Source organism: Engystomops pustulosus, chromosome 1 (genome assembly GCF_040894005.1).
Source record: "Engystomops pustulosus chromosome 1, aEngPut4.maternal, whole genome shotgun sequence".
Lineage (NCBI taxonomy): Eukaryota > Metazoa > Chordata > Amphibia > Anura > Leptodactylidae > Engystomops > Engystomops pustulosus.
The window spans coordinates 151,450,373-151,738,730 of record NC_092411.1 but is presented as its reverse complement, the minus strand read 5'-3'; the positions used below and the strand labels follow the sequence as shown (position 1 = coordinate 151,738,730).

At 43.1% G+C, this 288,358-nt stretch overlaps 4 protein-coding genes and 1 long non-coding RNA gene across 7 annotated transcripts; 2 read left to right on the top strand and 3 right to left on the bottom strand.

The window, feature by feature from the left end:
* The first annotated feature begins 83,176 nt into the window (after positions 1-83,176).
* On the top strand, positions 83,177-98,340 carry RNF126 (ring finger protein 126). Of its 2 annotated transcripts, XM_072111089.1 has the most exons (9): positions 83,187-83,401; positions 87,757-87,812; positions 88,810-88,867; positions 88,964-89,202; positions 91,131-91,199; positions 91,408-91,477; positions 91,559-91,652; positions 92,270-92,385; positions 97,777-98,340. In XM_072111089.1, exons 1-9 carry the CDS (start codon positions 83,327-83,329, stop codon positions 97,930-97,932), a joined length of 933 nt encoding a protein of 310 aa, XP_071967190.1. In that variant the 5' UTR covers positions 83,187-83,326; the 3' UTR covers positions 97,933-98,340. The 2 variants fall into 2 exon arrangements, with proteins under 2 accessions (XP_071967199.1, XP_071967190.1); XM_072111098.1 differs by lacking the exon at positions 91,131-91,199 and having other exon boundaries at positions 83,177-83,401.
* A 199-nt stretch (positions 98,341-98,539) lies between these two features.
* Positions 98,540-137,069, bottom strand: FGF22 (fibroblast growth factor 22). The gene is made up of 4 exons (XM_072111076.1): positions 136,632-137,069; positions 113,545-113,789; positions 106,999-107,102; positions 98,540-99,015 (listed from the first exon to the last, which is right to left on the bottom strand). The coding sequence occupies exons 2-4, from the start codon at positions 113,774-113,776 to the stop codon at positions 98,824-98,826; spliced, it is 528 nt and encodes a 175-aa protein (XP_071967177.1). The 5' UTR covers positions 113,777-113,789; positions 136,632-137,069; the 3' UTR covers positions 98,540-98,823.
* Positions 137,070-143,179: 6,110 nt separating this feature from the next.
* POLRMT (RNA polymerase mitochondrial) lies at positions 143,180-171,150 on the top strand. Of its 2 annotated transcripts, none has more exons than XM_072111057.1 (21): positions 143,180-143,450; positions 144,953-145,048; positions 146,592-147,166; positions 147,380-147,513; positions 147,899-148,082; positions 150,333-150,482; positions 155,604-155,771; positions 159,834-160,004; positions 160,153-160,392; positions 161,322-162,107; positions 162,228-162,350; positions 162,871-162,993; positions 163,085-163,264; positions 164,390-164,476; positions 165,092-165,205; positions 166,706-166,758; positions 169,921-170,019; positions 170,109-170,181; positions 170,435-170,520; positions 170,663-170,727; positions 170,922-171,150. In XM_072111057.1, the coding sequence occupies exons 1-21, from the start codon at positions 143,351-143,353 to the stop codon at positions 170,969-170,971; spliced, it is 3,657 nt and encodes a 1,218-aa protein (XP_071967158.1). In that variant the 5' UTR covers positions 143,180-143,350; the 3' UTR covers positions 170,972-171,150. The 2 variants fall into 2 exon arrangements, with proteins under 2 accessions (XP_071967158.1, XP_071967167.1); XM_072111066.1 differs by having other exon boundaries at positions 143,181-143,450; positions 147,383-147,513.
* Positions 171,151-171,474: 324 nt separating this feature from the next.
* Positions 171,475-219,182, bottom strand: HCN2 (hyperpolarization activated cyclic nucleotide gated potassium and sodium channel 2). The gene is made up of 8 exons (XM_072111044.1): positions 218,697-219,182; positions 206,718-207,141; positions 198,366-198,527; positions 195,580-195,798; positions 193,915-194,061; positions 191,869-192,109; positions 179,521-179,685; positions 171,475-174,632 (listed from the first exon to the last, which is right to left on the bottom strand). Exons 1-8 carry the CDS (start codon positions 219,152-219,154, stop codon positions 173,740-173,742), a joined length of 2,709 nt encoding a protein of 902 aa, XP_071967145.1. The 5' UTR covers positions 219,155-219,182; the 3' UTR covers positions 171,475-173,739.
* Positions 219,183-223,538: 4,356 nt separating this feature from the next.
* Positions 223,539-267,578, bottom strand: LOC140093734 (uncharacterized). Its single transcript, XR_011850071.1, has 4 exons — positions 267,531-267,578; positions 266,279-266,376; positions 262,945-263,040; positions 223,539-223,622 (listed from the first exon to the last, which is right to left on the bottom strand). It is a non-coding gene; the product is annotated as an uncharacterized lncRNA (long non-coding RNA).
* Between the last annotated feature and the right edge of the window lie 20,780 nt (positions 267,579-288,358).

The following is a 288,358-nucleotide window of genomic DNA, read 5'->3' as shown; positions in this document are numbered from 1 at the left end:
TTGTGTTGTTGGTGAGGGACTTGGTCAGGCTTCTGTAATTTTGGACGAACTTACAGTAGTACCCAGAAATTCATAAAAAGGACCTGTTTCTAGGGGTGGACCAACTGGTGATGGTATCTGCCTTTCCTGGCTCTGGCTTAAGTGTTCCTATCTGTCACTTTGGAGGCTTAATGGTCAGACCGGCTTCCTGTATGTGATTAAGCACCCATGACGACAGGTGTATCAAGTGCTCCTCCAAGCCTGGCTGAACTCTGCAATATCCAGGTAAGCAACATAAAACCCTTCAAACTTACTAAGAATTTTGTTCACCAAGCAATAGAATGTGGCAGGGACAGTCTTCATGCATATTTACTAACAAGAGTGCAAACTGCACTAAATGCAGTTTGCCTGTTTATGTAGTGCCATTTTCGACTTTGGGTGCGATTTTCCATTACGTGGTTAAACGCTGTGAAAAACCGTTGGTATATTTTGATATATCGGGCATTTTCGGATACCTAATGTGTTTATGATTTTTACTGTTTATTTATATTTATATCAGTTCTAGGGAAAGTGGGGTAACTTTTTTTTTAAACTTTTTTTTAATTTTTATTTCTGATATATTTTAGACTCCCTAGGGTACTTTGGCTGTCTGTACGATCCTATCATATACTGCCATACTACAGTATGGCAGTATAGCAGTATACAGTATGGCAGTATATGGGGATTTTACTCCTCATACATTACAATGTGCTGATAGCCTAGGGGTCTTCGTGAAACCCTAGGCGACCATGGCGACAGATCGCCGCTCCCCGATGACGTCCCCCTGAAGCCGCCGGCAGCTTTGGCACCGATCGCGGGTGTTACCGATAAGCCTTAGCTGCAGCCCGTGAGCGCTCTCCAATCACCCGCGGCCGGCCCCTGACGTGTTGTGAAAGACTTAATCTGTGGTATCCTGCAGAAGTGTTTTGAAATCCACTTGGATCCATGCTTCTTCAAAAATGTTAGCCGTATCACACTTTGTACAGAAAGGCAAGGTGTATCCTAACCTAACTACTTTAGTTCCACAAAAATTTAGGAGGTGTCAGAGTATGCACTGTATTTTGCTATTACAGGGTAAAGTAACCTCCAATATACTGTAGTTCATGAACTAATAGGAAGCACTACAATATGTGCTGTAGTTTTCAATTAATGAAGGTAAAGTGAACCCCAATATATCGTATTCTAGTTCCAGAAACAATTAAAATCTGTCAAAATATGCACTGTATTTTGCAATAACCGAGGAGGTAATGAACCCCAATATACTGTAATTCCATGAACAATTATGAACCGGCACAGTATGCACTGTATTTTGCACAAAGTAAGGCTACATTCACACTACAGTATGGGGGACGTATATACGGCCGACGTGCGCCATTACTTCCTATGGAGAGGGGCGGGGGTGAGCTGCGCGCACCTCCTCCTCCTCTCCCCGCGCTGCCGTGTGCCCGCCGTACTACGGTGCGGCGGGCTCACGGCAGTGGGTATGTAGCCTAAGGGTAAGGGAAAGCCCACTGAACTGTAGTTCACAAACTATTAGGAACCACTAGGGTATGCACTGTATTTTGCAATAACTGATGGTAAAGTGAACCACAATATCCTGTAGTTCCAGAAACAAATAGGATTATGCGCTGTATTTTGCAACAACTGAGAGGATGATGATACCTACTTTACTGTAGTTCCACAAACAATTAGGAACTACCAGAATATGCACAGTATTTTGCAATAAATTTGGGAATGGTGAACCCGAGTATACTGTAGTTCTAGAAACATTTAGGAGGTGTAAAACTATGCACCAATATACTCTTGTTCCAAAAACATTTAGGAGTTACAGTTTATGCACTGTATTTTGCAATTACTAAGGGGATGACGAACCCCAATATACCTTAGTTCAACAAACATTTGAGTGTTGGCAGATTATGCACTATATTTTGCACTAAGGGTAAGGTTAACCCAAATCTAGTGTAGCTCCACAAACAATTAGGAACTGTCACAATATTCTGCCATAACTGAGGGGAAAGTGAACCTCAATATACTGTTATTCTAAGAACAATATGAATGCAGAGTATAGTGTAGTTCCTTAACATTTAAGAACTGGCAAAATATGCACTGTAATTTACACTGAAGGTAGGGTAAACCCCAACATTCTGTAGTTCCATGAACAATTAAGAACTGACAAACAATGCAGAGTCCCTTTAGGACCAAAGCCATTTTCCGTATTTAATCTCTTTAGCCTCATACTGTGTTTCCCCCCTAAAAAAACAGTGGGGCAGATTTATCAAAAGTCAGAATATTTCCAGTTAGCCATGGCAACCAATCACCGCTCCCCTTTAAAATATTCATGAGCACTGGTAAAATGAAAGTTGAGCTGTGATTGGTTGCCATGGGCAACTGGAAATTTTTTGACTTTCAGAATGCCCCAGTGCCTTACATTCATTTTTGCTTCTGTAGAGGCACTAGGTATTATTTTCCGAGGTTTTATTTTTTTCCATGAACAAAAATTTACTGTCACATTTAAAGTCCAACCTTTAAGAATTAAGTAAATGTTATATCCCCATAACCCGTGATATTTTTTCTCTCCAGAAAGGCATTCAGGCCTCTTGCACACGTACATAAAATAACAACCTCTTGCAGCAGAGCGTTCCATAGTCTCGCTGCTCTTACCGTAAAGAACCTTTGTCTATGTTGATGGTAGAATCACATCTCCTCTTGGCGTAGAGGATGCCCCTTGTCCTGGTCACAGGTCTAGGTATAAAAAGATCTTTGGAGAGATCCTTGTACTGTCCGTTCAGGTATTTGTACATTGTAATGAGGTCTCCCCTCAGCCGTCTTTTTTCTAAACTGAATAAAGCCAAATGAGGTAATCTGTCGTCGTATTCTAGTCCCCCCATTCCCATAATAATCTTGGTTGCTCTCCTCTGCACCTATTCCAGTTCTACTATGTCCTTTTTATACACTGGTGCCCAAAACTGTACACAATATTCCATGTGTGGTCTGACCAGGGATTTATATGAGGGCAAAACTATGTCTTTATCATGAGAATCAATTCCTCTCTTGATACATCCCATGATTTTATTTGCTTTAGCAGCAGCCGCCTGGCTCTGGTCACTACAATTAAGTTTACCATCCACCAATACCCCCAAGTCCTTTTCAGCTCCAGTTTTATAAAGTAATTGACTGTTTATAACATAATTATACTTTTTGTTTCCATGGCCCAAGTGCATAACTTTACATTTATCTATATTAAACCTCATCAACCATTCCACTGCCCACTCCTCAAGCTTCCATAAATCCCTCTGTAACTATCGACCTCAGTATTTATTACTTTACACAGCAAATTTTGAAACTTGACTGTGAAAACCAACTACAAGGTCATTAATTATTAAATATATTAAAAAGAAGTGGCCCCAATACTGACCCCTGTTCTATTCCACTGGTAACGTCAACCCAATCTGAGAATGTCAGATTAGTCTGACAGGACTGATCTCTCAAAAACCCATGTTGACGCTGGGTTATAAGGTTATGTACAATGAGATACTCCAGGATAGCATCTATAACAAACCCCTCAAATATTTTCCCCACCACAGAAGTTAGACTTACAGGTCTGTAGTTTCCAGGATCGCTTTTTGATCCTTTTTTGTATATTGGTACCACATTTTCTATGCGCCAGTCCTGTGGAACATAACCAGTCCTCAGTGAATCTTCAAATATTAAAAATAACGGTGTATCACGGTACATAGTTCATCTAGAACCCAGGTGTGTATGCCATCTGGCCCCAGTTATTTATCTATCTTTGTGGTTGCGCCGTACCCCTTCCTGGCTAAACTGTTGACATTCCAAAGTGAATTAACATCATTCCTCATCGTGTCTTCCACCAGGGGATTTTCCTGGGTAAAGACAGTCAAGAAGGCAACATTCAGTAGATTGGCCCTTTTCTCATCTCCTTCCACCATGACCCATATGTTATTCCTAAGAGGGCCCACATGCTCCATTTTTTGTTTCTTATCATTTATATACTTGAAAAATAATTCGGGATTTTTTTTGCTCTCCCTGACAATATTTCTCTGAGTCTTTATTTTTGCGGCCTTTATCTGCTTTTTACAGCATTTATTTTTTTCTCTACAATCCTGTAATGCCTCATAGCTACCTTCACATTTTAGAACCTTAAACGCCTTATCTTTCTCGCTTATTGCTTCCCTTACAAGACTAGTTAGCCACTTTGGCTTTTTCTTGTTCCGGCTTTTTCCCATATGGTATGTGTTTCTCACAGGACTTTTTTAGAATATATGAGAAACATTCCCATTTTGGGGGGGGGGGTTGTTTTTGAAAATATTGTCCCAGTTAATGCCTATAAGGTCTTCCCTTAGTTGCTGAAAATTTGCCCTCCTGAAGTTTAGAGTGTTGGTTGCCCCTCCAATAACGCTCTTAGTAAAGTATAATACAAAATCAATGATTTTATCATTACCCAGGTTGCGACAGGTAATTGTCTTTTGTTGTCAACAAAAACCTGCTACCTTTAAAGGACTTGCAGGTTTCTGCCCCCCAGTCAATAGCTGGGTAACTGAAGTCCCCCATGATAAGTACTTCACTATGCTTTGAAGCCACATCCATTTGACTTATCAGCATTTCCTCTGCTGCCTCCATTATATTTGGAGCCTTATCACAAACCTCTAGTGATATTTTATTATTCCTTTTCCCTCCCTTATCTTCACCCATAGGGACTCCACATTTTCATTTGCGTCACCGATGTCGGCTTGAGGCAAGAATTCATATATAAACAAACTGTTCCCCCTTTTTATTTATACGATCATTTTTAAAAAGACTATAACTATCTATAGTAACAGCCCAGTCATACCATATTATACTATACTATACATACTATATCATATTTGCCTTCCAACATTAAGAGTTCCAGTTCCTCCATTTTGTTTGTGAGGCTTCTGGCATTTGTGTGCATATACTTTATATGGATTTCCCTATCCCTATTCCTTTTGTTCTTATTCCCCAATCTTATTCCAGCCTCCCTTCCTCCCTCTTGGACTATGACTCTTCCCAGCTCTCTATCTACACTGTCTTTTTGCCCTGCACAAATGTAGTTACCCTCCCCCCAAGTCTCTAGTTTAAACACTCCAACCTTCTAGGCTTTTTTCCCCCAAAACAGCTGCACCCTTCCCATTGAGGTGCAGCCCATCCCTACTGTAGAGCCTGTAGCCGACAGAAAAGTCAGCCCAGTTCTCCATGAACCCAACGCCCTTCTTCCTACACTAACCTTTGAGCCACTTATCTACCTCCCTGATCTCCTGTTGCCTTTCTGGTGTGGCACATGGTACAGGTAGTATTTTGGAGGAACCTACCTTTGAGGTCCTTACACTGAGCTCATGGCCTGGATCCCTGAAAGGACCTTCCACCTACCTCTTACTTTGTCATTAGTGCCAATGTGGACCATGACTGCTGGTTCCTCACATGCTGAACCCGAGCACCAAGCAAACAACACATTGTTCTTTATGCATGGTCTTTGTTACAGATTGCCCTGTCTGTTCCCCTAATAATGGAATCTCCTACTACCAGCACCCGTCTGACCTTGCCTGTGCTCACATTACCCTTCTTACTGGAGCAGAGAGGCCCCTGGTTGCTAGAGGCCATGTCTTGTTGCAGCAATGCTACCCCAGAGCTGATATCCACCGCATCCGCCAGCCTGGCAAACTTATTGGGGTGCACCATATCAGGACTAGGCTCCCTGCAACTCTTACCCAACTAGTTGCCCCCTCATTCTGCACCTCCATACTTCCCTGCCCACACCCATCTTCCCCAGAGAGTTTGTGCTCCAGGAGCAGCAAACTTTGCTCCATATTGTCAATTGCCCTCAGCCTTGAAACTTGCTCATTTAGAACCAGAATCTGGGCTTTCAGATAAACAATTTTCAGGATGTACACTGTGTAGCATTGCCACTTATGGAGTCCATCGTGCTAATGGGGAATACAAGAAAAATATGGAAGAATTCACAGTAAAGTAACACAAAAATACAGCAGTTACCTGCTAAAGTCCCTAAAACTTAAGTAATTAAGTACCTTAATCCTAAATCCAATTTTGGACACTGAACACTAGTCCCTTAATTCTAAGTGCCACTTTGGACTCTGCACTACTTAGGATCAATGCACACTGGCCACAAAGCACGCACACTCGCTTTTATGAATGCTCTTAAAAAGGTTATTTGCCACAATAATCTGCTGTGTTCACTGCAAAACCCATCACATACATCAGCATAAACATCTGAAGTCTTGTGAGAGTGTAGAAAAGAGTAACAGCACTCACCCACTTGATCAAAAAACAGAATCATCCTTCTAGGGGTTCAGCTCAAATGTGGGGGGGGGGGGGTCGGCAATGACAAAGCTCTCTTGGACAGCAGGATTAAAGTTGAAACTGTGCATTTATTTCGGAAAAACAGCAGTATCAAAAAAAACATCAAACAAAATCCTTGCTTGTCCGGCTCTAACTATACACTTGGTAGCCCTTACTAGCCACTGGAGGGCTTTTCCCTGCCAGTATCAAAGTTTGGGGTTTCCTCCAGCTGACCTCGATCTGCGGACATATATCCCTTGCAGACAATGAATTTGTTCCAGGAACGGGTAGAAAGGACCCTGAATGAAAATACCAGTAACTCCTGACATAATCTAACACATGAACAAAGGAAAGCATTGGATGAGATATCTCGCTGGAAGGATGTAGTAGTCAGGATGTCGGACAAGGGTGCCTCAGTTGTTAGAGTTAGAGGGAATATACGAAGAGGGGGTAGCATTAGGGGTTTTAAGTGAAGGATTAAAGAAAAGACTAATCCCTGAATCCCAGTAACATCTATTTTACATGCTCTGCCAAAAACCCATAAGCCCCCCCCCCCCCCCATGAGACCCATAGTGTCCGGTATAGGTTCGATTAATAAGAATATATGTGGATGGCTTGACAACCTCTTGCAGTCACTGGTCCAGAGGATTCCTGGTTTTTTGAAAGACAGTGCGGATGTTCTAGGAGCCATGCACAATCGAGTATGGAAACCTGGCAATACATGGGTCAGTTGTGACGTGGTGGCACTGTATCCATTCCACACCATGTGTTATTGGAGGCGTTAAAGTTCCACCTGGAACATCACAGTGCATATGAAAATAATTTACAATGCTTTATGATGGAAGTGTGTTCTTATCTTCTAAGACACAACTACTTCATGTTCCCCATCACTAGCAAACCTGGTAATGGCTTGGTGGGAAGAATCCACCATTTATGGACCTGAAAACCCATTCGCGGGGTGTATTGAGTGGTATGGCAGATACATCGATGACCTCCTGATTATTTGGGGGGGGGGGGGGCGATGTGTCTGCCATACCACTATTCACACTGTATCTGAATGATAATCGGTGTGAACTTAAATTTACCCACTGCAAGGACGATCATCGTATGACATTTTTGGATCTGTCGTTGGAAGGTGTTCCGGGAGAAATAGTTAAGACCAGCACATTTAGAAAGCCCACAGCAGGGAACACCATCTTGTATGCAGATAGCCAACATCCAAAACACACCATCTGATCCAACCCAATAGGGGAAATAATTCGGGAAAAGCGGAATTGCAGCAAAATACATGATTACGAAAAAGCGACAAAAGCCATAACACACAGATTAAAAAATATCGGGGATACCCTGACTGGATGTTGAAAAGAGCTTTAAAAAAAAAAAAAAAAATCACTGATGAGGGGCGTGGCCTGACTGCCGACAGAGATGGCCGCACATTAGAACTTCTCCTGCCCGAACCCTGCTGAGACACCGCAATCAGCGCCAAATCAAGTGCCCGAGCCCTCGGTAAATGGGAGCCAAGAGAAAAGGGGGTACCCGGACCCCAGCAGCACCCCGGCCACCACTTCATCGGCTCCGGGACCGGAACCGCGGGAAGCTCCTGCGACAGAAGAGCCAGCGGTCTCCTTACCTGCCACGGACCCTCCGCCGACGCACTCCACAGACGGGGCGCCAGAGCCCGAAGTACCCGGGAAGGTTGCGCTCCTCCAGCAACACGTGGCCAAGATGGCGGACAACTGCATGGGGGTGAGCGCCGCTGCCCAAGCAGACATCCGGCCTCCACAGGCAGCAGAAGAGGAGCAAGCGGGGAGGCCACGACTGGATTGGCCACCTCCCAGCACCAACCTAACGAGGGGGCAGAGAGTCACGTCGCAGGGGAGGTAATGGCCGGCTCTGACATCCCCCTGCGGCACCATGTGGCCAAGATGGCGGCCGATCGCATCGAGTCAGGTACTGTCGGGCCAAGAGTGGGGGGTGAGCTATCCAGATCCATACAAGTGGTAGCCCAGATGCATAATGCCCCACAAAGCCCACCTGGGAGGAGGGCTCTCGGAGTACCCCAACCTAAGCCAACCAGGCCCTGTGAGTCCTCCACAGCACAGGCCCAAGGGGCGGTGAAGGCCCTACTGGAGACCCATGGCCCCGTTGTGCGGCCCCAGGCAGGTTCACTGAACCCTGTCCATGGAGACAGTCCTTCCTGGGCTGAGCAGGTGGAACTGCAACAAGCGAGAGAGGGGGATCAGGGGGACCCGCAGTGGATAGAGGGGAAAGAAGGGAAGGCGATACCATCTGCTCCCCACTCCCCGGTTCTGTGGCCGGATTCAGGGGAAGAATGGCCAGTCACCCCCATGACCCATACTCCATGCCCCTCACCAATGTGGTCTGTGTCACAACCGTTACAAGACAGGCCGCATCAGGCCAATGATCTTACTGGCCATAATGCATCTAATACAGAGTTCTCCCAGGGAGGAGTCTTTGAGTCCCAGAGAGTCATGTTGTCCCAAGAATTTGGCGCACTGGCTGAATTACGTGCTCTGAGCTCCCACCTCCACACCATCCCCACCAGGGATGATATGGAAAGCTATGTAGCCAGGTTAGAGCAATCTTATACCACTGAACTTCACACAGGGAGGAAGTACAACAGCTTGAGAACCGAGTAACATCTACTGAGGTCACCCAGAATGATCTTAGTGCCTGCTTTGAGACACAAGCCGCTACTATTGCCTCCCACTCCTTTCAACTTCAATTTTTGGCTGACCAAATGGATGACGCCGAGAACAGGGAAAGGCGCAACAATATCAGAGTACGGGGCCTGCCCAAGTCAGTAGAGAACTCTGTGCTCCACGATACCCTACGCCAGTTGTTTAACTCCATCTTGGAGGTGCCAGTAGATACGCCGGTGAAGCTGGACAGGGCCCATCGCTCGCTACAACCCAGACCTGCAGCGCTCGAACAGCCGAGAGATGTTATCTGCCGGGTGCACCGTTATCAGCTAAAAGAGGCAATTATGTCCCAGGCAAGATCAGCTGGGGACATCATGTTCCAGAGGTCCCACATACAGCTCTTACCGGATTTATCAAAGCTGACACTACTAAAACGCAGAGCGTTGAAGCCCTTCCTGGAGGAACTACGACAACGAAACATACCCTACTCATGGGGCTTCCCGTTTCGCCTCCGGATCCGACAGGCGGAGCGTAGATTTGTTATCCGGCACCCGGGGGAAGTTCATACATATTGCAGCTCCTGATTTACAGGAGTGGCCGGGTCTGCCGTTGCCTCCTCTACACTGGGCTGCTCCTCTGCCAGGAAGACCCCCTAGACGCCGGGCTCGGGGCAGGGGAGGAGCGCAGATGGGCCGCGATCCGGGGCCGTTGCCTTCGGAATGATAATCAATAAGCATAATTGTTTGTTTAAAGATATGTTTTCTTCCTCAGGGTTAAGGTACTGGGTGGAGGGACGGCCTTTTTGGACGAGCTTTGGAAAGCCGTTTAGGCTCCTAAGGTTGGAGATCATTATTACTGTCAGTGGCTTACATTGATAGTAGGACCCCGTGGGTCCATTAGTAGCTCGAGGTCCCAAGGCCACCTTCTCTGCCCTCCAAATGTTCATTAATGTCTTATACTTAAATGCTGTCTTCTCTTTTCATTTATATTGTTCTCTTGAAACTGGATTTGGTATATTGATTTGTTATAGATTCACTGTGTAATATGCGGTTGTCGGGTGGGGGGAGGGGGAGCCTTCCGTAATCAGCACACTACCAACCGGGGAATCCGTAGCCAGCGGGTCTGTCTGCGGTATTATAAGTGTTGTCTCCCCACTGCTCAGTGTTTGTCTGTCGAGTGTTAGTCTATTTTGTGTTGGTATTGTCCTTTAACGTCGTGTCTTAGTGTATAATCCTTCCCCTTCTCTACACCCACCCATTCCTCTTGCTATAACACCAGAGGGTCCGACATTGTCCGCTATCCTTTCAGCGAGGCAGCGGGAGGCTAGAAGGGCCTAAGATTCGCTATGGATACTCTACGTCTCGCGTCCCTTAATGTTAGGGGACTTAATGTCCCACAGAAAAGGACACAGATCCTATATGATATGCACAAACAAAGAGTTAACGTCCTTTTCTTACAGGAGACCCATTTCAGATTCATCAGCGTGCCAGACATTTGGGATCGTTATTTTACACAATGGATCCACAGCGCCAATCCGGAGGCCAAATCGAAGGGAGTGTCGATAGCCTTTCACAAGTCACTGCCACTGGAGGTCCTGGCGACAAAGGTGGACGACGAAGGCAGATATGTCTTTGCAAAGGTAAGAGCCTTCGGGCAGGTGCTTACTCTCGCCACTTGGTACCTAACCAACATTGGCTCTGTTGCCACATGTAGGACAATGCTGAGCACACTGTCGGACTTCATGTAAGGACACCTAATAGAGGGGGGCGACTTTAACTTTCCTATGGACCCCTCAGTTGACACATCAGGGGGGTGGGACACTATCCCGCTCAGCCACCACCGTGGCCTGCGGAGAGACTTACACGCCCTGCAGCTGGTCAACATCTGGCGGGTTTTACATCCCCGGGACTATTCCTACTTCTCCCCGGCGCATGGCTCCTGTAGCAGAATTGATTTCTTTCTTTTGATCCACAACGCTCTTAAATGGGATCCCACGGCATCAATCGGGAACATTCTCTTTTCTGACCATGCCCTCATTTTCTTGACGCTGTCCTTGCAGCGCCATAGTCGCAGTCCATGGAGATGGCGACTGAATGACAACCTCTTCAGGGACTCAGTTTGTGCAGAGGAGATCAGAGAGCATTTAGCATCAGTTATAAACGGCCTGGAGTGGAGTGAACCGACACGCTCTCCACAGCAGTGGGAGCAACTCAAGGGGGACTTGCGGGATATCTTTGTTCGCCATGGTGCCCGCCTGAAGTCCTTAAGGTCTCTCTTGGACCAAAAGTACCTGCAATATCGGGCTAGGTTCCAGAGCTATTTATACGACCACGCGGACAAATGCGGTAGACCTCTTTCCCGACTGCTACACCCTCGCTCCCAGGCCTCTTACATCCCCAAGATCAAAGGTCCAAAGGGAACGGAGGTTTTCCACCCTGATGAGATGTGACAGTTTCGCATCCTTCTACACCTCGCTATATGATATTAGGGGAACCAAGGGGCCCGCATCTTTTCCCTCCCAAATTGCTTGCATAGACTCGTACGTAGCGAAGACTGCTACGTACCAGTCTTGCCCCCGGAAGTCACCGATACTTTGGAGCAGGATATCGAGGCGGCATAAGTGTCTGCTGTAATTAAAGATACACCTGCAGGAAAAAGTCCTGGGCCTGATGGGTTCACCCCAGCCTTCTTTAAACAATTTAGAGAATTACTGTCCCCTTTGCTAGCCAAAGTATACAGGGCCGTATCCTCGGTTTCAGGTTTTTCCCCAGCGGTATGGAGGCTCACATTAGTGTGCTGCCCAAACAGGGTAAGGACCCTTCGCTACCGGCTAGCTATAGACCCATCTCCCTTATAAATGTGGATGTGAAGTTGTTTTCGAAGGTTTTGGCGGAAAGGTTGGGCCCCCATATCCCGACAGTAGTACACACTGACCAGGTGGGATTTATTCCTGGGAGGGAGGCACGAGACAACCTAAATAAGACTATCCTAATGTCCCATGCGCAGGCACTCTCCATACACTCTTGTTTACGATCTGTAGACGCGGAAAAGGCCTTCAACAGGGTCCATTGTGGCTTCATGGCTGCAGCACTTCAACAGATCGGGCTGGGGCTAAGTTTTTGGGGAAAATCCTGGCTATATTCCAAAACTACCGCAAGGGTGAGAGTTAACGGGAACCTCTCCAAGCCCTTCCCCATCAAAAATGGTATTAGGCAGCGGTGCCCGCTCTCGCCGCTATTATACGTCATAGTGATGGAGCACCTGGCTACAGCCATTCGGAAAAATCCTAATATTCATGGGATCACAATGGGTTCCAGACATTGTAAGGCTGCGTTGTATGCAGATGACCTATTGTTGTTTTTCTCCCAACCTAGGATCTCCTTCACATCACTCATTCAGGAGTTCAAGAAATATAGTGCGGTTTGCGACTTTAAAATCAATTATACTAAGACTGAGGCTCTTAACATATCCCTTCCAACGTCAGAGGTGGGTCACATTAAGGATAACTTCCCCTTCCAGTGGCGGCAAACGTCCCTCAAATACCTGGGAGACATGGTTCCAACTGATCTGTCTAGGTTATACGCTCTTAACTTTTTGCCCCTTCTGGATCGTACACTGAAGGACCTTCAAACATATGACCGCAAGCGCCTTTCGTGGTTCAGCAGGATTAATGTCTTAAAAATGGATGTGCTCCCACGCTTTTTATACATCTTTCAGGGTGTGCTGATCATTCCCCCCTGGGCTTTTTCCGTACTTTACGGTCCGCCGTGCTGCGATTCATCTGGGGATCTAAGCGCCCGAGAATAGCTTGGAAGACACTGATCAGACCGAAGGCAATGGGGGGGGGCCTTCCGGACCTTAGATTCTACCACCAGGCCTCAATACTTCTCAGACTGCTCGACTGGACTTACAATACGCTATCTAATCAATGGGTCACCCTGGAACAAACATGCTCCTCGGCACTTCTTAAATTGTTGCCTTGGGTTTCAGCGAGAACCTTCCCGGCTCCCTCAGGCAATCCTGCTTAGGGATGCGTTGCGCTTATGGAGGTCACTGATAATGAGGAAGTCCCTGTCCCGCGAGCTTAGCCCTCTTACCCCGATCTTTCGAAACCCGGGATTCCAACCGGGAATGGCTAGATTGTCCTTCCTGGGCTGGGGCGTTTTGGAGGACCCACGGATGTTCGATCTGCTGCAGGGAGCACCACTCCCCCTTCATGGGGATTTCAATCCATGTCAGGGCCACACAGGTAGCTCTTGGTTTGAGTATTCACAATTACGGTCCTTTATAGTAGGGTCGGGCGACCCGGCGGCCTTTGCCGATTTCCTTACTGCCTTTGAGGGGTTATTCCGACTGGACTCAGCCCCACCACACGCCATTTCCCAAATTTACACCATCCTGACGCGCGACTCTAAAACTTCAGAACTCCCATTCGTCAGAAGCTGGGGACGCAAGCTAGGTGCCCCCCTGACACAGGAATAGTGGGACAAGTCTTTCCTCTTCACGCACAAGATGTCCTCCGCTTGTGTAGCACAGGAAAAGTAGTATAAGATAGTGTCACGGTGGTACCGGATGCCAACAGTGTTACATTTGGCTTTCCCTTCGGTTTCAGACGTCTGCTGGCGCTGTGGATCCGATAAAGGGGATATGTTGCATGTCTGGTGGAGCTGTGAAGCCCTCAAACCTTTTTGGAGTCAGGTGTTCGACATTTATCAGCGAATCTCGGGCAAAACAGTGACCGCATGTCCAGACATAGATCTTCTTTCAATTCTTCCGGGCCAAATAGGAGCTCAAAAGAAGGACATATTGCGTTTTTGCCTAATTGCAGCTAGGGCGGTAATACCACGCCACTGGCGGTCCACCACATGTCCGTCCATGGCTGAATGGGCCAAAGAAATGTCTCACCTGTTCCGCATGGAGGAGCTGGCTATATTAACACCAGAGACCCATGAAAAGTTTCTCCATGTATGGTCTCCTTGGATGAGCTTTAGGGACTCCCTGGACTTTAAGACTCTCTTTGATGTTCAGGCCCTGGTTAGAGTTCCATACATTTCCTTGAGGGGCATGAACAGCCTAGCCATGGGAGGTGTGAAAACCCTGAAGCCTTCCTATCACCCTTCAGCACACGCTCCATAGGACCCCCCTCCCTTCCTTATGTACTCCATCCTTTTTGTATCTGTCTAAAATTCTGTTTCCTCTTGTGTTGTGTTTTTACTTTCTCAGCATGCTCATTCCAGGGGCACAACTTACTGCGATCTGTGGAACTAAGCCTTGTCCTATTTTGTAAGGCAGAGGGTAACGTGCCTCAAGGGGGACGGATAAGGAGGTTAAATGATATACACTCTTCAGAGTTTTGTTGTGGAGTCTGCTCTCCTATCCACTCGGAAGGTTTTTCTACTCATTTAGGGCCTCACTGAAGGTTAAGTGTATTCCTGGATATACATTTACCATACATTGTATGTTATGTGTTGACTAATGTAAGATTTTTCTAATGTATTGTGAGTTTTAAAAAAAATTCAATAAAATTGATTCAACATAAAAAAAAATCACTGATAATAAAGAAAGATCAGCACTATTGCCCACAAACAATGGGGAAATATGCCCAGATAGGACAAACAAATGAAATCAAAACGAAAATTTTAACAAACCCACAATAGTGCTTGACTATAGCCCACAATTCCAAAACATTAAGAATATTATTTTAAAACACTTACCTTTACTCAAAGAAAATCCTACCTTAGAAGAAATTTTAGATAGAGGATGCAACATAGTGGCTAGAATAAATAGAACACTAGGGAACATACTTACGCCATCAGTTGTATCATCAGGTATGGAAAAAAGACATGGTTGGACATTGTGGGCTTTTACAAATGTGGGGGGACGCCGTGCAAAACATGCAAGTATGTAAAAAACACAAAGAGTTTCAGTGATACTAGTGGTAACAAAAAATATATGATCCAGAGTTTTATCAACTGCAACATGCACAATGTAATCTACATAATTCTCTGTGATGTATGTTAGGTACAATACATTGGTCAGACGAGCAGGAAATTTAAAACCAGGTTCCTAGAACACCTCAATGACATCAAACAGCCGGAAGGAAAAAATCTATCAGGCGTGTCAAAATATTTTGTGAACATACATCAAGGTAAAACCCATTCGATGCAGGCATATGCGCTTGAAAAGGTCCGACACCACCAAAGAGGTGGAAACATTGCATCCCTACTAAAGAATAGGGAAGCTTTTTGGCAATTTACATTAGGAGCCATATTTCCAGAAGGGATGAATTATAGGAGTGAATTTATGTATTATTATGAATAACTAGATGCTCTATAATGTAATACCCAATTACATAATTCACCCTATTTATGTTTTAATGTGGTCCATTGTTGGTTAAAGTTTTTATCTTATTTTAACTTTTCTACATTTATGTTTTATTCTTCAGTTCCCCCACGGGACTGATCTCTGCCCGGAGACCAACCGGAGCACCGGAAAATGATTCCTACATCCCGGAGAGTCTGAATATAACTTACCCCCACGCTCAATTTTATAGGTTGGTTCGGTAGGAACTCGGTTTCATGGGAGGAAAGATCATCATGATACTTTGGCATCGGTTGTCTCAGTGAAATAACTTTATATCGATCACCAAGCAACAAATGCAGAATGACTGAACAGGGGATGCATAGTGGGCATTAGATCATATGACGTATCACATGACTTGTTGCTAGGAGACGCAATCATGCATCCATATTCACCGGAACACTATCCAGCAACCTTGTATACGTCATAAGACCGACACGCCACGGTAACAAGTGTATATGACTCATTGCGCTATGATATAAGTAGGATTGGATGCATTTTCTGTATTCTATATCAAATTTTTTGAATATTTTTTGTTTCTGTATGTATTTTAACTATTACCATTAGCTATGTGTACGTAGATAGTTAACTAGGGAGGGTCTGGGATAGACCACAGGTGTATACAGGTGTATCATCACCTCTCCCGCACAAACCATAGTCATGAGTAAGAGCACGGTTGTGCTAGAAACGTGTTGACTTGCTCTATATCCTGTATATCTGTCCATATGCTGTGGGATGCCATGCAAGAAGAAATAAAGGCAGTTTTACCCTTTGAAAGAAAAGCTGGATCCGTGAAGTGTTTTTATGTCTTCTCCCTGCCAGCATGGAAAATAAGTTCAGTAACCCTGTGTCACTCACGTGTGGCTCTCACACAGTCCAGCCTCTGTGTCTCCAGCAAGAGAGTCACTTCGAACTGCTCCACAGGGGTTGCACACCTGGTGCATTGTTAGACCCATTAGAAACTGGAAGCTTTGGTCTGGAGCAGTGATCACACTTCTGTCTCCACTCCTGCAATTAGGGTCCTGTACCAGGTCTTCCAAGAGACCAACACATGGAAAACAGCTTCCAGTGTGACCCAATTCACATTGTGGTCGCTGTAATACACATAAATGACGATTTTCTCTCCAATTCAAAAGTGACCTTGTCACATCCTTTATTACAAACGGAAAAACATGCAGGGGGGAGCAAGCCTTGGCAACGGGGCCGTTTCGCATTTAGTAGTGCTTTCTCAAGCCGAAACATCTGAAGTCTTGTGACATTATGTGGCACATTTACTAAGGGTCCGAACACCGCATTTTCGTCGGGTCTCCAGACTTTTTACCATTTTGCCCTGAATTGCCTCGGGTTTTTGGCGCACTCGGATTGTGGCGCATCGACTTGCATGCGACACAAATCAGGGGGCGTGGCCGTCGGACAAACGGCGGAATTTAAGAACCAAATAGTGTCGCAAGATCAGCACTCACATGCACCGGGAAGAAGAAGGTGAACTCCAGCGGACCTCAGCAGGGGAAGCGACACATGCAGGAAGTTTGACGCACAATCTTAGTGAATCGCGGAAGACCCAAATCCTCGTCGGACATTCCGGATCGGTGGCATCAACGGGACAGGTAAGTAAATTTGCCCCAATTTCTGTGTGCAACACTCTATGGTACTGCACAGTAGAAAATAGGAATATCTCAACATTAGGAGTGATAGGGAAGGTCAGCAAGAGGTAGTGGCCTCTATCTCTCAGGTCTAGGAAAACCCCTCTAGCTGTACACATCAAATAAATATGTGGAATAATTCATATTAGATACTTTTCCATAACAATTCAATCCACCTCTCTACTGTAACTGTTTCAAATGCAAACAATTGGCTTCACAACAATAGAAAGTAATTAAATAAGTCCCAAAATCTTAGTATTAAAATTCTCATATATGAGTGCAGAACATCATAAGCTAAAAATAGGAAGTAAAATAATAGATTGCTGCTGGATTAGTTTTACTTTTGGGAGTCCTGCATTCGCCAGTTTTTTATCACAGTGCTGATCCAAATCATTCCTAAGTTTGGAAGTAAGACCACATGGCAAGATAACAGCATATAAAAATTCGGAGGCACACATGTATCTTAAACAAGCTATGTCATAAAAGTCAATTACCATATTCCAAGCCTCTTTTGTGTCATCACAGGCAGGGGGGTTGGGGTTTGGAATCATACTTAGGTAGAACTTTGCAGGTAGGAATTGGTCATTCTTTGGGGAATGCCTAGTCCTGCTTTCCCAGGCATCAGATTTATAATGTCACTGTCAGACTTCTGGGGTAGTGAACCCCCTGTACCACCACAGAAGGTTCACATAGAACATAGAACACAGCCAAGGAACCAGACCTGTAAGTTATTGTATTTTATTTACTTTATACCCTGCATACACCTATGTTCCACGTGTAGATTGAGTAAATGAAGAGGTGAGTGATAAGGGGAGAGCGGGAGCCGCGGAGAGGGACACAGGTGCACCTGCGACCCAGGATGCGGATTGCAGGAGCACCCGTGCCAGTCACGTAATGTATTAAGTTCTGTTTTTATCACTTTTATTTTATCATACTGTTATTTTCTGCATTGTATGTATGTGTCTATTTAAGTTGTTACTCTTTTGTATGAAAATACCTATTTATTTGTTTGTAAGTACTTTTCTTTTTTGATATTAAAACTTCAATTTAAAAAGAGCCTTCTTGTGTTCTAACAATTCCATAACTCAAAAACTAAATTATTTGACTTATTAGCAAAGGAAATATTATACCGTGTATACTCGTATATAAGCCGAGTTTTTCAGCACAAAAAATGTGCTGAAAAACCTCACTTCGGCTTATACACGAGTCAAGAAAAAAATTAAAAACGTAATACTCACCCTCCGGTGTCCCGATCTTCAGCGCAGGTCCCGATCTTCAGCGCGGGTCCCGATCTTCAGCGCGAGGCTCCCGATCCTCGGTGCGGTACTAGGAGGCGGCGGCTCCTCTTCTTTCTTCTGTAGCCGGCAGATCGCGTCATCAGCCGCGACACCACGGTATCATAGTGCGCGCCCGCCGGCAGATCGCATGGACACGATCTGCTGGCTACAGAAGAAAGAAGAGAGAAGAGGAGCCGCCGCCTGGTTCCGCGCCGAGGATCGGGAGCCTCGCGCTGAAGATCGGGACCCGCGCCAACGATCCGGACACCAGAGGGTGAGTATTACGTTTTTTATTTTTTTATACGCTTGGCAGGGGGCAGGCTCTATACTTTATAGGGGCAGGCTGTATACCTTATGGGGGCAGGCTGTATACCTTATGGGGGCAGGCTGTATACCTTATGGAGGCAGGCTGTATACTTTATGGTGGCTGGCTGTATACTTTATGGGGGCTGGCTGTATACCTCTTGGGGGCTGGCTGTATACCTCATGGGGGCTGGCTGTATACAACATGGGGGCTGGCTGTATACAACATGGGGGCTGACGGTATACTACATGGGGACTGGCTGTATACTACATTGGGACTGGCTGTATACTACATGGGGACTGGCTGTATACTACACCCTTGGCTTATACTCAAGTCAATAGGTTTTCCCAGTTTTTGGTGGTAAAATGAGGGGTCTCGGCTTATACTCGAGTATATACGGTATATGGACACAATTTATTCAGTGTGTTTCGTCAGCCTTATATATGATGAGTAGTGAGTACTGAGTATCTAAAATCACTCAGGTTCTTGACGGCAGAGGGCTGTCAGAGAGCGATGCAACATGACCAAATAGTCTCCCTTCCTAATCCTGAAAGATACATTTAATTGATATCTGCCATCCTTTTCTAAGGAACTATGAGCCTAACAAATTCTTGCGGCAATATAGAGTTATAAATATTTTGCTTATCGGTATGGGGTACTCCAGCTACATAACCGGAGCACCTCAGAATGACTCTTCCATAATTCCAAGGGGGTCCTGTGCCAGGGAGGCACAAACGAGTCATAATCTATTTATGCTGTGCCCCCTGGCTTATCCCTCTATATTCCTGCTGCTGCCTGTCCCTGTCTGCTACAGCTGGCTCGTCCATCTCTGACGTTATATGACCTAGAAGCCCATCGCGACACTGAGTGAAGGGCCTGGGCGCCGATCCGGAGAGGATGCATCTTTTGATAAGTATATATGTGTGTTTATGGTGTGTGTAAATGCTGTATATATGATGCCTATATACTGTATGTGTGTATATACTATATGTATGTGCAGTATGTGTGTATATGGTGTGTTTATACTGTATGTATTTGTATATAGGATGTGTATATACTATGGGAGGAATATATGCTTCTACAACTGTTTTCTGGTGTAGAAGCAGTGAAATAATGACAAATTCTTGCTCACTGATTATTATGCAACTACGCCACCTCCATACAATGTGGGCGTGGAGGGGCATGGCTGCCAGTGGAAAGGGCAGGCACTTGGTGTTCCTGATCTGTGCCTACATACTTTTTAAAAACCTGCCAAGGTTCGTTCGAAGGTCTTTGTCCGTGGTGCTGCCCTTTTTGGATACATCTAGAAGCCTCTTCATGTATCTGGTGGGACATCAGAGGCATGGCCTTTATTATACAATGGTGCATGATTAATTCCCCAATATGCGTTTGTATGATGTGTATAAATGTATGGATGTCTACATACTGTGTGTTCCTATATACTTTATGAGTTGTATAAAATGTATGGATGTGTGTATATATAAATATATATATATATATATATATATATATATATATATATGTACATAAATGTGTGCATATGAGTTTATACATATGTGTAACAGGGTATTAATGTGTAGAACCTTATGTGGGTGTATATAAGTGTATAAATGTTTGTATATTTGAGTGCATAAATGTGTGTGATTGTATAAATATGTATATATTTTTTTAAGATGAAGGCTTTCCTAGTTACGTCCCTGCAAGCGGTGTTACCAAAATTACCTTGTTTGTTTTCATTGTTGATCCACTGGAAAGCGAACCGGCCTTCTCTGAGACGTGAGGCTTTTCATATGGCTGGTCCTTCTCACAGTAGTCTTAGTCATGTTGACAGGTGGGTCAGGAGAAACTAGTGTAAGGCAAAAGACATTGGTCAGACAAACAATAATTGTAGACAGGGCATGGCCAGACAGACAGTTCACAGTACAAGTCAGAGGTGAAGGTAGGGAGCTACTTGTGAAGTGAGACTAAAATAGTTTCCAAACCAGGATTAGCTCCCTTAACTCTTACTAGAGACAGAATAATTAGTAGCAATGTAAGGTGATTGCCATCTTTGTCTTGCTAAAAGTTAATATGGCGGATAGTATATGCAAAGATTTATGAACTTCCGATTATTGGTTAACACTCTTATCCCAAATTACAAATTTTTTCTCTTTGGTTTATGTCTGTATATATTGCTCTAAGCTTTACGGGGCTGTTTATGTAGTCTACAAGGACTAAAGATATCCTGGATGGACCCTTTCGCGGACCTCATATTGTCAGAGGAAGAACATCATCTGTTATGGACTATATTTGATCACATGGTTTACACTGAAGCATGGACAATCCACCCACCAAGCAGGGATAGGGAGGGGTGGGGTTTGGGGTGTTTTTGTTGAAATGTATATGTTGTTTAAACGCAAAAAAAATGGAAAACTACTGTTTGGTTTTCAATAAAAAATTTATTTGATCTAAAAAAAAAAAATAGTTTCCAAAAGTGAAAATATAGAATCTCTGGTCAGAGACAGCATAGTACAACAAAGCCTGTATAAGAACACAGAACAGGCACCTTCATATTTTGAGCAGTACCTATTCTGCTTAGGTACCTTCTTGTGAGTGAAGTTAACTTTAATTGTCAAGGGTGTACTTGGAATGGCTAGGGAAATTTTTAGGAATGAGCACACAGGACCTTTACATCTTTGCAAGTGAAACCTGCTTAGGATATCCTGGAATAAGGGCAAGCATGGAGAAGAAATAGAGAAAGGGTTAGCGACCATACCTGGAAGTAAAAGTAACTTGACATGGACCACAATAGGTAAAAAGTTTGAAACTTCAAAGTTTGGAAAACAGTTTCTGCATAAGGGGTCTAAAACTTTACATTGACCCCTTTCAATAGGGACTGCTGTGGGTTAAAGTGGCTATAGAATTTAGTAAAATCCCTGGAGTCAAAGCCGTGATGAAGCATTCAGTATTCAAGGCAGTACTGTCTTCAGCTTTTCAGGATCCATCTATAGACCTGAGTCAGATAGGCATAGATATAAACCTCCTGTCGAGCCACATCTGACAAACCATTTTACAGTACAACATCAGATTTGGCAAGTAAATTATTATCTAGATTTTCCTTAAATGTGACTTGTGGGCAAGGACAAGGGTAAATCTCTCCATGAAAAGGAGAATTGCCCAAAACACAGTATATTGGGTAGTTATTGGTACGTTTAGGAGGCAAAGTCACCACTATTGCTAAAGGTCTCCATAAGACACGTACTGCTGAGGCCAAGAAGACTTAATGGCACAAACTGTGATGGCGACCATCAATCAGAGAGCTGGAGTGAGAACAGGGCCACCACAATACCAAATCAATAACCGGAGAATAAAGTCTGAGCCATGGTAGACCAGGTGGTATTGGATTTACAGAAATGGGAACACCAAAAGATTTTTATTTCATAGTTCAAGGCCCTAATAGAGAGATCCAGAGGATTATTGAGGAGCTTGGTTTGCAGCAACGAGTTGCTGACCATTGAAAGGAAGTACAGACAGTGTTTTTTTTTAAGAAAAGCTGTTGTTGGTTGACCTGAGCTTGATGGATGAAGTTTACAGCAGAATCATCATTTAAAAGCTGACAAAAATAGATTTAAAGATTAACCCATTTTCTTTCTCTTTTTTTCTTGCTCTTCTGTCCTTTTGGCCTAGCCATGATTGCCATCAAACTAAGAGAGACGAAAATCTGAAGCAGAGTAGGTATATTTTATTTTTTCCTAATACTGGTCCTGACCTCAAGGTGTTTTTGCTTTTTCTTGGAAAACCGCTTTATCCCTTTCTTAGACAGAATAGAACAGTAATTCCTGCACTTCATGTTTATGCCATGCATCTTAAGATACACTATAAATGTATAATATATCTGTCACGGGTGGTCCCGTGGTCTCACTCGTGCCGCCCTGCCCCCGCCAGCACGCCGCCAGCGCATTTCACCCGTCCCGGCTCCTGGCTCGCTCCCCTTCGCTGTGCGCACGCGTCCCCGACTGCTAGGGCGCGCGTGGCACCTTCTCCAAATTTAAAGGGCCAGCGCGCCATTAATTGGAGCTGGCCATATTGCCCAATTCTTCATAAGCCTGCCTCTTCCTGTAACCCTTCCCGGATCTTTGTGCCTCATAGCCTTAGAGAAAGCTTCCAAGCGATTATTCCTGCGTTCCTGTGTATTCCTGCGTTCCTGTGTATTCCTGTGTGTTCCCGCTCCTGAGTCCTGTGTTACCCGAGTTCCTCCGTGTTGCTGTGTTCCGTGTGCCTGTGTTCCTGCTCCCACCTGCCTGGACCTCCCGTTGTTGACCTTGGACTTGGACTTGACGTTGCATCTCTGCCGCCTGCCCTGACCCTGCCTGGACCTGACTACGAGACTGTCATCCGCTAAGGTACCTCGACCTCGGCTGCTACCGCGGGCTGGTCGCACCTGTGAAACGGCCTAGTGGTATCCTGCCGCAGCAAGTCCAACCCGCTTTGCAGCGGGCTCTGGTGAAAACCAGGTGCCGCTTGGGCTCCGGTTCCAGGTGTCGGCTAGTTCCATCTCCCGCGGTGGTCCAGAGGATCCACTGATCCTGACAATATCTTTACATGGTTATATGACATTTACACAATAAAAACCTATTTTATAAAATTTTAGAAGACTTTTTAATTGCTTTTTATAAATTTTTTTAGTAGCAGTAAAATAGTGGTATTGTTACTTTAGATTTTTATATTTTAGTATTGACTGCATAAATTGGGTGATTATGAACATATCTAATATATTGTTTTACTTTAATTTGCAAATGTAAGTTGTGCCAATGCCAATGCAATGCAGTAAAAAAGTGTAATGCATTAATTATGCATATTATTAATTATTAATATTATTATTAACAACACAATAAAAAGTATAGTAATTTTGTTTTGAAAGTATTTTTAGTTTTTTGTTTCTGTCTTTGTTAAGGATTTTTTAATTGCAGTGGTTAATTCTACTCCACAGGTCAGAATTGGTTCTTAAAATACTAATCACAACTTTAAAGCTGTCCACAACCTTTCCCCTCCATACATCTCTAATTTAATCATCAAAAGCTGTCCCACATACAATATTTGATCATAACAAGACCTTCTACTTTGCTCTCCTACTATTCACTCATCTAAAAGTCATCACAATAAACCCACTGCTTTGCTCCTTTTTCTAGTATTTCCATCTACCCTTCCTTATAGGTCATGAGCCCTCATGGGCAAGGTTTTCATACCACTTGCCAGTTGATTCTAGTTTAGTGTATTTTGAAATTATATATACCGTATATTCCGGCGTATAAGACGACTTTTGAAGACAGAAAAATCTTCTAGTCTGGGGTCATCTTATACGGCGGTAATCCCGACCGCCTGCCGTGTATTCACGGCGGCGGTCGGGTCGCGCTGCATGGAGAGGGCTCACGGGCTGAGCCCTCTCCATAGCCGGTAAGTCTTTGCTGCATATTGCACCAAAGGCTTACCGGTAACACCCGCGATCGGTGCTAGCACCGATCACGGGTGTTTCTACAGCAATAGCTGCCGGCAGCCTCAAAAAGATAGCGGCGCATGGGCGCCGCCATCTTACCTGGGATCGCTTCTCCCCGTGACGTCATCGGGGGCGGCGATCCATCTCCATGGTAGCCTCGGGTCTTCCGAAGACCTGAGGCTATTTCGTTTTAACCCCTTCGTTACAATGTGCTGATAGCACATTGTAATGAATGAGGAGGAAAATCCCCATATACTGCCATACTGTAGTATGGCAGTATATGATAGGATCGATCAGACAACCTAGGGTTAAAGTACCCTAGGGAGTCTGAAAAATAGTAAAAAGAAAAAGAAAAAAAGTAAAAAGAAAACAATTTATAATAAAAAAACCTAAAATTTCAAATCATCCCCCTTTCCCTAGAACTGACATAAATATAAATAAACAGTAAAAATCATAAACACATCAGGTATCGACGCGTCCGAAAATGCCCGATCTATCGAAATATGATAACGGTTTTTCAATGCGTTTAACCCCGTAACGGAAAATAGCGCCCAAAGTCGAAAATGGCACTTTTTTGCCATTTTGAAAAATATAAAAAAATCTATAAAAAGTGATCAAAAGGTCGTACAGTCCTAAAAATGATATCATTGAAAATATTATCAAATTTCACAAAAAATTACACCACCAACAGCTCCATACACCAAAGTATAAAAAAGTTATTAGCGCCAGAAGTTGGCAAAATCAAAAAAATTTTTTTGATCAGGAGGTTTTCATTTTTGTAAATGTATGAAAACATTATAAAACCTATACAAATTTGGTATCCCCTTAATCGTACCGACCCAAAGAATAAAGTAGACATGTCATTTGGGGCGCTCAGTGAAAGACGTAATATCCAAGCCCACAAGAAAATGGCGCATTTTCATTGCATTTGGAATTTTTAATAAAATAAAAATTTAAGGTACAGTATGGTAACATTTACAGTAAAATGGACGATGGTAATGTTGTTGTTGTATGCCTTATGTTTATGAGCGACAGTTTTCCTGCTATATACCTGCATGTCATAAGAATTTAAATTAAAAAAAGGACCATGTTAAATTCAAATCTGTTTTTTTTTTAATTTTTACCGGTGTTTTGTATGCGTTGGAAAAGGGGTAGTCTTATACGGCGAATATATCTTAAACTCTATATTTTAACAGGAAAGTAGGGGGGTCGTCTTATACACCAGGTCGTCTTATACGCCGGAATATACGGTACTTGTTTTATAGTTCTCTATAAATCAATAATACAAATAATCTGGAATTGGTGTGTTCTGTGTTTTTTATTTTAAGAGGCATATGCAAACAGCTGGTAGATGTGTTACATATCAAACCCCAAACAATATGACATTGGTTGCTTTTCCTATTGATGTGTCACCAAATTAATAGCCAAGAATAGCAATGATACAGTGCCGACTAAGGTTCCTCTCTGTTGCATGGCCTTTTGTTAACTTTAAGGTTGTCCAAGCATGGGCAAATAAACATGTTAGATCTTAGTTGGGATTGGTGTGTGGCACAGCAATAAAAAGACTGAGGATGGTCAATGTCCACAGTCTTGTTAGGAAGCTCAGGAAAGCAGGATAGTGTTATCCTGTATGTGTGGTATCCCCGTCCTCCTCTGCAGCTATTAGTCGTTCTCCTTAGTCCTGACTCCAACCATTGGTCGTTCTGTGGTTAACTGCCATTGGTAGTGGGACAGACCATAAGAAAAAAGATTAGTATTTGTATAGGTGTGTACATCCGCGGAGTGCATATACTGTAAGAATGTGTGTATATGTGCATATAAAAGTGAACAGTTATAACATATGACTGTATATTTGTGTTCTCTGTGTATACACTGCATATTACTGCTATTTTAAATACAGCAAAGTTTACCCTGTCCATCTTGCATTTCTGGCATATAATATATACACTGGTACACACAGGGGCAGATTTACTTACCCGGTCCATTCGCGATCCAGCGGCACATTTTCTGCGGTGGATTTGGGTCCGCCAGGATTCACTAAGGTAGTTCGCTGCTGCGCTGAAGAGCATCGGAACGCATGTTCCGGCCAAGTTCCGGCCTAGTTCGCCCAAGCCCCCCGATTTCCGTTGCGTGCATGCCGGCGCCGATGCGCCATAATCCGATCGCGTGCGCCAAAAATCCGGGGCAATTCAGGGGAAATCGGCGCAAAACGGAAATATTCGGGTAGCACGTTAGGAAAACGCGAATCGGGCCCTTAGTAAATGACCCCCAAAATATTATTTCAATATGCTCATACATACGGCTGTGGTTTTCCCAGCTCCCTGTGAGAGCCAAGAGCTGAATTCCCAAGTCGCAAAACTCAGAGCAGATGCTATTCCTACCCGAGTTTGTGCCTTGTACAGTCTTTATTGTTCTCTGAGGGGACACTTCTACTGACAGCGACCAGCTTCACATCAGACGTCTGGAAATAAGAAGAAATACAAGTGGCGAAATCACAGGTGCAGTGAATGCACATGACTTCTGGAGATGCAGACATGCTTTTTCTCCTGCAGTATTTATGCAGTACTCTTCGTTCTGGCACCTATCTAGAATGTGGCAAATCATTTTTATCATTTAGACTGATGGGGCCCACAACCTTCAGGCGGTACAGGGCGCATGGTAACCTTAATACACTCCTGCAGAATATTAACAATCGAGGTATGAGTTATGGAGAGCTATTTAATGTCAGTATTTATTTGCTTGTTTCGTCATCTCCCCCAGACATGGATTCTTCTGTGTCTCATTATTGGCGCAGAAAACTCACATGGTTCACATAGAACTGAGAGGTTGTAAATTTATAGTAATTGGAATCAGACTTCTTCTGATTATCTTATTCTTCTGAATATTTTCTTATTTATTTGTTTAATAGCAAGGACTGGACTAAAAGAAAAAGAGAGCTAATACTTAGCCCCTTACACTCTACAGTATTGTCTTTCTTGTCCAAGTTCTGTGTGTGTTTTTGATGTGCAGAACTTGCATTGCACTCTATCTCAATGTATTCAATGGGTTTGTTCCTATTTTTGCTTTTTTTATGCATATGCATACATTTTGAGAGTGTAAAAATATCCTATACAAGTCTAAGGAGATGCATCATAAACGCTCTGCACTTTGAGGTACATGCAGATACTATGCATTTTCAGCTGATAAATTTATATAGAAAAGATAGACATCAGTCTCTTTCACGCAAATGAAAATCTGAGACCCTGAACAAACTCTGACAACTGATTGAGCTATGAAGGAAAATGTTAGTTTGAAGCACTCTGATCAGACTTTGAGGCCCCTTTCACACTTGCAGAGTCTGATCAGAGTGTGATGAACCCCTTACCGCATTTGGACATTCCTGAATGTCCTGTAGCGGAAGGGGGAGTATGAAGAGGGGTCGCAGGCTGACCTCTCTTCGTACTCACCAGGCGTTTGTTGCATTGTGCTAACACAATGGTGTTAACATGGGTTAACACTGGTGTTAACTAGAGATGAGTGAGCACTAAAATGCTCGAGTGCTCGTTACTCGATTCAAACTTTTACTGATTCAAGGGAACAAGGCTTTGCAATAAAATGTGAATAAGTAAGTCAGTCCTGTTTCTTCGTTTTTTTTATTCAATGGAATATTCGTGGAACTTCAAAAAGGAGAATGACCCGTGTTTTCATTAATGAAAAAATATTACATATCAACATACATTAAAAACACTTAAAACAACCCAACAGGCTGGACACGAATACAAATCCACTCCCAAGCTATGTACAATACAGTTCTATAGCAGATAATGTAACCAAATGGCTCCAAAACTAAGGGTACATATACACTCACTGGCCACTTTATTAGCTACACCATGCTAGTAACGGGTTGGACCCCCTTTTGCCTTCAGAACTGCCTCAATTCTTCATGGCATAGATTCAACAAGGTGCTGGAAGCATTCCTCAGAGATTTTGGTCCATATTGACATGATGGCATCACACAGTTGCCGCAGATTTGTCGGCTGCACATCCATGATGCGAATCTCCCGTTCCACCACATCCCAAAGATGCTCTATTGGATTGAGATCTGGTGACTGTGGAGGCCATTTGAGTACAGTGAACTCATTGTCATGTTCAAGAAACCAGTCTGAGATGATTCCAGCTTTATGACATGGCGCATTATCCTGCTGAAAGTAGCCATCAGATGTTGGGTACATTGTGGTCATAAAGAGATGGACATGGTCAGCAACATTGTGGCGTTGCAACGATGCTCAATTGGTACCAAGGGGCCCAAAGAGTGCCAAGAAAATATTCCCCACACCATGACACCACCACCACCAGCCTGAACCGTTGATACAAGGCAGGATGGATCCATGCTTTCATGTTGTTGACGCCAAATTCTGACCCTACCATCCGAATGTCGCAGCACAAATCGAGACTCATCAGACCAGGCAACGTTTTTCCAATCTTCTACTGTCCAATTTCGATGAGCTTGTGCAAATTGTAGCCTCAGTTTCCTGTTCTTAGCTGAAAGGAGTGGCACCAGGTGTGGTCTTCTGCTGCTGTAGCCCATCTACCTCAAAGTTCGACGTACTGTGCATTCAGAGATGCTCTACTGCCTACCTTGGTTGTAACGGGTGGCGATTTGAGTCACTGTTGCCTTTCTATCAGCTCGAACCAGTCTGCCCATTCTCCTCTGACCTCTGGCATCAACAAGGCATTTCCGCCCACAGAACTGCCGCTCACTGGATGTTTTTTCTTTTTCGGACCATTCTCTGTAAACCCTAGAGATGGTTGTGCATGAAAATCCCAGTAGAACAGCAGTTTCTGAAATACTCAGACCAGCCCTTCTGGCACCAACAACCATGCCACGTTCAAAGGCACTCAAATCACCTTTCTTCCCGATACTGATGCTCGGTTTGAACTGCAGGAGATTGTCTTGACCATGTCTACATGCCTAAATGTACTGAGTTGCCGCCATGTGATTGGCTGATTAGAAATTAAGTGTTAACGAGCAGTTGGACAGGTGTACCTAATAAAGTGGGCGGTGAGTGTAATACTCAATGTTAAGGGTAGAAGCATGTTTGCTATTTTATAGCTAAAGAATGGTTATCATCAAACACTTGGTTATACCAGAACATAGTGGTATTTAAAACAGCAATAGTAAGGTTACATTACCAATAATGTGGAAAGAAGTCAACCTGGGAGGGAGAGGAGAGACCGACTTCTATCCACATTATTGGTAATGTAACCTTACTATTTTAAATACCACTATGTTCTTGTATTACCAAGTGTTTGATGGTAGCCATTCTTTAGGTATTTCAGAAGTGTCTGTGCCGCTATTGTGTTGCACACAACCCTTTTGTGGGGCAGCTGTGCTAGCCTTCATGCAGCACAAATTAGGGGGCGTTCCGGCGCTCAGTCGGACCGTGTACCGTATTTAAAATGCAAATTATGTTGTACACCCTGTGTCAAAGGTGCACCACAAAAGAGTTGATGAACTCTATTGGGCCAGTGTGGGGAATCGTCAGCTTCATGATTTCTGGGGCGCGTTCTTAATGAATCGGTCACACCCAGCATTATACACGGAAAGAGCACTATAAGTGAAGTTTTTGTCTTTCTTAGTAAATGTGCCCCATTGTAGCCCTACAACAAAAGTAGTTATATTTGTCAATGGGGGTGTTTTTTGTTTTCCTTAATAAAGCTTTGGATATTGTGAATGCATATCAGCAAATAAAGAAGGAAATCTTACTACAAATTCTGTGCAAAATATTATAAAAAGTCCAGGATGCCCTTAACAGTATATTACTCAACAAAAGTTAAAAATAGTAATAATAAATTGTAAGACTAGTTTAGGCTTCCTAAACCTTAATTGGTGCAATTGTAGTTAACAGCGTGACTACAAACATGTATTTTGTAGCGTGAGAGATTTTTATCTAAAATTGCATCATGTGTTTTGAAGTTTACAAGGGATCTTCAGATAAAACCAGGAGGATAGTGTTTAAAGTCACATAAAAGGATCAATTCTAAGATGCCCACTTAAAGCTAGTTACCTTAAAGGAATGTGAAAGATAATTTATCTTACTTCTTTATACAGTCATGGAGAAGACCTAAAGGACTGCACATTTGTAAACTGATCTAAATGAGTGTACTGGTAATTCAGAAAAACAATTTTTTTCCACAGTGGTGGTGTAAATATATTTAGAAAAACCTCTCTTTTTCTGACCTTTTGGGCTCTATAGCGTTACACACTTGTGCTAGCTTTCTGGTGTGCCACTCTGGCCTACTCCAGATTGGCAATGACCTATTTTGTGTTTTATCCTAAACATACAGCTGGCTATGTGTTCTGGCACAGTGTTGGTCTATTCCACATTACTGATCTGATGGATATAATAGCAAGGACCCTATATCCCGGCCTCCTGCCAATTTCAATACCTACAGATTAAACACTATATTTTCCCTCTTTTAGTCTACTCAATCCTTCTTTCCCACCTGCTTTGAATGACTGCAAAACTAGGACCTTGGCTTTATCTTCTCTACTTATGTTTCCTCCTTGAACCTTCACCTGACCGGTTATCCAGAAGACAAGTAGGAGACATTCATAGGAGAAATCCTTCCAAACATCACCTGATATGGTAACAATTAGGCAAATCTGCTCCTTGTGTAATTAACAAAGAAAACCAATAGTATGCACTTCCTCTTTAACCCCCTCCTTCCCAGATGTGTACTGTAGATGTGGGGAATGCAATGCCTCGGTTTACCATATATTCTGGAAATGCGTTTTTATGCAACAAGCTCACAAGCCCATAGACTTTGATGGGAAATACAGACAGTCCCCGGATTATATCAATATAGGTTCTGTAGGTTTGTTCTTAAGTTGAATTTGTATGTAAGTCGTAACTGTATATATAACCCCAGACAAATTTTTTTTTGGTCTCTGTGATAATTGGATTTTAAAAATGTTGAATTGTCAAAAGAACCAGGATTAACAATAAAGCTTCATTACAGACATCTTTAATAACTGTTATGGCTGTTTATTATAGCCTGGGGCTAAAGTATAGTATATAAGCAACATCCAGAGGTCTGTTTGTAACTAGGGGTTGTCTGTAAGTAGGGGACCACCTGTATGGTCATTCTTTTGAATGCCATATTTCCCACTACAGCGTTTACAAACTACATGGCTGAATAACAAATCATAGTACATTTCCTATCTTTGGACCATCTGTGGCATGGCTGCTCGGCTTTTTATGGAGAGGGGAGGAGTGCAGAGAGTTCACTGAAACCATTTTGGTTTATGGACACATACAGATTGGTTTTCACTTCCTGGCTTCAGTGATTTTTCACTCATGCCTTACTGAATCGTTCTTTTCAGTGGTCAATGAGAAAATTTAGAACCTGTCCTTTTTGTGTTCAACACCGACAACATTGGATCAGTTGAAAAGAAAGGGTCAGTAAGGCATCATTGAAAAATCAGTGAAGCCTGGAAGAGAAAACAAATCTGTATGTGTCCATAAGCCAAAATGTGAAAGATCACCAATGTGAAAAAAAACGCTAATGTGAAAGAGACCTTAATGTTTTAAGAAAGTACATTTTTTTTATAAGTTGTCTACATTTGTACATATTTTAGTGGAAATTGCAAATTTTCATGTAATTTTTGCATTTTATCACAGTTTGCTACACATGGAGGTGGTTGAGTGTATTAAAAAGTTATTTTTGAATACATAATAGGCCGTAGGAAAAAATATTTCTACAGGATAGGAGCTCTTAATTGTGTGTTATATATTTTAAAACACATTTGTGGATTGCAACCAAATATTGCATGGCTTTTGTTTTGCATTTTTGGGAGTGTTCATTTTTGTTAATGTTGTGTGCTGTGGTATATATAAATCTGCTCACTTTGACTTCTTATTTTTACATCCCTATTAGTGGGTAAACCTCTGCTTTGATATTAGTTTTATGCAAAAATATATGTTTTCATGTATTTTTTAATAATGTGTGTTTGCCACAAAGTTGCATGATAATGGTAACTGTAAACTGTTAATCAAGAAAAATGCAAGTGCCAGTTAAAAGGGGTGTCTTTACTCTTTAATCTGTTTAATCACTATATTTTTCTAGCTAAAAAGCAGATTTTTTTGTTATTTGTTTTAGTGACTTTATAATTTATTTATGTGAACATATGACTATGAGGTATCTATTAACTCTACTCATTTTCACCTATTGTGAAGCAAATTATTTTCTGTTTGGAAATATTTTTTGCCATCAAAGTCAATTTGCATGCATTTTTAATAAAATGCTACACTTTGAATGAAAATTGCACGAAGGTACCTTTGTGTATAAATTTCTTCAGGCAATTTTGAAAATGGAGAAAGTGCCTGCTTTCAGGAAATATATGGTTTGTTGGAATGTAGTATACTTCTTCATGCTGTAATTTTGATTTGTACATGTCAAAATTGTAAAAATTGCTCAGGCCATTGGTGACAAAATTCCCTGAAATTTCTGGTACGGAAAGGGTTAAAAATACTCTTTCTCTCATCATTCTAGCATTTGGCAAATATAAATAATTTTAATTGACCTAAAACGGGAAAGATTTATTCTGGTTTCATGTCAGATAGTGAGAGTCAGATAGTCAGTCAGTCTCTGATTTATGAACATGAAGACAACTCCTAGTTGCAACTGGTTCAGGGACAAATACAGAAATTTCAGGGGAGGGAGGTGCCTACTTCTATTCATAATTTTGATATTTTCCTTTCTTTCTATCCTATCTTTCCTATCTTTATTACCACAATATCAATAAGAAAGAAAAACATGCCATCAAGCCTCTGTGCTGTCCACATGTAAATGTTTCATCTGTCCAATGACTGAATTTGTTTCTTTTCTTGATCTCTAACTGCTAAATGTCGGATTGCTGTGGATTCACTGATGGGACTTACACCTAACAAGAGAATTGCAATAGAATACAATACATGGCAAAGTTTCCACCTTTGTGCAATTTCCACACCACAAGCAACAGGCCATGTGCTGTTGTTTGTGGCCAGTCTGACATTGGTGGGTGACAACCACTCACCATGCTGATGTTCATAGGAAATTATAGGCCATATCGCAAATCTGAGCCGGAATAGGGCCTATTCTATAATCTGCAATGTTCAGTGAGACAAGTTGCATGCCAACACTGGTTAAGCACTGAAAAACGTATGTGCAACTACTGTCATAGGCTACACCATTTTGGTTCTCCCAATAATTAAGGTCAACTAAATGGTGTCAACCACTGACAATTTTAAAACATTTATGGATGAACAGATATCCATCTTTTTATGTGAAGTAATAAAAGTTATAGTTAATAAAGGTTAGATTTGAGTGACTAATAGGTATAGATGTCCCCAATTGGACAACTCCCTTCCTTTCATATAATTGTGCATTTATCTAACCCAGTCACATATTGGTCTAAGTAAAAAACTCTATTGTTTTTGTCTGTGAAGTTGCATGCAACACACAATGAACATGCGCAATAGAATTCAATGGTGCCATGAATTAGCCACTTTTTTGCTGCTACTTCAAGGCACACAAATATGTTTTTGTCCATGAGACCTTAATCTGTTCATACGTTTTATCTCAGAAGCCTTTACCTCAGCTTTTGGCTTACAAATACTGAATCTATTGACCAGTTGAAAAAAAAAGGAAAATATATGCTGCGTCCCATCATAAATGTGATTTACATATCATTAGAACTTGTTTCTATAAATCTTATAATCCATTTAGTTAGAAAAAGACTTCAGTATCTTACATTATGTTTTCTATGCTTATGCTCAAACTGGTAAGTGTAACAGTCACACTTATTTGTTTTCTCTGCTTTGTATTTGTTTTTTTCAAATCTTTTTAAGTATAGAAGTATATTTTCTACACTTACTATGTAAGGTTCACCACCTGTCTGGCTCAGACACTCGGTATGGAATATCTTTCCAGACATGCCAGGCGCTGTTCCTGCCTGTCACACACTGAGCTCTTTGTTTGCTCAATACCTGTGCTCCAGACATCTCAACACCTGAGAGAATTTGTTCTGTCTGGATAGTGTAACCCTTTAAATACCATCCAGCTTGGTCATGGATTGCACTTAAACGCCATAAGTTTTTAATTTTTATATACAGTATGTTAATTTTGAAATATTGAATAGCTGGTGAAAATATGAATAACTTTTTAAATTTATTTTACAGTTAACCATATTTACACATCAAATCAAATTCTTCCTCTTTGAAAGCGAATTTCGGCAATGATGCATAGGTTATATACTTTATAAATAAAACAGTGGAATCTTTAAAGACAGTGGGGATTATTTACTAAGGGATCCGCAGATCGCACTTTAATCGGATTTTGGAAATTTTCGGGATTTGCGCCGCTGTAACAGCTATTTAGGAGATTGTGCCGCAAGCGATCCGATTTTGGCACCGGCTTTCATGCGGCAGTAATAGGAGGGCAGGCCATCGGAAGATCAGACGGATTTGGACTGAGTGCGAGATTTAACTTTAAAATTGTGTTGCAAGACATGCACTTAAGTACACCGGGAAGAAGAAGGTGAACTCCAGCAGACCTGATCCAGGAAGCGACACATGCAGGAAATCGGGCGCACAATCTAAGTGAATAATGGCACAATGCATTCCAGTCGGACATTTCGGATCGGGGAAGGCGCCAGGGACTGTTAAGTAAATGTGCCCCATTGTGGTTTTTTGTCTGGTACTGAAGCCCTGCCAAATTGAATGAGGTGCTTTTTTATTGTGCATTGTTTTTTAGGGTTCTAAATGCAGCTATTTTTTTGTTTCTCTTAAATATTTATTATCTTAATTAGACAAATAGACAAACCACATGCATAAAACCATCCACTTAAAATATGATTACAAAAGACAAAAAGTGCACCACAGAGCTCACCACTTTCTTTAATCTCTCAGACAGCATTTTTGCTAGTATTTTATAATAATAATAACATCTTGAGCTTTTTCTAGCTCAGTTATACTCTTGCAAATGATTCTCTAATTATCATGGCCTTATACACTACTACCCCATCGCTATTGTTAATAGAAACAAAATATGTAAATCCACTCTGCCTACTGGATTACAAACCATGCTTTCTAAAACTACAATATTGAAATCATCACCATCGGAATGAGTTTATGCCCTGAATTATCCTGGTGAAAGTTCTTAACTTTGATTTTAATATTAATTTGCCCCCTTTATTATATTCAACCAAAGTGTTTTCACTTATAATATAAGATGTCTTTTATCCAAATCAAACCATTGGTGGGTATGAACAGATAATCTTACTGCACCAAATCCTATTTTAGCTATTTTTGTGAATCACAGGAGTCAGGAACGGAATTGAGGTTACAACGGTATCAGGATAATCGCAGAGGGCTTGGAATACAGCTTTCTCTCAGGCATGGAAGCACAAAGATCCGGCAAGGGACATAGGAAGGGGCTGGAATTCATAATGGCAAGCAGCTGGCCGGGATCGTCGCTGCAGCAAGGAGAGGTGAGTGAGAGGATGGGCCACACAGAGGCACATGGGTGCGCCTGCGACCTGGGATATGGTTCGCAGGGGCACCCTTGACAGTACCCCCCCTTCAGTCTCCCCCTCCTATTGGACTGGAGTAACCGTTGCAGAATTGTACGATCCAGGATATTGTCCTTGGCTCCCAAGACCTCTCCTCCGGCCTGAACCCCTTCCAGTCAACAAGAAAGAACCACTTCCACTCTGACAGACTTCATACCCAGGACCTCTTTCACCTCATAGACTTTGGTGGAATGCGCCTCACGAGCTGGAGGTGGTACTTGCCGGGAGAAGTGGTTCAGGACAACTGGTTTCAGAAGGGAGACATGGAAGGAATTCGGGATGCGCATGGTGGGAGGAAGGCGGAGCTTATAGGCCACGTGATTGATGCGCTTCAGCACCTCAAATGGACCCAGATAGCGAGGACCAAGCTTGTAGCTGGGAACCCTCAGCTGGACGTATCTTGAAGATAGCCACACCTTATCTCCTGGAGAGAAGACTGGAGTGGACCTGCGTCTCTTGTCGGCCTGGGTCTTGGTACTGGCGGAGGCCCGAAGTAGTCACTGCTGTGTTTGCTCCCAGATGGACTTGAGATCCTGAACCAAATCCTCCACGGCAGGAACATCAGACACAGGAAGAGGTGGTCATGGATGTCGCCCAAAGACAACAAAAAATGGAGTGGAGCCGGCAGACTCAGAGTCCAGAGAATTGTAAGAAAACTTCACCCGTGGCAGTAGGGTGGGCCAGTCATTCTGTCAGGCAGAGACAAAATGACGGAGATAGGATCCCAGGGTCTGATTAACCCTCTCAACTTTACCATTGGACTGTGGATGGGACGTAGATGAGAAGTCCAGTTTAACCTGTAGTTGACCGCACAGAAATGGGAAACAAACTGGACCCCATGGTCTGAGACAATGTGCAGGGGAAGTCCATGTAGTCGGAAGATGTACAGGAAAAACAGGCTTGCAAAGCATGGAGCCGACGGCAGACCAGGCAGAGGAACAAAGTGGGACATCTTAGAGAAGCGATCTGTTACCACCCAGATGACCGTATTTCCGGAAGAAGATGGGAGATCCGTAATAAAGTCCATGACTATGTGAGTCCACGGGCAACTGGGTATCGGCAATGGGAGCAGCAGACCTGCAGGCTTGAGGTGTGATGACTTGTTACGGGCACAGGAAGCACAGGAACCCACAATCTTGAACATCCTTGACCAGATCTGGCCACCAGTACTAACGAGATATGAGGGCAGCAGATCTCTGCACTTCAGGGTGCCCAGCCACATGAGAGAAATGTCCTCAAGTTAGTATCGGAAGACTACTCTGATGAAACTGGCTTTTCTCGAGCTTGGAATAAAAGTGATTGGCCCTTAGGCGCCTGAGAACTTGCCGGACAGATGAGACTGTAGTTCAGGAGAAAACACCATAATATTGTCCAAGTAGACAACGAAACAAATGTAGAACAAGTCTCTGAAGATATCGTTGACGAATTCTTGGGACACCGCTGGGGCACCCCGTAGGCGATCAAAAAGTTTAGTGATGAGAGGCAAAGGGTAGCAGTTTGTCATCGTGACTTTATTGAGGCCGCGGTAGTCGATGCATGGACAGAGGGAACCATCCTTCTTGGCCACAAAGAAGAATCCAGCACCAGCAGGAGAAGACAACATGCAGATGAATCCCATCTGCAAATTCTCCTTGATGTAGGCTGACATAGTCTCAGGCACAGATAATGGGTATACCTGACCTCGTGGAGAATTCACCAAGCAGCAGGTCTATGGGACAGTCATAGGGGCGGTGCAGTCGCAAAATCTCCGCTTGCTTCTCAGAAAAGACATCAGCAAAATCCTTATAAGCAGCGGGAAGGCCTGCCAGGTGCTTGGGAGAGTCCACAGAAGACATTACGGACACCGGGTGAAGAACCATGAGACAGCAGGAATGGCACTCCGGTCCCCAGTGAAGGATCTCCCCAGTCTGCCAATCAAGCACCGGAGTGTGTTGCTGCAACCATGGGAGGCCCAAGAGCACTGAGAAAGTAGAGTGGGGGAGCACATAAAACAACAGTCTCTCCTTGTGCAACGCCCCAATTTGCAGAGACAGGGCTCAGTACGATACTGGACCGGGTCATGGAGAATCTGACAGAATAGATAACCAGAGATTCTCCTGTCTTTGTCTGGCACATCCCTGGGGAGAAAGACAAGCTCAATCCACTTGCATGGGCTCCTCTGCAATGGACACGGATGACGACTAAGGTGGTCTTTGGAAGACAGGAGCCAAGCGGGCAGACTTGCGGTCGCTCCATACAATAGTATGGCAGTATATGGGAGGATCATTCAGACAACCTAGGGTTAAAGTACAATAACCCTAGGTAATAAAAAACCTACAAATTAAAATCACCCCCCTTCCCCCAGAACTGCTATAAATATAAATAAACAGTAAAAATCAAACACAGTAGGTATCACCGCATCTGGAAATACCCCTTCTATCAAAATATAATAACCGTTTTTCACTGCATTTAACCCCGTAATGGAAAATAGCGAAAATTCAATTTTTTGCCATTTTGAAAAATATAAAAAAATCAATAAAAATTGATCAAAAGGTCGTACAGTCCTAAAAATGGTAGCATTGAAAACTTCATCAAAATTCTCAAAAAAAAGATACCACTCACAGCTCTGTATATCGAAATAAAAAAGTTATTAGCGCCATAAGATGGCAAAATAAAAATAAAAAATTTCTACACAAGTTTTTAATTTTTTGTAAATGTATGAAAACATTATAAAACCTATACAAATTTGGCATCCCCGTGATCAAGCAAAGGGGCTGTGGAGCAGCACTGGGTAGAAAGGAAATAGGTCTTGAGGCTGAAGGACCAGCTCAGAGCACTTGAAAGAGCTGCAGAGCTGGATTATAACTTAATTTTTTGCAGTCCTGTTACTACAAAGGTATGATTACACAGAACTACAGCTTTGGTCAGTTATGATGTGGGTTTTCTTTAAAGGGCTGTACAGTTCTCCATAGTCACTGGTACTCTGATTGTCATTAGGTAAAGGGATGACATCCGTAGACAATTTGTAGGTGTAGTGTGCCCTGGGTCCCTTACATGACAATGCTAGACCTCATGTGGCTGGAGTGTGTCAACAATTCCCGCATGATGAAAGCATTGATGTTGTGGAATGGTCTGAATCTGGTCAAGCACATTTGAGACATCATGGGGCTAATTTACTAAGGGTCCGAACGCTGCACTTTTTCCTGAAAGTTTCCTGAATATTTCCATTTTGCACCGAAATGCCCTGGGATTTTGGTGCACACGATCAGATTGTGGCGCATCGACACACGACAGAAATCGGGAGGCGTGGCCATCAGACCACCTGACGGATTCGGACAAACCGCAGAATTTAAAAAAGGATTTGTGCAAGATCAAGCACTCAAATACACCAGGAAGAAACAGGTGAACTCCAGCGGACCTTGGCGCAGCAGCAACACATGCAGGAACTCGGACGCACGATGTTAGTGAATCGCGCTGGACCCGTATCCTCGTCGGACAATGCACTGCAGGATCGCGACTGGACCGGGTAAGTAAATCTGCCCCCATGTCTTGTTCCATCCACCAAGGCCATGTTGCAACACAGACTGTCCAGGAGTTAACTGATTATTTAATCCAGGACTATGAAGAAATCATTCAGGAGAATGTCCACCACCTTATAAGAAGCATGCACAGGCTTGTGGGGAGCTTATACAGGCACTAGGAGGCCACACACAATACTGAGTCTCATTTCCTTGTCTTGATGCATTGCCACTGAAGTTGGATGAGCCTGCGTTGGATTGTGTATCTTTCCAAATTCAGAACTCCAAGGCTGTCGTGTTTTATAAAATACCTCCATATTGTCATGCAATATTGCCGAACTCTTTTCATACAGCAACATCTGCGAGACCCTTGCACTCACCTGGTCTACTGACGCATCCACCAAATGTGGGACAACGTTCCCATCTGACCACATCCTCTAAAACACAAGGGTGAAGCTAATGGGAAGAACGATAAGATATTTTAAATGTTACATTTTTTGAGCAGTGTAAAACACAGTCTTAGTCCCACAAAGATGTTTCAAAGGTTAGCAGCTTTACTTTATGGTTGGCATTAGTTTATATACAGCACAGACTTAGTCCCTCAAAGATATTCCATACATAGAACATCCAATTGCATAATAAGTCAGATTCAAATAGAGAGGACATCACAAGGTATATATACATATTGGCTACTTGCATATTGGTGTTTGTCTTGTGTATGCTATTGAGAGTAGACAGCAGTAAAACAAAAGTTTTTGTTAGTTCATCAAGGGTAGTAGCTATACCTCTAACTGATTCCTTAAGAAGACAGCAGTCAAGATGATGCCCTACGGTGGCCAATGATATAAAAAAAAAAATTACCTTATTCCTTCTTCACTTCGATGCAGGAGCTGCAGCGCAGGGTATGAGTGGGTCATCAATGGTCGCAGACCTCTGAACCTTTGACCTGTGCCATATTCACCATGGATGGAGAGCAGCGAAGCTGAAGCACATGCGGTGGGAGCAGCCTCTCTGCCCAGGTTATCTCTGACTTAGCTAGCCATGATTTTAACAACACCCTTGGTCTTAATACTCCCAGTACACTTGCAAGAGCACACTACCTCTATTCAGCTTTCATTTCCCATACCCAGACATCCAGTATCATAGAATGCCTCTGGAGTACAGGGCTTGCTCCCACTTGGTATTTCACCATTCCACACAGAAGTCATGAACATGTGTGCATCTTTCTGTTCTAAAGCAACATGTCACAAAGTGAAGTGGACAGAGACCAACCTCTTTCCATCTTTGCCTTGAGATGAGTTAATTACATCTAGCCCACAGTTAAAACGTTGCCTTGTGTTTTCTCATTAAGCAACTTAGCTGTAAATCCAATGATATTCGAAGAAGTAAATCCACTGAGCTCTACATACGCTATACATACAAAACCAAAGTAGTGACTATCTTGCCAGTTTTCATCACATGGAGGAGCATGGAATACGTAGTAAAAACCAGAGGTAAAATTGTTGTGTGAAGTGTATAGTCTGTGCTGTGTGAACACTAAGCTTCCCTGCTGTGAAGATAGTCTTTGGAGTGCAGAAGCTGGAGACAGGAATTAATAGTATATGATCAAGTTTGAGGTGCAGAAAGAGACAAAGAAAGTTAAACAGTAACACAGACTGGGATGGATGGACAGTGGAGTCTTTCTACATCACGATTTTATTCAGTCCTGTACAGACACAAGCTACAGATACAAGGTTCTCCTGGTAGCTACACAGATCAGTGTCACACGACCATCCCTCTCTTTAGAGTGAGCTGATAACAGCAGCCCCTCCCCTCTAGCAGTTAGCTACAGTTTCACACAGATAACGATCCTCTGTATAAAAAGGACAGAACGGTGCAAAGGAGAGCCACCAAGATTATTAGGGGAATAGAATACATACGACTAAGGGTAGACCTCAGTTTAATTATCTGAATGGTCAGTACAAAGATCTCTCCAAAGATCGTTTTATACCTACGCCCTTGGTCAGCACAAAATTCACCACATCTCTCCTTTTCACTCTCTCCCTTGTGGTTATAACATTTAGTCCTGTGTGCTCTCCATCTACATCTTTGAACATGCCAAGCAGGAGCTAAAATTCCAGTGGATGATGTTTCTGGTCTGAGACACAATGGGGCAGATTTACTTACCCGGTCCTGTCGTGATCCAGCGGCGCGTTCTCAATCGAGGATTCGGGTCTTCCGGTGGATTCACTAAGGTAGTGCGCTCGATGTCCACCAGGTGTTGCTTCTGCACCGAGGTCCGTCGGAGTTCGCTATCCTATTCCTGGTGCAGGTAAGCGCGTATCAAGCAACACATTTTTTTTTTTAATTCTGCGGTTTTTCCGAATCCGTCTGGTTTTCCAATGGCCACGCCCCGATTTCCGTCGCATGCATGCAGGCGCCACTGTGCTACAATCTGATCGCGTGCGCCAAAAACCCAGGGCAATTTCGCGCAAAACGGTAATTTTCAGGAAACCCGGCGAAAAATAGCGATTCGGCCCCTTAGTAAATGACCCTCCAATGGGTGTAGACAGTGTACTAAGTGCTATAACCACCATAACTGAGGTAAATGGTGTGTGATTTTTTTAGCTAGACTGTGGAATTAATGTATAGTGTTTTCTCACCGGATCATCAGAACATGTGAGCAGAGAAAAAACAATAGTGACTATTGTACATATACTTACGTGTAGGTTCGGACTCCCTTTTTACTCTTCAGCTCCTTTTTTCCAAACATTATTATTGTGAATACTGTTATATTATGTTGTATTTCACTTAATACTTCTTTAGGAAGAAATTTAACACAATATTCCATTGTATATAAAGATGTTCTAGGCTGAAAAACCCTGAAAACAGCACCCTGAAACTGATCTGCAGAATTGTGGCTAAGGTCATACAGCAGTTCAACAAAACAATTTCTGAACAGGCCTAGAAGTTGAGTGTGTATGCTCAGCATCATATCCAGAGCATGTCAAGATATATGTATGAGTGCTACCAGCTAAAAGGGAGGCGGTAAGCCTGTCAATGCTCAGACCACACACCACACATTTAATTGTCTGCATGGCTGTCGTCCCAGAAGGAAGTCTTTTCTTTTTTTTTAATATAACTGTAGGGTGTGAACCACAAGAATGCAAACACATGGCATACACTTCAAGAAGCAGTTTTGGCAGGTCTGTTAGCCAGGTTGAGAACATGTGGAATACATTGGTTGTGCGTCAACTTGGCTCAGCCGGAATCTGCAACAAGGTCCCACCCATTGTCGCACACCACCTTGCCGGACTTGAGTTTCACAGCATAAACCACACATCTGTTTGCTCCTGGATTTCAGTCCATAGCTTCCAGTTTGTGGTCTTTCAATGAGTTTTAGCGCAGCCTGCTGCAGTTTCCCCATGGCCTTACTAAAAGTGGTGGTGTGTGTGCTGACTGGATAAGGAATCAGGAGAATAGGAAGGGAAGTAGGAGGCGGAGGCAACGGCAGGCGGGGAGTGATGTCTGGCAATCCTGGGTGGGTGCAGAATGTTAGCCAGAGCGCCTCCTGCCAAGGGACCAGCCACCACTTTATTTACCCGCTGGGCAGTTGAGATGCAATGTTCCTTCCATGCTTACTGGTCCATGTGTCAGTTGAGAGGTGCACCTCAGGACTAATAGAATTGCGCAGTGCACATCTAATTTTGTGGAGAACTTGCAGGTGCAGGGCATAGACTGTCTGTAGGGAAAAGTAGTGGCAGCTGGGAACCTCATACTGTTGGAGAGCCAACACCATGGGGCTCATTTACAATCCTGCCAGCTTTCATGCGACACAAACCGCGGGATTTAACTTTAAAATTGTGTCGCAAGCCATGCACTTGCATACACCGGGAAGAAGAAGGTGAACTCCAGCGGACCTGATCGGGCGCGCGATTGCGGCAGAGTTCAACGTCATTGGACAGTCCGGATCGGGGATTGCGCAGGGACCGGGCAAGTAAATGTGCCCCCATATGTTTAAAGCTGTCTGTTGCCACCAGACTGAAGGTCAAAGATTTCAAAGGTTAACAATTTGGATAAGCTCCTATTCAAGACCAGAGCTTAAGCATACAATGGGCCAAACTTACACTTAAACTTACTTCCTTTTCATTATTTGGGGATGGAGAGCTTGGAGGGAACCTGTCACCATGTTTTTCACAAATACAGGTAGTGGCAGGTTCCTATAGAGCTGATACCCTGCTTTTAGCTAAAAGTAGTTTCCCTCAGATCCCCATAAAATCATAGTTATAAACTTGCCTGGTATCTATGCATCTTTGGAGGGAGTCAAGGGGCCGTGGCCTAGTGTCATGTAACCAGTGTGACATCATCATAGGTCCTTAAGCTACTTAATATTAGCAAACTATACCCCATGTACATATCTTAAATGGAATTCTACTCCTCTCCATGCAGGCTACTGTGATTTCATGTGTTAAAATACGCTGTGATTTCATGAGATATATGCTTAGTGTACAGTTTCTAATGCTACAAAACCTTTAGGACCTGTGATGATGTCACATCTGGTCACATGACATTACAGCAGCATTCAGAGTTAGCAAGGGGAGGAGCTGCTGGATTCAGCCCGAGGAGGCCACACCCACCTCGACTCGCTGTAACCATGCTTAGACAGGTAAAACAGATAAAACTATAAAGTTGAATATATGGGAATCATTTTTAGATAAAAGAAAGGTGTCAGATAGTTACTGGGGTGCTATGGGAACCTGTCACTACTTGTATTTGTGAAAAATGTGTTGACAGACTCCCTTTAATAGATGGTGTGGACAGGCTTGGTAATTTTTGTGCTGCTGGTGCTGATAATGGTTGGTGCATCACATCCTCCTCCCCTGAGCAGTGATCCGGATTTCTTTGTGAATACATGAACACAACCTGAAGAGCACTGCATCAACGCCCAGGGAGGTGAGACTCAAGAGCCTACAGGGGAGTGGAGTAGCCTTAGCTTCCAGGGTTTAGCCGAGCTACTCCATTCAACAGTAGCCTCTGAAGTTCATTTACATAAATTAAAGATAACGTTTTTAGTTAGGGGGAAAAGATTAGATAAAGACAGCGTAGGGCTTAGAAAACAGAAAAGAATCTTCAGGAATAATTCAGAGTATTCCTGATGGTAGGTTTGCTTTAACCCCATAGCGCAATAAGACGTACCTGTACGTATTGCTGCGCATGGGGGAGTATGAAGAGGGCTCACGGGCTGAGCCCTCATTATACTCACCGGGTACTTGCTTCACAATGAAGCAAACCCCATGCTAGCACCAATTGCGGGTGTTAATCATCTTGGCTCCCCGTGACGTCATCGGGAGCGGCAATCCGTTGCCATGACAGCCTCGGGTCACACAAAGATCCGAGGCTATCATGTTTTAGGCTATCTATTACAATGTGTGATTCGCACATTATAATTGATGGTGTGCAAAATCCCCATATACTGCCATACTGTAATATGCAAAACCTTGAAAAACTCATGAGTGATATCCGGTCCACAAAAACTAGATTACATCATTTAAATTAAAAACTTCTTTTAATAATCCAAGACATTTAAAAACATCAATGTGACAGTATGACTACAATATATTGTCCTCGGGATTCCACTATTGCATCCACGCAACACAAATCAGCAATTTAGGCATTATAAACCCAGGCATCTTAATATATGCATTGATGAAAAAAATATTATAAAGTGCCTGTGCAAGGGAAGTTATTGGTGATCCAACCTACCATAAAGTTGTAAAGTTATGGTAAAGTGCTAAGTGCTTAATCTGACATAATGATAGCAGGATCAGCTTACCCATGCTTTTTCATCAATGCATATATTAAGATGCCTGGGTTTATAATGCCTAAATTGCTGATTTGTGTTGCGTGGATGCAATAGTGGAATCCCGAGGACAATATATTGTAGTCATACTGTCACATTGATGTTTTTAAATGTCTTGGATTATTAAAAGAAGTTTTTAATTTAAATGATGTAATCTAGTTTTTGTGGACCGGATATCACTCATGAGTTTTTCAAGGTTTTGTTTAGTTAGAGATGGAGTGGGTTCGTGTAAAAGAACACATGAACAAATGTCTTTTCATTATTTGGTGCTAATTTTTTGGTTTAGCATACTGTAATATGGCAGTATATGGTAGAGTCAATCAGACTACCTAGGGTTAAAGTACCCTAGGGAGTCTGGAATAAAAAATTTAAAAAAAAGGGAAAAAAAATTTATATAAAATAAACCTAAAAAAAAAAATCAAATCACCCCCCTTTCCTTAGAAGACATAAATATAAATAAACAGTAAAAATCATAAACACATTAGGTATCACCGCGTCCAAAAATGGCCGATCAAAATATCACTGAGCTTAAAAACCTTAATGGAAAATAGCGCTCAGAGGCGCGAATGGCATTTTTTTGCCATTTTGCAAAATATAAAAAATTCAATAAAAAGCGATCAAAAGGTCGTACAGTCCAAAAAATAGAAGCTTTGAAAACGTCATCATAAGTCGCACAAAATGACACCACCCACAGCTCTGTACATGAAGTATGAAAAAGTTATTAACGCCAGAAGATGGCAAAATGAAGAATTTTTTTTTTTGTACAGGAGGTTTTAATATTTCTAAATGTATAAAAACATTATAAAACCTAGAGAAATGTATTATCTTCGTGACTGCACTAACCCAAAGAATAAAGTAGACCTTCATTTGGGGAGCACAGTGAAATCCAAGCCCACAAGAAATGTCGCAAATGTGGTTTTTTTCATCATTTTCACTGCATTCAGAAATTTTTTCCTGCTTCCCAGTATACGACATAGAATGTTAAATACCTTCACTATGAAGTCCAATTTGTTACGCAGAAAACAAGCCCATACACAGCTCTTTACATGGAAAAATAAAAAAGTTAAAGATTTTTGAAGGTGGGGAGTGAAAATAAAGACCAAAAACGAAAAAGGGCCTGGTCCTTAAGGGGTTAATATATTTGCAGCACTGCAAAGTATTCACTGACAGGGTCTTTAGGATAAAGGTAGTACTGTATATATTCACAGGGAGGGCTTTTAACCCTTTACCACCTTGGATGAAAATGTACGTCTAGGTGGTGTCTAGTTCGTACTCCTGGACGTCAGTTGGCCTCCAGCGGTAACAGTATCGGGTACTCAGCCCCAATATATAGTAGAGAAGAACGTAGCACTCATCCTTTGTTGATTTTCACGATTTTATTTCATTATCATATTATGTACAGCTCCACCATAAAGAACATAAAAAATCATGTCAAGTGACAACAGATCAAAAAAATCCTTTCAGCGATGTTTCGGTCTAAAACGACCTTTGTCAAGCATGATCTGTAATAGGTATGGTGGTAGTTCGGGAGCTCAGGTGGTAATAGATTAGAAATTTTGGGATGCGACGATAACTAACATGTTTTTACTGTTTATTAATATTAATATCAGTTCTACTGAAAGAGGGGTGATTAGAATTTTAATGTTTTTTATTTAATTTTTTAAAATCTTTAATTTAATTTATTTTTTTTTACTATTTTTTAGACCCCCTAGGGCAGTGATGGCAAAACTTTTAGATTCTGAGTGCCCAAACTACAACCAAGACCCACTCATTTATCTTACGTGCCAACACAGAAATTTAATTAGTGATTTATACTCCCTGCTCGGTCACAACTTTCATTCAACTCTGCACTCTTAGGACACCAATAAAGCAGAAAATAGAAGACATTTGGATGATCATTGTAGCTTCCCTCCAGGGTCCCATAAACAGGAAGAATTGTCAGGGTCGGAGCAGGAGCTACAGATAATCCAGATCTGTCCACAACTTCCCACTCCTCCAGTAGTCCCAGGTAGAGCTGTCACTTTAAAATATCTCTGTGCACAGCAAGTCCTGGGCTGTATGGGACTGCAGGAAGATACCTGGAGTCCTCTGGTGATGGCCTGAGTGCCCACAGAAAGGGCTCTGAGTGCCACCTCTGGCACATGTGCAATAGGTTCACCACCATTGCCCTTGGGTACTTTAACCCTAGGTTACTATAGTATGGTAGTATAAGACGATGTGCGAATTGCACATTGTAATAAATGTGTTAAAACGAGCAAGTCTTTGTGTGACCCAAGGCTGTCACAATAACTGATTAGCGCCCCCCAAAAGACCTCACAGGGGGCATCGATGGAATCCAGTATGTGCCTATGCCAGAGGCATTTACATGTTTAACACCCACGATCAGTACCAGTATGGACCTTGGGTGTACCTGTGTGTTAGCTGCAAAATGCAGCAAATACCCACCTCGTACATAGAGGGCTTAGCTTGTGAGCCCTCTCTATCCTCCCGCTCTTGATGCATGCCGTACTATTACAAAGCACGTTGGGTAAGGGTTAAAGGACACCTGTCATCAGGTCTGTGTCACTTGTCCTGTCACCTCTACCTGTTGGAGCAGATCACAAGGATCCCATCCCAGCCTTTATCTAATCAATTCATACATTAATCATTGTAAAATCATCTTTTCTTTATCATGTAAATGAGGCTGGTCACATGGTCAGAGGCAGTTCTTTATTGGAACCGACAGGAACCGCAGCAACGTGCCTTTAACAGAGTAGTGGATTGCTGAGATGCAGTTGGAGGAAGCCACAGGAGGTAGATCGCCAGCCTGGATGCAGAGGGCAGGCTGGGAGGTAGCTGTGTCCTAATAGGAAGCTTCAGCTTGTCCTGGAGTGCTTCAGGTATCACCCTTGAAGGTAGGATGATACCCCTCTTAGCTATTAGCTCCACTCTTCAGAGGCAGGGGCTAGGCCCGTGATGGCTAACCTATGGCACGGGTGCCAGAGGTGGCACTCAGAGCCCTTTCTGTGGGCACTCAGACCATCAGCAGAGATGACTCCAGGTATCTTCCTGCAGTCCCAGACAGCCCAGGACTTGCTGTGCACAGAGCTATTTTAAAGTGACAGCTCTACCTGGGACTATTTTCTGCTTTATCGGTGCCTCAGGTGCTGGTATCAATGAAAACTGTGACAGAGAAGGGAGTATAAATCACAAATTAAATTTCAGTGTTGGCACTTTGTGATAAATAAGCGGGTCTTTGTTGTAGTTTGGGCACTCGGTCTCTAGAAGGTTCGCCATCACTGGGCTAGGTTCTTCCTGCTCTGGTATGGTATGCTGGCTGGATAGTCTGGACTGGGATAACCCAGTCTGCTTCTTCTGATCTGAGCTAGGCTAAAACTAGTCTCTTCTAGTGTCCTGCAGACCCTCAGGTCTGACTGGAACTGAACTCTAGAACATTCCTGGCCAGGGGTTTTGTTACTCCCCTCGTCAGGTGGTGGCTGCTCCTCCAATTACATCTCAGCTTACATTGGACAGAATGTAATAGATCTTAGATCTTACATCATACAAAACACTTAACTCCTGCCTTGCCAGGCAGGATCTACCACTGCAATGTCCCCTGTGTCCTATAAGGACTATGTAGTGTGATGTAGTGACATGCTGTGGGACGTATTCGCAAGCACTCCTTCGCTTGCATCGGCAAGGGTGTTGCATACCCCCAGGGCAATTGAAAGAGCCGCCCTCGGCTCGACTACAGATGGTTGGGGCGCATAGGTAGATAAGGGCACTTCTGGGAAGTGCAGGCTATATGATCTGTAGGGACAAACCGCCCATGGTCCTGGAGACAGGCACCTGGGTTGGTGTCGGACTAAGACAAAGACATGTAAATGTGAAATATGACAGTTGGTCGCTGACGCCATTAAACCAAACTGTACAGTAGGAAAGGTGTAGTGTCATGTCCTGTAATCCCCTCCTTGCACCAGGGCCTGTATATTTGTTATGTAAACACTTCTTCCCTGGCGACAAATATATAGTGTGTGTATATATGCATTACATTGGCATATGTGAAACAATAAGACATTGTACAATGTACAAGTACCTGCCGACTGACATTCTTACCCTTGTATGAGCGGCATCCAGGTGCTATCTCTGTAACACCCCCTGTCCCCTAAAGACCCGCAGTTTACGGACTACCCCCACGTGCAAACCTCAGTTTGAGGGATAAGGTAGCGGTCAGGGTTTTACATAGAGACGGTCCGACACAGTCACGCTACAATCTGAAAAGCCTATCAAAGGTTAGTGCAAACTACTGACATAATTGACAGTGTGCAAACATTTTGTAAACTCACATTGGCTTAGGAGCCCAATGGGTACACATCTTAAACGTTACAAACGTTACATAGGTAGGCTACTCAGGGTAGCAGAATAAAATGTCTCTTTACCTGGAAAGGAAAAGGCATACAAGTGCAGGCATAATGTCCATACCTAAAAGGAAGGCCTTAAGTGCAATATAAGAAGTCAATAGCAACTTTTCCCTGGTAGTATCTGGCAAAAGTCTCACAGAAGGTCTCTAATGGCAAAGTCCATCTTCTGGGTACAGCCCTTGATGTGGGGAAAAAAGCAATAAAGAAGCAAATGGTCTCCTCTATGTGTGGAGGGACAGAGTCCTTTGAAGGAATCTCTGCTGTGGCAGAGGAAGGGGTGCTATCATAGCACATGACAGTGGAAAATCTCTTGACTGAGATAAATAAGGGTGAGAGTCTCAGGACAGTTTCTGGCTCTATAGGGTAGGGACAGAAATAAATATTTACAATGAAAATAGTACCTGGAGATGGCTATAGCCCTTCAGGGATTAGTCAGATGCATCGCTGGGTTTAGCAGGGACAGGATCCAGCTCCAGCAGGGAATCCTGTGTATCCTCAGCGGTGGTAGGAGCCAGCTGGGGACACCCGGTGGCAGTAGCAGGTACTGCAGGTTCAACAGCAGCCTCCGGACCTTCAGGAGGAGGAGCGCTGTCTGTCGCCCGGGGTGTCGGCTGTTCCAGCCGGGGGCTCAACAGAGCCAGGGACCACGGAGGGGTCCAGAAATAGGTAAATAGGGACCTGCGGCAGCGCCGCGGCTCCTTCCAGCTCCGGTTCTTCTGGGGCCGGGTCATCACCCCACTGGTAACCGGCAAGTGGAGATGTGGGCCTAGTCGGAGTCTCCGGACAAGGCTCACCAGCCAGGATGTCTTCTCCCACGGAAGAGCCACGGGATCTGGCAACACTCCCGGCAGGGGAGAGGGTGGGGGTGGCGCCCTGTATCATGCCCGGCCCATGAATAGCAATGGGGCCCGTACTCACGATCACCGTGGATGGAGCGTTCACGTGGGTCACCGCCCGCGGACTCGCCGCCAAGGAAGAAGAGGTGTTCGGGGACTCCGGCCACTCGTCGTCCTCATACAGCTCATCACACGATGGGTAGCGGTCCTCATCGGAGTCTGGGATCCGGATCACGCCAGCCGCCCACGGCCCTCGAGGTCCTTCCTGCAGGGAAAACTCGATGCACTCCCCTTGGTTCAGATTGTGAAGTCTCTCTGGCAAGTCGGGCCTCTTGACGGACCGGCGGGGAATAAATACCTCCCATCCGGTGTAGTCCTGGGTGGCGAAGCCATAGCCACGCTGCCGGTCGAAGTACCCGACCATGCCGGTGGTGCGGTTCTGTTCCACCCAGGCTCCAGCTGTAGACCGGCCGGCCATGTAGCGCTGGGCCTCCTTTTCTGGGACTGCGTCCCGGAGTCGCCGGCGGAGGGCCTCACCTCGACCTCGAGGCTGCGGAGGTGCCGGTGCTGAGGTTCGACGCTTCGGTGTAGGCTCGGCTCTCGCAGGTTGTCGGACAGGTGCCGGAACTGGAGCAGGAGCAGCCGGAGGGTCAGGAACCATCACAGCGGGGCTAGCAGGCTGAACGGCAGGAACAGTAGGCCTCGGAGCAGGTGGCACGGCAGCAGTAGGCCCAGGCGCTGGCTCAACAGGAGTCGGGGCCTCCCCACGTGGCGCCTCCACGTGGGCCCGCGGTACCAGCATTGTAGCCGGGAGAGGCACTAGGAACTGCCTGGGTGGTACTTGGTACTCCGTCACCGTCTGGAAATACCTCCTGGTGATGAAGGCTCGGGTCAGTCCTCGATGCAGCCGGTGCCCAGCGAAAGGCCTCCGGACCGGCTGAGCAGAGACCACAACCATGGTCTCCAGAACCTCCAAGAACTCCGGTTGCTCCACGGAGGGGAATGGCGGAGGACCCCACATGGTGCTGACCTCACTGTCCAAGATCCACACGAGTACTGGCGTTTCGTTGAGGCGGGGCAGGAAGTCCGCTTCGTGCCAGAGGGAGGAGTCCAAGTCCTTCCCGCCAAGAGCTGTGGCGGGCTCTAATTTTTCCTGCGCCACAGGAGGCGGGGTTCGCGCCCTTCGCGCGTGGGTGGAGCTTGGTGTGTCATCTGGATTTCCCTTGAGTGAAGGTTTTGGCGGGCTGGAATTACTTGCTGCGCCACAGTTTCGTGAGGTAAAATGCTTCAGACGCGGCAGCGCTGGATGTAGCAGAGCTGACAAAGTTCTTTGCAGGGGTTAACCTCTTGAGTGCTGGAGCGGTGCTCGACAGCACGTGGCAGCAGTAATACAGTTCAATGCAGAAACACACAATCACTTGGGGCCTAAACCCGAATGGCAGCAGGGTTAGGCAGCACAGTCTTTTCAATAAAGGATAGTCTTTAATGCCGGAATAAGGCACAGAAGTATCAATCCTGTTCGTGACGCCACTTGCAACATCCCCCACCCGGGGCCTAGCCTTTTCTCGGGGCCTGGAGTCAGCCGAGGCCCGCAGTACCTGAGTGGTTGGCGGTTGCGGCCTAGGCACGCTAGTGTCACGGTGCTTGGTATGGGGAACCGGAGGGCTGTCCTACAGTCTGGCAGGTCTCCAGTAGGGTGGTGTTGGCAAGAAATGATGAGGGAGAGGCTGCTATAGCGGATCTCCCTGGGGCAACCCTTTGGTGTCTAGAGTATGAGTCTCTGTGTGGTGGACAGGGTGCCGTGATGGTGACAGCCGTAGTAGCAGGGACCAGACAGAGGCAGAGGTTGAACAAAAACAACTTACAGTTCTTTATTGGAACCGACAGGAACCGCAGCAACGTGCCTTTAACAGAGTAGTGGATTGCTGAGATGCAGTTGGAGGAAGGCACAGGAGGTAGATCGCCAGCCTGGATGCAGAGGGCAGGCTGGGAGGTAGCTGTGTCCTAATAGGAAGCTTCAGCTTGTCCTGGAGTGCTTCAGGTATCACCCTTGAAGGTAGGATGATACCCCTTTCCTCTCTCTCTAACTCTTAGCTATTAGCTCCACTCTTCAGAGGCAGGGGCTAGGCTCTTCCTGCTCTGGTATGGTATGCTGGCTGGATAGTCTGGACTGGGATAACCCAGTCTGCTTCTTCTGATCTGAGCTAGGCTAAAACTAGTCTCTTCTAGTGTCCTGCAGACCCTCAGGTCTGACTGGAACTGAACTCTAGAACATTCCTGGCCAGGGGTTTTGTTACTCCCCTTGTCAGGTGGTGGCTGCTCCTCCAATTACATCTCAGCTTACATTGGACAGAATGTAATACAGGTGATTGGATGATAGATCTTACATCATACAAAACACTTAACTCCTGCCTTGCCAGGCAGGATCTACCACTGCAATGTCCCCTGTGTCCTATAAGGACTATGTAGTGCATCAGCGAGGGTGTTGCACATGTTCTCCTATAACATGGCTGCCTGGAGCTGCTGTATCTCTCCTAAACACACACACATGCACACACAGGCTGCAGGGGGTGTGGCCACCAGCACCAGGAAGCACATCATTATACAGCCTTACTCCATTATACAGGCTGTCAGTCATGCACTGGGGGTGTGGCTGTGCCTCCCACTCATAAATAGAGTGGACAGCTTGAATATGCTAATGCTTCATTGGACATTTCACAGGTCATTTGCATACAGCTTTAGGACCTCATTGCTTAGGTTTACAGGCATGTAGAGGGACAATGAAGGGATAGAGGCAATGCTCTCTAATGGCAGTTTATGAAAATATATTTAGTTTAGGGGGGTTATTTTGCATGACGGGTTCTATTTAATAAACATTTTGTCAAAATTTGAAAGATTCCGTATAGAACCTCCATTTTGTTTTATTTCATGTTCGATGCTTAAACAAATTTTGAGATCTGTGCAACATTTTGGTCACTTTTTATAAAATTTTTTTATTTGATGTAAAATTGTGTAAAAGTCGCTTTTCGGATATTTGGGTGTTATTTTCCATTATGTGGTAGCACGTTGTATTTAAGTGGGGCAAGGCTGTTAGTAATTAATGGGTAGACAGAACTGATCAGTCGGGCGCCATAAAATGCCGACAACGGGGGCGTGGCCGGATGTTAACAGGGGCAGACGTGCCTCACTGAGCGCTCCGCTACCCGGGCCAAATTAGCTTAAAATTAGCGGGCCAGCACTTACCCACCTATGGGAGGACGGCGGGGACAGGCGACCCGCCTCTCAAGGAGCCAGGAAAGACCGGCACCGCCGCATTCTGCGGCGGATTTCTTTAAAAAAAGAGCGGCGGAGATCCCGGCAGCGCGATCCAAGATGGCGCCCGTAACTCAGTGCGGTGAGCAGGCACCATCCCCCTCTCCCCAGCAGCAGCGCCTGCCACGCACTCCCTACAGTGAGGTCCTGTTAACCTCCGGAACGGCAGGTGGGCACCCACCCAGACCTCCCACAACCCCTCTACAGGTAGAGGGGTCAGATATAGCCACCAGAGGCCCTGTAGGGTCAGAGGTACATTCCCCTGAGCTGACCTCAGGAACCAAACATGTGCTCCAGCAGGATATGATCCAGGGGAGAATCCCCCGCCATCAGAGGTCCCCTGCCCCCTCTCTCACACCTCCAACACCAGGCCCTGTTTTCACAGATGGGGACATGGGGGTGAATACACCAATAACAGATTGGGCCTCACCAGCACACCAGCCCTCCATGCCACCCTCACCTTCCCTGCCACAGGGAGAGATTGAGAAAAACTCCTCTGGAGCTGCAATCGCTGTGGAGATGCACAATACTAACTCACTATGGGGTCCCCCTGCGGATTTGCTACCACATTCGCCACGACTACCTCTTGCCACACACCAGAGCAGTAGTCCACCATCTACGCCTCAAGTATTATCGCCTTTACATCTACCTTCCTTATCTCAGTCGTCCCCCCCTCTCCAGGACCCGCTTTGGCTTTATATCCAACAAATGCCCACTAAAAAGGACTTTAGAGAGCTGATTGATGAAGTCAAAGAAACCTGCAGACAAGAGATTGCAGCAGTTCATAAAGATGTACAACAGGTGGCGCAGAGAGTGGATATGCTGGAAGATGACCATAACGCTGCCCGTGCGGTGGTCTCGGCTCTACAACATCAAGTGACTGAGCAAGCTTCCACTATCAGAGACTTGAAAAGACATATAAAAGATCTTGATAATAGGGGGCGTCGACACAATATTAGAGTACGGGGCATTCCAGAACAACAAGGAGAAGAGGATGTGCAAGGCTACCTACAACGTTTGTTCAATATGATCCTGGATAGACCTCCGGAGACACCATTAAAAATGGACAGAGCTCACAGGGCGCTCCGTCCGAAAGCTAGCGGTCCCCCTAGGGACGTTATTTGCCATATTACAGATTTTGAAATTAAGGAGGAAATTATGAAGCGCTCTCGACAACTTAAATCAGTTTCCTTTCTTGGTTCTCGGCTCCAACTATACCAGGACCTCTCCTGGATTACGCTTCAACAACGCCGAGCCATTAAACCTCTACTAGATGTGCTACGAGACAAAGGGATACCGTATCGTTGGGGGTTCCCTTTCAGCTTGACGGCTAGAAAAGACGGATACTCTGCCACCCTCCGCTTCCCTGAAGACCTCCAGGCATTCTGTGAGGTCTTCCAGCTCAACCAGCCTGATCTCCCTGATTGGCCTCAGCAACAAACGGCGGTATCGTTGCCCCCAACCTGGCAGCCGGTTCGTCCGCCTAAGAAGAAGCAAAGAGCCCCGGATCAGAGTCGCAGATCTCCAATGGGGCGATAAGTATTAACAGTGACATTTCTTGTTTGCTGATATATATGCTATGCACTACTCTGTTACTGTTGTTATATGTCTTCCAGCCAATGCTTACCTCCCTATTTTTCTCAGCTTCCTCTCTGCCTAGATGGCCCCTATGAGCCCGTATTACAAGGCCCGGGTGAAACTCGGTGTTTAATGTCATGTTAATCTGTAGTATGTTGACAACTGGTTATGACTATTCCCCCGAAATGAATCCTCCTGACAGTCTTCGCCCCTCTGCTGAGGAGCCGACAATCCCCCTGTGGATTGCAACTGTTTTGAGGAGGATTTACAGCGAGATCGGCAATAGGCCTCCCTCGCTATACACATTTTTGGTTCTTATGTTGTTTTCATTTGAAAGTTGTAGTTTGACTCTAAGGTATATTCATGGATCCCACTATAGGTTGTTCTCCACCGCCACATGGCGTAGAGTGGAAACTGTATTCGGCTTGGTTCCCCCGGGAGACCCTATAGCCGAGTTTCCATCTGCTCTACTTTTCATTTACAAAGCCCACAGACCTTTCCACTTTGACAATAGTTAAGGTTCTCTCTTTGAACGTAAAAGGCCTTAATTCGGATGCAAAGAGGCGTCTTGCACTTAAAGAACTAAAACATGCCAAAGCTGATATAGTCTTTCTCCAGGAGACACACCTCACAGCAGCAGGATCCTTCCAATTTGCTAAACACTGGTTTCCAACTGCCTATATGGCTCATGCACCCACGAAAAAGAAAGCGGGAGTAGCCATACTAATATCTAGCCACTGTCCCTTCCAAATTCTAGATAGTGTGATTGATTCCCAAGGGCGCTTCATTATTCTTAGGGGTACTATATACGATATCAATGTCACCCTATGTAATATTTATGCCCCCAATAACCGCCAGATGCCCTTTCTCACTACAATCCTTTCCAAACTGTGTTCGGTACAGAGTGAAATACTTCTATTAGGAGGGGATTTTAACGCTATTTTCTCAAATAAGACGGTTAACCAGACACCGCATCACATCAAGGACAAGAATGGCACCCTACACTACCACCCCACCAAGATTGCTGAGCTCTTTCACTCTTATTACTCTAACCTTTACTCATTGCCATCCACACTCCCTTCCTCCTCCCCTGAAAGACGGATAAAGTTGGACCAATATCTCTCTCAATGTTCTCTTCCCCGTTTAACTGCAGAAGCCCTAACCCAATTAAATGGGGTGATAACGTCGGAGGAGATAGAAGAGGTGGTAAGGGATTTACCAGGGAATAAGGCCCCAGGCCCAGATGGATTTACATATCTCTACTATAAGACTTTTTTGCCACTTCTTCTACCTCATATGATGGATCTGTTTAACAGATTTCTTAAAGGCGAGGCAATCCCCCAAACAATGTTGGTTTCACATATTACGGTCATCCCTAAACAGGGAAAAGATCCCTCAGACTGTTCCAGCTATAGACCCATTAGTTTGTTGAATGCGGACCTTAAGATTTTTACTAAAATCCTGGCTAACAGATTAAGCGATTGGCTCCCGCACTTGATACATAAGGATCAGGTGGGATTTGTCCGGTGCAGACAAGCAGGCGATAACACTCGCCGCACCATTGATCTGATAGATCTGGTGCAGAAAACCAAATCAGAAGCCCTGGTGTTGAGTTTAGATGCTGAAAAAGCATTCGACCGTTTGAACTGGCACTACATGTTCCGGACATTATCTCACTTTGGTTTTCGCGGACCATTTCTAAACGCCTTGTCTAACCTATATTCCCTTCCCACAGCACAAATTACATTGCCACATGCCCATTCGAAATCCCTAATGATCAACAACGGCACTCGTCAGGGCTGTCCACTGTCCCCCTTACTATACGTCCTAAGTATAGAGCCCCTAGCAGCATCTATTAGAAATAATCCCGATATTAAGGGCATTGTGGTGAGGGATAAACAGTTCAAAATAGCTTTATTCGCTGATGACGTGCTTCTTACCCTCACCGACCCCCTCATATCGCTCCCGAATTTAAACGCGACAATTGAAGAATATAGCAACATTTCTGGATATAAAATTAATCAGACCAAATCGGAAGCGCTGCCAGTGAATTTATCCCCTAAAGTATTGCAATCTCTGAAAGACAATTTTCATTATACCTGGAACTTGACTTCCATAAAATACCTAGGGATTAAACTAACCCCATCTTATTCCTCCTTGTACAAAGAAAACTTTCCCCCCTTAATTCAGGATGTGAGAAGGCAATTACAAAGCTGGCGTACTATAAACCTTTCTATGCTAGGCAAAATAGCAGCAGTGAAGATGTCAATTCTCCCCAGATTCTTATATCTCTTCGAAACACTTTCAGTGAGGGTTCCAGTTAGTACTCTGAGGTGCATTCAGTCGATGTTTTTGGACTTTATATGAAATTCCAAAAGGCATAGGATTTCAAGAACCGTCCTAATGGCACCTATGTCACGGGGGGGCCTGGGGCTACCCGATATATCGGTTTACTATTATGCAACTCATTTAAGACACATAGTTTCCTGGACTTCATTGGCGGCCTTCAATAAATGGACAGAAATCGAGAAGCTCTGGCTAGCTCCTGTTCATCCCACAGTCCTGATTTGGGGGCCACCATCAGAAGTCCCCACATACTCCCTTTTAGGCCCAATGGCGTTTATCAGAGACATATGGCGGAGGTGTCGCATGCGATATTCTTTAGCCACTTTGAAGTCACCTCTTACTCCGTTCCTATATACACCGGGACTACCCCAAAGCCTGACAAGTGACTTTGTGAGTTTTTGGAAACCGATGAAAATTTTCCAGATTAAAGATCTAACACACCCGACTACCAAGAACCTCCTTAAGCTATCAGATCTTAGTAGTGCGTCAGACCAGTTCGCCCCAGCTGTAAACACGTACCCGCAGATTTACCAATACTGTGTATCTATACTAGGCTCTCCCACAATACCAGATCTCACAGAGTTTGAACGTATCTGTCTTAGGGGTTCAGCCTCTAAAGGGCTTATCTCAGATTTATACATCTTGCTAATGGCCCAGATTTACCCGGACTCTGGTAACCACACATACATGACCAAGTGGGAGGATTGGTTAGGTAGAACACTTTCAGCATTAGAATGGAAAAAGATATGGGAGAAGGCCCCAAAAGGCTCTCTATTCACTATATACAAGGAGAATCAATACAAAATTTTAATGCACTGGTACCATACCCCAGCGCTATTGCACAAAATGGACCCTAACATCCCAGATGTCTGCTGGAGATGTAATGCCTCAGGGGCCACCTTATTCCACGTCTTCTGGGAATGTACAGCTATCCAACCATATTGGGAGAGGGTTCGAACAGTAATAGAAAAGGTGCTGGAGATAAGTCTGGCTAGTGACCCGGCTGTGTTTTTACTGGGGCTTCCACCCCCTGAGATGGGGAAACTACAGATTAAATTGCTCCTCCATATATTATGTGCTGCAAAGACCCTGATCTCACTGCACTGGAGATGTCCCACACCACCATCTCTGTTAGATCTCTACTCTCGTATTAGGCACATACGAACACTAGAATATATGACTGCCTCGCTGCATGAAAATACGGACCAGTTCCTTAAAATTTGGTCCCCCTGGGATATTATTGGAGACAACCTACCTGTATCTTAACTATTAGACTTTCCATTTAGGAAAAAGATCCATGAATATAAGTTTTGTTCTGTTTCTGCATTTAATATGTTAATATGTTGGACCTTTGGTCCCTTTTTATTTAGTCTCTCTATATTGTTTTTACATAAGGTATTGCAGCAGGTGAGATTGGGATCGAATAAAGGACTCCATTCCTCTTTCCTTTGGACAGTGGACTCTGCTCCTTACTCTCTGGTTAATAATTTAGCCATTTAATCTGTCCTTCTTGTTCGAATCATATACTATCAGTAAAAGGTCCTGCGTGACCTGACCACTCGTTTATGTATTAATGAGCGGTATATGCCTATACCACCCCGGTAATACTGTAATCTACTGCTTGTACATGACTGTTTGTATTATTATTTTTTCTGGAAAAAAAAAATAATAATAAAAAAGTAAGTTGGAAAAAAAAAAAATGCTGACAACAATGGGATGTGCACCAAAATCTTACATGGGCTGCGCCTTAATTTTGGTATCTGACCATTTTTTTCCTGGTCTATTGTGCGCCAAAAATTGCTCCTAAAAATGCCCACAAAATACACATAAACGTGGAGGATAACGTGGAAACATTAGGCCACACCCACTTGCGACAAAAAGCCGGATAAGTCGGGATAGTCGGAAACATCTGTTCTTTCTGGCGCAAACTCATTATAAATGATCCACAACAGTTCTGCGCCAAAAAAACATTAAAATCCCAGCATTGTTTTGGCGCAGATGCAACAATACATGTGCCCCATTTCGTTTTTTACTGTTTATTACGTCTTATATCAGTTCTAGGGAAAGGGGGTGATTTGAACTTTTAGGTTTTTTACTTTTTATTATTTTTAAAACTTTTTTTTACTACTTTTTAGACCTTCTAGTGTACATTAACCCTAGATGGTCTGATCGTTCCTACCATATACTGCCATACTATTGTATGGCAGTATATGGGGATTTTCCACTTCATTCATTATAATGTGCAAATCGCACATTGTAATGAATGGGTTAAAACAAGCCTCAGGTCTTTGGAAGACTGATCGCCGCTCCCTGATGACGCCCATACGCCGCCATCTTTTTGAAGGTTGTTGTAAGCACCGATCACTGGTGTCACCGGCAAGTCTTTGCTGCAATACGCCCGTGAGTCTTCTCAATGTACCCACACCCGACGAGCGTTGGTAAGGGGTTAAGATACATAATTGTTTTGACCAATTGAATTTGTTATAATACTTTAATAAAAGGTAAAAGCTGGTTGGATAACGAGCTGCCAGTTCACAAGGGGAGTTCATCAAAACCCTTATGTTCGAAAGGTCGGTCTGGTTCTTTGCAGAGGAGCAGTGCAGAAGTCAATCTGGGAGAGGTCCTGAAGCAGAGGTGTCTGTGGCATGCTGCCCTGACAACCCTAGGCCTGTGAGAGAACACCACGAGTCTGTCCAACCTGCTGCTGAAGCAGCCAACAATTTCCTCCTGCCTGAGGCTGAGGTTGAGAAAGCTCCTGTGGACCCAGATCCAACCAGCCATTTCTAGACAGCTGAAATTTGCTGCTGTTGTGGCCATTGCCCCATCTACGATCAAGGACTGTTAGTTGAATACTTTACCAAAGTTAGCCACGCTAACCAGCCACTCCTCCTGCCACGAAAAAGACTAGGCCCTGGAGGGGGATGTTGCACTTGAACCGTTCCATAACTTGTTGGATGCCAAATATTTATTAAAAAGTGGTTGGCTACCATACTGCTAAGGGATCTGTGGGTGGCAAAGCCTTTTGAGGGTGGCAAGGACAGGCACTTAAAGGGTGGAAGGTGAGACCATGCTCTGGAGGTCAAAAGGGAGGCAGTGGCTGTGCAGTGTGTTTGTGTGAATGGGTAGTCGGGGTTCCATTGATGGGGTATATAGAGATTTCAACTTCAACTTTCACTGAAGCTGATGCTGCAGACAGAGGCTTCCAATGCTTGTAGATCCCCCCAGTCACGTATGCAGGATTTGAGAAAAGGTGAAAATGGACATCTCCTCTTCTCCTCTAGCCCAGCAGTTGAGATCACTCTGAGGTGTGGCTATTGGAGGCTGAATCACTAAGCAATTCTGCCACATTCTGGATACAATAATTATCCCTTTTCTGAAGTAGCATCACTTTACAGATGAGAAAAGATACAAACACAGCGTAAGAAAGAATCTTAAAATATCATGGTTAATGTTATGCAACCCGTAACATTATGTAGGATGGCTGGGTTAGCACTGGTTAGTGATATTCAACAGTTTGCAGACAGACAAATTAAATTCATTTAAATCACTGGACCCAGGTCTGTAGGATGCAAAACTCAGAACATGTACAATTCCTGTCCTAGTTTGTGGTTCGGGCAGTCTTTTCTAGTGTCCCTGGTGCACCCGGACCATAAAACAGCGTACTGTTTACTAGGGTATCTGGAGTGGTGGATTCAACCTGTACCACATACTACACACTGAATAAAGCTGTATGTTTAAAGGTAACTGCTAAGCCCATTACTAAACAGCATATTAAAGGGGTCTTCCAGGTATATATATTTTTTTAATATATGGCTGACGGGCTTTAAAAATTATAGAAATGCTCATCACTTTCTACACTGCCGTTCAGCTGTGGTCACTCCCAGGTCACTGTTTGTATACAGAAGCTAGCAGTGCCATCCTGACAACACTTGAACAGCTCCCAAGTCTGATGTAGAACCTAGCGGTGTCAATTTAATTGAGGCCTTAATAGCCTAAAGGAAACAATGTGATTTTATAGTATCCATTCCTAACCTCTGTTAACAGAAAACTCAGGTGTGCCTTTGTCATGTGCTTGAAACATTTTGACCACCTATGTAGAGCCAATGTCTTTACCAAACTAGACCTACGTGGGGCATATAACCTCATCCGCATTTGCAAAGGCAATGAATAGAAGACCGCCTCCAATACTCGTGATGGGCACTTTGTGTGCCTGCTCATGCTGTTTGGACTCTGTAAAACCCCAGCCATATTTCATGAGTTCGTCAATGACATTTTCAGAGACTTGCTTTATGCCTGTGTCGTGGTCTACGTGGATCATATCCTGGTGTTCTCTATGGATCTTGAGTCCCATCAGGCCCATGTACGACAAGTTCTCAGATTCTTAAGGGCCAATTGCCTATATGCCCAACTCGAGTAGTGCCAGTTCCACTAAAAAAGACTTCCTTTGCTTGGGTATATCATCTCTGACAAGGGACTACAGATGCATCCCACAAATTTGTCTGCATTACTGGCCTCTCCTAGTAGGACTTCGTGCTATCCAGAGATTTCTGGGCTTCGCTAACTACTACCTGCAGTTCATAGTGCATTATTCCTCCCTCGTGTTTCCCATTGTGGCACTGACAAAGATAAACGCTGTTCCTAAACTCTCGTCTCCATTGGCTGAACAAGATTTATCCAAGCTGAAGTCTGCCTTTGCCTCTGCTCCCGTTCTCACCTAGCCTGATACTGAGAAACCGATCCTGCTGGAGTTTGACACCTCCTAGGTTGGTGCTGGAGCTGTTCTCACCCAGAAAGGGCTCACAAGTTGAACTTTCACATGTCGCATTCTTCTCTAAAACTTTCTCCATACTCCATAGGTGATCGGGAACTTCTGGCCACAAAGCTTACTTTGGAAAAGTGCCATTATTTTCTGGAAGGAGCAAATCATCTGGTCTGTATCTATAGAGATTACAAAAATCTCCTGTATCTCCAGAACGCTTAGCTCCTCAATCCACGACAGGGTTGTTGGTCCCTCTTCTTCTCTCATTTTAACTTCCTGATCCGTTTCTGTTCAGCAGAGAAGAATGTCAAGGCCGTTTCCCTCTTTCGTGCCTCCGACGTAATTGGGGAAGAAGCAGCTTTTTGACATATCGTTCCCCCTGAACGGCTTGTTCTTGCCACTCCTGTGGATCTACTGCAGATTCCTCCTGGCAAGACCTATGCCTGGTCTGCTCTTCGAAAGAGGATATTAACCTTGGGACATTGATTGTGTGGCTGGGCACCCTGGGGTGCAGCAGTGTGTCGCTCTCATCTCTTGTTTCTACTGGTGACCAGGTCTGGTCGAAGATGAAGGAGACTTTGTGAATTCCTGCTCTTCCTCTGCCCAAAATAAGTCACCACGTCTCAAGGCATAGGAGATCTGCTCCTGCCACTGGCGTTACTAAGCAGTCCGTGGACTCAGGTGGCCATGGACTTTATTGCGGATCTTCCAGTAATACCGTCATCTGGGTGGTCACAGACTGCTTCTTTAAGATGTCCCACTTTGTTCCTTGCTGTCAGCTCCTCGTCTTGCCAGCCAGTTGTTCTTCCACATCTTCAGGATTCATGGACTTCCTCAACACATCGTCTCGGACCGAGGGGTCCAGTTTGTTTCCAGGTTCTGGCGTTCCTTGTGCAGCTAACTGCAAGTTAAGCTGGACTTCTCCTCTGCATATAATCCGCAGACTAACGGGGAAGAGGAGAGGGTCAACCAGACTCTAGTGTGCTATTTACGGCACTTTGTCTCCGTTCGTCAGGACGATTGGTCTACCCTCTTACCTTGGGCAGAATTCCCATATAATTCTCTGGACTCTGAATCTGCGGGCGGCGTTCCTTTCTATTGGCAGTCTATGGACGACATCCACGCCCACCTCTCCCTGCATTCTGATGTTCCTGCAGTGAAAGAATTGGTTCAATACCTCAAGTCCAGATGCATCATTTTCTACTTTGTGTGTCCGCCTGAACCCAGGTCGTCAAGAGACACAGGTCTACTCCAGTCTTCTCTCCGGGTGATAATGTATTTCTGTCTTTTAGATATGTCTGTCTGAAGATTCCCAGCTACAAACTTGGTCCTCTTTTCTTGTGTCCATCTGAGGTTCTGAAGCATATTAACCTTGTGGCTTATAAGCTTTGTCTTCCATCCACCATGTGCTTCCCGAACTCCTTTCACGTCTCTCTTTTAAAGCCTGTCATCCTGAACCGTTTCTCCCAGCAATTACCTCCTCCTGCTTTTGAGGCTGATTCCACCAATTTCCTTGAGGTAAAGGGGATCCTGGACGTGAAGTCAGTAAGAGGGAAGCGTAAGTAAAAATCACAAACATTAGTAAAACATTCAAATATTACAAAACCTTTATGCCAAGTAGTTAATGTAATGGAAAAAAGAAAGCAATGGCATCATTTCAGGTGGTTCACTCATATAATCCACAGTTTAATTCCTAATTCTTAAAATTCTTTATTTCAATTAATTGCATTGTATTGTATTTGATTTCTTTATAGAAATTTATCACACATCATTATCAGATGCAGTTGCCCAGTAAGAACTCATACATGGTATTAGGTAAAATTAAAAAACTGGCAATTATGATTGATTAAATTGTGAGCCCCAAGCTCTGTCAAGCGCTGGGTAATCTGTGTGCGCTATATAAATAAAGGAATTATTATTATGCATCTTTCAAGTGCCATTGTAGGAGGTGATATTTTATTCATTAAACACAAGGACCCCTGGTGGACAAAATATATCACTATACATTTGTAATGGGTATCGAATGAAGTTTCTACTATATCAAAAAGAACATAACAAGAATGAAAACAGTAAATGGGGCACATTTACTTACCCGGTTAGTGGAGTTCACTGAAAGTGCATTGTCCATCTATAATACTGCGTGCGGCTATTCACCAAGATCGTGTGCCTGAAATCATGATTGTATCGCTTCCCCACTCAGGCTTGACAGAGTCCACCATCTTTTTTGTGGTGCATCTTAAAGATAGGGTTTGCGACACAATTTAAAAGTTAAATACCGCGCTCAGTCCGAATCAGTCGGACCATCCCACATCACGCCCCCTAATTAGTGTCACATGGAAGCCAGCACAGCAGAGTCACAAAAAGGGTCGCATGCACCACAATCCCAGTGCACACACTTCTTTCATACCTGTGCAAGCTGTTTTAGCCCGGAAAAAGGTGCACGGGCAGACAAAAGTGGCAGTGTGACCATTAGTAAATGAGCACCAATGTGACAATTATTTTTTACTTTTCCATTTAAGAAATATACAGGAGTATAACGACCTCAAAACTGTAGAAAGTCAAAAAGATGCAGCCTCGGAACACAGCAAAGAACATTTCACAGAGAACTTCAACAACACAGATATAGACAGGGTGGCAAAAACCTGCTTTTTGGCAATGACAAATAACAATTACGTTTCATATATAGTACAGGACCCAACAAGGAGGGGCACTTCTAGACCTTATCTTAACCAACTGACTACCTGGATACCAAAAGGACAGGTTGAGGGGTCACCTAGGGAATCGCCCATTAGATGGGCTTCATCAGGGGATAGATGAAGCCCATCTAATGGGCGATACGCGTGGGGCATTCTCACTCCCTTGTTTTGGACCACTTCCGCGGTAATGTAACCAATCTGTTTTTCTACACAATTTTTTTTATATTAATATTATTAGGGACTGAGTGAATACTATGTGCTATTGAATGAATATAGAGGGCACTGTCCGTGTAACCATTTTTTCAGTCCCCATGTGATTTGCTGTAATACTGTATTGCCACTACTGCTTTATTTCAAGATTTATTTACAGAGTTGGGTCTTTATTATATTCATGATATTTATGATCTTTCAATGGGAGTTTGCGTTTTGCACCCGCATGAATTCCTTCCTTTGGGTTTTTAAATGTTTTTAATAGTCCTTTTTGTTTACTCAATAATGATTGTTATCCCCTAGCATCTGCTTTCTCTGTCTTGAGGGTGCTAATTTGTGTTATAGGGTTCAGCCCTGGGAATAGGTTTATATTTTAATAGAGCAGGCATTTTGGGATGTGGTGGTACCTAACATGTGTAAGTTTGTTTACTTTTTTTTATAGGAATTTATAGGAAACTTGAACACTAAGGGACCACATACACTCACCGGCCACTTTATTAGGTACACCTGTCCAACTGCTCGTTAACACTTAATTTCTAATCAGCCAATCACATGGCGGCAACTCAGTGCATTTAGGCATGTAGACATGGTCAAGACTATCTCCTGCAGTTCAAACTGAGCATCAGTATGGGGAAGAAAGGTGATTTGAGCGCCTTTGAACGTGGCATGGTTGTTGGTGCCAGAAGGGCTGGTCTGAGTATTTCAGAAACTGCTGATCTACTGGGATTTTCACGCACAACCATCTCTAGGGTTTACAGAGAATGGTCCGAAAAAGAAAAAACATCCAGTGAGCGGCAGTTCTGTGGGCAGAAATGCCTTGTTGATGCCAGAGGTCAGAGGAGAATGGGCAGACTGGTTCAAGCTGATAGAAAGGCAACGGTGACTCAAATCGCCACCCGTTACAACCAAGGTAGGCAGAAGAGCATCTCTGAACGCACAGTACGTCGAACTTTGAGGCAGATGGGCTACAGCAGCAGAAGACCACACCGGGTGCCACTCCTTTCAGCTAAGAACAGGAAACTGAGGCTACAATTTGCACAAGCTCATCGAAATTGGACAGTAGAAGATTGGAAAAACGTTGCCTGGTCTGATGAGTCTCGATTTGTGCTGCGACATTCGGATGGTAGGGTCAGAATTTGGCGTCAACAACATGAAAGCATGGATCCATCCTGCCTTGTATCAACGGTTCAGGCTGGTGGTGGTGGTGCCATGGTGTGGGGAATATTTTCTTGGCACTCTTTGGGCCCCTTGGTACCAATTGAGCATCGTTGCAACGCCACAGCCTACCTGAGTATTGTTGCTGACCATGTCCATCCCTTTATGACCACAATGTACCCAACATCTGATGGCTACTTTCAGCAGGATAATGCGCCATGTCATAAAGCTGGAATCATCTCAGACTGGTTTCTTGAACATGACAATGAGTTCACTGTACTCAAATGGCCTCCACAGTCACCAGATCTCAATCCAATAGAGCAGTGATGGCAAACCTTTTAGAGACCGAGTGCCCAAACTTCAACAAAGACCCAATTATTTATCGCAAAGTGCCAACACAGAAATGTAATTTGTGATTTATACTCCCTTCTCTGTCACAGTTTTCATTGATACCAGCCCCTGAGGACACAAATAAAGCAGAAAATAGTCCCAGGTAGAGCTGTCACTTTAAATTACCTCTGTGCACAGCAAGTCCTGGGCTGTCTGGGACTGCAGGAAGATACCTGGAGTCATCTCTGGTGATGGCCTGAGTGCCCGCAGAATGGGCTTCAAGTGCCACCTCTGGCACCCGTGCCATAGGTTAGCCATCACTGCAATAGAGCATCTTTGGGATGTGGTGGAACGGGAGATTCGCATCATGGATGTTCAGCCGACAAATCTGCGGCAACTGTGTGATGCCATCATGTCAATATGGACCAAAATCTCTGAGGAATGCTTTTTAGCACCTTGTTGAATCTATACCACGAAGAATTGAGGCAGTTCTGAAGGCAAAAGGGGGTCCAACCCGTTACTAGCATGGTGTACCTAATAAAGTGGCCGGTGATTGTACATTGCAATACTACTGTATTGCAGTAAATTGTAAAATTACTGGATCAGTAAAAGAACTTGTTAACGACAGGCTCCTTTACAAATCCTGCTATGACAGCCATGGATCCCTCTGTTAGGGTCCTGGCTATTACATAAACTGAACTATGCTCTCTGTTGACATCACAGGGGGCACAAACTGTATGCAAGATGGCAGCGCCCATGCACCATCGTCACTTCAGTGCCATCGACCATGGGTGTCAACTGTGCATAGAGCGGGCTCAGCCACCGATTCTACTCCATACAGTCTTAACTGATATGTGTCGTACAGCTACGTATCATTAAAGTGTTCATAATATAGGGCATAGTAGAGGGCATAATATAGGGCAGTGATGGCGAACCTTTTAGCGGCTGAGTGCCCGAAAAGACACCCAAAACCCCTCTTATTTATCGCGAGGTGCCAACCAAAAATTAAAGCAGTAACTTACTGCTCTCTGTTCTTCAACAATCATATTGGCCTCCTGAGGACAGCAACACAGTAGAAATATGGAAAATTTGCATAATTTTAGATTCTTTCCAGTGCCCCTCTTTAGACCTGTAGGGGCCAGCAGAAGGCCCTTCAAAGATAATTCGGCCCTATCTATTCATTCTCCCTCTTCCTACAGTCCCAAGTAGCGAAGTAAGTATCAAAATATGACTGAAAGCAGCATTTTCTAAGTTGCTTGGAACTGCAGGAAGATTCTTTGAGTCCTGTCTGGTGTTCTGGAGCGATGGCCCGGGTGCCCAAAGAAAGGGCTCTGAGTGCCACCTTTGGCACCCGTGCCATAGGTTCGCCACCGCTGATATAGGGCATAGTAGAGGGCAACTAACCAGTGGGCAAACTTTCAGCAGTTAAGAGTGGACCTTGAGAGCATGGGTTTGTAAATCAGTTCTGTTCTCAGACACTACTGATAAATCTCCCCTAATGCTTGCATGAAAAAAAAAGTGTCTTTGGACCTTGCACATGTATTCATTATGTGTTTGCACCACTATTCTGTTGTGGCTGCATTTTGTCCAACACTTTACTGAGCACCTAAAGGGGTATGTTGGTGTGTGTTCCTAGTTTGCACCACATTAATTACTGCAATTTGACACAATTCTATTGCAACATCATGAAGCAAAGTGCACCAAAAAATGGGCAACTGTGAGCACACCGTGAAAACTGACATGATTAATTTCGAGTGTGCAACACTATTGGATTATCTGCTGAAAACTGCACATTAGTGAGGCCAACTGCACTAAGGTAGTTTGCGCCGGTTTTCATATATTTAGGCTTTTGTGCCCCCTGTCTGCCACTAATTTGGTATTCCATGGAGTGGGGCAGGCAAGGCATGAACACCCTGGCCTGCCGTATTTACTATAGTCCCCACCAGTAATATGGATGAGACTATGGCTGAAAACTCCGGCAGATCAGATCTGGTCTTAAAGAGAACCAGTCAGGCAAAATAACCCCCTAAACTAAATATATTTTCATAAACTGCCATTAGAGAGCATTGCCTCTATCCCTTCATTGTTGCTCTAAATGCCTGTAAACTTAAGCAATGAGGTCCTAAAGCTGTATGCAAATGACCTGTGAAATGTCCAATGAGTCATTAGCATATTCAAGCTGTCCGGCTTATTCATGAGTGGGAGGCACAGCCACACCCCCAGTGCATGACTGACAGCCTGTATAATGCTGTGAGGCTGTATAATGATGTAATGGCTGCTCCATGTGCTTGCTGGCGCCCCCTGCAGTCTGTGTGTGGATAGGAGAGATACAACAGCTCCAGGCAGCCATATTATAGCAGAACATGTCAGATTCATGTGTAGCTGATGTCTGTGTCTTTGTGTATTAGGAGGATGCAGCATGTCAGCAGATACAGCATAGACACTAGCAATGCTTTACTATACATTAGACACAGACATGAGCAGGGGGGGGAGAGGGGAGGGGTAACAGGAGTGACATCACTGCCTCTGAACATGTGACCAGCCTCATTTACATAATTAAGAAAATATGATTTTACAGTGATTAATTGACTAGATTAATACTGTGATGGGATCATTGTGAGCTGCTCCAAAAGCTAGTAGTGACAGGACTAGTGACAGAGACCTGATGACTGGTGTCCTTTAACAGTTCTGATCTGTCTGAGATTATTGCGTTCGTATCTACTTAGAGGTCAGAGCATTATGCAGCAAACACTCACCTCTGACATTGGGTCAGCTGAACTCCCACAATATGGCAGTTATGCCTTGTGAGAAATGCCAAGAGTAGGAAGCACATCTGAAAATGGTGCGTATATCTCCATCTCCTACATAAGTACCTAATGGTACATTTACTTACCCGGTCCAGCGAGTTTCCAGAAAGTGCATTGTCTGTCGAAAATGCACTGTGCCGCGATTCACTAAGATCGTGCGCCCGATATCCTGATTGTGTCACTTCCCCACTCAAGTCCGCAGGAGTTCACCTTCTTCTTTGTGGTGCATGTAAGTGCTTGGTCTTGCGACACAATCTGAAAGTTAAATCCTGTGCTCAGTCCGAATCCGTTGGATCGCCCGACGGCAAGCCCCCCCGATTTGTGTCACATGAAAGCCAGTGAAGTTGCTCCAAAATTCGTTTGCTTGTGACACAATCCCACCGCAAACCCCTGTTAAATACCCGTCAAAGCCGCGCAAAACCGGCCCAAATCTTCATTTAAACCTGGACGAATATATACCTTTCAGGATATAAAATTAACCCAATAAAAACGGAATCGATGTCCCTTAATTTATCCCCACAACTTCTTGCCTCCCTACAACATTCCTTGCCGTACAGCTGGCGCCCTTCCTCCATGAAGTACCTAGGACAGTGATGGCGGACCTTTTAGGGGCCAAGTGCCTAAACTGCAACCCAAAAAACCCTTATTTATCTTGAGGTGCCAACCAAAAATTAAAGCAGTAACTTATTGCTCTCTGTTCAACAACAACAACTTCAACAATCATATTGGCCTCCTGAGGACAGCAACACAGTCGAAAGAAGGAAAATTTTCATCATTTTAGCTTCTTTTTAGTGTCCCTCTGTACACAGAGAAAATCATGGCCAGCAGGAGGTCCTCCAAAAGATAATTCGGCCCTGTGTACTCATTCTCTCTTCCTACAGTGCCAAGTAGCGAAGTATCAAAATATGACTGAAAGCAGCATCTTTTAAGTTGTCTTACAAAACTCTATAGAAAGACAACTCCCCCCCTCTATTACAGGATGAGCATAAACAACTCTTCAGGTAGGATAGCTGCTATAAAAATGTCAGTGCTACCTAGATTTCTATACACTTTTGAGACCTTCCCAGCTGTATTCCGGTTTCAGTCTACCAACCAATGCAATCTATATTTCTTAATTTTATATGAAGCTCAAAATGACACCGGAGGGGGATTTAGGTTTTCTGAATATAACTACTACCCCCTTGCCGTTGACTACTTTCCTATTCACTCCGCACTTACCATGTATCTCCTTGGCCCCGTTTGTTAACATTTTGTGTTTAGTGAATGCTTTTTGAATTAAAGATGCAACTCATCCTACTTTGAAATGGTTGTTCACCCTTGACAACTTTATGTCAGCTTATGATTAATTTGCCCCTGCTTGCACCACACATGCATAAATTTTCAGATTTTGTGAAAAGGTTCTTGGCACTACATCTGTCTCAGACCTCATGGCCTTTGAGCGCATTTCTCTCCATGACTTCTTTCAGATATATAAAGCCTACTCCCACACAAAGAATATTCCCAATCAACAAAACACCTGTGTATAGCTAGATGGGAGGGATGAATAGGTAGGGAAATTACGGACCTCTTTTGGCGGATACTTTGGGACAAGGCCCCTAAGGGATCCATTTGCACTGTGTATAAAGAGAACCAATACAAAATTATGATAACCTGGTACTACTTTTACACAAGCTGAACCCCTCCATCCCCGATGTATGCTGGAGGTGTGGAGTGCAGGGGGCTTCTCTATTCCATATTTTCCGTGAGTGCCCTGATATTCTTCCTTATTGGAAGACAATGGAGCGTTTTCATGCTGAATGTTCAGCTCCTGCTTAACCATGTGTTATATATTTTAGTCTCTCCCCTATTAGCCTGGGCAAGCACACATTAATGCACAAAGGCGCCTATTACCTGTATCAAAGACATGAGGGCTATGGAGTACCTCTCGGCCTCCCTCCAAAACAAAATAGACTTTTTTTCACAATGTTTGGTCCACTTGCAACGTCATTACCTAAGAGCTTATTGTCATGATTTTAAAATGTTAATTTCCAACCTGGGGACTCCAGGGAATCCCTCCATTTGAAAAAACATCCAACATTCCAGCCAGATTCCAAAGCAACTTAAACTTTATTTAATGAGATTCTCACATCCACAGAGCAATTCCATGGAATTATGGAAATGCACTGTGGATGTGAGAATCTCATTAAATAAAGATTGAAGTTGCTTTGGAATCTGGCTGGACTGTTGGACAGTTTTTCTCATGTTGCATTTGCCTTTGCAAACAAGGCTGGTGCCGTGCCGTTTCCAATTTACAACGGGTCTGGAGGTGAGATGGAAACCTCGATTTTTTTCTTCCGAACCCTTCATTTGCCTCATAATCCTATGTTCTTTTGATCTTTACTGTTCACGGAGATTCTTCTTATATCTCAAGAGACTGAAGTTACAGTCTAACAGTGACCACAGTATTGCTCGTTTCTCTTCACAACGCCACTAGTGATATTGCATAGATACAACCAGACTGCACTAAAACTTGTTGAGCAACCCCTATGAAGGAAGTGTGCTATAATCTCACCATGTGTCGAACGGTTAAAAAGAAAAGAAGAAATGTAACAATATAGGGATATATGCACTACCACATTCTGTTGCAGCAATAAAATTTACATTTATTTGTACCTCAATAAAAGACCTATTATACATGACAAAGGCTAGTAGTCACTATATATCTGAGTAAAAACTAATGTAACTCTATGATACCCAATCAATGGACAATCCTATATATAATTGTGTCAATAAAAATATAATATACTGTGTCAGTGCACAAAAGTGACCAATCCAATGGATGCAATCATAAACTAATAGCAAAAGTTTGATACATGACTTTTTACCATTAAGAGTGGCACATCATAGAGATGTTTCATGAGCTGGTGCCCAGGCTCTTCAGTGACTACTCTATCTGCTAATATATTGAGTATTCCGGCCAGGTCATTTTAAGCATGTTATTTTTAGCATGTTATTTTTATTGTTTATCATATTACATATGCTGTTATATACATGATACACTTGTATCCATTGGAGTGGTCACTTGTGCACACACAAGCAGTGTATTAGATTTTTATCCACACAATTATCAGATATATAATGCATACTACTCTTTGTCATGTATAATAGGTCTTTTATTGAGGTACAAATAAATTAAAATGTGTAATAAACAGAAAGTTGTGGAAATATAAGAAGACTATCACAGTCACGGTGCCTGGATCTATGAGTTAGTGTCCCTGGTTTATCATGCTTTATTTTGATGGTAGAGTTAGTTTAATCCTATGCTATTCTTGTTCAAGCTAAAAACCTCACAGTTCTCCGAATTGTGGCTCAACATTTTCCAAGATGTTATATACATTCTGATATAATTATGCACAACTTTTGGAGACAAGATTCACTTCATTGTTTTATTTCAAAGGTATTTTGGCAGCAAGATTTCCTGGCATTGATTCCAGACACTTCACTTGATACCGTGAACAGTAACTGTCAGCAGTGGCATAAAGAAGACAGAAGAACAAGTCATTGAGATGCAAGGCCAATTGCTAGAAAGTCTGAGTTAGCACGCTAGATCATGCATGCTGACAAATTAACAATGCTGTCTGCTATAGCAAAGCAAGGCTTTTGTTGTTCCTACAAGAAAGGGAAACGTCCGAAATGATTGCTGCCTTCACCAACTTTTTCACAGTTCACGAGTCTCCACTACACTTTGATTGATTCTAAGGATCTCAAGTCACTAGGTCAAGCACCTTGGATAAAAAGGTTTTCCTGTGTTTTTCTGCAGTTACACTCTTTCTTACAACGTGTCAATTTTGTTAGAAAAAAACACAACGCCTGCACAGCGATGTGCTATAGCATCCCGCTTCTGGCACCAACTGTCAGCTGTATATCACAGCTTACACTGCATGCTAACATTCACAATCGGACATGCCACTGACCGTGGCGTGCAAGGGTATTCCTCCTCTGGGGATCAGATCCTCTTCCAGGCAGCCATGAGGTCTGCCAAGTGCCCCGGGGCTGCCCGATGTTCTGTGTAGTCAGACTTCCGGGTCTGACTGTAAACTGTCTGCGCATGCGTCTGCATGATCAGACAGGTTACACTGCTCTACAAAGAATTAGTATTGTAGAGCAGTTCAAGTTCAAGTTTGTAGAAGTAAAAAAAGTGAAAAACACAAAAGTTTAACTCTTTAAGGACGTAGCCAGTTTATAGCTTAACCGGTTAAGGACCGGGCCCTTTCCTGTTTTTTCATGTCCATTTTTCACTCCCCACCTTCAAAAATCTATAACTTTTTTATTTTTACACGTAAAGAGCTGTGTGACGGCTTGTTTTCTGCGTAACAAATTGCACTTCATAATGATGGTATTAAATATTCCATGCCATATACTCGGAAGCGGGAAAAAAATTCCAAATGCAATGAAAATGGTGAAAAAACGCATTTGCGCCATTTTCTTGTGGGCTTGGATTTTACGTCTTTCACTGAGCACCCCAAATGACATGTCTACTTTATTCTTTGGGTCGGTACGATTAAGGGGATACCAAATTTGTATAGGTTTTATAATGTTTTCATACATTTACAAAAATTAAAACCTCCTGTACAAAAATAATTTTTTTGATTTTTCCAACTTCTGGCGCTAATAACTTTTTTATACTTTAGTGTACGGAGCTGTGGGTGGTGTCATTTTTTGCGAAATTTGATAATATTTTCAATGATATCATTTTTAGGACTGTACGACCTTTTGATCACTTTTTATAGATTTTTTTAGATTTTTCAAAATGCCAAAAAAGGGCCATTTTCAAATTTGGGCGCTATTTTCCGTTACGGGGTTAAACGCATTGAAAAACCGTTATCATATTTTGATAGATCGGGCATTTTCGGACGCGTCGATACCTGATGTGTTTATGATTTTTACTGTTTATTTATATTTATGTCAGTTCTAGGGAAAGGGGGGTGATTTGAAATTTTAGGTTTTTTTATTATAATTTTTTTTTTTTAAACTTTTTTTTATTTTTATTTATACTATTTTTCAGACTCCCTAGGGTACTTTAACCCTAGGTTGTCTAATCGATCCTATCATATACTGCCATACTACAGTATGGCAGTATATGGGGATTTTCTTCCTCATTCATTACAATGTGCTATCAGCACATTGTAATGAAGGGGTTAAAACGAAATAGCCTCGGGTCTTTGGAAGACCCGAGGCTACCATGGAGACGGATCGCCGCCCCCCGATGACGTCACGGGGAGCGGCGATCCCAGGTAAGATGGCGGCGCCCATGCGCCGCTATCTGATTGAGGCTGCCGGCAGCTTTGCCGGCAGCCCACGCTGTAAAAACACCCGCGATCGGTGCTAGCACCGATCGCGGATGTTACCGGTAAGCCTTTGCTGCAATATGCAGCAAAGACTTACCGGCTATGGAGAGGGCTCAGCCCGTGAGCCCTCTCCATGCAGCGCGATGCGACCGCCGCCGTGAATACACGGCGGGCGGTCGCGAACCGGTTAAAGGAAACCTACCACTTCCGATGGTGCTTCTAAGCTGCAAATGCTGTGCACCAGCTCAGGGAGAGCTGGTGCCGGCGCTTATTTTCGTTATGTTTTTAAATAGATGTAAAGCGTTTAAACGCTTTATCAATCTTTATTTACCAAGTAGACTCACCGCAACGTGGTCCGCGCACCATGCGCGCGACTGTGCGTGCTCCTGAATAGGAAGTGGTTGCACATCTTTAAGGCTCAGCCCCAATTTTTGGATTGTGACTTGCGTCACTTTATACGGTTATAACTTTGGACACTGTTACTTATCAAAGCGATTCTGAGAAAGTTTTTTCTCCACATGTTGTACTTCGTGTTAGTGGTAAATGACGGCTGATGAGTTTTGCGTTTATTTGCAAAAAAAAAATTATGAATTTTTTGAAAAATGCCATTTTAGAAATTCAAAATCTTTCCGTTTTTAGGCAGATCGATTTACCACCTACATAAGTGGCTGAATAACATTTCCCATATTTTCATAATTTTTGAGATGTTTAGACAATTTATTTTGATGTTGGGCGGCTTACAAATCAAATATGATTTTCCGTACTGTTTTGAATGAAATTTTACATATTGAACATCAAAACCCCCTATATAATCAACCCATTTTCAGATCTGCGACCCTCAAACTATCAGAAACAGCTTTTAGGAAGATTGTTAACCCCTTGAGATCTTCATAGTAATTACATCAAATTGGAGGTGAAATTTAGAATGGTCAAATTTTCTCGGTTATACGTTTATTTAGCCATAAAATTTCCACATTTCACAAAGATAAAAAGAGAAAACCCACCATACAATTTGCTCTACGATTAACAAAACCCCCCCACATGTGGCCGTTACTTGTTTTATGGCAGCTGCCAGGATTTTAGTTTCCTCAATGGCCCCTTCTGTAGGCTGTAAAATTTTAACCACTAAAAAGAACAACGCTTCTCGCAAAGAAAATAAGCCGTTAACCAGATTTGTCAGTGAAAAATAAAAAAGTTATGCATATGAAAGATGGTGATGCTATAATTAACAATATTTTCGCCAAACTACTTTTTATTCAGTGAAAATAAAACAATCTATATAAATGAGGTATTTTCATGATCGTGGCGACCCATAGAATAAAAATAATATAATATTTTCATGGTATGGTAAACGGACCAACTAAAAAAAAAAAAAATCTTCCCAAAAATTGATGATTTTCATTTCCTCCAACAACAAAGAGTTAATAAAATCTCACCAATTAGCTATAGATGCCCCAAAATTATGTGGCAGAAAAGTGGGGAAAAAGTGTGGCAAAAAAATAAGCCCCTATAGGTCCACATTAAAAAAAAGAAAAAAAATTATAGCCTGTACAATGTGACATAGCAAATCTGATCTGAATGGCGCCTCCTTCCATTCTATGCTCACCTGTGTGCCCATACAGCAGGTTACCACCACATATAAGGTATCGGTGTACTTGGGAGAAATTGGGTATCAAACTTTGTGATCCTTTTTTAATTTTCCACCCAAAATGAGTGTATTGTCAAAAAATATTACAATTTGTAGACCGCACCTCCATTTAGTTTTTTTTTTTATAATTGTATTTTTATTATCATTTTTCAAAGAAATGTAACAGATAAGCTGACATGTACATATTTCACAATAAAGTTTTTCAACAACAATACAACCGAAAGACAAGTTTTGTTCCAAAAGATATTAACAGCTTAAATTTTCCATTTGTGTATCAGGACAGTGTTTCCTTGTATTTAAACATTTGCCAAGGATGGCATCAGCATTACGCCTAATCGGTTGAGGCGGGTTGGGGGGGGGGGGGGTATCAACGAAAGACAGTCATACAATCTCACCATGACAACAATTAACAGTTGGGTAAAAACCCTCCATTTAGTTTTAACCCCTATAAAACACCTAAAGGGTTAACAAACGTCTTAAAAGTACTTTTTCATACGTTAAGGGGTGTAGTTTTCATATTAGGAAATAAGCTAGCACTGGCGATTATTTCAGGGCTTGTACACCCCACTGACGTGGCACAGAGGCCCTGATAAGTATCCACCAAGTATTCTATTTAAGTGAAAAATATGTCTTACGTTGCACCAAAATAATGCCTAAAATGTCACATTTTTTAGATTTTATACACTTCGACAACTAATATGAGAAAAGTGCTCTAGGTTAGAGAAGCTAAGTAAAGTTTTAGTATTTTCATAGTATCATAGTATATAAGGCTGGAAAAAGACACAAGTCCATCAAGTCCAACCTTTAAGAATTAAAGGAAACCTACCACCACAAATCTACCTATAAAGGTAGATCAGGTGGTAGGTGAATCAATGGGACGTGAGGATAGCCCTTTTAAGGGCTAATCCTCACGTCCCCGCACTTTTTTGTAAACCTTTATTACCCTAATATGTTAATTTTGTTATGCGGCTACTTGGGCGTGGAGCGCGGTCACTGCTCCGAAGCCGGGGCTGCACAGACGCGGGCCTGCTGTTCTGCGCATGCGCAGACGGCAGGATCGTCAGACGAGGGCGCGCAGCTACGAGCAGCTGCGCGCCGAACATGGTGAGTAGGAGGGGTAAAGTGGCTACCGGGGCGTGGAGTAGCCGCCTCGTGTAACCTCAGATGCGGCTACTCCACGCCCCAGTAGCCGCATAACAAAATTAACTTATTAGGGTAATAAAAGTTTACAAAAAAGTGCGGGGACGTGAGGATTAGCCCTTAAAAGGGCTATCCTCACGTCCCATTGATTTATAGGTAGATTTGTGGTGGTAGGTGCCCTTTAAATAAATGTTTTATCCCCATAACCCGTGATATTTTTTCTCTCCAGAAAGTCATCCAGGCCTCTCTTGAACATGTACATAGAGTCCGCCATAACAACCTCCTGCGGCAGAGAGTTCCATAGTCTCACTGCTCTTACAGTAAAGAACCTTTGTCTATGGTGATGGTAAAATCGCCTCTCCTCTAGGCGCAGAGGATGCCCCCTTGTCCTGGTCACAGGCCGAGGTATAAAAAGATCTTTGGAGAGATCCTTGTACTGTCCGTTCAGGTATTTGTACATTGTAATGAGGTCTCCCCTCAGTCGTCTTTTTTCTAAACTGAATAATCCCAAATTTTGTAATCTGTCATTGTATTCTAATCCCTCCATTCCCCTTATAATCCTGGTTGCTCTCCTCTGCACCCGTTCCAGCTCTACTATATCCTTTTTATACACTGGTGCCCAAAACTGTACACAATATTCCATATGTGGTCTGACCAGGGATTTGTATTTAGGCAAAACTATGGGCGTAATTTACTAAGGGCCGGATTCCCATTTTCCCGACGTGTTACCCGAATATTTCCGATTTGTGCCGATTTCCCCGGGATTTTGGCGCACGCGATCGGATTGTGGCGCATCGGCGCTGGCATGCACGTGACAGAAATCGGGGGGCGTGGCCGAGCGAAAACCCGACGGATTCGGAAAAACCGCCGCATTTAAAACAATAAAAGTGTCGCTTGGGATGCGCTTACCTTCACTTGGTCCGGCCCGGTGAATTCCAGTGCGTTCAGATGCTTTTCAGCGCAGCAGCGTCACCTGGTGGACGGCGGAGGAACTACCTTGATGAATCCCGGCCGGACCCGAATCCAGCGCAGAGAACGCGCCGCTGGATCGCGAACGGACCGGGTAAGTAAATCTGCCCCTATGTCTTTATCATGAGAATCTATACCTCCCTTGATACATCCCATAATTTTATTTGCTTTAGCAGCAGCCGCCTGGCTCTGGTCACAAAATTAAGTTTACCATACACCAATACCCCCAAGTCCTTTTCAGCCCCAGTTTTACTAAGTAATTAACTGTTTAGAACATAATTATACTTTTTGTTTCCATGGCCCAAGTGCATAACTTTACATTTATCTACATTAAACCTCATCAACCATTTCTCTGCCCACTCCTCAAGCTTCCACAAATCCCTCTGTAATGCTAAACTATCGACCTCAGTATTTATTACTTTACACAGCTTAGTATCATCTGCAGATATTGAAACTTGACTGTGTAAACCCACTACAAGGTCATTAATAAAAATATTAAAAAGAAGTGGCCCCAATACTGACCCCTGTGGCACTCCACTGGTAACATTAACCCAATCTGAGAATGTGCCATTAATGACCACCCTCTGTTTTCTATCACTAAGCCAATTACTTACCCAAATACACAGATTTTCTCCTATTCCCAGTAGTCTCATTTTATATACCAACCTTTTATGCGGCACGGTGTCAAATGCCTTTGAAAAGTCCAGATATACAACATCCACAGAGTCCCCCAGATCCAGTCTTGAACTTACCTCCTCGTAGAAACCAATCAGATTAGTCTGACAGGACCGATCTCATATAGCTGACGCTGGGTTATAAGGTTGTGCACAGTGAGATACTCCAGGATAGCATTTCTAACAAACCCCTCAAATATTTTCCCCACCACAGCAGTTAGACTCACCAGTCTGTAGTTACTTACAAAAGTAAGCAGCTTCTAGTGCTAAAACAAATGCAGCAGTGTTGCACTACTAGCGATATTGGGAACCTCCAATAACGCTATCTAACACCGCTGCGCTGTATATTACAAACGGCGACGTATTCATGAGGGGGTGGTCCGTGGCGATGCCTCTTCACGGACCGGCCCGCTCAGTCCATAGGTCGGCGGTGACTGCCGTGTGTTATGTGGCAGTCACCTCCTGTAATCCCACTACCCTCATAAATACGCCGGACTGCTTTGAGAGCGGTCCGGCATTTGTAATGTACAGCGCAGCAGTGTTAGTTGGCGTTATCAGAGATTAACTATTCCGATGCCTGCATGAGCGATCGGTTGCCATGATCGGTTTGTCAGACCCAAGGCTGTCTGGTCTCTGAAGATTTGTTACAATGAGCCAGTGGCTTATTGTAATGAATACTGTGCAAAAATGCCATATATTGCAATACAATAGTATTGCAGAATATGGTAGGAGCGATCTGACCATCTAAGTTTAAAGTACCCTAGAGGATCTAAGAAATAGTAAAAAAAAAAAAGTTTAAAAAATAATAATAAAACAGTAAAAAACCTAAAAGTTCTAATCACCCCCTTTCACTGATAAACAGTAAAAATCACAGACACAATAGGTATCGCTGCGTCCCAAAATGTACGATCATCAAAATATAAAAACGGTTATTGCCGGCGGTGACCACATTTGAAAATGTGTTAAAACGCAATAAAACCTATATAATTTTGGTGTCACCGTGATCTTACCGAACCAAAGAATAAAGCAGAAGTGTTATTTGGAGAACACGGTGAAAGTTGTAAAAACTGAGCCCACAAGAACGTGACGCATACGTTTTTTTTTTTCAAATTTTTCCACATTTGGAATTTTTCCCAGCTTCTCTGTTACAGAGAAGTAAAATTTGTGACGGTGAAATTAAGCCCTCCCACAGCTCTGTACATGGAAAAATGAAAAAGCTATGGATTTTTTAACATGGAGTGCAAGAAATGAGCGAAAAAATGCAGTGTCCTTAAGGGGTTAAAGAAAATCTACCATTTGAGTCACTTCCTTGTGGGCTCAGTTCACTGTGCGCTCCAAATAACACCTCTGCATTATTCTTTGGTTCGGTACAATCATCGTCATACCAAATTTATACAGGTTTTGTTGTGTTTTAATAAATTTTCAATTAAACAAATGTTCACATCGCCGTCTTCTGACGCTAAGAACTTTTTCATACTATGATGTATGGCAGGGTTGGCTCCAGGTTTAAGTAGGCTCCTGGGTAACGGAGCCTTAGTGGGCCCCTCAGCAGGCATCCCCACCCGCAGTAAGCACACTGCCCCCCCCCCCTACATAGCCACACTTGTCTCTCCTACGTAGCCACACTGTCCCCCATTAGCCACATTCAATAAGCCACACTGTCCCCCCCAAGGTAGTCATACTTTCTCCCCCTACATAGCCACATCGTCCCCCCCCCCCCCACCTATGAGGCACACTACCCTCTCCCCCATAGCCACACCGCCCCCCAACCCATACGGAACACTGCCCGCTCCCCCTTAGCAACACCCCCCCATAAGGCACAATGCCCCCCCATAGCCACACTGTTTCCCCTACGTACCCACACTATCCCCCCCCATAAGCCACATTCTATAAGCCACAGTCTCCTAGGTAGTCATACTGTCCCCCTTACATAGCCACACTGCCTCCTCCCCTGTAGCCACACCGCCCCCCCCATAAGGCACACTGCCCGCTCTCCCGTAGCATCACCGCCCCCCCCAATAAGGCACAATGCCCCCTCATTGCCACACTGTTTCCCCTACGTAGCCACACTGTCCCCCCATAAGCCACATTCTATAAGCCACAGTCGCCCCCGCTAGGTAGTCATACTGTCCCCCCCTACATAGCCACACTGCCCCCTCCCCTGTAGCCACACCGCCCACCCATAAGGCACACTGCTCCCTTCACCCCGTAGCCACACTCTCCCCCGCCCCCCCCCCCCTTCCGGGAAAGAAAAAATCTCACTTTTCCTCGCTCCCCGGAGAAGCCTGCAGCTGCTTTCTTTGGCATGCACCCGCTGTACCTGTCAGCTCTGAAGCCGGCACACGAGATGTGATGACATCATCATGTGCACGGGCCTCAGAGCTGTCGCGTACAGGGCATAGCGCCGCTGCCAGGGAACAAGTAAAGGTGAGTGTAAACTACACAATTTGAAAGGTGATTATTTGTACCAGTGTCTCAAAGCAACACTGGTAGAATTGATCTGGGGGCCAAAAGTTTTTTTCAGTGCCCGAGTGGACCGCTCCAGCACCTTTGGGCCCTGGGACTTGCCCAGGTAAGCTGGGTGCTGGCACCGGGCCTGATGTACGGAGCTTTGAGTGGTGTCATTTTTTGCAAAATGAGCTGACGTTTTTATTGCTACCATTTTGAGGACTGTGTGCGCTTTTGATGAAGCTTTATTACATTTTTTATGTGATGTAAAATGGTGTAAAAGTAGCGTATCAGACATTTGAGCACTATTTTCCATTATGGGGGGGGGGGTTCTTTTATTTTGATAGATCAAGAATTTTGAGACGCGGCGGTACCTAACGTGTTTGTGATTTTTACTGTTTAATATGTTTTATGTCAGTTCTAAGCAAAATGGGGGTGATTAAATGCAGTATATGCCATTTTTACACAGTATTCATTACAATGAACCACTGGCTCATTGTAACGAAACTGCAGAAACTGACGAACCGATCATGGCAACCGAGGACATCAGAGGAAGCAACGATTGGAACAGTCGTCATGTAAATGCCGGCAGTGGCATGGGCACTTAATACCCGCAACAGGTGGTAGCACCGACCGTGGGTATTAGCGGTGGGTGTTTGCTGCAATATGCGGCAAACTCCACCTCTGTATGAAGAGGTTCTGTGAGCCCTCTTCATACTCACCCTTGCTCCTCTTCACCTTAATCCCTGCACCCATGTAACTAACTTATAATTAGTTACATGGAGCGCGGGGACAAGAAGTCCGGCACTCTGGCCTGCTAATTATGCACACCCTCAGGGTGCTTTCACACAATGCATTGTGGCCTGCATTGTGTTTTTGATTAATTTCAAAAGCTGTAACCTTGTTCACATGATGAAGTAACATTGCGTTTTACCAAATGGAATGGAAACGCAATGTTACCTCAGCATGTGATCCAGGCTTGAGCCTTTGGAAAGCGTCAAGAAACCCGACGCATCGTGTGAAAGCGCCCTCACTCTCCCATGCTGGGAGAGGCATGAATTCACATGGCGGGGGCCTGCATAATTAGCAGCACGGACCAGGTGAAGAGGAGCGGGGGAGAGTATTAATAGTTTTTTTTTATGTTTTTCAGGTATTTGGTTTCCTTTAAATACCCTGCACAATTTTTCAGCAGCAAAAAAGATGCAAATACCTTTAATTTGGGGTATTTTTGCTGTAAAAAAAAGCCACTGGAACACAAATGATAAATTGTTGGTCATGTACAGAGCATATAATGGTCCAATTTCCATCTTCGTCTTCACCTGAGTCTGTAGCTCACATCAGGGAATACCTGAAACCCATTAAAATCACAATTGTGGCGGAAAGAGCTGGTTTCTTTACCTCACTAGGTTTATGTACATGTAATCTCCTCAGCATAAATTCTTAAACCGCGTGCAAGGCTTTAGCATTGACTCGGAGTATTGATACCTATTATACAGAATTAGAATAGCCCCAGTCTCTACATCATGACGGCCACTATTCTAAACTGACCTTCCGCTGACACCTCGCCCCAAGCCTGACCCCCTTATTACCTCGCACTTTCTATACAACGTGGTTTGGTCTTACTCGCTCGCCGTACATCGGTCGCAGCGTGTTTACGTGGCTGTGCGTCATCTCCAGGGCAGCGGAAAATGGCGGAGGCTTTACCGGAGGCCGGGCGGTACTTCTGTCATAACTGTTCTGCCGAGATCAGTCCTCGTCTCCCGGTAAGAGGCAAATGGTGGAGGTTAGACTCTTCAGACTCGGAGTAAGGGTCAGAAATCAAGTGACGTCCCCTATACCGGGCTGTCAGGTGTGCGGAAGGATCTCCTGGGGAGCCATTCCTTCAGTGAGATCCCCCGGGTGTAAAAAACAGTGCTTGGTGGGTTCGGCGCACGACATTCAATGCGGTTAAAGATGGTTCTTTCGATATAAATTGGTATTTTCTGTGTATAATGATGTTACGTGACTACAGTGTCTGTGGGGCTGTGCTGGTAAATACACGGGTCTCCGGGGATACACAAGCCGGGGAGAAATCGTCAGATTATCTTTATATACATTATATAGTCCTATACATTCATGAATAGGAAATGAAAGTTTCCGTCTCTGCTGATTTCCTTCAGTGTTTCTGCTCCCATTCATTTCTGTGGGATTCTGATGACTGATTCCTTCACTCCTTTGGATTTTTGCTGTATCATTTTACATAGTAAAGGTTCAAAGTGAAGGTATCTTCATCAGCACTGTGTTCAGAAACTGACTGTAAAACTAGCAGCTCTTACTAACTATAATTGATTCATAAATAATTGAACTGCAGGGGGTCCTCCCTATGGATATATAGTAGGCCCCCTATTCTGGGCATAAAACCAAAAGAAAGTCCTCCATGTAGAAAGTCCCACCACTCTGCCTGCAACAAGCCACAAAAACAACTGCACTGACCCTTCAGTTTTACCCTTCAGTGTGACCTAGGTGATGTCTCTACTAGGTGGCGAGTTAGGTACATTTCTGTGCAGAAGTCTTCCATGTGTAGACTGCTGCAGTGGGATAGACTCGACTGCTATGGTATACAAAGAAGTTCAAGATCTTCAGGACGGAAGGCATGGTGAGGGCATTGAATGAGTAGGGGTCCAGTGTACCCACAAAAAGAATTGAGCAGCTTGTGGCATATGCACCATGCTGCTCTATTCATCTGTTAATGCTGTAGATCGCTGACCACAGTACTTGGCAACTACCTTCACTGAGCTAGAGTAAATGGAGTGGAACTGTATGCATGCTGGATCTGCTACTCCAATGGACTCCTAACTTGCTGTGACTGTAAATACTTCCTTAGGTTACCTGCACACAACTTGTGCAATTTAACGGACGTAAAATGGCAATGTAAAACAATGTTTACCTTGTGTTTTAAAACACAACAGCTGAAGAGGGATTTGCCTAATAACATTTCTCTTAATATTTGCCTTTCAAAATGCAATGTAAATGCATCTTTAACACATGTTAACATTGCATTTTGAAACGCAAATGTTAAGAGAAATGTTATTGGACAAATCTCCTCTCTTCAGCTGTTGTATTGCGCTTCAAACCGCAATGTAAACGCCACGTGATCATAGCCTAAAGCTTTGTTCACACAGATGTATGCTTTGCCTGAGTCAGGAGAGATGGAGGCTATACATTTGGGAGAAAATAGAACACGCTCTTTCTTTTTCCCGGTGACTGTACAGCGTCACACGCTGTGCTCACCGTAACATGGCCGGCACCATATCTGTATATATGGACGAATATAATCTGCGGCCGGCTATCCGTGTTAACACAGTTTGTAAGCGCAGTACAGACGCCACGTGTGGCTGCAATCTTAAGTAAGGCTATGAACTCTTCACTAGTAAATGGGGAAGATTCAACAAAGTAGCACTGAATAGATGAGTGCAGAGCCAGACTTCAGTCTTGAGCTACATTCACACTGCCGTATGGGGGACGTATATACGGCCGATATACGTCCCCAATAGACGGCAACAGGCGCACGGCGCCCAACGGGAGCTCCCCCTATGTGTCTATAAGGCAGGGTTCACACATAGTGTGGGGGAAATTTAGGCAGTCTCCTTGTGACAGTTCTATGTCTGTCTTTGGAGCTTCGAAGCTCATCTGAATCATTAAAGTGGCTTTGGCCCTTTAATGAATGTTTTTATGTTCTACATGTGTCTGGAATTTTTTTCAAAAAGGAACAAAAGGCACCAAAAGTCACAGCACATACAATTTTTTTCTGGTGTGTTGCAGTGTCCGGAAAAAGGAAGGCAAATACTGGAGGTGTTAATAACTTGGCGCACTCCCAAATTAGCCAGAAAAACACACATAAAAAAGTGCACTAACTCCACAATAAAACGTTAAAATTCAAAATTCCACAGAATGGTCTCACCCAGTTCCTTATAGATCGAAGATTGAAGAAATTCCTCAGTAATTCCTCCTGTCATGACGTTCACTTCGTGCACGCGATCACAGCACCGGTCCTGTATCAGGAAGAATGTGGACAGATGGTGCAGATCTCCAAGGATAAGAGTAAAATGAATTTTATTCCAGCATACTCATAAACAGTATATTAAAAGCGTGCATATCAAAATGGTTAAAACCGCCAGAGGACTTCATGCCCGACCTAGGTTTCGCCCTTTCAGCTTCATCTGGGGCCTGCCTTAACCTGGAGTCACCTTGCGACTTTTTAAAAAAGGCGCAAGTCCTGAATCTGGCTTTGCACAGCGTTGCTGAAGTTCTATGTTTAAACCGCTATAGTGAAGTGGCGGGAATAGTCCTGTGCGACTTTTGCACCATGAAGAGTCGCAAAAACCCTCTGTGAGACTTTTAAATGCCAAAAAAGCCCAGCAAAACCAATGATAAATCTCCCCCACTGTTTATAGTGTGTTTGAAATACAATACAACTGCTGTGGCGAAGGCATTTACCTAATTACTTGGCGTTGGATTTTTGGACTTTAACCCCTTCATGCTCTGCGACGGATATATCTGCCGCAGAGCTATAAAGGGTGTATGAAGAGGGCTCACGGGCTGAGCCCTCTTCATACAGAGATGGGCTTTGCTGCATATTGCAGCAAAGACCCATCGCTATCACCCGCGGTCGGTGCTTGCGGGTGTTAACCTCTTCTTTGCCACTGGCACGTAAAACGTGGCGGCGTGCGGGCGCCTCCATGTTACCTCCGATCGTCACTCCCCCGAACATCATCGGGTGGTTGCGATCGGTTGCCATGACAGCCTCAGGACTTCGTCAGACCCAAGGCTGAATGGTTTCAGAAGATTCGTTACAATGAGCCAGTGGCACATTGTAATGAATCACATGCAAAAACTCCAAATACTGCAATACAGAAGTATTGCAGTATATGGTAGCTATGATCTGACCATCTAAGGTTAAAGTACCCTAGAGGGTCTAAGAAATTGTGAAAAAAAAAGTTTAAAAATGTAAAACGTTAATAAAATATTAAAATTTCAAATCACCCCCCTTTCCCTAGAACTGATTTAAATTTAATAAACAGCAAAAATCACAAACACATTAGGTATTGCGCGTCCCAAAATGCCCAAAATCTAAAAACAGTTATAACCGGTGGTGACCTCCGAGACTGGAAATAGCGCCGAAAAGCAATGTAATGAAAACTGATCAAAATGTCGCACAGACCTCAAAATGGTAGCAATGAAAACGTCGGCTCATTTTGGAAAAAATGACACCTCACACTGCTCCGTGCGGCAAAGTCTGAAAAAGTTATTAGCGTCAGAAGATGGGGAAATTAGTTTTTCTTTTTTGTACTCATTCGTTTAATTTTTGAAAATGTATTAAAACGCAATAAAACCTATATAAATTTGGTATCACTGCGATCGCACCGAACCAAAGGATAATGTAGAGGTGTTATTTGGAGTGCAGAGTGAAAGTCGTAAAAACTGAGCCCACAAGAACGTGAAGCACATGCATATTTTTTTTTGTTTTGTTTTTTTAATTTTTCCACATTTAGAATTTTTTTTCCTGCTTCCCAGTACACGGCATGTTAAAATAAATAACAGCACAGGAAAGTAACATTTGTTACGCACAAAATAAGCCCTCACACAGCTCTGTATAGTGAAAAATAAAAAAAGTTATGGATTTTTGAAGCTGGAGAGCTAGAAATGAGCGAAAAAACGTAAATAGTACAAAGAGGATGTACAGCGAATGTGAGCGAAAAAATCCTGCGTCCTTAAGGGGTTATTGTGGATTTTGTAAACTCAAGAAATGTATGCACAAATGTTGGGATATATATTAATACTGGAGTAAATACCGTACACCACATTGAGTAAGAGTTTGGAACATTTTTAGACCATTTTCAAAACCTGTCTGAAAAGGGGGGATAGTTTGTGCGCCAGAAAATTCAATATTGTGGTGCAGCAAAGTACAACTCTCTTGTCTTTGGGTGCAGTCACCAGTAGCACTTGCATTGCGTTTACAAACACAACTGAATGCATATGCTTTTACATATACTGGTTTTAAAGGTAGTGTGAACTTGGACTTAACCAGTGCTCCATTTTTTTTATTTTTTTTCCCTCTTGTTTTTTTTTTTTTTTCTAGGAGTATACCTGCCCAAGGTGTGAATCGGGTTTCATTGAGGAACTTCCTGAATTAAGGTAACCGATTGAAGAAAGGCTCTTGATTTTTAAGGGTATTTCCAGGTATTGATATCTGTATGTTTTTACATAAGTAAAGCTTATGCTGCTTTCTTATGGACTTTAGTAGAGTTTCTTTTTTTCTTTTTTTAATCATCTTTATGTCGGTAAATAGTAAAATGTTTTGATGTTTAAAGACTTTTTTCTTAGTATGATGTTTTTTTGTTTTTTAATTCCGTGCCCAATTAAAACCCTTGCACAAATGACAACTTTACATCATTGCTTATTTATGCTGTATTTAGATTTACACCAAGCACCCTTTTATTTTATTAGAATATATAAATAAGTGGAGATGTTGAACCAGGTTACAACTCTTCTATGCAGCAGTAACCTGTCTTGAGGGTGGGGAAATCTTCTCCTTTGGTTGTAGAATTCATTGTGTGAGGTCACTCACAAAGAGGGTTATACATTATGTACGTCCCCAACCTGCTTAGTATTCACACCTCCGTTCAGCCCACTATCTTCAGACAGCCAGTGACCTAAGCCAGTTTTTTGGAAATCTTGCGCATGCGCGAGAACTTATCCCTTGCGAAGCGTGCAGGTTACTAGTGCAGCTGCACAAGTAGACGATTGGGTGAGTATTAAGTAGGCATTGGGCATGCATAATTTGTTTCAATGAATTTTGTATCTTTTTGATCTCTATTTATATAATAATATTTAAGGGGACGGTGAAAACCATCAAATAGTCTACATATGGCTGTTTTTGTAATTTTCTTTTTTCAGCTTTGCATTACATTGCATGGAAAAATAAATACACAAGGAAGTACAATTTGTTACGCACAAAACAAACTTTCATAGGTTTCTGTACACAGAAAAATAAAAGGTTATGGATTTTTAAAGGAGGGATCTGAAAAAATGAAATGCAAAAAAGAAAAAGGGCATCAGTGGCAAGGGGTTAAGAAAATGTTCTCCATAATTTTGGGTTGTTTATCTTGCATTTATTTTTTTTTTCCTCTAGGAGCACAGAAAATGGTAGTAACACTTCTGGTACAGATCAAAACAGACATCCATTTGAGGTAAGCAACTTTAATAAGTTTGATATTGTGTTGACCTTTCCCCCATGATTCTATTTACACATTCCCTCCAACATTGTCTTTTTCTGTCCCAAAAAGGGTCTTGAACCAACACAATTCTCTTTGCCACCTGGCTATGGACAAGTCACTTTTGGAATTTTCAATGAAGGCATGGAGTTCCCCATCTTTGGCACAAGTGGACCAGGCGAAGAGAACCGTGAAGGGGAAAGCAGGAGAGAGCAACAGTCACGGCATAGATATAGTGCAAGGCAACCTCGTGCTAGGCTGAGCACAAGACGATCGGCAGGGAGGCATGAGGGTGTGCCTACATTAGAAGGGTGAGGACGAGCTGAGCAGAGTTAGGTATGGGGACGGGCTATAGCTTTGTATAATTTTAAGTAAAAGAAGCTTTTAGGTAGTCAGACGTGCTGATTTCATTCCAGTGATCGGAGGTTTGGGTCAGAAGATCCTTTCAGCTCAGAGTGATTTTCACTGACTTCTCTAAGTCGTGGGCAAGAGACCTTATTGTTTTGATCTCTGTGGGTCCAACCACTAGGACTTGGCAAGTTTATCCCCTATACTGTGACCGAACAACCCCCTATAAAAGGAACCTTTATAGGGGGTTTTGGGACACTAAACCAACCACTGGTCATTAATGATCAGATGATTAAGTGTCCCAAATTGCCCTGAATGATTTGTAAGTGATTGTTGACCAAAAAAAAGCACAAACTCTATACTTGCCTCGCCTCTTGTTCCCTTTGGCGCCTGTGTGATGCAACAAGCATATTCGGTGTTGTGCACTCCAGGTTCGCTGCACAAATGCTGTATGTATGGCACAATGGCAATGAAGCCAGGGTTTTATCCCAGATTCGCTTGCTGCATAACAAGAGGAGGTGCCAGATCTTCCGATTTGAGTCTGATGTGCCCCATCTGACTCATATCTACGTAAGTATAAAAGACTTCAAACAGGTCCATTTGGGACCCTAAACCAACTACAAGTCCTTATGACAGACCTGACAGATCCTCTTTAACAAGTGTGTACATTTTGCTTATACAGGCAGCCCCCTACTTAAGGACACACCGACTTACAGACAACCCATAGTTAGACGGACCCCTCTGACCTCTGGTGAACCTTTCTGAATGCTTTACTATAGTCCCAGATTGTAATGATCAGCTGTAAGGTGTTTGTAATGAATCTTTATTGATAATCCTTGGTCCCATTACAGCAAAAAATGTTTAAACTCCAATTATCACTGGGGCCAAAAATTTTTTTGTCTGGATCTACAATTATACAATATACAGTTTTGACTTGTATACAAATTCAACTTAAGAACAAACCTCCAGACCCTATTTTGTATGTAACCCGGGGACTGCCCGTATATGTTGGGAAAAACTCCTGGTGCATGTATGATCAATCTACCAGTGATTTTGTTCCAAGAAACGTAGAAGTTCATATTGCAGGCTCCGATAAATGACCTCTAACTCCGATGTTTCAGCTGACTGTGGTAATCTTGTATTTATCCATGGCCTCCTTCCTTCTGCAATAAACTTTTACAATTATGCTAATGAGCCAGAAGGGCCCTTGGGTATTACTAGAGCCCCTCCGTGCTGTAGCTACACAGGTTGTTTACCTGGTTTCCCCTCCCCCTTTCTTTCTCAGCATTTCCCCCGTCCCTGTGCCTGATGTAAGCTTACTACAGCTGCGAAAATTCAGCACACTATAACAACCTGTGGAGCTACAACATGGAGGGGTTCTGGTAAGGAGGAAATTTAGAAGGAAGGAGACCATGGATAACAAATAAGATGATTACCATAGTCATGGATCTATGAGTAAATGCCCCTGGATTATTGTGCTTCCTTTCAATGGTAATATTCTTTAAATCATTGGCTCATAACTGGAGATCATCTCTAAGAGGTCCGCTGCTTTCCAGAGAAAACTTTTACCTGGGGAGAGAATTATCAATGATATTTATATATTTTTCCTATTTTTAAACTAGCCCTGCCACCACTGTGGTTACCCTAAAAAGTTGAAAAACCCTTAATCACAAGTCTTTCTATCAGGCAGTCCAGAAAATCAGCTAGATGTTGTATATTTTTGGTAAGAATGCTGTCACAACTAAACAAGAAAATAAATTCTTATGTGAGAATCTTCAAGCATTCTCAAGCTCACTTTTTGATTGCATGCTTCAGAGGATTTACAGGTGGTGTCAGTGGCATTCTATATGATTCAAGGATTAATATGTTTGTTTTATGATTTAATTGGTAGGATCATTCAACAACTGGTAAATGGGATCATCGCCCCTACTGCAATGCCAAATTTAGGACTGGGACCATGGTGAGACTGCCCTCTTAACTTGGTTATATAATTAAGAGACTGTCCATTGTCACATAGTTTTTTTTGTTTTTGTTTAGTTTTTTTGTCGGACCCCAACTTCACTAATATCTCATCAATGTAGTTAACCTGGAAAATCTCTCTTAACATGGTAATGCTTAGGTATATAATAAAATCTCTTCTGTGACATTATCCACTTTTTTTTGTCCAGGGGAGTTCTTCATTCCAATCCAATGGATTATGCTTGGGGAGCCAATGGCCTGGACACAATAATAACACAGGTACTAGTTTCATGGCTGGTGATTTATGTTTTCTGTACTTCTTATTCTTCAAATATTTTGATATTTCATGTCTCTCAATAGTTACTTAACCAGTTTGAAAACACTGGACCACCTCCTGCTGACAATGAGAAGATTCAAGCCCTTCCTACTATCCAAGTAACAGATGAACATGTGGGTGAGTGAGTATAAACATTTAATAATTAAAATAAAGGGTTTTTTTTGGACATCTGTCACAAAATATGGTGACTTAAAGCCAGGACTGTGGAGTCGGTAAACCAAACCTCCGACTTAGATTCCAGGCCAAAATGGTCACCGACTCCATGAATCCTACTCCAGTGTCTTGATTTCCTGCTCACTATAGCGGTGCTGCCTGAGCACCTGGATTCAGCGATCATTACCACAGGAAACTCCCAGACATTTCATATACAAAAACCTTTTTTTGTTTCTTTGTACAATCCCTCCAACAGAGGTGGTCGTATCTAGGGACACAGCCTTATTTATAAGGGACCATATCACTACATTTATAAGAAATTTATCTTCACACAGGAACATTTTTTATGACATCTAATTGAAGAAATGTTTATATATGGCAGATTAATGAAACTGTATGTGAATGGCCAGACAAAAATACCCCTTTAATTCATAGTTCTGATGCTATCAGTGTGAATCTACAATATTTATAGTCCTAAAAATAGAGAACTCTTTCAATGAGTGTCCAAACTTTTGGTCTGTACTGTATGAACACTGTCTCTTTCATTTTAAAGTTGTTAATTTTCTTTCTGTAATTCGCAGGTTCTGGACTGGAATGTCCAGTATGTAAGGAGGATTATACAGTTGGTGAAAGTGTGAGACAACTTCCTTGCAATCACTTATTTCATAACAATTGCATCATCCCCTGGTTAGAGCAGGTCAGTATGAAAATGAAAAGTGTTTCCTTCTCCTTTCCTATAGCAGAGCTGTGTTTGTAAACTGAATGTGTCTTATTTCCTGGATAAAGCTGGCTGTACGTTTTTAAGAAGGACCTAGGCATAGATCTTTGTGCTGAGCTGATGGCTAAACATTTCTGGGCGCAGTTATTAAAGGGCATCTACCACCAGGATGAAGGACTGTATGCAAATGAGCCTGAGGACTCGTAGGTGTTAATGGAGCCTGAAGCCCCTCTGGCTTATTTTCATACAGCTTTTATCCTGGTGATAGATGTCCTTTAAAGTTGTTTAACTCCTTAGTGTTTTACTGTAGTCCCTAGCCTGTGACTATATCCTTGTTGAAGGAAAACACAGAAAGCAAATGCAAAATATTGCTCACCAAGTCTGAGGGGTTAAAAGTTTGAGTAAGTAAGTTTGAGTAGTTGGAGGGTGCAATTCAATGGATGTGGAGATGAGATTTGCCTAATTGCATTAACATTGCATTTTACTAATGCACAAACTTCCTCTCCACAGCTGTTATATTGCATTTCAAAATACAATGTAAACATCATTTGTAATTGCACCCAGTTAGGCCCCTTCCACACTTGCGTTGCAGATCTCGTCAGAGTTTGATCAGGGTTTGGTCAGTGAAAAACGCACATTTTGCATCAGAGTGCAATCAGTTTTCAGTCAGAGTTTGTTCAGTGTCTCAGTTTTTCACGTGCGTTTTTGATGCAATTTCAATGCGTTTTTCACGCGCAGAAAATGCGCGTGAAATGGACCCAGGACTGAGCTCTATCTTTTCTATGGCAATTGATGCGTGAAAAACGCATTGCACTTGCATGTGTCTCAGAGTGCAATGCGTTTTTGATGCATCTCCATAGACTTGTATGGTGCGTTTTTCACGCACGTGACTTGCAAAAGTAGAGCATGCCGAGATTTAAAAGCGCGTTAAAAAAAATGCGCGTGTGTGTGTGAAAAAGAATGCAAGTGTGAAAAGACCCATTGGTTACAAAGGGTCAGAGTGCAATGCAAGTTCTGCGCGTCAAAAGCATGCGCAGAAAACACACGTGAAAAACGCCAGTGTGAAAGGGGCCTTCGAGTGCGGTCACAATCTTTTAGAAACGCAGTGCAAAAAACCGCAGGGCCATGCAGAGGCCGATCGCATATCCTCTCATGGAAACACGTGCAGTCGGTAACCAGCACCCAGTGTCTTGCACTGAAACAACCTTCGGGCTGCATTCACACGTGGCGTTTACATTGAGTTTTGAAAAACAATACACAAGCTAACGAGAGGGAATTGGCCCCATTACATTGCTGTTAGCATATGTGTTTGTTCACACATTGTTGCATTTTATAATGTGTTAATCACATGCGGTAACACAATGTAAAGGCAAATGTTAACTGCTATTTAATTGGACAAAATTCTCTTCTGCTGTTTTAAAACGCATGTGTTAATAACACATGTGAACGCATCCTAATTTTAGGTGGATATTCTTAACCCCTACGGGACACAGCATCTTTTGGCCTAAAGGACGCAGACCCATTTTTCAAATCTGCCCTGTGTCACTATAAGTGGTTATAGCGTGGGAACGCTATGAGAAATCCAGGGGATTTTGAGATTGTTTTCTCGTGACACATTGTACTTCAAATTAGTTTAAAAATTTGGATGAAATCTTTTGCGTTTAGTTATGAAAAAAAACAAAATTTGGCAAAAAATTGGAAAAATTCAATATTTTCAACGTTCTAAATTCTCTACTTTTGATGCAGATAGTCATAGCACCCAAATAAATTCATAACTTACATTTCCCAAATGTCTGCTTTATGTTGGCATGGTTTTTTTAAGATTCCACATATTTTACTAGAATGTTCTGAGGCTCAGAATTTAGGTATCATTTTTCACATTTTTTGTAAAATCACCAAAACCCGTATTTAGATGGACCTGCTCAACTTCTAATTGACACTGAGAGGCCTAAATAATAGCTAGACTCATAAATTACCCCATTGTGGAAACTACACCCCTCAACGTATGAAAAACCACTTTTAAGAAGTTTGTTAACCCTTTAGGTGTTTTATAGGGGTTAAAACAAAACGGAGGTGCAGTCTGAAAATTGTAATATTTTTTCACAATGCACTCATTTTGGGTGGAAAATTAAACATTTACAATGGATTAAATGAAAAAAGGCTCCACAAAGTTTGATACCCAATTTCTCCCGAGTACACGGATACTCTACATGTGGTGGTAACCTGCTGTATGGGCGCACGGCCGGGCATAGAAGGGAAGGAGGCGCCATCCAGATCCGATTTGCTATGTCACATTGTACAGGCTATAATTTTTTTCTTTTTTTATTGAGGACCTATAGGGGCTTATTTCTTTTGCCACATGAGATGCACTTTTCTGGTACATAATTTTGGGGCATCTATAGCTAATTGGTGAGATTTAATTAAAGCTTTGTTGGTGGAGGAAATGAAAATCGTCAATTTTTAGGAACATTTTTATGTGTTTTTTTTTTGGCCGTTAACCATACCATAAAAATAGTATATTATTTTTATTCTATGGGTCGCCACGATTACAAAAATACTTCATGTATATATATTTTTTATTTTTTCCCATTTTTACTGAATAAAAAGTAATTTGGCAAAATTGTTGTTAATTTTAGCATCACCGTCTTTCATATGCATAACTTTTTTATTTTTCACCTCACAAATCTGTTTAAGGGCTTATTTTTTGCGAGAATGATTGTTCTTTTTAGTGGTCTTATTTTAGATTGCGTAACTTTTTTAAATCACTTTTTAGAGCATTTTTAAAGGGCATTAATAAAAAATCATCTTTTTTTCAGAGAGAGTTTTTTGAGGTTGTTTTTTACGGGGTTCACTTTGCGGATCTAATAACGATTCTGTTTTATTATGCAGATTGTTACGGACGCAGGGATACCAAATATGTGGGGGTTTTGTGTATTTTATTCAATTGTACTGAATAAAAACTAATTTGGAGAAAATCTTATTCATTTTAGCATCACCATCTATTCATATGCATAACTTTTTTATTTTTTGGCTGACAAATCTGGTTAGGGGCTTATTTTTTGCGAGAACAGTTGTTCTTTTTAGTGGGCTTATTTTAGAGTGCATAAAATTTTTTAAATCACTTTTTAGAGCATTTTTTATAGGGTATTAATTAAAAATTATCTTTTTTTCGGAACGTTTTTTGCGTTTTTTTCCTCCGGCGTTTACCGTGCGGGTCCAGTAATGATTCTGTTTTATTATGCAGATTGTTACGGACGCGGCAATACCAAACATGCGGGGGTTTTTTGTGTTTTTATGTTTTTTATACTTTATTAAGTGTTTTTATGGGAAAGTGACATTTTAGGGGCTTATATTTTTATGTATTTATTTTTTATTTATTATAATGTGTAGTGTTAAGTGTTTTTGCATAATTTTACTTCTACATACTTGAACTTAAACCAGTGATACTCTGATCACTGGTTTAAGTTCAATACACTGCTCTACAATACTATTTTATTGTAGAGCAGTGTAAACTGTCTAAGCATGCTTGCGCATGCTCAGACAGTTTGCAGTCAGACCCGGAAGGGTTCTGGCTGCCATGGAAACCGGGCAGCTCCGGGGCACATGCCAGTCCTCGGAGCTGCCCAGGAGAGGATCGGATCCCCCGGTAAGCGGCACGGGGGATCCGATCCATAGGGGGAAGACCCTTACACGCCGCGGTCATGCTTGACCGCGGCGTGTAAGGGGTTAACACCCGCGATCGGAGTCGGCTCCGATCGCGGGTGTTAGCGCAGGCTGTCAGCTGTACTAGACAGCTGACAGCCGCTGCTTCTGGTACCGGCTCCGTTCGTGAGCCGGTGCCAGAAGCAGGACGTTATAGTGCGTCCTGGTGCGCTAAGTATCTAGCCACCGGGACGTACTATAACGTCCTGGTGCGCCTAGGGGTTAATGTAACCAGTAAAAGACATTGGGGGACATTTATTATGGTGTTTACGCCAGTTTTTGTGGCGCTCTCTCCGTATGTTCTGCTCTCCGACCTATGTTCGCAGCCATTTTTGGCCACTGTACACTGGGGGAAAGTAGACCAAAAGAAATTTGGACTAGCAGGGACCATATTATTACACTCACATCAGGATGTTTGCTGCCTCAGTACAGATTTTGGTCCCAGGGCAGAAAATGGTCCCGGCGCCAGAAATGTATCTGCACAGCTACACAATATTAAATGTGTATCTCCTTTCCGAGAGCAGGTCGGTAACAAAGCCAATGCAGATACCAACACTTCATGTAAATGTCCCCCATTAACTGAACAGGTGACTTAACATCACTGCCAACTGGCGCCCCCATCTTGGAGGGTCGTTTGACGCACCCCCTTCCCTTTTTTCGTCGTCGAAGGCTGGTGGCAGTTACTGTGGCAGTCTACAGTCTCCTAGAGACTTGTAAGTTTGCCATGTATAGTGATCTCCAATATCCAGCTGATGGCAGGCTATTAGAGACGAATAGTGCCCAAATATCTGAAGCGCAACTTTTTTGCTATTTGTCAATCCCATCATCTTTTTTTTTTTCCAATTCAAATATTTAAACGGTCATATAGATCCCAAATTTATATCTATTAAAACTTACACATTACATAGGTCTGCACACCAAATTGTGAAAAAGTAATTTACCTTTGGCTCTGCTAAAACCTAATAAAACCTATATAAATTTGGTAACCCTGTGATCGTATCAACCCAAAGAATGAAAGCCATGAAAACAGAACCCACAAGAAAACGCTGCATACGTGGCAGATAAGTCATCTTTTACATTGAAGTCAATGGGGATGGATAGTAAGTGTCAGTTTTTAAGTTTTTTTTTAGATAAAGAAATGGAGATATATATAGAAAAATAGATGGATAGATTCTAGATAAATGTGAGGTGTAGGTAGATAGAATTGAGAGCTCTATAGATGAAATCTATTATGTGGGATAGGTAGACTAATATAGAAGCTATAGATTGATGTATTGAAAGTAAAGCGTCTAACTGTAGCAGGCAATGTCATTCATATGTTTACTTATATTGCCGTTTATTTACCAATTTTTATCTTTTTGGTACGGAGGTAAATAAACGGAAATCTTAATCGTAGTGGGAACTTAGCCTAGGCAGAGGCATTCTGGATCTTGTATGCTAAAATTTCATCCTTTTACTCACATGTGGAGCATTATTGCAGATGTGTGCATGAACGCCATATTTTCAGATAATGGGGAAAAAGGAGAAAACTTGAGCTGCCAGGACAGCTAGTTACAATAAAGCTTTTTTTTTTTTTTTTTGACAGTTTTGATAGATATTTGCAAGAAGGGAAGAAACAAATTCTAATGTTAAACTACAGTATAACATCTGTTGTCTTCTTCCCAACAGCATGACACATGTCCTGTGTGTAGGAAAAGTCTGAGTGGTCAGAACACAGCTACCAATCCTCCAGGACTAACAGACATGAATTTCTCTGCTTCCTCTGCTTCCTCCTCATCCTCCACCTCCCCTACTGATGAAAATAATTCTGCCAATAACTCCTGAGCACCAGAGATTGGGAGGGGGAGCAGCTGCTGGGCACCAGCTCCTCTCATCTGCTGCTTTCTTAACACTGCATTCAGAGCCGAAGAGGGAACCCTGCCTAGGAGTTCCTAAACAGGACACTTTATGACTACAGGGGGCTAAGTGTCTCTTCCTCCTTCCCAAGTGGAACAGCCGGAATCCATCAGAATTATTCCCCCCTCCTTAGAATGAGATCTGGCTTGTAAGAGACTGTGTGGGTGTGAAGTGTTTTTATTTTTTTTTATTTTATTTTTATTTTTTCCTCCCAAAAGGGTTTGGGTTTCCTCTTTTAAATCTTAGAGGTGCGGTAACTTCTTTTTATCATCATTTTTATTTTTTAATGCTTTGAGGTTTTTAATCTTTAAATTAAACATGTATGATTCATTCTGCTCTTGGCGTGAGCAGTTACTGCACAATGTTTACAGAACACCTGCAGAATTACCTGCAGAATGTGCCATCCTATCATCTGAGCTGGGCCTGGTCAAACAACGAAAGCTGATCCAAGATCACACTTATATCATGTATTCTCTACACAGGTTCGCCCATAGTACAGTAACGGTTTGTGCATTATTCAGAGCGGCAACTTTATTCCATTGTGAAACGCTTGACAATATTTTCCCTGTTATGAGACTCTGGTTTTTCTCCAGCGTGATACTTGTTCCTCACAGGATCAAGGCAGATGCACAACACTCTCGAAATTTTTTTGTTTTACAGTATTATGGACTCTGTGTACAAAAATAATGTATTTATTTGTTAGATTTCAATAAGGTCACACTTTGATTGCATTGGAAATTAACACATTCTTTTATTTTTTTCCTTTTAAAATGGTGGCTTGGAGCACTTGACTTATGGGATATTCACTGCTTCCAACAGTCATATTGTCAAGGGTAAGAAATGCGTAGAGTAATGTGTATGACGAGTCCTGCTGCCCAGTCGTAGGAATCCATTCCTTCTTATAGCCAAGTACATGAAATGTCCTTTGTGGCGCCATTTTACAGAAGAGTAGGTATTGTAACCATTTTCCTCTATTCTTTCTTGGAACTCACAATTGGGGCTAAATTCTTTCTGCAAATTCAGCAATGGAAAGACCGTCAGACATGGCTTCTCATGGATTTCAAGCTATAATATTTTGGCAACATGGTTTTATAATTTGTTTTGCATTGTATAATTTAAACTAAAGGGCATGGAGGTTTAGCATTGCGTATGTGATGCTTCAGTATGACTTTTTGTCTTATATTTCTGCTGTACAGGCTACACATACAGTGGTTTGAGCTCTCATTTCCCAATGACAATAAATGTTACATAAAAATATATACATACACATAATTATATATATATGTATGGTAACACTGTAAAAGTTATGGTGCTGTTGATAACAGATAGATTTTTAGTTTTCTGTAAATTATACTACAAACGAAGAAATTCTCTAAAAAGGGTTGGACACTTTACATCGGTATTTTGTAATGTGTGCATGGGGTGGGGGGGCGGCAGGATGTTGGGTAATTTACCAATATACATCTATTAAAAGTTCTGCTCTGTTTTCTTGATATGTAAATGAAGCCTCCTGTGCTTCACTTTAAACATCAAGAAGGCAGTGCAAAACAGCTAATAAATATATATTTGCTAATTCACATAACATCCTGCCCCAAGCGCAAAAAACACACATTACATCATGTTTTTTGTAAATTGGTCAACCCCTTTAAGGTGGTTGGGCCGTAATAGATACATAAAGGATGCTAACTGTTTGTAAAATGCCCTTTACACTAGAACAGAATATGAATTGGCTTATAGCTATTAATATAGAGCCCCTGTATGAATCTGAAAGCAACATTATAGTTTTCTCGCCCAAAAAGCCTCCATAAGCAACTGAAAATAAAGAGAACAGGCAGATATTGGTACATGGAGAAATAAGGCCTGATGATGCACACTAGACTTCAGTATCCACATTAGATCCATACCTTGTGGACTCATATACATACAACACCCAAAGCCTGCAGTGGGTCGATACAATACAGAGGCACATGAAAAATTTGAGGGAGAATACAGTCTCACAAAGGCACCATAAAGTAGCTCAAATACCCACCTGACTATTATATAGAAATGAAAGCAATTAAGGGAGAGTGGATGATGTGAAGGTGGAAACTACTGTGAAAGCGTTACAGTTTTACCAGAGCGCTGATGTTTCCCTTAGCTGTCCCCATAGAAATCTAAATGATATAGCTAAGCTTTACATTTAGGTTTCTGTGTAGCAATCTGTGTTTTTCCTGGCATATATGTGTTCTTATCAGGTAAATCTGGCAGTGGCTCTTCTTCCGGAGAACAAACAGATTAGGAGATTGAGATTGGGGGGGAAGACTCAATACACGTTTGGTCAAACATTTGCACTGATGGCGTCTGGTGTTGGCGGAATTCCTGTGTATGGCCACTACAACGAGCAAGTCTGTTCCATTAAATTTGCTGTTTGTGATGAATTAACCAGCCCATGCGCAAAGCAACTGAATTTACATGCAGCAAGTTTGCCGGAATAAACTCCATCACGGGAAACTGGACTAACAGGAAGTGGTCAGAATTGGCAATTGACGTGCAGCCTGGTCAGTCACTATTTTTACCTGCATTCTAGCTCAGAATCCACCTGCTGATCCTAACAATCATAAAGTTTAAAGGTAATGTATGGATATAAAATAAAAAGCTAAACACAAGGTGCTACATCTGATTTAATTTTTATATAAAAACCCACAACAATTGAATAATGCAGCTAGTCATACGTATTAAATACGTGTAATTAGGTGTATGATTCAGCTGTTGCTTTTTTTTTTTTTTTTTAAATGAATAAAGGTTTTAAATGTATTTATACTTAGCAGTGTATGACTACAACCAGCATGTACCCTATAAAGTAAAACTGCTGGTTTGTAACCCTCTATTCCCACCTGTTCTCTTTACATAGTGATGAGATTCTCCCATAGATTTTGGCTATATCTCTTTAAGGAAGAGAATAGCAAAGGACAACCAAATGCTCTGCTCCATACATATAGAGTTTGGCTACTTTTCAATAAATCAAATCCATTGGACATGTATATGTACCTGCGTCTTTGTGCACTTTGAAAACTGCAGCCTTTCCCTGTCCTCACCCTTCTGCCATCTGCATATATACACATCTATCTCTCAGTACATCTCACTGACAGGGAGAGGGTGAGTCGTTATGGAGAGTTTGCAAAGATTACAAATGTAAATAGCAGGAATGCTGAATTACTTGATGAACATTCAAGGGTTATTATTAAAGGGGTTGGTCACTTTTTATTAAATCTGTTACATTAGGCATGTCTCTGCATGTACATGTCCCTGTGTCTTTCTCTCTCTGTCTTTGTCCCTGTGTTTGAGAGCTTCAGCCTTTCCCATCTCTCACCATGCTGCCTTCTGCATAGATGCACAGCTTCTCTCTGGCTGCTTTGGGACGTCCTTATGGCATCTCCTACTGTGTCTCTCTTACAGTCCTTGTCACTGACTTACACAGATGGAGGTGAGAATAATTCTAACTGCTGTTACCGATCCTCCTACTCATCAGTGTTTAGACATGTAAACAAAAAATCACAAAGTTTACAGACAGCACAAAAGTAAGTAGCAGGGATGCTGAATCACTTGATGAACATTCAGTGATTATTATTAAGGCATTGAATGCTTATGTGCAACTTATGTAATAGTGACCAACCCCTTAATAAATTAAGTGTGCAGATCCAGATTAATCACTGGCAGGGTCTGGTGGATGTATTAATGTGTCAGTCTTTCGACCAGTGCAGATTAGCACTAATTTTCTGCTGCACCAGATATATTTTGCACCTTCTCTTAGTTGGTCTAGTTTGTTGTGCCACAATATTGAGTTTTCTGGGGCAAAAACTGACACACACACCCCTGTTCAATTAACAAAACTGCACCTAAAACCACCTCAAAGCTGATTGCGATGCAGTTTTAACTGCAACGTGTGGCTGCACCCTTTAACTGCATCGCAATTCGTTTTGGGGTGGTTTTAGGTGATATTACTTATTTTAACAAGTGAAAGACATGAAATCAGCAGGTGAATGAAATTTGTGGAACAGCTTTCTCCTTAAAAATCTAATTCACCCATTCAGTTAAAGTCTTTCACCTGTGAAGTTGACAAAACTGCACCTAAAACCACCTCAAAACTAATTGCGATGCAGTTTTAACCGGTTAAGAACCGGGCCCTTTCCTGTTTTTTCATGTCCATTTTTCACTCCCCACCTTCAAAAATCTATTACTTTTTTATTTTTACACGTAAAGAACTGTGTGACAGCTTGTTTTCTGTGTAACAAATTGTACTTCATAGTGATGGTATTAAATATTCCATGCCATGTACTCGGAAGCGGGAAAAAAATTCCAAATGCAGTGAAAATTGTGAAGAAATGCATCTGCGCCATTTTCTCGTGGGCTTGGATATTATGTCTTTCACTAAGTGCCCCAAATGCCATGTCTACTTTATGTTTTCATACATTTACAAAAATTAAAACCTCCTGTACAAAAATTATTTTTTTGATTTTGCCATCTTCTGCCGCTAATAACTTTTTTATACTTTGGTGTACGGAGCTGTGGGTGGTGTCATTTTTTGCAACATTTGATAATATTTCCAATGATATCATTTTTAGGACTGTACGACCTTTTGATCACTTTTTATAGATTTTTTTTTTTTTATATTTTTCAAAATGTACCATTTTCGACTTTGGGCGCTATTTTCCGTTACGGGGTTAAACGCATTGAAAAACCATTAACCCCTTCATGCTCCGCGGCGGATATATCCGCCACGGAGCGCAGTGACTTAGCGCTCAGTGGCGGATATATCCGCCACGGCTCCTATGCCGGCTCGGCTCTGGATCAGAGCCGAACCGGCATCGGGAAACACGGGGTGCCGGCTGTAACTAATAGCCGGCACCCCAGTGTAACACCCGCGGTCGGAGTTGTCTCCGATCGCGGGTGCTTAACCCGTTAGATGCCGCGGTCAGCGCGACCGCGGCATCTAACAAGTATCTGGGGGGTCTTTCCCCCACGATCGGCCCCCCTGAACCGTTTTCGGGGGGCGCCGATCGTTGCTATAGTAACTCTGGGGTCCGATCTGGACCCCAGAGTTACTAGCAAGAATTGCCAGTAAGATGGCGTCTGTGACGTCATCTTACTGGCAAAGTGCCAGCCTATGCAAGTGCATAGGCTGACACTGATAATACTCTGCAATACATGAGTATTGCAGAATATTATCATGAAGAAGCAATCAGAAGATTGCTTCTTCATGTCCCATGGTATAAAAGTGAAAAAGTAAAAAAAAAAAGTTATTCAATAAAAAAATAAAGTCATAAATCACTAAAAATGCCCCAAACCCCCAAAACATATAAAGAGACATATAACTCAAAAAAAAAGTCTAAATCATAACACAAACCCCACATATATAGTATCACCGCGTCCGTAACAACCCGTAGAATAAAAGTAAATCATTATTGAACCCCCACGATAAACGCCGTAAAAAAAAACTGTTATTAACCCTCCAAAAATTATGATTTTTACCTTTTCAATCCCACAAAAAATGATATAAAATGCGACCAAAAAACCATATGTACTCAGACATGATACTGGTGCAAAGTACAACATGTCCCGCAAAAAACAAGCCATCAACCAGCTCCGTAGCCAAAAACGTAACAAAGTTATGCCACTTGGAAGATGGCAATACAAAAATTATAGATTTTTCCCCACATTAGGGTTTTGTTTGACAAATTTAGTAAAACGTAAGAAAATATATTCATGTCTGGTATCCCCGTAATCGTATCAACCCATAGAATAAAGATAACATGACTATTAGTCTATACGGTGAACACCAAAAAAAAAAAAAGTCAAAAATACAGTACAAAATTGATGCTTTTCTACTCCTGCCCTCAAAAAAAGTTCCTAAATTTTCAACAATAGGTGATACCAACCCCAAAATGGTAACAATGGAAAAAGCATCTCATCCCGCAAAAAAAATGCCGTCACATGGCCCCAATAACGAAAAAGCGAAAATTTTATAGCCTTCAAAAGGGGCCGATGAGGAAACTAAAATCCTGGCAGCTGCAGCGCCCTCCTTCCCTTCTGCGCCTCGCTGTGCCCCCATAAAACAAGTAACGGCCACATGTGGGGGGTCTTTGTACTCAGGAGAAATTGCAGAACAAATTGTATGGTGGGGTTTTCTCTTTTTATATTTTGGAAATGTGTAAATTTTGGTGCTAAATGAACGTATAAGGGAACAGTATGACCATTCTAAATTTCACCTCCATTTTGATTCAATTACTATGAAGATCTCAAGGGGTTAACAATCTTCGTAAAAGCTGTTTCTGCTTGAGGGGTGCAGATTTGAAAATGGGTAGATTATATAGGGGGTTTTGATGCTAAATATGTAAAATTTCATTCAAAACTGTATTTATCCCCAAAATAGTCAATTCTGAAAATCCGGAAAAGCAATATTCTTTTTGTAAGCCGCGTGACATCAAAATAAATTATCCAGACATTTCAGAAATTATGAAAATGTAAAGTAGACAAATGGGAAATGTTATTCTGCAACTTATTTAGGTGGTAAATCTATCTGCCTGAAAACGCAATGATTTAGAATTTCGAAAATGGCAAATTTTTCAAAAAATTTATCATATTTTCTTTTTTTTGTAAATAAACGCAAAACTTATCTGCCAAAATTTACCACTAAAATGAAGTACAACATGTGGGGAAAAAACAATCTCAGAATCGTTTTGATAAGTAACAGTGTTCAAAAGTTATAACCATATAAAGCGAAGCAAGTCAGAATCCAAAAAATCGGGCTGAGCCTTAAGCTGTAAAATGGCTGCGTCCTTAAGGGGTTAATATATTTTGATTGGGCATTTTCGGACGCGCCGATACCTAATGTGTTTATGATTTTTATTGTTATTTATGTCAGTTCTAGGGAAAGGGGATGATTTGAATTTTTAGGGTTTTTTTATTATAATTTTTTTTAAAACTTTTATTTTTCTTTTTATTATTTTTCAGACTCCCTAGGGTACTTTAACCCTAGGTTGTCTGATCGATCCTATCATATACTGCCATACAACAGTATGGCAGTATATGGGGATTTTCCTCCTCATTCATTACAATGTGCTATCAGCACATTGTAATGAAGGGGTTAAAACAAAATAGCCTCGGGTCTATCAGTTCTTCGGAAGACCCAAGGCTACCATGGATGACGTTGCGGGGAGCGACGATCCTAGGCAACATGGTGGCGCCCATGAAGGGGTTAAAACAAAATAGCCTCGGGTATATCAGTTCTTCGAAAGACCCAAGGCTACCATACCGATGACGTTGCGGGGAGCGACGATCCTAGGCAACATGGTGGCGCCCATGCTCCGCTATCTTTTTGAGGCTGCCGGCAGTTTTGCCGGCAGCCATTGCTGTGATAACACCCGCAATTGGTGCTAGCACCGATCGTGGGTGTTACCGGTAAGTCTTTGCTGCTCAGCCTGTGAGCCCTCTCCATGCAGCGGGACCCAACCGGCCGGTCACGAGCCAGTTGACTACAACGTGTGACTGCACCCTCAGTGTGAATGCAGGCTAGAGGTGTGGTTACAAGTGGCATTTTTATTGTGTTTACAAACACAATTCAACCATCAGTTCTTGATTCCAGTGTTGGCTCTGCCCCTGCTTTTGTATAAATACTGGTCAATAAGAGCAGCTGTCAGGAGTAGGATTCACCAGCTTCCGGCTCTCATATTGGCTCAGTTAATAATAATAATAATTCTTATATAGCGCACACAGATTACGCAGTGCTGCACAAAGCTTGCCACATCAGCTCAGTTCCCTGAAGGCGGAGCTAACACTGATTTTACAATTTACATTTTTAAAAAATGAATTGTGTGAATTAATTTGATTACTCAGTCTTATTACACAGTTTATTACCTGTTGGAAATTCCACACTCAACTCAATACTCATTATAGAGTAACTCATTTCACATACCGTTTATCAGTACTGTATAAGCCGAGGCCACCAATCTTACCACCAAAAACTGGGAAAATCTATTTACTGGAGTATAAGCTTTGGGTGGGAAATGCATTGGTCATAGCCTCCCCAGTATATAGCCAGCCTGCCTCTCCCCCTCAGTATATAGCTAGTCCCATGTAATATAGAGCTAGCCCCCAGTATGCCCGGCACCTTTACCGATGTCCCGGGAAGGTCCTCTTCTTACTTTATGTGTGTTCGCTACAGGTCTGTGCGCACGTCCGGCACACAAATTATGTCAGCCGCTGCTGACATCATAACTTGTGGTCGGACCTGTCACTGACCTGTAGCCAGGGTGCATGGGGTAAAAAGAGGACCTGCCTACTCAGTTTATTTTTATATGTGCTGGGTATACTGGGGGCTGGCTCTATATTACATGGGACTAGCTATATACTGGGGGGGGGGGGGGGCTGTGACCAATGCATTTCCCACTCAAGGCTTATACTCGAGTCAATAGGTTTTCTTAGTTTTTGGTGGTAAGATTGGGTGCCTCGGCTTATACAGTAATCTGGTATAAACGGTATTTGAAATGAGTTACTCTATAATGAGTATTTGTTCTATTCAACATATTTGTACTCTACTTTCTGTACGTTACAACTGGTTGGAAGTCCCAAATAAGTACTTTCCTTTGTGCCTTTTTCCATGGCTCATGGCAAGGATGGAAGCTTGACACCACTGTTCCCAACATCCACTAATCACTAGTTATGGTGCTCTGTAAATTGTTCAACCCATGTGCTAGTGCAGTGGTGTGTGAAACGTACATAATGTATGGAAGCCACCAATGTAGTGTTTATATACCGGATTATTCTATACATTCCTAGGATTCTTAAATCGCCTATTTCCTAACAAGGTGGCAATATACTCCATAATTTTTTAATAAACTTTATTAAATGGTTAAAGTGGTTTAATGAGATTATACCAAACTATGTATCATTTGTTACAAAATCTTCTAAACTATGTTTTGTAGCCATAATTGTGACCTACTTAATGGATATACGTACAGCACCATATACTTTTCCAGTTCTGTCCATGGCAACATACAGTCCAGTTCCAGCTGAATGCATTGCAACCACTCCTATACTGACAGAGTAAACGTGAAATACACCTAGAAGGAAACAAAGAAGACGCAAAGTTAAAGCTTTCTTTGTTGCACTTTTAACACTGTTATCTTAATACCTTTTTTTTTTTTGGTGATCTTGAAGTAGAGAATGATTATAATAAAATATTACTTTAGGAGCTAATCCCTGTCACTGATCACTCACACTCACACTCACACTCACACACACACACCTGCTTACTTTTGTATGAGATCAAGCAGAGATCTAGAATTGCTACAGCAAGTACAATGGGAAATTTTATAACTTTTTATTATACAAACGATAACATTTATGTGCTAAAACTGGACAATCTCGTCATGCTGAACTTATGCAGTTCTGTTGAAACACAAATGTGATTGGGTTAGACGAGTGAAAGCAGGCTAATGTGTAGATTTTAACCCCTTAAGGACGCAGGTTTTTTTTGCTCATTTCTCGCTCTCCACCTTCAAAATTCCCAAACTTTTTCATTTTTCCATGTACAGAGCTGTGTGAGGGCTTACTTCTCAGTGATGTTATTTATTATTCCATGCTGTATACTGGGAAGCTGGAACAAAAATTCCTAATGTGGTGAAATTGGTAAAAAAAAATGCATTTGTGTCACTTTCTTGTGGGCTCAGTTTTTACGACTTTCACTGTGAGCTTCAAGTACGCCTCTGTTTTATTCTTTGGTTTGGTATGTTCACGGTGATACCAAAATAATATAGGTTTAATTATGTTTTAATACATTTTCAAAAATTGAACAAATGTGTACAAAAAAAAAAGTATGGTGTATGGAGCTGTATGAGGTGTCATTTTTTTGCTAAATGAGCTGATGTTTTCATGGCTACCATTTTGTACATTTTGATCACATTTTGTTCTATATTTTAATGTGATTTCAAATGGTGTAAATTTAGCATTTCAAACGGTAGGGCTTTTTTCTGTTATGGAGTTCACTGCAGGCAATAAGTTTTTATATTTTGATGGATCAGGCATTTTGAGACGCGGCGATACCTTTTTAGATGGACTAGATGATCTGATTGTTCCTACCATATACTGCAATTCTACTGTTTCGCAGTATATGGCATTTTTATACAGTATTCATTACAATGAGCCAGTGGCTCATTATATACATCCAGCCCTCCCTCCCCGGTATACAGCCTGCCCTTCCCCTTCAGTATACAGCCTGCCCTCCCCCCTCAGTATACAGCCAGTCCCCTGCACAGGACATAAAAATAATAAACCATGTACTCACCTTTCCGAAGCTCCGCTACTTTATCCAGTCCGGCCGCAGTGACAGCTCCGTGTGCGACGGCTGCGCACAGAATATGACGTCGGCAAGCAGCTGACATCATGGTCTGTGCGGCGATGCATCGGGGACGATACAGTCTGGTGGTGTTCCCCAGATATTCCTCACGACAGGAAGACTCTATGCTTTTAAATAGCAGTGGCTCACACGTCGTAAACTGAATAGCAGTGGCTGTGTGTCAGTGAGGTATGTGGACGCCAAGTGATGATGCCGGGCTGACAAAGTGTGAAAAACGAATGTTTTTGGCTGCATTTTGGTCAGTTTATGCTAGGAGTCATTAGCGTTTTTGCATTTTTACTGCGTTTCTGGTGCATGTTTCACGCTCATGTTATAAATCACATGCTTCTTTAGTTGATAACCACACGCCACATCTTGTCTTTTTTTCACATCACCATTAAAAACACATTGCACTTGCAATGCTCACAGGTACAATGCGTTTTTGATGCATCCCCCCCATTGACTTGAATGGGACCTGAAAAACGTGCATAAAATGCAAAAGCAGAGCATGCTGCGATTTAAGGGAAAAAAGCAAATAAGAAAAAGCCCATTGAAAACAACGGGACAGAGTGCAATGCGAGATTAGAACTTCAAAAGCAAATGCAGAAAAACGCAAGTGTGAAAGAGGCCTTAGACCCAACAGTCTAAATAATGCTGGATGATGTGTCTGAAGTAGTTTAGAACTGTGGAGTCATACTTTGCTTTACACTAGATATTGGTTGGTCTGGTGAAAGAAATAATTATTTGATCATTGGTTGAGGTTGCCCACTGACAAGGACATGAACAGTCCTGTAATTTTAAGGGTAGGTTAATTTTAGCAGTGAGAGATAAAAATACAATCCAGAAAATCACATTGTACAAACAATATAAATTTGTATTTTGCAGTGATTAATAAATATTTGATCCCTCTGTAAACAAGGCTTAAAACTTAGTGGTAAAACCCTTGTTGGCAGCACAGCAGTCAGACTTTTTTTTGTAGCTGGTGATGAGGTTTGCCCACATATTGGGAGAAATTTTGGTCCACTCATATCATCTCTAAAACACTAACATTTTGAGGCTGTCGCTTAGCAACTCTGAGCTTCAGCTCCCTCCATAAGTTTTCTATGGGATTAAGGTCTGGAGACGGGCTAGGCCACTCCATAACCTTAATGTGCTTCTTTTTGAGCCACTCCTTTGTTGCCTTGGCTCTATGTTTTGGGTCAGTGTGTTGCTGCAAGACCCAGCCAAAAAAAATTTTAATTTTAATTTGGGACAAAGGGGTCACGGCCGTTATCATAAGCCGACGCATGATAAATTCTTCCCAATGTTTCCTTGTCCATGCCTGGCAGTGTGAACTGTGTTTTTTGGGTCATAGGCAGCATTTCTTTTCCTCCAAACATAGCAAGCAGAATCATCCAGGTGTTCATTGGCAAACTTCAGATGAAACCTGCACTTGTGCCTTTTTGAGCAGGGGGACCTTGTGTGCACTGAAGGATTTTAAACCATTATGGTGTAATGTGTTGCCAATGGTTTTCTTGGTAACTGTGGTCCTAGTTACCTTGAGATCATTAACAAGTTCCAGCCTTGTAGTTTAAGGCTCCTTTTACATGATAAGTGCTCACCTGGCCGTAGCCTGGGAAAGCACACAGCAACACGCTGGAGAGGAGGAGGGGTGAATGCTTCTCAATAGGAAGAAGCCTGATCTATCTTTCTCTATATGGCACTCTGCCGCGCACTGTGACCTGGCCGGGCGGCCGCTGTACAGAAAGTGTGACATGTCTTATATTCTGCCGTTTTGCAGCTGTTCAGCTTTCTATAGAGAGGGGAGGGGTAAGTAGTGCTCGCCCCTCCTCTCTCCTGCACCAGGCCACATGCTTGACCTGGTTATGGCCCGGCGGGAACACATTCATTTGCATCCAGTCTTAGAAAGCTCTTTGGTCTTCTCCATGTTGTAGAGGTTAGAGTCTGACCGATTAATTTAGTCTGTGGACAGGAGTCCTTAAAGGGCAATTCCCACGAAGACAAGTTTCTTAAATATACTCAAGATGCCAAATAACACATTGGGACACATTTACTTAGCCGGCTGCTGGAGTTCATCCAAAGTGCATTGCCCAAAAATCATGCACTCTGCTGCGATTCACTAAGATTGTGCGCCCGATATCGTGTATGTGTCGCTTCCCAGCTCGGGTCCCCCGGAGTTCACCTTCTTCTTCCTGGTATATGTAAGTGCATTGTCTTGTAACACAAACTGAAAGTTCAATCCTGTGCTCAATCCAAATCCGTTGGATCTTCCTACGGCACCCCCCTCAATTTCTGTGGCATGGAAGCCAGCGCAGCTGCGCCACAATCCAATCGCGTGCGACACAATCCCCTGCTAGATACCTGTCAAAGCTGCACAAATACTGAAAACCATGAACCGTCTGACGAAAGTGCGATCCAGGACCCTTAGTAAATAAGCCCCATTCTCTAATTCCTTGTTATTAACAAAAATACAGCATTTCACAGATATAATTCCAACCTGTCTCTATCATTCCTGGTGTACACAATTTCAGTTGTTCCTGGTTCCGATCGTTAATTTTTTCTTTTGACATCAGAAAAACTGAAGATGGGAACGTATCCTTAAAGTTTGTGTAAAGAAAGACAGGTGAGACCATTGGGACAGTAGGTAAGAGATATTTTATACTATCCACTATTGCATAGATTTATTATTATATCACACTGAAAGATTTATTATCTCCACACAGCTCAGGGTGCGGTCACACGTTGCAGTTAAAACTGCATCACAATTAGTTTTGAGGTGGTTTTAGGTGCAGTTTTGTCAATTTCACAGGTGAAAGACATGAACTGAACGAGTGAATTTGATTTTGGAGGCGAAAGCTGTTCCACAAATGTCATTCACCTGTTGATTTGATGTCTTTCACTTCTTAAAATAAGTAATACCACCTAAAATCAACCCAAAACTAATTGTGATGCAGTTTTAACTGCAATGTGTGACCGCACCCTCAGCCTGTTTGTACTGTGTTCACACAGCTTTTACGTAAATTTTATGTTAACGCAATGCAGCCAGGTAAAGTTCCTTTCCACAGTTCAACATAAAATGAAGATTATCAAAGTGTTATAGATACTGATACATCTCAATGAACTCAACTGCTTGTCTTGGTCTATGGTAAGGAACCTGAACAAGATGGCTATGCTTCAGGGCTCTTTCACATTGGTGTTGGTGCTCAGCTTCAGTTGTGCATCTGTTGTGTTTTGTCTCCGTTGAGTCTCCGTTTTTCTTCTGTTTTGTCTCCGCAAAAAAATATAGGTTTTATATCGCTTTGAAAACATCACACCTGGTTTTTCAGCCTCATCATTAAAAAAAAAAAAAAACACACTACTCTGTATATTGCAGTTGTTACCAATGGCAATATAAACTGAAAAAAGTGTAAAAAAATGGATATGCATACAAGCACTGCCTGTCTACCCATTTTTGTATATATAAAAGGGAAAAAAAAGTATAACAAACCCAATGGCCCCAAGAGGGTTCAACTAAACTTGTGAAACTTAGAGTAAAAAAACTAGTAGCAAAGAAGGAGAGTGCAGCTATAGTACAGAGACAGAAAGGGTAAAGGTGAATGTAAGCGGGGGGAGGGGGCCTTGTATGTCGAGTCAGAGTCACCATAAAGGGAGCTTAAAGTAACCTTCTATAATCAGGAGATTGTTGGAATTGAGTCCAGGGTTGCCAGGTTTTGCAGAACCACTTATAGGTTCTCTGTATTGAGGAGTTAAGGTCTTCTATGTGCATGAGGTCATTTACTTGCGCCCTACACATTGCCAGTGTCAGTGGTAAAGTTTGTTTTCACAAAAGTGGAATACAGGATTGTGCATAGATATTGAAAAAGCACAACAAAGAGCGCTTGTATTGTGAAGTGGGCATTTCACAATGATGGAGAAGCGGAGGGTCAATCTAACCAAGTCTCCAAATATCAAAGAGATGACACACTCAGGCCCCTTCCACACTTGCGTTGCAGATCACGTCAGAGTCTGATCAGGGTGCGATCAGTGTTTGGTCAGTGAAAAACGCACATTTTGCATCAGAGTGCAATCAGTTTTCAGTCAGAGTTTGTTCAGTGTCTCAGTTATTCACGCGCGTTTTTTGATGCAATTTCAATGCGTTTTTCACACGCAGAAAATGCGCGTGAAATGGACTCAGGGCTGAGCTCTATCTTTTCTATGGCAATTGATGCATGAAAAACGCATTGCACTTGCAAGTGTCTCAGAGTGCAATGTGTTTTTGATGCATCTCCATAGACTTGTATGGTGCGTTTTTCACGCGCATGACTTGCAAAAGTAGAGCATGCCGAGATTTAAACGTGCGTTAAAAAAAATGCGCGTGTGTGCGTAAAAAAAAATACAAGTCTGAAAAGACCCATTGGTTACAATGGGTCAGAGTGCAATGCAAGTTCTGCACGTCAAAAGCACGCGCAGAAAACGTGCGTGAAAAACGCAAGTGTGAAAGGGGCCTCAAAGTCTTTCCAGAGGTGGAAAGGACTATTCAAGACCAAAACACATGGAGGAAGGATCCCTCCGTGTTTTCACACCTCCAACATGTGGCCAGACTTACGGACTTGCAGACAGGAGTATGTTGAGGAAAGGGAGGTTGCCATAGCAGTATACAGACTTTCAGAAGTAGTCTTTTCTCTATTAAATTGGGAACATGGAGGCAAGGAAATCAAGTAGTGTCTCAGCTCTCTGGTTCTCTACTCCAAGGAAAGAGGATCTGTCAAAACATTGAGTTCATGAGAGGTGAGCCAGTTTGAGTCTTTTATGAAATTCTCAGCTTAAAACCTGCCAACCTCTCCACTGTTTGAAACTTTGCTGACTTATAATATCTGTAAACATGCCTCATTCCAGGCCCCTTAATAGCGCGTTGATTATCCAAAATGAGTGATAGTCCTGTTTAGGAGCTTAATCACATGTTGCAGTAAAGGTGTGCCAAACTTCCACCTGTACCTGATGCAAAGTGCAATAGATTAAGGCTACATTAATATGTCTTTTTCATCATATAAGACCAATCCTGATGTCTACACTGAGCATATCAAAAGACAAATACTGGCATACAAAGGCATACTTTTTGCAATGTGTAATTTTTTTATTATGCAAAAAAAATGTTCTAAACATTATAAAATGATAATGCATTTACTTACTGTTTGAGGTAAATCTTTGTGTTCCTCTCACTTGACCCGATCGCTCAATGGAAAGAAAGTAGTGCGTTGCAGAGAAGAGGCGTCGCCATCGTACATCTCCCTCTAGATGTTTGTAGCTGTGAATCAGGCGACTCCCCTTCACATAAGGGACTAATGATGAAACAGTAAGAAGCAACACAATGCAGAATTTCAAGAAGAGAGAAGATGTTGTTGGAAATGAGGTCTTGTGCATTCCAAATCAATACCTTTTTAAAGGGAAACCAGATAAAATCATTATTATATTTATTATGTAATATATACCAGACCTTTATATAGCCTCATTCTCCTCAAGATGAGATTAAATATATAATGGTTGCATTGGCCTTCGAACAACCCAATGCAAACTGTTTGGCAGTTCCTCCGAAGTCCACCAGGTGTCGCTGCTGCGCTGAAGTCCGCAGAGGTCCGCCTGGGTGCAGGTAAGCGCGTGTCCAGCGACCCCTTTTTTTTTTTTTTTTTTTTTTTTTTTTTTTTTTAAATGCGTCGGTTTCTCCAAATCTGTTGGGTTTTCGTACGCCCCCGCCCCCGATTTCTGGCGCGTGCACACCGGCGCCGATGCGCCACAATCCGATCGTGTGCGCCAAAAACCCGGGCCAATTCAGGGAAAATGGAAAATCGGAAATATTCGGGTAAACAGCCGTAAAAACGCGATTTGGGTCCTAAGTAAATGACCCCCAATGTTTTGAAACAATCATAATGACAAGTAAATACAAATAGGAAAAGACATTTCTCTACTCAAGCCCCCAGTTTCCACAAATACCTATGTAATATTATGCTATTCTCTGTGTTAATTACTTTAAAGAGCTTTGTATCATCTGCAAATATCATAATTCTACTGTGTAAACCCTCTTTAAGCAGTCTGAACTTTCCAAAAATACAAGCTACACAGAGCTTTGCTAAGGATGAACTTAAGAGCCCATTTTTTTTATTTAGGCAATTGATTTTTTTTAGTCAATTGAATATTTTTTAAAAAATATGCCAAATGATCAAGGTTTAACTATAGTAGATAAAGCATAAAGTAACATTTGAAAAATTTAGAAATGCATAGTACATGTCCTAAAGTAAACTTTGTAATATACACTCACCGGCCACTTTATTAGGTACACCATGCTAGTAACGGGTTGGACCCCCTTTTGCCTTCAGAACTGCCTCAATTCATCGTGGCATAGATTCAACAAGGTGCTGGAAGCATTCCTCAGAGATTTTGGTCCATATTGACATGATGGCATCACACAGTTGCTGCAGATTTGTCGGCTGCACATCCATGATGCGAATCTCCCGTTCCACCACATCCCAAAGATGCTCTATTGGATTGAGATCTGGTGACTGTGGAGGCCATTTGAGTACAGTGAACTCATTGTCATGTTCAAGAAACCAGTCTGAGATGATTCCAGCTTTATGACATGGCGCATTATCCTGCTAAAAGTAGCCATCAGATGTTGGGTACATTGTGGTCATAAAGGGATGGACATGGTCAGCAACAATACTCAGGTAGGCTGTGGCGTTGCAACGATGCTCAATTGGTACCAAGGGGCCCAAAGAGTGCCAAGAAAATATTCCCCACACCATGACACCACCACCACCAGCCTGAACCGTTGATAGAAGGCAGGATGGATCCATGCTTTCATGTTGTTGATGCCAAATTCTGACCCTACCATCCGAATGTCGCAGCAGAAATCGAGACTCATCAGACCAGGCAACGTTTTTCCAATCTTCTACTGTCCAATTTCGATGAGCTTGTGCAAATTGTAGCCTCATTTTCCTGTTCTTAGCTGAAAGGAGTGGCACCCGGTGTGGTCTTCTGCTGTTGTAGCCCATCTGCCTCAAAGTTCGAAGTACAGTGCGTTCAGAGATGCTCTTCTGCCTACCTTGGTTGTAACGGGTGGCGATTTGATTCACTGTTGCCTTTCTATCAGCTTGAACCAGTCTGCCCATTCTCCTCTGACCTCTGGCATCAACAAGGCATTTCCGCCCACAGAACTGTCGCTCACTGTATGTTTTTTCTTTTTTGGACCATTCTCTGTAAACCCTAGAGATGGTTGTGCGTGAAAATCCCAGTAGATCAGCAGTTTCTGAAATACTCAGACCAGCCCTTCTGGCACCAACAACCATGCCACGTTCAAAGGCACTCAAATCACCTTTCTTCCCCATACTGATGCTTGGTTTGAACTGCAGGAGATTGTCTTGACCATGTCTACATGCCTAAATGCACTGAGTTGCCGCCATGTGATTGGCTGTTTAGAAATTAAGTGTTAATGAGCAGTTGGACAGGTGTACCTAATAAAGTGGCCGGTGAGTGTATATACTTCATAGAGTAAAACAACTTCTCTGTGCCTTTTTTTTTTACTCTTTTTTTTTTTTTTTTCTCCTGCAATGAGCAGTCCCATACACGGCATAGAGAATAGGAATGCAAGCTAAAGAGCTATCTAGAGAAAAGTTCCCCTGATGATTAAGCTCTTTAAAGGAAATCTACCTCTGGAGCTCGGCTGAAATGACCTTCTCACACACTTATCCCAGGACATATGTTGTTTAGGAACAAAAACTGATAGTTTAAAAAAGTATTTTATGATCTATGCAAATGAGGCTTCGTCACCCTCTTACGTCACCCTGACGATTCCATGCACCTCCGATACCTAATTATGCACGCCTCCATCTTCGTTGCATTCCTCCTCCTTGAACTGAGAGCCGGAGACGCCACTTGGCTCTTGGTACTTCTCAATGTGTCATGGCCGGCTACGCAAGATTCAGTGACCGTGCATGTGCGGATACCGGTTAGTATTGCTGCAGCTGCGTGAGATTCACTGGCTGCACGTGTGCGAGAAGTGCCGAGAGCCGTGTGACGTCTCAACTGTCTGGAGTATTGCACAGGTAACTGATTTACACAAACTGCTTAACTAAACTAAGTAACTAAACCTTTGAAACATTTTTGTATTGAAGAAATTAACAGAAGAGGCAAAATGAAATGCAAACTTTTCTTAATTAAGTATATTACAAAGCAACTTCTCTGCACCTTGTTTCTGCTATTATTTAGTTATCAGTGTATATAAGCCTTCCACTTCAGAGAGATAAACAGGCTAAGGATCAACTCTTTTCATACATGGAACATGTATATCACTTGATGATTTATCTCTTTGGGGAGATGAGACAAGGATGAGCGGAGTAGAAGCGCAATGTCCAGTCAGGAGTCAGGGTTTAGTTAACCCTTCCCCCACCAGTAACACCTGCGAGTTAAGTCATTAGAGACATGATCAGATTCCATGATCTCTCACCACCTCACACATATGGAGATTAACATTACATAATGTAACAGCTTCTTCGCAGATTTAGAAATACTTTGATTTTTCTCTCTAGCCCCCATGGTTGCAGAGATATAAGCCCCAGTATCTGACCATTTTAATCACATCTACTGTTAGAGAGGAGGTGCTGGAGGAGGTGTGTGTGTGTGTGTGGGGGGGGGTGTTATGATAATCTTCTCTAATACTGTCTAATCAGCAGCAGGTGATTTTGGAAAAGCTACATTGTGTCTCTATGATCATCTAGATGCTTTGTCACACAGTGCGTTTACATTCCGCTAATATTCAAGTAGCATTGTGTTTAGAATTCATTTACATAATTGCTATTACTCAATTGTGATGCAAATTGGATGTACACATCTATACACAATGTTTACCACAAACGCGATGTAAACACAAATGCAAAGTAAATACAATGTCAATGTAAACGCTATGCAATCAGAAATGCGTTGTAAACCCAATGTGAATGCAAACGCTAACATAATGTACATGCTAATGTAATGTAAGCACAAACACCACGATTTGAACACGAAAGCAATGTAAACGGAAGGTTCAAATGCGATGTAAATGATATGTATGTAATTTAGATCACAATGTAAGTGTGAATGTGATGTGATTGCAAACACAATGGGGCACATTTACTTACCCGGTCCAGTCGCGATCCAGCGGCGGGTTCTCCGGCACTGATTCGGGTTCTGCCGGGATTCACTAAGGTCCGTGCGCCGATATTCACCAGGTGTCGCTGCTGCGCCGAGTTCACCTGCTTTTTTCAGGTGTATGTGAGTGCTTGATCTTGCGACACAAATGGCTTTTTAAATTCCGCGGTCTTTCCGAATCCTTCAGGTTGGCCGGTGGCCACGCCCCCCGATTTCTGTCGCGTGAAAGTCGGCGCGATTGCACCAAAAATCGATCGCGTGCGCCATAATCCCGTGAAATACAGCGCAAAGCGGAAATATTCGGGAAAAACCCGACGGATTCGCGGCTGCGGACCCTTAGTAAATGTGCCCCAATGTGAATACAATGTTTATTAAAATGTGATGTAAATGCAAGGTAAACGCAATATAACTGTGATGTAACATAACATAAAAAATGCTATGTAAATGCAAATGCAGCGTTAGCATAGAAGCGATGTAGAGCAAATACTATGTAAACGCAATGTTGGTGCAAACGCAATGTAAATGAAAATGTGATGTAAACGCAATATGAATGTGTTTAGCACAATTAATGCAATGTAACTGTGATATAAACAGAATGTGAGCATAAACATGATGTAAACACAGATACAATGTTACCGGAATATTTAATGTAAGCACATTATGGAAATGCAAATGCAATGTTAGTCATACCTCCCAACTTTTGGACAAGAGAAAGAGGGACAAAAGCCCCTCTCCCTTTTTCTAAACCATGCCCATTGTCCCACCCACAAGCACATAGTACAGTGCCCCTTACTTTGGCCACTCCTATGGACCCGTATAATATCCCCTAAAGCAAATCTGCAACATATAAAACATATAAAACCCCCTCTTTAATTTTATCCTCCCTTTACATTTCGTTTTCCTCCCCAAACTTACACTTATTATCTGTACCCCTACTCACATGGTGTGGTCCCTGTTCTCTATCCTCCTCATTATGTAGCCTCCTGTCCTCCAGCCTTCTCTTTCAGCATCCTCCACCTGTCCTCCAGTCCCACAGTTCCCTCCAGAATCCTCCAGTCCCACAGTTCCCTCCAGAATTCTCCTGTCCTCCGACCTCCCCCTCAAGCATCCTCCTGTCCTCCAGCCTCCTCCTCCTGTCCCCCAGCCTCCTCCTGTAGCCCCCTGTCCTCCAGCCTCCTCCTCCTGTCCCCCTAGCCTCCTTCTGTCCCCCAGCCTCCTCAAGCATCCTCCTGTCCTCCAGCCTCCTCAAGCATCCACCTGTCCTCCAGCCTCCTCCTCCTGTCCTCCAGCCTCCTCCTCCTGTCCCCCAGCCTCCACCTGTCCTTCAGCCTCCTCCTCCTGTCCTCCAGCCTCCTCCTCCTGTCCTCCAGCCTCCTCCTCCTGTCCTCCAGCCTCCTCCTCCTGTCCTCCAGCCTCCTCCTCCTGTCCTCCAGCCTCCTCCACCTGTCCCCCAGCCTCCTCCACCTGTCCCCCAGCCTCCTGTCCTCCTGCAGCCTCTTCCCTCCTCCTCCTGTCATCCAGCCTTCACCTGTCCCCCAGCAGCCTCCACCTGTCCCCCAGCCTCCTTCTGTCCCCCAGCCTACTCAAGCATCCTCCTGTCCTCAGCCTCCACCTGTCCTCCAGCATCCTCTTCCTGTCCCCAGCCTCCACCTGTCATCCAGCATCCTCCTCCTGTCCCCAGCCTCCACCTGTCCTCCAGCATCCTCTTCCTGTCCTCCAGCATCCTCCTCTTGTCCCCAGCCTCCACCTGTCCTACAGCAGCCTCCTCCTGTCCCCCTCCAGCCTCCAGCCCCCCTGTCCTGCTCCTGTGCCCCAGCCCCCCTGTCCTCCTGTATCTTCCAGCACCCCCTGTCCTCCTCCTGTGCCCCAGCCCCCACTGTAGCCTCCAGCACCCCCCTGTCCTCTTCCTGTGCCCCAGCCCCCCCTTTCCTCCTCCAGTAGCCTCCAGCCTCCTCCAGTAGCCTCCAGCACCCCCCCTGTCCTCTTCCTGTGCCCCAAACCCCCTTTCCTCCTCCAGTAGCCTCCAGCCCCCCCTGTAGCCTCCAGCACCCCCCCTGTCCTGCTCCTGTGCCCCAGCCCCCCTGTAGCCACCAGCACCCCCGTCCTCCTGTAGCTTCCAGCACCCCCTGTCCTCCTCCTGTGCCCCAGCCCGCACTGTAGCCTCCAGCACCCCCTGTCCTCTTCCTGTGCCCCAGCCCCCCCTTTCCTCCTCCAGTAGCCTCCAGCCCCCCCTGTCCTCTTCCTGTGCCCCAGACCCTCTTTCCTCCTCCAGTAGCCTCCAGCCCCCACTGTAGCCTCCAGCACTGCCCCTGTCCTGCTCCTGTGCCCCAGCACCCCCGTCCTCCTGTAGCTTCCAGCACCCCCTGTCCTCCTCCTGTGCCCCAGCCCCCACTGTAGCCTCCAGCACCCCCTTTCCTCCTCCAGTAGCCTCCAGCCCCCCCTGTCCCCCCAGTCTCTTACCTGCTGTCATTCCATCTTCTCCCGGGCTGGAGTCTGAATGACTCGCGGAGGGGGCGTGGCCAGCCGGGGTCGGAGCTACCTCCTCACATGATTGGTGCAGACATCATGTGAGGAGGTAGTAGGGGCTGGTCCCGCCTCCTCCAGGCCCCCATGCCTTGGCTGCTCTACAGCTCTAAACTACGGGGGCTGGAGGAGGCGGGACAAAGCGGGGAAAGTGGGCGGGGCCCGGGACATTCTCTCCCCCTTCCGTGGCAGCGTGACAGAGCCCAAAAAACGGGGCTGTCATGCTGAAAGCGGGACGGTTGGGAGGTATGATGTTAGCCCAAACACAATGTAAATGCAAATGAGAAGTAAATGCAATGTTAGCTCAAATTCAATGCAATCGCAACTGTGATGTTAATGCAATATTTGCACAAACGCTATGTGAATAGGAGGTTAGTGCAAAATGCAATGTAACTGTGATATTAAGGAAATGTGGCCCAAATATATGAAAAGTGGTGCAATCGGCCTTCTTGCATTTTGCTCACTCATGTACCTTCATTCCTTAATGCTGTTACAACAATGCATCACAGTAATAAATGTGGCGTAAACTCTATCTAAGCACTACCACGCCCCTCAGGTCCACAGTTTTCTAAAGTGTCAGACAAAGTGCAACCCACACATAATACATACATGAAGGAGCAGACCTGGAAAAAACTGTAAAAGTGACCCCATTCTGTGGGCAGGGTCAAAACAAGTGACCATGTGATGCTGGTGGTTACTAAACTTCACAAAACTCCTTGTACAGGAATAAAGCTTCTTTTTGAGAAGAACAAAACTGAATACTGTGTATAAACTACAATAACTTCTCCGATAAACAAGAATAGAACTACTATAATAGAAAAATGCAAAAAGTGTAAGCACACCCGCTGGCGGTTTGCCATGCTCGCTCAGGAAGAAAACTTTGTCTGGTCCAAAGTGAACAATGTAAAAGCAAGGAAAAAGAAGCCTTTGGAACCAGCTCAGTAAAGAAATCAATCCAATGTTTATTATAAATCCATTAAAAGTATACAAGAGAAAACCTTAAAAAGTGTACACCAAAAAACACATTATTCTCCGTATTCACCGTATTCTCTTGGCCCTTACGCATTCCTAGTGTGAACAGAAAATGAGACCCAACATATGTAGCAAAGCAGGTGTGTTTAAGCAACGCACCACTCATAACATGATGAAAAAAGAGGAGGAGGGGCAAGCAGCAGACAGAAACAAATCGGATGGGATGAACTGGCAATATGTGAACATACACAAAAACAAGACATCAGTAAATGTAAGTAAGATTGCCCCTGGAGTTGAGCCCAAACGTATAACGTGTATCCAAAGTGGGGATCCATCACAAATAATTTTTGTTATGATCCACCGCCCCCCCCCCCCCCATTTGTCTGCATAGACATTATATATGGCAGTAACACACATAAAGGAAACGGACCGGCATGTAAATCATGAAAGTGTTTAGACGCTGCGGTGATACTATGGGTGTTTGCTATTCTCTTGGGGTTAGCCCCCGTAATATGCTCCGAGATCCAGTCCTTCAGTACAGCCCACATACTGCAGTCAGCACTGGGTACTTTCTATAACATAGATGACCCACGAGGATTCACTGTTCCTGTGCCTCTTAATATGGAAGAAGGCTTGGTTGGCCAAAGACTTAAGGTAGTTGTTATCTTGTATTTGCAGATGTTGTACCTGCTGCCTCTATGTGGAAACCAAACAGGTTATGTTCCTGTGAGGTAAAGGAGTTAGAGAATAATAGGTTACCCAGGGTTATGGCCAGTTGTAATACCATCCTTAAGTATCTCTTTGAGTATATCATCGTGTTGTAATAAAGGAAGGTGTTTTTTTACGACAGACACAATCGGATCAAATTGGTTACTATATTTAGTACCAAAAAAAGATCTAATGCTATATTTAGATGATGTAAGAGTTTTGTCAGTAAGAGAGTGCCTATGTGGTTTGGATTCAACAATCCTTTTGGCTCTGTTCCAGAGGGATTTGGTGTATCCCCTATATTTGAAACGAGACACAAGGTCCCTGCATGTGTTATCAAAATTCTCTGTTGTGGAGGAAGCTCGTTTTGCCCAAACAATATCCTAATAGTGTGTTTAGGATGGTTACTGTCCGCTCTTAAAACGGTATTGCCACTGGATGGTTTGTGATATAGCTGGGAAATAATGCATTTATTATTCTTATCACCTGTATATAAGATATCTAAAAAAAGAGAAACCTCCTGGTGTCCAAACGTGAAACTGAAAACAGATTGAACTGATTGAGCAAATTGTCAGTTTTTCACTGACCAAACCATGATCGCTCCTTGATCAAACTCTGCCGTGATCTGCAACGCAAAGTGTGGAAGGTGCCTAAGTGGTTTAACATCCACAAAGTGTACTGTCACAGCTGTTATCTGAATCTCATCTTTAACCCATTGGAGGGTTTTATTCTAAGGGTACAACATCAGAAATGGTACTCTGCTCAGCACACTTTACTTTAGGAGTAGTTTGCCAACATTGGCATAATTTAAGCACATGATCCCAAAACCAATCTCCCAGAAAAAAAACCATTGGCACATATAATAGGGCTTACACTTTTAAAGAAGTATTTGAGGAAGACAAGATTCTTAAAAATACTCTGGATAACAAAATAACACATTCTCTAATTCACTGTTATTAATAAAAATACAGCATTTCAGAGATATAAATCCAACCCGTCTCTATCAGTCCTGGTGTTTACAATTTTGGTTGTCCCCGAATCTGACCGTAAATCTTCTAACTATGGTCGGATTCTTCTCAGAAATAGCTTCTCCTCTGCACACTGCAGTTCTATCTGTTGCCTCCTGCCCATTCCCCCTGCATTACAAGACCAGCTCAGACACAAAGACTACTTGCCGGCAAGCAGCAGTGTGCAGAGACTTTATGGCAGTGCTGTGTGTTTTATTGATTAGGTGAGTTAGGAAAGCTGAAAGTGTCATTGTGTTTTACATCCATTTCATGGATCTCATCATTTCTCATCTCTGATCTGTCTCATCTCTATTTTTCTGTGTGTCAGATACTAGTAGAATGTTCAGAATGTAAAGTGTAAATAAACCTTTACTTCGATAATCTAAGCACCATGTCACGGTTCGCGGGCACACCGATGCCCTTCTCCATTGCGCTACCCCGGACCCCGCTCCGAACTCACCTCTAGTCCGAGTCAAAGGACAAAATAGATACAAATGAGATTCGCCGTGTATGTATCCATGTATGAGTCAGAGTTTGGGGACATAAAGTATCATAGTATCATAGTTTATACGGTTGAAAAAAGACACTTGCCCATCAAGTTCAACCAAGGAAGGGAAATGATTCGATGAGGAAGGGATTTAGGGGAAACAATTCTATATAACATAGCCATCAATGTTATTTAGGTGTAAAAAGACATCTAGACCCTTCTTGAAGCTCTCTGCTCTCCCTGCTGTGACCAGCGCCTGAGCCAGGCTATTCCACAGATTGACCGTTCTCATAGTAAAAAAGCCCTGTCGCCTCTGGTGATTTAACCTTGATTTCTCCAAACTGAGATAGTGCCCTCTCGTCTTTTGATTTGATTTAATCTGAAACAACTTACCACCATATTTTTTGTATGGACCATTCATAGATTTAAATAGATTAATCATGTCCCCTCGTAGTCGTCTCTTTTCCAGACTAAATAAATCTAGTTGTTTTAATCATTCCTCATAACTGAGACCCTCCATACCCCTTATCATTTTTGTGGCCCTATGTTGAACCCTCTCCAGCTCCAGGGCATCCTTTTTATGGACCGGTGCCCAGAACTGGACAGCATATTCCACGTGAGACCGAACCAATGCCTTGTACAGTGGTAATATTACATCCCCATCACGCGAGTCCATACCACTTTTGATACATGACAAGATCCTACTGGCTTTAGAGGCAGCTGATAGACATTGCATGCGGTTATTAAATTTATGATCCACTAGTACCCCAGGTCCTTCTCAACAAGGGTCTCTCCTAGATTTACTCCCCCAAGGACATATTTTGCCTTTGGATTATTAGCCCACAGGTGCATAATCTTACATTTATCCACATTAAACCTCATTTGCCAAGTGGATGACTAAACATTCAGTTTGTCCAAGTCACCCTGCAGCCTATGAATATCCTCCATAGACTATATTACGCTACACAGCTTGGTGTCATCTGCAAAAATAGACACAGTGCTATTAATTCCTACCTCTATATCATTAATTAATATATTAAATAGTAGTGGGCCAAGCACAGAACCCTGAGGTACACCACTCATAACTGGTGACCATTCCGAGTAGGAATCATTGACCACAACTCTCTGGATACGATCCTTCAGCCAGTTCTCAATCCAATTGCAAATTATTTCTGCCAAACTAATAGCCCTAAGTTTACCCATCAGGCGTCTATGAGGTACAGTGTCAAATGCCTTTGCAAAGTCCAAGAACACAATATCCACAACTGCTCCTCCATCCAGGCATCTGCTCACCTCCTCATAAAAGCAGATCAGGTTAGTTTGACAACTTCCATTCTTAGTAAACCCATGCTGGCTGTCACTTATTATACTATTTGATGTCACATACTCCAGTATAGAGTCTTTTACTAACTCTTCCAGTATTTTCCCCACAATGGAAGTTAAGCTTACAGTTAAGATACTAGTGAAAGTTGCCATAACGCAGTACCTCTGTGCTGAAATCTTTACATGAGCCTGAGATAGAGGTCTATTAGACCTGTGTTACACACAGTAGCACAGTAGTAATGCTAACACCTCTCTAAAAAAAAAAAAAAAAGTATAAAACACAATCACACAGACATACCAATTTGCCTCACTATCACCTCAGTCTCTTGTATAATCTGTGTCAATTTCTACACCTACCACTGGTTTTTAATGAGTCTTTTCATATAAGAGCTGACACGTATATCAAAGATCCTATTTGATCTATTTTACATAGTAAAGAAATAAAAGTTAATTTTTATAGGTCAAATTACCCTTTTTTGTTGCTTCATTGCAACATTTGGAAATAAAACTCCCCTCTCCACGCTTCCACCCGGCCTGGCCTGCTGATTGGCGCTGGCACTTCCGTGTTTCCTTAAAGGCCGGCTGTTCATAGGATTCCCTGCCGGATCTTTGAGCTACTTAACCATAATGAAAGCTTCCTGTGCTCCCTACATTGTTCCTTGTTCCTGTTCTGCTGAATTCCTGACTTTGACTTCTGAATCTCTGTGGCCTGCCCTGACTGTAGTCTGCCTGTGCCTGACCATGAGCCTGGACTCAGATTCTGTACCACGACCTTGGCTACCACCGCTGGCTAATTGTACCTGTGGAATGACCTGGTGGCACCCTGCCGCAGCAAGTCCATCCCGCTTTTTGGCGGGCTCTGGTGAAGACCAGGTGCCACTGAGATTCCGATCCCAGGTGTCGGCTAGTACCATCTCCCGGGTTGTTCCAGGAAGTCCACTGATCCCGAACCTTGACAGTAAGATCCGCCCATGGACCCTGCTGAGGTGCCGCTTCCGATACTGGCTGATATATCCAGGGTTGTCATCCAGCAGTCCCTGCAGATTGCTTCACATGGAGAACTGCTTGGTCAGGTCACCACTGCACTGCAACAGCTGTTTCCCTCTGAGCACCAGCATCTGGCTCCAGCGACTACTCCTGCTGCAGTTCCTGCGACCTCTACTGTTACTCCGGCATGTCTACCGGCGGCAGAACCAAGGCTCAGACTCTCTATGCCCGATAAGTATGCTGGCGATCCCAAGCTGTGCAGGGGCTATGTTACACAGTGCTCGCTGCACATAGAATTGATGCCTTCCCAGTTTGTCATTGAACACTCCAAGTTGGCATTCATTGTCAGTTTACTCTCTGGGAAAGCACTGGCCTGGGTTACCCCTCTATGGGACAGAGGCGATCCAGTCATGGCCACCCACATTGCTTTCCTGGCTGAGTTCTGGTCTGTGTTCGAGGAACCCACACGAGCCTCCTCAGCTGCTGAACTTACGAGGGGACTTGTTTGTGGGCAAATACACTATCAAGTTCCGTACCCTGGCTTACAAACTCTCCTGGAATGACGCAAAATTCTAAAAGGGACTGTCCTCTCTGGTCAAAGACACATTGGCCGCTTGTGACCTGCTGGCTACTCTGAGTGGTCTCATCACCCTGGCCACTCGGATAGACATGCGGTTCATGGAGTGCGCTGAAGAGTTGCATCACGAGCAGCCACAGGCCCGGCTTCCACATCTACCTTGTTTGGCTCCATTTTCCCAAAGGCCGCTCCAGCCTCCGGACGCACAGACAGAAGTGGGGCCGATGCAAGTCAACAGAACCCGACTCACCGCCAAGGAACGTTCCAGACGTTGGCAGGAGAACCTCTGCTTGTACTGTGCCAGTTCCAAGCACTTCATTGGGGCTTATCCTGTTCGTCCCACCATGTCCAGGAAACACCAGCACCCTCCTGGGAGAAACATCCCTAGATGTGAATGCTGTTTCTCCACGCCTGTTGGTTAACTGTGCTCCTCTGTGTCGGTACCCACACTTCTGTGCAAGTTTCAGCCCTCATGGACTCTGGGTCTGCGGGGAACTTTGTGGATGCCGATCTGGTGTGCTGGCTTTGCATTCCTCTCGATCCATCTTTTCCTATCCATATCTTCAGTCAATGGAGAAATCTTGTCCGATCCGGTCTGGTACCGCACTGAACCAGTTTCTCTTCAAGTTGGAGCTCTCCACAAAGAAAGACTGTTCTTCTATGTTTTGCCATGCTCCACCTCATCTCTTCTCCTGGGTCTTCCACGGTTGCAACTCCACGCTCCGGTCCTCAACTGGAAGACGGGGGAGATCCTACATTGGGGTCCAGAATGCTACTCACGCTAAATGGAGACACCTCTACCTGTCCTGACTTCTTTGGTATCTCCCAAGTCTCTGGAGGGTCTGCCTGCTTGCTACCGGGACTTTGTGCATGTTTTTCCAAAAAAAAGCTGAGAATTTGACACTGTATCGTCCTTATGATTGCCCTGTGGATCTCCTGCCAGGTGCCTCTCCCTTTTGTGACCTCAGACCTGAACTTTGACTTCTGCAGCTCTGCCACCTGCCCTGAATTTCTGCCTGTGCCTGACCACAAGCCTGGACTCCAATTCTATACCACGACCTTGGCTGCCACCATGGGCTAGTTGTACCTGTGGAATGACCTGGTGGCACCCTGCCGCAGCAAGACCATTCCGCTTTGCGGTGGGCTCCGGTGAAGACCAGGTGCCACTTAGAGTCCAGTCCCAGGTGCTCGTACCATCTCCTGGGGTGGTCCAGGGGGTCCACTGACCCCAAACTTTGACAAGCACATTGTCAGCACACAGCATCTCACACAGCACTAGAGGGATCATAACATGTCTGCTTAGAGAGTCCTGTATAGACAGTGATAGGACAAAAAAAAACAAAACTGAATAAAATTGTAAAGTAATTTGGTCTTTATTGTGTAAACATCACTGGGGGGTTAAAATGTGGGGAAAAACCCTTTAAGAACTTGCTTGCTTCTAGCCTTCTGAGAAAGCATATAAATACAGGTACCAATATGCCATATGCAAAAAATTAAAAAAACACCAGCTATAACTTCAAACCCAAACCCAATTGCTAAGAAGATATTTACCACATGACATATCAACTTGTTACAGCTTCCTTGTTTACATTACATTTGCAAATGCAAAGCGCAATATGGTGGAAGAATGAGGCGCACCGGAATATAAGGCGCATTAGTCCGATGCGCCTTATATATGTAATAATTCCATATATAAGGCGCGGGGTCCGGGGGCGTGTCGGAGGTCCGGGGGCGGAGCGGAGACGCGACGGGATGCGGAGAAGAGACGCGACGCGACCCGAAGACGAGACCCGACGAGACGCGGTGACGCGGGGAAGGTGAGTGGGGAAGGTGAGGGGGAGGTGGAGGAGGGCAGCGGACTATACTTACATAGGTCCCCGCTACCGGAGACAGCAGATCTCCAGCGGGAACTGCAGACCACGCGGCAGAAGTTGTTCGTGCCGTGTGGTCTGCAGTTCCCGCTGGAGATCTGCTGTCTCCGGTCTCCGGTAGCGGGGACCTATGTAAGTATGGTCCGCTGCCCAGCGCCATACATAGGGCGCACCGGACTATAAGGCGCACTTTGGATTTCCAAGGAAATCCAAGGCTTTTAAGTGCGCCTTATAGTCCGAAAAATACGGTAATATCTATCCAACTCTAATACATACGTCCATCTTACAATAAAGTAACCATCCTAATAATAATTTATTGAAATGGTTCTTCAATATAATGCAATGTAAGATTACAATAACGGCTCCATGTTTGAGAAGCTATTTTTTGTTTTGTTGACTCTGAGAAACATATCTAGTGACATCCACTGACCAGTACAAAGCATTGATGGAAACTTTTCACTGTACTTGTGAAATCTAGCAATAGGAACAAGACATTACACTACAACGAAAGTATTGCTCACAGTATCAGGTCATAGCAGTGTCTGTGTGTGTATATATATATTGTGGAGATTTGGCCCAGTAGAGACCGTGGTAGCGGGGTGCTGGGATGCAGTTCAAGACAGGGACACCAGGGTACAGTCCAAACAGGTCTCGCCTGCGTTTATTGCAGCAAAATAAAACCAGCCTTTACATTCAGGTATTTGAATAAACAAAAGAAAACCTACCCGTCAGGGTGCTAACTATACAAATAGTCCACTAGCTCACACTAAACAAAGATCACGTGGCTGCTCCAGACACACAGGTCAGAGCTGTGTCCTCTCAGCCTCCTTCCACAGAGAGACAACCCACTCAACTCTGCTGAGTCATTTTATCCAGGCTAATTAGGCTGTTCCCATCACCTGTGTCCAAGGTGCTGGACACCCAACCTCAGCACTAAGGCCTTGCATAGAAGCAAAACCTAGGGGAAACATACCGCCCATCCACAGTTAACCCCTTCAGTGTCTCACATACCCTCCCCCTCTGTTTGACCCTGTGGGGACGAACATTTTTGGCCATCAGACAGTGGGTACGGGATAGGGCATCGGCATTCCCATGCAGCTTTCCTGCTCGATGTTCCACCGTGAATTTAAAATTCTGGAGCATTAGGAACCACCTTGTGACCCTGGCGTTCCTCTCCTTGGCCTGACTCATCCAGGTTAGGGGAGAGTGATCAGTCACTAGTGTAAACTGTCGCCCTACCAGATAATACCTCGGGGATTCCAGAGCCCATTTGATCGCTAAGCACTCCCTCTCAACTATACTATAGTTCTTTTCAGGAGGTGTGAGCTTGCGGCTCAGGAATATCACAGGATGTTCCTCACCCTCCACTACTTGGGACAGGACAGCCCCCAAGCCCACGTCAGAAGCGTCAGTCTGCACAATAAAGGTCTTGGTGAAGTTAGGGGTGATCAGTATCGGTCCCTCACACAAAACCGTCTTAAGTCGCTGAAACGCCCCCTCAGCCTCTTCACTCCACTTTACCATGACCGCCCTGCTACCCTTAGTCAGGTCAGTCAGGGGTGCCGCTATTGTCGCAAAATCGGGGATAAATCGGCGATAATATCCCACTATGCCCAGAAAAGCCCTCACTTGCTTCTTGCTCAAAGGCCGTGGCCATTGCTGGATCGCCTCTACTTTATTTACTTGGGGTTTGATGACCCCTCGCCCAATACGGTAACCCAGGTAACGGGCCTCTTCCAGACCCAGTGCACACTTTTGGGGGTTCGCTGTCAGCCCTGCTGCCCTCAGGGAGTCTACCACTGCTTGTACTTTGGCTAGATGACTCTCCCAGTCGCTACTATAGACTATGATGTCATCTAAGTAGGCCGAGGCATAACTCCGGTGAGGTTTTAGCACGAGATCCATTAACCTCTGGAATGTGGCGGGAGCCCCATGTAGCCCAAAGGGGAGTACCACGTACTGAAAAAGCCCATCAGGGGTAACAAAAGCGGTCTTCTCTTTAGCCCTGTCAGTCAGGGGTACCTGCCAATACCCTTTCGTCAGGTCAAGGGTGGAGAAGAACCTAGCCTGTCCAAGTCGTTCTATCAACTCGTCAACCCTGGGCATGGGATAGGAATCAAATTTGGACACCTCGTTCAACTTCCTAAAATCATTGCAGAACCGTAGGGAACCATCAGGTTTGGGAATCAACACAATAGGACTCGACCAGTCACTTTTAGACTCCTCGATAACCCCCAGGTCTAACATCTGCCTGACTTCTTCGGATATGGCAAGCCGGCGCGCTTCAGGGACCCGGTAAGGTTTTTGGTGTACCCGGATGTGGGGTTCGGTTATGATGTCATGCTTGATGACTGAAGTACGTCCCGGTAACTTAGAGAACACCTCCATATTTCGGAGCACAAACTCCTTCGCTTCCTGAATCTGGGCCCTGGAGAGGGACTCCGAGATCCGTACTTCAGGCACCTTGGCATTGGGTACACCTACCTCCGGTGTCCCCTTCTTGGGGACAGACGCCTTCTCTACTCCCATGGCCATCAGGGACTCTCTTTCCCTCCATGGCTTTAGGAGGTTCACGTGGTATATCTGTTCGGGTTTCCTCCTCCCCGGCTGATATACCCTGTAGGTTACCTTCCCCACTCTCTCCATGACCTCACATGGCCCTTGCCATTTGGCCAAGAACTTGCTCTCCACGGTGGGCACCAGAACTAGCACTCTGTCGCCTGGGTTAAAGGTCCTGAGTCTAGCTGACCTATTGTAGACCCTAGACTGGGCCTCTTGTGCCCTTGTCATGTGCTCCTTTACAAGGGGCATTACCGCCGCTATGCGGTCCTGCATAAGGGAGACGTGTTCTATCACACTACGGTGGGGGGTTCTCTCCTGCTCCCAGGTCTCCTTGGCTACATCCAAAAGCCCACGTGGGGAACGGCCATATAACAGCTCAAAGGGTGAGAAACCCGTGGAGGACTGGGGAACTTCACGTATGGCAAACATCAAATAGGGCAACAAACAATCCCAGTCCTTCCCATCTTTGCTGACCACCCTCTTAAGCATCCCCTTCAAGGTCTTATTAAACCTCTCGACCAGGCCATCTGTCTGAGGATGATACACAGAGGTGCGGAGCTGTTTTACCTGTAGTAACTTGCACATCTCCTTCATTACCCTAGACATGAATGGGGTACCCTGGTCAGTCAAGATTTCCTTGGGGAGGCCTGTGCGTGAGAACACCTGGAACAGCTCCCTAGCAATATTTTTGGAGGAGGTGTTCCTTAATGGAATCGCCTCGGGATACCGCGTAGCGTAGTCCAGGATAACTAGGATGTATTGGTGCCCCCTGGAGGATTTGACTATGGGGCCAACCAGATCCATTGCAATCCGTTCAAAGGGCACTTCTATGATCGGTAGCGGGACCAAAGGACTCCTGAAGTGGGAGACCGGGGCAGTAAGTTGACACTCAGGGCAGGAGCTACAATACCGGTTTACCTCCTCCCACACCCCGGGCCAGAAAAATCTCTGCAGGATCCTTTCTCTGGTCTTCTCAGCACCTAAGTGCCCTCCCAGCACATGTTTGTGTGCCAACTCTAGCACCAGCCTACGGTGAGATTGGGGTACTGCAAGTTGCTCAACCTCCTCACCCCGTATCTGGTCGACCCTGTACAACAGTTCCCCAATAATCACCATTCGGGGGTATATTTTATCAGCCCCTGGTATTTGGAGTACCCCATTTATCACCTTAACATTCTCCCGTGCTTTAACCAAGGTAGGGTCCTGTAGCTGTGCAGCCCCAAAATTTTCACGGGAAATCTCAAGGTCCAGCATGTCGGCCACCTCCTCGTGGCCCTCGACCTCACCAGCTAGGACCTCTAGGGGAGAGAATTCATCACATGGGGTCACCCCTACTGCTGGTGTGGGTACATCGGCCTCAAAGGGTTCAGGGGCCAAGGCCGGACATACCTGATGTCCATTATCTGCAACAGCACCTGAGGTGGGTCTTCGTCTCCAGAGGTCCCAAAACACCGGTAAGTCTCTGCCGATAATAGCCTCATGAAAAAGGGTCCCCACCACCCCCACTTCATGGGTAACAGTACCACAAGGGGTATGTAGGTTGATGACAGCAGTGGGATAATAGCGAGTGTCCCCATGTATACACAACACTCCCACTCTCCGCCCACTGTATAGTCCAGGATCAACCAAAGTTCCCCGCACCAGGGTGACCAGACTCCCTGAGTCTAGCAAGGCTTCCACTGTGTGACCACCGATTGTGACCATGCATACTTGGGGTTCTGCATCCGTGACTGACTCAGCCGCCAGAACTGGCCGGGCAAACAGTGACACTCGCCGGGTCTGGTTGCAGTCCATTGGCTCCACTGACAGTGGACAGTTGGCAGCAATATGGCCCATTTCATGGCACCGCCAGCACTGGATGCGGCCATGACCTCTGTCACGAGCCTCACTGGGTTTCTGGGTATCCACGCCCCCCAATGAACCCCCTCCCAACCTGACATGTCTCCCCTTTTCCGCAGTAGCAGTCTTACCAGCTGGTTTGGTGACCCTGTCACTGGCACTGCTTCGTGTCGGAGAGGTAAGTAGCAGGTCCTCCGTAGCCCGATACCTCTCTACTAGGGACACCAGCTCCTCAGCTTTTGTGGGACCGGCCTGTCCAACCCACCGCTGGAGCCGAGAGGGCAGAGAACGGGTGAATTTGTCGAGGACCACTCTCTCTACCATCTGTGCGGGGGTGCAGTCCTCTGGTTGTAACCACTTCCGGACAAGATGGATCAGGTCATGCATTTGGGAGCGTGGGGGTAATTTTTCTGAGTAAGCCCACTGGTGGACCCGGCTGGAGTGAACTTGAACGGTGACCCCAAGACGAGCCAGAATCTCCGCCTTTAGCTGGGGTACTCACGGGCCTCCGTTTCACTCAGGTCGTAGTAAGCCTTCTGCGACTCGCCGGTCAGGAACGGTGCCAGGACATCTGCCCACTGCTCAGCCGGTAACTCCTCTCGCTCAGCTACTCGCTCGAACACTGTGAGATACGCCTCCACGTCGTCGGTCGCCGCCATTTTTTGTAAAGCCTTTTGTACTGCAGCCCGTGCGGAACACTGGACAACCGGGTACCCTTGTAGACCAGTATGGGACCCCTCAGTAGTCGACGCTTGCGGTACTGCCATAATGCCAGCAAACTTCTCCATCATCAGCTGGAACATGGCTCGGGACTCCTCCTGCTGTTGCTGGAGCATGGCTTGCTGCTGTCGGGACCTCTCCTCCTGCTGCTGGAACATGGCTTGCTGCTGTCGGGACCTCTCCTCCTGCTGCTGGAGCATGGCTTGCTGCAGCTGTCGATTAGCCTGGGACTCTTCCTGCTGCTGCAGCCGAGTAGCTCTGGCCTCCTCCTGCTGCTGCTGCCGATTAGCTCTGGCCTCCTCTTGCAGGTATTTAATAAAGTCCTCCATCTTGGCTTTATCCTGCACTTTGCCTGCTGCTTTCACCCAGGCCATGCAATGTTGCAGGATGTAGCAAGCCTTTCAGGTGTGCGTCTTTTTGAACTGCCCGCAATCCGAAGCACCATATGTGGAGATTTGGCCCAGTAGAGACCGTGGTAGCGGGGTGCTGGGATGCAGTTCAAGACAGGGACACCAGGGTACAGTCCAAACAGGTCTCGCCTGCGTTTATTGCAGCAAAATAAAACCAGCCTTTACATTCAGGTATTTGAATAAACAAAAGAAAACCTACCCGTCAGGGTGCTAACTATACAAATAGTCCACTAGCTCACACTAAACAAAGATCACGTGGCTGCTCCAGACACACAGGTCAGAGCTGTGTCCTCTCAGCCTCCTTCCACAGAGAGACAACCCACTCAACTCTGCTGAGTCATTTTATCCAGGCTAATTAGGCTGTTCCCATCACCTGTGTCCAAGGTGCTGGACACCCAACCTCAGCACTAAGGCCTTGCATAGAAGCAAAACCTAGGGGAAACATACCGCCCATCCACAGTTAACCCCTTCAGTGTCTCACAATATATATATATATATATATATATATATATATATATATATATATTAAATTTTTCACTCTTTGGGTCAATGCAGCCAATTTGTAAGATCAAAAAAGTTCCTTTTTTTTCTCATTAATGTACACTCTGCACCCCAACTTGACAAAACAGAAATGTAGATATTTTTATTAAACAAGAAAAACTGAAATATCACAATATTAGTATTAGTATAGTATTAAGGACAAAGACAGTTTATAGCTTAAGGCTCAGCCCCATTTTTTGGATTCTGCTTTTACGTTATTGGGGCCATGTGATGGCATTTTTTTTGCAGGATGAGATGCTTTTTCCGGTGTTACCATTCTGGGTTGGTATCCCCTATGGTTGAAAATTTAGGAACTTTTTTTGAGGGAAGGAGTAGAAAAGCATCAATTCTGTACTGGATTTTTTTACTTTTTTGGGGGGTGTTCACCGTATAGCCCAATAATCATTTTATCTTTATTCTATTATTTGATACGATTACGGGGATACCATGCTTGAATATTTTTTCTTACGTTTTACTAAATTTGCCAAATAAAACAAAAAAAAAACTATCATTTTTGCATTGCCTTCTTCCAAGTGGCATAAAATTTCAAATTTTTTGGCTATGGAGTTGTTTGATGGCTTGTTTTTTGTGGGACATGTTGTACTTTGCATCAGTATCATTATGAAGTACATATGTTTGTTTGATCACTTTGTATTGCATTTTTTGTGGGCTTCAATAGGTAAAAATCATAATTTTTGGCAGGTTTTTAACGGCATTCATTGTGCGGGTTCAATAATTAACTTTTATTCTACAGGTTGTTACGGACACTGTGATATTATATATATGGGGTTTGTGTTATGATTTAGACTATATGTTATGGTGCTAATGGGCATTTTTATTGCATAGGCTGACACTGTGCCTTTAAGATGACGTCATCGACTCCATCTTTCAGCCCCTGCCAGCAGGCAGCTCTGGGGTCCTGATCAGACCACATGGCTGTCATAGCAATGATCGGCACCCCCCAAAAACGAGTTAAAACCCCCGACCGCCGGTGTTACACTGGGGTGTCGGCTATTAGTTATAGCCGGCACCCCATGTATCCCGATATTGGTTCGGCTCAGATCTTGAGCTGAATCAGCATCAGCTTAGCGTCCGCTACATCGGATGCTGAGTGCTTAGTCACCACACTCAGTGTCCGATATATTGGAGGCTGAGCCCCAAGAGGTTAAGACCCTTTGTTGTGACAACAATTTAACTCACATGCTGTCCATTTCCTTCTGATCCTCTTTGAAATGGTTCTACTCCTTTATTGGAGCCCAGCTGTGGTTAATTAAACTGATTGGACTTGATTAGAAAAGGCACACACCCATCTATCTACCATTATATAATTTCAGATAACTGCAGCTCTGTCTGTAATTGAAGTATCCATTATCATTCTTAGGATGCATCCACACGTTCAGTTTTTCAGATGTAGTTTTTGATGTGCAAAGTGGAGTGGAGAGAAAAAAAGGAGGAGCAGCTTTTCCTAATGATATGTCAGAGACACCCGGCAACCCTAGGAAGACACCTGGAGACCCTAGCATCGAGCTGAAGGACGCATGGAGGAGCAGAGCCGGCGCTGCCGCCGGCATCAAAGACTCTGTGGTCGCGTGACCAGGTTAACCAGAGCTGCTGGGTCAGACCCAGTACTGCTCTGATTAACATCAGCAGTAACAGGTGGTCATTTCCCCCTGTAACTGAGGCTCTTATAGATGCCCCAGTTACAGGGGAAAACTTGTAAAAGAAAAAAATATGTAAAAGAAACAAAACTGTGAAATTGTCACCCAGGGGGTCTTTCATGACATCATGGGGGATATATATATATAATAATAACTCACATACACAAAAAATAGAAATAAATATTCATAAAAAATACATGCTCATTTCCCCATATATAAAAAAAAACCTGCTATACTACAAAAACATTGCCATATCAACACTAAATAGGGAATTCATTAATAATGTTCATTTTGAGTTAATATGAAAATAAAAAAAAATATTTACTTTGAATTATTTTTAAGCCTTTTTTTTCCCACTTTTAACCCCTCATAAAACTAAAAAAAAAATGTTTCAAAATGTGCATAATCTCCAGTGTTTCAACAACTCCAACAGGTATCGGTATCATAAAAGGTTTGCATTTGACATTTGGAGGCTTTTCAGTTTAAGTATATCTTATAGATAAAGTGTAGTTTCAAATTTATAAACTTTAGAAAAGTATAAAAATATAATGGAAAAAAAAACAAGGGGTTACCTCTACAGTGTAGTGCATCAACATACAGCCATCCAAAACACTATGAGTAAGATACTGTAACCTATTTGATCAAAGAAAACCTTGCCCATAAGCCTTAGATACCACCTGGCTTGCTAGTAAGATATAATAGCACAGTTTTTATTTCTTGTAGTGGCCATGAAATATAAGAAGAGATGCTCTGTTATAAGTTATAATGGCCAACAAAGAAAGTTCTTTTTTCAAATGTGTTATTAAAACTGCTTCCAGTATTCCAAGAAAATGGAATTTGAAATAAAAGAGATTAAAACAACAAAATTGCATAGTGTACAGCTGGTTTATATACAGCATAAGTCTTCACTTGTACCTTATGTCCTCCTAGCTTGATCGTTGATGACAAGTAATCCAAGTTCTTTTTCAAGTCTTTCCATTATACAGCTGGTATCTTCATACATGGAGTAATGTTTTGGCTGAGCCCATTATATGTCAAATAATACTTTGAAACCATATAAAAAGTAAATACTCCCCTTATGTTGTTTGATCTCAGCAGACTGTTGTATTTCATAAACTAAATAGCCAAGTGAAATAACCTTGTACTGCACATATAAAAGACTGAGAGATGTGGTATGATGCATCATTTATCCTGACATGCAACATTCCTGCTTGGAATATCACCTAACCTCAAGTCATAGTTATTCCATGAGCTGTCCAGTTTCCTGAAGATCAGAGCTTTGCCATAGCTGGAACAGCATACATGCAGAAGATGACACTTACATAAACCCATTTACAACAGCTGTTAATGTGTGGGTGTGATCATATAATTGCTTTGATTAAGACTTGCCATGCATATGAATGTGCTATTTACCCATAGTGCCCTGTTTCCACACATTAAAGCATCATTAACATGTTTGTTATTGGTCAATAAACAAAACAGAACAACATTCCAAATCCCTTTGCGGTTCTAGAATGTGACGTCATACTTTTCAGCAGAGAATACAATAATGTTATCGTCTTAAACCTTCAGAAACATTTAATTCTATAACAGTTGTTTTATCTTAGAACAATACGGGAATAACCAGTCTCAGAAAAAATATCCCATGGTTTTCCCAGCTACCATTAGTGATAAATGTACAGTTTCTGTATTTTATGTAACAGTTTGGAAATAGAATATCCCTATACCAGTGATGGCAAACCTTTTAGAGACTGAGTGCCCAAACTACAACAAAGACCCGCTTATTTATCGCAAAGTGCCAACACAGAAATGTAATTTGTGATTTATACTCCCTTCTCTGTCACAGTTTTCATTGATACCAGCACCTGAGGACACCAATAAAGCAGAAAATAGTCCCAGGTAGAGCTGTCACTTTAAAATAGCTCTGTGCACAGCAAGTCCTGGGCTGTCTGGGACTGCAGGAAGATACCTGGAGTCATCTCTGGTGATGGCCTGAGTGCCCACAGAAAGGGCTCTGAGTGCCACCTCTGGCACCAGTGCCATAGGTTAGCCATCACTGCCCTATACCCTAGCAGTACTTATAATATAGAGACTGATACCTGTTTACGTGTGAGTTGTTGAAACACTGAAGATTACGTACATGATAATGAGAATTTTATGTTGTCCTGAACTAAAAATATTAGAATAAAATTCAAAAGAAAGATAGAGAGGGCTAAATTTCGTGAAGGTGTAAGTACTCATAATGCTCCTCTGGCGCTTCAGTTTTATGATAATCAATGTAAATTTTACAATTTTAGGTGACCACAGACATATTTTGTGTACAAATGGTGAAGACTTTGCATTATATAATTAAAGGGTTAGCTCAACTACCAATCTATAACAAACAGTGGGATGTGGTCCCACTATGTCATCGACCTAATTTGACCTAATGTTATCCTCAAGGACGTATTCCAAAGTGACCCTGTCAATATTTACCCTTTTACCAAAATCTGGACTTTCCTGTGACAGAATCACAAGACTATTATCAATTACTTGTGGCACCCAGCACTTTCAGGGACCATTTGCCTTTTATCACCAGGGGTATGCCATTATTAGACTTGGGACACTTTAGATGTGGCACTTTAAAACTCAGAACCTGGCACACATATCAATCTGGAAGGTTAAGGGTGATGTCACACATGGCGTTTTTGATCCGTTTTTAAACATCCGTTTTCAGTCCGTTTTTGGCTGTTTACCATGCGTTTGGCTGCTTACAATCTGTTTATCTATTAAGATAAATGGGAAAAACTGACTAAAAACAGGACCAAAAACGCCATGTGTGGCATCACCCAAAGGGACTGGAGGTGAAAAATCTACAGCTTTAAAATGTCTGTCTCTGAAGAACCTGGTCATATATCCTCAGCCAATGCTTCAATCGAACAATCCTGCAATAAGTCCTTGATAACAATCTCCTGGCAAAGACAAGTGGAGCAACAAAACTCAGGATTAGCTGGACACCATAGTTAGTATTAAAAAAAACAGGTAGTGATTGCCTATTCTTGGCAACTTCAATCAAAAAGATTTGATTACCTATCCTGGGCACATTGGCCCAGATTTATCAAAAGTGAAGCAAAAACGTATGCTTCACAAATGGACAGGTTGCACCAGTCAATACTCTTCAATTATCTGGCACACCCTGCACTGCTTGGAGAGTGTGCACCATCTATTTTTAGGTGCATCTTTAACATACAATGTACAACACAAGTCCCTTTAAGTGCACATGTTTTCTGTCTTTTTGGTGCAACTATAACACAAAACTGGTGCAGACACTTCTTAAAAGGGTTGTCCACCTTGAGCAAATAATTGATATTGTTTGTGTAATGAAAATTTATACATCTTTACAATATACTACTTTCTCTATTAATTCTTGAGTTTCTGCATGTTGTCTTCTTGCTGTCATGCACCAGGAAGCTTCATTGTTTATTTCCTGTAGATAATTACCCGTCCATGGTCATGTGATGTCACACATATGCACGGCTTGTTACACAATGTAATCAAAGCAGTGTTTATCTACAGGAAGTAATCATGGAGGCTTCCTATAGAAAGATAGCAAGTAGAAATCTAGAAAACCATGAGGAATCGATACAGAAAGTTTGTTGGAAAATCTAATCACTTTTCATTACACAAACAGTATAAATTACTTAATTAACACCTTGCCGACCGAGGACAAACTATATCGTCCTCGCGCGGCAAGGGGTGTATGGAGAGAGCTCACGAGCTGAGCTCTCTCCATACACAGCGGGTAATGGCTGTATAAAATAGCTAACACCCGTCTGTCACTGCCGCGGTCGGTGCTGGCACCGATCGCGGCAGTTAACCTGTTAAGTGCTGCGGTCGAACCCGACCGCGGCACCTAACTTACCTTTACATGGGCTCCGCCATCTTGGATGCCTGATTGCCGCCCCCTGGAACGTCCTCGGAGGGCGGCGATCGGTTGCTATGGCAGCCTAGAGTCTCATTGAGACTCGTAGGCTTGCCAGGTGCAATTATTTTTAATAGCCACCAGAGGGCAGGCTATTAAAAATCATTGTAAAATAGCTATATACTGCAATACAGTAGTATTGCAGTATATAGTATTAGCAATCGGACCCTGCAGGGTTAAATTACCCTGGAGGATCTAAAATAATGGTAAAAAAAATTAAATTAGTAATAGTAAAAAAAGTAAAAGTTTAAATCTCCCCCCTTTCCCTAGAACTGATATAAATATAAATAAACAGTAAAAATCATAAAACACATTAGGTATCATCGCGTCCCAAAATGTCCGTTCTATCAAAATATATTACCGATTTTTACCAGCGTTTAACCCCGTAACGGAAATTGGTGCCCAAAGTAAAAAATGCCACTCTTTTTGCCATTTTGAAAAATATAAAAAATTCTATTAAAAGCCCATACAGTCCTAAAAATGAAAGCATTAAAAACGTCATCAAAAGGTGCAAAAAAATTACACCACCCACAGCTCCGTGCACTGAAGTATGAAAAAGTTATTAGTGCCAGAACATGAAAAAATGAAGAATTTTTTTTTGTACAGAAGGTTTTAATTTTTTTAAATGTATGAAAACATTATAAAACCTGTACAAATTTGGTACCCTCGTGATCATACAGAGCTAAAGAATAAAATAGACATGTGATTTGGGGTGCTGTAAAGCTGTAAAATCCAAGCCCACAAGAAAACGTCGCAAATGCGTTTTTCATCATTTTCACTGCATTCTGAATTTTTTTCCCGCTTCCCAGTACACGGCATGGAATAATAAATACCATCACTATGAAGTTCAATTTGTTACGCAGAAAACAAGCCCAAACAGAGCTCTTTACATGGAAGAATAAAAAAGTTAAAAATGAAAATGCAAAACCGAAAAAGGGCCACATCCCTAAGGGGTTAAAAGTTCTGCTCTTGAAATGTAAAATAAAGCCTGGCGTAGAATAAACGTGGCTTCCGACTCTTGATTTATGGCGCTGCGAATATGCAGCGGTGGGGCTATCATACGGTGCCACACGAGCGTATGATAAATATGCCCTATACAGTATATGAACATCAGATAAACACACGCACATATACAGCATATATACATTACATATATATTATATACATATTACTCTGGCAATGGATCGCCACTCCCCGATCCAAGCATGGACGCTGCCATCTTTTTGAAGATGACAGAAACTTTGCCGGTGGTGCTTGACAGTATAACACGCATACACGCATTTATCCTCACATCTGACAGTATCGGTATCATATATATATACACTCACCGGCCACTTTATTAGGTACACCATACTAGTAACGGGTTGGACCCCCTTTTGCCTTCAGAACTGCCTCAATTCTTCGTGGCATAGATTCAACAAGGTGCTGGAAGCATTCCTGTTAAATATTATTGATGAACAATATTCTAATTTGGGTGTGAAAATGTACTCAAGAGTTGATCAAGCACAACATGGTCAATGAGATACAAATGTGAGGATTAAAATACAAATGGAGAGTAACTGTACTAATCATGAGTGAAAGATCAGGACCATGTATGGGCAGCATTGGTATTATATTGTTGTATGTACATTCTTGACATATACCTAAAAAAAACCTATGGAAGGAAGCAACCTTCCCCCAACCACATCCATATGGCTTTACTATATAATGGTCTCTGTGTTAGCTGGTCATAAAGGAATGTTACCATATAAGGTTATGGACAAGGCCAATGGAGGAGTTTGGCTCATAATGTAACTCTATAGGACTGTAGTCTTTATAAGTGACTCTGTCCAAGGGGGATGGAAACATTGAGCATATCACACACACCAAGCTCGCTCTCACACGCTGACATATGGAGGAGATTTAAGGACACAAGATGGAGATGAAGAATGAAGGAAGAAAAGACCAACACAAGTTGAAGAAACCTTCACCTGAACATAATTTCATGGACTGACTGACTGTAACACATGACTAATAATCTGCACAAGTATTCTGCAACCTGGACGACGACAATAAACGTAACTTTTTATAATAATTACTCTTAGTCCTTCTATTTTTGGAAGAACATACTAAAGTACGCGGGAAAGATTTTATATTCAAAACGATAATTTATTACAATTCCTCAGAGATTTTGGTCCATATTGACATGATGGCATCACACAGTTGCTGCAGATTTGTCGGCTGCACATCCATGATGCGAATCTCCCGTTCCACCACATCCCAAAGATGCTCTATTGGATTGAGATCTGGTGACTGTGGAGGCCATTTGAGTACAGTGAACTCATTGTCATGTTCAAGAAACCAGTCTGAGATGATTCCAGCTTTATGACATGGCGCATTATCCTGCTGAAAGTAGCCATCAGATGTTGGGTACATTGTGGTCATAAAGGGATGGACATGGTCAGCAACAATACTCAGGTAGGCTGTGGCGTTGCAACGATGCTCAATTGGTACCGAGGGGCCCAAAGAGTGCCAAGAAAATATTCCCCACACCATGACACCACCACCACCAGCCTGAACCGTTGATACAAGGCAGGATGGATCCATGCTTTCATGTTGTTGACGCCAAATTCTGACCCTACCATCCGAATGTCGCAGCAGAAATCGAGACTCATCAGACCAGGCAACGTTTTTCCAATCTTCTACTGTCCAATTTCGATGAGCTTGTGCAAATTGTAGCCTCAGTTTCCTGTTCTTAGCTGAAAGGAGTGGCACCCGGTGTGGTCTTCTGCTGCTGTACCCCATCTGCCTCAAAGTTCGACGTACTGAGCGTTCAGAGATGCTCTTCTGCCTACCTTGGTTGTAACGGGTGGCGATTTGAGTCACTGTTGCCTTTCTATCAGCTCGAACCAGTCTGCCCGTTCTCCTCTGACCTCTGGCATCAACAAGGCATTTCTGCCCACAGAACTTCCGCTCACTGGATGTTTTTTCTTTTTCGGACCATTCTCTGTAAACCCTAGAGATGGTTGTGAGTGAAAATCCCAGTAGATCAACAGTTTCTGAAATACTCAGACCAGCCCTTCTGGCACCAACAACCATGCCACGTTCAAAGGCACTCAAATAACCTTTCTTCCCCATACTGATGCTCGGTTTGAACTGCAGGAGATTGTCTTGACCATGTCTACATGCCTAAATGCACTGAGTTGCCGCCATGTGATTGGCTGATTAGAAATTAAGTGTTAACGAGCAGTTGGACAGGTGTACCTAATAAAGTGGCCGGTGAGTGTATATATGTGTGTGTATATAAATAATAAACAGGCAGTCCCCTACTTAACAACACCGACTTACAGACTCAGCTCAGCGCTCACTGAGCCTTTTTTGTGGTGTATGGTGACACTTCAGTGGATTCAGGACTGTTATAGGTTTCATACATGAATGTGTCATAGGCTACCGTGACCCTGACATCACAACATGATACCCTCCATCAAATTGTGAGGCTAGCCGCCGGTCCCAGACTACATTTCCCAGCAGCCCCTTCTTCTAGTCGCCATGGTGCCGGTAGTTTGAAGCTCTTGCTCTCTACACATGGAGGGCATTAGCAGGAACTACGTTTCCCATGATGCAGTAGAACTCGTTCTGACCCCGCAGTTCCGGGTTCTAATGGCGGCGGTGTAGACCTGCACTGGGCACCGGGATGTCAGTAGTAAGGCTCAGTTCCCTATCCCGGCTTCTGCGGGAACAAGTGGTACCTGGCAATGGACTGTGCCTTACTTGTCGCCGAGTCCTTGAGAGAGGTGAGTGTCATAGGGGCAGAGACACGTGAGCCCGTGACCTCTAACCTTTACTTCTCCTGGAACCTTGACTGGAACAGTGCCCTGGTGTTACCGAACTTTGTTGTATAACCGTGGCTGAGGTGTTTTCTGTATCATAGTCACCCCCATTTATCACTAGTAAAGAAAACCTTACCACCTGTGGGAATGTGGAAGCATGTGTGTAGTGGTCATTCCCCATAGTACTCTAAATGGAAGACATAAGATAAATACATCCCACATGTTCACAGCTTCATTTTTACCTTGGAAGAGCCCATATACCTGTTCAAAACAGTCTCTAAAAACATTTCATTCTCCAACAGTTGTATTTTTCTGTAGAATAAAATTTAATAAAAAATATCAATTGGTGATTTGTGCAGATCTGTGTGCTTGGCTACTATTATTCATCAAGTGTATTGATAATTTTCAGCAAATCCACAAATTTTTCACAAATCATAAGAGCACATTTACATTTCTCACATTTCTGTTGGATTATATAGATACTGTAAGGTACCCAAAAACAGGCTAGTAAGGCTATCTGCACATTCCATGTTCAGATTTTGATGCAGAATATCTGCAGTGTAAAACGGCAGCATTATGCCTCTTTCACACTTGCGTTTTTCATGCACGTGTTCTGCGTGTGCTTTTGACTTACAGAACTTGCATTGCACTCTGATCGATTGTAATCATGGATTTTTTTCAGACTTGCATTCTTTTTCAATCCTGCATGTTTTTTTTGTTTTTTTTTTATCTCCGCATGCTTTACTTTTGCAAGTCACGCGTGTGAAAAATGCACCATACAAGTCTATGGAGATGCATCAAAAACGCACTGCACTCTGAGACACATACAAGTCCAATGCAAGTGCAATGCATTTTTCACGCATCAACTGCTATTGAAAAGATAGAGCTCAGTCCTGAGTATTTTTCACGCATGTTATCTACACGTGAAAAACTCATCAAAATTGCAAAAAAAACTGGCCAAGCCATGATTGCACCCTGATCAGATTCTGACGTGATCTGCAACTCAAGTGTTAAAGGGACCTTAAAGCGAATGTGAATTGCAAAAAGATATGTAGAAGTTGCTTTTTTTCCCCATGTGCATCCTCTCAGATTTTTGCATGCAGTTCTTTTTTACATTGATGTCTATGGGAGAGTGAAAAATCTGCATAAAATGTGCACCATTATGCAGATTTGATGCAGATTTTTGCTTGAAATGATGTCAGATTAGGTGAAACAAAATGGGGTAAAAAAAAAAATCTGCATAATGGTGCAAAAGAAAATCTGCATGATAAATTCATATAAAATCCATGTGATAATATGCAATGTGTGCAGGTAGCCTTATGGTCATTTTATAGCACACATTGCCATTTTTTTGTTATATTGCGCACATCTTTTGCAAATATTATTACATCTACAGTTTTAATGAAACAACATTTTGATGTGACATAGGAAAACAACAATATGATTTATTTATTTTTCATCACAAGGCTGTCACCTAGGAAGCACATTCAGATTTTCATCTTCTGCCAGACCCAAAGATGAGATCGGAACCAGTGAGCGATGCCGACTGGAACTTGTGGAAGGTAAGTTATAAAGCTGTAACTAGTTTTAGATACTTCACAAAATGTAAGTGATGGTTACATTTGTCTAAGACTACATTCGTACTACTGTTGCTATTTCATTTGTTGTTGATTCATCAAGAAGAGTTACCATTGTCTATATCCCTTTGGAACCATATCAGCAAGTGAATGAGAAAAGATGGGTTTTTTTTTGTTTTCTTTTGCCTACACTTTGGAACATGCTTTAGTGTCTGCCATTCTCACTATGCAACTGTCATCCATCCACAGCCTGCACTGAGCACACACTCTGGATGTTTCTTCATTAGGTAACTGTCTATATAAGTATAAGGACACTTAAATCTCTTGAGAGGCTCCCTGAATACCACTGTCAGAGGGAAGAGGTAGAAAAGGCTGATTGTATGAATATGCAGCGGGATATTTCTTAGCCCTCCATTATTGTACCCTTACAACGGAGGGCTGCAGATGGGTGTTTTTTCTCCACACTTTCCAAAGACTCTTTTTCACTTTATCTAGTCCCCAGTATGTACAGGTTAGTGAGGATTACTAGCGAGTTTACTTCCATTGGATAAAAATCTGTCCATGGCCGTGTGATGTTACACCAGTGCATGGGTCATTTGTGTCACACGGATTTATCAGAGTTGTGGGCTATAATGGCTCGTACACCTGTGTGACAGTGGTCAGATTTCTATCCACTGGAAGTAAACACAGAAACTTCCTGTAGAATGACAGCAAGCAGAGTTCTAGAAAACCAGGAGGAAATGTATATTGGAAAATTGTATAGCTTTTCATTATACAAACAATAACATTTACTTGTTGAAAATGGACAAAACTTTGAAATTTGCGAACGTCAGTCGAATATTCTAAAACCTACTAACTAAACAAACAAAAAAGGGCATTGGATCAAGGGTCATCCTTTGCCTCTGCATCTGCAGTCAGAGTTTACTTTGAAGGAAACTACCATCAAAGTCGAGCATGATAAACCAGGGGCACTTTACTCAAAGGTCAAGGCACAGATAATCTTCTTATATTCATTATCCATGACCTCTTTCCTTCTAAAATCAACTTTTAAAATTACCCTAATAAGCCTGAAGGGTTTTACCAGTATCCCACTGTGCCTTAGCTTCACAGGCTTTTACACTGTGCTGGAGCATGTTTCACATCTTGACGGTAGATTTGAATTAAAACTGTTTCCTGGCGCCCTAGCAATGTTCCCATGGGTAATATAGAACACATATTTGATTGCCAAAACTGTGATTACATCTTATAGAGAGAGGTATTATATATTTGAGAAAGATATTTTAAGTCATAGCTATGTCAAAGCCATGCTAAGTGAAAATGGCTTCCTCCCCTCCCCTCGGAGTTTGTGCTGCAGCAAGAAATACTTGGTGTGCTGTGGGAGAGTCCTTACACCGCTGTGAGATCTCTCCATTGAGCATATTGCATCTCTTGATGCACTACATCATTGTGGAACAAATCCTGGAGTTTACGATGGTCTTTTCTCCTTTGCTTCTGCATATTTCTCATATACACACATTTCTTTATTAAGTATTACAGTCTCGAGTAGAACAACTGAAAGCAGATGAGACTTTATATGTGCATGAACCTGAAAGCAAGAAGGCACATCCAAACAAAGAGTCCGGCAAGGTGGAAGAAAATAGTAAAATAGTACAGACCCCAAAACGTTGGATGGAAAAGCTAAAAAAAGAGCAGATCACAAAACATCAAAAGCAGAAAGTTTTGCATGAAGTTAAGAGTACAGACAAGACTTCTTTCAAGAAGGAGAAAAGCCATGCTCTGGGAAAGCTGACAAAAGGTCCCATGAAGCTTGAGAGTTTGAATGTAGAGATACATCCATTAACATCAAACCACGTACTAGACAAAGATATGGAGATTGGAGACAATGCTTTGAATCAGGGCAATGGACTTTTATTGGAGGATAAGGATGGAAACCGACATGGAGGAGTTCAGCGACACATCCACTGTTACTTAGATACATGTATATTCATGGGGGAATTGAGCAGAGCACAGAACTGTTTACAGTTTTATCACCAGCATATCTCAAGGAGAGGTCTGCTAAATATCTCCATGTACAACCTACTAATGAGAGCCTGGGCCAAAGAGGTAAGAAAACAGAAGGGAAAAGTCATGTACATTGGATCTGAAGGGGGATATGATTAAGGGTAAAACCCCAGGGACTAATGTAGAAGCACTGGGCAAGAGGGTGTGTGATTAGGAGTAAAGTGCGGGGGTCTGAGGAGTCTTCAGCTGTTGAATGGACACAATGAAGCTCCAACTTACCAGGAGCCCATGTTTACTACCTTTCTTTCTATCAAGCAGGCCTCACTTGCTCAAGTTGGTCGTTTGTTTGTAATGTTGAACGAGGCTTCACTAAAGCCAAATTTGGGATCCTATGCTGCTGCTTTGGAAGCAATGGGTCGTACAGAGTCCAACACAAAAGCCATTCAAAGGTAAAACAAGGAAACTTCTGTGGATGCTATGTATTCTAATATTTACAAAGCTTTTAGTACTCCATTTCATATTTAATCCCTGTCATGGCAAGATATGTGTGTGTATATATATATATATTATGTAATTTCAAATACTTAATTTATAGTTGTTGCTTAGAGATACATGTAGTATAAGCACATTGTAGTTTCCCCAGTTTAAACATGGAAGACTGTGCATTGCTGGCATGTAGTGTGCAACTGCACAATGTAAAGCGCTATTCCCATTGTGCACTTGCAGTTTCTAAAAACCACTATGAATATAAATGGAGAAAACAAGTAAATTCTAAGTCCCTTAATGTTGCACAATTTATAAAGAGGTGTGTTCTCTTTTTTTTCTTCATTAAAGATGTTTGAAGCAGTTGGAGGAAGATGGGATGTCTGTTGAGGAGCTCTTTCTTGGCCTTCCGTACGTAGAGGATGAGAGGGACATGGTTCTAAAAGCCATTCAGCGAGTCATTCCAGACTTCAAGCCTCCTCCAAGAGTAGAGATTATATGCACCTCCCCAATGGTCAAGAATTTTTACAGTAAAGTAAGCAAGGCAAAAACTTCCTGATACTATATTATGACGTGACTTGTAGGCTGTTCCTGTTTCTAAAAAAGGTCTTCTTGTGATCTACAATGGATGTGTGTATCAAAAACCAGCTCATGGTGGTGTGAAGTTATAGAGGTATTCTTGTCTTATCTATTTATACATAATACATGTCTGCTAGACGCGGAATCCAACTCTTGAATCTACCCATATATCCAGGATTGGGAAGGGGGCGGAAGCTGTAGCATCCAGGCAGAGAAGAAATGGTGCGATAGCCTTGCATAACATCCGTGTTCTCCATATACTTCTGTGGACGTTACAGCATAACTTTGTTTTAAAGCTGTTTCCATAATTTTCATAGAAGTGAATGGAAGGAGGGGGGGGGGTATTTAGTCAGCCACCAATTGAGAAAGTTCTCCCACTCAAAAAAGATGAGAAGCTTCTAATACAGTGGTGGCGAACCTATGGCACGGGTTCCATAGGCAGCACTCGGAGCCCTTTCTGTGGGCACCCGGGCCATCGTCTCAGCACACCAGACAGAACTCAAAGAATCTTCCTGCAGTTGCAAGTTCCACTTAAAAGATGCTGTTTTCAGACATATTTTGATACTGACTTCTCTACTTCGAACTGTAGGAAGAGGGAGAATGAGTAGACAGGGCCGAATTATCTTTGGAGGATTCTCTGTGTACAGCGGGATACTGGAAAGAAGCTAAAGTGATGCAAATTTTCCATCTTTCTACTGTATTGCTGTCCTCAGGAGACCAATCTGATTGAAAGTTGTTTAAGAACAGGTATCAAAAACCTACTGCTTTAATTTTTGGTTGGCACCTCGCGATAAATAATGGGGGTTTGGGTTGCAGTTTGGGCACTCGGCTGCTAAAAGGTTCGCCATCACTGCTCTAATAGGTAGAACTCAACTATGAGAGACAAAATGTTAAAACAAATCCAGAAAATTACATTTTCTGATTTTTAAAGAATTATTAGCAAATTATGGTGGAAAATAAGTATTTGGTCAGTAATAAAAGTTCATCTCAATACTTTAAATATAATTTGTTGGCAATGATAGAGGTCAAACATTTTCTGTAAGTCTTCACAAGGTTGGCACACACTGATGCTGGAACTGGGATATTGTCTCATTCCTCCATGCAGATCTCCTCTAGAGCAGTGATGTTTTGGGTCTGTTGCTAGGCAACACAGAATTCCAAATCCCTCCAAAATTTTTCTACGTGGTTGATATCTGTAGACTGGCTAGGCCACTGCCAGACCTTGAAATGCTTCTTACAAAGCCACTCCTTCATGGGCCTGGCATTGTGCTTAGGATCCTTGTCATGCTGAAAGACCCAGCCATGAGGTTTACACTCAATATCACACAATACATGACCCCATTCATTCTTTCATGTAGGATCAGTTGTCCTGGTCCCTTTGCAGAGAAACACCCCATGCTTCACAATCGGTATGGTGTTCTTTGTCCATAGTAGAGGAGGGAAAACTCCAGCTATTCAGATAATACTTTAAATTAAAACATCTTATTTGTTCCATCATAGTTAAAAACATCAGGGATCCAAGAAAACAAGGATCTGAGTCTCTGGCGGCCTAGTGTGTTACTGATGATAGTCTTTGTTACCTTGGTTTCAGCTTTCAGGGCATTCAGTAGGTCCCCCTGTTTGCTTGTGGGATTTTTGATCACTGTTCTTGTGATTATTTTAACCCCACAGGGTGAGATCTTGTGTGAAGCTCCTGATCGAGGGACAGGAGTCTTTTATACTGATAACAAGTTCAAACTGGAGCCATTACTACAGGTAATGAGTGGAGGACTCATTAAAGAAAACACCACTTAAAGACAAAGTTACAGCCATGTGAAAGACAGAAATCTTGCCTGTTTGTAGGTGACCAAATACTTTTCCACCATAATTTGCAGATAAATTCTTTAATAAATCAGACAATGTGATTTTTTTTTTTTTTACTAAATATTTCTAGTACTGTATATAGTAGATGTGACAGCACAGGTCTATTGTTCTCTTCTCTGGATGCAGCAGTTCCATCTTCAGGTGGTGATCCAAATCAGAACACTACTTCTAAAGACAGGTGCAGGTCCATGCAGTGGGATCCTCATCAATTAGACAGTCATTGTCATAACGGTGGGAATACTATACAATTTGTTAGGCATACCTAGATGGGATGTCCGACAGCTCATATGAAGTTGTAATATGCCTGTTCTTTTTTAATTTTTTTTTTTAAATTTTTTGCCAGCAACCACCACCTTCCTACCCAAAAACTGGGTTCACAGTGTCTGATCTGCAGGGAAGATTTGAAGAGCAGCTGAAAATTGAGAGCTGTGAGACAGTGACTATAAACTCTGTGGAGGCTGTTAAACCAGTGCAGGAGGAGAGAATTAAAGCGGTAAGCCTAACCAAACCTGAAAGTCTGTCTACTATACTGCTGGGTCAGCAGTGCACAGTTGTTTTTTTTTTCTTTTGCCCCATTCACTGTTTCTGCTTACCCCCATTCAATGCCTTCTGTTTACACTAGTTTACAGACATTGCAGTTTCCTAATGTATTAATCTGTGCACATCCAGCTCTCACTTAGAGGTTTTGTGCACTTTTAGATTCATAAGCACACACACACACTAGCATTGGACAGGTTATTTAATGTCAGGATATAAGGTTTTATGGATGATGTTGTGCTTGCTTTGCAAGCACAGTCCCAATTCAAAGTTCTGTTTTGTATTCAGTTAATAAATGGAGGGGACTTTGGAGTTTACTGTACAGACTGGTGTTCATTTTTGTCCTTTGTAAGTAGGCATCCATGTGTAGTTTCCTTCTTTTCCTTTAATTTTATGAACCATTATTTTGTAGCACACCTGGAAACCCCAGTGGTGAGGGTTATATTATTGAAGTAACATAACTTTTTTCACTTTTAAAATGTCTCAAAATTGCAACTGCGAATTTGCCCAAATAGTAGATAGGTAGCAGATAGGTGCATATCAATTCCAGTTTGGACTAAACCCCTATAAAAAAAAAATAAATCTGACACCAAAAGGACTACAAATATGTCAAAAAGTAGAAACAATATAGCTGTCTTTGGATTCAACAACCCCGCACACCATATGTTTCTTTGTAAAGTCACTTCAGCGGTGGTGGTCGTATCCAAGGACAGCTGTCCTTCATTTCTAAGGGACCATATGACTACATTTATGGGAAATTATCTTCACAACGGTAACAGGTATATTCTATAATTGTAGCTCCAAGCTAAATTTTATTTTGTCTCGGTGAGTTTCCAAATTTTTTGCTGTTATGGGAACAAGAACAGAACCTAATTACAGACACCTTACAGCTGATCATTGCAGCCTGAGACTAAACCAAAGTGCTTCACCTGAGGTCACAGTGGGCAGAGAGGTCCGTTTGTAAATAGGGGTCGTCTGTAAGCCAGGTATATGACAGATGAAATGTCCAGATGGTAAAACCAATTTAGTGTTGCTAATAATCTCATGTTTTTCATGTTTTGGACTTAAAGGGGTTGTCCGAGGGGATAAAAAAACGTTGGGTAGACGGGATGGGGCGGGTTAAAAAAAATTAACATGTACTTATCTCCGTGGTCACCCGTTCCGCATACTATGCTGTGAATACGGGCAGGTGGGTGTGGCCGGCCGGAAACTGAGTGCAGTGCCTACACAATACATTGCTATATATTGCTTGGCCAATATCTTCGTTCTAGAAGAAATTGCTCTATTGAGGGTGATTTTAAAAAGGAGAGTAAACACCTATATGAGTGCTTTCTTGATGAGGGCTACCCAAGAAGGACCCTTAAGAAAACATATAAGAGGACCAAAATGATCAAGAGGGAAACCCTTATTTCCAGTACTATTCCAAATAACAATGATAGTCTGCTGCATATGCGGATGAAGTTCTGAACATTCTTAAAAAATATTGGCCGTTGTTATGGCTTGAGAAGAAGTCATTGGAATAATAAGTGATCCCCCTAGTCTTTCATTTCGTCAAGATAGAAACACCAGAGGCAATCTTGTACGCAGTCATTTTACTGTAGCTCATATATCACAAAAAAACTTGGCGGTCAACACCAGTGATGGGCTCCTTCCCATGTGGGGACTACAGCTTTTGTAAATATATGCCAAAAGCTAAACAATTTACAGACCTTCACCATTCTGAACTTTTGCTCAGTGCACCTACCTAAAAATCTATGTTGGCAAGACAATTCAAGAGCTAAGGAGGAGGATTTCATCACATGTAGTACAGTTCGGACGAACAAAGATTCTTCATTAGCCAAACATGTGAGATTCGCACATGATGGCAGTATGCACCATCTTAAATTTTGGGCAAATCAACCCCTTAAGGACACAGGGTTTTTTTTTTTTTTGCTCATTTCTCGCTTTCCACCTTCAAAAATCCATAACTTTTTCATTTTTCTGTGTACAGAGCTTTGTGAGGGCTTATTTTGTGCTTGACAAATTTTATTTCTCTATGATGTTATTTATTATAACATGCTGTTTACTGGGAAGCTGGAAAAAAATTCCAAATGTGGAAAAATTGGAAAAAACCCCGCATTTCGTCACTTTTTTTGTGGGCTCAGTTTTTACAGCTTTCACTGTGCACTTCAAATAACTCCTCTGCTTTACTCTTTGGTACGGTACGTTCGCGATTATACCATATTTATACAGGTATTATGGCGTTGTAATACATTTCCAAAAATTAAACAGATATGTAGAAAAAAGAAAAAAAAATGTTGCCATGTTCTGACGCTAATAACTTTTTCACACTTTGGTGTACGGAGCAGTGTGAGGTGTCATTTTTTGTGAAATGAGACAATGTTTTCATTGCTACTATTTTGAGGACTGTGCGACATTATGATCACTTTTTATTCCATTTTTTATGTTGTGTAAAAGTTGCTTTTCGGACATTTGGCTGCTATTTTCCGTTATGTGGTTCACCGCCAGCAATATCGTTTTCACTATTTTTTTTTTTTTACCCCTCTAGGGGTAACCCTAGATAGTCTGATCGGTCCTACCATCTACTGCAATACTACTGTATTGCAGTATATTGCTTTTTTATAGAGGATTCATTGCAATGAGCCACTGCAGCCATTACAATGAGCAATCTTCCGAAACCATGCAACCTCGGGTCTGCAATGGCTCTCATTGCAACCGATCGCTGCCCCCATGATGACGTTCAGGGGCGATCCCAATAGTGATGACTGTGCCCATGCGCCACCGTGTTTTTGACAACAACAAACAAGGTTAACTGCGGGTGTGAACCACGCGTCTTTGCTGCAATACGCAGCAGAACCCATCTCTGTATTAAGAGGGCTCAGCCCGTGAGCCCTCTTCATACTCCCATCATAGCTCTTCGGCGGATATATCCGTTGCAGAGCGTGAAGGGGTTAAAAACCTGGCGCAGTAAATTCAGTGCAGTATGAGATTATGCGTCTCACTTCATTGGATATCTTGGTTACAACTGAAACAATATCTTGGTTAAATCAGAAATGTATCCTGTTGTCCTAAAATGTATCAGTTCTTCCTCAGTGGTGGAGAAACAGTGACCTCTAGTGGTGTAATTTATTATTATTTTTTTTTTACTCACTAAGGGCTCATTCACACGGCCGTCTGGGGGTACGTACATGCGGCCAAAAATTTGTGGCCGCATATACGTCCCAATAGACGACAATGGTGGCCTGGCGACATGCTCTTTTTGCGAGTGTGCGGCTATGCGCCGCTGTTTTCTATGGAGGGAGGAGGGGTCACCGCAAGGTGGGGATACCGTGTGTGTATGTACCCTAAAGGAGTATTCCCATGAAGGCAAGATTCCTAAATATACTCAGGATAACAAAATTACACAGTCTCAAACTCACTGTTATTAACAAAAATAAAACAGTTCACAGATATAATTCCATCCAGTTTCTATCAGTCCTGGTGTACACAATTTTGGTTGTTCCTGGATCCCATCACAGAAATTCTGACTCTGCTCGGATTCTTCTCCTGAGTAGCTCCTCCTGTCTGCACCCTGCAGCACACTCTGCCTCCTGCTCCTCACCCCTGCATTCCAACACCAGCTCAGACACAGGCACCTCCTATGTGTGTTATAGCAGAGCAGAGCTGAGTGTTTCATTGTGTACTATATCCATCTCCCAACTCTTATGTGTCTCTTTTTCTATTTGTCAGATCACAGCACAGAGGTATCATAAAGTGTCTGCTTAGAGAGTCCCCTGCCCTTTTTTACACAGAATCTTACACTGACAATTTCTTAAAAAGCAATAAAACTGAGTAAACTTGTAAAGTAAGGGGTTAAAAATGATCTTTATTGTGTAAACATCACTAGGGGATTACAATTTGAGAACTTTCTTTAATGGGCAAACCTCTTTAAGCTGTCACAAGGATTTTGAAAATAATTCAACACTCACAACTATTATACTATTAAATATACATTATCCTATCCCCACACTGTACATGATGAACCTTACATACTTGTATCCTCAATTATAGCTGTAGATTTTTAACTTACCTTTGTGTAATGGATGATAAAAAAGGGTTGTTTATTTGATTATATATACCCCATATAATAAAATTATAAGTGACTAATGGGTTTCAGTGAGGTCTTGTGTAGACCTTTTTTTGTAAATTGATGTGTAAAATATTTGTACCCTGTCAACAGGTTATTCCACAATGTTTTGCTGGTACGAGCAATACAGACGTACAGATAGTCTTAATTATAACCTGTGATGAACAGCATAAACGCTTCCACCATATCATAATTTCTTAACCTAAAAACTAAGCCAAAATGGCAAATTAATGTTAATATAATTAAGGGGTATTCTCATATTTAATGCATATTAAATGACCCTTCCCGTGGCTGAGCCTAATGGAGAGTTTGCCTTGCATGAAAAATAGCCTAATCCATACACTTGGATTTTTTTTTTTTATCACTCCCATAGACATTGCAGTTTTCAATCAGCTTTATGTACAACAAATATGGCGCCACTCAAAAATGCACCTGTTTTTAAAAAAAAAAAAAACAACCCCTCATACTGTGACGGCAACAGAAAGTTATGGACTTAGGATGACATCCCCATTGTCAGAGTTTTAATAAATAATGAATATTTTGGTGTTGTCTATACAAGATTGTATTTACCTCATTTTATATTATTTTTATCTTCTAGCTCTATAGAACAGCAGATGGACATGCAAATTAGTTTGATTTCTCCAGTATGTCATTACACATACGGCCGATATACGTCTCCCATAGACGGCAATGGGCGCGCGGCGCCCTACGGGAGCGGTACGGTGCCGTGCACGTGCGGCACCGTACCGCCCCGTGAAAAAATAGGACATGTCCTATTTTTTCAGGGCATACGGCGCCGTGCGCCATACATCCCTATGGAGAGGGGCGGGGTGAGCAGCACTCTCCCCCTCCTCCTCTCCCCACACGCTGCCGTGTGCCCGCCGTGCGAATCCAGCCTCACACTGAACTTTTATTGAGTTGCAATAGTCATATTGATGCTCTCCATTTTAGAGGGAAGTGATGGATGGTCTGCGGTCTGGATGGCAAAAGGACCTGCTTCATGCTTTCCGTGACTCAAAGAATCGCCTGGCAAAAGTTAACCGTAACTCACGCAGAATAAACCTTTACCCCTATCTATGTTTATTGGATGAGGAGCATTATATAGAAATTATGCTACAAGTAAGTATAAATGTGCCTTTGACAACACGTAAAGAATGGTTGCGCTACTAAAAATTGAATATATATCATAGGGGGAATTATCATGATGATGTTAATACCCAACCCCTTCTGCATATGCCGTAGAACGTTACTCACCGGCCCACTTCACCATTGACATGGCCCCCTTCATGCCCCTCCACTTCCATAGTCGCAATTTCTGAGCTTGCACACAAGGCTGTGGAGTCAGTAAGCCAAACCGCCCTAACTCTGACTCTAGCTCCACCAAAATGCCACGTCTGACCGCACCCTAATCATCACTGTTCTGCAGGGAAGAAGGGTCTCACTCCATACATCATACTTGCTCTAACGCTTGCCTAGTGACTTGTGTTTAGAACCGCAAGTCAAGCAGAACAGGGAGGGGCTTGGCCTTATCACATATTTGTTTCAGCTGAAACGCTTACTGTTGGTAATAAACGCGTAAAAACTGCCTAAATCATATTACCTTTAGCCTATGACCATATTATGACTGATAGTAATGCAATAATAAACATAGGTAGACAGGCTATCCTTCTTTCATTTATTCTATGGGCTCTCACTTTTTGTACTTAACTGTTATTGGTTCTTCTGCCAAATTCCTTGTGGAGCAGGGTAGTAAGTGTGCCTGGAGTCTGGAAGCCGCACAAACTGATGAAGTATATGCAGAACGTGGCTGCAGACTGCACTCAGCCAGTAACAAAGCTCTTTACATGCTGCTTAACATCAGCAGTGTGAAAGAGGCTTTGATATTGGTCTTGTAGACACTGTGACCTGCTGAGTGTTCTGGCGTGCACTGTGTTCCTGCTAATGATATTTTCCTCCTTTAAAGAATTGCCACGGGGTTAGACCGCTCAGTGCTCTTGTTACAGGCAATAATTGCCAAACATTCTTTTACACTTGAGACTTATTTTAAGGAGTAATGGTGCCCGATCATGTGTCCATGGAGCTTGGTGAGGCATTAATGCCACTGGTGTGCTTAAGGCGCTGCTGTTCTGCGGGGAAGAAGAGATTCCTTGCATTAAAGGGGTTACCCACTCTTAAGGTACACACATGCCTTTACTGCATTGTTAATTCATCATGGGATTTGGTAGTACCGTTACTTAACGTATATACTCGAGTATAAGCCGACCCGAGTATAAGCCGAGACCCCTAATTTTACCACCAAAACTGGGAAAACCTATTGAGTATAAGCAGAGGGTGGGAAATACATTGGTCACAGACCCCCCCCCCCCCCCCAGTATATAGCTAACCAGCCCTCTATAGTATACAGCCAGCCCAGCTTGCCCCCAGCAGTATACAGCCAGCCCAGCTTGCCCCCAGCAGTATACAGCCAGCCCAGCTTGCCCCCAGTAGTATACAGCCTGCCCCCAGTAGTATACAGCCTGCCCCCAGTAGTATACAGCCTGCCCCCAGTAGTATACAGCCTGCCCCCAGTAGTATACAGCCTGCCCCCAGTAGTATACAGCCCAGCCTTCCCCCGATAGTATACAGCCCAGCCCAGCATTGAAAAAAAATAAACTTATATTCTCACCCTCCGGTGGCCGCAATGTGCAGCGCTGCTCCCCCGATGTCCACGCGGCTCGTCTTCAGGCTTCTGCGCCGTCCTCTTTCTTCTGCAGGGTGCCACCATTGATCTTCCCCCGGCAGGCGCCTAGTATGACGCGCCGCTGCTGACGTCATACTAGGCGATGCCCCAGGGAAAAACATGGCGTCGCCAAGCAGAAGAAAGAGGACGGCGCGGAAGACTGAAGACGAGCCGCGTGGACATCGGGGGAGCAGCGTGGCACATTGGGGCCTCCGGAGGGTGTGTATATAAGTTTATTATTTTGTAAGTATTTTTTTTACTTATTTTTTACTTTATTGACTCGCGTATAAGCCGAGGGGACGTTTTTCAGCACATTTTTTTGTGCTGAAAAACTCGGCTTATACACGAGTATATACGGTACTTTTATACTGTGTGCAAATCCTCCATGCTTTTTTATTCACCTATCTAAGCTCTGCTGTATAGGAGAAGCTGTAGCAACAGAGTTGCACCATCCCTCTGTAAGTATGGAAGGACTGTGAGGAAAGAGAGAGAGGTTGACCTGGAAAGAAGCTGTGTACATAGACATAGTGCATAGTACATAGACATGACTAGTAGATCCCCTTTAAAGGGCTTGTCCAAGAGTTATAAAAAATATCAAGATGGCCGGAGGGGAAGCTGCATAAATAAACATTTACTTACCTCCTACTTCCCTCCCGGCGGTCCCTACGTGCTCTGCTCCGACAGCTTCTGCACAGCTGGTCACCCGTCACCACAGGATTCGGTGGGCATATAGGGCTGTCCGGAAGCAGGGGCACGGCATGGAGGGACGGCAGCATGGGACACCGGGAGGGAAGTCAATTAATGCAGCATAGCCCAGTTGGACCAATCTCAGGTCATTTGCATGCAGCTTTAGGACCTGATTGTTTTAAGTTTACAGGCATGGGACAATGTAGGTATATGCTTTCTAATATCAGTTTATGAAAATATTTTTAGTTTTGGGGGAGGGGGGTTCATTTGACTGACAGCTTCTCTTTTAAGGGGTATTCCCACACAGACAAGATTCTCAAAGGGATCCTGTCATCAGGAGCCCTTTTTGGGCTCCACCATGTCTCTATGTAGAAAAGTGTACACATTGCCGAAGAGTTTTTATAGTAAAACTGGCTTTTTTATGAAAAAAAAATCAAAGTTTCTGTATGCGGAGCTCTCTCCCTAGTTCCCTGGGAGTGGCCATTGAGGGACTTGGGAAATGCATCGGTTTCAATTAAAAAAAAAAAAAAAAAAAAAAACTACCATGTCCCCCTTACCTCATCTCAGGATGTCATACATGTCTGCCCCACTACTCACTGGCCACTCCCATGGGACTATGGACACAGCTCTGCAAAAAGAAAGGTAAACTTTGGTCTAATTTTTTTTTTTTTTTTTTTTAAACCATTTAAAACCTTTTGCAATGTGCTATTATCTATGGGGATAAGGGGGAGCCAGAAAAGGGCTCCTGATGACCTGTTCCCTTTAAATATACTCAGGTTAACAAAATAACCCCTTCTCTAAGTCAATTTTAACTAAAGTAAAGAATTTCACAGATAGCTCCAACCTGTGTCTTATCAGTCCTGGTGTATACAATTTCCGTTGTCCTTGGATCCGATCATAAAGCTTCTGATGATGGTAGAACAGGGCGGATTCTTCTCATGAATAGCTTCTCCTGTCTGCTTTTCCTCTCTTCCTCCATCCCCTCCCCCCTCCATTACAAGACCAGCTCACACACAGAGACTTCCTGACGGCAAGCAGAGACTTACTCTACCGGCTACAGATAAGATAAGGTCTTTATCCAGGGGAGGGAGGCACTCGATGTTTGTTATAGCTAAGATGTAGCAGAGCTAAAGTGTGTCATTATGTTTTTATATGCATCTCATGGATCTCTTTTCTCTGATCTGTCTCGTCTCTCTTTTTCTAGGTGTCAGCTACTAGTAGAATGTTCAGAAGCTAAATAAAAGTGTAGATAAACCCTGTACCCTGATAATCTAAGCACATTGTCAGTGGAATCATGAAATCTCTTCTTAGAGAGTCCCCACATTCTGGAATTTTACACTGCCATCACTGAGTGATGGGAGCTAAAACAGCAATAAAACTGAGTAAAATTGGAAAGTACAAATGATGGGTATAAATGTGCTCTATTGTGTAAACATCACTAGGGGATTAAAATTTGAGCACTTCCTTTCATGGGCAAACCCCTTTAAAGGACGAGTGTCAGATTCCTGAGACCCAATGCTTGTGAAAAACATTGGTGCTAATAACCAGCTATAAATTCATAGATATAGATATAGATATAGATATAGATATATAGATATAGATATAGATATATAGATATAGATATAGATATATATATATATATATAGATATATAGATATATAGATATATATATATATATATAGATATATATATTATATATATATATATATATATATAGATATATATATAATATAGTAGTAACTGTTCATTAAGTTCACTATTTTTTTTCTCGGTAGACTTTGTCCAAGATTCCACCTACGGGAGAATCGTTCTTATTGCTGTCCCAAGACGTTGGTATGAAAATCTACAATAGGTTTTCTATCCGCAGACAGTTGCAGGGAAGTCACATGGATAGGATCCGCAGTTTGTATAACGAGTATGTGCAACTGTTATCCAAAGAGGGACAGGTGAGCTTTATTTCATCTCATGACCTTTTTTTTTTTTTTTTTAAACTAATTTAATTTTTATTATACATTCACAGATCTGTTTATAAGATGTGCTTTTTTTTTTAAAATTATGTTTTTTATAAATGTCATCCCTCTTTTTTACATGTAGATCTCTTGCCTTCTTCCAAGGGAATTGTGGGAGAACTCAGAACATGAAAAATTTGGGGGTTCCTGTTCACCACGTGTACACTCTACATGGCCTCGGTCCCTTCTGGTGCAGTTGGGAACCCACCTGGTAGAGTTGATGGTGCAAACCATAAAACTGAAAAACAACATGTTCAGTCCACGGAGTGAACCAAAACTGATACCAGTACTTTACCACATGTATTCTTTCCGTAGCACACGTCAGGTAATGTGTGTTTGATTCTGTATTGCAAACATGTGGTTGTCATATTTGGAAACCCATGAATAGTCAAAAGTATGTGTGTATAGCATGATCGGATGAATTTGGCAACAACACCAATTTTTCTGGAATATATGTTTGTGGGCCTCACTTTCCTCTTTCTTAGGCCTTTTTTGTGGTACTTTTCATTAACACCCATTTCTTTGTCTTTAATACAACCCTTGCAGATATGTTAAACATTAAAAATACTTATAACATAAATGTGACACTTAAAGATACTTAATACACAGAGAACACAACTACACATCACTGCCTCCTTTTTACAGGGTTTCCAGAAGAGGGGGCCATTAATGTGGGCAGCAATATGGCTGCATGTACAATATATCCAATTACTACATCTGATCCTGAATCTGTTCGGATCTCTCTATACGCATCCATAAAACTTGCATTCATAAGCTTTGGATGCATCTATAGTTTGCAGGTGTAGTAGTAACACTTCTTTCTCTCTCTCTACACCAAGTATATCTATATGTAAGCATAAAATCTATGGTAGCACCATTATATTTACATAAATAAAAAACATATATATAGTATAATGGAAACTGCTATCTGTGGGTAATTACCAGAACTAAGTTCATGGCAGTGAAAAGATGGCAGCCACAGAGCTTCTCCCTCAGACTAATGAAAATGCCCTTAATGTGTGCAGATAGATGAATCTTGCGTCTGCCTCGTTCATGGTGGCTTGCTCTTGAGGAGAAGCTGTGCTGTTAGCAGTCAGTGCTGGCAGAAATGTATATGTTTGTCCTATATAAGTAGTTTTCAAAGTAACTGGAGAAAGCTCATGCTGAATAAGATTGCCTTATATATGTTGTGTCTCGGTAGATTGTTGTATTGTTTTACTTGCCTCTTATATATGCATACGTTGCTATTCACAGATAGGTCTCATCAAACCACACCCAATTTATAGCCAAATGTTGTTGGATGCGGGGGAGACACTACTCACTTTTGAAACTTCTGTAATGCCAATGAGATGCCCACCACTGCCTTGGACTTCTCCCCACTTTGGAGCCTACCTACTTTCTCCTTCCAAGCTTATGCGAAGCGGTGAAGGAGCTGTACAGCATCAATTGCTTCTGGAAAAAAGTTCCCCAGGGCAACTATTTCCTGTCCTTGACTCTCTTAACCAGCTTGGAATATGTGCATGGCGAATAAACAAACCAGTTCTTGACATCATTGTGTCCATCTTTAATGATAAAGGCAGTGAAAAACTGGACATTCCTCCACCTCTTTCAGAGGCTCCCGCATTTCCACTTCAAAATACAGGGTCACTGAGCTCATGGGACAAGTTGTCATATCAAAAGGAGCAGGCTCGGTGCAGAAAGAAAGCAGCTGAGATGTATAGTCTGCGCATGGATGCTCTGTATAAACTGTCGATTGCCAACCATCTGAGGGATCAGATATTTTGGTTTCCTCACAACATGGATTTCCGTGGCCGTACCTATCCCTGCCCTCCGTATTTTAACCATTTAGGGAGTGACGTGACACGGGCTTTGTTGCTATTCGCTGAAGGCCGACCACTTGGTCCAAATGGCCTGGACTGGCTGAAGACTCATCTTATCAACCTTACTGGACTCAAAAAGAAAAACTCTCTTCAGGAAAGGAAACAGTATGCAGAAGAAATCATGGATGACATCCTGGACTCTGCAGATAGACCTCTAACTGTGAGCTTGTATTATTTATTAGATTATTTTTACATCGCGTATCTATTTATTGGTTGTCATTTTTCTTATTCCATCGCGTTTCTATTTATTGGTTGTCATTTTTTTTTCTTTTTTTCCCAGGGTAGGAAATGGTGGATGGAAGCAGATGAGCCTTGGCAAACGTTGGCATGTTGTATGGAAGTTGCAAATGCATCGCGTTCACCAGATCCTACAAAATACATCTCTCACTTTCCTGTTCATCAGGTAAAGATGACTACCTCGGTTGCATATAGTCAAGGTGGCTGAGATTTTAACATTGAAATCAAGCTCTTTCTTCCTTAGAAAATTCCTTCATTGTAACTGATGGTCCTGCATCCATATACATCACTAACCAGAACTTCTTCTGAAGTCCGATGCATGATGTCAGTCACAGATAAGGAGGCGTTCAGAGCTCCCCACCTTGACTTCAGTGTTAAACTCTCCACCTCCTCGACTTTATACAACCAATTTACAGCTCACTTCACAGTAGATTTTCTTGATGACTTCACCAGATTGGGACATGAAAGAAACATAATCTTGAAGTTATGATTTCTGGAGTGAGGGGCTGTGTAGGAATTGGGGTTTTTGTTGTCCCCATCCTCTAGGGGTTTTTTGGTTGTTGATGTGGATATTGCTTAGTGAATATTTGTGATACTTTATTTTTGTACAACAGATATCAATATAGAGTTTAAGATATCATTTTTTTATACAGAAGTGTCATATATATTTTATTATTATTATAAAGGATGGATCGTGTAATGGTCTCCAGCATTATGCAGCACTTGGAAGGGATGAAATTGGAGCCAAGTCTGTAAATCTTATGCCCAGTGAGACTCCTCAAGATGTGTACAGTGGGGTTGCTCAACAGGTAATACATGTTATGCCTTTCATAATGAGGAGCACTAAAATCAAAGGGAAGGGTTTAGGTATTGTCCTTTTTTTTAATCTTTCTTCAACAGGTTGAAGGATTTCGTCAGATCGATGCCAAAAAAGGAATTAAAATTGCTCAGGTTCTTGAAGGGTTTATTGGACGTAAGGTGGTAAAGCAGACTGTAATGACTGTTGTCTATGGAGTGACTCGGTATGGAGGGAGACTTCAGATTGAAAAAAGGTTACGAGAGATGGATTCTTTCCCACAGGTTTGTGATGCGATGACATGTGGGAGAAGCATATAAATGTTGAGGTGTAACCTTATTCTCTTTGATGCTAAAAGAGGACCTGTCATCAGATTTTGCCCTTTTTGATAAAGGGTTACAAGTCCTTCCTGTATCTCCTAAAATTAGCTACCAGTTGGGCGCTGTACCTTAATTACAGATGTTCAGACTTTTCTGACTCTCCTGGGAGAGAAGAAGAGTCAGATACCAGTGAACCACACCCCATTATTCTGACTGACAGCTCTGTGTCTCTTCAAATCACCGCTCTGCCACCTTGTAATTGGGTACTTACACACATATAAAGCTCTATGTACAGATGGGAAATATTGTATCAATCTTTTTACACGGTGCCTTGTTTTACATTCATGACATTTGACCAGAGTGACACATCATCACAGGTCCTTTAGCCTACTAATAATAGCAAACTGTACACCATGTACGTGATTACATGAAATCACAGCAGCCTCCATAGAGGATGGAGAGGAGTAGAAGTCCATGGAGGCTGCTGTGACTTCATGTGGTCAGATGCATGCATGGGGTACAGTTGGTTATTATTAAGGACCTGAGATTGTCACCCTGGTCACATGACCTGAACTGCTAAATAGTAAGGAGGGATAAAAGCATGAGGAGGAGTAGATGGGAGGGGCTGGCCAAGTAGGACACACCCCCTCTGAGGCTGGGTAATATAAGATAAGAGGTGATTTATGTTGATGTAAGCGAAACTATTTTTAGATAAAAGGTGTCAGTCAGTAAATAGAGCTCTATAGGAACCTATCACTGGCTGTATATGTGCAAATGTGGTGACATGTTCCCTTTTAAAGGATTTTCCAGGAATTCTGAAATGTTTCTGAGCATCACAGGAACTATTTCAGCTAATCGGTGGCCTCCCAAGTCAAGAGAACTTTACTTTCTCTTACCTCTTAAGTGAGTGAGGTACAGCGGTTTGAGGAAGCCACTGATTTGACGAAGTGGGAAGAAAAATGTGGGAGCCAGAGCTTTAAGTTTTTTATTGCTACCTCTGTACCAACCACTTTAGTATATTTGTGAAAAAAGACTTAAAGGCTCCCATCTGCTCTGCCCAAATTATTAATCTAAAACTTATTTTGCTAGGAATATGTCTGGGAGGCCTCCCACTATCTAGTCCAGCAAGTCTTCAGCAGCCTCAAAGAAATGTTTTCTGGCACAAGATCCATTCAGGTAACTGAACCAAGCCAAAGTGGGACCATTGTTTGCATCCTGGATAACTGCACAAATTGTGTATAGGTGGCCTAATTGGAGGATACCAGATGAAGCATACCTCTCTTCAATCAATTTTAGAACCCTTTGTTCTGACTAGTTGTCCAAAGTATTTAAGTGATCCCCTTTCCACAGAAACTGGCAGATTGGTGAGAGTTCGACTCCTGGGACCCCAGCTCTCCAGACAACAGGGATGTTTTGAGTGACAGGACAAACATATACCCTTGCCACTTCATTCAGTTATATGGGAATGACAGAACTGGCCAAGCACAGCGAATGGCTATTTCCAACTGCTCCCATATTTCTTATAAACTACAGAGCAATGTCCAAGTCCCATCCCTTGTCCTAAATTAATTTGTGTTGTTTTCTCCTGCTTGATGCTACTGCTGCTTTACAAACTCATTGTCTCACTGTGCAACGGAGAGTTATAGAAAAGGGAAAGGGATTGTCTGCCTCCTAATGGCAACAGAGTTGTCCCAAAAATCCTGGTATTAATTACTTGTTACTGGTCCTTTATCATTTATGTGAAGGAACATGATGTCACCACATCACCGTAACTTTTCCTCTTGTTCTTAGCACTGGCTAACAGAAAGTGCCCGCATGATCTCGAAGTCTGGAAACACAGTGGAGTGGGTGACTCCCCTGGGACTGCCCATTATACAGCCATACCACCGTAGCAAAAGTGTCATGGTAAGATACCTGTAGTTCTTTTATTGCTTGCTTAGGTAATTAAAAGTGTAAACCCTTCAATGAATGAACAATTTAATCTCTGAGGGGCTTTGGCACAAATATCATTTTTCCAAAATATAACAATAAATGTAAAGAGTTACTTAGACCATTTTATACTCTGGCCCAGTGATGGCAAACCTTTTAGACACTCAGTGCCCAAACTACAATGAAAACCTGGTCCTTGCTCCCTGTTCTGTCAATTGTATCAAATCCTTGTGGACACTAATACAGTAGAAAGAAGGAGAAATTCGGTTTAAGAATTGCATGACCTGAAACAGGAGCTCTGTCCACACCTTCTCCCTCCTCCTTTAGTCCCCGGTGTCCCCGAATGTGATACCTAGCTCAGCATGTCCTGGACTGAAGGAGAATACTTTGAATCCACAGAGAGGGCTCTGAGTAAGGTATTTGGTGTAAATTGTGGTGAAGGCCCTGTAATTACCCATGGAAGGCCCTGATGCTGCAATGGTCCCTGGAGTTATATCAACCACAACACCATCAGCACTGAAGCAGCAGGATATTTAATGACAATGGGACATATATCCATCCAGTTGAGTAGGACACACCCCTCTGATGCCAGAGAATATAAGATTAAGTTGATTTATAGCGAAGTAAGGGAAACAATTTTTTACTGAAAGAAGGGTGTCACTTAGTTAAGAGGGCTCTATGGGAACTTTTCTCTAGCTTTATTTGTGTATATGTGGTGACAGGTTCCCATTAATTACTTCAATTACTTTGAAGTACAATTTGTTACACAGAAAACAAGCTCACGCACAGCTCTGTGCATGGTGGGGAGTGAAAATGGAAATGCAAAGACAAAAATGGGCCAATTTGTTAGTGGTACATTCTCAGACTGTGACCAATAAAACTGTGACCTCTGAATGTTTGTAATTTACTAGGCTCTAATGATCAACTGTAAGGCTACATTCACACGAACATATGTCCCCCACCCGACCCCTCCATAGACTGCAATGGCCGCACGGAGTGGTATGGTGCCGCACATGTCCTATCTTTCCCTGTGTAACAGCCCGTGCATCTCTATGGAGAGGGAAGGGGGCACCCCTCCTCCTCCTCTCCAGCGCAGCAGATGTATTCCCACCCGCCTGTAGATGTGTGGGGATACGTTCATCTGAATGCAGCCCAAAAGATTTCAGGTGTCTGCAATGAAGATTTATTGTTATTACTTGTTCCCAGGACAACGCAACATTTTAAAAATCTATTTTTTACAGGGACCTGTTCTAACTTACAAATTCAGCTAAAGAACAAATCTACAGAATCTATGCTGTACATAACCCGGGACTGACTGTATTGAGTTGAGAGATTGCAGTGAACATTTTACATTAGTGTTGCAGGCTCATGCTGACTCATATGACAGATATTTCCTCCAAATAACCCTCTATCACCCATGGGGCAGCCTTTACGTCAACTTGTTGGCTCACTGTTGTTTTCTGTTATTTATTGCAGTTCCACAGTAACCTGCAGACGGTGCATGTGACAAACAAAAATGATGCTAATGCGTAAGTTTTCCGCTTTTCCTCTATCATACTGTATTGTCCAGCTTTTTAATAAGACTGCTGAGTTTTCCAATACCAAGTGCTTCCATTAGTTCTCCCGTCCGAATTATTGTAAACAGTTTATATTTATATGTCTAGGTATATTCCTAAGGCTACATGCACACTGCCGTTGCTCGCCGCACCGTAGCACGGCAGCGCACGGGGAGAGGAGGTGAGCGCTGCTCACCCCGCCCCTCTCCATAGGAACATATGGGCCATGGCGCCGTAATACGGGAAGATAGGACATGTCCTATCTTTTCCCGGGGTACGGTGCCGCACGTGTGCTGCACTGTACCTATCCCGTACGATGCCGTGAGCCCATAGAAGTGTATGGGGGACGTATATCGGCCGTATATACGTCCCCCTTACATGTGTGTGAATGCAGCCTAATACATATTTGTACACTTGCACATTTATAATTATTCACATTTATACAATGTCAAATGCTTACACACATTTATACACTCACATGCACACATTTAAGCACTAATATATACATTTGTACATACAGTATATACATTTCAAATATACACATATTACTTACTACATATACAGTATATAAATACTATGTGTACACGTGCATACAGCATACACACCATATACACAAAAATACAGCATTAAAACATCACATATGCACACACATATACACATTATGTATTCAGATACATAAAGCAAATACACACAAACAGAATATATACACACACCAAACACACATGCAGCATATGCACTTCACATATACATACAAATAGAGCATATATATGTCTTATACAGGCGGTCCCCTACTTAAGGACACCCGACTTACAGACAACCCATAGTTACAGACAGACCCCTCTGGCCTCTGGTGAAGCTCTCTGAATGCTTTACTATAGTCCCAGATTGCAATAATCAGCTGTAAGGTGTCTGTAATGAAGCTTCATTGATAATCCTTGGTCCCATTACAGCAAAAAATGTTTAATCTCCAATTGTCACTGGGGCCAAATTTTTTTTTTCTGGATCTACAATTATAAAATAGACTTGCATACAAATTCAACTTAAGAACAAACCTCCAGACCCTATCTTGTATGTAACCCGGGGACTGCCTGTATCCAAACACATACAGTACCACATAGAGAAACAGGGTATATATACACCATATACACAAACAATATATGCACTTCACATATATACACACACATAGAACATATTCACATCTATACATGTATACACAGGGGTCCCCAAACTATGGCCCGCAGGCCACATGTCCTATCTTTCCCCATGTTACGGCACAGTGCACCATGTATTGCAATGGAAAGGGTAGGAGGTCACCAGCCCCCTCCATCGCGGCTAACGTATACAGCCAGGCGGGCATACGTTTGTGTGAATGTAGCCTTAGTCTATATGTATATGGCACGTGACCAGTGTATAGCCATCCAGTTGCTGTAGATAACTGACATTTTAGCTCTGTAGGGGGAACTACCGTGTTGATGATATGGCACGTGGCCTGCTGTGCCTACAGAGATCCCATGCTATATGTATATAACCATAGTCTGGAAAAATCCTTGCTGGTTTCCTGGGCAAATGAAAGGGATACATATTTTGCTGTGAATGGAAGTTTTGTTTTTTTAAAATGTACCCTGAAGGGCTTGAACTGGAATAATACTGCCTAAAAGGCTACATTCACTCTGCTCCCGTTGGATGCCGTGAGTACATAGCGATGTATTGGGATGTATGTTGGCCGTATATACGGCCCCCATACGCTCATGTGAATATAGCCTAAAGTGGAACTGTAACAAATGTTTTTTGCAATATGTAAAAAAAAATGGTGTGTGATTAAGAATCTGCAGTGGTCATTGGGGGAGATTTATTTTAGCGTCTGAGAGGAAATTGTACTCGTTGCTCATAGCAAGCAGAGCTTCGCCTTCAGTTTTAAAACTGCTGTGGGAAAATCGAAGCTGAGTTTGCTGTGTGCAATAAGAACAGTTGTTCTCTCAGATACTTCTGATAAGACTCCATGACCTCCATTATTGCCAACCACAGTGTATTTGGGCGGTTAGATGCAGCCATCAAGTCTGTAGTGAGGCTAGAGAAGTAAGAAAGCTTTTCCTCATGAATGGATTGGACAACCTCTTTAATATTATAGTGGTGGTCACTGTATACTTTCTATACTGTCTATTGACCAAGTGTTGAACAGCTTAAAGGGGTTTTCCCTTGAAAGGAAATTTTAACCCCATAGTGATGTTTACACAATAAAGATAATTTTTAACTTAACTTACTTTACAATACTTTACAGTTTTATTGCTGCTTTAGCACCTATCACCATGTCATCATGTCAGTGCTGTGTTCTTAGATTATCAGGGTACCACTTTACCCCGCCCCTAACTGGCTCACCAAAATACAATCACCACAATACAATCGGGTTAAAAGTGGTATGGGTTAACTGGCTGGGCTGCGGCTCCCTATTATAAATGTAATAGGGAGACGCTTAGGAGCCAGAAGAGCCGGCTCTTCTTAGTTGAGTGGAGCCTAATGAGCCAGCTCACTAAGAAGAGCTGTAATTCCCATCACTAGCCTGTAGCTAGCAGAGCAAGTCTCTGCACACTGCCTCTTACTGGCAGGAAGTGCCTTTGTCTGAGCTAGTATTGCAGGCTGAGGGGCAGGATAGCACTGCAGTGTGCAGACGAGAGAAGCTATTCTTGAGAAGAACCCGATCATAGTCAGAAGATTCACAGTCGGAACCAGGGACAACCACTAAATTGTAAAAACCAGGACTGATGAGGACAGGTTGGAATTATATCTCTGCATGCAATATTTTTGTTAATAGCAGTGTATTAGAGAATGTGTTATTTAGTTATCCTGAGTATATTTAAGAATCTTGCTTTCATGGGAATAGACCTTTAAGTAGTACTCCCCATTCCCAAGTATGTGCTGCACCTATTTGGGTACTAAGCACCCACTGCTCTCTTTTTACTAGTCCTGTCTTGATCCACAATAAAATGTCTATCAAAACCTGGCGGCGGTAGTGACTCTTCGCAGCCAGGAATTACAGTCACACAGAAAAAGCATAAAACTAGGTAGTAGAAATTCCAACACTGAGAGGAGGTTTGAACATGTTACTAGTCTAAATTATGGCACCTATTGATGTTGTAGACGACCAGATACCATGAAGCAGAAGAATGCTTTCCCTCCCAACTTCATCCACTCTCTTGACTCTACACACATGATGCTCACTGCCTTGCACTGTCACAGGTAGGCCTGACAATAAATGTATTCTATTATCGGGGGTTCATAAATCCTTCATCAAATAATATCATCCTGCCATATTCCATTCATTTCAGACATGGAATAACCTTTGTGTCTGTCCATGACTGCTTCTGGACACATGCAGATACTGTGGACATAATGAACAAGGTAGGACATCACCATGAGTACAATGAAGCTGTTCAGGACTGAGTATATCCTCCTGCCTCCTTCTCGGGTGCAGTTGAGGTTTGTCGCTCTGTGCTACAGCCGAGTTGTATTTCTGAAGTTCAGAATTGCTTATTCAGTGCACTCCGTCACCATGGTTGCAGTTGAATACGCATGGAAGTGGAGCTTTTGTGTGCTCGCACCCTAGGATTTTAAGCAGATGAATCAGAACTCTAACCGTATTGCTTGTCCACAGGTTTGCCGGGAACAGTTTGTTTCTCTGCACAGTCAACCAATATTACAGAATCTCTCCCAGTTCTTGATAGAAAAATACTGTCACAAGTAAGTATTAAAAGCAGAGGGTGGCCATAATCTTAATCTACAGTGTCCCTGCTAAATCCCATCTCATGGTCAGTGATTTTTGACAGTACTTTGTGATCAGTCTGTTGGCTGCTGGCTAATATTCTCCTTTTATGGCTTCCAGTGCACAATCTCATAACCCGGAAAATCTGAAAATGCTGAATCTCTTCAGAGATGTCCCCGAGACAGGTAAGAAATTACTGGTCGAACGGGGGATGCATACTACAGTGGAGCTCTTGCTCATAAGCGTTTAGAGTCTAGATTAGCCATCTGGTTGCTATGGGCCGATACCCCCCTTTTCTCTGATACCAGTGCTTTGTGCCATTGTATACAATATGTGTACTGTGATTTGAATAACCATGGCTATGTGTTTATTCCCCCAGGTTCATTCGACCTAGAGCATGTAAAGGATTCTACCTATTTCTTCAGCTGATGGTCCTGTAGCCAGTATTCTGGCTGATGTATAGCCGAGGACACCACAATGACTTGATTTACTTGTGTATAGATGACGCTGTGTGTGTCACAGCAGTGACTATCCTTCCTGTGGAAGCTGAGCCTTGTGTGCAGTGGTGTGACAAGTTGCAGGATAAATAAATCATGAATCTGTTTTTATATGCTTTGTGGTTGTTCCTCTGCTTGTGAGTACGTCATAAGGAAGACTCATCATCTAATCAGTCCCCAGGTTTGGTATTGAGTAACTCATCAATATATCTATGTCAATCTGCCTCCTACTGCGCATCTCCTCTGCTCTAGAATTCATTCCTTCAAGTGTCCTCTGAATACCCTTCATCTATCAGCAACACATTAACCATGCGTCAGGACTGCTCAGTGCAGCGGCTAAAAGGCACGAGTGGTCTGCAGACACTATGAGAACACTGGAGATAACTGATGTCATTTGCAGATTATCTCCTTGTTGACCAGTACAACAAGACACAGTTCAGAAATATCTGTTTATTGCACACACAGAGAAGCTGGAATTGTTTGCTTAGTAAAGTGCAGCTTCTGCAGAGACAGGAGACCCTGCACTCTTATTATTAACCCCCCAACCTCCAAAATACATTCATCAATGACATTGCCAGCCACACATGATGGCACTGCCACCATGGAGTTGAGGGGTAACTCCTTCAAATAATACAAACATGTATATTTCTTTCTCGGAATTGGGAAACTTTCCTTAAATGACTTAAATTGCATTATATGTGTTATCCCACAGGGGCAGTCCCATTTAAAACATGTAAGTCGTTCCCCCAGAAAACCTTTTTTCCCCCTCAAAAATGTTTAAAATTTGGAGACAAATGGAATTGAGGAATAGTTTAGGGTCTATGCAATGTTGACACAAGCTGCTGTAGTAAGTAGTACCTGCTGTATTATGTCACAATTAAAGCCACAAGTCAGCGGAGGGCGGAATGGATTTTTACTGCCAATAAAATCACTGAAACAAACGGCATTATTCTGTATGGGACTGCCCCTTGCTAGGATGGTTTTAAAGCAGCACTCCAGTGTAGGACTTGTTCACACATTGTGGTCTGCCTGCAGTGTGGGTGCACACATTTAGTAAAACATTGCATGTTCTTTATCCACGTATTGTACAAAGTAGTAAGCCAGCCAGGAATCTAACTCGCCGTAGTCTCCTACAGAAAGAATTTCCCAGCATTGGAGTTTAATGGCACTACTAATCCTCCTGTGTACATCTCCCACTAGCTGTTAAATGCAAACAATGTGCTCTCATGGTTATGAGCACCTCACTACAGATAAATCAGAAAACGTGAATAAGTCCTTAATGTGCTTTGCCACAGCATTCCTCCTTCACGACACGTGAAAAGTCCTGACGTGTAGCTTCTACAACTCTACAGCTATAGGATAGACACTCAACCCTTTTCCTGTTTTATAACAGGATGTATTGTGTACAGATTATACAGGTATATATATCTTAATATACAGCTGTGATATACATAAATATGGCTTTCTAAAATACAATCCATGGAATTAACAAATGGTGAGATACAGAAACCAAATGGAGGGGGAGAAAGGAAAAGTAAAGAGGAAAACAAAAGCTTTACATAGTTGATAAAACACATACAGGTCCTTTGGTGCAAGGGATCTGGCAGATCCATGGTCATTGGAATGACCAGGAGAGGTGAAGGGCTGCTTGGCACCACAGATAAACCAGGAGCAAGTTGTAAACTAGCAGCTGCGAATACAGAGCATGCGTGTCATTACTGGCCACCAGTGTTTGTTTGCCTTTAGTCCTTTTTTTAGTATTAAATCAAGTGTCGATACAGCCTTATTTCTCATATTGGTTAACCATTGGAAGGGTTGGCATTCAGCTGTAGATAGTGGCTGCATTATTGCTGTAAGGATACATCTAATACCACAGCAGCCACCTGTTACTGCTATGCATTCAGTTATTAGTACACTATTTGTCTCGGGGACAAACCATACCTAGTCTTGATCTATAACATTTGGTGGTTAAAAGGGAGGAAGCCGCACAAACTGTGCAGAAGGAGCATTCGTATATGTGATATCACATAGAAATATGTCTCCCGATTAAAAAAAAAAAATGATTATAAATTAAATTGCTTATGCATGATCATATAAATATAGGTGCTTCACATGAGATCCATACGTGACACTGTCACTGGATCAAGATAGTCCAGGAGGACTATAGTTCACAAACTGCCTGCAGCTTGTACACAACTATTGGCTTAGTATGTTTTGGGGTAAATTGGTAACAAACTTGCAGTTTTAGAATTACGAGTACGGATGTATCAAGCAGACTGTTTTGCTCTGCAGCTTTCTTTTAACCAAAACTCATTAGCATCCAACACCCTCGTGCTTAATGACTGGCAGGCCGGCTGCCTCAGTCCCATTTAATTCAAGATTTACGCACTCTCTCACTTCATGCAGAGCTCTTCACAGATCTCTGGCATGGAACAGTGCCACATTTTCCTATTCTTGTAAACAGCAGAGAAGTTATGTGGTAGACTGCTGTCAGAGGTGGCATTTACTGAGTTAACTACTAATTCCCCTGGCATTTTCACAAATTAATATTTCCACTACTCAAAATGTTGCTCATCAGTATGCAGTGAAAATATTAGGAAATTAGCAAAAAAACTAGGAGTGGCTGACTACAAGTGCACATTTTACTTTCTCAGAGTTATCAGGTACCACCCAAAACAGACACTAGGTGTTCTCAGTCTGTCACAAGTTTGCAGACAGCCTCCCTCTTACTGGATCAGTGTCTGGGGCACTGACAACAGAATCTTTCCTGCCTCCTAATGATGATCCCACTGCAGAGTCCGACACACCACCAACTGTGCCAGAAGAGGACAACTGGTGGGAGAGGGCGAGTCTAGCAGGGGCAGGCACTCTTGGGGCTGCCTGTGGCCCCAAGCCCCCCTTGGCTACAGAGGAGGTCAAGCTGCCAGTTGCTTGAGGGGGAGCTGGTGGACTTCGGAGCTGTGATGCTCCCTGAGGCAGTGTGGGCTGTGAAGCAGAAAGAGGACGAGACTCACGTGTTAGTGTGCCAGAATGCAGCGAGTGTGTGCTCTTGTGTACAGAGAGCCGTTGAGGAGAGGCAGAAGCCCCAGAATGGGTGAGAGAAAGTTGTGAGCCTGTTTGATGTCTGGCTGGGTAGGCAAAGTTTTGAGACACTCGTGGTGATTGGTTTGGTGGACTGGGCACAACTGCGGACTGTCGGCGTGGGCTTTGATGGGGAGGTGGATGATGCTGCAAGAGCTGCAGGGGTGGTTGGAAAAGTGCTGGGGAAACTGAAAATGCTCCAGGTCCTCCTTGGGCATATTGGAGCCGTCTCATAATTCTGGGAGACCCCACTAATGGGCTTGCCATTGGGGGACAAAAGCTCATGGCCACAGCTTGCTGTAAGGTTGCAATAGCAGATGTTACTTGGGGTTGTGGAGAAGGAGGATTGCATGTTGCATACATCCCTCCACTCAGCTGGTGGAGTTCAGCTTGATGAACCATCTCACGATCATACTTCACAATCTCTTGGATAATTTCATTTTCCTGGTTGTTAAAAACACCCGAGTTCAAGTCATGCTGCACTTTATGCATTAAAATAGAATTCTTCTTCCCTGTGTAGAGAATGAAAAGTTTCTGTTAAGTTGCTGCTTTTCAATTTCAAATTACCTTTTACACCCAAAGAATTCTCACTTCCATGTGTCTCATAGACCAGTATTCACTCCAGAGGTAGTTACCTGTAGTGCCAGCTATATTATACAATGATTGACATTACAAATGCACCCTAACCACAGTAGGGACCAAAGTGAAATAAATTGAGAAACTCCCAGTTCCCAGGTGAAACACAAAACAGCCTCCATTCAGGTACTAGCCTTTTTTGGACCTTTAGGTCAGTGGCACCCAACCATGGTCAGTTTATGCATCACAGACCATTTGCTGGCTGGATTTCACAGACATTCCCCTATTGGTGCCACAGGCCTTTGGGTACCATAATTTCACACATCCAAATTCACTGCATGGAACACTGTGGGGCACATTTACTAAGGGTTTGAACACTGCATTTTCGTCGGGTTTCACAACTTTTTACCGTTTTATCCTGAATTGCTCCGGGTTTTTGACGCACACGATCGGATTGTGGCGCATCGGCGCCGGCTTGCATGCAACACAAATCGGGGGGTGGTCTGGACGTCGGACAACCCAACTGATTCGGACAGACCACGGAATTTAAAAACCAAATTGTGTCGCAAAATCAGCACTCACATGCCCCAGGAAGAAGGTGAACTCCGGCGGACCTCAGCAGGGGAAGCGACACATGCAGGAAATTGGACGCATGATCTTGGTGACATTCCGGATTGTCGGCGTCAACGGGACGGGAAAGTAAATGTGCCCCTGTGATCAGCTGATCCAGGTAAAGTGCATATTTTTCAGAAATTCAGTACTTCTAGCCAATGAGACATCTGACTGTACTTCGCCAGTCACCTCTCATTTCTAACTACCTATCGATCTCTTATTTCTATTTGCCTACCTAGCTTTCTCTCTATACCTCACATATATCAACTATTTCTGTCTATATCTGTCTATTTCTTCATCTAAAATTTTTTTTTCAACTGACACTATCAGTCCCAAATTTAAAAATAACTTAATGTCATCCGTTATGGTCAGGTTGGTATCATCCGTTTTGAATCAGTTTTTTTCTAAAAGGAAAAAAAAGTATTGCAAGCTCCACCTTTTTTTGTGTGAAAAAACTGAAGAATAATGGATGACAACAGATGATCCGTTCTATTTCAGTTTTTACTTTTCTAGGTGGCCACTAGAAACGGAAATCACAACCGTAGTGTGAACTGACCCTAAAATTATATTTTATTTTGTAAACATCACTAGGGGATTGAAATTCCTGAATTTTCTTTCATGAGCAAACCCCTTTAATAGTTGTAGCATAGAAAGCTATGCTGCATTTTTTCTAAACTGTCACAGTCACAGCTATGTCCATAAAATGGTGACTTTAGTAACAATTTGAATGTGCCAGATAGAGCTTGGCTATTAATAGAACATATATGTCTCTACCACAGTTCTGGAAGCTCTCTTCTAACATTTAACTATAACACTCTCTCTATGCTTATCTCTTCAGCCACGCATCAACACAGTCAAGCAGATAAATGATAGATCCCTTCTATGTGGACAGGTGTTTCAGGACAGTATCAGGAACCTAAGACGGTAATAGTAAGTTTCTGTGACTGCCTGGAGTGGTGTGCCTCCAATGAAGACGGTCCAAGCAACTGCTATGGGGCCTTAGGCCTGCTATTGACAGGTCCATGCTGAAAAAAAAACCTGTTTATGCGTCTTTAAGATGCACACAGCAGAGTGCTTATGCCCTCTCTATTACACAGACGACATGATGATGTAATTGCACCAACTTCATTTTTCCAGCAAAGGAGGTTGTAGAAGGTTACTTTCTGGCTCTTTATATTTATTAGGAGGTAATATATATAAATTAATAGGGAGTTTCTAGTACCATATATACTTGAGTATAAGCTGACCCGAATATAAGCCAAGGTACCTAATTTTAGGTGCCTAGGGTGGGAAATGCATTGGTCACAGCCTTCACCCAGTATAAAGCTATTCAGCCCCTGCCCCTCCCCTGTCTTTAGCCGGCCAGTCCCCAGTATATTGCTTTTCAGCCCCCTACCCCTAGTTTACAGTTAACATGAGAGTGGTGCTATGTGGTCAGCTATGAGTGGTGGCAAACCTATAGCCATTTCTGTGGGCACCCAGGTTATTACCCTAGCACAGAGTTCACCAGACAGGACCCAAGGGGAGTCGTTTATCTTTATTCAAGACATTTGTGGGTGTCTGGTTTTTTTCTGTGTTTTGGACTTATTTTATTGTCTGACATCAATGCACTGTGCCACGATTCACGAAGATCGTGCGCCTAATTTCCTGCATCTGTCGCTTCCCCGCTCAGGTCTGCCGGAGTTCACCATCCTCTTCCGGTGTATGTAAGTGCATTGGATGCAACACAATTTTGACCTACCTTGCTTTTCCATCTATCTATCTATCTATCTATCTATTTATCTACCTACCTATCCACCTATCTATGTACCTACCTACCAATCTCTTATTTCTAGTTCCCTATCTACCTATCACACTTCACCAAAATATAGGTAACCCAACCACTTTTCTTAATAAAAATTAGAAATATTTATTTAATAAAAAACATCACATTAACATGCTGTAACCTTAGACTGAAGGTGGTGATGATACTGCCGGAGGCCAAGATAAAGCAGAAAAGCACCATGATTTAAGGGGTATACTTACCTTAAGACACCTATGGTATAACTACAGAATATGCCATTAGTGTCTGATAGATGCTGGTCCCACAGTACTGTATCAGAGTTCTCTTCAGCAGTATAATAGAAATCAATGGAGTGGCATGGCACAGACTTGACTGCCGCTGAAAATACCTCTGAGCTGCAGGTTTTTTAATGGAGCATGCGGTTGGGTTTTGTTTAAATACCATTTATTATAGCAGACATTTCTTCAGTTCTGCAGCCATGCCAGCACCATCCATCCAGGTGACCCCACAGAGGCAAACGTCCATTCAGCTATGTGGAACCATCTTGTCTTACTTGTGTGAGTTGAGGGGGAAAGCCTGTACCACTGAGAATGACATATTCTACTCCGCTCCTCTGAGGACCTGATCTTTATGTCAACAGAAGAAGATTTTTTTCTTACTTGCACTGCAGTATCGTGCTCTCCATAAAGGTCGGTTGGTCTTCCCTCCATTACTATGGAACTTTGAACTTCCCCGACGATGGCATTTTGCCTGGCTGTTCAGTATGTGCACAGGTTGCCTCTGCATGGACCTCCCTGCTGACTGACCCAGCTACCTAGCAGTGCTATCAGTGATTCTACACTCTGTACCTTAAGACTGCTTGCATGTGCATCACCTTGCTGTTATCACATTGCCCTGGTCCTCCTCTTCGCAATATGTACTTTGTATCCTGCCGAGCAGAGCAGATAAAGTGAAGATTCACTTCACTCAGATTTTTCAGGAGAGAGGATTATTCAGGTAGAGTGAGTGACATGGAAGACATCCATATCCCAATGCAGTAAACTCTTGTTCAAATGGTCAATGACCTCCACAAGTTTATCAATGTCTGGACGACCAGGAGAATAGGTTACATAGATGCAATCTGTGCTTTGTGGGGTTAACTGAACACTCAGAAGGTTCCAACCCTTCTACATTACCTGATCAAATTTTTGGGAGGGACAGTTTCACTACTACCTTCGCAGTTAAGAGGCCAGTTGCATCACAAGCTTCCTCCAAGAGTTGCCCTTCTAGGACATTATTGCCAAGTTGTTGGACCACAGTGATATAGACATGGTCCCTATGAAACAGGACAATGTTAAGATCATGGGGTTTCCTGATTGAGGAAGACTGCCCAGTACATCCATATAAAGAAGTGCCTCTGTGAGCTGAACTTGAAATATGCCATGCCAGAGAAGGTGTCTGCATGATTTTGTGGCCGCTGCCGATCCCCACTTCATGGTCCCCCCAAAAACAGAGCCTTTAGCTATTGAATCAAGAGTGAACCTTTGCTATTTTGACTGCACTTGATTGTTGCTTTTATTATAAGCTTTTATGCTCTTCCACCCTTTTACTGTGGCCTCCCATGATCCATTGTAGTCTATCTGCTGTCAAATTCTGGGCCTCCACCCTCCTACTCTTGGTGAATGAATATTATTGGATAATTCTACCGTTCCTGTTAAGAAGTAGTTGAATGAACATTGGTTGAAGGACATCAAATTCCATAGTATATGCGACAAATGTTGATCTCTCCTTACACAACTTTTACTTCTTTTTGTGTTGGTGATGTGTCTACAGGGTGCAAGTGTTTGGGAGGTGCCCCATTTTGTGATGTTTTTTTTTTTTTATGTTTTACCATTTGGAACCATCCACATTCGGGCTACTTACCCGATTCTTGCCCTTCAAAGAAACAAACTCCTCTTAGTTGGTGTACATCCTTCTCGATACTCTGTGATATTACGTGCTATACCACCTCATTGCACTCTCTGCTCCCATTCCTTTGAAATGCACACTAGTCTTTAAATGGAAGTGCACCAATTATTTGTGGATAAGCTGCAATACCAGACAGCATATCCAAAAACAAAATCTTGCTGTGTCAGGTTTCATTTGGGATGGTTTCATCTGCTTACATACACTATAGCTGAAATACAATTTTAAGAAATCAAGGATGGAAATCTATTGGTATTATTTCCATTTAATTAGCATCTTGGCATATTGTTAATTTTCCTACCAGATCTGCTAAACATTTGTTTCAAGCATCTTTTTCTCCTAATTGCCAATTTTGACTATTTTTTCTCATTTAATTAAGAAATGTAATATAAATGGACCATATAAACCTACATGAATAGTTACAGAATGCATTCTTTTTGTTATTGTGTACTAAGGTGCCAGGTGCATGCTTAAAATATTCTTACCTATTCTATCCAGTCTGTCAATGGCTACTGTCTCAAATGCCCGCCTCATCATAGGATATTCTTCCAGGACCTCATTGAAATGATCCACAGAAAGAGAGTATAAACGGCAGTATGTGTCCGCTCGGACACTTGCTGTGCGTCTTCCTCGTGTCAGCAAGCAGATCTCTGCAAAGACAAATTTGGTTAAGCTAGCCAACACAATAATTGGACACAATTCCACAATCTATTAGTGGCAGACATTGCCTAACACAGCCCCCACCCATTTTGTTGAAACCACAAGTGCTAGGAATCATTAGGCTAGAAGTATAAGGCCCCTTCCACACTAGCGAGTGTGATGCGATGAACTCGCATCACACTCGCAACGCAAGCTGCCGGGAACGCACGGCCCGAACCCTGCACCGCGGGAGTGAACTCAGCATGTCAGTTCACTCCCACGGTGCAGGGTTCGGGCCGTGCGTTCCCGGCAGCTTGCGTTGCGAGTGTGATGCGAGTTCATCGCATCACACTCGCTAGTGTGGAAGGGGCCTAAGAGTGTTGCATTGCCTTCATTGCAAATAATTAAAGTGAATGCCAAAGATGGAGAAACCGTTATACACTGGTTGCAAAAAAACTCATTAGGTTTGGAGCTCTTGTAACCAACATGGTGCAGTCAAAAGTCACTTTCACAAGTTACAATGGAAGTAGTGTGAAGCCATATCTACTACGTTTTACTTAGTATAAAATAAAACAAATGTTAGTTTATCCTACCATTTTGTGCGCACCGTGCAGCTGCTGCTCCACTGTTGCACACTACAGACAAATCTATGTGGAGTCATATCTAACTTCTCTAGATGTCTCTTGCTAGCCTACTTCAGAGCACTGTGGTTTTTATCATTCACACAAAGAATGTTGTGCATTTCAAGAGAGAATGTCTCACCGAAATCACATTCTGCTCAGCCATCTGGATATAGGAAGAGACACAGACTAGAGTACTGAAATTATAGATGGGGAGATATAGCATGCTTCATGGGGAATGCCCACTGTGCTTTACACATGCAACTTCCCATGCAAAAAAAAATAAAAAATAAAGCAATAAAGAAATCAGCCAATAAACTCTCAAAATAGACAGACACATGTAAATAAATAATCCAAAAAGAAATGCCATAAAGGAACCTGAAAACGATTAGTCTAGAGACAACAACTTAACTACAAAGACTGCACCTTATTAAGTGGTCAGTGAATGTTACTAGAGAAAATCTACCATCAAAAACAAGCATGGATAAACAAGAGACACATACTCATGGATCCAGGCAGTGTGATTGTGGTTATCGTCTCATAATAGTTATCCTTCTAAAATCAACTTTTATAATTACACTAATAAGACTGAGGGGCTCCCAGAGCCCCTCTATGCTGCAGATTCACATGATGTTACACTCTTGCACTCATTTCTGCTGAACCCCCCCCCTCCCCCGTTTTCTGCCTGATGTATTCAAACTGCAGTACAGGAAGTTTCAGCACACGGTGTTCCTGCACAGTGTAACAGCCTATTAATCTGAAGCACAGAGGGTTTCTGGGAACTGCCACAGTAGCCTTCCAGCCTTTTAACATAATTTTAAAAGTTGATTTTAAAAGGAAGGAGGCCATGTACAACAAAAATAACAAGATTACAACAGTCCCAATGCCTAGATCTAGGAGTCAGTCTCTCTGGTTTATCCATGCTTAATTTTGATGGCTGATGTCCTTTAATACAGTAAGATGCTCAACATATAGCAAAGCAATGATCATAGGGTACTTTTACTCCCAAGATATTAAATGCAGGTCCAACAAAGGGAGATGATGTTGTCAATAATAGAAAAAAATCATAAATATCATATGACCCAATAAAGGGGGAGGTGCTATTCCAAGGTGCTATACTCAACCTACAGGATATCAAAATTTTGGGTGTGATACGATACACATAAAAGTATCACCATACTCTACCAATAGGAAACTTTCAAGAAAAGAAAAAAAAAGTATTATCTGCATATTTAGAGTGCGGTCACATGGGGAGTTTACATTGCATATAGAAAGCAATGCAAATGTCTGTGGGCGGAGCTCAGCCTGATTCCATTGAAACACATGCGATCAGTAATGGTCACCAGCACCAACTTTTACAGGCAGAGAGCAAATGGATCCTTCGCTCTAATGCTATGGGACCAGTGGGCTTAACCCCTTCCCGACATTTGACGTAATAGTACTGCATGGCGGGAGGTGAGTTCCCGCAAAATGCAGTACTATTACGTCATGGCTTGTAATGATCACTGTGTCTACAGACACAGTGATCGAGGGGAGATGGTTGCTGTCCCTGACAGCAGGGCATCTCCCCTCAAGGACTAGGGGGGTCACTCCCCCCCCCCATGCCCACGATCGCTGCAATCAGCTGGTCAATTCAGACCAGCCGATTGCAGCAATGTAATAGTTAAAAGACGCTGTATCAGCGTTTTTACAGCATAGAAGGAGGGGATCGATGCTGATTGTGGAAGCTCCGATCCCCTCCTTCTGTCAGGCGCATTGGTGGCATCGTGCCATCCCCCATAGCGATCCGATCTGTCGGTCTGTAAAGACCGACATGTCGGATCGCGATCTCTGCCGCCGCGGTGCAGTGCTGGGAAGATGGTGACATCACACCATCTTCCCTGAGTCTTCCGGGGGTGGTGCCGAGTGGTGCCACCTCCAACCCCGCCCCCCCCACCAGTCGCATGTCGGAAGCGACGGAAGGGACAGGCAGCATGGAGGGACAGGAAGCATGGAGGGACAGGTAGCGAGGGACAGCATGTGGAATGGTGGTGATCGGTGCTGTGCTACACAGCACCCGATCACCACCTTGTGTCACAGAATAGAGGTGGCATCCTGCCACCTCTCAGATCGATCCGATCGGTCGGTCAGTAGTGACCGACCGATCGGATCAATATAAAGTTTTAAATGTATCAAGATGGCTGACAGCCATCATACCTCGTGGTCCCCCTCCCCTTCTTCATCCTTCCCCCCCCACACTTCTTCTTCCACCCCCCCTCGTCCCCCTCCCCTTCTTGATGACGAGGTGGCATCATGCCACCTTCCTGATTGATTTGATTGGTTGGCCTGTACTGACCAACCAATCAGATCTGTGGGGGGAGATTCAAAGTACTGCACACTGATCTGCACGTTGCATTCTAGTCCTGAACAGCGTACAGATCAGTGTGTGATACCCGTCTGTGCTTTGTCTAGCTAGATTTTGCTCCAGTTGGCACCTTTGGTGGCATCTGTCACATTTCCGAGTGTTGCGAGTAATTGCTGAGCTATTGTTGCTGCTGCTGTTTGTCTTTTTTTTGCATACAGCAGTCGCAGCGTCCTGATCCCTGTCCCTATGCCTGTTCCAGACCCTTCCCTCCCCTCCCTTTGTGTGTGTGGCGACTTTGAGACTCTGTGCTCTTTTTTTTTGTCGCTTTTTTTCTTTTTTTGTCACTTTTGTAGCAGTCGCACCCCCTGTGTGCGTTCTGCAAACCGCAAGCCGCTGATCAGTGCCAAAGTTGTCTGGTCAGTGCCTGTGCTCTTTTTTTGCGCAGTTTTTTTTTTGGTGTGTGGATCCTGTGGCCGCTGAGCAGTTGATTGTATCTCTGTTCATTTTTTGGTACAGGCGCAGTTTTTTTTTTATTCTTTTGTCAGTTTTGTAGCAGTCGCATACCCCTGTGTGCGTTCTGCAAACCAGCCGCTGATCAGTGCCAAATATAACTGGTCAGTGCCTGTGCTCTTTTTTTGCGCAGTTTTTTTTTTTGGTGTGTGGATCCTGTGACCGCTGAGCAGTTGATTGTATCTCTGTTCATTTTTTGGTACAGGCACAGTTTTTTTTTTATTCTTTTGTCAGTTTTGTAGCAGTCGCATACCCCTGTGTGCGTTCTGCAAACCAGCCGCTGATCAGTGCCAAATTTAACTGGTCAGTGCCTGTGCTCTTTTTTTGCGCAGTTTTTTTTTTGGTGTGTGGATCCTGTGACCGCTGAGCAGTTGATTGTATCTCTGTTCATTTTTTGGTACAGGCGCAGTTTTTTTTTTAATTCTTTTGTCAGTTTTGTAGCAGTCGCATACCCCTGTGTGCGTTCTGCAAACCAGCCGCTGATCAGTGCCAAATATAACTGGTCAGTGCCTGTGCTCTTTTTTTTGCGCAGTTTTTTTTTTGGTGTGTGGATCCTGTGACCGCTGAGCAGTTGATTGTATCTCTGTTCATTTTTTGGTACAGGCGCAGTTTTTTTTTTTAATTCTTTTGTCAGTTTTGTAGCAGTCGCATACCCCTGTGTGCGTTCTGTAAACCAGCCGCTGATCAGTGCCAAATTTAACTGGTCAGTGCCTGTGCTCTTTTTTTGCGCAGTTTTTTTTTTGGTGTGTGGATCCTGTGGCCGCTGAGCAGTTGATTGTATCTCTGTTCATTTTTTGGTACAGGCGCAGTTTTTTTTTAAATTCTTTTGTCAGTTTTGTAGCAGTCGCATACCCCTGTGTGCGTTCTGCAAACCAGCCGCTGATCAGTGCCAAATTTAACTGGTCAGTGCCTGTGCTCTTTTTTTGCGCAGTTTTTTTTTTGGTGTGTGGATCCTGTGGCCGCTGAGCAGTTGATTGTATCTCTGTTCATTTTTTGGTACAGGCACAGTTTTTTTTTTATTCTTTTGTCAGTTTTGTAGCAGTCGCATACCCCTGTGTGCGTTCTGCATCAGTGCCGAATAGTCTGTGCTCTTTTTTGTGCAGATTTTTTTTCTTTTGTGTGCTGTGACAACTGAGCGCTGTGCTCATTTTTTTGTCATAGTATCTTTTTGTCTTTTTGGCATTGGAGGATAAAAGTTACTTTTTCTTTTACTGTAGTAACTTTTTCTACTACAGTTTTTTTGAAAGCACACAGGTCGTCTTTCTTTTTTTTTTTTTTTTTTTTTTTACTAGTGTTATTGGTTCCCATACACGTGTTGAATCACAACATACACACCCCCTTGAATAAAGTTTTTACACGTGTTGAAGCACTACATTTACACACCCCCTCCCAATAAAAAATGTCCCATTCATCCCAAAGAACCTTTTCAGCAGAGGAGGCATATGCCTTTCTTGCCTCCGATACTGATTCAGAAGGGGAGGATGCCACATTCCTCTATTTCTCATCCTCCTCTTCCTCCTCATCCGGTGATGAGGGGCCCTCCAGAAGGCGCCCCAGGGCATCGGTTGAGGTTGTTCCCCAGCCCCCAAGTGACCCTGAATGGATCCCACCCCCTGATAATTATGAACCTCAAATTCCTGAATTTGTGGGAAGTTCAGGAATTAATTTTGAGGCAGAAGGCTTCACAGAAATTGACTTTTTCAAAGTCCTTTTCTCTGAGGATCTTGTGGATTTGATGGTGGTACAAACAAATTTGTATGCCCAACAATTTTTTGCACAAAACCCCGCTTCATCATTTTCTAGGTGGACCCCTGTAGATGCAGTAGAGATGATGAAGTTTTGGGGTCTTGTGCTCCACATGGGCATTGTCAAGAAACCAGAGATACGGCAGTATTGGAGTTCTGATATTTTCTACAGTACTCCTATTTATCGCTCAGTAATGAATCGCACACGCTTTGAGGCAATTCTAAAATTTTTACATTACAATGACAATTCGCAGTGCCCACCTCAAAGCGATCCATCATTTGACCGTCTATACAAAATTAGGCCAATCCTTGATCACTTTAACACAAAGTTTTTTGAGGCCTACACCCCTGAAAAATTCATTTGTGTAGACGAGTCACTTGTACATTTTAAAGGAAGACTCCGGATACGCCAGTACCTGCCCAGCAAAAGGGCAAGGTATGGAATTAAAATGTACAAGCTGTGCGAGAGTACCACAGGGTACACCCACAGATTTAGGGTTTATGAGGGAAAAGATAAACAAATTATCCCCCCAGAATGCCCCCCTGTCCTAGGAGTCACTGGGAAGCTTGTCTGGGATCTGATACACCCGCTGCTGGATAAGGGTTACCACCTGTATGTGGATAACTTTTATACCAGCATTCCACTCTTCAAGTCCCTAATTTCCAGGGGTACTGTAGCATGCGGCACTGTACGCAGAAACCAGAGAGGCCTCCCTAGGACCCTGATAACTCAACCATTAAGAAAGGGAGACATCAAGGCTCTCTGTTGCGAGAACTTGCTGTTGGTCAAATATAAGGACAAGAGGGATGTCCTTATTTTGACCACAATTCACAAAGACACCAGCACCCCCACTCATGTACGAGGTACCACTACCACTGCCCCCAAGCCAGACTGCATCCTGGCTTATAATAAGTACATGGGTGGGGTAGATCTTTCAGATCAGGTGCTGAAGCCGTACAGTGCTCTACGGAAAACAAAGATCTGGTACAAAAAGCTGGCCGTGCACATTGTACAGATGGCACTGTATAATTCCTATGTGCTATACGAATGTGCAGGTCATGTTGGATCATTTATTTGCTTTCAAGAGGCGGTGATCAAGGCCCTCTTATTTGGTCATCAAGAAGGACCCAGTACTTCTGATGTCCCCCGTATTGTACCAGGGCAACATTTCCCTGGCGAGGTACCCCATACTGGAGGACGAGGAAGGACACAAAAAAGATGCAAAGTATGTTACAAAATGGGGAAAAGAAAGGACACAATTTATCAATGTGACACCTGTCCTGAAAAACCTGGCCTCTGCATGAAAGAATGCTTTAGAATCTATCATTCACCTGCATTTCAGTTATAATTTATTTGCCCTGGTTACCACCTCCTTATACCCATCTGCCCTTCCACCACCAAAAACCCATCCTCACACTATTTGTTCCATTCCACATCCTGCTGTGTGTCCCTACAGAAGTTTATATCCACATGCGGGGCATTTCCTTGTTCAGGAGAAATTGTTGAACAATATCTGTGGACCAATTTCTCTTTTTGCCCCTTGTGGATTTGGGGGAAAATGAATTTTTGATGGAAAAATATTAATTTTTTCATGTTGCAGCCCAAATTTCTGAACTCCTGTGGGGTCCAAATACTCATTATACACCTTGATAAAATCTCTGAAGGGTGTAGTTTCCAAATAGGGGTATTTTAGGAGGGGGTTTTCACTGTAATAGTACTTCAGGAGTCACTGAAAACTATTTTGGTCCAAATTGCCTTCTAACAGTCAAACGGCGCTTCTTCCCTTCCACGTCCTGCTGTGTGTCCCTACAGAAGTTTATATCCACATATGGGGTATTTCAGTGTTCAGGAGAGATTGTTGAACAATTTCTGTGAAGCAATGTCTCATTTTGCCCCTTGTGGATGCCAAAAAACTGGGATAAAAATGAATTTTTGAAGGAAAAATATTCATTTTTTCATGTTTCAGCCCAAATTTCTGAACTCTTGTGGGGTCCAAATACTCATTATACACCTTGATAAAATCTCTGAAGGGTGTAGTTTCCAAATAGGGGTCTTTTAGGAGGGAGTTTTCACTGTAATAGTACTTCAGGAGTCACTGAAAACTATTTTGGTCCAAATTGCCTTCTAACAGTCAAACGGCGCTTCTTCCCTTCAACGTCCTGCTGTGTGTCCCTACAGAAGTTTATATCCACATATGGGGTATTTCAGTGTTCAGGAGAAATTGTTGAACAATTTCTGTGAAGCAATTTTTTCTTTTGCCCCTTGTGGATGCCAAAAAATTGGGGAAAAAGTGAATTTTTGATGGAAAAATATTCATTTTTTCATGTTTCAGCCCAAATTTTTGAACTCCTGTGGGGTCCAAATACTCATTATACACCTTGATAAAATCTCTGAAGGATGTAGTTTCCAAAATGGGGTCCTTTGGGGTGATTTTCACTGTTATGGTACTTCAGGGGCTCTCTAAATGCATCATTGCCACTGAAAACTATTTTGGTCCAAATTGCCTTCAAAAAGCCACAGGGTGCTTCTTCCTTTCCACGTCCTGCTGTGTGTCCCTACAGAAGTTTATATCCACATGTGGGGTATTCTTGTGTTCAGGAGAAATTGTTGAACAATTTCTGTGGAGCAATTTTTTCTTTTGCCCCTTGTGGATGCCAAAAATTTGGGGAAAAAGTGAATTTTTTATGGAAAAATATTCATTTTTTCATGTTTCAGCCCAAATTTTTGAACTCCTGTGGGGTCCAAATACTCATTATACACCTTAATAAAATCTCTGAAGGGTGTAGTTTCCAAAATGGGGTCCTTTGGGGTGATTTTCACTGTTATGGTACTTCAGGGGCTCTCTAAATGCATCATTGCCACTGAAAACTATTTTGGTCCAAATTGCCTTCAAAAAGCCACAGGGTGCTTCTTCCTTTCCACGTCCTGCTGTGTGTCCCTACAGAAGTTTATATCCACATGTGGGGTATTCTTGTGTTCAGGAGAAATTGTTGAACAATTTCTGTGGAGCAATTTTTTCTTTTGCCCCTTGTGGATGCCAAAAATTTGGGGAAAAAGTGAATTTTTTATGGAAAAATATTCATTTTTTCATGTTTCAGCCCAAATTTTTGAACTCCTGTGGGGTCCAAATACTCATTATACACCTTAATAAAATCTCTGAAGGGTGTAGTTTCCAAAATGGGGTCCTTTGGGGTGATTTTCACTGTTATGGTACTTCAGGGGCTCTCTAAATGCATCATTGCCACTGAAAACTATTTTGGTCCAAATTGCCTTCAAAAAGCCACAGGGTGCTTCTTCCTTTCCACGTCCTGCTGTGTGTCCCTACAGAAGTTTATATCCACATGTGGGGTATTTTTGTGTTCAGGAGAAATTGTTGAACAATTTCTGTGGAGCAGTTTTTTCTTTTGCCTCTTGTGGATGCCAAAAATTTGGGGAAAAAGTGAATTTTTTATGGAAAAATATTCATTTTTTCATGTTTCAGCCCAAATTTTTGAACTCCTGTGGGGTCCAAATACTCATTATACACCTTAATAAAATCTCTGAAGGGTGTAGTTTCCAAAATGGGGTCCTTTGGGGTGATTTTCACTGTTATGGTACTTCAGGGGCTCTCTAAATGCATCATTGCCACTGAAAACTATTTTGGTCCAAATTGCCTTCAAAAAGCCACAGGGTGCTTCTTCCTTTCCACGTCCTGCTGTGTGTCCCTACAGAAGTTTATATCCACATGTGGGGTATTCTTGTGTTCAGGAGAAATTGTTGAACAATTTCTGTGGAGCAATTTTTTCTTTTGCCCCTTGTGGATGCCAAAAATTTGGGGAAAAAGTGAATTTTTTATGGAAAAATATTCATTTTTTCATGTTTCAGCCCAAATTTTTGAACTCCTGTGGGGTCCAAATACTCATTATACACCTTAATAAAATCTCTGAAGGGTGTAGTTTCCAAAATGGGGTCCTTTGGGGTGATTTTCACTGTTATGGTACTTCAGGGGCTCTCTAAATGCATCATTGCCACTGAAAACTATTTTGGTCCAAATTGCCTTCAAAAAGCCACAGGGTGCTTCTTCCTTTCCACGTCCTGCTGTGTGTCCCTACAGAAGTTTATATCCACATGTGGGGTATTTTTGTGTTCAGGAGAAATTGTTGAACAATTTCTGTGGAGCAGTTTTTTCTTTTGCCTCTTGTGGATGCCAAAAATTTGGGGAAAAAGTGCATTTTTGATGGAAAAATATTCATTTTTTCATGTTTCAGCCCAAATTTTTGAACTCCTGTGGGGTCTAAATACTCATTATACACCTTGATAAAATCTCTGAAGGGTGTAGTTTCCAAAATGGGGTCCTTTGGGGTGATTTTCACTGTTATGGTACTTCAGGGGCTCTCTAAATGCATCATTGCCACTGAAAACTATTTTGGTCCAAATTGCTTTCAAAAAGCCACAGGGTGCTTCTTCCTTTCCACGTCCTGCTGTGTGTCCCTACAGAAGTTTATATCCACATGTGGGGTATTTTTGTGTTCAGGAGAAATTGTTGAACAATTTCTGTGGAGCAATTTTTTCTTTTGCCCCTTGTGGATGCCAAAAATTTGGGGAAAAAGTGCATTTTTGATGGAAAAATATTCATTTTTTCATGTTTCAGCCCAAATTTTTGAACTCCTGTGGGGTCCAAATACTCATTATACACCTTGATAAAATCTCTGAAGGGTGTAGTTTCCAAAATGGGGTCCTTTGGGGTGATTTTCACTGTTATGGTACTTCAGGGGCTCTCTAAATGCATCATTGCCACTGAAAACTATTTTGGTCCAAATTGCCTTCAAAAAGCCACAGGGTGCTTCTTCCTTTCCACGTCCTGCTGTGTGTCCCTACAGAAGTTTATATCCACATGTGGGGTATTTTTGTGTTCAGGAGAAATTGTTGAACAATTTCTGTGGAGCAATTTTTTCTTTTGCCCCTTGTGGATGCCAAAAATTTGGGGAAAAAGTGCATTTTTGATGGAAAAATATTCATTTTTTCATGTTTCAGCCCAAATTTTTGAACTCCTGTGGGGTCCAAATACTCATTATACACCTTAATAAAATCTCTGAAGGGTGTAGTTTCCAAAATGGGGTCCTTTGGGGTGATTTTCACTGTTATGGTACTTCAGGGGCTCTCCAAATGTATCATGGTAACATAAAAGTATTTCAGCTAAATCTACTATGCAAAAAACCTGGTTGTGCTCCTTCCTTTCTATGCCCTGCTGTGTGCCAGTACAACAGTATACCACCACATATTGGGTGTTGGCATATTCAGAAGAAATTGGGTATTAATTTCTGTGGAGCATTTTGGTATTTTAACCACTGAGGATGTGTAGATTTTTTGAAAAATACATTCATTTAGCTATAAAAAAATTAAATTTGAAAATTGTACCTGATTTTTTTTTAACTCCTGTGAAACCATTAAAGGGTTAACAACTTTCATAAAAGTTGTTTTACATTCTTTGAGGGGTACAGTTTCTAAAATGGGGTCATTAAAGGGGGTTTTCTCTCATTTAGGCCTTTCATCGTCACATCAAACTTATCTAGCCCTGCAAAATATAGATTTTGTCGATTTTCACAAAAATCTGAAAAATCACATGTATAGTTATAAGCCTCCTATCTTCCAAAAAAAAGCATAATATGCTTAAAAAATCATGCTAACGTAAAGAAGACTTTAGGGTGATGTTAGTTAGTAAGTTATTTGGGGGATATGACAATCTGCTTGAAAAGTAGAAATTTCCAAAGTTTGAAAATAGCATTTTTTTCAAAATTTTCACCAAATTTCCATTTTTTTCATAACCAAACGCAAAAGTTAGCACCCAAATTTTTCAACTAACATAAAGTACAATGTGTCACGAAAAAACAATCTCAAAATCAGCGGGTTATGTTAAAGCGTTCCGAAGTTATAACCATTTATAGTGACACAGGGCAGATTTGAAAAAATGGGCCGTGTCAGGAAGGTGAAAAGTGGCTTCAGCGGCAAGGGGTTAAACGATAAAATAGACCTCGGAATGTTTCTATAACATTGTCCAATCTGTATACAGGTGTGTTAATTTCTCTGATGTTGTAAATGATCATGCATTGTATAATTGGAGATTTTTTTTAGGCGTATCATTTTTCCAACTTTTTGTTTTTAATGGATTAGGGGAATTTTTGGGAACTATAAAATGCATACTGAGTGGTCTTAAATCATGTCCACACAAAGTAACAGAATTATATATTGTATAGGCTTTGTGGCAACGCGTCATGTGATCAAGGAGGTAGGCAGACGGGGACTGAGTCAGGTGACGTACCCCATGTGGAAGACCTCGAAAGCGCCAGGGCCACCGTCCGGCTTCCGGATGGGTGTGCGCCGCGCTCCGGAGGTCTCACCTGCTCATTGGAGATGAAACAGGGTTCCAAGTTGAATGGCTGTTGACCAGGGTGAGTCTTAGCCAATGTTGTACACGCTATATGTGATTGGTTTAGTTACAAGTGTGTGTCATATTGCTTTACCTATGAGACAGCGCGTGACATAATCCACAGGTGCGTCGCACCTTGCCTGTTAGCATAAAAATCCCCCCAATGTTTTAATCACCATGCACGTAGGCCGGAAGAAGTGCGAGTTGCGCGTTGCCTTCTTGTGAGCATCAAGCACCTTCTCCGTCCCATCTATGTCCTATACGTGAGTACTGGTTGTTATTACCAAAATAAAGAAGATATGGATTTCAACAGGATATTGGTGTGTACTATGTTTCTATTCCCCTCTTTTACAAAATATCTTATAAATATGAACAGTGTCAATCCATCACCATTTTCCACATTCACAGACATGGGCAGAGGGTGTATGTACTTTTGCAATGTGTCTTCTGCAGTTCCTTCTGCATTCTGCCTTCAACAGTTTAATAGATTACCTAGGAATTCATAACATAACATTATAAAATCAACTGAAAATTTCAGTATCAACGAAATGCTCCCTTTCTCTCTTACCTCCAAAATAAGAGCCATCTGAAAGTTTGACCTCCTTGTTGCCCTTAGTAAGCACACTAACAACGCCATGTTGGATGAAGTACATCTTCTTGCCTATGGTTCCCTCCCGAATTATGTAGTCAGTAGGTTGAAAAACCTCAAATTTCAGTTTGGTAAGCATTGCAGTGACAAAGCAGGGGTCTGCATTGGCAAACAGTGGCATAGACGCAACCAGTTTCCTACAATTAAAGTTGACGATTTCCTAAGCACAAGAATGGAAATTAAAGCAAGGAGAATATTAAAAAAAGAAGAATGAAGAAACAGTGAATGTGATCATTACACTCATTAAAGTGATAAAAGGTTCTACCCCAGAATAATGGGTCCTATTGCCAAGCTTTAGTTTTCCTTTCCTGTAATGGCTTTCCATGTGGGTCAACTGCTCCAGGCCCCACAACTGCCCTCACATATAAGGCTGTCAGCTAGGCTCCCCTTTACTCCACAATCTATGATGAATGGGCAGCACAAACCAGAAGCCCATCAGAAGCGAGAACTGGTTTTGTTATTTTTTTTTCTTAATCTAGATTAAATAAACTCAACATTTTAACCAGGAAAGTGCTGACAATTCCAGGTCATCCTTCACATGTATGGCCATGTAAATAATTATTATTATTCTGTGCAGGGGGTGAACAGAAAGACATTATAGAGGGGTTCCTACTTTAAACACACTTTTCTAGGAACTAAAACCTGTAAATACAACTCTGCCAATCTATGAATAACAGAGATGTCTACTCCTTAATGGCTGCCTCGTTATATGCTATGGTAAAGAAGCTTTGTGAGAAACACAAGTAATACATGATTAATATAGACGCATAGTTTAAGACATGCTTTTGGAACATCTATTTTTGTTTTCTTATCTTTCCATAACATCACGTGCACTACACGTTTTGGTCATGCCTCTAGTTTTCATTTTTTCTCACCATGTTGGACAGAATGTTCTCAAGCCTCCAGCTGTTAATGTTGCTGCCAATAAAGACTTAAACAAGGACTAAAGTAAGCAATGTGACAACTGCACCCAGTATAAATGGTTCTTCCACTTAAATCAGGTAGAATCCCATATGCCAAGCTCTATTACATGCACATCATATCTCCATCTCATTTATAGGCAACATTGACCCTTTTATTTAAAGGGGTACTAATATTTCAGCAAATATCTCAAGTCATATGTATTCACAAAAAAGATTTCTGTGTCAATCCCCCATGCCTGCAGTTACTGAATAGAATCTTACTACCAGGGGGTAAACATCTGTGTTGGATGCCCGGGATCAGGACTAGTAGATATAGACTGCTTGCAGAAATTTTGGGAATGTGAGGAATTCATTTTGAAAGTTTATTAGAAATTCGTATTATTTTTATTCCTTTAATGGATAACTTTTTGGATGAAACAGTGATACCATATTTCAAAGACAATTCTAGGACTTAATGCCTTAAAATCACTCTATAGTATTAAGGGTGTAGCATGAGCAGGATAAAAACTTTTACTTTTAATGAGGGTTGTGTGAGAGTTGAAACAAATAATATGGTCCCTTTCCAGCATGCCAACATTTTTGTACAGGTTATCACCCCAAGTCATGCCCCTTTCTATACAGATTTAATACATGCTCGCTGGTACTCACGTTAGTTTTTTTCATTTTCACGTTAGCCAAGATGATAAGGTTAATAGACATTGGAAAAATATAACCGATCTAGATTTCCTGTAATCCCCCGTTTTGGATGTATATGTGAATGCCAATACATGCATCCATTCACACACTGATCTATTTTTAGAAAATGTTGTTCGAATAAGGATCTTCTGGGGTCAAACTTTTAGCTACAAATATGATTTTTTTAAAATACTTTTTGAGAAACATTACACTTTCAGGTACTCACTAGTGTAAAGTATTAAATGGAATTTACAAGGGGGTATTAACCTAATTTTCTACTGCTGTTATAAACAGATGGGGCTTCCACTTGTGCACTGCATCCCATCCACCAAGTTGAAACCAGTTTTTTCCATGTACAGCTTCATACCTCCCTCAAAGGTTCATTCAGCTCCTCCAGAATACTATCTTCATCAAACATCTTTCCTTGGTATCGGTGCTCATAATAATCATGAATCCTTTGGCGAAAATCTGCAGGCAATTTATGGAAGGACATGTACTGTTCTACTTGCTTGTACTGTGAATATAAATCAGATACAATATCATGTAGACAACACCAATAAGAAAGACCATGAGCACTGAATTCACCTACAACATCCCTCAAATATCGACTTCAAGCAGCTTACAATCTTTCTACAGAGATCATGTCTAGTTGAGCGATTGGGGGTCCATTGCCTTCCCCCACAACTTCCCACGTCATTTTAATGCAATGACTTAAAAGGTTTCAAAACCACTAATGGCATCATGCCCTACCCAGTTGGCCATATTCCCAGCTATTGTATTGTCAAAGGATTATCATACACTCAACAATACTGACATTGCAGAAGACACTAGGATTAAAGGAATTGGAAAAGTATAAATGGCCTTGACCCAGACATTAAGTTGTGTAAAAGACTCACTTGTCTTATCCAAACGGGATAAAGCCCTAAAGCAACGTTTGTATACATTCAGCTCGAAAAGTGATGGTGGTGAGCCTACTAATACTGTATATTATATAGCTGTATAAACAGCAACCACCATTAGAAACTATTCTTTGATCATTTAATATGTTTTGCTAGACTCATAGAGAATAGTGGAAAAAATAGTAAGAGGGGCGCTTATGATGTGTCATACACATTAATGATTGCTGTTCACTTTACCCCTTATTCTATAATTGCTAGTATAAAGGAATATGTTACATGTAATGTAGACATAAATCAAGAAAACATGACATAAATAACAAAAGCAAATGGAGGCAGCTTAAAATATAACTTACTATGAAACTAACAGTATGATGGGTCTGCGAGTCATAATCGAGGGAGGAAGCCACAGCACCAAGAGGTAAAGTATGAAATGATCTTTATTGGTACATCATCCGGGCATAAAAACGCAACGTTTCGATTCAAGTATGAATCTTTTTCAAGCAAGGGTCTGCGAGTCATAGTATTTTTACACATTTCTGACATGTCAAGGTGACAAGGTGACCTGATACATACACCTATCTCTTTAAAGATAGCCACAGAGAAATTAAGACAAATAGGGGTGAATAGCGAAGGTTGGTTTTAGTAATACATTTTGGTAGGAGGTAAGCAACTGACCCCTCTTCCCCCATTAAATCACATTTCAGACATGTCTCTATGCCTTTATTCTTTAGAAGTTCTGCAAGTCCTGTTGCCCAAATGTTCATTGGAGTTCAGGTACATCTGTGATATTACTGTGACAAGCAGGGTAATCAATGTTGCTGTGGAGGCCACCAAATTAATACATAAACTATCCTCAAAGGATGTTATTCAGTTTCCTGAGAACAAATGCAGAATCTTCCAGAATTACTAATTTTGGGGTACCCCACCACTTTTGAGGTCATTCCTGTGATAAGTGGGATGGTTGAGAAATGAAGTGGGTCAAAGTTAAAAAAAATACCTTATTTCTAAACTGCACTAGAAAAGGTAAACGGGGAATGTATTTACACAGACTAAAGCAGTTAGGAAAAACAATCATCATATAAAAAGGGATTAGTGTAAATGTGGGAAAGTCCAAGTCATACAGAGAGACTCACCTTTTCTTGATACTGTCTGCGAGAAGAATCCAGTGATTGGATAAGAGCAGTGGCGTGTCCAATGAACATGGCATAGCATGTGGCACCTACGATCATGCTTAGCATAGTAAGCCAGATATCAGACATGCTCTCTGGAGCTTGGCGCCCATAACCGATGCACAGCATGTGGCTCATGGCCTTGAAAAGGGCGAAGGAGTACAACTCGCTCCACGAGTCATTCTATGCAAGAGCACAAAAAGCAAAATTAAACACTATCTTAAGTGCTGCCCACCCCATCCTGCTAACCAGGCTGAAAATGAGCCTTTAGAGTTTCACACTGCGTCTCAGAATTAAAGTAACAGTGCACATCCCAAATTTTTTCGTGCCCGTGCTGAAAAGTGGCATGGATGAGGCATGCCACAGATGTGTTACAGAAATGTTTTGTGCATGGACATGAGCTTCATGTCCCTAAGTAACCATGTAAAGATGCATGCTGCAACCATCAAGGAGCGGGCATCAAAAAAGTGCACCCACGCACCTGTGCAAACACTGTGCTACACATTCATGCACCATTACATTGCATTTCTAAGCCGTGTCCCATCAAAAACCTTCTAAAACACATACAGACCAAGAGATCCATCTACAGACACTGCTTAGAACAGACTTTACCCAAAGTAGCAGAACGAAGAAACCTCTTGGGCTGAAAGAAGAGAGAGCCAGAGAAAGTAGAGACTGTGAGACGGAGGTAGGCAGATCATGCAAAGATGAAAAGGATTAAGACATGGTGGTGAACATGGACAACTATATGGTATTAAATGTATCCACAATAGAAATTTGTGAATACACAGAAATTAGACTGCAGTGATGGGAAATTAAAATTGTTGGAAACAGGGACTTAGGGGACTCAAGCAGATCTTATTATGAGAAAAAGAAGGAAGACAATGGCGTAAACTCGGATAATATCCAAAAATAGAGGACAGGATCATACAACAGCAGAAAGGACACAACAAGGAGGTGAAGTGCAGAGATACACAGGAGAGAGAAAAATCTATTATTATTCCTGTGCTGAGCCATGCGATTCCAGCTGACACACAAACCAAGTCACTGATCCCTCTCTCCTGCCCCTACGTGGTTTCTCTTGTGCCACTTTGACGCCAACTGGCACCGACCTGCTGTGCCAAACTGAGGTGCAGAGAAAGCTTCAAGGACTTAACTCCTTCCCCTTAAATACAGTTTCTACAATATAGGATCTAACCCTGTGAAAGACTATAGCAACCTAAATAGGAGACCTTCAGTCGAGTAAATAGCAAATAATATGGGATTATTCCTTTAATTTAACCCTGTGTTAATCACTGAAAAAGAGGACCAGGTGATTTAAACCCTATTTCTAACATGTACTCATTTAATACTAACAACTGCAGTCTTGGTAAAGAATATCATATCATTTGAGTTTACAGCTCCTCTCCATACTTACAGCTTACAAACTGTGAGCATAGTGGTTTCTTGTAATAATAGGTTACTTCTGTTGGCCTACAAGAAAAGGGAGCAGGACCAGATTTGTCCCATAGCCTGCTCTGAAATTTGTAGGGTTACGGTTGCATTGCAACAACAGATGGTGTGACTAGCTCTACATAGTAGTTTATCCTTCCTAAGAAGACAAAATAAAGATCCCCTTCACATGTCTCAAAAGTAATCCGTACTTCAAATATGTCAAATTGTGTCATATGTTTCATGCCTCCTTCTCCCATCATTCCTAGTCTTCTTCAAGCATAGGGACAGGAATCATTTAGCCCCTTCCCCCCACAAGACTGATAAGAGGAGGATGAGGCAGGAGCTTTAGCTAATTGAATTTGTGAAGGGGAGGCAGGCAGGCACCTCTGCCACTCCTTCAGCCAGTGGTTTCTCCAGCCTCATATTCCCACAGCTTCCTCAACCAGTCCCCGGGGAAATTAATATGTACTCTACTGGACCCTGGGGTAAAAAAACATTTGATGAACATCAACATAAGCCACTGCTTCCACCAACAGGATCCCCACAACCTTCATGTTTCAATGGTCATAGGGAGCCCCAAAAGCTGCTGTACACGGTCACCAACTCCAAGCAACACCAAACTGCAACCACAAGGACACACAAAATCTGCAAAGGAGCTTTATACACAATATGATATTTTAAATATTCAATTGGATAGATGAATATATTTTGTTCATAACCGTGTGATTTTCTTTCTTTTTCATAAAAAGCAGCAGCCCACGTTAGTCTTTAAAAGGAACTGGTTACCTGATTTCACCAAGAAGCACTATACTTACTTGTGCCCATAATTATTTTAGCTACAAAAATTCATAGTTCCTATCCCCAGAAAATGAACTTCTTTAGCCTACCAGGCACCCAGTCAGAAAGAGCTGTGAGTCACAAGGGTATGTGTTATTCATGCAAATCACTGTATCTCACACCTGATGTCTTCCCTCTCCCTTGGGCTGATGAGTCATCCCCTGCCCTGAACTACTGAAGGGAGGGAGGAGCAAACATGAGCTGAGATACTCACAACCTCACTTGCATAATACATGCCCGTTGGACTGGCTGCTCCTTCAGTATAGTGCTATGGGAACTTATCATTAGGTTTATTAGTGAAAATCCGATGACTCTGAAACTTTTTAAGTTTTCTTTAAAAAATGTAGTATAGCAGACCTGAAAACAATATGTGTGATACAAGCTCTTCTATCATCAGCCTCTTCTAGTACATATTAATATTTACAATCATGACTTCAACAGGGATCCAGTCACACATAGTATTTGTATGGACTACTTACAACCATCTTGTTAATGGACACCCAACAATTACTGGGAAATTCTTGAAGCATTGGGACAAGAAACTGAAGGCATCCATCCCAGTGACATAACAAGAGCATCATGGCAATCAGGTTAAAAATTCGCATCACTGCACTAGCCAGGTCATATGTCATATGGAAAATCTGCAAAATAATAATAAAAGAAACAGTACATCAATTCAAGCCACAACATTTATATCTTTCATGCATGAAACATGGACATATATTACTGTATTCACATACAGTGACATATTTGCTGAGAAAAGATGTACCATTTGTGGTTCAGAATTACAGGAAAAAAAAAACTGTGAACAGCGAGATTGGAGAAACAACACTCCAACATCGTGCGCCTGATATCCTACATGTGTCGCTTCCCCGCTGAGGTCCGCCGGAGTTCACCTTCTTCTTCCCAGTGTATGTGAATTCATGTCTTGCGACACAATTTGAAAATTTAAATCCCGCACGAATCAGTTGGATTGTCTGACGGCCACAACCCTTGGTTTGTGTCGCATGAAAGTTGGTGCCAAAATCCGATTGCGTGCCTAAAAAAAAACCCTGTTAAATGCGGCGCAAATCCGAAATAGTCGGGAAACCTGATGGAAATGCGGTCCGTGGATCCTTAGTAAATGTGCCCCAGTATATGTATATGTATATGTGACCAGAGTATGAAACGCATGGTGTTTGGTGCTACTGCACACTAGGTTGGCCGAAACTTCCATTTTAGATACACTGTTTTGTAAATAAAAAATACATCTTTGTTGCATCATACCCAATGTCATGGCTGCTCTGCTCTCACCCGTGATCCTCTGTGTGCCCCAGCGCTCCGCTGCTCTGTATTACCTCTCCCTGTTCCAAATTCCCATCTGGGGGCCGTGCGCGCGTGCTGGCTTTAGATGATTTAAAGAGCACGAAGATCCAGCAGGGAATGCTGGGAGACGCCAGTTTTTATCCATTTCCTGAAAAGGGCCAGCATCAATCAGCGGTGTGCTGGCCCTTTTCAGGAAATGGATAAAAACTGGCATCTCCCTGCATTCCCTGCTGGATCTTTGTGCTCTATGCCATCAATAAAGCTTTGTCCTGTGCCTTGTGCCTGTGATTGAATTCCCCATTGTGACCCCAGACCTCCCATTTACGCTCCTCCGCTGCCTGCCTTGACCTTCTACTCAGCCTATCACCCTGAACCTTTGGCGCCTGGTCTTGACCTCATGCCTGTCCCCAACTACGAACTTGCCTACAGACTTTGTACCTCGCCTTGGCTGCCACCAGGAACAAGTCGCACATGTGGAACGACCTGGTGGCACCATGCCACTGCAAGTCCAACCCGCTTTGCAGCGGGCTCTGGTGAAATCCGGGTACCACTGAGATTCGGTCCCAGGTATCGGCTAGTGTCATCGTCCGTGGTGGTCCAGGAGTTTCACTACCCCAGAAGCCTGACACGCAAGTGAAGCATAGTGTGTTTGAGTTTTAACATAGCAATTTTAGTTATTTTGCTTTACATATATAAAACTTTATCAGAAAGAAATTCTGATAAAGGGTCACCATGATTACCTTGGAAGCATACTGTGGATTGTCCATGGAAAACAGACATCAAGGCACCCCAACTTCACCTATAACTTAACATAATTTGTGAATGTCATGTTGACATATCAGAGGTTTTCATTGGGGTGGTAAACTCTTTTGATCCTAAAGAATCACAGAATAAGGGGCAGCACTGTTTGTTGCGAACACTTTTCTTATCTCCTTGCAGACTAAGAAAGTACAAAACCTATACATGTTTACTCCAGCTCTTGTGTGGCGAAGCTACCTTTTTAGAGGTGAAAGCGCTGTTTTTACAATAGGCCACAAACCTAGTAATCCCTGTCCCATCAGTTCAGGGACCCTGGATCTCCCATAGCTCCGAGCACATGCCCATTATGTTGAACCCCATGGAGAGTACATGGGCCCCCCTGACATTATACATGTCTATTAGTCTGCAAATAATTTATTATTCCACTCTAAGATAAACATACAGTGGTCTAATATATGTTGCTAATGTGCTGAAGGCAACCACACAAATAGAATGCATATTATAATACAGATCAGGACTAACGCTTCATTTTAGGTTTGTGGGTTCCTCATAATAAATGTATATCATACTAATTAGTATTTAAAAAATACATAACTAGTACACTAAAAAAACTATCCAAAGATAAAAAGTAGCAAAAATTGATTTTTGCCACTTTTCTTACAAACTCCTTCTAAGAAAATATGCATTTTACGGTATATTAAAGTACAATCAAAATTTCTCATGGTATGGTCTCTTTATTCAGTTGCACTTTATATAGCGGATAGGGATGCATTTGATTTTATTTGCTACATTTTCCTGCCTTTCATCATGTGGGGGCGAATTTAAACATCAAGGATGTTCCTGGATTCCTGTAAGCGGAGGAGTTCAGAGGCAGGTCTGTTGGAAAACTATGTAAAGTCTGTATCCACTTACAGGAAGATGCATCCATATATTTACTTTATAGAGTGAGTAACTATGGCAATTCCCCTAAAACCCTTATTGAATCCAAGTAAACCAACTGATCAGATGTCACAGTTTATTGTATTTGCACTGGTCAGTTGTTTTTGCCTGAATGAAAAGGGTTCTTTTACTAATCTTATACTAATAATGTATTCTTTTGATAGAGTCATCAATACACTTAACATCGTTAAAAGCGGTTGCAAGTAAATTATCCACAGGATAGGAGACAGCAAGCTGATCCCCACATTCACAAGAATGGGACTCCCAACAATCCACAAAGCAAATGTCCCAGAGTGGCAGGTCAAGCATGTGTCCTGGCACTCCATTTAATAGTATGGGAGTGTTGCTGTGCTTAGCAATTTCCAACACTCCCATTAAATTAAGAGACGTGTTCATGCTTGTCCTGCTGCTCTAATTAGTGGGAACGGAACCCATGTTAACCCAATTGTTGGGGGTCCCGCTCTCATGGGGCTTTTAGTAGTAAGACGCAAACATGTGCCACCAGCTGTGGCTAGTCTGACATTGGTGGGTAAGCACAATTCACAGGAGGCGTCTGTCCTTGCTGCAAAGATAGGCAAGAAGAAGAGGACATGTCCTATTAATTTTCAGTGCAGGCAGTTGGTACATTGACATCCCAATGATGTACAGTGCCTCGCAGTGCATGGTCCGCATGTGAATGCTCCAGCAATGTGGTTGTGAGTTAGCTGCAGTTTGAGCAGTTTGCTTGCGGCCAAAGCACACACTCGCGTGCGTGAGGCACAAGTCTGAATCTGAATGCTGTCAGAAGAGTGCTGCATCTGAGTGCTCGCTCAATGTCGTCCTCATCTAGTGTTTTAACAATGATAATAAATCTTTACTTATACATCACCTACATATTCCACATCACTTTACAGATCTTGGAATACATATGCAGAAAAGATAGAACATTACAGATTAATAACCTGCTCTGATGACACATGAGGAAAGAGAACCCTACCAGCCACTAACTATAGTTCCAGAATCCAGGGTGCATGGGCCTGAATCGTAACTTGTATAATAATAATAATAATCTTTATTTATATAGCGCCATCAAATTACGTAGCGCTTTACAAATCATAGAATAATGATATCAGACGGAGAAGTTCTCAGGGTTGGTAAGTGAAAAGCGTGTGCATTCAGTCAGGGAGTGCGATAGGTCTGTCTGAAGACATGGGTTTTTAAGAGCATGTTTGAAACCGGACAGCCAAACTCAGAAGTAGTCATAAGGATTACTTCCCACTACGCAAACTTCACACATTTGTAATACAACACGGAAAAAAAGTTCAGTATTTGAAAACTGTCCGCTGATATTGCTGCGTTCACCATTTTGCCTGGACATTGCATATTCCTTGTCTGTTATTATATACAATTTGATCACAGAAAGGGAACAGCTGCAGATTACAAGATCCTTAGTGCTTGGAAACACTCTCTGCTGAAAGCTGGCTGACACATCCTAGCAGCCACCTTGGGGCCCAAAGTGTCACTTACACTGATAGACTAACTCATGGGTCTGCCAGAGGGACCATAACAGCATGTGCTGAATTTTCTTGTCATCTGATCGCATGTTGCGATTACTGATACATTATCACAAACAAGCAGTATTTTTTACCCTACACATTTGACCCATATATATATCAAAATAAATACAAACTGTAGATGGACAACACATTGGTATTGGCTGGTGCACAACAAAACGGCTATTAAATCCTGCAAAATTGTGCAAGTCTGGAACATCAAGGGGCAGATTTACCATTTCTGTGGCTCCATAATTCACACAACTAATCTAAATGGTAAAATAGGGATTCTCCCATAGCATTTAACTGTGTCAATATCATGTGGGGGACAGTATAGAGCAGTGATGGCAAACCTTTTAGAGGCCGAGTGCCCAAAATACAACAAAGACCCGCTTATTTATCGCAAAGTGCCAATACGGAAATTTAATTTGTGATTTATACTCCCTTCTCTGTCACAGTTTTCATTGACCAGCACCTGAGGACACCAATAAAGCAGAAAATAGTCTCAGGTAGAGCTGTCACTTTAAAATAGCTCTGTGCACAGCAAGTCCTGGGCTGTCTGGGACTGCAGGAAGATACCTGGAGTCCTCTCTGGTGATGACCTGTGTGACCACAGAAAGGGCTCTGAGTGCCACCTCTGGCACCAGTGCCATAGGTTAGCCATCACTGGTATAGAGCATGCAGAGAGAGTGCTGTTATGCATCCCACTAATTTTAACAACTGCTACAAATGTAAAATCACCCCTGGGGCACATAGTTCTACATGCTAGCTAAATTCCATATTGGCTCTTTTATAAATAGTATACCTCACCGGATGTGCTGAGTGATATGATGCATGGGAAAATGACATTGCTTGTCTAGACTACAAATACGCCACTACTCCTTGATGGAAATGCAGCAAGGTATGCTGAATTACACGGACATTGCTAAGCTACATGGAATAGTATTTGCTGCTTGAGCCCAGTAAAATACTAGCTTATGTATAATGCTGATTTTAGCAGCAGAAGAAAAATCATAATTTATAAGAGGTTAAACATAGAAAAAATGAACTTTTTTAACTATCCACCAAAAATCCATTTCAATATTCCAGTTTCTATGCTGGAGATGCGAAAAAATAAAAAATAGGCAGAGCCATCATTAAAATATTACTATTTAAAAAAAGTGCTTAGGGGACAAGGGGGATGATGAGACAGGGTAAAAGTCTGTAAATCCAGATTACAGATGGTATAGGGTAGCCCCTCATTCTCATTAGCATAATAATAAAAGTTGAATTTAAGAAGGGAGGAGGAAATTGATAACAAATATAAGAAGATTATCACAGTCACAGTGCATGGATCTATGAGTAAGTGTCCCTGTTTTATCGTAATGGATTTTAATGGTAGATTTCCTTTAACCCGTTCACGACCCGTGACGTAATAGCACGTCACTGGACGGCCGCGGGTGCATGGAGAGGGCTCACGTGCTGAGCCCTATCCATAGCCGGTAAGTCTTTGCTGCATATTGCAGCAAAGGCTTACCGGTAACACCCGCGATTGGTGCCAGCACCGATCGCGGGTGTTTTCCCACTGATCGCCGCCGGCAAAGCTGCCGGTGGCTTCAAAAGGTTTGCGGCGCATGGGCGCTGCCATCTTTTCGAGGATCGCCGCTCCCCGTGACGTCATTGGGGAGCGGCGATCCGTCGCCATGGTAACCTCGGGTCTCACGAAGACCCGAGGCTACTTCGGGTTAACCCATGCATTACAATGTGCTATCAGCACATTGTAATGTATGTGTAGTAAAATACACATATACTGCCATACTGTAGTATGGCAGTATATGATAGGATCGTGCAGACACCCTAGGGTTAAAGTACCCTAGGGAGTCTGAAAAATACTAAAAATTAAAAATAAGTTTAAAAAAAAAAATTATAATAAAAAACCCTAAAAACTCAAATCACCCCCCTTTCCCTAGAACTGATATAAATATATATATAAACAGTAAAAATCATAAACACATTAGGTATTGCCGCGTCCGAAAATGCCCGATCTATCAAAATATGATAACGGTTTTTCACTGCGTTTAATCCCGTAACGGAAAATCGCGCCCATAGTCGAAAATGGCACTTTTTTTGTCATTTAAAAAAATGAAACAATTCTATAAAAAGTGATCACAAGGTCGAACAGTCCTAAAATTGATAACATTGTAAACGTCATCAAAATCCACAAAAAACGACACCACCCACAGCTCCGTACACCAAAGTATAAAAAAGTTATTAGCGCCAGAAGATGGCAAAATCCCCCAAAAAATTTTTGTACAGGAGGTTTTAATTTTTTTAAATGTATGAAAACATTATAAAACCTATAAAAATTTGGTATCCCCGTAATCGCACAGACCCAAAGAATAAAGTAGACATGTCATTTGGGGCGCACAGTGAAATCCGTAAGATCCAAGCCCACAAGAAGACGGCACAAATGCGTTTTTTTACCAATTTCACTGCATTTGGAATTTTTTTCCCGCTTCCTACTACACGGCATGGAATATTCAATACCATCTCTATGAAGTGTTTTGTTACGCAGAAAATAAGCCGTCACACAGCTCTGTACATGGAAAAATAAAAAAGTTATGGATTTTTGATCATGGGGAGTAAAAAATGAAAATGAAAAAACAAAAAAGGGCCAGGTCCTGAAAGGGTTAACACTTGTGGAAACCCAAAAATAAAAAGTAAGAACTGGTGTAGATGTAAGGATGAATTCTAGGGATGCCATTGTCCCACACTAGACATAAAACCACCCACATACAATGTAGTGTTTTTTACTTCCTAAAGTCTGGGAGAGGTAATATAGCTGTAAGCGTTACAACAAATGTGGAATAGATACAGAATGTGTACAGATTATGCTTTCATGTCTCCTTATTATTGAGCTGGCTTAATGATCTGGATACGATGTAGCCAAACCTGAGGAAGACTTTTTGCTCTTGATAATACATTCAGTATTAAATATACTTAGTTAGGACCATTTCTTTTCTTCATGCTCTTATACCTTATTTGGGTTCCAAGTCCTGAGAGACTGTAATGTCAGACACTATTATCCACCCATCAACAGAACCAATTTCCACTGAACAGTGAAATTGTTAACTTTTAAGGGGACCTGATATTGCTACCCCTGGAGGTCTACTACTTTACAATTGTTTAATTATTTAACATATAATTATGTAAACTTTATTGTACATTGTTTGTTGGATCCTCACATTGTGTATGTTATACCATGTAATATTGCTGTGTACTGCATTATTGCTATCCTTCGCCAGCCTAGAGGAAGGGCAATCCTTCAGCCATGGGTTCCCTAGAGGTTTTCTCCACCGGTGGTTTTCCTCTCCCTGTTGTGGGATGACTCTTTGTGAGTCGGAGGTTGGCCAGATTTTATGGTTGCCTGGACATTATTTAAGTTCATATATTTGATTAAACAAAATATATGAATTGTAACATATATTTATTTTTAAAAAAGTCAATTTTAGGTAATAAAGTATAGCAGGTTTTATTATCTGTCACAGTTTTGAGTTGAGGTGTCGAGTGGACGTCGCAGGTGAACTCTGTTTTAACTAATAGAGGATATCAAACCTCAGGGTGGTGAACAGTCTGAGCTGTGGAAGTGGCCAGCCTGGAGGATGTCTTAATGGTAATGTCATCCAGGGGGGGCACGGTGGTGAAGTACAGGAGTGTGCTGGCTCTGCTAGAATGGCAAGCCAAAGCGTCACAGTTTAGTCCCCTATATCCCAAAGTCATGTACGCCTCTTTAGCAGCGATGGCAAACTTTTTAGACACCTTGTGCCCAAACTACAACCAAAGCCCACATATTTTTCGCAAAGTGCCAATGCGACAATTTAAGCAGTAACTTATTACTACCTGCTCTTTCACGGGTTTAAATAGTATAGGCACCTGAGGACACCAATACAGTAGAAATAAGGAGAAGAAGTTTGGATTATTATTGTAGCTTCATTCTGGGGTCCTGGGCTGCCTGGGACTGCAAGAGGCCTTGGGCCCTGTCTGGCAAACTCTACGCTGGGGTGATGGCAAGGGTGCCCATATAGAGGGTTCTGAGTGCCACCTCTGGCACCGGTGCCATAGGTTCGCCACCACTGCTCTATAGGATGTCACACTGCAGGGTTCCTAGTGTGATGATTTTTTTCCCCAAAAAAATAAACTTGTGAGAACCTGAACATTGCTTCAATTAAGAATGATCCTTGTTGAAAAATTCATGACCTGGTAATTAATTTTACTTTCACTTAGTGGAGTTCAGAGGACCAAATTACGTGCACTTACCTCTTCCCACTGATGAATATAACGGATGAGCCTGGAAAGTCGAAGTAACCTAAGTAGGCTTAGGATTTTAGTAAACCTCACAATTCTTAAAGCACGGGCAGTCTTGTAGACTTCAGAGTCAATACCTTTTTCTACAATGAGAAATATGTAGTCCACAGGAATGGAGGATACAAAGTCCACTACAAACCATGTGCGCAAATACTTGCGCTTGATCTTTTGTGGATCCAAAATGATCTCCGTGTTGTCCTCAATCACAATGCCTGTGCGGAAGTTCAGAACCAGGTCCATAAGAAAGAAAGTGTCCGACACCACATTAAATACGATCCACGGTGTGGTTGTCTCATCTTTGAAGAAAGTGATTCCCACAGGGATTATTATGAGGTTCCCCACCATGAAGAGCAGCATTGTGAAGTCCCAGTAAAACCTACAAATAGAGGGCAGAAAAGTAAGTCTTCAATTGAGCAAAAACATCTATCACAGACTGTAGAATAAAGGAGTAGCTCAAACATTCTGGGGCCAGATGAACTTATCCTGTCAAAAAAGTCAAAGGAGACTTTGCTATTAAAGGCCACCTCTACAGATGTGTGGAGAAATACAGCCACTGATGCTCCACTGGGGATTCTGAGAAATAAATTTAAAAATACATTTTTTCAGTATGGGATAAGGAAAACTTTGTCTCTTGACTAACTTATAAGGAAGCTCCCTTCAAGATCAAACATGACTTTTTCAGGAAGCGTAATGTGAGATAATAGCCAAACCAGTATATCTATTCAATAAAGAACCGATGGCCAACTGTAGACAATGCTTTTTCAATGTGTTTTCATCTCGTCAGCACGGTGTAGGGAACTGGTTAAATGTAGACTAGACAGTTTAAAAATTGTCCCAGTTTATTACAGTGACTGGTGTTGGATTATATATTTGAAGTGTCCAAGTTTATACCTCCTTGTATTTTTGTGTTACCAGAATTTTGCATACATTAGCCTCAGGCACATCCCTCCCCTCTGTTTAGCTAGCTCCACAAACTAAGACAGAATAGTAACATACTCTGTATCTCAGAAGAGTAGAATTGTCAATATCAAGCACACGATTTGTAATACATGCTTCCAATTTAAGAAAATGGAATATAATAAATGTGACCTCTGCCTTTTTGAGTCCTGTTCTGCAGGACAAACAAATATGTATGACTATTTCTCATCCCTTAAAACAGTTTGAGTGTCAGAATATGCCACTACTACTTGGATGTTACAATCCAAACCACCTATATATTCGCTCCATAAATTGATAAAAGTAAAGAAAATGCTTGCGTTGGAAAGCCCAGTAATAATCTTTGATGCGTGGTTCAAATTTTGCTGCTTTAATCAAAATCTTTATCTTTTCTAATCAACAGAGCTTTAAAGATTGAAAAAAATTATAATTTACCGTACTTAACAGACTGGACAGTTGTTACATATAAACTCTGCTGATATTTATAAAGCAATGTTATCAGCCACTCCTAATAAACCTTTCTAGATTTAGATGTCACAGAGCATGTATGATTATAGATGGAACCTTAGATATCTCTCTTATATGTTTTAGATTTATATACTGATGCCATCAATACCTGTGAGCCCTCAAATAGTGGAATCAGTTTGGTCAATTTAAGTCTGGGTGACACCAGTGTGACACTGACACACCGAACGCCGACACGTCATTCAACCAGGTTGTACCGCCCTGGTAAATCTTGCCACGTACCCATGCCATAGCACTGAAGAAGCACATTGTCCAACGCGGAAAGTACCCATCATCCTTCCAACACCTGGTCTTTTTTTCCTTCCCTCTCCAGGAGATCAATGCTGGAACCATTTGGAGGTGAGTATAATGAATGCATGTACATTTATATACCTTTATGTATCATTTAGATGTGTATATATACATATATATCTGCTGTATGTGTGTGAATATGCTGTATGGTGTATATATAATGTGTGTATATGTGTGTTTGATGTCTATATGCAGTATGTGTGTTTACAGTGTGTATGTGTGTATATATATGCTGTGTATGTAAATGCTGTATATACTGTATGTGTTTACTTGCCTTATTGTGTGTATATGCTGTATGATGTTTTTATACTGTATAGTGAATATATACCATGGGGTAGATTTATTTATGCTTCAAGGCCAGTTTTCTGGAGTAGAAGCAATTAAATAATTGCAAATGTATGCGCAGTGCCCATTTGGGCGTGGAGGGGGCACAGAGGAGCATGGCGGGCGGAAGTGTAGGCGGAATGGGGTGATGCCGCCCCCTGCCTGCGTTCTTTTGAAAAACCAGCAGACAGGCAAAACTTTTGTTTGCTGGTCTTTACACAAAACTACACCAGGCCGGACCTGGCGCCGTTTTGCCTGGAGGCCGTGCCTAAGCCTCTTGATGCATCTGGTGCTACATGGGGCAGCGTGGCTGCAATCTTACATCGACGCGGGAGCGCCAGCGTAATTCTCCACCTGTATTTTTTAAAAATGTAAAATGATTATCATATTTGTAACAATTCAGAATAAAACAATATGCTATTATTTTGCCTGTAAAGTAAATAGTATAAAACAAAAAATATATAACTTTTAAATACTTTAAAGGGAACCTGTCACCAGGAGACCCATTTTTAGCACTCCCTCAGTCCCCACAGAACATAGTACATACACTGCCAAAGTGTTTTTGTATAAAAAAATTGGTTTTACAGAAAAAAAGATATGTTATATTGTACCTTTCATTAGCATCTGCTGTGTGACTAAGCAGTTGCCAAATGGGAGGGGCTGGAAAGGAGCAGTTCCCCCCCACCCTTGGGGAACAGCTACTCTACCTTTTCAAATATATGAAAACACCCATCACTTGGCTTAGCGACGCCCCCTGCTCCTCTACAGCCAATCCCAAATGTGGGGAGTTATTCATATATTTGAAAAGGTTACATGTTTCCCAAGGGTGGGGGGGGGGAGGGGGACTGCTCCTTTCCAGGCCCTCCTATTGGGCAACTGCCTAGTCACACAGCAGATGCTAATGAAAGGTACAATATAACATATCTTTTTTTCTGTAAAACCAATTTTTAATACAAAAACACTTTGGCAGCATATGTACTATGTTCTGTGGGGACTGGGCGAGTGCTAAATATGGGTCTCCTGGTGACAGGTTCCCTTTAACTTACCAAAATGATTTTGTGATTGTACTCCATGTTAGCGGTAAATTTTGGTTGATATGTTTTGTGTTTATTTAAAAAAAAAAGCATTGCCAATTTTTTGGGGAGAAATTTGTCATTTCAAAATTTTAAATTATCTGCTTTTGAGACTGATAGTAAGTACCTCATTTTGGTGCTAAAACTAACATTTTCAATATCTGAACTTTATGTTTTCATCATTTTTTTAAAAGTCCTTTTATTCGTATATGGTGGTAGACAGCTTACAAATAGAACAGAGATTTTCATTTATTTCCCAAAATTTCTTGATTGAAATTTTTGAGATTTTTTTTTTTAAATGAGCTATGACCCCTCCCCTCCATTTTCTAAAGTACACCACTCAAACTACTAGAAACAGTTTTTAGGAAGATTTTTAATCCTTTGAACTGTGCATAGTAATTAAAACAAAATGGAGTTGAAATTTAGAATGGTCTAATTTTGGCAGTAATACATTCATTTAGCCCTAAAATTTACACATTTCCAAAATATAAAAAGAGAAAACCCCTCTTTAAATTTGTTATGCAAGAACAGAGACGCTCTACATGTGGACATTACTTGTATGAATGCACGGCATGGCGAAGACGGGAAGGAGCACCATGCAACTGCCAGTTTTGTCCTATCGAACTTTTAATTTTTTTTAGTGGATTTTAGTTTCCTCATTGGCACCCTTTTGTAGGCTATAACATTTTTAGTGGGGCCATGTGATGGTATTTATTCTGTGGGATGAGATTCATTTTCTAGGGATACCATTTTGACTTTCTATTCCCTATTGTTGAAAATGTATAATTGTTGAAAATGGAAATAACTTTTTTTTTTGGGGGGGGGGGGCAAAGGAGTAGAAAAGCATCAATTCTTTAATGGACTTTTTCCTTTTTTTTTTGGTGTTCACCAACTTCATTTCATGGGTCAATATGATTACAGGGATACCATACTGAGATATTTTTCCTTACCTTTTACTAAATTTGCAAAAACAAAACCTAATGTGTGGAAAAATACTTTGCACCAGTATCATCCAGGAGTAGATATTTTTTTGATGATAAACACTTACTCATAGATCCAGGTACTGACTGTTGTAAACTACTTATATATGTCATCAATAGATTACTTCCTTCAGAAATCAACTTTTAAAATTATGTTAAAGCGCCAGATAGGCTCGGGTGGGGCTGGGGTTTACCAGAGCCCATCGGTGCTGCATCTTCACAGGCACCACTCTGCACCACCACTGTCTCACCTTCCCCCTGCTCCCTCAGCACTTCCTCCTATCTCTGCCTAATGTAATCTCACAGCAGCAGAGAAAAATGTAGCATATAGTAGGTTGGAGAAGTACTCCTGCACAGTGTGACTTCCTGTGGATCTAACCTAAATATACCTGACTTAAACCAAATACAGATCCATAGACAGCAATCATTAAATTAATGTAATGTGCAATGAGAAGCATTGTAACAGTAGTTGACTTCATGTAATTGGATTTTACAATCATTTGTCTGGATTAGCTTATTATTAATTAGATATCCAAGTGAATTGGAAACATTTCCCTGTGAGACTCCAGAGGAATGGAATGGGAGTCTTGCAGAAAAAGGATTAAACATTCATAAATTAGAAGATTGCTATGTATACCACATTGGCAGCAAGCCCCATCTACATCTAATTCAAGATTGTACTCCACTTCCATGTTATCACACTTGTAGTGTATCAGCTTCAGGTGTGTACAGGAGGAGCACATGGATAGCCCGTATATTATTTGATACAGTTATAAGCAGTAGCAGTTGCTTGGGGAGAATAATGCAGTACACTAGGGTAGGATGGAAGACATACTACAAGCTGCAGCTGTGTCTCCCTGTCTTCATCTCTCTACTAGGCACTTGTTGTATTGATTTATGCAAAACTGTAAAAACAACAGTGTCCATTTAGCCGCTTCCCAGGTGGAACATTCACAGGACATCACTATTGCAGCTTGTCGCTTTACCTACTATGTGTTTCTTAAGTGCTGAACTGGTTAATTATACATGCTGTCATGGTTCCATAATATCTTCAAAGACTCTGCGCATGTGCAGCTCAACCAAAGCCTGTGATGAAACTGAGCTGTTTGTATGAATTCCCACTCAAAGTGGGAAAGTATAGCACCTCATAAAAGCCAGATGCTAAATAAAATTTATTTCATTAACCCCTTATCGACATGTGACGTAGTATTACGTCACATGCCAGGTCCCGGTGCATGGAGAGGGCTCGCGGGCCGAGCCCTCTCCATAGCCAGTAAGTCTTTGCTGCATATTGCAGCAAAGGCTTACCGGTAACACCCGCGATCGGTGCCAGCACCGATCGAGGGTGTTTTCGGGCTGATCATATGGCGCAGCCATCTTTCTGAGTATCGTCGCTCCCCATGATGTCATAGGGGAGCGGTGATCCATCGCCATGGTAGCCTCGGGTTTCCCGAAGACCCGAGGATACTTCGTTTTAACTCATTCATTACAATGTGCTATCAGCACATAATAAAAATAAAAAAATATAATAAAAAAACCTAAAAACTCAAATCACCCCCCTTTCCTTAGAACTGATATAAATATAAATAAACAGTAAAGATCATAAACACATTAGGTATTGCCGCATCTGAAAATGCCCGATCTATCAAAATATAATAACGGTTTTTCACTGTGCTTAACCATGTAACGGAAAATCGCGCCCAAAGTTGAAAATGGCACTTTTTTGCCATTTAAAAAAAAATTTATTCTATAAAAAGTGATCAAAAGGTCGCACAGTCCTACAAATGATAACATTGTAAATGTCATTAAAATCCGCAAAAAAACAACACCACCCACAGCTCTGTACACCAAATTATAAAAAAGTTATTAGCGCCAGAAGATGGCAAAATCCCCCCAAAAAATTTTGGGGGGATCATGTAATGGGGAGATAGAGGAGGAAACAGAAAGCTGGGGCACAGAGAGGTAAAACAGTGAAACATTGAGAAAATTGAGTTATACAGACAAGAAGTGGAAATCTAGAGAGATGGTTGGTAAGCATAGAAAAATGTAGCTTAAAATCAGAAATCATCTTTTTAAAAAATAATAATAATTAGATTTCAATTTTAGCATAGCTAATCAATAAGTTTGTAACATTTCCATAACAAATGAAATGAACAAAGTACTGGTATCTAAAGAAAATTATGGATCGTGTTATGTGCTTTCAGCTTCTGACAGAAGTATTACCTACGTAATTCTGTCTGTGATAAAAATGGTGATCTCTACTGAACAGGAAGCTCATATGCCAGTTAATAAATCACACAATTAGTTTTTTTCTTCTACACTAATTCTATAAGAGATGTAAAATTATAATAATCACAATAAAAAATTTAAATGAAAAATGTGCCCACGAGCATTCATTCTTTAAAAAGGTGACCTAGTTTAGCCATACTAGTGTACAGATGATGTACTTCAAGTTGTGTGAGGTGTGACTGACATATTCCCCACTGTTTGTCCGCTTAAGTGCCAGTCAAGTTTGACATGATGTAGTGTCGCTGCTCCCCACTCCGTGACCAGTAAATGTTAATTTGCATATGCCAATCTAAGGTTTTAAAAGCTTACATGTGGATTTTTCAGCAATGGCAAGCTTAGTGAGAGGCACCACGGGAAAAGTCATCGCTTGATGCTTAACTGTTAATAAATTTTGTTTTTAGAAAAAAGATAAAAAATGTTTGTAAATCACAGATGTAATTGTCAGAAATATAAACATAAATGCATTTACCACCACACAACTAGACTACTAACCAAACAGTAAAATAATAGCATTCCCTTTTTACACCATTATTTATTGTACATATGGGCAACAACATTCTAAACCTAATGGGTGAAATGCAGAAGCAGTGAGAACAAAATATGACTGGAAATATATTACTTGATGTGATGACGATAACCAACCTAATACTCCATCAAGCTGACAACTAACTGGCCAAAAACCCCACGTACAATATATATTTACATATGTAAATTATATACACATACACTCACCGGCCACTTTATTAGGTACACCTGTCCAACTGCTCGTTAACACTTAATTTCTAATCAGCCAATCACATGGCAGCAACTCAGTGCATTTAGGCATGTAGACATGGTCAAGACAATCTCCTGCCGTTCAAACCGAGCATCAGTATGGGGAAGAAAGGTGATTTGAGGCCTTTGAACGTGGCATGGTTGTTGGTGCCAGAAGGGCTGGTCTGAGTATTTCAGAAACTGCTGATCTACTGGGATTTTCACGCACAACCATCTCTAGGGTTTATAGAGAATGGTCCGAAAAAGAAAAACATCCAGTGAGCGGCAGTTCTGTGGGCGGAAATGCCTTGTTGATGCCAGAGGTCAGAGGAGAATGGGCAGACTGGTTCGAGCTGATAGAAAGGCAACAGTGACTCAAATCGCCACCCGTTACAACCAAGGTAGGCAGAAGAGCATCTCTGAATGCACAGTACGTCGAACTTTGAGGCAGATGGGCTACAGCAGCAGAAGACCACACCGGGTGCCACTCCTTTCAGCTAAGAACAGGAAACTGAGGCTACAATTTGCACAAACTCATCGAAATTGGACAGTAGAAGATTGGAAAAACGTTGCCTGGTCTGATGAGTCTCGATTTCTGCTGCGACATTCGGATAGTAGGGTCAGAATTTGGCATCAACAACATGAAAGCATGGATCCATCCTGCCTTGTATCAACGGTTCAGGCTGGTGGTGGTGGTGTCATGGTGTGGGGAATATTTTCTTGGCACTCTTTGGGCCCCTTGGTACCAATTGAGCATCGTTGCAACATCACAGCCTACCTGAGTATTGTTGCTGACCATGTCCATCCCTTTATGACCACAATGTACCCAACATCTGATGGCTACTTCCAGCAGGATAATGCGCCAAGTCATAAAGCTGGAATCATCTCAGACTGGTTTCTTGAACATGACAATGAGTTCCCTGTACTCAAATGGCCTCCACAGTCACCAGATCTCAATCCAATAGAGCATCTTTGGGATGTGGTGGAACGGGAGATTCGCATCATGGATGTGCAGCCAACAAATCTGCGGCAACTGTGTGATGCCATCATGTCAATATGGACCAAAATCTCTGAGGAATGCTTCCAGCACCTTGTTGAATCTATGCCACGAAGAATTGAGGCAGTTTTGAATGCAAAACCGGGTCCAACCCGTTACTAGCATGGCGTACCTAATAAAGTGGCCGGTGAGTGTACACATACCCAGTGGCGTAACTATGAGAGACAGGGCCCCCTAGCAGGCTACTGCTACTTAAAAAATATACATATTAGTATACTCACACATATAAATAGACTCAGGGCCCCCTGCTATGGCTGCTACCGCTGTAGTTATGCCCCTGCACACACATATCCTTCAAACACTTGCTCCAATTAAATGCAATCTTCTGATAAATGCTGAAGCTACTTCTGCTCTTACCAAATACACCTTATGGGGGAGATTTATCACCAAATTTCTGAGGTAAAACTGTTCCAGTTGCCCATGGAAACCAAGCAGAGCTCAGCTTTAATTTTATAAGAAGCTGTGGGAAAATGAAAGCTGAGCTCTAAGAGACTTCTGAGAAACTCCCCCTATGTCTTTAGGACCAAACAGCAAAAACACATGGGAAAGCTTTTGTTCCTGTATAACAGAGCTTTCCCCTAGATCTGGATGACTGATGACACCCATGGACACATAAAGGTCAATATCGCCTGACCCATTTCTTCAGGTAAAAACCTAATGACTTGTCCTGCTCTCCCCTGACATTTGCACCATATATACATTAACGGTTGGCTGAGTTTGCCAAAAGTGGTGGTTTCAGTTAAGATTTAAAATCTTAAGATTTAATAAGAAGTAAATACGTCTCAAGGACTGTAAGCTCCTGTGAGTAGGGCCCTCAATTCCCATGGTTTCATCTGACAAGGAAAGTATCGGGGCACATATATTATTGCATTTGCGTCAATGTTTTATCATAGTTTTCATATTACAAAAAGTGTCATTGGTGCTTTCACAAGTCTATATTATGTCCATGCAACTCACCATTAAATCACCTAAAGTGGTGTGGTAGTGCGAGTTTGTAGACACGTTAAGAACTGAAATCTGACACAATTCTGTCACAACGGCATGAAGCCAAGTGCACCAAGAAAACTGACCTGATTAACTAAGAGCATGCAACACTATTAAATAATGTGGTACAACTTGTACAAAGCAAATGCAAAGAAAACTAACACACAGTGCACAGGTTGTAAAATATCTGGGCCATTGTCTTTATTTAACGAATTGTCTAATCCCACAAAATGTAACCAATTATTACTTGGAGTGAGGCTAGGCTCACATATGTGTTGGAGACTGTTAGGGGCCTCCATTGTAGGTTCTGCTAAAAATAATGGAGATAGAGCTATACAATGCAGCAAATCAATGGGCCCCCTCTAATTGAGGCCAAATGAACACCATTATTGTTAATGGAGTTGTCTGGGAATGGAAAAAGTACTTAAAGGAAATCTACCATCAAAATCAAACATGATAAACCAGGGACACTCAGATTCACACTGTGACTGGGGGAATCTGCTTATATTTGTTACCCATGGCCTCCTTCTGTACAAAAATTAGCACTTCCCCCTCCCTCTGTCTGATGTAATCTCATTGAAGCAAAGGAAGTTTCAGCACAAAGTGGGAGGGGGGAAGGGCTCCTGTAGCACAGATGGACTCTGGTAAACTCTCCCGCCCAGAGCCCTTCTGGCTCATTAGAATCATTTTATTTTGATAACACATATAAGAACATTACCACAGTCGCTGTGCCTGCATCAATGAGTAAATGTCCCTGGTTTATCATGATGGATTTTGATGGTATGTTCCTCTCAAGTCACTTTTTCACTCCTTATATTATTTGGATCAAGAACATACATTAGAATATAACCTAATGTAAACACAAACTGTGTATATTTTATGGTGTCTCTAATGGGTTTTTTTTTCTTTGCAGAATGTCCTTCTGATATTGGTGGTCACACATGCTTAGTTTCTCAGTCAAATCACCAGATTTCTCATGTGCATGAATGGTGAGGTGGATGGTTTTACTGCGCTAATCAGCCAATAGGAAGCAACTTTTCGCCTTCACTGAACATGTTAGGTAGATGTTCTAAAAGGGAATTAAATCAGCACCAGGGGGCGCCATAATACCTATATAAGAACACAGGAATTTTTTTCGTAAATTAAAATTTTATATGGCGTCACCTACCAGAGTAAATGAGTCCCTATGTAACTACATTTAAAACTCTCCAGAGAAGACAAAAATCCCCTTTGTCTGATTTCCCCCCCCCCCTTCATATGTGCAAGATGCCTAAAGAGACTTCATTGAAGTCTATTTTTAGGAAGTAAGTGTATGTACTATGCTTGTAAGTAGTACTCTATTTAGGTCAGTTCACACTTTTAGAATGAAGAGCTATAAATTCTCGTACGGAAAATTTTGAAGTAAGTGATGATACAGAAGTCAACACTGCTCTTATAGCGATATATAAATGTCATAGATCTTAACCTGTGCAGAAGATGAACCAAAGGGCACTTAAGTATCAGGTGAAGTGACTCAACTAAGCTGTCACTTCAGCACCAAGGATAGTTCAGCCTAGAGGCCACAAGTCACTGGTTGAGCTGTTTACCTCTACCATCAGCACCCTGGACAGCTCCAATACATGTATATTTGTTTACACACCAGTAGAAGGATTAGCAGCAGAATCCTGTTATATGGGATATTATCACATACAAGAGTTTAAGGGGATTTTGTATGCCCATACCCCGCCTCCCTTACAAAGGAGTAGTGTGCTTATATGGAAATCCTTCATGGGTATATGGAGGATGCATCATTTCTCCAATACCAGTACTACCCTATACAGTATGTGACCTGTCATCCAAACATAACTTAGATATCCCATGCAAGTATGTTGGGGCAAGCAGAGGGCAAGTTATTATAGGTCTTCAGTCACAACTCCCTAACCAAATTATTTAATGTCATCTGCCAGGTGACAAAGTCATTAAACATAATATTTGAGTGAAGCTAATGAACTCACAAGAAGAAGAATAAGAGCTGGTCCGCCATAGAAATGCCCCTGTATGAATGACCCTGACCAGCCTGTATCCTTGTTACTCTAGTCTAGGACAAACCCCAATATCATGACAAAAGGGTCCCCAACAAATGTAGCAAAGGATGGGGCACGGAAACCAGGTGATACATGGCTGGTGCCTACACAAGCATCAAGTACATTGCAACCTTGAGCAGCAGCAGGAGAGGGAGGAGAGAGCTGCTAACCCATTCCACGCTGGAGGGACCTGTAGAGGAGGCCTTCTCTGCAGAATAGAACCTGGTGGACCCACACCCCTTCCAATGGCATACCCTTCCATGGCACAGATAAGGCAGATGTGCTTTGAGTGACTTTGCTCATGGATGGCAGGATACCATCTCAGGTAACTTGCTCCTGAGCTTGGTGGCATGCTTCAGCATTGATAATAAAGGAATCTGCATGCAAGGGCAGTCATACCAGAGAGGAAGTTGGCATGTGCCACATAGGCCATATCATCATGATGCTTCTCTATGCCCCACACAAAGAAGCCAAGCCCAATGACCTTCTGGTGTCCCTGTAAAACCTTGGGACGCGACCCCCATTACAGCCGGATCGCGGTCTATAGGGAGCACTGTGAAAACTATGAAGCTCCAATGTGGGCACCTGTAGGCACCACAATAGAGGTGTCATTGGCTTTATCCTACAGACATCAGTACAGCTGGCAGTGCCCCTACCTGAAGTCACTGTAGGGGTGTATGATCCAGGCCCCCGCGGATTTCACCCTCTCCTGCTCCCTCTCCACCGCCTTCTGGCTGCCGAACATCCGGAGAGAGAACTTGTTGACCCCGGGCTGGAGCATGGCAGAGAGTTGGCGGTGCATGAACCCGGAGCGGGGCTCTTCCTCCCCGGCCTCTCCATCTTCCGTGTCCTTGCCCGGTGAGGAACCCCGCGGAGGCTCCGTGGAGAAGGACACCTTGTGTTCCCGGGGCGGCGCCTCGGAGAGCTCCCGCCTGCACTCTCCATTCGGGCTGCCCTTCCCGGTGCCCGGAGTGCCCGCCGAGCTACATGGGCTGCGGGTGCCTCTTCTCCCCGCAGTCCGGGGCTGCTGCTCGTCGGGTGTTGCAGCTGCCTCCACTCCCCTCATCACCGCAGCACTACTGCCGCCGCCGCTGCCGCCTCCCCGCCCGTCCATGGCAGCGGGGACCTGCGGAGTGAGCAGAGGGAGGGACCGAGAGGCGGGGAGCTCCAGTGGGCGGATAACTATCCAAAATCAAGCCAATGGTGAGGAGCGCGGGTGGGTCCAGGGAATAATCACCAATCACCGCAGAGAAAGGCGTACGGATGCAAATTAAATGGCTGAAATGCGCTGACAGAACGCAGTGTGGGCGGGTACATGGGTGAAACGCAAAGACTAATGGCAACTCGAAAGCAGCCAATGGTTATTAAGCCTGAGGAAAGCAAATTATATACAACGGTGCTGATAGGCCAGCGATTGCTTGGCATGGTGAATAAAAAAACCCAACCAATGAGCAGTGGAAAGTGATTGCATGAAGGTCTGGGATTGGCCGACAATAGAACAAGACATAGACAGCACAGCAAGGAGCTGAGAAGAGGCGGAGCTTTGGCATAAAGGAGGTGTTATGGTCCTCGTAATACCGCCTGGTGGGCAGGGTCATATATTGGGCGGGGCTTGGATGAGTCTGGTCAGTAGAGACATGTGAAGGGAGGGAGCCGGGGGTCGTGTGCTGGTGGAGGGGGTGGGGACTCACTGGCCTGGATTTTGGGCTGGAGAGACTAATCCTGTGCCTGCATTAGTAATGTTATGTTATGTTTGCCAAAGTGGATTGCAGAGGATTTAACATGGATTTATTGGAATACTGTATGAAACAAAAGAATTGAGAAAGATTTCAGTGTGGCCCTGAGAAAAGTGCAGCACCCAGCACAGAGGCTTAGGGAACACGCGAGCCAAACAGACCTCACTGTATGTACAGACCGTATATATGGGTGTGAAGAAGAATCATCTGTCCTTTATACGCCCTACAACAGACCCCAGGTCTTGTGATCAGAGGGGGTCCCATCACTGAGACCCCATTATAAACAAGTTAGCCCTTATCCTGAGGCTGCTTCCACACCTGTATATCACTGGGGAACCACTGCTGCCTTACACAATCTATTGGTACTAAGGGTTGGGCTATTTTTTGAGTACTTAAAGCTAGAGACTCTAGACATTTATAACTACAAGACACATCTCTAGTTTAAGTGTTTATAACAAGTGGATGAAGACATAGGAAGAGCAATTTGGAAATGAAGAAACCCACTGAACTTGACCAACCTCCAAACTAACTGACTGATTTAAACACATGACTGATAAACTATGCAAATATTTTGCATTCTTCAACCTGGACGATGGCAATAAAGGAAACTTTTTGAGGAATTACCAAGTCCTTCTAGTGATACCCAAGTGAGGTATTTGGGAAAAATATATTAAAGGACACTGAAAAGAATTTATCATATTCAACAATAATATTTAACATGCATTGAAAGTCCTGCTTGTAGCTCTTTTTCTTCTAGAAATAAAACTAATACCATACCAGAAACTTAAATGGGTATTAATGGGTGCTTGAAGGGAACCTACCACCACATATCTATCTATAAAGGTAGATCGGGTGATAGGTACATCTATAGGACGTGAGGATAGCCCTTTTAAGGGCTACTCCACGCCCCAATAGCCTCTTTGTTCCTCCTTACATAAATCTTCGGCGCACAGCTCCTGGTAGCTGCGTGCCCTTGTCCGCGAAGCCTTCCATCTGCGCATGCGCAGTGGCTCCATCTTTGGAGCAGTGAACCCGCAGCCGTGGGTCTGCAGTTCTGCGCTTGCGCGGACGGCAGGCTTTGCGGATGAGGGTGCGCAGCTACGAGGAGCTGTGCGCCGAAGATTTCTGTTAGGAGGAACAAAGAGGCTATTGGGGCGTGGAGTAGCCCTTAAAAGTCCATGAAACCTGCTGCCAGCAGCATGAAAACAACTACAAGCTACAGCCAGATACGTTCATTATCTGGGGAGGCACTGCAGATCTAGCGTGTTGTGGAATAGCAGAGATGTAGGAGAGCTGATTGTGTCATTGTGTGTAATATGCATCTCATGGATCTCATCACCTCTGATCTGTCTCTTTCTATGTGTCAGATACTGTACACTGTTCAGAAGGTAAATGAAAGTGTATATAAATCCTGTACCCCGATAAACTAACCACATTATCAGCTCACAGAACTAGATGGATCATAATGGGGCAGATTTACTTTCCATCCTGAGGAGTTCACCCGAAGGGCATTGTTCCGACAATAATGCACTATGGCATGATTAACTAAGATTGTGCGCCTGATATCCTGCATCTGTTGCTTCCACGCTCAGGTCCGCTGGAGTTCATTTTCTTCTTCCCATTGGGTGTAAGTGCATGTCTTGTGACACAATTTTGAAGTTAAATCCCGTGCTCAGTCCGAACCCATCGGATCATCCGACGCCCCCCTCCCATTTCTGACGCATGAAAGCCAGCGTGTGTGACACAATCCCCTTCTAAATACTTGTCCCAGCCATGCAATCCCCGAAAATGTCGGGAAGTCTGACAAAAATGCGATCCGCGGACCCTTAGTAAATAAGCCCCAATGTGTCTGCTTGTAGAGTCCATGCCCACACTCTGGAATTTTACACTAACCATCACTTAGTGATAGGAGCTAAAACAGCAATTAAACTGAGTAAAATTGTAAAGTAAGGGGTTAAAAATGATCTATATTGTGTTAACATCACTAGGGGAAAATTTGAGAATTTTCTTTCATAGGAAAACCCCTTTAAGGAGGTCTCTGCTGATATTTCATTAAGGGAGCCAATGTGGGCATTTCATTAAAGGGGTTTCTGTAGATGTTTCAGTAAGGGGGCTTCTGTGGAAAGTTCATTAAGGAGGGCTCTGCTGATATTTCATTAAGGGGGCAGCTGCAGGCATTTCATTAAGGGGGCCATTGTGGCCATTTCAATAAGAGGGCTACTGTGAGAACACCATTAGGGGCTGCTATGAACATTTCTTTAATAAGAGCTGCAGGAAAGTATATTAATAAGGTAGACTGCTGCTGGACACCACATATAAGGTGTATAAGGAGTATGGTTCTATGAGTATAATTATGTGTAGCATATATGCGTATTCTCCAGTGTAATGTGCGGAGCGGTGGATGGCAGTGACAGTTAGGCCCCTTCCACACTTGCGTTGCAGATCACGTCAGAGTTTGTTCAGGGTGCGATCAGTGTTTGGTCAGTGAAAAACTGATATTTTGCATCAGAGTGCAATCAGTTTTCAGTCAGAGTTTGTTCAGTGTCTCAGTTTTTCACGCGCGTTTTCAATGAAATTTCAATGCAATTTTAATGCAATTTCAGGGCTCAGAACTGAGCTCTATCTTTTCTATGGCAATTGATGCGTGAAAAACGCATTTCACTTGCATTGCACTTGCAAGTGTCTCAGAGTGCAATGCGTTTTTGATGCGTCTCCATAGACTTGTATGGGGCGTTTTTCATGCGTGTGACTTGCAAAAGCAGAGCATGCAGAGATTTAAACGCGCATTTTTTTTAACGCGCGTTTAAATCTCAGCATGCTCTACTTTTGCAAGTGTGTGTGTGTGTGTGAAAAAAAAAATCAAGTCTGAAAAGACCCATTGATTACAATGGGTCAGAGTGCAATGCAGGTTCTGCGCGTCAAAAGCAAGCGCAGAAAACTTGCATGAAAAACGCAAGTGTGAAAGGGGCCTTAAGGTAAATGGGGGCCCTGATACCACAGTTTTCACCAGGACCCAATAGAGTCTTGATACGCCACTGGTGATAAGTTTTGCATGTTCATTGGATAGGTCAATAAGAAGAGATCTGTGGGAGTATGTCACCAGGGAACTCCATCAAACAGCAGATTGGTGGGTGCTGGTTGATGCAGTTAGGGCCATGTAACCAAAGGCCAGGCGGTTCAGCTGCACAGGGCCCTATGACAGCAGTATGGTCGGTCCTGATTGCAAGTGTTATCTCATCTGTATCCCCATGGCACAGAGTTGAATACAGTGGCAGTAACTTTATAACGTAATGTTCATAGTGAGGCCTGGGCCTCAGTTATCTGGTATCGGCTTTTGTTTGTATACAGAGGTGTAGCAGTGATGCAGAATAAACAGAGGCTCCTGATGTAGTGGGTGTGCGCTGTCCACATAATGTCACCTCTGAGCCTGTGTATACATGCAGAAGCCATTGGTGATGGAAGGTGCTGCACTACACCAGAGTGCCATAGAGGTAACAATAGGTTGTTCTTAGTTCAACCTTCATCCCAGACAACCCCTTTAAGGGGCCCTGTCCTCACTATGTACATAATATTACAAAGTTACAGCCATTGTATTCAGCTCTGTGCCTTTGGGATGAAGGTAATATTTAAATAATCCTCATACATGTGTGCCAGCTTCTAACATTTATTTTTGACCTTTGTTAGTACAAGCAGTCCCTGACTTAAGAAGACAGACTTAAAGACGACCCCTAGTAACAAACTGACCTTCTTTCCCAATTGCGACCTCTGTTGAAGCTCTCTGGATACTGGTAATATACTGAACTTTATCACCAGACTTTAATGGTCAACGTAGGAGTTATTAAGTTTCTGCAATAAAAAAAATTGTTGTTAATCCTTGTTCCTATTACAGCCAAAAATTTTGAAAATCCTATTGCCACATAGACAAAGAAATACTTTGTCTGGAGTAACATTTACAAAATGTATCAGTTCTGACTTACAAATAAATTCAAATTAAGAAAAAACCTAAAGTACGTAACCCGGGTACTGCCTAAATTCCAAAATATAGGTAGGCTTGTTTTATAAGGGGAAAACTCACACAAAAATTTAGCCTCTTAATGACGAGGCCTGAAAAGGATTTAATGACCAAGCATTTTTGGCAATTTTCAGGGCCATAACTTTTTTTTGTGTGTGTGTACCTTTTCTTCGGTGCTTTTTTTTTTATAATACAAAGGGCTGATCAAAAGTTAAACTTACAAAAAGTGGAAAAAAGTAATTTATAGTAAATTTCTTTTTTAATCAGATACATACATGGTGTAGACATTAAAAAGGTAACTGGGTTAAATGACCTTACATGACAGACCCAGCACCTTTGATCAACCCTTTCAGACATAGCACTCACGTGACCCCCGGGTCAATAGAGTGATTCTACACCTGACATACCCATAGTGGCGTGCAGGTCATAGAAACACAAAAAGTGACGTGGAGATTTATATGGTTTCTCCAACGGAAAAGGAATCCTTTGTGATGCCAAATTGCCCTGCGCTGGCCCACCTCCTTGCCGGTCATGCCCCATTTAGGCCCCTCCACACACCCCTGTTGTGGAGATGGTGGAAATGGAAAAAAAAATGCAGGTTCTAGCAATACCTAGCATTTGTGATTATTTCACTGCTTCTTCACCACAAAAGTGATAAATACCCCCATAGTGTTAAAGACTCTAATATGTTTTCTATTCACTCAGTGCCAGGTCCAGGGCAGTGCCAGGAGAGCTGAGCTGCCTGAGGACTACAGGAAATGAAAATTTCAGTAAGCAAATTTCAGTTTTCCTGTTTGTCCTTAGGCAGCATACACAAATGGGATTTGGAAAGAAGTGTATTTATTAGAGGGGTTAGTTCCTTTCAACAATTTACTGTACTGGGAATGTGTGGAAGATCCCAGCAGTAGCACCAGATTTGTGATGGTGACCTAGATCCTATAGCTGAAGCAGCTGGTTAAGTGGAGAGATTCTGATTCATTAGAAAGAGAGAAAATGATAAAGAGTTTCTGATTCCTCCATTGTACAGCTGGACGTGAGGCCGTTAGGTGTAGACCACTGTCCCGAGGCTGGATAAGACACTGAAAAAGAAACCTCTGTTAGGGAAAACATTTTCCACTACATGAGACATTAAATGTTTAGCTCGGGGAAGCCCATAAGCTAATTTGACTGCTAAAAACAAGGGGTCATGTGGTCTGCTCAGCCTTATAGGTCCAATGGTGATTGATTTTGTTTGGTTACTGCTTACTAACATGTCTCTTCTGATAGTATCCTGGGGGCTTCAACCCATTTGTTCATGGAAAACCTGTGGAGACTATAACAAAAAACTCTGCCAGCCTATATCTAGTCCTTAGGTCTGAACTGGCAGAGTCTGTGCCTGCATTTACCAGGCTGGGACCTCTTAGTGAATACGGGGGCAGAATCGCCAACCGGGGAAAATTAAAACTGGCGTTAATGAACCCCCTATCTTTAACTTAACCTCTAAGTATGTTGGGCAACTACCCTTTTTGTAGAGATGTACTGTCCCAGAAGTGTTCCCCAACCTTTTTTTATCTGGAGACCAGCTGCACCCCAAATTTTTTCCAGGGACCAGGCCAGGTAAAACGTACCATGGTCCCTGTGTGCCCCACAAATTGTCCATATGTAACATGCAGAACCTGGTCTAAAATGCCCCCTTTCATGCAGCTTTGCCCTTTTCTATAGCCCCTCTATAGTGACCCTTTTTGTGTAGCCCCCTTTTAATATCTTGACAAGAAAAAATGGAACATTATTATTCATGGTTTTCTATAGCAACCCCCACACACTTATAATGTCTCCCTGTCTTTAGGCTTCTCACCGTGAGGAAAAAAAAATATATATACCACGTACAGTATACACAAGTATAAGCCGAGCTAAGTGTAAACCGAGGTACCTAATTTTACCACAAATAAACTGGGATAAAAAAATTGGGAAAACTTTGGCCTAGGAAGGGCATTGCAGCCGCTACTCTTTAATAAAATTTGCAGCAGACTCCCCTCATCAATGAAATGTCCAGCAGCAACCTCGCTCATTAATAAAATCTCTTCAGTAGCTTCCCCTCAATGAAATGCCCCCAGCAGTGCTCCCCTCATTTCTGAAATGGTAATAGCAGTGTTCCCCCATCAATGAAATGCCCCCAGCCTTGCTCCCACTCATTAAATACCCCAAGTAGTGCTACCCCTAATTAAATGCCCACAGGAGTTCTCTCTACTTAATGAAATACACCCAACATTGCCCCCTCCCTCCCCCTGGATAAATAAGTCCACAGTGAAGGCCCCATAAAAATGATAAAGTCAACACTTACCTCCGGCTTCCAAGCGGTTGTGTGCGGGCAGAGAGTATAGATGTGCCTCTGCCTGCACTGCTGGGAAACTGATGAGAGAAGAAGCTGGTGACGCCGGGTAAAGAGGAACACCAGTGGTAAGCACTGATTTTTCTTTTCAAGTTTAAGTGTTTGGCCGTGGCCCGGGACCGGGTGTTCCATGGCCTTGTCTTGGGCCGCGGCCCAGCGGTTGAGGACCATTGCCCTAAGGGACCCATGTTGCCTTATCCCGCTGACCTTTAGTCACCTTGCTTGAGACCAACTAACCCATGCTTCACTAATACCACTTCAGTTGGTACTTTGTCGCTATACTTAAAGATAACCTTGTGTTCCAAATTATTTAACCACTTAAATAATGGAGTTATTTATGTAACTTGAAAACACAGTTGATCAAACCATAGGTTTTAATACATTGTACTATACCTCAGATATATTTTCAAGGTCATCCTGCAGAATATGACACATGAACTGAATGCAGCACTGGTAACAGGACACTTGCTTGGAATGATTTCCCGACCTTGTAGCAGTTAATTGCTATAAAGCTTTTCAGTTTTATGGTGCCTCTGTGCCCTGGTTTACATGGCTCATGTCTATTTCTTACCAGATATACAGCAGTTCTTTGCTTCCTTGGGCATCCAGCAGAGTTCATGGTATAGTTTAGAGCTGAGAGAATTCAATTCATATAAACAGTTTTTCCCAAAAAGGTATTTGTTGTTTTCTAACTTATGATCTCGCAAAGGTTTATTAGGGACACACTTTCCCTATAAGGAAGTGAATTTCAGCATTTCTCAGAGAAGGAATAAATCTTAGTTACCTGCTCCATGATGTCATCTTTTTCTTTTTTTTTTTTTTTTTACAAATTCATCATTTTAATTTATTTTACAGTTCATGCAATTAAGAAAAGCATCAAAAATGAAAATCAATTGGTTAATGGAGGACATGGCAGACAGATGTAGATGTAAAGTTATTGTCGGCAAAAATGGGACAGCTCAATGGAATACATACTGCTGCAGAATACAATTCCAACTAGCAGTTCCTTCTGATAACAATACTAAACATCCTACACCATGTACTAAATAAATGTGTTAGGTAGATGCACAAAAACACATGCCAATAAATAAAACTATATTGAAACAGTGCATTAGTAATATATTTTATATACTGAATAATACGAATGTATAAAAAAATACTATATAAAAATATGAACTAATATATGAAAATTTACCGTATATACTCAACTATAAGCCGACCCAAGTATAAACCAAGACCCCTAATTTTACCACAAAAAAATGGGAAAACCTATTGACTCGACTATAAGCTGAGGGTAGGAAATGCTTTAGTCACAGTCTCCCAGTATATAGCCAGCAAGCCCCCAGTAGTATATAATGCCAGCAAGCCCCCAGTAGTATATAGCCAGCCCCCAGTAGTATATAGCCAGCCAGCCCTCTGTAGCATACAGCCAGCCAGCCCTCTGTAGCATACAGCCAGCCAGCCCCCTGTAGTATATAGTCAGCCCCCTGGAGTATATAGCTAGCCCCCTTTAGTATGTAGCCAGCCCCCTTTAGTATATACCCAGCCAGCCCCCTGTAGTATAAAGCCAGACAATGGCTCACTAAACCCCACCCCTAACCGGCGCACCACACCCCCTTTAACCCAATACAATCGGGTTAACAGTGGAGTGGTGCAGGCAACTGACTGGCCTGCGGCTCCCTTTTATATATTTAATAGGGAGCCGTTCAGGAGCCAAAAGAGCCGTCTCTTCTTAGTGAGCGGAGCCTAATGAGCCAGCTCACTAAGAAGAGCCGGAATTCCCATCACTACCTCACACTGCTGCTTGCCAGCTGGAAGTGCAACATCCCCCACCGGGGCCTAGCCTTTTCTCGGGGCCTGGAGTCAGCCGGGGCCCGCAGTACCTGAGTGGCTGGCGGTTGCGGCCTAGGCACGCTAGTGTCACGGTGCTTGGTATGGGGAACCGGAGGGCTGTCCTACAGCCTGGCAGGTCTCCAGCAGGGTGGTGTTGGCAAGAAATGATGAGGGAGAGGCTGCTATAGCGGATCTCCCTGGGGCAACCCTTTGGTCTCTAGAGGATGAGTCTCTGTGTGGTGGACAGGGTGCCTGTGATGATGGTAGTTGTAGTAGCAGGGACCAGACGGAGGCAGAGGTTGAACAAAAACAACTTACAGTTCTTTATTGGAACCGACAGGAACTTCAGCAACGTGCCTTTAACAGAGTGATGGAGCGCTGAGATGCTTTTGGAGGAAGCCACAGGAGATAGGTCGCCAGCCTGGATGCAGAGGGCAGGCTGGGAGGTAGCTGTGTCCTAATAGGAAGCTTCAGCTCGTCCTGGAGTGCTTCAGATATCACCCTTGAAGGTAGGATGATACCCCTTTCCTCACTATACTAGCTAATCTATTAGCTCCACTCTTCAGAGGCAGGGGCTAGGCTCTTCCTGCTCTTATCTGGTATGCTGGCTGAATAGATTCTGGACTGGAGTTCCCAGTCTGCTTCTCTTCTCATCTAAGCTAGGCTGAACTAATCTCTAGCTGGTGTCCTGCAGACCCTCAGGTCTGACCAGGACTGGTCTATTCTCCCTCCTGGGAGAGACTGCTCTCCTCTCTCTCCTGAGAGAGACTTCTCTCAGAGTGTTCTCTAGAACATTCCTGGCCAGGGGTTTTGTAACTCCTCTGGTCAGGTGGTGGCTGCTCCTCCAATCACATCTCAGCTTACAGAGGACAGGATGTAACACAAGACATTGGATGATAGGTTTATACACATCTTGCATCATACACAAATTTAACTTCTGCCTTGCCAGGCAGGATTCACCACTGCAATATCCCCTGTGTGATGTGATGACATGCTGTGGGGCTTATTCGCAAGCACTCCTTCGCCATTGCATCGGCGAGGGTGTTGCATACCCCCGGGGCAATTGAAAGAGCCGCCCTCGGCTCGACTACAGATGGTTTGGGGCGCAGAGGTGGATAAGGGCACTTCTGGGAAGTGCAGGCTATGTGAGGTGTAGGGACAAACCGCCCATGGTCCCGGAGACAGGCACCTGGGTTGGTGTCGGACTAAGACAAAAACATGTAAGTGCTTGACAGTTGGTCGCTGACGCCATTAAACCGAACTGTACAATAGGAAAGGTGTGGTGTCATGTCCTGTAATCCACTCCTTGCACCAAGGCCTGTATATTAGTTATATCAACACTTCTTCCCTGGCGGCAATTATATAGTGTGTATATCTGCATTGCGTTAGCATATGCAACACGAGTACCTCCTGACTGATATCCTTACCCATAGTATGAGCGGCATCCAGGTGCTATCTTTGTAACACCCCCGGTCCCCTAAAGACCCGCAGTTTACGGACTACCCCCACGTGCAAACCTCGGTTTGAGGGATAAGGTAGCGGTCAGTGTTTTACAAAAAGACGGTCCGACACAGTCACGCTACAATCTGAAAAGCCTATGAAAGGGTTAATGCAGACTACTGGCATGTATTTTGACAGTCTGCAAACAGGTTAACTCACATTGGTTTAGAAGCCCAATGGGTACACATTATAACATTACAACGTTATAGATAGATAGGCTACTCAGGGTAGCAAGATAGTAAATGTCTCTTTTCCTGCAAAGGAAAGGCATGGAAGTGCAAACATAATGTCCGTACCTAAAAGGAAAGGCATTAAGTGCAAAATAATAATAAATTACATGGCAACTTTTCCTGGTAGTATCTGGCAAAAGTCTCACAGAAGGTCTCTAATGACAAAGTCACTGTGTCATACTGTGTCAGAAGTAGATGTGATGGTAGATTCCTCCTGCCTGCATATGCCCTAGTCTGTAATTTAAAAATCCAGGAACTTAACCTAACTTGTTAAAAACTTTATTTTATAAAACTTTATATGTAAATTAACTACTGGGGCATGGAGTAGCCTTAGCTTCTTAGTTAGGTTAGCTTCCAGGACTAAGCCTGAAAATTTATGTTGCGGCATTCACTACAGAGTTTGAATTCATGGTAGATATCAGTTACACTTTGCCATCCATCTTACAGCAGGCACTTAGAAGCCTTAGATCAATATACAAAAACCCAAAAGTTCTGTGGCAGTGTTGCAAAAAACCCTTCTATTTAACATGGTGGATTGATGGTAGCATCTGGAATACAGTAGAGAAAAACATTTCTTATTCTAGTGAAGATTAATATTGTGGAGATGTGCTTAGCTCGGAGCAGTCTTTTTAGGTCTCATATGTGCAGATAAACGGTTGTCTGTTTCCAATAGTAACCAGAGGAATTTTGAAATCAGTTCAATAAACAGATAGAATCTGGTAAATAAATATTAAAAACTTTTGATATAAATAATTAGTGATATATGGAAGTTGAATGAATGTACTGACATAGTACAGTCGGCTTGATACAAATGGCTTAATCTAAGTCAAAGTTTATCATTTTTACACAATGTATATTGTGTTACTGGCTTAGTGTTATCCCACCTGCAAGTTTGACATAGCTCTGCATGACATTAGTAATTATGGTACATGCTTATTTCTTTTATCCTAACGGCAAATCTGCCTAGCTATGCAGTCATTGTAGGGGATTTGTTGCTGCATAACTATGCAGATTTACCATTTATGTCCCTAGGAAAGTAATGTGGGAACAGTGACAGCAGACATTTTGGTTGTCACCCCACATTCCCAGAAAAAGCAATAACTTAAACTTACTGAATAGAATTTATGAAGAGATGACTGAGTTACTGAGGATTGTCTAAACAGAGGTACTTTTATAGGAAATCTACCACCAGGGTCAAGGATTGTAAACCAAGTACACTGACATACTGGTGTGTGCCCCCTCTGGCAGGATCCACTTTTCTTTAAGGTTCTTATGCCCTTATTTTTAAGAATAGAATGCTTTAAGTTATGCATATGGGCCTGATGGGCTTTAGGCTCCATTAAAAGCTGTGGAGCATGGAGCCCCTCAGGCTCATTTGCCTGAGGGACTCAGGGGGCACACACCAGTATGTAAGTGGGTTTGGTTTACAATCCTTCATCTTGCTGGTAGAAGTCCTTTAAAATTGATAATTTAGATCATTTAGATCAAATACCCAGTCTCATTTCTTCCATCCAAAGTCAATTCATCAGTTCACATTCCAATAATGTGAATTAATGGAAGACTTTTGTGATTTTGTGCCATACCTTGGACGCTTTCCCTTACTCCCCATGATACTGCTTGTCTTCAGGGGTCAATGCTTTCTCGTCCATTAATCCAGTTGGGTGGGGGATAAACCTGACCATCTTCTGATGCTTAAAGGGTCAGTGCATATCCTTAAGGATATTTCCGGGTGAATCCCTGGGTGATAAAGTCACCTTCCCCCATATGAGAGTGCCTAAAGGTTATGGTTTCTAGTGTCATTGCAGGAATATCTTGTCTACTACTTGCTGATTGTTTTCTGTGTTCTACAACATGGCTACTTATACAGCCATGTCTCTAAAACTAGTTCCTGTCCTTATGTAGTGGCCAATAATATTCCTGACAATGAACCTGTGCTTCCTGCCTTTAACTGTGACCTGTCTCACTTACCACAAGTGTTTAATCAGCCAGCCTGCCCTTGGCTTGGTGTTTACTATACTCTGGCTGATATTTGATGCTTTGCAGGAGCATCTTGTGAACAACCTGGATCAGCTGTCAACTAAACCTGAACTTCTCTGAAGGTAGTGACCTGGTGGCCCTGTCACATCATAGTTCAGAGACCTTCTAAACACCGATAGAGCTGCTTACACAAAGCTCTTTGAAGTAGCCCTTTACTCCAGGCAATTGTATTACATGCATGTTGAAAGTCGTTGATGCTAACCTGTTGGGTGAAAGAAACTTTCAGTGTGATATTTATTTTATATATAGCAATTTCCCATTGTTCCCATAAGAGATGAGATAAAGCACCTTCTGAAGTGTGTGGAAGAGGTCAGTTTAAATATTTATGGAGAAATCATGAGGAATAGTTGTCAGCAGAAGTGATCTGCAAGAATATTGAGTAGATATGGCCCGAATAACTACAGTTTCCATACCACTTCTATTTCACTAGTGAGCAAATGGTGTGCTATGTAGGCAGAAATGGTTACCTTACTTTCTGGAATAGTGAGTCATTTTTTTTCCATCTGACAGGTTTCCTGTTCAACTGGAAAGCCACATATTCCATAGCCAGTAATTTTATAAGCGGTATATAGATACCCTAACATAACCAGCTCAAGACGTGACCATTTAATGTACATGAATTTCGAAGCAAAAATATATTTTATTCATTCTATTATGGAAATGATTTATTGGCCGAAATTTATAAAAAGTGGTGTAATCTGCCCTTGTGCAGTTTGCCTCACTCATGTTGCAGGTTGTGGCAGATAATTCAATACTGGCATGCAGTGTTCAGTTATCTGGCACCCTTTAATTTTTTATTGGTGCACTTAAAGTATACAGCATGCAACACGATTGTGGTGAATGGCAGACATAAATGTGTCACAAACTCCGACTAAGCCATACCACGACCTTTTGGGTCAGGATCAGTGGATCCTCTGGACCACCACGGGAGATGGTACTAGCCGACACCTGGGACCGGAATCCAAGTGACACCTGGTTTTCACCAGAGCCCGCCGCAAAGCGGGTTGGATTTGCTGTGGCAGGATACCACCAGGTCATTCCCAGGCGCGACCAGCCCGCGGTGGCAGCTTGAGGTACCTTAGCAGAAGATAGTCTCGTAGTCAGGTCCAGGCTCGGGGTCAGGGCAGGCGTCAGAGATGCGAGGTCAAGTCCAAATCCGGGGTCAGCACCGGGAGGTCCAGGCAGGTGGGAACGGGAACACAGGCACACGGAACACAGCAACACGGAGGAACTCGGGTAACACGGCTACACAGGACTCGGGAGCGGAGACGCACAGGAACGCAGGAATACACAGGAACGCAGGAATACACAGGAATGCAGGAATACACAGGAATGCAGGAATAATCACCAGGAAGCTTTCTCTTAGGCTGTGAGGCACAAAGATCCGGCAGGGGACACAGGAAGAGGCAGTCCGGGGAAGAGCAGGAGCCGAGAGTGGTGAGTGGGGAGACCGGGCTGCAGCAGGGGCACACGGAGGAGCACAGATGCGCCCGCGATCCGAGACAGGGATCGCGGGAGCACCTGTGACAATTACTATGTGAAAAGCACAAAGGTATCCAGCACATGGCCAAATCCTTAGAAAGATTTTGTGATTAAAAACACTTTTATTTCATATCCAAATAAAAATAGTATGATGCCATAACATGTTGGTTCTTCTCCAAACCTACATAAAACAATGCATGATGTAAAACCCCCACTACGGCCACTAATTTGTCAGGTGCATCAAGACACTTCAAAGACATTCATTCAGGTAAGGCTACATTTACATGACCATTGGGGGACGTATATACGGTGAAAGGTTCCAATAGCCTATGCTACGCTAATTTAAAAAAATTGGATATTATTTCAGCACTTTATAACACTTTAGTTCACATTATACAGCAGCCTGTGTGGAATAGTGAAGTAGTATATGAAGTAGTATATGTGTTATATACTCTAATACACTTTGTACACTCTATAAGAAATCAGAATTGACTGGTGGCATTCAAAAGCCGGGAGCACTTGGGCACTGCCATATTAAGTTTGATCATTGCTCCCTATGACGTTATTGGGCAGCGACGATCAGTTGCCATGACAGCATAGAATCTTTATGAGACTCCAGAACCTGTCATTGTCACAGATTTGTAACAGTGTGCCAATATTTTTCATACAGTAGTATTGCAGCATGTGGTAGGATTGATCAGACAACCTAGGATAAAAGTAACCCAGGGGGTCTGAAAATGAGTAAAATTAAAACAAAAGTTTAAAAAAACCTAACTGTTGAAATCACCTCCCTTTACCTAGAACTGATATAAAAATAAATAAATTAGATCATAAACATGTTAGGTATCACCACATCCAAAAAGTCCTGATCAATCAAAATATAATAAGAGTTATTCCCGGCATTGAACCCGTAATGGAAAATAGCACCCAAAAGTCAGAAACACCATTTTCTTCACCATTTTCTCAAAAAGTACATATCACACAGCTCCATACACCAAAGAATGAAAAAGTAATTAGCATCAGAAGATGACGAAACAAAGACATTTTTTTTGTACCAAAGATTTTTACTAACAAAAAAAATTAAAACACAATAAAACTTTTAATATATAAATTTGTATCCACTTGATTGTACCAACCCAAAGAATAAAGACATGTCCTTTGGAGTGCACATTGAACGTTACAAAAGCAAGAAAATGTAGCAAATTAGTTTTTTTGACAATTTTATTGTATTTGGAATTTTTTCCCCCATTTCTCAGTATATGGCATGGAATATTAAATACCATTAGTATGAAGTACAATTTGTTCTGCTTAAAACAGGCCCACACAAAAAGTTATCAATTTTAGGGCAAGTCGTTAGTCTTTCTAACTAGTGCAAAAAAGTAGGAAGAATTTGACAAACAGAAAACAAGGCCGCATACAACTCATCAAATGGAATAATAAAAAAGTTATGGCTTTAAGGAGGGGAGTAAAAATAGGAAATACAAAAAGTTTCTTGCCTTTAAAAGGTTAACTTTCCTGTTAAGGACTAAACTGTTGTAGCCAATTTTAACTTGTCTTTTTTTTCCATTGGTTTCAGTCACATATGTTTTGTGACATCATGATGCGGTGTGCTATCAGATTCCACGACTACATCTGTATCTTCTGGCTGTTTCACCAATTAGTGTTTTCTTTGTCTGAGCTGACAGTTTAGGTGGACAGCCAAGTCTTGGCAGCTTAGCAGTTGGATGATGGATTGATCAGCTCTCTGTGAGATGTTTAGAGCTTGGGCTATTTATTTTAATTCTTAGCTTGCAATACATTTTTCCTTACTTTTATCACAGTATATAACAGGGGGCCCCAAACTACGGGCCGTTTTTATCGGCCCCCATCCTCCCCCCCCTCTCGGCAGTCAGGGAGGTACCTCCGGCCGGCCCTTAAACTTTAGTCCGGCCCTCCAACATTCTGAGACGGACCGTGAAAGGCCCCCTATGTAAAAAGTTTGGGGACCCCTGATCTACACTATGTGCACATTTCTGGCAGAAGCTACTGGGCCACAGAGTAGCCTTTCCAGACAGAGTGACCAATGACCACTCCACGCCGCATCTGCCATTAGGTGAGATGAAAATCTTGCCTCAGGGGGCAGAATGCGGAGTGCTTTAAAGAGCGGCCTGTTGACGCCCAAATCGCACACCAGCTAATTAAATCGCACCTGTCTCTTCAAGATTTATATGTGGAGCGACACAGCGCCTATCCGCACTGTTCTATGCAGAGACACAGGCCGTGGCTGACAGGAGAGCGTCGCGAAGAAGGGAGCCACGTGAAGACAGGAGCCGCACTCCGTGGGAGCACCTGCCTCAAGGTAAGTATAAGTTTTATTATTTTTGATGTCCACTTATTAATTAAATGTGGCCAATAAGGGGGAATACAGGGTTATATAGTTAGTATAACTGTGTAGTGGTTGGGAGGTTTCTCTATATATTTATTTATATGTGTCCATAATCCTTTTATCCACGGGGGGGGGGGGGGCTGTTCATTGTGCATTTTATATGGGGCCATAATCGTGTTATACTGGTGGGGGGGTGCTATTAATATTATATGGGGCCATAATCGTTTTATACTAGGGGGGGTGCTGTGTATTTTATATGGGGCCATAATCGTTTTACACTGGGGGGGGGGGTGCTATTAATATTATATGGGACCATAATCGTTTTATACTGGGGGGGGTGCTGTGTATTTTATATGGGGCCATAATCATTTTATACTGGTTGGGGGGGAGGGTGCTATTAATATTATATGGAGCCCTAATCATTTTATACTGGTTTGGGGGGGGGGGGGTGCTGTGTATTTTATATGGGGCCATAATCGTTTTATTCTAGGGGGGGGGGGTTGCTGTGTACTTTATATGAGGCCATAATCGTTTCATACTAGGGGGGTGCTGTGTATTTTATATGGGGCCATAATCGTTTTATAATGGTGCGGGGGGTGCTATTAATATTATATGGGGCCACAATCATTTTTTACTAGGGGGGGTGAGCTATATATATATTATATGTGGCCATAATCGTTTTATACTGGGGGGGGTTGCTTTATATATTATATGGGGCCATAGTCGTTTTATACTGGGGGGCTGTATATATTATATGAGGCCAGAATAGTTTTATATTTATATATATACCGTATATTCCGGCGTATAAGACGACCTGGTGTATAAGACGACCCCCCTACTTTCCTGTTAAAATATAGAGTTTAAGATATATTCGCCGTATAAGACTACCCCTTTTCCAACGCATACAAAACACCGGTAAAAATTAAAATTATGCCCCCCTCCCAGAAGCCATAATTAATGTCCTGCCCCCCCCTCAGTAGCTATAATTAATGTCCTGCCCCCCCAGTAGCCATAATTAATGTTCTGCCCCCCCCAGTAGCCATAATTAATGTCCTGCCCCCCCCAGTAGCTATAATTAATGTCCTGCCCCCCAGTAGCTATAATTAATGTCCTGCCCCCCAGTAGCTATAATTAATGTTCTGCCCCCCAGTAGCTATAATTACTGTCCTGCCCCCCTCCAGTAGCTATAATTACTGTCCTGCCCCCCAGTAGCCCTAATTAATGCCCCCCCCCAGTAGCTATAATTACTGTCCTGCACCCCCAGTAGCCATAAATGTCCCCCACCACCAAACAGGGCCCTATATATTTAAGCTAAATAAAAAACATAATTCTGACCTTATCCCGCTCCTCTTCGTGCTGCCTCTCATCAGTGGATCCGGCGCAGGCGACGGCTGATGACGCGTCTGCAGGTCAGGTGCCGGGTCATAGACCTTAGCAGACCCGGCACAGACAGACGCGTCACATAGCCTGCGTCAGCGAAAGTGATGGGTGTCGACGGCGGGTAAGTAGTGTGAGGTGGGTGGGACGGGGGCAGATCGGGGGCCCGTTCTAATTTTGAATTATGACAGCTCCGGGCCCTCCCTGATCCAGCGCACGGACCAGATGCAGAACAGTCCGTGCGCTGTAACAGGCAGGCCCGCGGCTGTCACAATTCAAAACATCTGCTGAGTTATGAGCGGAGTGCAGGGGTCAGGTGCGGGCCTCTGACTGACCGGCAGCGGAGCTTCGGTGGATCGCGGGAAAGGTGAGAAACATTACCGGCGTATAAGACGACCCCAGACCAGACAGAAGATTTTTCAGTCTTCAAAAGTTGTCTTATACGCCGGAATATACGGTATATATATATTATATTCATTAGGGCAGTGATGGGCAACCTTTTGAGCTTGGTGTGTCAAAATTCGCCAAAAAAACCGAGCATAACTCGGGTGGTGTGTCACCTTGACAAAAAAAACAGAATTTTGTGATATTTATAGTTTAACAAATATGTATAATTATTTAACTTCTAGGGTACTTTAATCCTAGGTTGTGTGATTGATCCTACCATGTACTGCCATACTATAGTATGGCAGTATATGGAGATTTTCCACATCATCTATTTACAACGTGCTGGACAATCTCTCAGCCTCCCGGCTACTGCACCTGGCCGTGTAGGAGCAGAGGATGAAACTTAACTCTCCGGCGGCCGCGTGTCACTGAAAATGGCTATGCGTGTCAGCACTGACACGCGTGTCATAGGTTGGCCATCACTGCATTAGGGGGTGCTATATATTTACATTGGTCAGGGTAGCACTGAATATTTAATCATATGTTATATAACAGGGTGGGATATATTAGTTATAGGATACAATAAATTACTTTGCATCAGTTAAACCAAATGTTAGGGGTCTCTATTAATAAATTAGGGCTGTTGTATATTGATTGCTCTGCAGTGCATGCTATAATTCCAGTAGAATATATATATATTTATAATGATTTTTTTAGGGACGCCGGGTGGAGATGCTGCACGGAGCTGAAGATATCTGGTAGTGAATTCAGCCATGATACGTCATGGATTGGAGAACCGGAAATAAAGTCCTACTGATGGAAGAGATTGTCATCTATAAGGTGCTAGATGTCACTAATGACTCCCAGAACCTGTAGTCAGTCACACAGTGACAGTAAGCCTGTCTATGGGGATGTTACTTGTTAGTAAAGTTTTCAGCATCTACTGAACAGGGAGCGGGCAATGGAACAGGAGTGGCGGGGGGGGAGGGGGTGCAGCATCTTAATATTCGCCTCAGGCAGCAAATATGCTAGAATCGGCCCTGGCTGTCCCTACCTATCTGCTTATAGGCGCTGCTTACCTGATTCTGTGTCCTTGGCTTCTTAAGGTGCCACTATGTATGTACGCTCTGCATAGACTCATTTTCAGTAGCACCAACTTCGGAGCTAATGGAGCGCCTCTATGCATGTGCGCTCTGAAAAGATATGAGTCCATGCACTTCCACTTGGCTTCTGGATCACAAATTAAGACCTGCTGAAAACGGATATAGTCAGATCCCAAGGATCGAGCATGATGCAGTGGCTGGTAATCTTTGCTTTATAGAGAAATATGACCCAAGGACTCCCTGTCGGAGACAACAGCACCAACACTGTAACAGTTGTTTGTGTGCAGGGGACTTAAAACTATGGTTTTTGGACATTATCTCGCTTTTTTAGTGCCTCTGATATGCCCATCCACTGAGATTTTATCCCCTCAGGTAGAATGATGCAAACATTTCTAAAAAGGTGTCTTGATGGTGGCAAGAGGGAGGTCACTGTATTAGTAAATAGAGTTCATCTGTATGTAATTAATTCTCAATCTAACTACAGCTATTTTGTGAATGCCTTGTAGGTTTTTTAGAGAAAATTGTGAACAAAAGCCATGAGAAAAAAATACAGCTCAGGGATGACTTGAGGGACTTGCATCTTTTTCCAACCTTATATACCAGGGGTCTCCAAACTTTTTACATAGGGGGCCGTTCACGGACCCTCTCAGACTGTTGAAGGGCCGGACTGAAGTTTAAAAATAGAAAAAAATAAGAAATTCCTCAGTACACTGCACATATCTTATTTTGAACTAAAAATACAAAGCAGGAACAAATACAATATTTAAAGTAAAGAGCAAGTACTTACCAGCATCTCAATGGGAAGTACGAACCTGCTTTTGGTTGATAAGATGGTCAATGTCTGGTTCCAATTAATTATTTCCTATGCTCATAATTATTAATTTTGTATGCTGCCCCCATAATTAATCGTTTCATATATTGGGCCCCCGGGCGCCACAATCTTTGTACTGCCGTTTAAAAAAAAATCCTATACTCACGCCTGGCTCCCGCATCTTCTTTCTTCTGGCTGCTGCCGGACAAGAAGGGGTGCGCGGCTGCGTGATGACGTAATCACGCGGCCGCACATCCAGGTTCAATGAGCGATGTGCGCCGGGGTTGTCTTCCGGCCACATCGCTCGACCTGCAGTAATAGTGCTCGAGCAGCCATTTCCGGCCATATCAAGCACTATACAGTGACAGGCAGGAGCTCCCTGTCCGGACGGATAGAGGCCCCTGCCCGACTGCCGAGGGCGACGGGGGCCCGGATTAAAACGGCCTGCGGGCCGCATGTGGCCTGTGAGCTGCATGTGGCCCGCGGGCCATAGTTTGGGGACACCTGGTGTAGATAGTATTCTAGGATTAGCTAAAGATAGATTAGGGTTTAGAATGTTAGTGGGAACCTACCATCAGCTCTAACATAACAGGTAGACTTCTAATGTGTTACGGTAGAGGGAAAGAAGTAGAATAAATGAAGGAGAGATGATGCAGCACTCACCAACAGGGCTGTTAAGGTAGATCCGGTGGTAGGTGTATCTAAGATACGTAAGGATAGACCTTTTTAGGGCTAATCCTTTACTCCGCTCTATCTTTGCTAATCTTTAATCAGGGTAATATGCAAAGTTTCAGGAGCTAATACATGACAATTCAGGTTTATTGCTATACTTGAGGAGAAATTTAATTATTGTCGTCATAAAATATGCTACAGTTTCCTTGAACCATTACTCTAATTAGCAACCAGAAGGTTTGAGCACTAATGGAATTCATCACTCCTTCAGGAGTTGCCTGATTCCTGTCAAGGCCTGCTCCTACACAAAGCTCTATGTAAAACACAAAGCCATTGCAGACTGTGTACAGCTCCAGTTATATATACCATACTATTGTATAAAATCATAGCATTAGTGGAGAGCATTTTAATCTAACAAAGAATAAATACTGTATACACCTCTTATGTATAACAATAATGGCTTTGTATCAATACAGCATGGCCAGTTAATTGTGGTAAAAAATAAGATATCTGCTCCTGCCACAATACTGTTTCATGTCTAAATCATTGGCTGTCTCCCTAATTATTGGCATTTAATCTTATCTTGTAATTATGTTGCCACACACAATACGCTGCCCGGATGAACCAATAATTGGATTTCATAGTAGGCAAAGGAATCCAGTTATAGGACGCAGTAAGAAGTGTTAAGCCCACAAGTTTATTTACTATAGTGTGTTTCTCTACTCTATTTATATCCCAGATAAGATAATTGAGCCAATTCAGCTTTCTGTACTTGGAGAAGATCACAATCCACACCGCTAAAAACCGCTAACAGGCTAATTAGCCATGGAATTGTTTACTAGCCGCTTGTATTAATTGGCTGTGGATTGCTGGGACACACCAAACACCTTGTATAATTTATGTAACCCTGAAATAGCTGACAGGGGGTGCTGATGATGTCACTGCAATGAATTGGCACAAGACGTTTTTCACATGCATAGAACAAAGAATGTCTCATCTCATCTTACTTACATATCAGCTTTTAATGGAATAAATTTGTTATTATCACCAGCACAAGGATATTGTCAGTGAAATGTTTTATTTTAATAAAACAGGCAATATGTAAGGACTGGTAGCAGTAGTAGGAAACGTCTATAGTGTTACAAAATCAACAGAAAATAATGCTTTGTCTTTACAAATGCGTAGTTGGCCTAGATATAACATAATTAAGACATAAAGACATAACTTATCCCTTTCCCTGCCAGATAATTCTGGCCACAACAATTTTTCACAATTTTAACATGTAGAAATAAAACCGAAATTACACCATAAACAAACCATACATTTTCTGTAATTTATGGCAAAAAATATCCCCAAACAGAAGGAATGTGCTTCACACCTCCAAAGTGTAAAAGATAAACATGTGTAGAGTTCCTAGATGCCTCATAGTCCTAGGTTCACATAAATCATAAAATCACTAAAACTGAAAAACCAAAAATCTGCTTTTCAGATACAAATTTTAACACAATCACATCCCACTATATACGTATAGCGATTAAACAGATTAAAAAGTAAAGACACCCCTAAAACCTATATATTTTTTAATATATTGTAATTTTAATTCATGCACACAACCACCTCCATGCAACTTTGCAGCAAACTAAGTAAAATGCAAAAATTACATGAAAATTTTGAATTTTTACTAAAATATGTACAAATCCAGACTACTTATATAAAGAAATGTTCTTTCCTAAAAATAGGAAGATGTGAGGGGTTCATACATACCCCACATGTGTATATTCAGCAAAATATGCAACAAAGGGGGTGTTAAATCCACGGGTTAAACCAAACGATGTCTGCAGAAAATTGCACTGCGCTTTACACAAATATATTATTGTACACAACGGTAACCCAAATAGAAACTATATTATATGCCGGCGCTCCTGTGATGGCGTATGATAGCGGCCACACCCCCCTAGTCGCGCCAGATACATCAAGAGGCTTAGGCTGGCAAACAAAACTATGCCTGTTAATAAGTCGCCACATTAGATAAGGATTGAATGTCTAGTTTCACTCTGTCTTACCTTAGGACACTTTATAACTCTGCCCCATTATGTATATAACAGTGCACATCTTCACAGTACACAGCTGAGCAGGCAACTCAGATGAGAAATGACATGGGAGGGGACTGAAGAATGTAGAACTAGGAATCTCTACATCCTGCCATCTACTTCCCCATGTGTTCAGCAGCATTTAGCCGTCTCTATGTCATGTGAATTTCTGATCCTGCTGATGTGTGCAGTGTTCCACCCAGTACTGCTTCACACACAGCAAATTTATTGTGTGAACACAATCAAAACAATTGATTCCTGTCTCGGATCGCGGTTGCACCCGTGTTCCTCCAAGTGCTCCCATGGCCCCCGTTTCCCCGCTTCCTGGTCTCCGTCGGACTGCCGTGCGCGCGCGTCCCCGCCTCCTAGGGCGCAAGCGCTGGTTGTAGAAAATTTAAAGGGCCACTGATTGGTCCGTTGGCTGAACACTTACACTTTATAATCCGGCACCTCCCTTCCTGCCTTGCCGGATCTTTGAGCCTTACAGCCTGAGAGAAAGCTGTGATTATTCCTGCGTTCCTGTATACTCCTGTGTGTTCCTGCGTCTTCCTGCGTTCCTGTGTACTCCTGTGTGTTCCTGCTGCCGAGTTCCTCCGTTTTGCTGTGTTACCCAAGTTCCTCTGTGTTGCTGTATTGTGTGCCCGTTCCCTTCTGCCTGGACCTCCCGTTGCTGACCTCGGATTTGGACTTGACCTTGCACCTCTGCCGCCTGCCCTGACCTTGAGCCTGGACCAGACCTCGAGTCTTCCGCTAAGGTACCTCAACTTCGGCTGTCACCGCGGGCTAGTCGCACCTGTGGAACGACCTGATGGTATCCTCCCACAACAAATCCAACCTGCTTTGCGGCGGGCTCTGGTGAAAACCAGGTTCCACTTAGACTCCGGTCCCAGGTGTCGGCTGGTACCATCTCCCGCGGTGGTCCAGAGGATCCACTGATCTGCACCCTGACATCCAGCAGGAGGGAGAGGCTGATGTACTTGAATCTCCCTGGGGCAACCCCTTTAATGTCCGTAGTATGAGTCCCTGGGTAATGGATGGGGCGCCCTTGGTGTAACAGCCGTACTTAGGGAACAGACGGAGGCAACGTTGTGCAAAACAACTCACAGTTCTTTATTGGAACAACTGCAGGCTACGAGCCAAACGATCTGGTTACAGATGATGCATTGTTGGAGATTCCGGATTACTGGAGTGGTCATTCAGAGTGATCCTCAGGAGTAGATTCACCAGCCTGGTAGTAGGTGCAGGCTAGGAGGTAGCAGGGATGGGAGCTGCAGCTTTGTCCTGGGTGTTCTGTGTGTGGCACTAGAGGTGTGTCACACTATCTCTCTGGTCACTGACAATCTGTGCTCTATATTGAGAGCTGAGGCCTAAGAGACCTGTGGTAAGAGGATGTGCTCTAAGAAGTGAGTGCTCTCTAGGAGAGGCCTTACCCGTTCCTGTCCAGGGGTTTTGTTATTCCCTGGTCAGGTGGTGGCTCACTCTCCAATCACACTCCAGTTTACAGATTGGACTACAATTGGATGACAGTAAATCAAAACACATACCCTGTTAACCCTTGCTGTACAGGCAGGGACTACCACTGCTAATTACCTTACAACGACTATATTACCCTAAAAATGAGTTGATCAGACTCCTCTAGAGGGATCCTACAGATAGAGGGCCTTATTCGCAAGCATTCCCTTGCCTGCACATTGGCAGGGGTTGCACAGTCTTCATTAATCTGGTGCACCCTGCACTGTTCGGGAAGTGTCCATCAACTTTTTTTGATTCATATTTAATTTACAGTGTGGGACACAATTTTGTTGTGGCCAATTGGTAATACCAAAAAAGTTATTTCTGTTGCTCATTTATGTACACTCTGCAACATATTTTGACAGAAAATAACAGAAATGTAGATATTTTTGCTAATATAATTAACCAGAAAAACTGAAATATCACATGGTTAATTGATATTCAGAAACATATTAAACTCACATGCTGGCCATTTTTTTTCTGGTCCTCCTTAAGAAGGGTCTACTCCTTCATTAGAGTCCAGTTGTGTTTCATTAAACTGATTGGACTTGATTGGGAAAGGCACACACCTGTTTATATAAGACTTCACAGTTCACAGTACATGTCAGAGCACGTGAGGTCTAAGGAACTGCCAGACCAGCTCAGAGACAGAATTGTGGCAAGGCACAGATCTGGCCAAGGTTACAAAAGAATTTCAGCTGCAGGGACAGGGCGACTGATTGCAATTGAAGGAAAGATGAATTTGGCCAAGTGTGCTCTGGACCTCAGACTGGGTGGTCATCACCTTCCAACAAGACAATGGGACAGATTTACTTAACCGTTCTCCGGCGCTGATTCGGGTTCTGCCTGGATTCACTAAGGTCGTGCGCCCGATGTCCACTAGGTGTCACTGCTGCTCTGAAGTCCGCCGGAAATCCGCCGGTGTATGTGAATGCTATTTTTGCGACACAAATTTTTTTAAAATTCCACGTTTTTTCCGAATTCATCGGTTTTCTGACGGCCACGCCCCCTCGATTTCTGTCACATGAAGACCGGTGCCAATGAACCACAATATGATCGCGTGCGCCAAAATCCCGGGGCAATTCGGCGCAAAACGGAAAAATTTGGGAAACCCGGAGGAAGAACGCGATTCGGACCTTTTGTAAATGTGCCCCAATGACTCACAATTAAAATAACAAATAAATGGCTTCAGAACAACTAGGTGACCATTCTTGACTGGCTAATACCTAAAATGCGGCTTCATCAGTTGGTGAAGGCACTCCTTCCCCACTACCATCTCGCTTTCAACGTGATGGGACATCTGACTTAGGGGCTATTTTGACTTGTATTTAATCTCCCTCTGATGAGACCTCTGTTTAGAATTTTTTTAGAATAAAAGTTACATTTTAGGTATTACCATATTGCTTCAATAATTTGTATTCTCGGTGGTAAGATTATTTTTATATATCAAGAATTCTTTGCTGACATTCATTCTTGATTGGCCCAGCCAAAGCCAAGACCTAAACCCAATTGAGCATCGCTGGAGAGACTTGAAAATAGATATCCTCCAACTTTCACCACCAACCAGAGGGAACTGGAGAGAATCTGCAAGGAAGATTGGCAGAGGATCCCCAAATCTAGGTGTGAAAAACTTGTTGCATCATTCACTGTACTAGCTCAAAAGATGCTTCTAACTCAATACTGAGCAAAGGGTCTTAATACTTTTTTTTTCTGTCAAGATGGGGTGCATAATTTACATTAATGAGAAAAAAGGAACTATTTTGATCGTACCAAATGGCTGCAATGAAACAAAGGGTTAAAAATCTAAAGGGGTCTGAATACTTTCCCTACCCACTGTAATTGGTGGTAAAAAAAATCAGGCTGAAATTGGACCTTTTTATCTTTGATTATTAGAATTTAAGAAGGTATCTGATGCTGGCAGTTCAAAATTTAGCATAAGTAGTGCAATTACTGTGTGACATACATACACTGCTTGAAAAAATAAAAATATTAGATCCTAGATCCTCAATGAATGATATATTCCAGTTGCATTTTTTTTACCATAAATAGAGATGAGCGAGCACTTGGGTGCTCGTTATTCGAGACAAACTTTTCCCGATGCTCGAGTGCTCGTCTCGAATAATGAGCCCCATTGAAGTCAATGGAAGACTCGAGCATTTTTCAAGGGGACCAAGGGTCTGCACAGGGAAGCTTGGCCAAACACCTTGAAACCTCAGAAAATGATGGAAACACCATGGAAATGGACAGGAAACAGCAGCGCAGCATGCATGGATGCCTCTGAGGCTGCCTAATTGCACCATTATGCCAAAATTATGGGCAAGAGCATGGTGATGACAGAGTGACCAAATGAGGCTAGATAGCATCTAAAACATCCAATAATTGACCCTGACACTATAGAAGACGGCATGCAGAGGCAGCGGCAGCAGCGGCAGGCTAGAGAGTGGCATGACGACATACCCCAAATGGACTCAGGCTTCAAACCAATGGGTGGCAGAGAGGAACCAAAGGAGGTGAGCAAGAAGCGCTGAAATGATTTCCTATGTGAACAAAAGGTTGACGGTATATTTAGTCGATAACACAGCATGGTGGCGACATAGTGACCAAGTTCCATAACGTATCTGGTGAAACACCCGAAAAATTAGCCTGACACAGCTCGTTTGATAAGGGGACGACATGTGGAGGCAGCCATGGAGACGACTTCCATGATTAAGAGCGACAGTATGGGGCATCCATATTGTGCTGCTATGATTGCAACTTCAGGTCTCCAGCATGGCGGCGACAGATGCGCCGAGTTCCGTTATGTATCTGGTGAAACACCTGAAAATTCTGCCTGACACAGCTCGTTTGATAAGGGGATGATGTGCTGTATATCCTCTCGCGCTCCAGCGTCTGGGGTATAGAGAGTTGAAAGTTGCGCATGGAGACATTGGTGGACGCTGTGGAGGATCGTGGAGGCGAAATGGAAAGGAAACAGCAGGGGCAGTATGCATGGATGCCTCTGAGGCTTCCTAATCTTGGGATGGAGCTGGCGGTCCGCTGCCAGGCGAGCTTTCGCCTGTCCAAGCCCCTGTCTCTCGGCTCCTCCCCACCCAAAATGGGCCTGGGGGCCAGAAACGTTTACTTTGAAAAAATTATAATTTTCAAAGCAGACAGGGTCGTTTGAATATTTCATCTAGGAATAATGGAATAGCATAGCGGTTCTATTTTTAATTGTTTTTCGGAAATGGTTCCATGATTAAGAGCGACAGTATGGGGCATCCATATTGCGCTGCTATGATTGCAACTTCAGGTCTCCAGCATGGCGGCGACAGATGGGCCGAGTTCCATTATGTATCTCGTGAAACACCCGAAAATTCTCCCTGACACAGCTCGTTTGATAAGGGGACGATGTATGGAGGCAGTAAAGTAGTAGTAGATTAAAGGTGCTGCAGTTAAAACTATGTTCGTTGGATCTTGAGATGGAGCTGGCGGTTCGCTGCCAGGCGAGCTTTCGCCTATCCAAGCCCCTGTCTCACTGCAATGGGGGCTAGGTGTGCCCCCTCCTACGCCAACCTATTTTTGGGTTGGTGGGAGGAGGTACACCTGCGCCCATCCAGAGCCCACAAAGACCATGTGATTAAATGGTACCGATTTATAGATGACGTAGTGGTCTTATGGAAGGGAACAGAAGAACAGTGCCGTCAATTCATAGCGGAAATCAACTCCAATACACTAAATATTCGACTTTCCCCACAGATATCCGCAAGAGAAATTGATACCACATTGTACCGGAAAAAAACGGCTACAAATAACATCCTCCACTACACAAGTTTTCACCCAAAACATCTTAAAGACGGCATACCGGTGGGGCAATTCCTAAGACTCAGACGCAATTGTAGCAGTGAAGAAGAATTCAAAACACATGCGAGGGACTTGACACAAAGACTACGGGATAGAGGATATCCAAAAAAAGTGATCTCCAAAGCATATATATGGGCTAAAAACAGCAACAGAAGTGAGATCCTACACCCGAAGAAGAAAAATAGAACCAATGAGAGAAAATTACGTCTGGTTACAAATTATAACAACCAGTGGAATGAAATTCACACAATAATGAGAAAAAATTGGAATATTTTACTCTGTGAACCTAAACTTGTTCCCCATATCGACACGAAACCAACATTAACAGCAAGAAGGGCTAGAAATTTAAAGGATCAGATCACCAAAAGTCACTTCACAAGATCATCACAAAGCACGACAAGGGGCACCAAGATTAAAGGAAGCTATGCATGCGGCAACTGTAACATTTGCCAATACATGGCAGCACAAGAGACCTTCAAAGATCCAGTCAAAGGTAAGGTATATCCTTTGAATGACTACATAAACTATAGAACCAAGAATGTAGTGTATGCTATAGTTTGCTCATGCCCTAAGGTATATGTGGGACAAACTAGTCAAGAACTAAGAAAAAGAATCCAACATCACCTATCAACCATCAACACGGCCAAACGAGACCTAACAAAGGACAAGAACTTAACATCGGTAGCGACACATTTCCTAAAACATCATAATTATAAGTATGGAGATCTAAAAATTTTTGGACTTGACAGGATCCAAACAAACATCCGGGGAGGAGAAGTAACAAATAAATTATTACAAAAAGAATTACGATGGTTCTACGAACTACAGTCGATGAAGCCACAAGGCCTAAATGAGGAACTCCTGTACACGGGATTCTATAAGAGAAAATAAATACAGACGAAGAAATAATAAGGTAATTTATGCACAATTATACGACACCTCACCCATAAACACATAATTTTAATACCAGCATTCACTCATTTCACTTCACTCCAAGATCAGCCCTATCACTCAGATTCTTACAACAATAATCTTTTACACTATTACATCGACATTCACCATCCCACATTTCACAACATCCCTCCCACACATCTCTCCACATATCACTTCACATAGCACTCCACACATAGCCTCACATAGCACTTTAGACACACGTTTCACACCATCACTCACGCACAACCCGTCACTATGCCTTCACCACTTTCACAGCACGACAGGCACTCACACTAGGCACGCACAACCCATTACCATGCCTTCACTATTTTCACAGCACAATAGGCACTTACACCAGGTCACACACACAATCACGGAGCACTATTTTTTCAACACAAGTATTTATCGACACAAAAATATAATTTTTGCATTTGGGATACTACTTGCACAATTTGTCACACATCTCACCACATGCACTTCAACACAACATCTATCCTTCCAATATCTATGTAAAATACCTAAGTATGTATTTTAAAACTATCTTCTCCCCATAGAAAAAAACCCTATGATGTCTATGACACAGACACTAGCAGATGTTCAATGTAGGAGATGAAATCTGATGCCGCTTATACCGAGAAATGAAGAACAATAAAACGGAAGAAGATCATATCCAATTGTTGCCAAAAATGTTCCAAAGATATTGAAAAACGGGAAACGCATAACATGATGGACATTTAATACTGCAACTACCGGACTTACATTGTGCAGGAATGGTATTACTATAGTAGAGATACTCACCCGTTGTGTCACCATGGAGATCCGACGGCGACGGCGCCTCCCCGCGCATGCGCGGTGTACGCAAATGAAGGAAGGAGGGGCTGACGCGGCGCCCGAAATTTCGCAGTCCAATGATGGGGCATATCTGAGCCAGTCAGAAGGTACTTAACCCCACCAGTGGATATGCGATTTACCCTTGACGAAGCCACAGTGAGGTGGCGATACGCGTGGGGCAGTCAGCCTCTCCCCCCCCGACCTGATCACACAGGGTAAAGTTACATGGCTAAATTATGTTGTACTGAATGTTTGCTATGTTATGTTTCTTCCATTACCTGTGGGTCATCCCAATGTCTGTATTGTGACTAGAGGGGGGACAGAGTATACCAGTCAGCCTATATTGGAGGCATCTGGTTGTTCTCATCTGATTGATGGGCACATGCTATGTTTTAACTGTTTTTAATGCATATCAATAAAATAGAATTTTACAATATCATAATTTAGGCTCTATAACACCAGGACCTAGCCGGGTTTTTGTGTGATATGTTTACAATTTCTTACTGGTGTGGGGGCCGCACTTACTAGGGCTCATAAGCAATTGACACAGTACAAATTGCATATATAAGCCCCTGTCTCTCGGCTCCTCCCCACCAAAAATGGGCCTGGGGGCCAGAAGTGTTTACTTTGAAAAAATTATCATTTTCAAAGCAGGCGGGGGCTACAAACAGCACTTCTAAGAACCTTTTGTATAAGATCAAGTGTAGTACTGCTCTTATAAGTTTTGGTTATGGCGGGTGAGGGGAATGTAAACAGATGCGCAAGAAGCGCTGAAATAATATCGGTAAATGATAAAAGTTTGCCAGTATATTTTGTGGATAACACAGCAGGGTGGCGACAAAGTTAACAAGTTTGATGTGGAAGCCATGAAAACAACCCAAAATTCTGCCTGACACCGCTCGTTTACTAAGGGGACAATGTATTGAGGCAGCTATATGGACGACTTTGGGAGGCAGCTATGTAGATGATGTGTGGAGGTAGCAATGGAGACAATGTGAGGAGGCAGCTATAAAGACGACGTGTGGAGGCTGCTATGGAGACAATTAAATTTGGATAGTGCCTGTATGTGGCAGTCCAAAAAAGTTTTCAAACCAGAGGAGCAGGTAGGTGGTCCTCCAGAAAAATTAAATAGATTGAGTGCCTGTATGTGGCACTCCCAAAAATTGTTTAAAACAGAGGACCGGGTAGGTGGCCCTCCAGAAAAATTAAATACATACTATAGCTAGAGCCAGTTGGCCCTGGCAAAAAATAGCCAGTTTCCTCTGCTTTAGTGTACAAAGAGGAGGAGAAGGAGGAAAATGAGGAGGAGGAGTGCATACATTATTCAGGTTGAGCTTCTTTCACCTGGTGGAGAATGGAAATCCTGAGAAATCCAGGCTTTATTCATCTTGATAAGCGTCAGCCTGTCAGCGCTGTCAGTCGACAGGCGTGTACGCTTATTGGTGATGATGCCACCAGCTGCACTGAAAACCCGCTCAGACAACACGCTAGCAGCAGGGCAGGCAAGAACCTCCAAGGCGTACAACGCCAGTTCGTGCCACATGTCCAGCTTTGAAACCCAGTAGTTGTAGGGAGCTGTGTGATCATTTAGGACGATGGTATGGTCAGCTACGTACTCCCTCACCATCTTTCTGTAAAGATCAGCCCTACTCTGCCGAGACTGGGGACAGGTGACAGTGTCTTGCTGGGGTGACATAAAACTGGCAATGGCCTTGTAAAGCATACCCCTGCCAGTGCTGGACAAGCTGCCTGCTCGCCTACTCTCCCTCGCTACTTGTCCCGCAGAAGTACGCCCTCTGCCGCTAGCGCTGTCAGAAGGGAAATACTGTTTCAGCTTGTGCACCAGGGCTGGTATTCATGCATTCTCACACTCCTTTCCTCTCCAGGGATGAGAGTGGAAAGATTTTGCTTGTACCGTGGGTCCAGGACAGTGAATACCCAGTAATCGGTGCTGGAATAAATTCTTTGAACGCGAGGGTCACGGGATAGGCAGCCTAGGATGAAATCTGCCATATGCGCCAGAGTACCAACGCACAAGAATTCACTCCCCTCACTGGCCTGACTGTCCATTTCCTCCTCCTCCAACTCCTCCTACTCCTCTTCTTCTGCCCATATACGCTGAACAGTGAAGAATACTCCCCTCTTCTGTCTCGCCAACATTCTCCTCCTCTTTCTCCTCATCCTCCTCCACCTCCTCTGATATGCGCTGAGAAACAGACCTGAGGGTGCTTTGGCTATCAACAAGGGAATCTTCTTCCCCCGTCTCTTGTGATGAGCGCAAAGCTTCTGACTTCATGCTGACCAGAGAGTTTTTAAACAGGCAAAGCAGCGGGATGGTGAGGCTGATGATGGCGGCATCGCCACTGACCATCTGTGTTGACTCCTCAAAGTTACTCAGCACCTGACAGATATCAGACATCCACGTCCACTCCTCATTGTAGACTTGAGGAAGCTGACTGACCTGACTACCAGTACCTGACTACCAGCAGTCTACAATCGCTCTGCGCTGCTGGTAAACTCTGGATAACATGGTTAATGTTGAATTCCACCTCGTGGGCACGTCGCAGTCGGTGAGCGGGCAGTTGGAAGCGGCGCTGCGCTGTCCTGAGAGTGGCAGCATCTGTGCTGGACTTCCTGAAATGCGCACAGATGCAGCGCACCTTCGTGAGCAAATCAGACAGATTGGGGTATGTCTTGAGGAACCGCTGAACTATGAGATTTAACACATGGGCCAGGCATGGCGCATGTGTCAGTCTGACGAGTTGCAGAGCTGCCACCAGGTTACGGCCACTGTCACACACAACCATGCCTGGCTTCAGGTTCAGCGGTGCCAGCCACAGATCAGTCTGCGCCGTGATGCCCTGTAATAGCTCTTGGGCGGTGTGCCTTTTATCACCCAGGTTCAGCAGTTTGAGCACCGCCCGCTGTCACTTAGCGATGGCACTGCTGCTGTGCCTAGAGCTACCGACTGATGGCGCCATGCCCACGGATGGTAATTCGGAAGTGGTGGAGGAGGGGTGGGAGGAGGAGGAGGCATAGTAGGCCTGAGAGACCTGGAGGTAGGCCCCGCAATCCTCGGCGTCGGCAGTATATGACCAGCCCCAGGGTCAGACTCGGTCCCAGCCTCCACCAAGTTAGCCGTCAGTCATATATAGTGGCCCTGCCCGGCAGCACTTGTCCACATGTCCGTGGTCAGGTGGACCTTGTCAGAAACGGCGTTGGTCAGGGCACGGATGATGTTGTCTGACACGTGCTGGTGCAGGGCTGGGACGGCACATCGGGAAAAGTAGTGGCGGCTGGGGACCGGATACCGAGGGGCGGCCGCCGCCATGAGGTTGCGAAAGGCCTCGGTCTCTACCAGCCTATAGGGCAGCATCTCCAGGCTAAGTAATTTGGAGATGTGGACGTTGAGGGCTTGGGCGTGTGGGTGGGTTGCACTGTACTTCCTCTTGCGCTCCAGCGTCTGGGGTATGGAGAGCTGAACACTGCGCATAGAGACATTGGTGGATGGTGTGGAGGGTCGTTGAGGCGAAGGTGTGGTTTTCGCATGGAAGGTGATTGGGCTGGGGTCCTGGGCAGGGGGCTGACTAGCAGAGGCAGCAGATGACACAGGGGAAGGAGCAGTGGTGTGCCCGGCCGGAGGTGAACGGCCTTGGTTCCATTGAGTGGGGTGTTTAGCATTCATATGCCTGCGCATACAGGTGGTGGTTAAGCTGGTAGTGGTGGAACCCCTGCTGATCTTGGTGTGGCACAGGTTGCACACCACAGTCCGTCGGTCATCCGGTGTTTCTTTAAAGAACCTCCAGACTTCCGAAAATCTAGCCCTCGCCACGGGAGCTTCACTACTTGAAGCATTTGGCACTGATGCACCAGCTCTGGCACTGCCTCTCCATCTGGCCCCACCACTGCCTCTTCCAACCTGTTCTCGTCAAGAACTCGCCTCCGTCTCAGAAGCACTGTGTTCACCCGGCCTATAAACCCAGCTTGGGTCTGTCACCTCATCATCCTCTGATCCCTCAGTCTGCTCCCCCCTCGGACTTCCTGCCCTGACAACAACTTCACCACTGTCTGACAACCGTGTCTCCTCATCGTCCAACACCTCTTTACACACTTCTTCCACTACGTCAACAATGTCATCATCACCCACAGACTGCGACCGGTGTAAAACCTGGGCATCGGAAAAGAGCTCAGCAGCAACCGGACAAGTGGTTTGTGACTCTGGGAAGGGTCCAGAAAACAGTTCCTCAGAGTATGCCGGTGGCATAGAAGCATTGTCCGCAATCCACGACATCACCTGTTCGCACTGTTCTGGCCCCAACAGTGCTCTACCACGAGTCCCAGTAACTTGAGACATGAACCTAGTGAGTGTAGCTCTGCGGCGTTCCCATGCTCCCTCATCAGCAGGTGGTGTCTCACCCCCCCAGGACCACAGCCTCTGACCCCTGCAGTAGTTGTACTCCCACGCCCTCGTCCTCTACCCCTAGCCCTCGGGTTCAACATTTTCAAAATTAAAGTGTAAAATGTAAATTTTTTGTGTGTTTTTTTGTGTTTTTGTTTTTTTAACAAAACAATGATATCATATTGCTATGGCTAGTTTCTAACCTACACTGACACCACACAACAGGATTTTGTGCTGTGCCTGATGACTTATAGTTTGGAAAAAAAAAAAAAAGGAAAGAAAAAGCAGACTGTGCCTAATTCAATCAAACCCCTAATAAATTGTCCCACTTAGGTGTTTGAGATGGATATGTGTGTCACTAAGAGCTAACTAGAACGTTCGCAAGTCTCCCTGCAAATTCGTCACAATATGGTACTAGCTGCACTACTAGTGCCAGCAAGGCCAGCCACAAGCAAATTAAAAAAAAAAATATATATATATAACGCTATTGTAGCCCTAAGAAAGCCGGTTGAGTTCTTGTATGGCTAGTTTCTAGCCTACACTGACAGCACACAACTGGATATTGTGCTGTGCCTGATGACTTTGAGTTATAAAAAAAAATAAAAGTAAAAAAAAAAGAAAAAGCAGACTGTGCCTAATTCAATCAAACCCCTAATAAATTGTCCCACTTAGGTGTTTGAGATGGATATGTGTGTCACTAAGAGCTAAATAGAACGTTCGCAAGTCTCCCTGCAAATTCATCACAATATGGTACTAGCTGCACTACTAGTGCCAGCAAGGCCAGCCACAAGCAAATAAAATATATATATAACGCTATTGTAGCCCTAAGAAAGCCGGTTGGGTTCTCGTATGGCTAGTTTCTAGCCTACACTGACAGCACACAACTGGATTTTGTGCTGTGCCTGATGACTTTGAGTTATAAAAAAATAAATAAAGGTAAAAAAAAAAAAAGAAAAAGCAGACTGTGCCTAATTTAATCAAACCCCTAATAAATTGTCCCACTTAGGTCTTTGAGATGGATATGTGTGTATGTGTGTCACTAAGAGCTAAATAGAACGTTCCCAAGTCTCCCTGCAAATTCGTCACAATATGGTACTAGCTGCACTACTAGTGACAGCAAGGCCAGCCACAAGCAAATCAACAAAATATATATATTTAACGCTATTGTAGCCCTAAGAAAGCCGGTTGAGTTCTCGTATGGCTAGTTTCTAGCCTACACTGACAGCACACAACTGGATTTTGTGCTGTGCCTGATGACTTTGAGTTATAAAAAAAAAAAGAAGCAGAAGCAGATGCGAGCAGCGCGGGCAGGGACTAGTCTATTCCAGGGTCACCTGATCAGGCCAGCCAACCACTGCTATCGACGTGTAAGTGTACCACGTCATGCTGGGTGGAGTGCAGAGTCTCCTGGCTTGTGATTGGCTCTGTTTCTGGCTGCCAAAAATCAAAATGGTGGGAGATGCCATTTTCTCGAGCTGGCGAAATATTCGTCCGAGCAACGAGCAGTTTCGAGTACGCTAATGCTCGAACGACTCACATACTGAAATGGCCAAAAAGACGAAATTATTGAGAGACAACCTTGTGGTAAAAAATTCATTACATTTTATTATTATTATACACATATATTAAATGACAAACAGAAATAGGGCAACACACAGAAAAGAAGATTGCACAAAACCCAGTAGTGAACTATAGTATATAGCAGCAGGGGTTCCCTAACATGCCAGGATAAGGCAGATACTAATAATACAAAGGTGCTTAGTAAAAATTACAAAGGTATATATTGCACTAAGTAACGGGAAAACCCACATAGTATGCATATAAATAAATGAATCACATACAGACCGTTTGGCAGTGTGCAAAGACCCCGACACGTGTTTCGCCCGGAAACGGCTTCGTCTGGGGGAATACTAGGCAAGGGGAAGGTGGAGCTTAAAAACCTAAGCCGTCCTATCAAAGATTAGACTAAAAATTGTGTAGTGGCCAACACCTGTATTGTAAAGAAATGCCTAAGAAAAGCACTCAGCACATCGCTGGTGCAGCTAATGATGATATCGCGAGATTTGGCCGGGTAATCACGTGTGATCACGTGACATGTGACGTCACCGAAATACCGGATCACGTGACACGTGACATCACCGCTGTACCGGAAGTATCGCGAGACTACGGAGCACTGAAGATATCGGGACTTAGAGAATAATGATGGAAGAATTTAGGTAAGTATATTTACGAGAAAACGATCCACCAGATCGTACCAAGGGAACGAAGGGGCAAGGAAAAAAGATCATATATATATAAATAAAAAATGTGTGACATAGTAGTGAGCGTGTAAAAAATGAAAAGTAATTCTCGGGAAACAGTGTGTATAAGGAGTATGGGAAGAAGTGAAACTGAGTGACGGGCACACACATTTGGACCCTATGTAAAGTCAAAAAGTATATATATTATAAAAATGCAAAAATACAAAAAACAAAATACAAATATGGTAGATACAGTATTATATCACATATTATAGAAAACACAGCAAATATATATATCAAGGTGAAACACACGTGCAAGTGCAAAGTGCAAGTGAAAAAACGTGACAAAAGTGGAAAAGATATATATAGTACATATAAAAGATACATGTGAAGTTTATAACATGAACAAGTATCCACAAGAATTATATATGATATGTATATATATATATATATATATATATATAAAAAGGGGGTGAAGGACTGGTGGGAAAGTTCTAACGAAGAAAAAAAAAGGGGGACGGGGGAAAAAAAGGGGGATGAGGGCAAAGGGGAAAAAATCATGTTGAGTTAGATGAGATCTTAAGAAGGTGCTCCATGTTCCGGATCAAGGAAGTGAGGCAAGATGATGTAGACAACCAAAGATGGGACCATCGAAAATTAGTGGTAGGCGGCATACTAAGAAAACAACAAAAGTTATACATATTAAAAGTACATGAAAAGAACAATGGAATAAACAACAAGATTAAAATCAAGTAATGAAAGGTAACTACTACTTCCTCCAATACTTAGTAAAAGATCCAAACCTATGAAGAAAGAAAGAAAAACCAGCAGGAAAGAGCATTTAAAGAAATGGTGCGAAGCTGAGATTTTCATTCAGCCCATTTGGGGAAACGGTGTTTAGTATAAAAATCCATCTAGCCTCTTTTTGTGCTAGGGTGCGTCTCCAATTCCCCCCCCTGCCATCTAAGAGGACCCTATCAATACCCCTTACCTTTAGGAGAGAGGCGTCACAATCATGATGTTGTTTAAAATGTCGTGGAAGGGTTTTCAAAGTGCTGTCAAATTCGACGTCTTTAGCTGATTCAATACCGAGAACGTGTTCTCTAACTCTTCTTCGCAGCTCTCTTGATGTTAAACCAACATACGATAGACCACACGGACAGGTCGCCAAGTATATGACCCCTGCAGTAACACAGGTAATGGAGTGGGTAATCGTAAACTTTTTGCGATGAGATGCATCCCAGAAATCAATGGAATTCTCAACATTTGGACAGGCTACACAGGAGCCACAGGAACGACATCCCCATTTAGGTCCCCTGGATCCAAAGACTTTGCTAGGTACCTGTCCCCTATGGTAACTTTTGACTAATTCATCTTTCAAATTTCTCGATCTTCTGAACGTAATAGAGGGTGTCTTTGGAAGGTACTTGTCTATAATAGGATCCGCCCTTAAGATAGACCAATGTTTTATGAGAATGGATCTAACATTTTGATTCTGAAAATCATAAGTAGTAATGAATCTCACCAAATCCTTATCATCCTGACGTTTAGGCTTTACTAACAGCAGATCAGCCCGTTTAGCTTGTTTGGCTCGTCGGTATCCTTTTTCAATTGCTCTTTTGGAGTATCCCCGTTCCTCAAACCGTGATTTCATGTCACTTGCCTGTTTCTCGAAGTCATCATCCGTAGTGCAGATCCTGCGAATTCGCAAAAATTGGCCAACAGGTATGTTATCAATCAGATTCCGTGGGTGTGCAGATGAGGCATGTAGCAGGGCATTTGTCGCGGTTTCCTTTCTATAGGCGTCACATGTCACCAGGTCATCATCGTTGACCCCAAATAGAACATCCAGGAATTCCATGTTGTTTCTGCCCATCCTGTAAGTGAGTTTGATGTTAATATCATTCTGGTTGAGTCCCTGCATAAATTCATGCAACTCCCCTTCGGTACCTTGCCATACCATCACCACATCATCTATATATCTAGACCACAGGTGTACCTTCTCAGCATGGCGTGTGGGGTTAACCAGAAAAATTTCCCTCTCCCACAGCCCCAGGAACAGATTGGCATATGAGGGCGCGCATGCGGCCCCCATAGCTGTTCCCTGGAGCTGTAGGTAGAGGGTTTCCCGAAACATAAAGAAGTTGTGGGTCAATGCGAATTCCAAGAGTGTCACCAGGAAGGTTACCATATCTGGATCCAAATCAGACATGCTCAAGAAAAACCTGGTAGCATTAATGCCGTCAGAATGGCGTATGGACGTATACAATGATTCTACATCACAAATTACCAGAAACATGTCTGGTTCCAAATGAATGCCATCCATCTTTCTCAAAACATCAGTTGTATCCTTTAAGTAGGAGGGAAGGCACTCAACTAAAGGATGTAAAAAGTAGTCAACATACCTGCAGATTGGTTCACACAGGCTTTCAACACCGGAAACAATCGGTCGTCCAGGAGGGTTATCCAAACTCTTGTGGATTTTAGGGAGTAGGTAGAAGCTTGACACCTTAGGGTGTTGTGGTAGAAGGGCGTTGCATTGGATTCGTGTGATAATGCCATGATCAACCGCAGCCTCCAAGATCTGAGAGAGTTCAGTCGTGTATTTGGTAAGAGGATTGAAGGTGAGTCTCCTATAACAAGAAGAGTCCCTTAACTGTCGTAGTGCTTCTCTTTCATAGTTTTTTACAGGCCAGATCACCACATTTCCCCCTTTATCAGAGGGTTTGATAACCACATCCCTCCTTTGTTTCAATTCTTCAATGGCCAATCTTTGAGCCGATGTACAGTTACTCCCATCATCAGTCTTCCTAGATAGTTTTTTTAGATCATTTGTTACCAGTTTAACAAATAATTCAATATTCGGAAGACCCGAAAAAGATGGAAAGGTTTTAGATTTGGGAATTAGAGAGGTAGGGAACTTACTCGGTGCTGGAGTCTCATGTTCCACTGCTAATTCCTCCAATGCTCTCAAGGCCTCTTGTTCTTGTGATGACGGAAACAGGTGTGGATCAAATTCACGGTGAAAAAATTTTTTAAAACACAATTTTCTGGCGAACAGATGAAGATCTTTTACTGCTAAAAAGCAATCAAAAGAAGAAGTAGGTGAAAACGTCATCCCCAGGCTTAGCACCTCATGCTGTGCCTGAGTTAAAACAATCTCTGATAAATTAATTACCTTAGATGATGTTTTCGGATCTTGGCTCTTTTCTCTGGCCCATCTCCTTGGTTGCTGTCTCCTATATGGATCAAAACGTCTGTTATTACCCCGTTTGGAGCGTGAGTCCTGACTCTCCAAAGATGTATTGGAGTCACCACCCATGGAGGAAAGTGACAGCATTGAGGATGTCCGATGTCGAGGGTTGTCCTTTCTTGTCTTCCACTTGTAAACCCTGCCCAGGGAGTCATCTTGTGAATCTCTTTGGAACTTTTTAGCCTTCATGTCTTTGATTTGCCTTTCCCATATAACAAATGCCTCATCTATTTCTTTATTAAAGAGCTCCAGCTCTCCTGTTGATAAAAGTAGGTTAATCTGTGTTTGTATAGTGGAGATTTCTGCATCCAAGGATTCCATTTGTTTAGTGTTGTGCTCTATGATTAGTTGCATAAAGGCCATGGAGGCTTTATTACAAATATCTTCCCACTTTGTAGTGAATATAGGGTCCTCTAAGCCGAAGGAGGGAAAAACTTGAATCCGTAATCCGCGTGGTATCAGGTTCCTTTTAATGTATGTTTCCAAGGATACCTTGTTCCACCACATCTTAGTCCTGCGGTGTAGTAAATTTCTAAATTTAAGTTTTAATTCCTTACTTGTCTTGAGGTTTGGATCATCTGTGGTGGCCCCTTGATTGCCAAACAGTGCGTCTATTTCAGACCGCCAATTCGTCTCACGTGCCCGGTAGTCCATTAGGACTTAGAAAGTCTTCTGCAATAAACAAGGTATTACAGGAAAACAATAAACACCAACAGGAAAAGAGGGGATGTGATCAGTGGGCCGCTGATCACAAAACACCCAGAGAAACAACTCACATACTGAAATGGCCAAAAAGACGAAATTATTGAGAGACAACCTTGTGGTAAAAAATTCATTACATTTTATTATTATTATACACATATATTAAATGACAAACAGAAATAGGGCAACACACAGAAAAGAAGATTGCACAAAACCCAGTAGTGAACTATAGTATATAGCAGCAGGGGTTCCCTAACATGCCAGGATAAGGCAGATACTAATAATACAAAGGTGCTTAGTAAAAATTACAAAGGTATATATTGCACTAAGTAACGGGAAAACCCACATAGTATGCATATAAATAAATGAATCACATACAGACCGTTTGGCAGTGTGCAAAGACCCCGACACGTGTTTCGCCCGGAAACGGCTTCGTCTGGGGGAATACTAGGCAAGGGGAAGGTGGAGCTTAAAAACCTAAGCCGTCCTATCAAAGATTAGACTAAAAATTGTGTAGTGGCCAACACCTGTATTGTAAAGAAATGCCTAAGAAAAGCACTCAGCACATCGCTGGTGCATCAAGCTCGGACGAGTGCGTTCGCTCATCTCTAACCATAAAACATAAAAATGATCAATGAAAATCAAAATTAATATCCCATGGAGGTCAGGATTTGGAACCATACTCAAAAGGGAAAATCAAATTTCAGGCTGAACTTAAAGGGAACTTGTCACCAGCAATTGGCCTAATAAACCACTACCAGAATATTATCTGCAGAGTAACACCATCTAGTTTTTGTTTCTTTCATGGTCCAGTGAAGTGACATCATCCAGAAAATCAACTTTGAAGTGAGCTGTAAATTGGTTTTATAAAGTCAAGTGTCAGGCTTACAGGATGTAGATCCACTGGACCACTGCAGACGATAACTCAAGCCACTACCTGGGACCGGAGTCTAAGTGGTACCCGGTTTTCACCAGAGCCCGCCGCAAAGCAGGTTAGACAAGCTGCGGCGTGGTACCACCAGGTCGTTCCTCAGGCGTGACTTGTCTGCAGTGGCGGCCAAGGTTGAGGTAAAGAAACAGCAGTCAAGCTCGAGGTCACAGTCCAGGCACAGGGTCAGGGCAGACGGCAGAGATGCAACGTCAGAGTCCAATCCGGGGTCAGCAACAGGAGGTCCAAGCAGAAGGGTACGGGAACACAGCACACACGACAGCAACACGGAGGAACACTGGTACACGGAGGAGGTCAGGTAACACAGGAACACGGAGGAAGTCAGGTACGCAGGAGACACAGGAACGCTGGAGACACTGGAACGCAGGAGACACTGGAACGCAGGAAAATCGCAAAAGAGCTTTCTCTAAGGCTGTGAGGCACAAAGATCTGGCAGGGTTAGATGGGAGAGGCAGATATAAATAGCCTCATGGGAAATGACCAGCGGCAATCAATGACGCGCTGGCCCTTTAAATTTCCTAGAAGTGCCGCGGGCGCGCCCTAAGGCACGGGACCGCGCGCACACGGAGCGAGGCCGGGACTCAGGAGCAAGGAGAGGTGAGACGCGCTGGCGCGGCGCCTGCGGGGAGCGGGAGGCACGGGTGAGCCCACGACCCGCGATGTGGGTCGCGGGTCCACCCGTGACATCAAGGAGGAGGAGAGTTCAACACTGAAGTCAAGATGGGAAACTTTGAATGCCTCCTCCTCTGTCGAAATCATATACATCTGGTTAGTGATGTCTCTGAATGCAAGGCCATCAATTAAAGTGAGGAGGGCTTTCTGAGGAAGAGAGAGCTTGACTTCAGTGTTAAAATCTCTTCCTCATTGACTTTGTACAATCAATTTACATCTCACTTCAAAGTAGATTTTCTGGATGATGCCACCACACTGGGCCATGAAAGAAACATGATCTGGCAGGCGTGCCAGCTACTTGACAACATACTGGTAGTGGTTTATTAGGTCAATTTCTGTTGACAGGTTCTCTTTAAGTGGAATTGAGGCTCAGTAGTGTGTATTGTCTCTGTTTAACCTCTCTAAAATGCCTGGACATGCTCCTTATGAGGTAGTGGATGTTACCCTGAGGGATCTCCTTCCAGACCTGGATTAAAGCATGAGTCAACTCGTGCACAGTTTGTGATGCAATATGGCATTTGTGGCAATGTGGTATTGTGGCAACAGGCACACAAACAAAAGCATTAATGCCTTTATCATGCAGCGACTGCTGATACACTACAACCATTGTAAGACCATATGGTCTCAGAATGAGTCTGAGGATTTCCTCATGGTATCTGTTGGCAGTGAGGGCACCTCAGGCTAGCACATGGCAGCCCTAAAAGAAATGCCTCCCCACACTATTACTGACCCACGGTTAAAATGGATATTCTGGAGGATGTTGTAGGCAGCAGAGCATTCTCTACAGTGTCTCAAGACTCACATGTGCACAGTGTGAACCTGGTCTCATTCGTGAAGAGTACAGGGCGCCAATATTGAATATGTCAATCTTGCTCTTCTTTGGCAAATGCATTGGCTGAGTGCCTTCTGAGGGTTGCAGCATCTGCCTCATGCTACCTCTAGGGGTGAAAGCAATGCCAAAATGCAAAATTAGCTCAAACAACAGCCAAAAAGGATGAGAAGAGAGAAATGATCTGTGGTCATCACCTACAGAAACACTCCTTCATAGGGTTTGTCTTGATAATCATTTCTACCTGTAGGTTCTTTGGATAATTTGGACAACACCATGAGAAACTGATTCAGATTTAGATTCAATGTTCAGTCATAAATGGACAGGTTGATTTAACAAAAGTGTGATTAACTTGAAGTTAAATTGTGCTGCGGCCTTTCCTGGCTTCCTGGATGTCCATCCCACCTCACTCACTGGAGGAACATGTGAGCTTTTTCCTGTGTTCCTGCACACTCGCACATTTCAGTCCACCCTCTGCTGTACAGTGACACACTGCGCATGCACACTGCATAAGATGACGCCCTTGATCCCTCCCGGTCAGGGAAGCTGCTGCCTGACTTGGGAAGGAACCAGAAGAAGAGAATGGGTGAGTGGGTTTATCAGCCGCAATTGAGACTGGTGGTATTAAAAAGTATATAAGGGCTGCAGGCAGTATTTAAAACTTTAAAAGCAAATGAGCCATATGTGGCACTGATTGCGGCAGTTAACCTGTTAGGTGCTACAGGCGAACCCGTGCTTTACCTGGGTGCTGCCATCTTTGAACGCCAGTCAGCAAAAAGACAGCTGGGAGCCTCTAAAATTATGACTATTTCTCATAGGTTGAATGTACCCTAGGGGCTGAAATAAAAAATAAAGAAAACATAAATAAAAGACCCAGATAAAAAAAATTAAATCATCACCCTTTCCCTAGAACACTGTAATAAATAAATAAACAAGTAAAATCATAAATATGTTAGATAACCCCGTGTCTCAAAATGTCTGATCTACAGTATCAAAATATAAAAACTGGTATTCCTAGTGGGAGCCCTGTAATGGAAAGTAGCAGCCAAATGTCCCAATCGCGACTTTACATCAAAATGTAAATAAAAAGTGATCAAAAGGTCGTACCATCCCCCAAATCAATCAATGAAAACATCAGCTCGTCCTGCAGAAAATGACACCTTACACAGCTCCATACTATAAAGAAGTTATTGGTGTCAGAATATGGCACAACTTAGAATTTATTTTTAGAATTAAAACATAAACAACATATATAACTGTGGTATCTGTATGATCGTACCGATCCAATTAATAAAAGGAAGGTGTTAAATATTTAAAAACAAAGTGTTTGTGTTTTTTGGCAATTCTACCACAAATGGAACTTTTTTCCAACTTCACTGTGCAATGAGCAAAATATAAAATGATACCATTAGAAATTACAGATTATTACAAATCATAATCCCTCATATATCTCTGTACTCATGAGACTTCACCAGCTCTCAGGCCTGGGGTGGGAGCGGCTGGCAATGTCGGGCGTGCATAATTTTTAGCTAAAAGAGCAGCGGGCTGCATGTGTGACATTCACAATAATTAGCATATTTTAAACTCAATTTTTTGTGGAATAAAGTCATTGCAGGACTATTCAAAATATACCCGGCACAGCAGGCCCGTAGGTAGGTGAATATGGTTGAAAACATGTCTACCGCAGTGGTAGATTTCCTTTAAAGATTTTGCTGGTAATAATACAGCTTATTTGTATAAACATATATTAAACCTGTGTGGCTCCACAAAAAATAGTGCATGCATTCTTTTAATATACATTTTATTTATGTAACATTTTGTTGGCATACAATACAATGTAATAATAATACATTGCTTACACAGCACAAATGACAGATGAAGTCTGCATTAATGCTTCAATTTTATCCCATCCCCTTTTGCACAAAAGCCATAAAGTAGGACAATTCACCAATACGATTTAGTAAAGAATAAAAGGCGCATATTCACCAAAATTGAACTCATGTATAATAATATAAATTAGCATTAAACATCCATAACAGTGTAACCAATAGATAAATATCACAGGAAAGTAATACAGGAGTACCAAAGACACCTCTCCTCTCTTAACCCCTTAAGGACGCAGCCAGTTTAAAGCTTAAGGCTCATCCCTATTTTTTGGATTCTGACATGCGTCACTTTATATGGTTATAACTTTTGAACACTGTTACTTATCAAAGCAATTCTGAGACAGTTTTTTCCCCACATGTTGTACTTCATTTTAGTGATAAATTGTGGCTGATAAGTTTTGCGTTTATTTACGAAAAAAAGATGATTTAAAAAAAAAAAGTACCATTTTTGAAATTCGAAATCATTGCGGTTTCAGGCAGATAGATTTACCACCTAAATAATTTTCTGAATAACATTTCCCATATGTGAACTTTACATTTTTAATAATATTTGAAATGTCTGGATAATTTATTTTGATGTCACGCGGCCTACAAATCGAATAGCGATTTTCCGTATTTTCAGAATTTACTCTTTTGCGGAAAAATACTGTTTTGAATGAAAGTTTACATATTTAACATAAAAAAACCCTATATAACCGACCCATTTTCAAATCAGCACCCCTCAAGCTATCAGAAACAGCTTTTAGGAAGATTGTTAACCCCTTGAGATCTTCATAGTAATTGAATCAAAATGGAGGTGTAATTTAGAATTTTGTCAAATCAAAATGGAGGTGAAATTTCAAATTTTGTCAGTTATACGTTCATTAACCCTAAATTTTACACATTTTCAAAAGATAAAAATAGAAAACCCACCTTACAATTTGTTATGCAATTTATCCTGAGTACAGAGACCCCCCACATGTGGCTGTACATCTTTTATGGGCGCACAGCGAGGCGCAGGAGGAAAGGAGGGACCTGCAGCTGCCAGGATTTTACTTTCTTCATTGGACCCTTTTGCAGACTATAAAATTTTGGCAGGCATTTTTTTTTGCGGGATGAGATGCTTTTTCCAGTGTTACCATTTTGGGTTTGGTATCCCCTATTGTTGAAAATTTCAGAACTTTTTTTCAAGGGCAGAAGTGGAAAAGAATTAATTCTGTATTGGATTTTTTTCTTTTTTTTTTGTGCTCCGCCTAATAATCATATTATCTTTATTCTTTGGGTCAGTATGATTATAGTGATACCATACGTGAATATTTTTCTTATGTTTTACTAAATTTGCCAAATAAAACCCTAATGTGTAGAAAAATCTATAATTTTTACATTGTCGTCTTCCAAGTGGCATAACATTTTTACTTTTGTAGCTACGGAGATGGTTGATGGCTTGTTTTTTGCGGGACATGTTGTACTTTGCAACGGTATTATTCTGGAGTTCATATGTGTCAATAGGAAAAAATCATAATTTTTGGCAGTTTTTTTACAGTTTTTTTTACGGCATTCATCGTCCTGGTTCAATAATTATTTACTTTTATTCTATGGGCAGTTATGGACGCTATACAAATACTATATTTGTGGGGTTTGTGTTATTATTTAGACTTTTTTTGTCTATGGGCATTTTTTTTATTTATTGCTTTATTTTTTTATTGAATAAGGTTTTTTTTTTACTTTTTCACTGTTTCCACCATGGGACATGGTCAAGCAATCATCTGATTGCTTGTTCATGATAATATCCTGCAATATTGAGGCATAAGCTGACACTGTGCCTTTAATATGACGTCATCAACGCCATCTTTCAGGCACTGCCATAGCAATGATCGGCGCCCCCCCCCCCCCCCACGATAGCGCGCGGGGGGGGGGGGCAATTGTGGGGGAAAGACCCCCAGAAGGCAGGTTGAAGGCCACTCCGACCTTCAACCTGCCTGCAGTTACACTGGGGAGCCGGCTGCAGTATCCCGATGCAGGTTCGGCTCCAATCCAGAGCTGAGCCGGCATTAGCATAAGTCACTGCGCTCAGCGGATGGCCGCGCATGACTGTTTTGCTCCATACATCTCAATGGAGCTGACGGAAATCAGTCCCCTTTATGATTCCTCTCCTTTCCCTCAGATGTAACCGAATTTGAGCAACCAACATCTCAAGCGTAGGTACTTACCATACACACCTTTTTAATGCATCAGGCAAATGGGTCTGTTTCAATGACCCAAATCACTCAGTTAAGAAAATAAGACCCCCACATGGCTTGATTCATGGCTGTAATAAAACACCAATAAATATCACCATGCTCTTCTACATAACGCAAACACAGGAAAAAACGTTGACATAAAGGGAACCTGCCATGAGCATTTTGGCCCACAAGCAGGCATCAACCTGTTATGGAGGACATAGATGATTTAAGATGGCCTAAGGACATCATCATATGCTCCTTTCAGAAGCTGCCAACCAGCTTGTAGTGATGTATCTAGGCTATTAGACATCAATTAAGCCAGGAGAGGACATTCATACCAGAATGACTCTTCTCCGACCGCCTGACTCCTTACAGGTTATCGGTATACAGCCTTAAAAGATCTATTTCTGTGTATTCGCAGAATATAGAAGTAAATCATTGAGATCTTTTCACTGTCCTAGATATCTGTTTGTTGGTGGTTTTTGGCTGTAGATCCTCATAACAGGTTCCCTTTAAGGGTTTAGTTAGTCTTTAACCTTAAACATTGCCTGACCTGGCAAAATTAATACTACTGCACAAGTTTTACATATATGATGTGTTACAGCACCGGGAAGACTTGATGTCCAACAGCTGTCACTGCATGTCATGGAGATCAAATACTTGATATATGCAGATTACCGGCTTATCTTGTCTCATACAGCAGACGCTTTGAAGCCAAATCTAAAGCCTCAATGTAAGCAGAAATCACCTAAGGTGACTGCAAATACACACTGCTAACCACTAAAAGATTCTTCATACCAATACAATGTATAAGGACCACAAAACATATCTACAAAAAAGCATTGTGGCAGTTGAAACCTTCAGATCATTGAGTGCCATTTGGTAACATTTGGCTTATGTGTAAGGCTAAATAAATAGGGGATTACCACTTCCATAGTGTGTAAACTTTACCACTCATTATCTTAATGCAAACATATTAACACCTGTGAAGATCAGGATTTCCCCTTCTACATACTCCCAACAAAATAAAATAGTAATTTAAAAAGCATAAAAATAATATTAAAATACAGCCCAATATCTTATCTAAAGCTGAGTGTGTGTGTGTGTATTTATATCCACTACCGTTGAGTTTACAATCACCAAATTTTGCACAGTTGTTACCTGTGACTCAAGGAACATCATAAACTAGGTTTGGAGACGAAATCTCCCCCCCTGCTTTCCAAAATCACTTATTAACCACCATATACAAGAGCCATTGTCTGCTGGTGCTGTTGTGGCAGTTGGAAGCTGAGCCATGATTGGTTGCTGTTCTATCACATTAATTTGAGCTGTGATTGGCTACTACAGGCAAAGAGTAGAAGACAACTTATGTGTGAGGTAAGATGGATAGAGATACAGAGATATAGGGAGATTTATCAGAAATGTCTGAGGTATATCTGTTCCAGTTGCTCATGGAAACCAATAAGAGATCAGCTGTAATTTTATAAAAATGAAACTTGAGCTCTGATTGGTTGCCATAGGCAACTAGAGCAGTTCTGCTCTCAGATACTTCTGATAAATAGAGAAAGTGACAATCGGGGACAGAGACAGGCACTGGAATGAGAGTGCCAGAGACAGGCAGTCACTGGAATGAGAGTGCCAGAGACAGGCAGTCACTGGAATGAGAGTGCAGATAGACAGTCCGTCACGGAAATGAGAGTGCCAGAGACACAGTCACTGAAATGAGAGTGCCAGAGACACAGTCACTGAAATGAGAGTGCCAGAGACACAGTCACTGGAATGAGAGTGCCAGTGACAGATAGCCACTGCAAGAGACTGCCAGCGACAGACAGTCACTCATAGAGACTGCCAGCAACATAAAAAAGGGACAGTCAGTGACTGAGAGGGTCAGAGATAGTCTGAGACAGTCTATAGATACATATAAAATATTTATTGTTAACCCATTCTATTTATATATGTACTATCCCAGGCAACACCGGGAGCTATAGCTAAAATCATCATAAAATAAGATTTTATAATATGCTGGTAGCATGTTGCAGAGAAATCCACTGTGATTCCTGTGATTAAGCCTGCCTTTATTATTTCATAGTTATGGCCAGAATAGCAGTGCCCAGGGGCGTAACAATCGCGGTCGCAGGGGGTGCCACTGTGACCGGGCCCATTGGCAGGTATGGGCTAGGGCCGGGGCTCTTACAGTAATATAATGAATGCCTCAGTCTGGGCCCCCTGCCATAAATATTCCACCGTCGTTAATTTATGTGGGGGAGAGAGACCTGCCACTGCCGTCTGATTCTCGGTTCAGACTCCTTATTGCAGTCTCACGTTGGAGCTTCGTGAGCCGGGACAGAGCAGGAAGTGACACACAGACACTTCACTGCTCTTTTAGTAGTGCACGGGACATGAAGTAAGCGCCCCAGCAGCATGTGACGTCATTACGCTGTCAGCGGTGGGCACCTTACTGTATAGAAGAGGAGGAAGACGGAAGATGAAGGACAGAAAGAGGATGATCGGGAGTGAAAAAGTGTGAGTATTAGAGGATTTTTTTATTATTATAAATTGTGTGTGTAGGGGGTCTGGGGCATTCCTCAGGCTATCAATGAATAGGGACTATACCTAAACTGCTACTACTACCACTAATAATTGTGCAGGGGGCCATTACTATGTGTGTGTGCAGGGGGCCGTTACTATATATGTGTGCAGAGGGCCAATACTATATGTGTGTGTGCAGGGGCCATTATTATGTGTGTGTACAGGGGGCCATTATTAATGGCCCCTGCACACACATATAGTAATGGCCCCCTGTACACACACATAATAATGGCCCCTGCACACACACATATAGTATTGGCCCTCTGCACACATATATAGTATGTGTGTATGCAACATCCCCCACCGGGGCCTAGCTGTCACAGGTGGTCCCGTAACCCATATCGCTGGTCGCAGGCTCACCCGTCCTCCCCGGGGCTCGCAGGCGCAGTGCCGGCGCAGCTCACCTCTCCCCGTTCCGGAATCGCTGCCGAGTTCCATCCCCGTGCATCCCCGCCTCCTAGGGCACGCACGCGGCACCTTCAGGAAATTTAAAGGGCCAGCGCACCGCTAATTGGTGCACTGGCTGATCACTTCCCCTTTAAAGACCCTGGACCTTCCTTACAGTCTTGCCGGATCTTTGTGCCTAACAGCCTGAGAGAAAGCTCTTCTGCGATTTATCTGCGTTCCAGTGTCTCCTGTGATTTACCTGCGTTCCTGTCTCTCCTGCGTTCCTGTTTTACCTGAGTTCCTCTGTGTTGCTGTCCTGTGTGCCGTGTTCCCGTACCGTTCTGCTTGGACATCCTGTTGCTGACCCCGGATCGGACTCTGACATTGCATCTCTGCCGCCTGTGCCTGGACTTTGACCTCGAGATTGTCTGCTGTCTCTGTACCTTGACCTTGGCCACCACTGCAGACAAGTCACGTCTGAGGAACGACCTGATGGTACCACGCCGCAGCTTGTCTAACCCACTTTGTGGCGGGCTCTGGTGAAAACCGGGTACCACTTAGACTCCGGTCCCAGGTAGTGGCTTGTGTCATCGTCTGCAGTGGTCCAAAGGAGCCTGACACTAGCCTTTTCTCGGGGCCTGGAGGCAGCCGGGGCCTAGAATACCGGAGTGGCTGGCTAGTGCGGCCTTGGGCACGCTGATGTCACGGTGCTTGGTATGGGAACCGGAGGGCCATCCTACAGCCTGGCAGGTCATCAGCAGGTGGTGTGTGCAAGAAATATGGAGGGAGAGGCTGATGTACTGATTCTCCCTGGGGCAACCCCCGAGTGTCTGTAAGATAGGTCCATGGGTAATCAATGGGGAAGCCCGTGGTGGTAGACAACCATATCCAGGGATCAGACGGAGGCAACGTTGTGCAAATCAACTAACGGTTCTTTATTGAACAACCAGTAGCGGGCAATGGGCATAAACAGTCTAATAGCAGATTCGGATTCTGGTACTGGAGTGGTCGAGGAGAGTGGTCCTCAGGAATAAAGCACCAGCCTGGGAGTAGATGCAGGCTGGGAGAATTGAGATGGAGCTGTGTCCAAACTGTGGAAGCTGCAGCTCCGGATTAGAGTCTCCTGACTCGACTTGTTTCCTGGAATTGGGCCTTTACAGGCAGAGGCTACAGCTGCTATTACATAATCTCCCAGTGCTAGAAACTTACTAGAGGGTTCATGACTCCCTATGACAGCTCCTAACCTGGTGAGGGCGCTATTCGCAACTACCAGCCTGCCTATGTATGGGCAGGGGTGTTGCATGTGTGTGTGTGTGTGTGCAGGGGCCATTACTATATGTGTGTGTATGTGTAGGGGGCCATTACTATATGTGTGTGTGCAGGGGGCCATTACTATATGTGTGTGTGCAGGGGGCCATTACTGTGTGTGTGTGTGTGCAGAGGGGCATTACTATATATGCATGCAGGTGCCATTACTGTATGATAGGCTAACATGTAATGGTAATTTATTTTTGCACTTGCATTGGTAATCATTTGGAGACACTGTGATATGTACACATTGATGTGCCCTATGCAGCTATAAAGATTTAGTGTTATACTGATGAATTATATGGACCTTCTGGAATGATTTAAAGGAATATTTTGTGGTCATCTACAAATGTTGTAATGAAGTCTTTTTTAAACTATTTTCAATAAAAAATTAAATTTTTAAGAATTTCTCTTTGGAGATTTTTTTTTTATATAATTGTATTTTTATTATCATTTTTCAAAGAAATGTAACAGAAAAGTTAACATGTACATATTGCACAATAAAGTTTTTCAACAACAATACAACCAAAAGACAAGTTTCGTCTCAAAAGACCTCAACAGCTTGAATCTTCCATTGGTGTATCAGGACACTAAGCCTGACCGTGCAGTATTTTTCTAGTATTTAGACATTTGCCCAGGATGACATCTGCATTACATCTAATCGGTTGAGGTGGGTTGGGGGGGGGGGGGATATCACCGAAAGACAGTCATACAAACACACCATGACAACAATTAACAATTGGGTAAAGACAAAAAGGGGATGACCATATCACTCTCCTCCTCGTGCTCGCTCCTCAATCCAGTAGCGATCCCAGCGTTCCCAAGTTTTATCAAAGAAGGGGATACGATTATTCAGAGAAGCAGTCAGGTACTCCATACTATGAGTCTCCCTCACCCTAGAGAGACGGTCCATTCGGGAGGGGGGGGGCTTGCCTTTTCCAGAATTGTGCTACCAGGCACCTTGCGGCTGTGAGTATGTGTAGGCTCAATTTTGTAGCCGTCTTGGCCATGGGTTGAGGAAAGACATTTAGCAAATAATATAGTGGGGAGAGTGGGATGTCCACCGCTACAACCTCCCGCAGGAGAGACCTAACCTCCTGCTAGAAAGGCTGCACCAATGGACATGTCCAGAAGATGTGTTGGAGAGTTCCACCAGTCGAGCCACATCGCCAGCAAGTATCCGGTGTATCTGGAAAGAGCCTGTGTAACAAGGACGGGGTATGATACCACTGCAACATTAGTTTGTACTGATTCTCCTTATGTGTGGCACACAAGGAGGTTTTAGCCGCTCTATTCCAGATCAATTGCCATGTGTCTTGGGATATTGGACTCCCCACTATGCTCTCCCATTTGGCCATATACGGGTGTGCAATAGGTTCATCTGAGCTTGGGTGTAATAGGATCATATAGATGTCGGATATAAGGCCAGAAGTGTGGGTGGCGGTTTTGCAAATGTGCTCAAATGTGGTGGGCGCCGAAACCATCTCGGTACTGTTTAGGACTGTAAAAAGTGTCTGATTCGAATGTAGTGAAAGTTTGCCGTATGCGGGAGATGGAATTTATCCTGTAAGGCAGTGAAAGGTAATATCTTCCTGTCTCGGTAGTCCACAATATCTGCAAACCTAAACAAACCCTTCTCATGCCAGGGTTTAATTTCCTGCCCTGCTCCGGCTTGTTGCATGAGGGGGGTGTGTAAGAAAGATTGCATGGGAGAGCACTGAGAGACCAGTGGGAATCTGGCCAAACAGGCCCTCCACAATTTAATTGTGAATGAGATGGGGCCTAGTTGGGAGTCAGGTAGCTCAGGTGCCTCTTTAGGCCAGAGGTAAGAGTTAGGGTGAAAAGGAGCCAGCCATAATTTCTCTATCTCCATCCATTTGGAGAAAGCCAGCAAGTTGGACCATGCTGGGATGCGCCGTAGATGTGTTGCCCAGTAGTATCTGGTTATATCTGGTACCGATAGGCCACCCTTCGATTTATGGGCGATGAGGACAGTCTTGGAGATTCTATGTCTCTTTTTTGCCCAGATAAAGTGTACTATGGATGCTTGCAGGGACCTCAGAACCCCTAACGGGACTGGGACTGGTAAGGTTTCAAAAAGGTAAAGCAGCTTGGGCAAGATGGTAATTTTAACCGCTGCTATCCTACCAAAAAGGGAGAGGGGGAGACTATTCCAATTGTCAAGCAGAGTCCTTATTTCCCGGAAACTGCCGGGGAAGTTCTGTGCATAGAGTGTATTGTAAGAGGGAGTCAATTGTATCCCCAAATACTTAATGGCATCCGCTTTCCAGTTACCGTATATACTCGAGTATAAGCCGACCCGAGTATAAGCCGAGACCCCTAATTTTACCACAAAAAAATGGGAAAACCTATTGACTCGAGTATAAGCCGAGGGTGTAGTATACAGCCAGCTAGCCCCCTGTAGTATACAGCCTGTCCCAAGTAGTATACAATCAGCCTGCCCCCATGAAGTATACAGCCTGCCCCCATGAAGTATACAGCCTGCCCCCATGAAGTATACAGCCTGCTCCCATGAAGTATACAGCCTGCTCCCATGAAGTATACAGCCTGCTCCCATGAAGTATACAGCCTGCTCCCATGAAGTATACAGCCTGCTCCCATGAAGTATACAGCCTGCTCCCATGAAGTATACAGCCTGCTCCCATGAAGTATACAGCCTGCCCCCATGAAGTATACAGCCTGCCCCCATGAAGTATACAGCCTGCCCCCATGAAGTATACAGCCTGCCCCCATGAAGTATACAGCCTGCCCCCATGAAGTATACAGCCTGCCCCCATGAAGTATACAGCCTGCCCCCAAAAAGTATACAGCCTGCCCCAAAAAGTATACAGCCTGCCCTCAGTATAATAAAAAAATAAACTTAATACTCACCCTCCGACGATACTCACCTTTGATTTGAAGTGGCGGCTCCCGGTTCTCGGCGGCGGCTCCCGGTTCTCGGCGGCGGCTCCTGGTCCTGGGCGGCGGCTCCCGGTCCTCGGCGGCAGCTCCCGATCCTCTGCGGCGGCTTCTCTCTTCGATTTTCAAGTGCCGGCAGTCGCGTCCATGCGACTTGCCAGCGGGCGCACAGTGCGATGCGGCGGTGTCGCCGCTGATGACGTCATCAGCGGCGACACCGCTACATCATATTGTGCGCCCGCCGGCAAGTCGCATAGACGCGACTGCCGGCACTTGAAAATCGAAGAGAGAAGCCGCCGCAGAGGATCGGGAGCTGCCGCCGAGGACCAGGAGCCGCCGCCGAGGACCGGGAGCCGGATGGTGAGTATTAATTTTTTTTTTTTTTATTAACTCATGTTTTTTTTTTTATTAACTCGTGTATAAGCCGAGATTAGGTTTTTCAGCACATTTTTTGTGCTGAAAAACTCGGCTTATACACGAGTATATACGGTATATCTAAATGTGGTTTTCAGTTGGTCTACCAGTGATTGGTCAAGATTAAGAGGCAAAGCCTCCGTTTTTGAAGTGTTTACCTTATAACCAGAGAGATGACCATACTGCTGCAGCCGTGCCTGCAAGTTGGGTAAAGATATTAGAGGTTGGGTTATAGTTAGTAAAATATCATCCGCAAATAAAGACAGTTTGGATTCCTTATCTCTAACCATAATACCATGGATATTAGGATCTTGTCGGATGATGGAGGCCAGAGGTTTGATACAAAGTATGAACAGGAGGGGAGAGAGTGGGCAACCCTGGCGGGTACCGTTCCTTATCCGCAAAGGTGGGGAAGACGCATGTGGGAGCTTAATTTCAGCTGTGGGATTTGAGTATAACCCCCTCAAAGCCTGGAGAAAGGGACCTCTTATTCCAATGTGTTCAAGCACTTGAAACATAAAGGGCCAGCTGAGGCGATCAAACGCCTTCTCAGCGTCTAAACCAGGGGTCAGGAAGCTTTTTGGCTGAAAGAGCCATATGCGCCACAAATTTTAAAATATAATTCTGCGAGAGCCGTACAATATGTTTAAAGGGTCACTGACAGAACAATCGCTCCAGCAGTCATTAGTACAGCAAGGAGTCCCCCCCCCCCCCCCCCCGTACTAAGCCACAACTCGGCCAAAACAATGGTAATTCCCTTTAAAATAAAAAAATACATAATTTACATTCGAGATCGTGATGCAGGACATCTCCCCCAGCACTCTGGCTTCTTCTTTTTAATGTGCTGTCTGGATCTGGCTTCTTCCCACCTGATGAGAGATGCTGCTTTCAGGCATGCGCAGAAGAAAGCAGCATCCGGAGTGCAGGACAAGATGCATGGCAAGCTCCAATGTAAATTAGCCATTTTTTATTTTACAGGGAATTACCATTGTTTCGGTCCAGTGGTGGCCCAGTACAGCAGAGAGGAACACTCCTTGCTGTACTAATGACTGCTGGAGCCATTGTTCTGTCAGTGTCCCTTTAAAAGTGTTGGTCTTAAATAAAGCAAACAAAAAAAGAGGGTGCACAGTCCCATAGGGAACTTGTAGCTTCAATTTACAAAAGTCAATGATAAGCAGGACCAGGAGCTGCATAAGCCCCCCAATACATGAGCCATCCGCCGCAGAAAATCCCAATACACGCGCCATCCGCTGCAGAAAATCCCAATACACGCGCCATCCGCCGCAGAAAATCCCAATACACGCGCCATCCGCTGCAGAAAATCCCAATACACGCGCCATCCGCTGCAGAAAATCCCAATACACGCGCCATCCGCCGCAGAAAATCCCAATACACGCGCCATCCGCCGCAGAAAATCCCAATACATGCGCCAACCGCTGCAGAAAATCCCAATACACGCGCCAACCGCTGCAGAAAATCCCAATACACGCGCCAACTGCTGCAGAACATCCCCATACACGCGCCAACCGCTGCAGAACATCCCCATACACGCGCCAACCGCTGCAGAAAATCCCAATACACGCGCCATCAGCTGCAGAAAATCCCAATACACGCACCATCAGCTGCAGAACATCCCCATACACGCGCCAACCGCTGCAGAAAATCCCAATACACGCGCTATCAGCTGCAGAACATCCCCATACACGCGCCAACTGCTGCAGAAAATCCCAATACACGCGCCATCAGCTGCAGAACATCCCCATACACGCGCCAGCCGCTGCAGAAAATCCCAATACACGCGCCAACCACTACAGAACATCCCAATACAGATGCCAACCGCTGCAGAACATCCCAATACAGATGCCAACCACTACAGAACATCCCAATACAGATGCCAACCGCTGCAGAACATCCCTATACAGACGCCAACCGCTGCAGAACATCCCAAACAGACGCCAACCGCTGCAGAACATCTCTATACAGACGCCAACCGCTGCAGAACATCCCCATACACATGCAACCGCTGCAGAACATCCCTATACAGACGCCAACCGCTGCAGAACATCCTCATACAGACGCCAACCACTGCAGAACATCCCTATACAGACGCCAACCGCTGCAGAACATCCCCATACACATGCAACCGCTGCAGAACATCCCTATACCGACGCCAACCACTGCAGAACATCCCCAAACAGACGCCAACCACTGCAGAACATCCCAAACAGACGCCAACCGCTGCAGAACATCCTTATACAGACGCCAACCGCTGCAGAACATCCCAAACAGACGCCAACCGCTGCAGAACATCCTCATACAGACGCCAACCACTGCAGAACATCCCTATACAGACGCCAACCGCTGCAGAACATCCCCATACACATGCAACCGCTGCAGAACATCCCTATACAGACGCCAACCACTGCAGAACATCCCCATACAGACGCCAACCGCCGCAGAACATCCCCATACAGACGCCAACCGCCGCAGAACATCCCCATACAGACGCCAACCGCTGCAGAACATCCTTATACAGACGCCAACCGCTGCAGAACATCCTTATAAAGACGCCAACCGCTGCAGAAAATCCCTATACAGATGCCAACCGCTGAAGAACATCCCAGATGCCAACCGCTGCAGAACATCCCCATACATGTGCCAACCGCTGCAGAACATCCCCATACATGAGCCAACCGCTGCAGAACATCCCAGACGCCAACCGCTGCAGAACATCCCCATACATGAGCCAACCGCTGCAGAACATCCCTATACAGATGCCAACATTATAGTACACATTTATTAAAGTGTCTGCACCAGTTTTCTGGTGACTTTGCACTGGATAGAACATCTTTGGAGCTTGTACATGTATGTGTTTGTACCAGTTTTGTGTGGCGGCTGCTCTGTGTCCCACAAGACAGAAAAATCTGCACCTAAAGGGGCTGTTACTGTTTAGCTCTACCATGCGTCACATTTATTACTGACATGCACCACAATTTTGTCTTGGGTTCTAGCTATTACGTGTCGCAGCTGCTGCAGAACCTCACATTAATGTAGATATGCAGTGGAAGGGGAAGATATGAGGGGATGATGCAGAGGGGTCTGTAAGAGACACTTAGGAGCCTCATAGCTGCTCCTGCACACAGGACACTAAGGGGTTAAGGCAGTGTGAGGAGACACTGGGGGGAGGAAGGACTTATCTCTCGCTGATTCGTGGCTGCTGACTCCTTCTCCTCAGGTGCTGGACCTTCTCCTCAGGAGCTGGACCTTCTCCTCAGGTGCTGGACCTTCTCCTCAGGAGCTGGATCTTCTCCTCAGGTGCTGGACCTTCTCCTCAGGTGCTTCAGCTCTCTCCTCTGTATGAATCTCCCGCGCTGCTACATCCAGCGCGGGGATTGGCTGCAGGCAGACAGTCTCCTCCCCTCCCTCTATCACACAAGGAGGAGGCTGCTGCAGGGAGGGAGACGGAGGTGCCGCCCCTGAATTAACCCCGCGTACCCCTGCGCTGCTCTGCCGAATACATCCAGGGGTATAACTACAGCCGGGGGCAACAGGACCCTGTTCTTGGAAGGAACCGTAGCAGCAGCTGCGGCTGTAGTTATGCCCCTGGATAGGAGCCCTGGCTGCGAGCCAGATGCGGCCATCAAAAGAGCCATATCTGGCTCGCGAGCCATAGGTTCCCGACCCCTGGTCTAAACTGAGGATCAGAGCCTGGTCTTTTTGTTTATTAATTACATCTATGAGATCAATTGTTCTCCTCGTGTTGTCACCACCTTGCCGCCCTGGTACAAAGCCTACCTGATCCTTATGGATTACTTGGGGGATCCATTGAATCAGCCGATTGGCCAACAATTTTGTGAAAATTTTTAAATCTGCGTTCAAAAGTGCAATTGGCCTATAATTAGCACAATCAGTTGCATCTTTCCCGGGCTTGGGAATAAGAGTGATGTAAGAATGCGTAAAAGTTGTAGGCATAGGCTCACCTTGTAAGAATGCATTAAATACCCTTGTCATATGTGGCAACAACACCGGGGAGAAGGTTTGATAGTAAAGATACGTGAGCCCATCTGGGCCCGGGGATTTGCCACTAGGCATTCCATTAATAACCTCCTCTATCTCTTCCGATGTTAATTTTGAGATAAGTGTCTCTATAGCCTCTGAGGGGATTCCAGGGAGTGAGCAAGAATTCAAAAAATCCACTAGTAGCGTTTTTGTAAGGGTCTCGTCCAGTGGCAGAGTGTTTGGCAGGGAATACAGTTTAGCATAGAATTCCTGGAAACGAGAGGCGATCGCTCTCGGGTCATGCAGTAGGTTCCCCCCGGAATCCCGTATGAGATGGGGGGTTTGGTGGTCCCTTTTCTCCCTCAGTTGTTTTGCCAGGAGAGAATGGTGTTTGTTCGCTTGCTCATAGTACCGTTGCTTAGTGAACACCAGCAATTTCTCAACCGCCTGGGTCTGGACCTCTCGTAACTGTTCCCTGACCTCAATTAGCTGTTGGAGTCTCCTCCTGGTTGGTTTAGCTAACAAAGCTGTCTCCTGCCTGCCAATATCCTTTCTTAGTTCCTTTTCCTGATGAGCTCTATTTCTTTTCAATCTGGTTCCCTGTTCTATGCAATGACCTCGAAAAACCGCTTTATGAGCTTCCCACATCACCGGGATAGAGGGGATTGAATCCTCATTAAACTGGAAATATTCCTTTAATGCCCCAGTTAGCTCCTCCTTAATCAGGGGTTTTTTAAGAAGGGATTCATTTAGGCGCCAGTGACATACCCTAGTTGTAGAGAGGCCCTCATTCAGCTGCAGGAGAACTGGTGCATGGTCTGACCACGATATATATTCCCCACCTCTGCGGAATGCATCATTCGCAAGAATTGTATATCTCCAAACCAATAGTCTATACGGGTATGGGTGCCATGTGGGGCAGAATAAAAAGTAAACGAACGGTCACCCAGGTTACCCACCCTCCACAGATCATACAGGGCAAATCTCCTGATGACTCTACGGAAGGCCGCTGATGTAGTACTTTGCGATCTAGTGGCGGGATTGGAGTCAATTGCCAGCCGATCCATATTTTCTGAAAAAATGACATTAAAGTCCCCTCCTATCAGTAGGGGTGCTGCTGGGAGTTTAGCTAATTTATTCAGGACTTTGGTAATGAAGCGGACCTGTGATGAATTGGGGGCATATATATTGCATAAAATTACAGGCGAAACGAACATTTTACCCTGAACAATAATAAACCGGCCCATGGGATCTGATGTCACAATGTCAGGTACTATGGGGCACGAGGTTGAAAACAAGATCGCCACTCCCGCTTTTTTGTTCTCAGTGGACGCCATGTAAGATACCGGGTAAAGATGTTTAGCAAAATTAAAATTCTCTGTCGCATCATAATGTGTCTCCTGCAAGAACACCACATCTGCCCTACTTCTCTTAAGCTCATTGAGCGTAAGTCGGCGTTTGGGGCAGAGTTGAGCCCTTTCACATTTAATGTCAAAAGCTGAACCATGGTGAGTGGTTATACACGGCGGAACAGGCCCTGAGGGGGAGAGGGGGTGGGAATGGCCGTGTGCAGCTTATGTAGTAGGCTCTGGTATGGGGATATAGGAGGATGTCGGCGTATGAAAGCCTAAGGTGTCAGTAACACTAGGGAAGAAGGACAAGGGGTATGACAATGGGGGGACAAAACACACACACCACAAGACAAACTATCAAGACGAGTAAAAACAAGTAAAAAAGTAATAAGAAAACAAGGATAAACTTCCAATTCTATAACCAGGGAGAGGAAAAGCTTCCTGACCCTGGTGTAGGTCTATTCAGCCGGTCTACCCCTAATTTGGGGGAGTATAGTCGGCTGATCTGGGTTCACCACCTCCTGTGGAAGCCCTTGGTCAGGGCCAGAGGGTAGGATCCAGAGAAGACCCACCAAATGGGGGAAAACGTGGCAATGGAACCTGTTGAAGGAAAAAGATACGTCAATTATAGTACTATACAAAACTTGAAAAATTAGATAAATCACTAACTATCCAGGGACTAGCCCCGATGCCCTTGTGCATATTACTTCCCGTATAACTAAGGAGGGGAAAATACCCCTAGTATATGCAGACACAAGCAAACATAAGACCCTCTACAAGCAATCAAATGCAAGAACCCCATAAAGGATATGTATTCAACAAGCATCCTCTTCTATTCATAAGAGTCCTGGGATGGAGCTCTGGTTCGTGGTCTTCGTCTCTTTTGTTGCGGTTGATTCTTATTTTGTGGTTGGCACATTTGAGGGGGGAGACTCCCCCAGTCATCCAGTCGCGGGGTCGGGATGTTCCAGATGTCACAGAATTCCTGCAGTTCCTCCATCACAGAGAGCGTTGCCGTGACTCCATCTTTGGTGGCAGACAGAGCAAAGGGGAAATTCCAGCGGTAGGTTATGTCATTCTCACGTAAAATATCCAGCAACGGTTGTAGGATCCGCCGCTTCTGAAGGGTGATCCCAGAAAGATCCTGGTAGAGTTGTATGACATCTCCGTTAAAAACAAAGTTCTTGTTTTTCCTTGCCGCAAGCATGAGACGTTCCTTTAATTTAAAGTCATGCACACAACAGATAATGTCTCGTGGGTTTCCTCCCAGTGCTTTAGGCCTTAATGCTCTATGAGCTCTATCAAGCTTCACCTGTGTTTCCGGCTCCCCCAATAGCGCTGAGAAGAGAGCTTGTAGCGTGACACGTACATCCTCTTTGCCCTCCACCTCCGATAGACCTCTCACCCGAATATTGTTACGTCTTCCTCTGTTATCGAGGTCTTCCAGGTGTCTGGCCATTTCTTGTAGTGTGACAGATTGAGAGTGCACAGCATGTTGCGTATGTGAAATCTGACGCCTTGAGTCCGCCTGTTCAGCTTCTAAATTATCAATTTTCTGCGTCATGCACTGAATATCACGTCGTACCTCCAAAATTTCAGATTTGAACGCCTCTTTGACTTCGGCAATTAAAGATTTAAAGTCCTCTTTAGTAGGCAAATTCTGGAGGTGAGCGTGCCAGTACGGTTCTGAAGTCGGGGGTCTCTTATCTGGCATAGTGTCCACACTACAGTGCTCAGGCGATGATTCCCACTCTGGGGAAGGTGCAGCATAGCGGGTGAGAGTGGGGGTAGCACCCAGCTCGTCTTCCGTTATATGCGATCTGGGGATATATGGCATTCCAGGGACAAATTCCCCTGGCTGTGGCAGCTGGGGGGATCGCAGCAGGGGGTTCCCAGGGTGTCTTCCATGTCCTCCATTTTCCCTCTGGCCTAGCTTCTTTGGGCCACAATCAAGGTCTGGGGATGGTGCTGGAGATAAGGCCTTACCTCCAGCATGTGGGGATTCCCCCCTTCCAGTGTATCTCTGACTGGCTCCCGGGTCGGGATTCTGCTGAAGCTCCTCATTCTGGCGCTGCTGCGCCCCATTCTGGCGCTGCTGAGCCACATTCTGGCGCTGCTGAGCCACATTCTGCGCCTCAGGGGTGCTGCGCTGCTCGGCTGGCTGGGGGCCAAGATGGCGGGTCGGCGCGGCGTGCGAGGTGTCGGCGGGAGCACTGCGGTCCTTATGTGTAGGCGGTGCTGCGGTGGGCACCGCTGTTCCCCGCTTACCCGCGGCCGGCTTTGGAGCCATGCTGGAGGTCTCCACGAGGTGCGATCCCGGGGTCTGCGCGCTGTCGGGCCTCCGTGCAGCACGTGGTCCTGTGATGGAGGCGGCTGTGGAGCGGAGGAGGAAGCGGGTAAGTGGCGTATCGCCTACCCACTCCTCTTTCTGGGGTCCCGGGGGCTTCTCTCCCCTTCTGGGGGCCTTCTTCACTTTAGGGGCCAGGATCAATCCCCTCCTTAAAGGCTAAAACGGCACCGGGGCAGCAGAGCTCCTCTAGTGGAGGGGGTTCGAATAATAAGAAATATCTTGGAATTATTGTCACTTTTCTGTTCTGTGTTGATAATTTGGTTTTGTGAAGCAGAGTGTCTGTTGTTGGGGGGGGGGAGGGGGGGGGTCTCACGCAGACTGAATGCATGCAGAAGCTGGAATCTGGAATTGACTGTTTAGTCCTTTCAGCTGAAATCTCTGCTGCAGGTGAATAAGAGGTTCTGGATTAACTGCTTCTTTTGTTGCTCTACGGATGTTGCAATATAATATATATATATATATATATATATATATATATATATATATATACATATATATATATACTCAAACTTAAGTTGCACATTTTTGGTTTAGAGCTGTGTAGCTTTAGATTTATATTTTGGGTTGTAGGATGGCCTAGCGGTTGGCCCATGATCATGAACCATGGTGTGTCCTGTGTCATGGACCGACCACACTGCCGTGGACAGGATTCCATGCATCATATCAATATGTGATATAAGCTCATGCTTCCAGCTGCCCCAACACTGTAATAGACTAATAATAGCTAATAACTACAGTTTAGTCTGCATGAATGAAAAGTCTTTAGAATTGCTAAAGGGGTATTCTCGTCTGGGCATTCACATTCAGTTTCGTTAATCTGCCATATACATTTCTTCAATTAGATGTTATTAAAAATTTTTTTACCTGTGTGAAGATACCGTATATTCCGGCGTATAAGACGACCTGGTGTATAAGACGACCCCCCTACTTTCCTGTTAAAATATAGAGTTTAAGATATATTCGCCGTATAAGACTACCCCTTTTCCAACGCATACAAAACACCGGTAAAAAAAAAAAAAAAAAACAGATTTGAATTTAACATGGTCCTTTTTTTAATGTAAATTCTTATGACATGCAGGTATATAGCAGGAAAACTGTCGCTCATAAACATAAGGCATACAACAACAACATTACCATTACAGCACAGGCCCCAGTAGTACACAGCACAGCCCCCAGTAGTATACAGCACAGCCCCCAGTAGTATACAGCACTGCCCCCAGTAGTATACAGCACAGCCCCCAGTAGTATACAGCACAGCCCCCAGTAGTATACAGCACAGCCCCCAGTAGTATACAGCACTGCCCCCAGTAGTATACAGCACAGCCCCCAGTAGTATACAGCACTGCCCCCAGTAGTATACAGCACTGCCCCCAGTAGTATACAGCACAGCCCCCAGTAGTATACTGCACAGCCCCCAGTAGTATACAGCACAGCCCCCAGTAGTATACAGCACTGCCCCCAGTAGTATACAGCACTGCCCCCAGTAGTATACAGCACAGCCCCCAGTAGTATACAGCACTGCCCCCAGTAGTATACAGCACAGCCCCCAGTAGTATACAGCACTGCCCCCAGTAGTATACAGCACAGCCCCCAGTAGTATACAGCACTGCCCCCAGTAGTATACAGCACTGCCCCCAGTAGTATACAGCACAGCCCCCAGTAGTATACAGCACTGCCCCCAGTAGTATACAGCACTGCCCCCAGTAGTATACAGCACTGTCCCCAGTAATATCCAGCCAGCCCAGCATTAATAGAAAATAATAAACCTATATACTCACCCTCCGGTGGCCCCGACCTGCAGCGCTGCTCCCCCGATGTCCGCGTGGGTCCTCTTCTGGCTTCGGCGCCCGTCTTCTGTCTTCACTAACTTCGTGCCGGGCGCCACCATTGTTCTCCCCTGGACGGCGCCTAGTATGACGTGCCGCTGCTGACGTCATACTAGGCGCCGCCCCGGGGAAAAGCATGGCGGCGCCCAGCAGAAGAATGAAGACTGCGCGGAAGATGATCCGCGCGGACATCGGGGCCAACGGAGGGTGAGTATGCACCCCGATGTCTTTTTGAGGCTGCCGGCAGCTTTTTGAGGCTGCCGGCAGCCATCGCTGTGCAAACACCCGCGATCGGTGCTAGCACCGATCGCGGGTGTTACCTGTAAGCCTTTGCTGCAATATGCAGCAAAGACTTACCGGCTATGGAGAGGGCTCAGCCCGTGAGCCCTCTCCATGCACCGGGACCCGCCGTATAAGACGATTACCGGCGTATAAGACGACCCCAGAGAAGACAGAAGATTTTTCTGTCTTCAAAAGTCGTCTTATACGCCGGTATATACGGTAATTTCTCATAAATGTAGTGATTTGTAGTGAAGACTGACTCCTTGGATACGGTCACCTCTGCTGGAATGATTGCACAAAGAATGTCTGGCCACTGCTGCCAAAATGTGAGGTGGTCGTATCCAAGGATGCTATCTTGTTTCTAAGGGACAGCATGGCTACATTTATGAGAAATTATCTTCACACGGGAACATTTATTTTTAATAACATCCAATTGAAGACATGTTTTACATATAGCAAATTAATTAAATTAAATATGAAAACACAAGGTACTAAATAGATCACTACAGTCTGTTTTTCAGCAACCTATACCGATTATATGAATTTTGAGTAGTCCACAAATACAATGTTTATCTTCTTCTCAATACATTATTAAAATGCAATACAGTTTAATACAAATAAATCGTTATTTCACTTTGTAGGTCAAGGTAGCCAAACTATTAATTGTGCCCACTAGAGGGCTGTATAACACTTTGCTTCGTAAATCGCTGTGATTGCTCTATTCTACCCAACCACATAAAACTTTAATGGGGCTGGCCAATTGCGTATGCCTGCAAACGCCTGCAAAACAAGCAAAAAAGAGATTTAAGTTTCTAAAACAGTATCTAAGTGACTATCTATGTGCATAAATAATTTTCTATCTACCATATTAACCTTGACAAAAGCTGTATATACATTTTCTGTAGTAACATAACCACAAACAGTAAGCAAAAAGTCTGGAGAGAGTTAAATAGCTTGAAAAAATAACATGAACTAGAGGTGTGTAGCTTGGAGCTATTATGCCGAATTGTAAAATTTCTAACAATGCCCCAACTACTATGTATTCGTTATAGAATTATTCTCTTTATGTGGGGAAGAGACAACTCATGGGTGATGTCCACAAATGTGGTCTAATCCCACATGTGGCCTGTTTTCCTGGCAGTTAAGTGGCTTAACATTAATAAAGTCAGTGAGACTTAAAAACTGAAAAGTTCAGCCTAAAAAGTACTCAAATTATAATCCCCTAATGATGTTTACACAATAAAGATAATTTTAACCCTCTTAATTTACAATTGCACTCAGTTTTATTGCTGTTTTAGCTCCTATCACTCAGTGGTGGTCAATGTCAAATTCCAGAGTGTGGGCGTGGACTCTCTAAGCAGACACTTCATGATTCCTCTGTGCTGACAATATGGTTAGATTATCATCATACAGGTTTATCTACACTTTCCTTTAGGTTCTGAACATTCTACTAACATCTGACACAAAGAAAAAGAGAGATGAGACACATCAGAGATGATATCCATGAGAGGGATATAGCACACAATGACACTCTGCTAACTCAGCTATAACATACACAGTCAGCTCTGCTATATGCCTCCTTCTCCTGCTATAACAAACTTATCTTGCTTGTAGCTTGTAGAGTAAGGGTACATACACACGCGGTATGCCCGCCGTGCACCTCCTCCCTTCATAGAAAACAGCGGCTCACGGCCGCACACACGCCAAAAGATAGAGCATGCTCTACCCCTTCGTGGTGTGTGGCACCGTATCCCCGCTGTGCTGCTATTGCCGTCTACAGGGACGTACATGCGCCCGCAAATTTGCCATGTGAATAAGCCCTAAGTCTGTGCACACTGCTGCTTGCGGGCAGGAACTGTCTGTCAGTGTGTGAGCTTGTCTTGTAATTAAGGGGCAAAATTCACACTGCATGGAGTAGACAGCGGAAGCAAATCATAAGAAGAATCTGTCCTGCCCGATCATAAAAATCAGAAGATTTACGGTTGGATTCCAGGACAACCGAAATTGTGTATACCAGGACTAATAGAGACAGGTTGGAATTATACCTGTGAAAATGCTGTATATTTGTTCATAACAGTGAATTAGAGAGTATGTTATTGTGTTATCCTGAGTATATTTAAGAATCTTGTCTTCGTGGGATACCCCTTTAAAGGTCATTGATGTGCAGTGTCTATTATTAGATGTTTCTGAATACTGATAGCACAAAAAGTCTCCCTGTGTGGATTGATGAAACCATAACTTCACCGTTACATATGGCCTTATGAAAAGGCTCCCTAATCTCTACATCTCCAGTATGTCGTATTAGAAAATGTCCTGAAATCTAATCATTAGACTTTTGTTTGCAGAAAGCTTAACAGATCATTCCAAAATAATGGACATCCAATATGCAGTTAAATTACAGCAGTAAACCCATATTAGATTTTCTACACAAATTAATTTCAGTGCGGAAGGGAATAGCTTTCTCTTTCAGATTTTCAAGGTCTGTTATTATTATGGCAGAAGACGTCTGTGCTTTTCCCAAGTGTATGGCCCCCTGTGGAGGACTGATTCTTTGGCTGGCTTCTGAAACATAATATTTTATCTGAAGCGTTCCTTAGAGGACATACTTAAAAGAAATTGTGTGGTACATATAATTAAAAAAAACAAACATTTTAATAATAATTTTCTTTCAGTAAATCAGATGTGTATATGTTTATCTTCTACGTAAAATCTAGAGTGACAGTTTGGTTATATATGTGTCTAGCAGCCAACCATAAGTAAAAGCTGCCCGCAACTAATATACTTAAAGGGGTATTCCGGGAATATGAATGTCTGACACAAAAACCCATGATGGTATAAATAAATGAAAACAATAATACTCAATGTCATTAGTCACAAAACGGAGCTTAAATAGTTTGATTTTATGATTTACAAAATTTATGGCCTCTCTAAAGTAGGTGGAGTTATCACTAAGATGGCCGCCACTGGAAACTACAAGTTCCATGATCCTTTAGTTCTCAGTAACTCCTCCTACCTCTTATGCTCTGCTCCCAGTGATGATATAACAGGTTTTCTTGCTCTGTTACCATAGTAATGATGTGTAACTGCCATCACCACAACACTGGCCATACAGGATACACTTCAACCAACCAACTACAGCCAAACGTAGTGGTGATCACATGACCTGCCCAGGCAGGTGCAGGACATGTGATGTGGACATGTGACCAGCGGCCATCTTGTATCCTGTGTATGCTCTGCAACGGACCGTACGGAGGAAATTAACGGACTGATTAAAGGGCCAGTAACATTTTAATTCCCCATCACAGTCTATGTCACCAGCATTTTCTGCTAAGGGGAGCAAAATTTTAAATAACAACTAATTACACATTAGCTTATATTTTGAGTATCCATTTATATATGAATTATGCTTATTCCTGGAATACCCCTTTAATAAGAAAGTGTATCCCACAATCATAAGGCCTGAGGTTGCATGAATGAGAAGTTGTAAAAAAACAAGGGCCCACATTTATGAAGCAATCTACGCCAGAATTCTTTATTTATGAAGTATCTGAGCTTGTATTGTGTTGTGGCAGCACTACGCACACCGCAACACAATACTGTGCACACATTTATGTCAGAAGTCCAACAAAAATGTGTCGCACATCCCTTAAACTGAGTGTACCAGAAAAAACTGGTGCACTCAGTTTATGCACTTTGGCCGCGAGCTCCGGTCTTCATGAATGTGGCTATAGTGCAGTTTGCCTCACTAATAATAAGTGTGGGCCAATATCTTCTATCAATGAAATTTCAATGAAATAGAATATTAAGTACATTGTAGGTTTATCATACCTGGCTTAAAGGAAACCTACCACTGCTCGCATGATGAAATCATGCGAGCAAATCACCTGGTAGGCTACTTAATGCTGATGCCGGCACATAGTTTTGTTAGGCTCGGCGAACTTTAGTTTAGCCAAAAAAACTATTTTCTTATATATTTAAATGAGCCCTCCGGTGCTACCCTGCGCCATCTTCGGGCTGGCGGTGGCTTCCGATGTTTAGTTATTCCTCCTTCAGGTGCCGAGAGCCGTGACGTCACCAAGCTCTCGGCACCTATCGCTGGCCGGCTGTGCGAGACTTAGTGTCTGCGCATGCGCGATAGGTGCCGAGAGCTTGGTGACGTCACGGCTCTCGGCACCTGAAGGAGGAATAATTAAACATCGGAAGCCACCGCCAGCCCGAAGATGGCGCAGGGTAGCACCGGAGGGCTCATTTAAATATGTAAGAAAATAGTTTTTTTAGCTAAACTAAAGTTCGCCGAGCCTAACAAAACTATGTGCCAGCATCAGCATTAAGTAGCCTACTGGGTGGTCTGCTCGCATGATTTCATCATGCGGGCAGTGGTAGGTTTCCTTTAAGACCCAATTTGCTCATTTTGTGCCCATCCCCGCCTACTTGGCATGGAAGTGGTGTAAGTAGGGGAGAAGCCAGGGGTGAATTAAGACTGCCATGTGCCCTGGGTTGTATGAATATTATAACCCCTTCAAATCTGGCATTCACTTACTACATATGGTACTAGAATCAAGCTTCTTGGGAAATGGAGGATGTATCCCTTCTGCTTTCTTTAAATCTGCTATTTCTAGACCTTTGGAGGACCTTCAAAGGT

Coding starts and splice junctions, on each gene's coding strand:
- RNF126 (XM_072111089.1), top strand. CDS start 83,327: ATGGCGGAGGCTTTACCGGAGGCCGGGCGGTACTTCTGTCATAACTGT. Junction 87,813..88,809: donor GAGGAACTTCCTGAATTAAG/GTAACCGATTGA, acceptor TTTTTCCTCTAG/GAGCACAGAAAATGGTAGTA. Junction 89,203..91,130: donor GGTGTGCCTACATTAGAAGG/GTGAGGACGAGC, acceptor TTTAATTGGTAG/GATCATTCAACAACTGGTAA.
- FGF22 (XM_072111076.1), bottom strand. CDS start 113,776: ATGCACAAGACCTCATTTCCAACAACATCTTCTCTCTTCTTGAAATTC. Junction 107,103..113,544: donor ACAAAGATTTACCTCAAACA/GTAAGTAAATGC, acceptor GTTTCCTTCTAG/GTGTATTTCACGTTTACTCT. Junction 99,016..106,998: donor CTGGAAAAGTATATGGTGCT/GTACGTATATCC, acceptor CTGAATTTGCAG/AAAGAATTTAGCCCCAATTG.
- POLRMT (XM_072111057.1), top strand. CDS start 143,351: ATGTCAGTAGTAAGGCTCAGTTCCCTATCCCGGCTTCTGCGGGAACAA. Junction 160,393..161,321: donor CTTTCCGTAGCACACGTCAG/GTAATGTGTGTT, acceptor TGCTATTCACAG/ATAGGTCTCATCAAACCACA. Junction 163,265..164,389: donor AGATGGATTCTTTCCCACAG/GTTTGTGATGCG, acceptor TTATTTTGCTAG/GAATATGTCTGGGAGGCCTC.
- HCN2 (XM_072111044.1), bottom strand. CDS start 219,154: ATGGACGGGCGGGGAGGCGGCAGCGGCGGCGGCAGTAGTGCTGCGGTG. Junction 207,142..218,696: donor CACCCCTACAGTGACTTCAG/GTAGGGGCACTG, acceptor CTCTATTTGTAG/GTTTTACTGGGACTTCACAA. Junction 194,062..195,579: donor GCAGACAGTATCAAGAAAAG/GTGAGTCTCTCT, acceptor TTATATTCACAG/TACAAGCAAGTAGAACAGTA.